Source organism: Falco punctatus (genome assembly GCF_963210335.1).
Source record: "Falco punctatus genome assembly, chromosome: 4".
NCBI classification, from domain to species: Eukaryota; Metazoa; Chordata; class Aves; order Falconiformes; family Falconidae; genus Falco; species Falco punctatus.
The window spans coordinates 10,860,129-11,097,565 of NC_137583.1; the positions used below are offsets into that span (position 1 = coordinate 10,860,129).

Below are 237,437 nucleotides of genomic sequence, written 5' to 3' on the forward strand. Positions count from 1 at the left end.
TTAAACCTTAAACCATAAGTTACCGATGGTTTTGCTTGTGGTTCCTGGGTCTGGTCAGATCAGTTAAAAGGAACATGGGGTGGAGAAAAACCTTTTGATTAACCACAGCCTTTTGCAGGAAAGCACAGATCCTTCAACTGCAATCCCTCATGTCCAGGCTCGTTGAGCAGCAGCTGCCACCTCTCCATCTCTGCAGCTCTTGAGAAATCCCAGAGCCGAGCTTCCATCCCAGTAAACAAAGTCCGGTTGTGTTTTCCTTCTGTGACTCATCCATCAATTTGTAATTGCTCAGGAGTAATAGAAAGTGCCTGGCAAGGGACAGTCTTGCCCAGCGGGCGGCTGAACTGCTGGGGCTTGCAGCTGGCTTTGCTGCTGACCCACGCAAAAACAGCCCATCGTTACCCTTCTTCTTCCAGCTCTGTTCTCATAATTATTATTTTTGACCTTGAGAAGGACTGAGGATAGAGCATGGAATCTATTTCCGTGCAAGACATCTTTAAAGCATGACATTTTCCTGCTACTTCATTAAATTAAGTGCTGTCCTTTAGTGGCCTGGCTTTTTGAGTACTGAATCAGACACATCATCTGATGAAATGTTTTGCAAGTAAATAATAACTAGAACCATGTGCATTAATTTGGACTACCGCAGGCATGGTAAAAATGGCATGGACCACACCACGCAGACAGACCATGGGATTAAGATTGTGGGTGAGGACTATGCAGTTAGAAAACTGTATTGGTTTGGAACTGGGCTGATTTGGTGAGAAGCGGCTGAACTTTGGGGGGGTTGAATTTTTTGATTCAGGGTCTAGGTTTTCATATAAATGAAATTTTGCAACGCTCATCATGACAAGAATAATATTGAACTAGGGAACATCGTAACAGTCCTCTGCTCCCTGTAAAAGGAACAATTCCTGGATCCCTAGCAGGGGAGACAAAGAAATGAGTATGCGTGAAGTTTATGCTCAAGGGTGTTTCCTCTGGACTGTGGATTTGACACAGACCAAGAGGGAGAAGTTTGCTCTGCTACTTCCTATATTGTACCAGTTCTGTAAATAACGGGAAGTGCTTGTTTCTTTAAACTGTCAGTCTGGCACTTTTCACCAGACGTTTAAAAATATATGTGTATGTGTATATATATGTGCACACAAGGGAAAGGAAGGTGTCTGTGGAAGCGGAATGTTTTTTGCTTATTTATTTTGTGAATGATTTTGGCAGTGGGAGAAATAGGCATCTTTCTAACTGTCTGCATGAGCAGATCCTCAGTGGCTTAAATGCTTCATCTCCTTTGTCTTGGCAAGGAGGAGGAGGTTTGAGGAGCGTTGCTATTGCAGTGACTCCCACAGCTAAGCATCTTATATTCAACAGCCTCACGTCATTGTTCAGGGTGAAATGTTCTCAAGAAGTGGTGCAGGGCCAGCTGGAGTGCCAGGCAGCCAAAGGATCAGCCTTGCTTGTGAGTCTGGGAGCGTGGCTAGCTGTTCATCCTAGAGCCGATGGGATGGGGGTCTGGAAGTTTAGGAAGTGACCATAAAACGTGTGTGGGCAAGGGCAGCGGAGGAATGAAAGGCTTGCCAAGCTGAGCTCAATGTTGACGTCTTATTATGGGCATGAACTGTATCGGGGAAGCTGATCACAGGTGAGGTAGGAGATGGCTGAGTGCCTCACATAGCCTGGAATTACTCCCACACTAATTAAGAGGAACGGAAAGAAGTGCAGTGAGGAGCAAGGTTTGAGGAAATCTAATGCTGCCATGAGCATGTGGGAATATTCCCAACCTCTGGAGGGATCCTGCAGCCACCCACTGCGGAGAGGTCCTGTGGGGTGGCACCAACCCTCCCCTCTCCCTGTGGCTGGGGAACATAAACCAGACGTGAGACCTGGACCAGCTCCGGGCTTGCAAACAAAGATCAAAACTAGCAGTATGTGTCAATAATCTCCAACCTTAACTGCCAGTTTCTTGAGTAAATTACAGACCTGCTCTCTCACAACAAGCTTCAGCCCAAAGAGGCATGGATTTAAAACAAAATCCTTAAATATCCAAGGGAAGTCACCAGTTTTAAATGGTGAGAGACACATACAAAAAAAGATTTTGAAATTAAGACAATCATGATGGCGCCAGTCAGACAAATGAGGAGACTCTCAACAAGCAGTCCTCCTTGGCTTCAACCATCCGCTGGATGGACAAGAGAGGCATATTTTAAGCAGTGAGAACCAAAGGGTATAATTGTTTCTTACACGAGTCTGTATGCATGCTTGTACTTTTAGAACAAGGAGAAATCACAGATCTCTCACCGTCTGAATCTCTTTAGTGAACCAATGCTCACCTCTCCAAACCAAGGAGCCTGGTACCGAACCAGAGCAGCCCTGGGCCCGTGCAGGGGCAGGCAGCTGGGGGGCAGAGGCAGGAGGTTTGAGTGAGATGCTCTGTGTGCACAGCCCTGCCTTGGCAGCCCAAGGCCAGAAAGGCTGGGTCCCTTCTGCAAACAAAGGATGCCTTTTGCTGGGTGTGTTGTACAGCAGAATTGTGGTGGCTTGTGTGGCTTTTAGCTCTTTGACCTTTATTTTAAATGAAATGCAGAGTAATTTGTATCTAAGTGGAGTTGTTCTGTCTCATTAGCGTGATTAAATAGATGGCGGAGCGTTACTAAGTTCATTGTCAGAGAGACTGTTGCTTAGTAATTTAAACTGCAATAATCTCATTATTCAGTTTTTTCCTTACAATGATGGTGGCTCTGTTGTTACAGGCACATTCACGGGCTTGCACGCAAATCCTGACAACTGTGATAGCATTGGAAACATCAGAGCACAAGCTTTGAGAAGTCATTCAAGGTAAAGCTGAGTAGGGGGAGCCTCTGGGACTTTCAGCTGTGTATGCCTGAATGAGGTTTTTGGTGGCATAGAAATAGAAACTCAGAACTAAGGGGTGAGCTCAGGCATATGGCCCTGTGGGCCGCCGCTGCACCAAGGACTCGACAAGACACTCTTCCTCGGCCTCCTCAGGGGGCGAGTGGCTGGGGCGCCCCGGCAGGCAGCGGCCACAGCCAAACTTAACTGTACATCTCACACACGAACGCAGATAAAAAACCCAAGCAGGCCCTGAGACAAACTGATGAGACCCCAACCTAGGGCTGCTGCGGGTCCCGGGGTGACCCCAAAGATTGCCAGGGCACAGGGAGAGGAATGGCAGCGTGCCCATGCCCACAGGGCCGGCACCAAGCGCAGGGCAGGGTAATGCCCTGTGTTTGTCTCGCAAAACCGAGGCAGGACCCGAGCAGCAGCTGGGAGCCACGGAGGGGCTGCTGGCCCAGGCCCGGGCCCGATGGAGCAGGCCAGCCCGCTGCTGCCGCGGAAGGGGCACAGACCGGCCGGGCTGCGAAGCGACGCCGCGTAGGCCCTGAGGGGCCGCGCGCAGCCCGCACCCCTGCCCCGCGCCCGCTGCGGCTCCCCTAGCAACAGCGGCGCTGGCGACCGCCCAATCAGCACGCGGCTGTGCGGCCCGAGCCAATAGGGAGGCGGGCGGGAGGGCGGGGCCCGTGGGGTGGGGGAGGGCCGGCCACGCGCCGTGCCGCCATTTTGACGTCTGAGGAACAAAAGAGGCGAAGCCGCTGCCGGCCTGACACCAGGTAACGGGCGCGTTCCGCCGCTCTCCTGGGCCGGCCGGCCCGCCCCCTCGGCGCTGCGGGCGCTCGGCGAGCCTGCCGCTGGTCCTCCTCTCCCCCGCGGCAGCTGCCTCTGAGGAGGTGGCCGGGGGCTGCCGCTGGCGTGTAAGGTGCGGCGGAGCCCTGCCTCTGCAGGCCCCAGCCCCGCCCGTCGTGGGAGGCCGGTGCCTGGCCTGAGGGATGTGGGGGGGGAGGCGGCTGCCCGGCTTCCCGCTAGGGATGCTCGGCGGCAGCCGCGGGCGGGTGGCGGCGGCAGGGGGAGGGACGTTGCCCGGGAAGTGGGGGAGCACTGCCCTGGTTTCCTCCCCGGGGGAGAGGGAGCAGGGTTCTGGCCTAGCATCGCCCCCGGGAATGCGCGTTCGGTCCGGGATGGAGATGGAGAGGGTGGGATGGAGAGGACGGGCAGAGCGCTCACGGAGCTTCCCCGCTCACACACCGTACCGGCTTCTTGCCCCGCCTCGCCCCCCCTGCGGGGCGGCGGTGGGGGCTGCCGGGCGGGGGGCTGTCGGTAGCGGGGGGGCCGCGGTTGTGCGGTCTTACGTGGGTGGGTGACCCCGGCGCTGGTTGTCGCCCCTTGCTGTTACTCAGCAGTTCTCATCTGCCTGAATCATAGGACGTCGGTTTTCCGTTTTGCCTGGGTGAGGCATGTGCCGCAGGTTGGACGAGCGTTTCCTACACTCGGTAATATTACAAAATCAAAAAAGGGTGCTTCGGGATGCGTTGCATAATTGGACGCGCTGCTCACGAATACCCCTTTTTTTATGTGTAAAACGGAAATAGTGGGTACTGTCTTGTTATGAGCTGGTTTGAGCATCACAGGTTTGTAATACATAATGTGGCTTGGGGCCCTTAGGCTCTTAAAAACACGGTTCAGAGTTTGGAAGTCGGCATTCAGCTTAAGAAAATAAATATTATTGTTGTTGATAGAATAACAGCCTGTTGGTAGTTACATCCTGATATGTCCTTGGCCTTAATTCTGCCGTGAAAGGTATGTGTGTTTAACACCAGTATCTTTCCTAGTGTATGCTGGAATTTAATTACCCTCTACTTCTAGCCTGTCTTTCTAATTTTTTGACACAGTGTCGCATATACTCAGGTATTCCAGAAATGCATCCAGTGCCCATGTGATTTTTTTTTTTTAGACTCATGCACATCTAAGGGGGCAGTTCTGTGTCAAATATTGTTACATTGGAATCTTGCTTTAATATTTACTTCTGGAGCGTTAAAGCTAACGTAAGCTTGTTTTTAACTTTTCAGTCAGTGTGTTATTGGTTGTTACTCAACAGAAGGCTGAAGTAAGACCATAACAGTATTGATGCTCTAGGTCAGGGTTATTTTGGCTCTTAAGCATCCAAGAATTTGCATGTTTGTTCATAACTTTGCTTATATAAGAAAAGCTACTTGTAAAATGTGAAATTGTTCTTAAATTGAAATTAATTTGCATATTTTCAGGACTTACGATAACATTAAGGAATGGAAACTGGGTTTCTATATATATGTGCCTACACACACAAATGTGTATTTTTAAAATGGACTGATTAATTTGTTTACATTTGGCCTATTTAGAATCTTTCAGCTTGTTATTATAATTTTTTCTTGGTTAAAGTATATTACTGAATGGGGAAGAATCCAATGATTTAACTGCCAGAATTCAGGAAAAATTCTTCAAAAATAGTAATATTAAGTGCTCAGAAGTGTCTCCTGGTTAAGGATCATGGGAAGGATTTCAGGGAAGGATTGTAGCCATTCATATATACTAGTTTGTAGACATTTCAGACCTTAAACTTGACCAGGTAGCTTCCAAAATTTATATTAATTGATTTAATTTAAAAGTTGTTTTCCTACCTTTTCTGTTGACACCTTTCTGAAATAATAATCTCTTATCTTGTCTGTGGTATTTTGGTCATAACAAGTAATGTAAGCTTCGTGTTGCTGCTTCTTTTTGAGGAAAGGTAGATCAGAACAGAACCATCATAATCGTATGGTAACTTGGGAAGGAGCTGTAAAACTGGATAGTGGTCAGTCATATGAATGCTGGGCCTTGTGCCCTCAAAATTTCTTCCTTGCAAGCAACTGGTGGGGAAAGATTCAGATTTGTCAGGCATGTCATTTTGAAAAAATAGGATGAGAAAAGATGTTAAAGAAACTCTTTGCTGCCTGTCAGTGGGTGGGCTTCTGGCCAGGTCACTGGTATGGTCATGCTTTAGTTGTTCTCTGATCAGCTGGAGAGTGTCAGAGGGTATTTCAAGGATGTTTTTCCTTTTGAAGAGTAGAAGGATGTGAATCTTGAGGCACTAGGAGTGTCTTATCTGTTGGCTGTGGTGCTAAGGACATGTCTGCCCTTTTGGTTTAGGAATAGGTGGAGGCAGAGAAGCTTATGCTGTCAGGTTGATGGTGGAAGACATACCTCACTAGGGACATAAATTCCACAAGGATATTGTATCTAAAGAGATAAATTAAATAGAAGTCACTCTTAAAAGTCTGTAATTCTTTACTGTCTGAATACTTTCAGTGAATTGGGTTAGATAAAGTCTAGGGAAATTCTGGAGTAACTGGTATTAAATGTCGGTTACTTTCAACAATTCTTATCTGATGGTGTTTGGAAATTGGGAGACAGCTGAAGTGTTTTCTCTAGGTGGTCAGGAGTGCTGCTCCTGCAGCCCAAGTCAGTGCCTGCCCAAGGTCAGGAGCAGTTCCAGATCCAGAATAGGCAAAACAAGTATCTCCTTGGTAATGCTTTTGATGCTGTCCTGCCCCCAGGGAGCTGTGCTTTGGGTGGGGAAGGCTAGGGGCAGGGGTTTTGAAGTGAAGCATTGTTTAATGTGGTTTTTAATGCTAAGCCAAGGTGTAGCCTCTTCCTTTTTGATACATTTCATTGGTTTCCTTAATATTTCTGCACTAATGCTTAAACACAGAACTTGTTTAATGGGTAGGAATGTATTCCAAAAGTTCAGATCCTGTATCAAAAGATTGAAAGGGCAGAATTGAGTTGTGACTAAAAAAATTGACTTGAATGCATTCTACTGGTCTAGATTTATCCAGAAGTGTGGAGGTAAGTGCACAGTACAGTGGAGTTTGAAGTTTTATTAGGCTGACATTGTACATTCAAAACAATTCTTGTGTATCTCGTGAGCTTGGGCTAGAACCATTATCTGAAAGCTGTCAGGTTTTTACGATGGCGTGTGGAAAAACCTTACTGCCTCTTATTCAGTTCATCCACTTATCAGTTGTTGAATTTGCTGATGCTTAGCTCGTCCCTGTTGGCAAGAAGCTGCGGTTGGTCTCCAGGCAACGCAGGTCCGGCTCAGCATCTCCGTGCCTTGCTTGAAGAGATGAAAATTTTCCATTGCGGGGAGAGGATTTTTCCTCTTGCTAATTCTTTTATCTGGCTTTCTGTCTTGCCCAAGGTTATTGTATCTTTGAAACAATACAGGAATAGCTTTGAAGTATTAAGAGGCTCCATTTTAGAGTTTTGAGGTATAACTGCAGTTGTGCATTTCTATAGCTTTTGTCAGAAATACCTTATTAGAATGTTATTTTGGGCCTTTCAAAGTAACTATTTTCTTTCAAAATAATTCTTTCTTCCCCACCCACCCCCCCTTTTTACAAAGCTGTACGACACAGTAACATGCTGTAAGTAGCTAGAAATTTCTCCTCCTGCAGAGTCTGAAATACTGGAAGACATAATGGAAGCAAAATTGCTTGGTCAAATGAAGGTCTAACATTGGTTGTGTTTAACTGAGTGTTTAGGAGCTTGAAATTGTCACTGAAATCTTTTGCAACTACTTGACTTGTGTAGCACTAAGTCTTTCAAGTCCTGATGGTGTTGCAGAAAGATGGGCTGTGTTAGAATAAGGTAATTACAAAGAATAACCTTTGTAATAGGTACAGAAAGTACTCTCTTCGCTCTCTGGTTATCAGATATTTAACCTGCAGTCTTTGACGACCCAGTGTCTGGATTGCTGGTGCATATGGAGGATTGTCTATTGGAGATGGCTGGTTAGTGCCCAGTTTTGCATTATTTTACTGTAAAAAGAAAGGCTTGCTTGTAAAATGGTGTTGAGTACTGAGAGTCTTCCTTTATGAAGACAGACCCTGTGCATGTGCTGTGACGACTGGTTGGGCAAGAGACCCCACAGGTGGTGGCTGGTTTGGAGCTGTGTATGTGCTCATCAGCCAGTTAATAGCTGAAACAGAGCAGGAAAGTACTGAATTCATGCAGTAGCCTTTCAACTGTACTGCTTATCTTGGTCCCTGTTTTTTAGCCTGCTGTGTTGACATCTGAAAAGTTGGAAGGAATCTGGGGGGAAAAAAATAAATTTGGATGGCTTGCTGAAATGGTTACGTATGCCTCAGGTTGTTGAGATTTATAATGGAGAAGATCAAGGGCAGAAGGTACAATTATTTGTAGCTATTTTTCCTCAGAAAATCAGACTTAGAAGCAGCAAGGGTTTTGGGGGGTTTATGTCAGTATCTGCACTAGAGTGAGCACAGCAAAAACATCGATTTTATTTTCTTGGAGCAGAGGGCTTTGAGCATACTCAAATAGCTATGCAGTGCTGTGATGCAGAAATTCTCTACAGTGCCTTAAACCTTATCAGGAATTGTGGGTGCTGCCTGATTTCATGCTTATTGAAGATGACCTCTTTCTTTTAACATTTGCTCTTTTCCTTTTTCATATCTTTTTCCAGAAGAACAGTAATTTATCTGCCTTGTGTTTTAGATATATGGGGGCAATGTCATGGCAATTGATTTTTTTTTTTTTCATGGTGACATCAATTAGATTAGTGTAGTTCCTTGTTACAAAGTTGAGAAATGAAACTGCTGACATGATAGACATTATCTTGATGTCTCTGAGGTGTTAGCTCTTTCAAATGGTTGATTCAGTTTAACTGGGATTGTGAGGTTAAATTGATGGGTGGAGGTGTTCATACTGACACAGCTAGCATTGTAACTGGGAATCTGTTCCAGCTAATTTAGGAAAAAATTTGGATCTGACTTAATAGAAGCAGTCAATTTTCTGAAGAGACATCTGAGTATTAAAGTTAAGGGTATACTTCTAGATGGGGAGAGAACAAAATGTTTTGGAGAATCACTTCAGAATTCATGGAAATAAGTAGTCCCTCAAGGATGAGGGTTAAGTGAAGTAAGTGCTGATGGAAGTGCAGTGAGTTGTATAGTGAGAGGACTGATACAGTTCTGTTGAAACAAAACCTTTCATGTATTTAAACGTAAATGCTGAATGGTGATTTCTTCTAAAGTGCAAATAATGATTTAACATCAGTAGTTCACTTCCAAAAAATAAAATGGTCTTTCATAAGCTTGACTTTTTGAATTTATTTTTTTTTCCTGACAGTATGCTGGCTTTTTTAGAAATACGTAATTGGAACATGAGCACAGTGCGGATGGTGATGCTATATTGCAGGGTTTTTTAAGAGGAAAATAGGTTTCTGGCAGTCATCCCGTCTGAGCCTTCCCTTTTTGGTTAGTGATGGCTTCTCGTTGAAAACAGTTGTGCAAACCACACTTGCTTGTGCTAAATGGTCACTGACTGCCATAAAAATTGCCTGTAAAGCAACAGATGTATTTTAAGGGAATAAGACTTGCTATAGTTGTGTCACATTACCTGGGCTAATAAAACTGGCTAGCTCTTTTGCATCATTAAATGTATTTCAGCTTGTGGGGGGAATGAGACCAATACAGCCAAGCTCTTGCAAAAGCTTCCTTTATAGGTTACTGAAATTGGTAAGTTTTTTTTTCAGGTGGTTTTGCACTGCTGTTTGAATATGTAAACTGTGTGAGATTAAAATGTATTAATTCTTTGACAGTGATTATTACAGTGAGCCTGTAATTGGCTCAGATGGTGTACTATGAGATCAATGAAACATGTAATACATAAATTATTTTTTTTAAAAAAGCATTTTTGAAGTACCATGCAGGTGTCCTTGTCCCTTTTACTAGGGAGAAACTGCTTGAAATGATGTTTAAGGTGCACGTCTGGGTTGTGTTATCAGATTTGAGATGCATTTTCAGTAGTTTGAAATGTTTTGAAACATCAATACAATATAAAAAGATAATGTTAAATGTATTTCACCAACCTGAGCTGTTCTGGAGCAAAAACTCCATCCTTCATAATTTCAGAAGTGTGGTGTCTTGGAACATACACTTGAAGAATTACTGTTAAAAATGTGTGTGGGCGTTTCAAGTCTGTCTGCCTCCTGAGGTACTTTTTGACCTTTTTCTGCAAAAAAAGATAAACTTTTTCATTTGAAGTATGTTGATGTTAAAGACGAATATACACATAAATGGGATGCATGAAGCATAATTGTATTCTGGCCACCATTCTTCCTGTAATAGTTTATTTATAAATGATGCTTGCTTTGTGCTTTCTGGAAATTTTTGCTCAAGGAGTTGGACTGGTTTGTAGGATTTGGGCATCTTATCTTAAATTTGACAGTTATGTCCTGTGAGCTGCTAGTACTTGGGTTTAAAAAGTATTAGGGATCAGGATTTCTGAAGGGAGTACAGAGAAAAATCTTTGAATAGTTAAGTGAATGGGATCTTTGAGCAGGACTGGACAGTGGTCCTCTTGAGCAACTTCTCAGATGTGGTAAATTGGTCACAACTCAAAGGGCCGGTCACAAAGACACAATATTCTTTTATTGAGTGTTAGAAATACAGTTCCCAGACTGCTAAATTCATAGTAAGGAGAAAGGCATAGCCTTGGACTTACTTTAATCTTAATGCTGGAATTTCTGGAGTTTTTCGTATCTTGAATAACACTTCCATGTGTGTAATCAGCACAATGTAGCTCTTGCTGTCATATTTTCAGAAGATTAAAGGCTGAATGCTATTTTGGTTTCTCCATGACAAAGGGCAGTATTGTCTTTTTATAGCAACTGGTGGTTTTAGCTGCTGGTGCCAGAATACTGTTTTAAGATGGATCAGTTTTTAAATAGGTAGTTTTAAGTAGCTTAGTTTTGGTGGTTCAGGTTTCTTAGTTTCCATGGCATTTTTACTTGGAAAAGAGGCTAGTTCTTAAATTACACAATCCCTGAAAAAACTGCATGGGTCAGAATTGCATACTCTTTTTCTGGATGAACGTGCTTAGTAACCTGTAACTTAGCTTTTTGTTCTGGGGAGATAAAATAGCTTTACTTGAGAGATAACACTCCGGCATTTCTCCAGAGCTTGGTGTATGTGGTTAAGATTACAGATTACAAACGGTGTGGGGAAAGCTGAAAGCTGTTGCTCTTGGGGATCTTGAAATGTTAGTTGTACTGAGGTTTAAGAAATTGCAGCTGAGGGGCTGCTGTGTATACTTCTCTTAACCAAGAGCTAGAAGCTTTGAGACTGCCTTGGGTACTTGTCTTGCTTTCCCAGACAGAAGGATTGAGGAGCTAGTTTTCTCCTAGTAATACAGAGCTGGTTGAAGGAAAATGGGAATGATGATAGTGCATGAAGAACAATAATAGAACATTATGCAACTTCAGAATTTTTTTTGTTTGCTGCCTTAATATGTTATGCTTAATGTTCTGTAATTCTTAGTTTCATTTGTTAAGGTTGTATTCAAAAGCCTTTTTGGTATTTGCTGCAGGAGGTGGCTCTGCAGCTGTGGTGTTAAATTTACAGGTGTAAATACATGTCTTAACCTGTGTGGCAGTGTTCATTTCTCATAGTGACTACTGCTGTGTTTGGGTTATATTTAGAGGAAAGCAAAACTAGAACTCCATGTTCAGAGAATAAAAGGAGACAGCATAAATATGTTGCTAGTTTAGAAAAATGTTTTGTGCTGAAAGAGTGTGTCTTTGTATAAATTTTTCAACATTGCAATGCATCATTTTTCATTTCTATACTATAGTCAGAATTCTCTGACTATAAAAAAAACCCAACAAACTCTTAAGGGTGCTGGCTTTACCCCCTTCAGAAGTTCATAGCAGAACAGGATCTTGAATGCAGCACTTGGGAGTAACACTTTACTGTTACAGCCAGTGTTGGACTGTCCTCACACTTCTTTCAGTGGAGGGGGGAAAAAAGATCTAGAGGATTAGTACCTTTAGGTGTGACATAACTGGCATGAGGTCCTCAGAAGAACCTAAGCCATTTCAGGATGTTTTTCTGCAGTTTTAAACTGCCTAGAGATTTTAAAATTATTTAGTGTTTCTTGAAGGTAGGTTAAACTTAAAACATTTACAAAGATGTTGGAACATGTTTTTTTAAAACTAAATACTATTTTAGCTGTTTGGCTTGTCATGTGCCAGTGATAGGTGAGCTCTGACATAGCGCATAGAATTTTCTTGAGATCTAATGCCAGTGGTTGTTACTCAATTTTATTGTTAAGTTCTTCCAGTAATACAGCAGGAAAAATGTATATAACTTGATACAGGGAGTACCTCTAATTTGTATGGAGGAGGGAAAGGGATGCTGCTTTAATATATTGAACTAATGAATAGATACTTTCCACCCAATAATTAAGCATCCATTCTTTTTTGGTGGGAATCTTTTGTTTGTGGCCTAATGTTAAGTATATGATTAGCTTTCTACCTTGATGGGCCAAGACTGCTATCCAGTTAGCTCTGTCATGATTCCAAAGGGTTTTGCAAACATAGCTTGTAGAAAGTTTATATATGAGTTCATGTATAATTCTGGGTTCCTAGATTCAGCCCTTTTTGTGTGATTAACTAAAGGATTTTTTTTTCCTTTTATCTGGAGGAGTTCCTTTATTTTTCCAAACTACAGCAATGTGGTGCTGCAGTTACCAGCTATTTAATATGGACAGATTAAAAAAAAAAAAAAAGAAAAAAAATTAGATTATATCAGTGAGTCTAACAAAAAGGTGGTTTCTTTTACTGGTCTAGTCCAAGCACCCTATGTTGAAGAAGCAGCAGAATTTTCTCTTTTTTTTGGCTTTTTGTATCTGTAGGTGGTTACGATAGACTCATCACTATAGTGCCTGACTCCCATAGCCCTCATGATTTATCAGTGAGGGCTATAGCAAAAGTATTTCTGCTTGGAAATGGAATACATATGTAGTCTCAGTATGTAGGTGTGGAGGAGTTGTATTTTACTCTTGGATTTGCAAGTGTTCCTGCTGAGTATTTTTACAAAACCTCTTGCTTACTCATCTTTGAGCACTAAGTCATGTGGAGATAACTTGATGATTGTTACATTGATTGACTTGCTGCAGAAGAGCTTAAGTAACCTTACTTGCATAGAAATTTACAGCTCAGCATCTTTTTTTTGCTATCACAGCCACTTGGGTTTAAAGTTCTACTTAATGAAGAAGGAGGGGTTTTTTTCCCCTCACTCTAGTCCTTTAAAGTAAGCGCAATGGAGTGGTTTTCTGAAGTATCTTAGAGGTCTGGGTGTTTCCAGACAGTAGCCAAATATGTTAGCAAATGTTGCAAAGACCTACAGCATGTTGCTGCCTTGTGTCATGTTTTCTTCTTGCATTTAGAGAAAACAGAAAATGCCAGCTAAAAAGCAACATGTTCACCTGTCATGTCTTCCACCCCATGTACACACTTGTTACTGTGGCACTGCTCCTCTTCCCCCGTGAAGTTGAAGGATATTAAGTCTGCTGTATTAAATTTGCATTGCTTGCTGTTTAGGGGACAGTGTTCTGGTTTTTTAGAACAAAAAAAAATAAATCTGAGAATTGACAATGTCGATGCATGCTTGTATTGAAGATAAACTTTTTATTTAAAACTAAGTACCAGAATAAGTATTTGCTTCCTGTAATCATGCAGAATAGTTAAGGCTGTTATTAAGGCTTTTCCCAAAACCATAGGATTCATATGAGCACATCATTATGCAGGCTCTGCATTTCAACCCTAATGGGATAAAAGTTCAAAGTTGTAGCTTTTATTGCTTAAACTTGGTTATATTGTTACTATTGAAGATACAAAAGGCTTCAAAAGCCATCCTGGTGTGGGACTTGCTTTGTATTTAGAGGTACAGTAAATCTTGACAGCTAGGAATTTATTAACATTTCTGATGAATGCAGAGGTCTTTTTTTCCATTAAGAATGAAAACATGTATTATAGAGGGTTTGCTCCCTAATGTACATGCAGTTAATCTTTAAAACAGAATCAGAAATATAAAATTACATTTTAAGGCAGCTGACTGAATGCTAGAGGATTTGAGTATCTCCATTCTAATCTGGAGCAGAACACATCAGACAGAGTAACTTCAATTCCTGGGCCAAGTACAACTAAAGGGAATGTTAGAAGCACTTTCTTACCAGTGTTAGACTAGGCAAATTTGCTAATAAAATAGTGTTATGTGTAGAGGAATGGTATTGGTTTTCATCAAAATGAATCACAAGTTGTGCAAGAACTTTGAGTCTGAGCATGTTTAACATATCTAAGGTTTTTAATACTCTGGTGTTTGTATCTTGTGTTCTTTGATTCAAGGAATGTACCTTGCTATTTGTAAACAAGCAGAATACTTGGAATATGTAGTTTGGTGGCATAAGGACTTGTAAAATTCCTGTAACTATTCCTGTTTGCTAAGTGTATTGTAGGTTCTTAAAGTGTGTTTCTTCTGCTTTAGTTGTGAGGGGCCTTTCTCTTTGAGCATTGTAAGGGCTTACCAACTCAGACCTGAGGTAGGTACGTAGCTTTTTGGTTTTGTGCACGAAACAATGGGTGCACACAAACCTACTGTACACTTTCCACATGATAGTTGCATTTTCCCATGTCCTTTCTCAGCTGGTACTCATTTCTTCCTGAGTATTCTTTGAGTTGAAGCAGCTTTCTCTTTGGCTTCTCTAATGGGTCACTAATAACACCTGTATTTTTTTTTTTTTGCTTGTTTGCTGGCTGTGCCATTTCTGTTTCCTTGGAACCTTGGGAAGAAGCTTAGTTTTGTCTGGTTCAGTGGGGTTACAGCGTCCTACAGCAGCTCTGCTCTGAAGGTAGCTACCCGGTCAGCTTCCTTCTTTGTGTTACCCAGTGAACTGAGAAAAGGACAGGCAGAAAGCTTTGCTGCCTTGCTATTTCTGTCACTGTAAAGCTGACTTACAGCTATTTGGATCTGCAGATATCACCCGAAGTAAAAAGTTGGCACTTGAGAGAAACCAGGTTTTAACAGACTGCTTAGGAGGGCAACTCTGCTATTACAAAGTTTTGGGAAGAGGTGTTATTTTTGAGATTGTTATGAAGGAAGGAACTGCTGCATAATTGAGAGCTGTGCTTTCCAGAGGATGTGTTTGTTAGTGCAGTTATGTACGGGACTAAGTCGAGTATCTGTAATGACATGAAATACCTTCCAAAGAATGCTGTCAACTGAGATTAATATTCAAAGCCTGAAAACATGAGTTCATTGCCGTATTCTTTCAGTGGTCATTGTCACAGATGATTGAGAATAAGATGTGTATATGTCTTCTGTTTTCGATATTTGGGTTTTAAACATCCTTTGCTGCTTACTGCAATGACATTGCTCAAGCTATTGTTATTGTGTCTAGGCAAGTTTTTATTTGCTTCCTTCAAGTTATGTCAGATTTCTCTTAAATGCTTGACACGTGAAGGAATAGTACATCTGCTTTTTTTGGCTTATGTGTCCTTTGAACAAAAGATCTTAGCCAAAGGCGCTTAAAAGCACATAGAAGGAAAAGGGCAGGGTACTACGCTGAGCCTGCATTTGGTATCTGGGAAAATTGCCTAAAACCAGCTGTTTTGTGCTCTTTCTTGCCCAAAGAGCATTGAAAACAGAGTGTGGAATCAGAGGAAAGGCAGTGAAGAACTATATTGTGCTTTTGCTGGTCAACATTGTTGTCACTTGAAGCTGTTGGTCTTCGCTCAAAGTTTTTATTTTGAAGGAAGTGCAATCAATTTAACATGTTTGTGAGGTTGTTTATGGAAGTAAGATGCTTTGCACTGCTTCATTTGTAAGTATTTCTGATTGGCATTGCAATTGTTCTGCAGGTTCTGTTGTTAATCTGATTGACAAGATTCCCTATATGAAGTAGAGCCAAAATGACAAACAAATTCTGATTATTTGTAGTGGTAGTGTTAGAGCATGCAGCAGGAAAAAAACCTAAAGATCTTACTCGAAGTTTTTTTGCAAATGAATGAAAACAATTTTGGATGAAAACAAACTGAATTTGAGGTAAGCAATGCTTCTTATCTTGAAAGGTTAAAATATATTAGTTGTTCAAAGAGCACACTAAAACCTCTGGATTCATAAAATCTAAAATATGGACAAGATTGTGCGGGCTTGCTGCTGCCGCTTTGAGCACTATTGCTCTGTTCAAATCATACATGCGTTACAGGCTTATAAGAAGTCAGTAAATCGCTTTGTGCAATTAAGGAGCTTGGTTAAAGTCTTTATAGCAAGGAACTCATTGCTGACACTGTTCAGTAGTCCTTGCATATAGGTTTATACTGCATAGCTCTATTAGTACAATTTTTATTCAGCAGGGGCACATACTGCAAACGTCTTGTAGTGGAAACAATATATGGGAGTTGCACTGTGTTTTGGAAGATAAAAACAGAAGGAGAGCTTACTAATACAGGCACAGTAAACTCATCTTTACTTGTGTGAGTTTACATCTTTGTCTCTGGTAGATTCACATTTACCTTGTGCTCATGCAGACCTGGTACACGGTGTTTGACTATGTATAGATAATTTTAACATATCCTTGGGGGGGGGGTGAAATCCAAAATGCACAAACAAAAAAAAACCAACCAACAACCCAACCCAACAACCAAACCAGCCCTGCCTAAATATTTCATAACTGATATGCTATAAAAAAACCTTGCTGCTTTGTCCCTCGAATGGGAAGTTACACTGTGTGATGTGCTGCCAGATGTTACTTTTTCAGGAAACAGTGAAGTAGCATGAGTAGTCCTGTCCAATTCTGTGCTTGGCAATTCGTTGCAGAATGAATGTGGTGTGCCATGTGCAAGTTTTGTCCAGACCACTTGGGCATATATATGAAAGTAAACAAGTTGAGCTGGTGCTAATGAGCTCCCTGAAGATGTGCTGGGTAAACAAGGTGTGCGTTATTTGTGTTGGAGGTGCTTTTTGCTGGAGAGTGATTTCTATAGCATAAACATCTGCAAGACTTAACTCCTGATGCAACTCTGATGCCGTAGAACTAGGACTAACTAGGTGTTTGAGGTTAAGGGATGTTGTGGGGTACTTTCTCAGTTTGAATCTCTGCAGCTGCCCATCAGTGTCTCTACGTCGGGGTAATTAGGAAGGTTGCCACCGAATGGCAGTGCCGGCTTAGAAAGAGTGGCTTTTGTAACGCTGATGTACTGTGACACTGTTAAAAGTGGCTGTGCCAAGGTAAAGAAAGCTCTGTCACCGCAAGATCATGTACATGTCTAACTGTGCAGCCCAGTGAAAACCAGCACTCTTCTGGCTTTTCCTGGGAAATTCCAACAGACTGGAGGCATTGTTGGCTCTAGGAGGTCCTGATGAAAACTCTTGAGGCTTGTAAAATTACTGGTGCATTAGACAAACACAGACTGAGGCTTAAAATTTCTCTAATAGAAAATGGAAGTAACTCTCAGTCAGCGCTTACTCGGGACCTAATGTGGCTTGCTGAGTGTGGGTTTGGTGAAAGCTTGAAGTATGTTACACATCTGCTGGTAAGTCAACTTGCAGTCGAGTCTTACGTGAGGAGCAGCGTGGCCCTGCCTGCAGTGAGCGGTGCTGCGGGGAGCCATCGGGCAGGTCCGTGACTCTGAGGCACTAACAGTGCCATCTGACGGCGACAGCTGCCGGGGTGGGTCGGGCTGCCTGGTGCTGGAGGTCATACCGGGGTACGCGGCTTTCCACACTGTCTGGGCACCGCGGTGTTGCTCAGCTTGGATGTAGTTAGATAGCTTTTTGGAAGTGGCTCGTGTCCGGTGTGAGACTGAGAGGATTTTACCTGTATGTCTCTAAGTTGTCAAATTGCTGATGTTGAGGTAGGTGAGGAACTTCTCTGGGGATGCAGTAGCTGCATTATGGAAAAAAAACCCCAAACCACTAGGAAATCAACAGCAGTACAAATAGAGATGGAAAGCTTACCGGTTTTGCTCTAATCTTAAAGTGTAGAGTGCCAGAGTATTGTTTCTGGTAAAAGATTAAATTTTGCATACTCTTGCAGAGGTGGCCTGAGTTTTGTTTTCTGGATTAAATAATAACATTTTTTAAAAGAAAAATGTTAAAACTTTTTTTTAAAAGTCTGTCAAATAAGGCTTTTGAAAGAAGTGGGGGGGAGCTAACTGCTGTGTAGTGAGCAAAACTCTATTGACCTGTTTGTTACCCTTAGGTGCAGGTAAACATTCCAGGAGCTGGGTTTCAGTTGATTGATCTGTTGTTTCTTTAAGCAGTTTAGTTTAATTTAATTAATGCCCTTATGTACAGGGCATGCTGTAGGCGTCTGTAGTTCTGTTGGTGACACTGCTTTAAGCCTGCAGGTCTCTGCTTTTCAAGTTAATGTAAAGCTGCTAAATATCTAAGGAGGACAAATAAAAATAGACCTGTGACCTAGAACACTTTGTAGTCTCTTTGAATTAAATGCATTATTGTTCGTGTAATGATCTTCACACAAAATAAGAGGCTGTTCTTAGCTGCAAAAAGTTAATCATTAAAGCTCAAGTCTAAAATTAGAGCAACTCTACTTAAAAAAAATACTGGAAGGTAGATACCAGGACAGTCATGTTTTGGTTTTTAGTTTTGCTCCTTTAATTGCATATTGAAGTGCAAGTTGCGTGAAGCTGGGGGCTGGCAGAACGGAGCAGTGTGCGGTCATGGGCAGGGTTGGCAGCTTCTTGGGGTGCAGGTGGCACAACACCCTGCCATCCGCTGCGTTTACGTAAAAATAAGTCATTGGAAAATTGCTTATTAGCATTATGGTTTTTAGCTGAAAAGTTAGCATCTGTGTAATATCTTAAATATCTGACATATTGTGAAATATATGTCCGGGCTGGACCTCGGCAGGTATCTGTGATTGCTGTCACTGTCTGGAAGGGAGGAATCGTAAATTTGGGTTTAATTACAAATTTCGGGCTGGCCTGGGGTGTTCGCTGCTAACGTTTGGTGGCGGGTGGGGGGTGTGTGTGTGTCGTTGGGAGCGGTGATGCGTCTGGCTCTGAACGGACGCTGGAAGGCTTTAGGCGTAACTTGAAGTAGGGCTCGCCGGGACTTCACATCAATATTTTTTTTTTATTAAAACGGCAACAACAAAGAGGGCCGGGAGTTTTACCCGCCTCTCGCCCGCTGACGGGTGCCGTCGGTGCGCATGCGCGACCCGGGCGAGGGCGCCGTGGGGCTGTCCGCCCCGCCCCGCGGAGGCTCCCATTGGCTGCGCGCGCTGAGGGGCGTGCCCGCGGCGTGCCTGCCTGGCTGCGCCTCGCGCCGGCCCGCAGTCGGCCGCCTCCGTCGAGCGAGCGGCACGCGCAGCTCCGCTCCGCTCCGTGGCGGCGCTCGGCCTTGCTTACCTGGCCTCAGCGTGCGGGGGACTGACGGACCGGCGCTCTCTTGTGCTTGTCTTAACAGACTTGTGAACCGGAATAAACCTTCAAGTCTCGGAGGCTTCTGGCTCTGAACTGCCTTCACTACTGTCGCCTTCTTCTGTCTAATGTGCTACAAGGATGAGCCCAGCATTTGGAGCTATGGAAGTGGAGCACTATTCCAAGGGAGTTCTGCTCGAGCCTTTTGTCCACCAGGTTGGAGGACACTCCTGTGTCCTCCGGTTTAATGACAAGACCATCTGTAAACCCCTTATTCAGAGGGAACACCAGTTCTATGAGACTCTCCCAACAGAAATGCGTAAATTCACTCCGCAATATGAGGGTAAGTTATCAAACCTTGGGATGGGGTTGGGCTTTCTGTAAATACAAGCGTGCTGTGCTCTCTGTTATCTCTGAAATCTCTTCTGTGTGGAAGAGATTTTAGGGTTTTCTTTTCATGTATTTTGATGTTGTCTGAGGCAGGCTGTGGAGATGCAGGGTGGAAATGCTTGCCAAGTTGGTGTTTGGGCTGACTAACAGCATTAGAGTAGAGCAGCTCTGCTGGTGATAGCCCATATATCTCCCTTAGGCACAGGTAAGTAGCTAACAGCTTGTGAATGTTTTCAGTGATTCTCTGCTGCTTTTTGTGTGGATTTCTGATTATTTTTTTTTGCCACTTGTTTCATGTTTGTTTACAGGGATTTTGTAAGATTGGTTGACAGTGTTTTGTGTAAGCTTAGCTGTGGTCTCTTGGTTTTGGATTTCTCCTCTGACTCTCATCATGATTGCAATAAATACATGTCAGTAAGGTGTCTTGTGGAATATTTGCAGTGTTGTTTCTGCCATTAAGGAAATGAAAATTCATGGCATTTAGGTAGGCAAGGATCAAGTAGCCGTGATGAGGCTGAGTCAGATGTTATGTAGGAGTGGAAATTCCAGTTCTCCTAAGAATTGTGCTAGTTAACAGAAACACTTTTCATTCTCTTTGCTATTCCGTCAACTGCTGCCTGGTGATTAATAGATAATGTCTGAAGCACTTTTTAAAATGGAGTTGCTTTTTAAAGCACATTTATTTTAACAACCGTAAGGGTGATCAAGTTTTGCATACTGTTTGTGAAACTGGCAGAAGACTTCAGAGGAGATGTTTCAAAGTTAATACACCCTGCACGCTTACAGAGACTTTTTGATGCATCAGACTACAAGTTCTGTTGGACTGAAAGAAAATGTGATCTTTGAATGACACTTCTCCAAATGTAATAGAAGAATTGTACTAGTGTGTATGGCATTTTGGGGAGCGTGGGGAGGGATTTAGGGGTAATGGGCCTCATTTGGTCCATCTCTGTGATTTTATTTTTTTTCCAGGATAAAGCCAAAGGCCATTTGCTAGCCAATTCCCCCCTTTTTTCCTGTTGTCCTTTCCTTTGTGGCAGCAGGACTGTCAGAGCTGTGCTCCTTGCCCCAGCCTACTGTAGGTCTCAGAGCCGCCTGCCCTGCTCAGAAGTGCCGAGACCTCTCCCCTAGCTAGCGATGAGCTGCAAGAACTGTGCAGACTGATTGATTTGAAAATAGAGAGAGAACTGAAGAATAAAATTAAAAACAATTCAGAAATTGTGGCTTCTTCATTAACCACTGAAACTTGGTAATGTAGCACTGAGTGCATCTGCATCTGTCAGTGTTCCACTAAGGCTCTTAAAATGCAATGCAGTACTCTAGAGACTCTTGAGGGGAGGTTGAGAAAAAAACAATGCTTTCAAGTTTCACCATGTTTCTGTACCAAAAATTTGTTTTGTATTGCATTTTTGTTACTTATTTTACAAGATTTCTGCATACCCAGTATCAATAAAATATATTCCAAAAATGAGAAGAAAATGTGTAATTAAACATAGTGATTCTAAGTGGAAGCTTTTGGACTAGTTTCTATTGTAATGTGATGTCTTGTTTGTTGTTTTGCTCTACTTGCAAATCTTTCCTTTCCCCTGGGAATCTATTAACCAAATCTTGTTTGGATAAGTGCTTTTTGCTTTGCTGTCATGCAAAACTGAAAGCTTTTGATGGGGGGGGGGGGGGTCGTGCAGGTCACTTCTCACAGCAAGATGTTAACAAATGTTCTAAATCTCATTTAGGGTCAGACCAGTCAGGTGTTTTAATAAAAACTTTTATTGATTGAAATTGTGTCCTGTTATTATTTGATTCTTGACTGCATCAGAGAGAGAAAAGAACCTTTTGTATCACTGTTTTGTCAATATGATAAATTGTCTTTTGTGAGGTGTCACTTTTGTCTAGGTCTTTTGATATTTGTTAGGTTGGCAGATGAGGTTTGTCCTGTGGCAAGATAGAAACTAAGGACCGGGGTAAGAGAAAAAAACCCAAAAGTTGCTATATTTTTAGTGTAAAATCATGCATTCTAAAAGGCTTCCTTGTCACTTCAGCAATTCAAAGCTGTCTGTGTCCTTTCTCTCTTCAGGTGTGGTGTCAGTGAGCTTTGAAGAGGATGAAGATGGAAACTTGTGTCTAATAGCATATCCATTAAATGGGGACCATGATAACTTAGAAAACTTAGATAATTCTGACTGTGAACCCAAAAGTAAGCTGTTGCGATGGACTAACAAAAAGACAATGTTGTTAGAAAATGAGAAGATATCTAAGGAATGGGTCCGACAGCATAGGAAAGAGGAAAAAATGAAAAGGTAAGTTTGATGGGGGGAACTGGGATGCAGAGTGTTGAAGCGTAAATTTTTTTGCTGTCAGATGAGCATCTGGTCTCTAGAATTCCAGAGAATTCTCCAGAACTTTCTTTGCTTTGCTTGTTCTTTTTGGTTTTCCTGACCTCTTCAGTGCAGTTAGGTTCAGTAGTGAAACTAGTATGTCCTCAGCCCAGTAGTGTGTTGAGTCTTTTCTTCTTCCCCCTGTCACCGGTCAATTGAAAAAGGTTTCCTCAATGTTATTTTTGAAGCTTCCAGGGAAAACCGAACGAAAACAAATGCCAGAACAAAAAAAAAACCAAAGACCACCAACCCCAAATTCACAAAAAAACCAAACCAAAACTCATCTGCAAAAGCACAATAGTTGTAAAGAACAAACAAACAAAACCACAAACAACAAACCCCACACAGAAATTTCAGTGTTACTACACATGGCACACTTCTTGTAGGAATCTTGCTTTATCCCTGTTAGTGACACACAAATGAACGAGGTGAAATGTTAATTGTGGCCACTGTAAACTGTGAGCCATGGTGTATTGTGCTAAAAGTGGTGACCTTAGCAAAGGATAAATCTTATAGCATATTGCTGCTCCTTGCGTTACATCCATTGAAGGTCAGGAGTATGGAAGTAGAATTACTACATGTTTTGTAACGTTTGGCTATATGCTAATTTATATTAATATACAAGTAGCTTTATAGAGGTTGAAATACTACTGATGGGCAGCTTGTCTTCTTGCACAGAGCAGAATAAAGCTCGTGCTAGCTGTTAATGAAGGCAAGCAACATAGTTTGTAAAGTTAAATCCACTGACAACCCCTTTAAAGTGCTTATTTTTCTACTTGTCCTCTCATTTGCTGCTTCATTCTGTTTTCTAGTCACAAATTGGAGGAAGAATTTGAGTGGCTGAAGAAATCTGAAGTCTTGTATTACACTGTAGAGAAAAAAGGAAATGTCAGTTCACAGTTTAAACACCATAATCCTTGGAGCATGAAATGTCACCAGCAGCAGTTACAGCGGATGAAGGAAAACGCAAAACACCGGAATCAATATAGTATCCTTTCCTGAAAATACCTCATAACAATGGAATGAGTAGGGCTCTGCTTTTTTTATTTCTTCGACATGCCAAATAAAGTACAGAGCAGGCTTAACTGCAGTCCGGAGGGACTCTCTGAAGCCATGAATTATTTGGTTACTTTGAAGGGATTGACAGAACTTTCCAGAACACAGGCTTTTACAGCATGTAATAAAGTAGCTTTATTGGCTACTAGGAAATTCAGATAATCTATTATACTAACTGTAGATTAGTTAGTAGATGGGTTTTACAACATACTGGTTGGGTTCTTCTACGAAAACAGCTTACTAATGAAAGCTTTCAAAGGAGAAGAGTTCTGTCACTTTCTGTTACTGTTTTGGTATTGGTGTTTTTAAAAACTAGGGTCATCTTTCCCTTTTCAGGAACTTCTTAAATATAGGAGATACTCCAGTGCTTGGAGTTGTCTGCTTCTAGTAGTCTCCTTTTAATAAGCCTTTTTGATAAAAGCTGAATAAACTGTCATGTAGGATTGGAACATGAGAAACCAAAAATAGTGACTGAATCCATGAATGCTGAAGCACACTGATTTTGTGCTGTGGAACCACAGGCAAACATCTCCAATCTGTGTGTTTTGTGGAAAAAAAAAATAGTGCTGTGTGCAGGGTTGGATGCAACTGACACATCCTGCAAAAATATGAATACCTGTGTACTTAGGTAAACAAATTCCTCTTGTCTGAGGGCTTTCAGTGAATGCATTACCAGAACATCTCTGACTAATAAACTGTTCCAAATGATAGAAAGCATTTCGTGGCTAGTATCATCACTGTTTCACTGTAGATGATGATTAAATTACCAAAGTAGAAGAGTGATCTCTCTGGAGCAGCATTACTACAGATGTGCTGTATTCTGAAGTGCTTTTTAATTTCTGTGTTTCAGAGGGTGCTGTGACAATGCCTGACTTGTGGGGGTTTTTTGTGGGTTTTTTTTTTGGGGGGGGGGGGGGGGGTGTGTGTGAATGCTAACCGAAGCACACAGAATCTTATTTTTCCACAAAAAATGTCTTGCTAGACAGGAAGTACTTCATAATTCTAAGTCAGCTGCCAGATTATATTTCTGTATGACCCTGGTTACTTTTTTTTTTTGTTCAATGTGGAAATTCACCTGTTTTTAGAGACCAGTGAAAGTGGAGCTGGATATCCCCTCTGCTTTATGCCAAGCTTATGTAACTATTTTATGATAGGCTAGGCTACTATGCACTGGGCATGTTTGGGGTGTGTGTAAAGTTAAGACTGTGGCACTGTAAAATCTGTGATAAGGGCTTTAAAACCTGTGGTCCGTATAGTGTGGATTGTTCCTTAACTAATCAGAATTCATTTTGCTGGAAAACCTAACATCTCGATATGAAGTACCCTGTGTGTTGGACCTTAAGATGGGAACCCGACAGCATGGAGATGATGCATCAGAAGAGAAGAAGGCTAATCAGATTCGCAAGTGTCAGCAGAGTACATCAGCTGTTATTGGAGTACGAGTTTGTGGCATGCAGGTGAGAAGAAAACTGATGATGTGTAGGGCAACAGACTCGCATCCATTTTTGTTAGTGGGGTTTTTGGCTTACGTAGTTGTCCCATGTGTCGCTATCCTTGAGTTGCTGCACTTTTCCTTCAGTGAGGGAATGAGGCCTTCCAGTGTCACTTACTAGTTGAAGGTGGCAGCATGTGCAAGAGCAGTCTGCAGCACGCGTTCCGCATTAGTGAGTGCATTCTCTGAGTATAAAAAGTCTCCTGCACAGTAGCAGCAATTCAAAGCTGTGTAGTAAATCACTGATTCAATTAATGTTTCAAGATAGCGTAGGAAACTGCTGAAAGGAGGGTCTGCCAGTACATGCATTTTGAATAAAGCATGTGGAAATTTGGCAGAATGTTAAGTAATCTTCTGTCTTGTAGACTTTGAAAAGCCCCACAGATCTTTGACCGCTTTAAGTAGACTTGTTGCAAAGTGCAGATGAGAAGTGGCTTGATAAATGTGGTAAGTCTCATGGCCAAATAAGGAGGTAGAGTTCTGTGGACTTTCACCTCAGTTTTTTGTTTACTTGCTTCTGTATTCCTAGAGGGACAAATGGGAAACAACTTGTTTGTATTTGAGGATTTTTCCGAAGCCTCTCTCCTCCCAACCAGTAGATTCCAGGAATGCCAGCAGTGTTTGCTAGGACTTGTTCCACAGCATGACTGTTGGCACATTTGGTGTTCAGTTCACTGTTTAACTTTGGGGAAAAGCACAAGGCAGAAAGGGAAGTGTAGAGGCTGCATTTCTAACCACAGCGTGCTGGGATTTGAGCGGGGCCTGCTCCTTGTTTGCCTTCCAGTATAGATCTGTGCTGGAAAACAAGAGGAACTTTGGAGGCAACTGCAATCCTTACTTGACCCAGATGTTTAGGTATTATTGAGCCATGTGTTGTACAGACTGCTCTCCTGTAGGAAGGAATCTTCCTGCAGGAGCACCTCTGACTTTAAATACAGAGGATTATAGGGCACACCTTAGTTTTATATAGGAGTGTTTGCAGTCTCTTAGTTTGGGGTTCTGGGAATCAGCTGGTACGTCTGTGAGCAGAGGCGGGTAGTGAGCTTGAATGAGTGGCAGTGGTACAAGTTGTAGCTTGACTTTGGGAGATCTTGGCCACAGCTTTCCTAATCTCAGTTAATCTCCTCATTCTTACATCCCTGGTGGAAAAGCTCAAGTCTATACTGAAGGAATTTTCCATTTCCTCCGTGCCTCGAGTTTCACAGGCACTGCTGAATCTGCTGTAAGCAGTTTCTGTAACTGTGCAAGAGCAATTTTATGTGGTATGTCATCTTGTAAAAGTGTTCTGGAGCATGTCTTCCCTCTTTCCCTGGCTTTGAGTCAGTATTACCAGCAATTGTAACTATTTCTTTTCTCTTGTGTTGTGTTTGTATATGCAGGTCTACCAGGCAGGCACTGGCCAGCTAATGTTCATGAACAAATACCACGGAAGAAAACTCTCAGTCCAAGGATTTAAAGAAGCACTTTACCAGTTCTTTCATAACGGCAAATACCTGCGCAGGGAACTCTTTGAATCTGTCATTAAAAAACTGACTGAACTCAAGGCTGTCCTAGAGAAACAGGAGTCTTACCGCTTCTATTCGAGCTCCTTGCTGATAATTTATGATGGAAAGGAAAGGCAGGAGGTTGCTGTCGACTCAGACCCAGAGGACTTAGAGGACCTTTCAGAGGAGTCTTCAGATGAGTCAGCAGGAGCATATGCCTACAAACCAACTGCTAGTACTGTTGATGTCCGTATGATAGACTTTGCCCATACAACCTGCAAATACTATGGAGAAGATAGTGTGGTGCATGAGGGCCAAGATACGGGTTATGTTTTTGGACTTCAGAATTTAATAGATATTATTAAAGAAATAAGAGACGAAAGTAGCGAATAAACAGTGTTGAATGCACATCAGTAGAAAGCACTATTGTGACTCTTTGTATTCCAAAATTATTGGCCACTTTCTGGTGGTAGGAATCTTTACAGGCTCTGCAGGGATGGTCCTGCCAGAGTCAGACTTGTTCAGAGGGCATTTACTTATATTGGTGCTGGACCTAGCACTGGCAAAACTTGGTATCCTTATTTATTTTAACTTTCTTAAACATTCCATATTTGATTACTCAGATACCTCTGTTATCCCTGTGTGTATACGTTCCAATAAAATTCTTTTTGTTCGTTGTAAGTGATGCTTCTGTTGTTGCTGGTGACTGAGGAAGAGATGAAGCTCAGATCTTTCTGGTGGTGTAACGTGAAGGCAGGGTGTGACGGCAATGCTTACTTGCCTTGTGAGACCATGTGTGGAATAGCACTTCTGTTCTGAGCCTCCTGTCAAGACCAATGAACAAGTCCAACAGAGAGCCACCAAACTGGTGGGGGCTGGAGCAGCTAACCTTTGAGGAGCGACAACAGGGCCTGCCTAGATAGGGGGAAATGATGGCTCAGAGGGACCAGACGGTGGAAGGTTGGATGGGAGACCCCCAGGAGGTCCCTGCTGGCCAGAATGATACGTGAGAAGTTGTCTGCTAAAATCTCCAACAACCTATTTCCTGGTTTGGGATCTTGTAAACTAGATCTCATGCTGTGTGACCCCTTTCTAGAGAGCTATTGATGTTTTTTAATCTAAGCTGCGCCAAAATACATGTAGAACTGCAGGATTAGCTGCAATGGCAGCAGCTAGGGGAGAGCTACAGAGCCTGACAGGTATCCTAAGCTGCTTAAAAATCTTACTTGGGACAAATAGTCTGGGAGGGTCAGGGAAAGTGAGAGGACAGCTGACAGACCCATTTTTAGACAAATGACTTCTCCCCTTGTGAAGCTTGTAAATCCCTGGGATACTGCAAAGGAAAATGGGTATGGAAGCGCTGCATGTGGGGCTGTTGTTGCCTGTTAGAGTTGCCCAGGGTAAAGCAGTTGGTGTGTGTAGAAGTGAAGAGCCTGAGGCGGCAGGTGATGGCAACAGCATCTTGCTGGCCAATGCTTTGGCTGCTCGTAGGCGTGCTGAGGAGAGGTGGGATGTGACAGGAAAGCTGTGGATCTGCTGGTGGAAGGTCACCCTCTTAACTGGCTGTAGCCCTGCAGCTTTAGATTCATACTCCCCAGCCGTTGCTATCAAGTTTTCCTGATCAAAGTCTCTCTGATGGCTGTCCTGTGCTCTTTTGTACTTTGTCAAGAGTTTTTTTACCTTTGCTCTTACATTAGTTTGTGGTTGCTTGTTTTTTGTTTGTTCCATAGTGTTCAGGCACAAACTGATGTCAGTATGAACACAGGTTATAATTATTATTTTTAAATCTTACAGTCAGCTCACTATTTTATGCCTGCACATGGAGGATTTCCCTGTGAGGTAGGTTTGTTGATCCTTAACTTACCATTTTTTGCTCCTTCAGGAGTTGCCAGTGCTGGGTGCAGCTGACAAGGGCCCCCTGAGCTGCTCCTGGCATTGGCTGTAAAAAATCTTTGGGGAGGGAGGACGGGGCTGTTAATTCTTGGTACTTTCTATTGCAAAATGCTTTGGGCAGTGATCAGCAATGCTTCCTGCCTGCTGTCCCCAAGATGTGCTGTAGGTGTGAGTCAGAGTGGCTGGCACAGGTTGATGTCGGGGTCAGGGCTGCAACTGTTCTGCTTGGGATGCGATGACCTCTGCAAAAGAGCTAATGATGATCCTCCTCTTGCTGGTGCTGCGTATGAGTAAGCCTGCCTGTGCAGATTCATCTGATGTACGATTTGACTTTGTAGTCTGAAATTAGCAGGGATAAAGTCCTCTAATGTACTTGTGTTACGTAGGAACTCTGGAGGGAATTCATAAAATCCGATGAGAACAATCGCATTTGCTCTGATGCAAGCTGCCTCCAGAACAAGCCCTCTTTGTGTTGCTGCCTGCGGGCAGGGCCCTGGGTACGGGCAGGGAGCTGCCCTCTCACACCCGCTGCCAGCAGGGTGGGCTTGGGACCTGGGCTCAGACCAGTACGGTGTCAGCAGCCAGACCCGGAGCACCGGGGGGCACATATAATGATGAAACCCCAGGTGGAACGGGTGTTGCTGTAGGAAGGTAAGGGACAAACCTGTCCCCTGTCCCTTGCGGGCCTTGGCCGGCGCTGCTCAAATCCTTTTGCCAATATTGTCTGAGGATTAGTGGAGACCGTGCCAGCGCCGCAAGGCAGCGAGGGGGCTGGGAGCTTCCCGGGCCTGCAGCAGTGCGAGGCGGGGAGTGGGGGCAGAGATGACTTTTTTTTTTTTTTAAATTACTATTATTGGTTGCTTTAAAAGATGAAAGAGCGAACTGTCAGGAGGAAAAATCCCCCTCACCTGCACTTTGCTCTAAATCACGGGCGTCCTGGTCCAGACTGTGTCCTCAAGGGTTAAAGAGGGGGCGACCCAGGCAGCCAGTCTCTCTTGAATGACATCTTGCAAAGTTCAAGAGCAGGTTTGTTTTCCTTCCATGCTGTGCTGCACAAATCCCTCGGAGCAATTCCTTGTGTTTGTGGAAAGGCGGTTGCGTAACTGCCGGGCTGGGACACTGGAGTGGGAGCGGAGCTCCTGCGGCCCCCGCCTGCCCGCAGCCCTGCCGCCCGCCCGTCACCCCTGCGCCTGGGCTGCTCGGGGACAGGAGTGGGACGAGCAGGTTACGGGTCTGGGGAGGGCACGTGCGGGTGCCCAGGGGCTGCCTGCCCGGCAGGGCATGGTGAAGGAGTAACGGGGGAGCAGCAGCCAGGCTGGGAAAGAGGCTGGAAGGCTTTTCCGTTCCTGCTTTTCCTCCAGGCGGCACCAGGCTGACCTTGGAGCGGCAGCTCTGGGGATGTCCCGTCCGGGCCAGGGCTGGCAGCGGAGGGTGATGAAGCAGCCGGTGTCTGCGTTGCTGTGAGAGAGAACCTCCAGCAGGCTCTGGGGTGCGTGTGCCATGGGAAGTTGGTGCTTCTGCCTCTGCAGAAAGCGCTTTCCCCTCCGGGGACAAATCCTGCCCTCACTGCGTGTGCTCTGAGCGCTGCTCCCCGCAGCTCTGGGCCTGCTGGGCAGCAAGCTCCCCGCTGGCGCTGGTGGTGCCCGCAGCGACGCTGGGAGGGGGCAGGGGCTGGCTCCCCACTCTGTCCCAGGGAGCGCTGAGCCCCGGCAGAGGCACCTCCGTGGGGCAGCCCTGCGGGCGGGAGGACGGGGAGCTGGGGCACCCCACGCCCTGGCCCGGACACCCCACTCTGCGGTTGCCGCAGCCTGTGCTGGGTGGAGGATGATGCTGAGCGCACGTCCCTGTTCCTCGCGGCTCCCCTGTGTCTGGTCTCCTCCCTGGCTGTTTCCTGATGCTCGGAGGGGACCCACCTTTTCCTGCCAGCCGGGCCCAGCGAGGCCAGCGCCCGGGCGGCTGCAACGCGCTGGCCCTGGCCCCGTGTCGGGGGCTTCACTGGGGCTGGTGAGTGGCAGCACCTGGTCCAGCCTGGCTGGGCCCTGCCCCCCCCAGGTACCCACATCCCTGCTTCCCCACCGCCTCCCCTGCGTGATGCTGTGCCCTTGGGCTCGCGGGGAGCTCTCCTGATGTAAACAGGCCACTTCTAGCCCAAAACTGGGGTGGGTGTGGGGAATCGCCATGGGTCAGCTGGCCAGAGATGAAACACATTCCTGTGGCTGGTGCCGGCTGCGCCAGTGAATTGAGCTCCGCTTTGATGGTGAGGCACTGGGGACAGGGACGGGGGGCTGAGCAAGGTCCGTGGACCTGCCAGGGCATTTCAGTAGGTGGTCTCCTAAGCATAGGGCTGGGCAGGGCAGAAGCAAGAAGAGGCAAGGGACAGCCCATGCACCCCCAAAGAGGACACCTTCATTCCTGCACTGTCCTTGTCATCTGCTGCTGCCTCTTGAGTAGCTGCTGGACTTCTTCCCCCGAGCCGGGTCCCTGCCAGCAGGGAGGGACACACAAATGGCTTTTATGGAACAAGAGCAAAATATTTCCTTGTGGTCGGGCAGCAGCATCCCCACAGGGCAGCGGCCATATGTTGCTGTGACTCACGCCCAAGGGAGAGCAGCACGCTCACCCCATGGCCCCAGGGCTGTGAAGTGCTTGGGCCCCAGCAAGGCACAGGCCATGTTCCACTGCCCCAAGCCTTGCTGGGGACATGGTGGCTCCCGGTGCACAGGGGTGGAGGGACTCTGTGCCCCCGCGCCTCTATGGTGCCCACTGCCCCAGAGACAGCGGGTGCTGTGTGTGGCTCAGCAGCTGTGCCTGCACCGTTTCTAGCGATGCTGAGGTCAAGTTTGTGTAACTGGACAGTAATAAAATGGGTTTTAAGTTATTGCTATGGTGATGCCATGGCAGAACTGGGGGTGGGTGTCTGTCTGTCCTGCATTCTTGGTGCAGGGCACCGAGGGTCCCAGGCTGCCACTTGAGCAGCTGCAGTGGTGCCCAGCCTGGAGCCACCCAGGGCAGAGGGGACCAGGAATGGCTCGTGTCCCTGGCTGGGAGCTGCCAGGGCAAAGCCACCTTCCCTGAATTGTATGGAAATGAGGGTTGGCTGAGGGGCTCCTGCAGCTGCCTCTTGCCTGGCCTTCGCTTGCAGCCTGTGACTCAGCACGGGCAGAGCAAACCCCAGTGGGGTGCTCGGAGCCAGTCCATGCCATGCCATAGCACCCCACTCCTCTAGTGGGGATCCCCATCCTAGCACCCCTCACCTGCCTGCCAGGGCACCCACCCACCTGCCCAGGGCTCCCCCTCAGGCAAGGGGTGCAAGCAGGGACACGGTCCCTGTCCCCCAGCCCTGTGGGCAGCAGAGGGTGATGCTGGTAGGCAGCCTCATGCGATTCGGGCTGGCATCCACCTTGCCAGGCTGCCAGCTCCAGATGAGGCCACAGGCTTTGTCCTCTTTCTTTCTTTCTTGCACCATACCAATGTCCCCACCAGTCAAGCTGTGACAGGCTGTGCTGGCCCTACAGTATCTTTTCAATCTCTCCTTGAGACAGAAGCAGGGGAGCTCCTCTAGCCCACAGGGCCAGTATCTGCCACTGCACCCCAGGCAATCCCTCGCTTTGTAGCTCTTCCCCGGCCAACATGTGTGCAACGGGGAAAGGAAACAAGAAGGGTGATGTTGGACAACGTGGCATTGGCTTGGTTAGGGATGTAAACCCGAAAGTGCGTCTCCACCCTGGCAGGCCCTGCGATGGGAAGGATGGTGCAGGGAGCCCGAGGTGTGGTGCCACACTGCCATGCACCCTGTGCTCCCACTACCAAGCACCTTAGCCCAGGTGTCCCCCTCTCTTCTCTCACCATGCTGATGCCTTCTGTCTGCACCCCCCAGGTTTATACTACAGGCAAGGTGGGGCAAGGTGCCTGGCTGCTGAGCTGGTGGCAGGAAAAGCAGTATTCCCCTGGCACTGCAGCCTGCAGAGCTGCCCCGGGGGGAGAGCTGGGAAGGGGCCATGCCAGCAGGCAGAGTGTGCTGCGCGGCAAGGGGCTCATCGGGTCAGGATGTGAGCAGAGAGCTTAACAAAGAACATGGTGCTGCTTGTGCAGAGCCAAAGAGCTTGTTTTCCCGAAGCAGAGCTGCGGGGCAGGCTGGGCTATGTGCTCTTTGCCTTGCAACTTCCAGCACCTCAGTCCTTTCCCACAGCGTTCCCCCAGTCCCCCCACCACCATCCCTCAACTCTCCCGACCTTCTGTCTTCTTCATTTCCAGGAAGCTCAGCTGTTGGCAGGAGCTGGCTGCTCCTTCCTCCCAGCCGCAGGAGGGGCCTGGGCCCCTGCCAGCCCTGCTGCTGGCTTCGTGCAGGACGGGTTGTGCCAGGAGTCCTGTGGACACCTCAGCCTGGTGGGCAGGTGGAGCAGAGCGGGTCCCAGAGCCACCCAACACCCCAACACCTTCAGCTCTTCTGTGCGTTGGACTCAGCCGGCAGAGCAGCTCTTGGCTGGTGTTTTTGGGCTCGGCACGGAGCACCGTGTCCCTGGCTCCTGCCTGGCAGAGCTGCCTCCTTCTGTGGCTGGCATCAGCGCTGGTTCTGGGGCTTCTCCCGTAAGGGACCAGATGTAGCTGAGGGGTGAGGTCTCCTGCAAGCAGTGCTGGTACATGCACTGTGCAGGCTGGACGTGGGGCTGCGCTCCCCACCGCCAGCCACTCCGGCTTGCTCAGGGCTGTGTACGTGGCATGGGGCACAGAGCTGCCCAAACCTGTCCCTGCCTCCCGTGTGCGAGCCCAGCTCCACGTCTCGCTGGGGAGCAGGGATGTGCACGTGTCCTGAGTGCCAGCCGCCGTGGCGCAGCCACCCAGTCCTGCGCAGTGCCCGGCTGCCACATGCACTGGGGTCTGGGCTGGCCTGGCCGTGGGCGAGCAGGCAGAGCACAGCCCCATGCCTCATGCAGCTCGCCCTCCTGCTCTGCTGCAGCGGTGCCTCTGGTCCACAGCAGCCTTGGAGCTCTCCCACCTGCAAACATCCTTCCCAAGAGGAGGTGGCCGGACCAGCTTCCAGCAGAGCTGCAGGAGCTGCTGGCAGTGTCCCTGGAGCAGGTGAGGGCACGTGGCACTGCGGAGGGGCTGGGGCTGCTCCCACCCTGCCAGTTGTGCCGTGAGGTAGCAGGAGTGAGACTGGGCCCCTCCTGCCTGTAACGGGCTGGGCACTGTCCCCTCCCCAGGTGGTCCCACTCCACTCAGCACGGTGGCAGGATTGTTGCTGGCAGGGGGGGTGTCTCGACGCATCCTGTTGGGGGGGGGTTCCATCTACAGCCTTTTAATGAGGTTTTCCAGGAAGAAGGGCTGCCAAGGACATTGGGAAATTAGGGCATAGCCAAGAGACATCCCAGTGCCTCCCCATCCCGCTCACGGACACCCCCCAGTCCCTGCAGGACATGCTGACGGTGTTGTTCCTGGAGCCACGGGCACAGGGTCCCCACAGCAACCCCTACCCCATATGACTTTTTGCCCAGATAGGGCTGGCGGGAGTACAATAGTATTTGTATACCTAAAAGTAGAACGATTGATCCCGCTGCTGTTTTGCAACATGTTGACAAGCAGGCAGTGCAGAATTATATAAGTCTACGTGGAGCTGGCAAGTTTGTGTTTCAATCATATGAGTGCTGTTGTGCAATGCTTCCCCTCTGCGGCCCCGGAGGAAAGCGGGTGCGTGGGGGGGCTGCCGGCGCTTCGGCAGAGGCTGCCATGCGTGTGCCGAGCCCCTCAAGCGCTTACGGTGGTCCTGGTCCCCACGGCTCTGAAGGCAACGGATGCAAACATTATTATCTGAGGTCTCCAGTTCAGCTTTAAAAGTCACCCACAAATGACGCAGCGGGATCCTTGCTCCTTGCCCCTCCCTGTCCACGATAAAGCACCCAGCACTTGCAGTTTGGACCTGATTCCTCAGCAGCAGGAGTCTGTCCTGGGCTCCCAGCACCCTTGGAGACTCTTTGCCCCTGGTGCATCATACGTGGGTGCAGGGGGGTTTGCAGGAGCCCTTGCAGAGGAAATCCGGGCCCCTTCTCGGTCGCCAAGTGGCAGAGCCAGCGCGCTGTGCCAGGCAGAGGGACAGGCCAGGGTGCCACCACCGTTGTGTGGGAGGTAGGTGCCTGCATCCCCACCGCTGCCTCTGCCTGCTGGCACCGCCGGTGCTGAGCGCTCCGTGGCATAAAGGGCCGTTATCCCGGCACAGAGAGGAGCTGGGCTGGCGCCGGGGAGCGGGGCTCACCTGGGCAGGGGTAGGGCTGCAAGCAGACCCTGAGGCCGGGCAGATGTTGCAGCCGAAGCCGGGGCAGGCTGCGATGCCGTGGGCAGGCGGGGGGGAGAACGCAGCCCCATGGGATCCCGGTAATACCGAGCGATAACCCCACAAGCGAGAGGTTTGCCCCCCGCAGTGCTGCTCCCCGGCTGCCCCCCCCTTGCCCGCTGCGAAGCTCACCGTGTGCCGGGAGCGGAGCCTGGCACGGAGGGGCCGCTGGCACACAGGGGCTTTGGGGACGTAACGGCGCTGGCTGGTGACATACGGGACGCGCAGGGGCGGGGGCTGCCCCGGGGCACCCGGCCGGGCTGGGACAGCTTGGGGGCGGGGGGCACCGCTGTTCGGCCCGAGCGCGGCGGCCGGGTGGGCCAGCGCCGGGGGGCGCGGCGGGCAGGGGGCGGGAGCGCTGACCCCCGGGAGCCGGCAGGGAGCCGGGCGAGGCCGTGATGGGGAGGAACGGCGGGACACGGACAGGCGGGCGCTGGGGAGGCGGCGGCGCTGAACGCACCCTGCCGGCGGTCTGTCCCCGCGGGCCCGTCCTGGGGATCTGTCCCCGGGGGTCCCTCCCCGCAGTCTGCCCGGCCCCGGGCCGCCCCGGCCCCCCGCGTGACCCCGCCGCGGCCGTCCCGGCGACGCTCCGCGGGCCGCTGGTGCCCCCTGCCGCGCGGCTCGCGCGCTCCCGGGAGGCGGCGGGGGGCGGGGCGCGGCGGGGCGCGGCCGGGCTGCCGGGACGGCGGAGGCGACGGGAGCGGCGCCGCCGCTCCGCCAGGGGGCGGTAGGGGGCGGAGGGGCGCGGCGCGGCGGCGACGACGTCCCGGGGCGGGGTCCCGGCGGGGGCGGGGCTGGGGCTGTGCCGGGCCGTGCCGGGCCGCGGCGGTCGGAGGTGCCGGTGCCGCCGCCATGTACCGGGCCCTGTACAGTTTCCGCTCGGCCGAGCCCAACTCTCTGCCCTTCGCCGCCGGCGAGACCTTCCTGCTGCTGGAGCGCAGCAACCAGCACTGGTGGCTGGTCACCCGCGCCGGCTCCGGCGAGACGGGCTACGCGCCGGCCTCCTACCTCCAGCGGCTGCAGGTGGGCCGGGCCGGGCCGGGCTGCGGGGCCCGCACCGAGCGGGCTGGCGAGGGGCGGCTGTGCCGGCCGCCGGGTGCGCCGCCGGGGCTGGGGGTCCGCGGGGGCTGGGGGCCCGCCGGGGCTGGGCAGTCAGACCACCCCCGGTGCTGCTCTGGGGGGCGTGATGAGGGGGACCCTCCCCCCGGGAGCCTGCGCGACTGCCGGTGACCCCGGAGTCTCCCCGCCAGCAGCCCCGGCTGGTGCCCGTAGGTGCTGTAGCCATCTCCCGCTGGCCGCGGGGGTTTCCGTTCGCCTGGCACCCCAGGACCGAGGGGGTGACCGTCCCCCCCGCACACCGTGATACCGCCGGCACGCCTGTACCGGCCCGGGCACAGCCGCTGCGGTGGCAGCAGTTACAGCCAACACGGGTAGCGACAGAGAGCCTGAGACCAGGTGGTGCCAGGAAGCAATTCTGGGGCTGGCCCCCACCTAACGGGGGGCGGGGGGGGGTCCGGCCATGAGCTCGGGGGAGAGGGGCTGCTCCTGCCTTGTGCAGTGCAGGGGGCTGCTCAGTGGGGGCTTCTGAGGGACAGTGCGGCTTCTGAAATTAAAGCAGGCCTTTCATATATGGCTAATTCGTGGGGGTCTTATATCCATTCGGGCCTTGGGGTAGCCGTGGGAACAGCATCCTGAGGACTCTTTGCATCAGTGGGTGTGTAAGTGTGTGCAAACGCGGTGAGTGTTACAAACGGCCCTTTTGGACTCTGGCTGGAGATGGTGCTGAACCCCGTTATCCCAGCGTGCTGCCGGTGCTCCTTCCCGTGCCGCCGAACCCCGGCTGAGCAGTAACGGCCGGTAAGGGAGCGCGGGTGCGTGCGGCTCCGTGCGCCTGGCATCGCCTGGGCAGCGCCTGCGTGCCGGTGGCTCTGCCAGCTGCTGGACTCTGAGCCAGCCTGCCCGCTGGGCTGGGGCTCTCCTGCCACCAGGATGGCCTGGCGGGAGGGGACATCTTGTGCATCGCTAAGCCCTTAAGCTGTTTACAGGCGCTGTTTAGTTGCAGACCAAAGACCTTATTAAATGTCTAGATTTTAAAATGCCACGGTGGCGTCGCTCCAGGCTGCTGCTCATGGGGCTCCTCTCTGCAGTCCCCTGCTTCATTTGCTTGTGTGGCGTGACGTCTTCCCGCTGCTGTGGGTGCGGGAGCCTTCTCCCAGGCTGCTGGGAGACAGAGCAGCCTTCCTGCATCCCTCCACCTTGCTTGCTTGTACCAGTTTTGAGACCTTACAGGAAAAGCATTTCTTCACTGACTTTACATGCATTCCTCCGGTTATCTTTTGCTGCAGCCTGCCAGGCTGACTTTTGACAGTCTGTTAGTAAGGCACTAATATTAAAGCAGCATCGCTGGTGACTTTGTGAGCCCTCTCCTCTAGTTCAGCTGTAACTTTCCTAAATGCCCCTAGACCTCTTCACAGGAAACAGAAGAGCCTTCCCTGCATCCGCTCATCTTTTTTTGGCCATTAGATTTCCGGCACCTGTACTTGCCTAATGATGCATGAGGCAGCAGGATCTAATTTGCTGCTCTGCGGTTGTGGTAATGCTGTGTCTGTGCCTGACTTTCTACTGTTGCGTCCTGCCAGCTCCAAAGAGCTGATCTGAAGTCAAAACCTGCCTTTATTCAAGGGAGGAGGCATCTGCTCACTGAAAGCTTGTTTAAGACCGTTTGCTGAATGTCCAGGATGAGTGCAAACAATGTGTCACCCAGTTTTGGTTTAATAAGGACACCGAGACTAATTAGTGATGGCAGTTTGGGAGGCAATTAATGCTGCCCCAATCACAACAGAGGGAAACCACAGCTAATGATTAGTGTTAGCGTGCTTAGCACGGAGAGAGAGTGGCCAACAGGAGTCACCATTGTAAAAGTAAGCCTTGGGCTTTGTTAGCAGTGCAGTCAGGTTCCAGGTGAGCAATAGGCTGCACAACAGTCGCAGCCAACAGCAGCAAATCTCCCAAAAGCCGCTTGCAGCAGCACTCTGAGAGGATGCTCACAGGAGAGGCTCGGACTGCTGTTGCTACTGCCATCCGCTATTAGGAGCTTCAGCTTTATTCTGAGCTCCTCTTGATTTTCAGGTTTTTTGCTCAGCTTTCATAGATATGGAAAATTCATGCCTTGGCTTTTCTAGAGGAAGAAATAATTCCCATTTATTATTTAAAGCTTATTCTTGGGTGATGGCTTTTTATTGCAGATGTGGCAGAATTTTGTACTGAAATCCTTGTGGCTCAATGTTGCTACTAAAAGAGGGTTAGTTTGCGGGGGCACGGAGGGGGACCAACCACACAAACACATAATGCCTCTAAGAAACAAGTTAGGGCCAAGCCAGGGCACCGGAACGTGAAGCTGATGTGAAGTTAATTTGGGTCAATTAGAAACACCTAACTTAAGCCGATTTTGCTCCTCTGTAGTTCCCTTTGAGTTCTGTTGTGGGTTATTAAGAGTGGTTTCAAGTCAAGTGCCATTCTGGGGATAGATGCTGAAGCCATGCAGCGGCGACAAGGAAGGATGGGGCTGCGTGCTGCTGAACGGGGGCAGCTCGTGCGCCGCAGGCCGTGACCTGCTCGCTGAAACACCGGCCTCGCACACGCTGGAACCCTGGCTTGGCACACCTGCGGTGGAGGTCTCGGGTGGCAGTGCCGGTAGGCATGGTGGTAGCAAGCAGAGCCGTAACGAACTTGGGGGCTGGCAGGTGCTGCTGCTGAGACAAGTGAGAACATGTACCCAGCACTGCACCGGCCGGTAACAGCACGGCGTGTGGGATAACTGCCTCCAGCTATTGACAGAGCAAGAGGCAAACGCTAATATCTAATGTAAGGCAAATAGTGCTGCAGCGCAGCGAAGCTGTCGGCATGAGCTCCGTGGCTTCTGATTGAATGGAAAGGTGCCCGTCAGCATGAGGTTGGTCTTTTGTCTCCGGCTGCGTGCTGATGCTTAAGCGATGTATGAGTGGCAGAAATATGTGAAGGTTAAATTGGAGCTAAGGGTGTCCTCTGGAGCCAGCCGGTCACGGAAGGCAGGCCTTTCAAAGCTCTGTGTGGAGCTGTGAAAGATTGAATTCAGAAAGCTGCCTTAGGAGCAGGAGGTTCACTCGGTGTCAGGAAGGGACAAACGCTGAGTCCAACAAATAATACGGGTCCTTCCTCTGGGTGAGATAGCCTGTACGTTGCTGTCATTAGGATGGGACATGTAATTTTGTAATTGTGTCTGGAGTGATTCCACCTTTGGGTGAAGGTTTGGGGCTGTGCTGCGGCACCACAAGGAGCACGAAGCAAGTGACTATCCTGGAAGATGCCAAACTACAGGTGATGCTTGGCCTGCCAGAAAAGCTTATCTGCTCTGGTCCCAGTGGTTCAGGGAGCGGGGCAGGGGCTGAGGTGGTGGTTTGCTTCTGGCTTTGGGACCCGTGTAAGGGAGCAGCAGTCTGCTTGACTGGTCTTGCCTTGTTTCTTGTTTGCGCTGACCCAGGCTGTATTCCCCATCGATGGAATTGTTAATATTACATGCCGAGGAGGGGAATGGCAGCCATAAAATGCTGTATTGGTAGGGGTGTGAAAATATGTGCTAAGTTGCAGGGAGATGTTTCCTGGTGAAGTGGGAATGGTTTTGCATGCTGGCTGCTGCAAATCAGCTGCTCAGCTGTATTAAGCTGTTAGGATTTAGCTTTGAAATTACTATTAATAGCCTTTTACAAAATGACTTGAAATGTATTTGAAATAACTGAAAAAAAATGTTTGCAACATGGGTTTGGGTTCTCTGCTCTGCTGAGGCCTTTGGTAGGTCAGACTTTCACCTTGTACCTCTGGAGGAGCAGGAAGGGGGCTGTCTGTGTGGGAAGATGTGTGTGCTGATGGCTGGGAAGCTTTGCACCGTCTGGTGAGAAAACGGACCCAGGTGAGAGTGTAACAAGCATTTTAAGGATGCCTTGGATTGCTGTTTGCTGTGGTTTTTTCTACAAGAATAAGCAGGCATGCGATAAAACTCAGGGACTGCTTTGTGCAGCCTAGCAACAACTTAAAATTCTCCTGCAGCATCACCAAGTGCAGAGTACAGGTAATCCTGGCCAGGCAGGCGCAGAAACGGTGTTTCACCTCCCAAGCTGCAATGAGAGTTTTCCGAAGGAGTGGAATTTGAGTGCTCTGTGTTTGCAGGAAACCCCTTTGTGCTGTAGCATTGACACGGGCTCAGGATTGGAAGTGCTTGGTGCAAGCAAGGTAGCGCAGGAGCTGCCTGTCCATGCAGACCAGGGCTCAAAGCACAGGTCTGGCAGCTTGCACCGTTCCTGGAGCCTGGTCCAGCCTTTCCCTGTGCCACCGCTGCTCTTGTCGTCCCTGCTCTCAATTCGTTCAGTTCACCGGCTTGCTGGAAAACTCTTTGTTTCTAACCTGGCTGCTTTTCTGCCAGGATAGCAAATGCGTTATTTCTGTGATGGAGCAGCCTGTGCTGAGGCTGCTGCCAGTGTGGGACCACTGGGCAAGCAGCGACCTGTGGTAGCTCAGGTACTGTCAGACCTTTCATGCTAGTGTGGAGATGACGATGATGATGTGGAGCACAAAATCGGTTGCATGGTGTCAGTCAAGTGATCGGGTGTTCTGATAGCAAATCTCCAGTCACTGGAAACTGAGCTTTGGCAATTGTGCTTTGCTGTAAGTTTCTCCCTCCATCTACATAAAATCCAGCTTTAAGCAGGGTGCTCCTGACCCTGGCAGAGTTCCTCCTGTTGCTCCTGAGCAGAAGGTGGTATTGTGCAGGCTGTTGTACAGACCATCTCCTGCAGATTTGACGGAGCTTTCAGTGGGCATCAGAGCTTAATTGCAATACTTGCAACAGATCCTGAATAAGTGGTTAGGCTAAAAATTAAGTTTTATTTTGGAGAATAAACAGCTGGTAGTGCTTTGCAGCTGAGGCTGCATTTCTCAACACATGCAAGAAAATGAAAGAATGAAGCATTTTTCTCTGGGCTGTTGCAGTAACAGAGATGCTATCATGTCAGAGCTGCTAATGCTTTGAGGTGAAGTTTTATTGTTGAGACTAAATTACACAGTCAGGGGAATTATAACCATTTCTAATTACTGTAGCTGAAGACTTGAAATTTTAGCCAGAAGTTCTGCAGTCTTTCACAGATCAGAATGATTAAAGTAGAAATACGCTAACAATCTTTAGCCTCTATTTTTGCTTGGCTGTGAAGAAATGTTCTTCTCACTTCTACTCTGATTAAAAATAATTAGGCTTTTTGATATCACATAAAATTTGCCTTTGTGATCTGGATGTCCATGTATGGGCAATATTGGCAGCCTGGGCTTATTGCTCCTGCAGCCGCCTAATGGCTGAGCATGGCTGGAGTGACACCGGTGGACATGTGGATGGTCCTGGTGGGTTTGCTTTGGGCTGGAAGCGTTAAGCCTGTTTCAGGGTTGAACAACGTGAAGGCTGTCTTGGTCAAAAGTGAGCAAGCAGTAGAGAGACGTCTTGAGAGCCCATGTCCGCTTTTGAGCGATGTGTCTGTGGCTCTGCCTTGGAGAAAGAGCAAGGTGAGGGGCCAGACTGGAAAGAAGAAATGTGCCATTTTCTTCTAGGACTTTGGAGAGGCACTTGCCCGGGGCTGATAGACACAGTCTGGTTTCCAGCTTCTCTGTGGGGTTGTAGTGTCTGCCAAGTCATTTGCAGCCCTGCTTTCTAGTGCTGGCCTTGCCGTGAGCATTTTGCTGTATTGCACAATTACCTGCTGTTTTTTAATCTTGCAATTTTACTGATCAAATTTGTGACTTTTTTGGGGCTGCCTGCTGTATGTTTTTTGAATGCTTTCCACCAGGAGAAGATGGCTAGACTTCCTTCCCTGGTTTACATCTGGAAGGTGATCAACTTCTCATTGCAAAGGGAAGAACTGCCAGTTTTGAACTAGAAGCATCTGTTCAAAAAGACTGGCGAGGTGCTGATGCTGGAGGACAGCAAATGCAGACAGACACCCTTCCTCTTGCCCCATTTGCAGGAAAAAGGCTAAAAGTAATAACTGCATTGTGTATTTATTGAGCAAGATGCTTCTGTGATTAACATATGGGCATCTGGATTCTGTTCAAATCTGCCACCAGCTCGCTATGGGACTTCATGTAACTGGCTTTCTTTGCTAGACCTTGTTCCCCTGCCCATAAGTGAGGATACAGGTAAGAGGCCCCACAGGGGGTTGTGGCTCAGCAGAATTTCTCATTAATGGTGAAATTTAATTGATGAGAACTTAAGCTTATAAACACCAGTTGGCCCACGGGAAAGTAAGTGTTGATGGCTGCCCCGCAGCATCGGTGTGTATCTCTAAAATAACGGTGCTAATCAAGTCAAGCTGGTGGATGTGCAACACAACAGGTCTGCTGGAAGGTGTCCCAGCTTCAGCCATCACTGCATTCCCATCCTCAGGAGATCAGTCTTGTGCTGTCCTCGCCTTGAGCAGGGAGGGCATCAACAGCTCAGCCTCTGCTGCACTGTCGGAGCTGAAGGGGGTCGGCAGATGTGTTTGAACATCTCTGTGCTTGCGCACCTCTGCTCATGATCCCACTCTCGTGGTTCCTTCCAGGATTTCCAGCATCCCATCAGGTGAGCTCTTAGTAGGAAAAAAAATAAACAACCCCAAACAAACAGAGGAGAGGCTTGTATTGAAACCAGTAAACCAGAAAGTTCATGGAAGTTAATTATTATTTTTTTTTATTTCTTTTTTTGGTGATTGTTGCTCTGTGTGAAGTACAGAGGGAGCAAGACACTGAAGAGCAGGGAGGAATTTGTGTTGCTTGTCCCTGGAGAAAAATGTGCCGGTGTTACTAGTGGTGGGAAAATAATGTGAAGAGTCCTCCTCTGTGCAAGAGAAGGGTAACCTCCTCTACACTAGGGAAGGCTTTGACAAAAGTGTTTTTGAAAAAAAAAAACCAACACCCACCTATATCCTGGTTTTGACAAAAGCCTTTTTGAAAAAACCAAGCAACTATATCATGGTCACTGGCTGACCTAAGAAGATCCTTTGCGAGATCTGGGGCATATTAATGCCTGTGGGGAAGGTCAAACCCCATGGTGTAAACCTGGTATTTACATCTGTCAGTGGCTGAAACATGGAAAACAGCTGAACCCGTCTGTTGAAGTCATTAGGAGAGCTCCGGTTCTGGAACAGAAGCAGCCTCCTCTTTTTCTTCCCTTACTTATGTACATCTGAGCTATACATAAACAAACAGAATTTTTAAGAGCATCCAAGCCTCACTCCCTCATGAACGATTTAAACTTTGTCGTTCCCAGGCAGGGTATGTGTTCAGCATATGAGCTGTCAGTCTGGGCACTGGAAAAAGAATGAATTCCAGAATGGGTTTGTAAGGAGGGAAGTGCAAGCAGCCTTAGCGTGCAACTGTAGCATTAGATAGTCTGCAAGAAAATTAGACTTCACAGATACCGACATCCTACGTAGCCAATGCTATAAGCAAAATTTTACAAGCCACAGGTTCTAACAGAGCTCTGTGCGCAGAGATTTTTACATGAAAATGCATGTGCATTGCATTTCTTCCAGAGAGAAAACCTGAAATCAAGGCTTTCTTCTCGGCCACGGCAGTAACGGTTGGCTCAATTTCTTTCACTAAAGAGGTGCATTTGTATGTGGCCTTGCGAGGGCTGGGAGCATTTGCTGTTGGACCAGGAGATCAGCCCCAGTTCACAGGCTCTTGCAGACCTGCTCTTTTTTCCCACACCTGATCCCTTTCTCACGGCGCGCACCCGGTGCCGTGCCGAGGACGGGGTAGGGCTGCCTGTGCCGGACAGTGTTTGGTGATAGCAAACGTGGTGGGGGCTGCTGCGGTGCCACTGGGGAGAAGTGCTGGTCCCGCTGGGCTGGTGACATGCTGCCACCCAGCCTGGCTGGTGCCACCTTTGCTGAGGTGCTGCGTGCAGACCGCTGTGCTAGTGGGTGCTGACTTCTGATGGGGAAGGAGATCCTGTTTCCAGGGCCTGTCTCGCGAGTGGAGATGACAAAGCTGTGTCACGAGACCCAGGAAAAATGATTGAGCTCGATGCTGGGGCTGTTCCTGAGTGCTTCTGCTAATGGGCTGCAGGAAGCAGTTTGGTTCCTGTGCTGAGGCAGGTAGAAATGGATGGTGGCACTATTGGAGGACCCCGGGTTGTGGTTTTCCTGTGAGTTGGCATCTGGAGCTGCAGCATGCTTGTTGTATTTAGAGGAAAAATTCTCGTTTGAAAAATGAGTCTGTTGAGTTCTACTGGGAATTCTTTCTGTGGACCCTGACCGCCCTCACTGCCTTTGGTCTTGAGTTGCAGCAGGAATTGTGGTGTGACCCGGTCCTGCTTCTGGAGGAGCATCACTTTGCTTCCCCAGCCAGTGGCTCATGAGTAAACTTTTGACCTTTACACGAGGGGCTTGTCAAGCCTAATTTGTCTTGATTTTTATCGTGTGGCAAAATATTTGATTTTTTTAAAAAAAGGATTTTGAAGCTTTCATGTGAAAAGTGGAACAGAGGACACTATTCATGACTGCGTCTGTTTCTGTCTGCTCCCCTTCACCCTGCATTGCTTTCTTGCCACGGGGATGCCGAGCCTTCTTCTTGTCAAAGCTCCGCTGATGCTAACAGGGAGATAGTTTTGTCCCAAAGTCAAGACCCACCACCCTGCAGCCGGAGAGGAGGGTTACCTTCGTTTTAGCCCTTCTGTGTTCACACCCTGCAAGGCAGAGCCGTTTGCTTGCCTTGCAAGGGAACAAAGCATTAATACTTGTCCCGTTTTAGCATAAAGCTTAAGCGAGAAGGGGAAGTAAAATTTTGGCAGCGTGGGCTTTTCGGAATGGGGTGGGAAGTTCATGGGTTTGTTTTTCCTGGTTATCTGTTTGCCTGTTGAAGTTGTTAAGAAGCAGTAGTTGTCACTTCCTTCCTCCCTGGAAGCTGCGTACTTCCTGATCACTGAGTTGTGGAGTCCGTGTCCTCCCTCCTGTCCATCTGGTACAGCTAAAGGGATGGTGTCACCCAGCTGCGAGTGTGGTGAGCCCGTTCCTCTGACTTGGACTGCCTTTTGTGCTAGCGAGATGTGCTTTTGGATGGGTGTCTGTGCTGTCACGCTGATGGGGTCCCATCTACACTGCTTGGTCCCTCTTCCCTGCGCTGGCTGGGGTGGTGTGCGTGAAAGCGGGCTGTGAGATGTTGATTTTTGTGCCTGTGATCTGGAAATGCCACCGTAGGCTGATATTTTAGTTTGTTCAGCTGCTCAAGAGATTTAATTTAAAAAAAAAAAAAATAATCAAGCTGTCATACTAAGCATGGTAGATAATTCCAGGCTGTGGGTCATTCCTTGCTAAATCACTGGCTCCAAATTCAGATTAGATCTCTTCTAATTAATAGCTATTATTTCTTGGATTTTTTTCTGGTACAAGTGGAGGCAGTGCCTTGTAGTATGGAAACCCGAGGGCAGGCCCCAGCTCCAAACCTGCTATTATATTGAATAAAAACAAAGGGATAACAGAGAAGATGAGGCAATAGCTGCAAAAATAGACCCTCGCCCACAAGGAGGAGGGTATCGCCTAGAAGCTGGGATGATGCCTTGATGAAAAGGTCTTGAATGCCTTGTCCATGAGGTTTGTGCCAGGGGTGGTACCTCCACAACTGCTATGTTGGGGTGTCATCTCCCACTGTTCCTGCTCCAGCTCCACTGCCCTCAAGCTCGCTGGCTGGGAGGCTGAGCTCAGCCTCTGAGTTGCATCCTCCTTCTCTGGAGGTGGGAAGAAAGCCTTGATGGACCACACAGGCGACTTTCACCCCTCGCATGTGGAAGGTGGAAATGGTGATGGGCACGTTGTCAGGGTGGAGGGCTTTCCGTCGGTCGAGTTCAGTGCAGTGTGCTGTGACGGCTGTACAGGGAATGTGAAAGCTCCTGTAAAACCAGATGGCTGCCTAATGAGATCAAGTTGAAGCTCCCCACCAAGCAGACAAACGCAATCTTCCGTGGCCTCTCAGTCTGATGTGGTGACAATTCCTTTTTGTGTAAACTGGGTGAATTCTGTGATTTTCAGGCTGCTTGAAGATACCCTTTTGCCCTCTTTGCCTGAGGAAAGGATATATGTTTGCAGGTGGATGGAGGGGGTACCATGGTTTGAATATCGAATGTGCTGTGCCCAGGTCATAATTGATCCCAACTGACATGGCAGAAGGCAGGTCCACGGTCCCTTTCCCTCTGTGTCTGGGCTTGGCTGTCCCTGGTGAATATTTGGGGAGAAGCTAAAGTATCAGGGCAGCCCATGTTTTTAAGCATGTAAAAAGAATAATTGTGTGAAAACCCAGTACCTCAAAAATAGTGATCATAAAAATTCATTACCTGCTTAGGGATTTGAGCCTGGCCGAATCAAAGTGTTTGTAGCTGAAGAATTTTTCCATTTGACATCAAAAAAGCAATGTCCCCTGAAGTGCTGGGTTCTAAGTAATGAAGATTTTGTCTGCCCCAGAATCACCTTTATTGACTTCAACTGAAAAATGCACCCCCTTTAATTTGTTTTTTGAATTTCATGTGTCTGTTTTGATTTCATGTGTCTGTCTTTAGCTTGATGAGAAGACATAGCAGCAGCATTGAAATAATAGTGCAGTTATTACCAAGGGCCTGTACACTAGAATTCTTTGCATCAGGGATGGAAAGAAACTCTTCCAGCATCTGGTTTTGGGAAGCATCATCTTGTCTGTGGTCTCGGGCTCCCTTAAAAGCATTGTCCAGTGATATGGGCTGGATCTGAGACACATGAACAGATGTGACCTGGCTGTATTATTGAGCTGTCATGCACAAGCTTAAGGTCTCAAAATGATGTCGAGCTGTGGTGACTTTAAAAGCTTTTAAACACTATTAGTATACTATAAATGGCTGGGCAAAAAAGTTCTCCCAGCAAAACTGCTGTTGGCAATGTTTGGTCTCATGTGACTCTTCAGATGTGGAGGACCATGTAGGAGGAGCAGCACGGGCTGGGGCTGACTTGCTGGGGGGCAGCTCTGCAGAGAAGGACCTGGGAGCTCTGGTGGGCAGCAGGTCGCCCATGGGCCAGCAGCGTGGCCTTGGGGGCAAGAAGGCCAGTGGGACCCTGGGGTGCATTGGGAGGAGCACGGCCGGCAGGTCGAGGGGGGTTATTGTCCCCCTCTGCTCTGCCCTGGTGAGGCTGTGTTTGGAGTGCTGTGCCCAGTGCTGGGCTCCCCAGTTCAGGAGAGATGGGGAGCTACTGGAGAGGGGCCAGCGGAGGCTATGGAGATGATGAGGAGGGCTATGGAGGCCATGGAGCATCTCCCTTGTGAGGAAAGGCTGAGAGGGCTGGGGCTGTTCAGCCTGGAGGAGAGAAGGCTGGGGGGGATCTCACCGGTGCCTCCAAGTGCCTCAAGGGCGAGTGTCAGGAGGACGGGGCCGGGATCCTTTCAGGGGTGCCCAGCGACAGGGCAAGGGGCAGCGGGCACAAGCTGAGACACAGGCAGTTCCATCTGACACGAGGAAGAACTTCTTCACTCCGAGGGTGACCGAGCACCGGCACAGGCTGCCCAGGGAGGCTGCGGGGTCTCCTTCTCCGAGACATTCAAATCCTGCCAGGCTGTGACCCTGAGCAGCCTGCTCTGGGCGAACCTGCTCTGGCAGGGGGCTGGACTAGATCAGCTCCAGCGGTCGCTTCCAACCCCGACCGTTCTGTGATTCTGTGACCACCCAAACCTCTCATAGTTGGGCTGCGGAGAGTTATGAGCAGTGAAGGGTGGTCAGCATCGACCTGGAAGAGTCTGGGGAGGGAAATGAATGTGGGAGCGGGACAGGGAGAGATGGCACACGTGGGCTGTGCTAACCACACAGCTCAAGGGTTAGTGTAGCCCCTTACTGTCGGGCAGCTTCCACCCCATGGTGGCCTTGTGCACTGGATGGGTCCTGCTACAGACCTCCTCCGTGGAGGGACCACCAGCTGGGTCACGTGGAGGTGAGCTGAGTCAGGTCCATCTCCGTTCCCGTGGGATTTGTCCCACTGGAGGTGGGCTGGGAAGTTTTCCTGAAGTGGACCAGTTCGCTCCCACTGATGCTGTTGAGCAAGGTGGGTGCTGGCACAGGTGAATGTGGCACGTGGAGAGGTGGGTGCAAGAAATCGGTACTGTAATAACGCACGTGAGCTGGGCACAAGTTTTGCGTGTGAGAAGTGAACACTTCAACAAATGCAGCTTTTCTGATTTACTGCCTCAGGGATGAGGAAAACAGGATTATGGCTGTTCTGCTGCCTGTAGCACAACGTCCGAAGAGGACATTCCCCTCCTGTTCCCGTTTCTTTGTGTTTTCTGGAGGCTCTCTGCCACTCTAAGCTGCAGAGAGAGATGGGATTATAACTTGCAGCTAGAGCAGTAGGCTATTTCTTCCCCGCAGATAGTGCGGGACACTAATGGATTGCTTTTCTTCCATGACTCACCTCTTCCTTATAGGTGAAATGTCAGCAAATCCACTTGAACCCTTTAATCTTTTCTTAAGGTAAAAAAAGCCCGCTAAACAAACCCCAGAATTTGTTCTTGAACTAAATCTGGAGACAACAGCCAGTTAGCCTCATTCCTCTGACAAACACAGCTAAACTGGCAATTCTCAAGGTACTTTTGTAGGTCAATGGAAACTGTCAGTCTGTCTAAGTTTTGTAGTACAGAAAAATTGTGTGTTGTCCGCTCCTGCTGTTTGCCAGTCAAAAAGCAACTTGGGAGGCTGCAGGGTCTTTAATTCAGTTTTCTGGGGTGGTTTTTTTTTTTTTTTGGCTTGTGCTCTGTGATCACATGCGTAACAGTTGTAGTTGTAAGGCACTGCTGTGGATCTCAATGGTATCTTTATTTTTGGGCATAAGTTAACATTAGCTTTACTGTTGTCCCGATAACGCTTGGTTGCATTGACTCCCTGGATTTGGTGAGTGGCTGGGTGCTGATTGCTTCAGCAGAAAAATCCACTTTACCAGGAATAAATGTGCTTGCGGGAGCAGCTCTCAGCTAACAAGCACATTGGCATACTTGGATATTTTGTCTATGGGCAATTAGCACGATCTACCTCTTGACAGCACAGCCTGCATGGAGTATTTCAGCCCCTCTGATGCCTCCTGCCTTGCTGCCCTGCACCTGCATTCTCAACAGTAGTTAAATGGCTTTGCAATAATTAGCTGGCACACCTAACTTCATGTAATTTTTGTGTATACTACTAAGCCAAAAGCATGAGTCGCATTGATAGCACTACTCTGAACGTGTCACAACATATAGCTACTAAAATCCATGGTAGGGGAGCAAGGGCAAAGCCTGTGTTCTTTCACAAGGAGGTGTTCCTTCTTGCCTTAGCTTTACGACAGCCCACCTGAAAGCAAATGAGCGTTTGAGGGTTGTCTTTCACCAGGAGCCTGGCTGTCGTAGTTCTTGTTTAAATCCCTTAACGAATATTTTGTACCTAGGTTAAGGTCATGAAGGCTGCTGGCAGCTGGAAGGAGGCTGCTGGGACTGGACATGCCGTTCTTCTTAGGTGGGAGACTTGTTTGGGATTCCCACGTTGGGAAGTACTTGCCCAGCACAAGGCAGCTCCTCTACACTGTTGGGAGCTGGTCTGTACAGCCTGAAGGCGTTGGGGAAGTGGTTGGGTATCCTGGGGTTTCCTGGTACTGGTATTTCAAATCCTTGTGCCTGTAGCAAAGCAGGGGCTGTGGACACAAGAGAAATTGCTGGTGAGATCCATATGATGGGAACATCGTATAGAAATGAGGTGTGTTTTTTGGGCACCTACTTTGAAGAAACTTCGTAAGTGTGCTTGGTCTCTTGGGTCCCTGGCCTGAAACACCGTTAGCAGAAGTCCTCAAGGATCTTGGTCTACCTGATGTGCCTGGGAGTTGTGTGAAGGGATGATGGTAAAAGGACTGTTTGTAAGTGATCCCTCCACCTTGGAGTGAGTTTTGCTCTGTGGGAATGTGGAGTTACTTGAAGCAATTCTACTCCTGGTAACAAGTACTCAAGGTTTTACCATATGATGGTTTGGGGGTCACTTTATTTTGGAGTAGACCGCAGATATGATCTGATCGCATCACTGTGATAGGCTGCATTTCAGGTAGGAGGCACAAGTAACTTGAGGAGGAACGCTCATTACAGAGGAAAGGGCTGGGTTTTCTGTACGAGTTAATGCGGTTTCTGGTCCAGCCCTGCTGGCTTTCTTTTTATTTTGGGGTTTGCAGGGGGAGTTGCATCCCTTTACGGCAGAAGGGGCAGCGTTCTCTCTGTACGCGGGGTCCAGGGCACAGGAAAATTTTTTCGCCGGGCTGTTAACTGGTCCTGCAGCAAGCAAGCTGCCTTTGATCCTTCTAACTGGAATCATCTTTGTTTGGGGAGAACTTTCCAAGGCCTCTTTGCTCATGGTGATGCCAGGCAGGTTTTCATTGTCGCAGTGACAGCTTTGTGGAAAGGAGCACTAGCTGCACCGGGCCTGGCAGCTCTGATCCCAGTGCTGCTAAAAAGAGCCTGGGGATTTGTGGCTGGTTTACAATTCTGTGCAATTTACATCTGTCCAGGAATAAAACTAGCTGATGACTTGCCTGTGTTTGCCTCGTGAGGATGGAAGCTGTTTTCCCTCATTAATGGCTTAGTAAAGTACATGTGGCTATTCGTACGGCAGGTACCAGAGAGTGACACTTGTTCTCAAATTGCTCATGCCCAAGCCCACAGAATCTGCTCTGCCTTGGCTGGTGACCTGTCCACCTTCCTTGCCCCTTCTCCTCCACGCCCGGCTGGCGTTCCTGGGTTGTGTGCCTGTCCCCCCTGCCAGGTCTGCTGTCCCGTGTTCCCTGGGGCTGAGGCGACAGGTCAGTCTTTTTTTCCAGTCTCCCCTTTCCTGTTAAGTCAGAAAGAGACACTTTATAATTTCTCCATCGTTTTGGGTTTGGACAACACGGTAATTATGTCCAAAGAGCATCACAGCTGCAGTTTTGCCGCCTTCTGTCCCTTGCCAGAAGGTTGGTCACGGGAGAGGGAGGATTTTGGAAGAAAAGCTACTAAACCATAAATTCCCTTGCAAGATGAATCACAAGTTATTACCTCTCTCTCAAACATGCAACTGCATGCTGTTAAATCAGTGCCAGTCTGTGGCATGCAGGAGGAAAATCCCTTCCAGTTAGCGCACACGTGCACTTCTCTTGCATCTGTCTGTGCATCAGTTGAATTGCCAACTTGTAGTTTTTCCTGCTTGACCCCTGGTGACTTGACTTAACTGATCCTCACGTGCTGGAAATGTACTCCAGGATGGAGGTGAATGAGAAGGGAGAGAATTCTCTTGAACGTGGCAGAAATTTGAATTGCTTGGTCCTGCCTCTTGTATGACTATCACCTTTCCAGCATTTTGCTACAGTCTCTGCTATGGAAATAGGTTTGGGGGGAAAACTGAACCTTCCTCTTGAATGCCAGAAGAGTTTCCCAGGTTTGTTTCTTCCTCTGGGCTCTGTCCTTGCCCCTCGTCCTGGCAACGTGTGGCAAACCTGATCAACAGCAAAGAGCATTTCTGCAGCTGGGTCTGCAGCCCACATCCATGTTTTTTGCCAATTCAATGAAAACAAAGATGGGCTGAGACTAGCACCTTGTAGTCTGCCCAGCACTTTGGGAGGTTAGAAACTAGTTGCACTTTTTGATCACACTCTAATATAGGGGCTTTCTTATGCCCTTGTGCTAATTGCATGCAAGTGACCTGGGAGCTGTACTGAATCTCAGTGAGTGAAGGGCATCTGCAGCAGTTTTTTTGGGCTACCAGACTGAAGACTGTGCAAAGACTGGCACGGCCCCTTCTGTTGGGCTTTTTTTACAAGTTTTGATGCTAATATGTCATAAGTCTTAGAACAACTGCTAACACTTCGCTGCAGTGTCTTTCCTTCCATCTTGATATATCCTGGTTCATAATCCTGAGCTTTCATCGAAGTAGCAGCTCTCTGCAGTTTTCTTTTTTGGTGTAGATGGTAGCTCTATATATATGTGTGTGTGTAATTTATATATACAAATATATAAATAGAAACACAAGTTTTCCCTGCACAGATGCAGTGTTGGATCATGTCTGATAATGACTTGGCTTGACAGTTGTGTGCCAAAAGGATGCTAAACAGGTAACCCTAAAGAGAGGGGCAGCTCTGTCGTCTGGTGGCTGTCCACCTGGGACAGGCTGAGTCAGGGGAGTGCCCTGAAGCACTGAGAGCTGTAAGAATTAAGGCAGCAGAGGATGGTAAGATATGTGAATATGTGTTGACTGCTTTATTTTAAAAACTTCTGTCTCTGCTTTTGTCCTCGTAGAGTGTTTTGGCTTAGAAGACGTGTTCTGGTTACTGGAGGATGCAGAATTACAAAGGGAAGGACTTGGTGGCTGATTCCGATCATAGTGGCCAGTAAATAGGGTCTGAGCATGGCTGGAGAGACCCAGGGTGAAGCAGTTCCACCTCAAAGTACAAGTGTGCAGTGGTGGGTTGCGTGTATTTTGTTGTTCCTCAGCGTGTCTCTGCCCGCTTCTCTCTGACCCTGAAGCCACCTGCTCCTGGGAGAGAAGTTGATTGAAATTTGGTTGCTGTGCATCCCTCTGCTGCCTTCAGGGTTTTGTTTATTCCAGATGCCACTCATGCCTGCACCGTCCCTAGTTTTGCCTCTCTTTTGCCAGCAGCTCTGGGTTTTGCTTTAGCATGATTTGCACAACTTAAGCCCTTTCCCCGATTATCCTTTCTCTTCATTTCTCATTCGTGCAGGCTGTCCGCTCAAGCGGCTGCTGTCGGCGCACAGTGGAAAAACACCAATCTGTTAGAAACTCACTATAGCATATCAGCAGGAATTCCAGATCTGTTTCGGGGCTGCCTCTTTGTCAGAAGAGCTCAGCCATGTCTTTGTTCGCTCGCTAGCGAGTCGGAGATGCTGCAGGTTTGTTTGGAGCTTTTTCCTCATCTTATTTGCCAGTAACCAGGACAGTAGCCTATTGTTTCACTTGCGGTTTTATCATGCATTTTTAAGTGATGCAAGGCACAGTATCTTCATGCTGACAAGAACAAGTTAATGCATATCTCTTAGCCAACAGCCTAGGGACTAAACATTTCTGATGGAGACTGCAAAAAGGGGAAGAGAAAGGAGCTGAATTTCCCACAACAACGCAAAACCAAAAACTCAGCCTGTGTGTCTGAGCTGTGGTTCAGAAGGGGGAACTCTTATCTGGTACATTACTCCGCCATGGACAAAGGCTGGTTGATTTTTGTAAATTGCTGCCATGATAATTTAAATCTGGAAGGAATACAGCGTGCAGACAGTCTGGTGGTGACTGGGGACGAACGGCATGTGACCTAGGAGGTGGCGTTCGTCTCCGATTTGAGTAACAAAGAACCAGCCTGTGCCTGTGTATGCCAGTGGGATAAATATCCTAATTTCAGCCGTGGTCCATGTCAGTGCAGCTGCGTGAAAACTGAACTGTCACTGGAGACAAAACTTTGTCTGTCTTTTGTTGTCGTGTTGCGAGATCTGGAGCAATGCCATGAGGGTGAAAATCAGCAGCCCCCTGGGCACCCCTATGGCTGCAAAAGCAGCTGCGGGAACGAGGGCACTGGTCCCTGCACACGCAGAAGAGCAAGTGCCTTTGATCACCAAAAACTGGGGAGGCAGGAGGAAAGAAATGCCATGTTTTCTTGGATCAGCCCCCTGCAGAGGCAAAGAAAAGCCTGCCATACATTAATGGGCCACTTTCATAAATGTGGGAGTCTCACACACGCAGAGTGGCTCAGCCTGTCTGTGCTGATGCAGCTGTCAGCCTGTTTGTGTAGAAAATGCTTTTCTGAAAGCTATGATTATTCTAGACTGTTGAGCAAGTTCTTCTGTGTGAGTGCGTTTGAACAACACCGGTGGTACGTGGGGAAGGACTCAAAACTAAGAGGGAGGGGGGCATCAGTTTCGATACCCCCAGGAGGGCGGGCGAGGAGCTCGTGCTGCCCGCACGGCGAGGACACCGATGTTTTGTGAAACACTGGGGTCTCTCCTCAGCCCATACACGGGGAAGCAGAGGTGTGCAGCTCGTCCTGTGCATGTGTGCTCTGGGGAGACGGCTCTTGGGGCAGTGAGGATGAGAGCAGCGTGAGCTGTGGGGGTGAATGCATTCCTGCCTGTGCGGCTGTGCCCCATGTTGGCCATGCTTAGGTACCCATGGGACATCCTGGAAGGATGCTTCGTAAAAGCCTGACTTTGGCCCTGGGAAAGGCATCTTTCCCTGCCTGTCTTGGGGGCCAGGGGGACATGGAGAGCACCCCAGGACAGCGCAGGGGTCTGGCTTTGTCCTAAACAGGGCGGGAGCCCCCTCCTGCGGATGGGGGCAGGAGGAAATTGGCAGCAGGCTCTGGGGAAACCCTTTGTTTGCTCACGTTATTAGAAAGGAGAGAGGAAGTAATGGTTTATTGATGCTTCTGTGATCCTCCTGCACTGGGCTATAAAGGAAAAAAATCTGTTTCCTGCCTGATATTCCTGGCTCTAATTGAGCTGTAACTTGTCTCTGCAGGGCAGCTCACCTGCAGGGTGCTGATGGTGCCCCTGGTGCCCTGCCGGCCAGCCTAGCCCGCGATTGTCAAGGGTCACTGCTCCACTCTTCCCCTGCCTCTTGGTGCAGCCAGGCTGATCGTGACAGGCTGCTGATGGAGCGCAGCATTTCTCCGCTGCAGCGTTTTATGTGATTAAACCAGAAATATCTGATAGAGGGGGTGGCAGCCACTCCTTTCTGGGGTGAGATGCTACGTGAATATGGATCAATACCTCACCAAAATACCCCTCTCTTTTCACAGTACATTAGGCAGAGGGTGGCGTCTTGTCAATGCCTCTTGTCCACAGCCTGCTGGCTGTGCCACCCCACACCGACCGCGGAGACCCCTGTGCTCACCCCGTAAGGGTGGGAACGCACGGCCGGTACCTTCCACCACCGTCATCCCTACTGCCTTCTCCGCCTTTTGGGAGATGCTGGCATGGCTGTGCCGCTGATGAGCTGCTAACTGGTGAAGGGTATAGCTAACAGCCAGCGTGCTGCAGTGGTTGCTCAGGGCTCTGCCAGCCCCCACCCATGCGGTTACCAGCACAGCTTCAGTAAATCCAGCTGAATTCCAGGGCTTTACTCTGTACGCCTCCTCTGACAGCACTCTGTACAGCAGTGCCCTTTTCATGCGCTCCCCTGCTTCCATGTGAGCCTTAGCTTAGCCTGCCATGAGCAGGGTTTCATCTCTGTATCCTGGAGCGTGGGAAGAGGCAGGATCCCAGTGCAGGGCCCTGCGGGGGCGAGAGCAGGCTGCTGAGCGCCGATCTCGGCTGCCTGAGCACAAAGGCTCTGCTCCCTTACCTTGCTGCTGGTTTGTGACCGCTCTCTTTTGCAGGCTTTAGAGCCGTGCATGGCCAGGATTGCCCACGAGCGTGTGAGCAGGTGTGGGCATGCGCGGCCTGGCCCTGCTGCCCAGGACCTCTGCCTGCCTGCATCCCGGCTGCGAGCATCCTCGGGAGCGGGTGCTGGATGCAGGGAGGATTCCCCTGCCAGTGCTGCGGAGTGACTAGTCTTCCTAAACTGAACGGGGAGAATGGCAAGACATGTGTGTTATCCTGAATTGCTGTGAGCAGGTAATCCCTTGAGTCCCAGAGCAGAGGAGATTGTAGGTGAGACCCTGGCAAACCTGACTTTTGCCCCCTTGCCGCCCATGCTCCTTTTAACTGCAGCATGCCTTTTTGTCCGTCCTTTTCAAACAAAACAATGCCATTTTGGTTAACCCAAGGAGCATGTGGATTGCTTCTAATCACATGATTTATCCAGGATACTGATTTCTACTTTTTACGTTTATAACTGTAGCGCAGGGGATACCCAGTGCTGGGTGTCCTACAAACCCTGAACATGAAGTGGCCCCAGTGCTGAAGACCCTGCCCCCTGCCCAGCTCGGCTGAGCAAGGGAGACGGAGATGATTTATGAGCACCATCAACCATGTCATAAAGTGCAAGTGGCAAGTTAATGCTGCTTTTTTATTCCAGTCCTTTTGACAGGGCCCTGTTAATAGAGGGTTGGGGAGCGGAAACAAAGGAAGGAGCACAGCAGCTAAAAGCTGGCTGTCACAGCACCCCTGCATTACTGTGAAAATGCTGTGTTTTATCAGAAAAAAGCGCCCTCTCCATAACAAACGGCATCACACAGTGAGCAGCAGCTCCAGCTTGTGGATTCCTGTGGGCTGTGGATGATGTCGATGTGCCCTCTGGAAGCGGGCAGAGATGTTGAGCCGTGCAGTGGATTCAGTGCTCTGTACTGCGAACTTCCCTGGGGAGATGGGGCTGAGAAAGGGTTGAAGGTCGTGTGGGTGAAAGCCTGGTGGGCTGGGGAGGGTGAGGGAAGGCAGCGCCGAGGGGCACGTCTGGTGGAGGGAACAGTTTGGAAGGGGATGGTGGTGAATCTAGAGGGACTGCAAGCAGGGGACCAGGGAGCGTGCCAGTGTTTGGAGGATGTAGCAGGAGCGGTGTTGAATTTTGGGGTAGGAGCGGCACAAGGTGGGTGGGCTGTGCAGAGGGCAGAGGTCTCTGGCACTTGGAGCAGCGCTGGCATTCCCTTGGGAGCAGCAATGCTGGAGGCTTCTGCACTGTTCCTCTTTCCCAGAGAAAGCATGCAGCTTGCCATAATTTTATCTTCTCAGAAAATGAGATGCGTTCTCTGAAATAACTTGCCTTGCCTTCCAATGCTCCTTTAAATATATTCCAATGCTCTTTGCTCCGTTTCCTTACTTAGATCTGTAGTTAGAGGTGGTGAAAGGCTCCCTAGGCCATATGGGGCTGCTTGGAGGCTTCATCCCAAAGTTGGGTTCTGAGTGTTGGTTTTGTCTGTGGATAACTGGCTAGCTGAAAAAGTTCACATAGACATAGTCCAGCTGGCTGGACAAAAATGCACATCGCTCTCAGCTTACCTGAAGTAAAGCAAAAATATACTATCCTTGGCTGTTCTTGTTACACAGTAACAGGAAGATCGTGGTGGGAAAAGAATGTTGCAGGTGGGAACAGATAACTACAGAAGAGAAACTAGGGGCGGGCTTGGTATTTAGGCAGCTAACCAATAATGAGCTTAACTTTTGTAATATGTATGAGCTAATTATAACAAGGCGTAAAAGGTGACTGTAAGGTACAATAAATGAAGTCTGCTGATCACTCATATTGAGTGACTGTGTCTTCCCTCCGTCACAACATTTGTCTTTGATCTGATACTTTAACAAATCTGGTAGATGTATTTTCACGTAGCTGGTTTTATTGTTAAAGTTTTCCCCGCTTGCTTTCTTCCCTCTCTCTCTTTCTTGAGAAAACAAACCAACAAAAAACCACCCTCCTAAATTTTTTAAGGCGAGTGGTATTGCAGAGGGGGCCTCTCATCCCCACCTTGTTTGCAGGTGTTTTTTTTTCCCCACAGTCTGTGGTAGCTGTTAATTCACATTTGGTTTAGTAATTAATCAGGATATAAATAATACATAGCATGTTATCAGAAAACTGCATGCCAGTGCTATGGAGGCAGGCACTTTCAGCCCCGGTGGGGAGGGCTTGCCGCCTTCTGCTCTGCAGCCCCCTAAGGCCAATTAAGGTGCATCCTTGATGAGATTCCAGCCGCTTCTTGGCTGCATAAATGGTTGCTCTGATGCAGGGAAGGGGGGTGCAAAGCAAGTGAAGATGAAGGGGGTTTTAGTGTTCAAACAGCTGCAAATGAGTGCTGGGGGCCAAGCACTCCCCTGCGTGCGTGGGCTGAGGCTGCCCGTGGTGGTACCCGGTGGATGGTGCAGGCGCCAGCAGCAGCTTGTGGGAGGCTTAACGGGGCTCTGCTGGATCCAGGGGAAGGCTCAGTAGCGTGTCCTTTGCCTTCAACCTTAGTCCTGTAAAGGTATTTTCTTCTGAAGGATGTCCTTCATCACTGGGGATGTCCTGAAGCGTGGCAACCTGCTTTACCTTCCCGTGCCCCTTCACTACAGCTCTCCCAGCCTCTTGCGTAAGCCCAGGCAATGACATCTTTTGGTATTTCTTGTTTCAAGGCTGGTGTTTATTTCAGCTGCAGTAACGAGTGCTAAACTGGCTGGCAGGAGTAATAAATGTTGCTATGACAGTTTGGGTGGAGATTTGGAAAAGGCAATTCAAGTTGCAAAATCAGTATAAGAACCAGCAAGAAAAAAGCGAGCAAAAATGCAAACCCAGAGCCAGTGGACTCTGAAGGACACCAGATTTCGACTCTGTAACATTCACAGCTATGTATTTGCTCCATAGCAGGGCAGCAAGAGGAGAAACGGTTGAGTTTGGGGTAAGTTGGGCTTTGCAGTGGGGTCTCAAAAACTGCGTGCAGCAGGCTGAATAGTCAAGGCTGCTGCATGGCCCTGAAGCTCTGTCCCTGGTCTTCCTGTAGGGATTGTTGGACTTCAGTGCTTGTAACAGGGACTTTCTTCTCCACCCGTAAACCTTGAATGGCCAGACTCAGTGTGAAGCATGACTTCAAATATGTTTTCCCTGGAGGAAGGAGGGAAAAGTGAGATGTTGCTGAGATGGGGTTCTGGCTCTGGGAGCTGTTTGTTGGCCATTTGGCGTGTGCGGTGCCTGCTCTGGGGGTTTCCCACATTGTGGTCTCTCCTGCCATAAGCTCTGGTGCAAAAGAACCTCAGCTGGAGTGGTGCAATATCATGTGGGATGTTGTGTTTCTAAGGTGCTGGAGCAAGATGTGGTTCTCCAGTCCATTGACCGTGCCATCGAGGCTGTGCACAACGCGGCCATGAAGAATGGGGGCAAGTACAACCTGGAGCAGAGAGATGTCCTCCAGTAAGTACAACAGATGTCTGGGAGAGCTGGTGGATGGAGGGTGGTCATTGTGTGATGCTTACATCTTTTCTGTTCTTGGGGGTCAAGTTAGACATCGTTGATTTGAGTCCCTGCGCGCAAAGTGCTGATGCACCAAGGGGGCTTCCCAGCATTCGAGCCGGTAGCCAGAGCTGCTCCTGTCAACCGCGTCCAGCAAAGCAGCGCTTTGGTCTTGCCCCTCTATCCCTGTGTGTGTAAAGAAGAGAAGACTCCCAGCTGCATTGTAGGCTTGGATGAGAAATCAAACCCCTTCCAGATGCATTTTATCCTCTCTACCAGCCAGGAATTGTAGAGGTGGTTGGCATGTGGCACAGGGTCCTTAATATGTTCTCAAATAATTGCTTGCGAGGAGAAATTTTTGTTTTTCTCTGACACCTCGTGCTGCACTGAAGCACGCTGGTTTAATCTCAGTTGAACAGCGATTCTAAAGTGCAGGCAATTTCTGAAGCTTGCGATGCAATATGTGACTCTTCCCCGAGGAAGAGGCATTTTTCTCCAGCGAACTGATGAATAAATCATGGACTCTTACGGAGCCTCTTCCTTCCTCCCCCAGAAGTGCTTCCTTAGTTGTTAATGAAACATGGAGTTGGAGTTAATGAAACATTCAGAATAATGTAACGCGTTCTGGTGTATATATAGCCCAAATGCAATAAATCATTAAAAAATACGGTATTAAAAAAAAAAAAAGTTGCAGCATGGTTGCTCCCTTCCTTTATTTAGCTCTGCTGTTTCTGATGTCATTCTCTTTCAGAAAACTGATCCATCACCGGAAGGAGACGGTCTCACGCAAAGGTCACTCTCCCACCCCGCAGGGGATGGTTATGACACAGTCCTCCAGCGATCACCATCTGGATGTGGCACGGCAGCCCAACGGGGTGTGCCGGACAGGGTACGAGCGACACCACAGTCTTCCGAACACTGAGTTTGAGGATGAGGATGAAGGTCTTTATCAGGTAACAGTGGCTCGACACTTTCTAGGTTCCTCCTGTTCAATAAAATGCCTTTGCAGCTGAAGTCACAAATCAAACGTTTGTGCTGCTTACCTGGGATCACTGCAGTGTAAATTGATGCTGTCTCTTCTCTGTGTAAGAAGTCTGGAACAGTCCTTCCATTTACACTTGTGATGCTTTTTGGGATCCTTGAGGGTCCATGGTTTTATGGTGACGTGCGAGATCCACTCGTATGTTGTGTGACTATCTCTTGACAACTTTCTAGAAGAGTTGCGAGTTCCCCAGGGAATACTGGGAAAAGCAGTTTTGACGCGAGCAGCAGAACTTCTGAGTGCTCAGCACTGCTTTGTTACATCTGCACAACCAGGTCTTTGGTCCTTAAGAATTTTATCTGCTGTGGCTGCCTATAACATCCAAAGGTCCTGCTTTGTCTGAATGTTGCTTGTCATGATGAATTAAAGGTAAATTGCAGGAAATATGATTTAAAGCAGAGTTGTTGGTTTTTTGTTTTTTTTTTATCTTGGTGGCACAGTTCCAAGGTTACTGTGTGGTGCCAGAGAGACTTCCAAGAAGTAGCTCAGGGTGGATGCAGCAGTTGTTGGGGATGGATGATGTGTCTGATTACACTGTGTAGGTATAGCTGGATGTTGGGGCTAAAGGCACCGTGCAAGGCTGAGCGTGGAGATTTTTTTTTTCCTCCTACAGATGAACATGTGCACTGTAGTTTTTCTTCATCTGTCTGGGATAAGTGTCCGGAGGCAGGCAGTGTTTATAAGGTACTGATACACTGTCATGCCTAGCAGATGAGGCTTGTTTTACACTTGAAGAACTGCGAGTCTGAGAGATGAAAGGTAGCTCTGCCTCATGCAGAACACAGCAATTCCTTCAAACCCCATTTTTCTCCTTGGTATTCATTTTCTGGGCAGCCAAATCAGCTCCATTCTCAAGCCTGTGCATTATGGGCTAGGCAAATGGAGCACCTTACAGCCCATTCTGCGTGCCAGTTCCCTGTCTATCTGGTCTGTGGTTTGGTCTCTTTCCAAAAAGGAGCAAGACAGATTCCTTGGCTGACAAAGAACTGTTTCTGTCTGGGTGGCATTGAGGATGCAGTCGAAGGGCTTCCAGCCTAGCCCTGTGCTGAAAGGGCTCCTTGAGATTTTAACAGCTCAGTTGGGGGATTTCCTGTGTGCTTTGAAAGTACGAAACGGAGGAAGCAGCATTGCTTTCTTCCACTGGTTGTGCAGCTGCCTAAGAGGAGGCTTGCTGAAATCCTAACTTTCTCACTAACTCCAGAGAAGCAGAGGTCTTGGGATGTGCTTTTCACTGCTTGGGATTTTTGGGTGTGTTCTTGTTTGCATCTGGAAACTTAAGCAAAATTTGAGGTGCAAATTTCCTGTTGGTGGCTTTGCTCGCAGGGCTGAACTGGCTGGAGTTCTTGGTGATGACACCTGCGCTGAGCCTCTCCTCAGCTCCTCCATTCTTAGCACAAGGTGGGAAGCTGGAGCAGTTACATGCCAGCTTGCCCGAGGAGGAGGTTGGGCTCTCAGCATGTTTTAGTCAGTCTGCTGCTTTTGTGCATGCTCAGTGGGTTTGTGATGCTCATCTTCAGAACCCTTTGCTTCAGACCAGTGTGTCTGGCTTGGCACAGTTTGCCTAGAGGAGGTGGTGGGTGGGGGATTGTTGGTTTATTTTTTTCGTCTTGGTTTTTTGGTTTTTTTTTTGTTTAAAAGTTCCTACTATAATAGCGTTATTCCCAGGAGTTGAAGGAGCGGTGGTGCTCTCTGCCTGGCCAGCTGGGAAGGGGATGGAGTGCTGTGATTGAGTCAGCTCACAGGCAGCACAGCCTCTGCTAGCAGTCCCTACAGAATGCAAAAGGAAAGGAAGCACGTGTGTAAAATCCATCGATCTGAGGCAGTTCACAGCCCTCTTGTAGAGGCCTGGAGAAAGGGAGGCTTTTAACACATGTCCAGGTGCTTCTCTCTGGACCCTTGGTAAGATCCCACCTCTTCTCCCCTCTGTCCAGGAGGGATCCGAGCTGCAGGGAGTCCTCCATGGTCACCTTCCCCATGGCAGCTGGACAGAGGATGTTTTCTCCCCTTTCCTTCCTTTCTCTTGGAGGGTTTTGGTGTTGTACATCCTTCTCTTGGCCCCACGCAGCAGCTGAGGTGTGGGGCAGAGGCAAAAGTTGTCCATTGATTACCTCTCGCAACTCCTGACCATGCCAGAGGCTCACAGCTTGGGCACGCATCAGCACAGGGAAATTCATGTGATGCCTCACGTTCTCATCACAGCTCTTGGACTGTTGCGCGTGGCCATCTAAATGAGGCTGGCAGGGCTCTGAGCTAACATTAGCTGTACATCTATTAATTTAAGCACTAGTCTGTAATAGCTGTGTTAAACTTGCATGGTAAATTTGGAAGGGCTAATGAAGCCATGGAAATACTCTGGAATGACCCAGCCCTAGCTATATCTCCAAATAATGTCATGTGTCAGCTCTAAGCTCTGAGCCTGCCTGTCTGCTAAATCCCACTGCTTCGGGAATCGTGGCCATGCCGTGCCAAGCGGCCCCGACTCGTGCTGTTAGCTCCCTCGCTTTGCAGGGAGGGCTCTGCTTTTAGCACAGCTGAGCTTTCCGAATTTGGGACCAGCCTTCCAACCATGCAATGCTGAGACCCCTCCTGATCTGCTTGGCCTCTCAGCTGTGCAGTCTCTTTTTGGACCAACATGGATCATTTTTGAAGCTGTATGGAAGTATCATATAGCTTTTTAACCAGAGAACAATGTGGGATGGATTGACAAGGGCAGAAGAGCTCAGACTGGGTGTCTGCAGCAGTATCTCGGACTAGTCCACCAGCTGAAGGCACTTGTAAAGAAGCGACTTGCGCAGTTTCTTCTTTATGTCAAAACGGCACAGTAAAAGGATGGATGTATTAGGTGTTGGGTGGGAGAAAGGGACCGAGAGATCCCTTTCTAAAAGCGTTTGTAAGCCGTGCAAACTGCTGTCTTCACTTGTCTGGTAGGGTCCAGACATGGGCTGTGAGCCCCATATTAACATTAACATTTGAGGTGGTCCCTGAAAGTGTGTCTTGTTTACAGGAATATCTTTGCTCCCATTTCAAAGGAGGCTTCTGCCCTTCCTGGATCCATTCTCCTTGTTCCAAACTATTTAAGATAGAGACCTTTCAGGGGCCTGTCTCATTTTTTTGCTGCAGGGACTGGCAGTGCTGTGTGTCCTGTGTGATGTTATAGGGCTGTTCAGCACTGGCAGGTCACAGAAAAACTTCTTTTCCTGTGCTGAACAAACATGGAAAATTGTCACTGTGTGATGGCCTAAATGTCACTGTATATTTCAGCTGGCTTTAGCCTGGGCTACCTGGGACATTCAGGCCATCGCCTCCTTTCCCTTTCAATGCAGCCCTTTGGGGTTTTGCTGCAGGCAGCGATTGTAATATCCCATAAAAACAGTCATGCTTCAGGCAGCAGGCTCTGAATCGCAGAATTCCTAAGGGACCACAAATCGAGTCTCCTGGCCCTGAGCCGCTGGGATGTGAGGATCAGAGTACTGATGCAATGTGCTCCCACCTAGCCTGGCTGCTGCGTTCAGCGGTGTCCTACTGATCGGGGGTGAACCCTGAGGTTACACCTCACCGGAGTGATTCTGGGTGAAAGCTATGTCAGCGGTCATAGTGTTCGGATATGGCAGGAAAAGATGAGTGTAGGAATCTGGATCTGGGGCTCGTACGCTGCTGGCTCAGCATTCGTAGCAGAGGAGAATTACAGGAGACCCCAGAGGCAGAGAGTTAATGCAACTCCCTGGCAAAAGCTTTTCCCAGTGGGTCTTGCTATAGGTAGCGTAGGATTGCACAGAGGGTCTAGCCCTGTTTTCTCCCTGCATGAGCAGAAATAGCTCTGAAAGCATGGAAAAGGCATTTACTTGTCTCCAGTCCTTGGCTTTGTCGTTCTGCAAGGGTATTTGTAGCTGATGTAATGGATCTCTCCAGAAGAGTGTCTAAATACACACCCTGTTTGCAGCCTCTGTGGAGCTGTTGAGAGTAATGTGGAGACACAGCGAGTGTGTGGGATTGCATTTGGAATAAAGGAGGAGTAAATGCTTGACAGGTCTACACGACGTGTGTGCTGTGTGCTGCTGAAGACAGCAATTAAACAAGGGCTGCTTTGCCTGTCATGGGGAGGGGATGAAGCCGGCTTGAGTCCTGCTTTGTTCTTCTAGGAAGCTGCCTATTAATATCTGTCCTCCTGAGAAAACTTCCCTGAATGATGAAAGAGATGTAAGGACAAATTTACACACGCACGCAAGAAAGAAGGTTTCATAACGGAGAATGTCTTCATTGTCAACCTCCTTTGATTGCTCTGAAATCTTTCCTTATAGATCCCACCACAGCCCCAGCGTGCTGCTCCTATCACCCCCCCACCTCCAGAGAAACGCAAGAACGCACAGATTGCTGCTCCTGTTAAAAGTAAGGACAAACCGCTTTCCAGATCTCGGGCACGAAACAGACACTGGGCGATGTAACAGTCATGGTTTCCGGATGCTCGTGCTTTGTGCTTAGAAGATCATCCTTATATATCCTAAATTCCTATGGGTTTTATAGCCTTATAAATATATATATATTCTACATTCCTGTAGGTTTTATGTCTTTTCTATATATATATATATATATACACACACACATAAAAAAAACATAAATCCTAAATTAGTATAGGTTTTAATGCTAATGGTCATGAGCTGGTGGCCAGTACTCCTTCAAGCCCTCTCTGATCTGGGAGTCTGGGCAGCCTGGCACCTGTGGATGGGTGCCAGGTACAGCATCCTCCCAGTCCTCGGGTGCTGGTGGCTTTGGGAAACGTGGTGCTCTCTGAGGAGCAAACTCCCTGCCTGCCTGCGTGGGTAGTCTGGCCGGTGCACAGCTGCAGTGATTTTAAGATCCTTGTGGGTGTTTTTCTCCCGCAGACACCACGGCCATCTCCCAGCAAGGCAGAGAGAGCCTGCCCAGCAGCGCAGAATGTGGTAGTTGATCACGGGGAGCTCACTGGTAGCACTTTTAGGACAGGCTCAAGTCTTGCTTTTGGCTCCCAGTCTGTCAGGCACTAGAAAGAATTGTGCAGTGCTCAGACGGGATTTCCTTCAGACCACTGGCGGGTGCCTGTAAGGAGCAGTAATAATACCAGGGGCGCAGCTGCCCAAGTGCTGCCCACAGGCAGGGCAGCAGGTGGTCAGGAGCACTTCAAAGCAGGACCATGGGGCTGGGGCAGGAGCTTCTCCATCTCCAGTGCGGTTGGGCTGGCAGAGGCAGGGCTCATCCTGCTGAGTTGCTGTTAGCTTGCCCAAGTGTTCTCCTGTGTTGTGATGGCCATACCATTAGTGACACGCAGCCCATCTCCAGCCTGCTCACATCCCCTTGTGAGGAGCAGGGCAGAGCTGTTGACTTGCAGGTAGTTAATTGGAACCTGGGGCTGGCTGGCTTAATGGTGTTTAATGGTACTGAGCCATTTTTCAGTGTGGTAATGGGAGTTTGCAAAGGTTAGTTTCCTTCGACTCATTATCTTGATTTAATGAAGCATGGTGGGAGCTATGATTCATGAATGCTCCTCTGTGAGGAGGAGGAGGAGGAGGAGGAAAAAAGAGGGATGCTGAACCCCTGTGGGAAGGAAACTAGTACTAGCTCAGCCTTGGGGTGGAGTGGTGGATGGAGTAGTGGAGGGCTCCCAGGACCAACAGGGCAGGAAGGGTTGGAGTTGCCTGCAGAGGTGCAGTAAAGGTGATATATGTGTCTGTCCCACTGGTCTTTCCTTCGGCGTGGGTGAAAGGGCATTTCCTGAGAGCTGGGGTCCCCGTGGGGTGTGCGCCTTCTCTTCCAGCGCTGACATCAGCTGCTCTCGTGAAGCTCTAATGAAGGTAACCCAGTGTTTGCCCAAGTAAATGTTTTCATAGTTGGGAAAGAACTCGGGTATGTAGCTGCCCCCTAGAAACTACTGGTTAAGGTTTCCCAAAACTCTATTTTAGGCCAGGTTAAAGGAAAGAGAAATCTTGACATCTCTTTGCTTGTAGTGGATTTTTTTCCTTGGAAGGTGGGACAGCTACCACTGCTAGAGCTAGTCAAAACTAGAGGGGGCGGGGGAGGAGAAATACAGTAGAGCAGATATCGTGGAGGCTTGTGAAAGTGGTGGATGCTAGCAGGGCTGCAGGGCTCGTGATCAAATGGTAGAGAGTGCTGAAAGGAAGCGACTAGAGGTGTTGTCAGCCAAATGTTTCCTTCACTGTCGATGCTAACCGTGGTGTGCGGTCGGTGAGGTGCGTGCAAGGAGGCGGTGCAGGCTGGTGTGCGAAGCCTTCGGTGTCTTGCAGTTCTCGGGCACCGTCATCCAAAAGTGAGGGCTTAGATTCTGAACGCAGAAAAAGGGCCTTGCTAAGCCAGGGGGAGAAGACTTTTCTGTCCCTTAGTCCTGTCCCTCTCTCCCTCCCTTCCCCTGCATAAAACACTAAGCCCTTTGAAGGGTATTCATCTCAATAGAGTAGTTTTTCCCTTTCTAAAGAGGTGATTGTGCGGGAACGCTCCAGAGAGAACTGGTACAATTTTGCTTTGAGATAAGCCAGGCAGGAAGAGGAGTTAAACTGCTCTGGTCGCATGCACAATGAGCCTTTTAATGGACTGCGCTGTAGCAATTTGTTTGTTCTTTTTTCCTTTGATGCTGTTGCTAAGGCATTTTTAATTGTTCCCTTTCAGATGCTGTTGAAATTATCCCTGGGTCAGCTTCTAGTGCCTCCTCTATAAGCACGACATCCCTGGATACCTTGTACACTGCTGGTTCTGCATCAAAGACCACTCTCCCGACGGCCACCTCCAGTCCTGCCAACACCCCACCCCCTGTCCCAAGCCGGAGCGTCCACACCACGATAACGCGCAATTTGGATGCCGGCTCTGTGGGCCACTCCCGCTACGGGACTTCCCCCAAGGATGGGGCCAGCAAATCGCCCCAGACCAAGAGAGCTGCCCCGGCACCACCAGCTGAGGGGGGGACCCAGAGGTCCCACACTGTGGATGGTGAGAAGACTTCTCAGGTGAAGAAAGGTGCCCCAGCCCCCACTACAAGTCTGGATGCCTTCAACTCCCTCTGCCTGGAGGATAAGAAGGTGGCCGCCGTGGAGCCAGTGCCACCAGAAGCCAGTGCTCTGGTGGCATCTGTGCCCAAGACGATAGGTGCCGAACTGATCGAGCTGGTGCGCAGGAACACCCACCTCAGCTACGAGCTGTCCCGCGTGGCCATCGGTGTGGTCATCGGCCATATTCAGACCTCCGTCCCGGCAACCAGCAGCATCATGGAGCAGATTCTCATCTCCGTGGTGGAGAGTAAGGTAATGTGGTGCTGGGCCAGGGGGGCTGCTGCAGACCACCTCCTAGCCTTGGGCAGGAGGTGTTCCAAGCTCAGTGAGCGCTCCTAACATTTGGTGTGGGAAGTGCAGTGAGATTGTAAAGGAAAGGGGAGAGGTGCAAGGTGGGGGTAGATATCTCACCAAGGGAACCAGGGGTTTGAACCAGAGTCAGAGTACTGGAAGCAGGGATGTGGGAAGCAGGTGAGTTTATTCCCCAAATGAACTGCTGATGTACAACATAACCTTGAATTTGGAGCTGGGGGTGAGAGGGGAAACCAGCTGAGAGGGCCCTTGGTGCTGGAAAGCACTGGTGGACTGCGGCAAAGGGGTGGGTGTCTCGGATAAGACTGTGGTTTGGGGAGAGGGAGGTGGGATGGACGGCAGCGCATTGTAGTGCATGAGCGCATCAGGTGGGAGATGACAACCTTCCAGGTCTCCGGGACAGTGCGGGTGACGAAGCAGCGGTGGGAATGGGTGCAGCAGGACTTGAGGCACACTGGGAAAGCTCTGGTATGAGTTGTTGACCGCTGATTGTGAAAGCTCAGAGAGTCATTGTGGCAGCATAAAGTCAGAGAAAGAAATGAATAGTGACTTTTTAAAGAGGTGTTTTGTTATGAACATGGCAAATAGAAGCTCAGGAAACTGGAACTTCCGCAATAAGTGCTTCTGTGTAGAAGCCTTTTATAAAATAATACATTGCATAAGATTTTCTTCTATGGTGCTGCATGTCATCTGTGTAGATTCAGCATGCCTATGCCTACTGTAAATCTGCACAGATTCTTGTGTCTCTTGGTGGTGGAGCACCCAAAACTTCCTTACGCCTGGCCTGGTCTTTAATCAAAGTGATGAAAACTAGTTTTCCATAGATGCAAACCTCTATTCTGTAAGATATGCCTCAGCCCTGTTTTGTTATTGTTTTTAAAAGACCACAGAAGATTATTTTTTCAGCCACTGGAGGAAAAGCGTTATCTTGAGCTTGTTCTAAGTAAACCTTATGCCAAAAAGATCATGTATGCCTGCTTCCTCTGCTGCGGACGTGCAAGGAGGGAAATGAAATGATGTTTTTTGCAGCAGTCATTGAAATAGCAAAGTGCATCTGGGCAGCCCTCTGCTTAAGTTGGAGGGATAATAAATTTCAGCTCCCACTTGCTAAATACAACCCTGAGGAGTACACTTCATACAAACATCTAAGATTGGAGTTCCATTGCTAATGGCAAGATTATAATGAACTGTTCAGAGGCATTTGAATATGGAAAACTAATGGCATTCAAATTTTAGATCAAATTATAATCTGTTAACTGTCTGCACTGAATAGAGGGTCCTATAAGCAATCATCAAGGCTCAGTTTGTGGCCATAACCCAATGGTTAATTGCTTCCTACTTCAATAACAATACCGTGTCAATGTACGCTCTACATTCAGCAAAAAAATGTAGCTGTTTCAAGCAAATATTCTGGCTCTGACTTGCACGTGAAGTTGTTTTCTGTTATTTGGACCTTGGACAAGATTTGAATACTATTTTTATCTTTAATACCTGTTCTTGGCATACAATAAGCTTAATTTCACAGCAGTCATTTAGTGCCAGGTTTCTGCAGAGGGGATTTGAAAACCTCGGATTCATGCCCATTGCTGCAGACCAGCCTGAAAAAGATGGGAAGAAATTCTGGTGCTGGTGCAGGGACAGGTATGGATCTAGTTGTAACTGATACGGTGCCTGTCATCTAGGACATCTGCGGGACTTTAAAAAATGCCCGGTACTGTATGGAGACACAGCAGAAAGTCCTGTCCCATCTTGTTAGTACCTCATCACACCTCTCCTGAGGGATACTGCTTTCAGAAGGGGAGCCTGGGTGGGCTTGCGCAGTGCTCAGGTGTAGGTGTGGTGGTGTAGCGTGTGTTCTTCCTCAAGGTCCCGCACAGAAGATGCAGCTCTGCTGACACGTAGGGGCCCGGTTCCAGATGAGGTTATTCACCTGGTGCAGAAGACCGGCTCGAACAGCTGGAAGGGCAGTTACGTGTAGTTGTGGGGTGGCTGTACTGTCACAGCATCACTAGCATATTTTAATGGTACAAATTATGCTCTCTCTATCTATAAAATTTATATATGTATATAAATTATGTGTGTATATATATATACACACAATCGTACAAATGGTACAAATCACTGACTTTTTATTCGTTATACCAAACGATTCCATGATCTCAGGGGATTCTGTGTAGAATTGTTGCTAAGTCGTCAGTTCAAGGTTTGAGGCTGCCCGTTGTAGTAGCTGCCAAGACGTTTTAGTAAGCAGAGACCTGACCCTGGTGGTGGGAGGGCTGAGAACAGTGCTGAGAGTGCACTGAGATGGTGTGTGGTGCAGTTACACTGGTCGGATTGAAGGGCTTGTTGATGGATTGATCTCATCCGAGTCCATTAGGAGCTTGGTGCTTGGTGGGGTTGTAAGGGCTGCAGATGAAGGATTAGAGGAAGCAGATTAGTGATAAGAAGCTGAATAGAGTGATCATTAAAACGAGTACTCATTAAAATGCTCATCCAAAAAGACATCCCAGCAGTGGACTGAGGCCAGACCAGCTCTGCCGTGCTCCGGCGAGGAGGATGTGAGTAGTGTACATGAATGGAGAACCCTCTCCCAAGCAGCTGGGGTGCAGGAGGACAGCCGGGTGATGTTGCAATATTGTAGGTCCTCTTAAAGAGAGGAAGAAATGGCAAGACCGGGTGAGTCTCTTAACTAACATATTTGCCTCTGTAATCGCCATGCAGTGGGAGATTCTCTTGCATTTTGCTCGGCTCCTGAAAGCTGCCAGCCTCTCTCACGGCTGGCTACCTGGTTTTCTGCTAGGCCGTCCACAGCTTCCCAAAATATTGAGAGTGTACAGAGGCTTGTGCTAAACCAGCACACTGCTTCCTTCGTTACCTGCCTGACAAAAAGTATGTGATGAGCAGTGAGAAGAATAATTTTGATTATATAGTTGAAGTGCTGAATTGGGGTTGTAATTAGTTCACACCCCAAATACCCCAAAACAAATTGCTAACAGTTCTGTCTCTAATAAAGCAGGCGAGACGTTGCTGTTAAAGCTGGAGTGTTTTTTCCAGAAGGGGCTGGAGGGTGGAAGGTGCCCAGGAAGGGGGTGGCTGCCGCGCTTGGCAGTCTTGCATGCCTGTGGTGTGGGTCTGTGACCACGTGTGTGGCCACTGACGCAAAACATGGGCTCGTGTCTCCGTACAAAAAACCCTTCTGCTCTAGTTGTGGTGTAAAGCCTGCTTAAAGTCTTTCTGCCCCCGGCCTCATAGCCAGTCTGTTGGAAGGGGCTGTACCAAGACAGGACTAAGCCTTCTCTAGGTTTCCAGGAGAAGACACCGTGCAGTAGCAGGGTGTCCCGGCTGGTAGCAGTAAAGGCCTTTTCACACTGAACGATCGTGACTTGTCACTTCATGCTGCAAGACAGCTTCATCCAAAAATTGTAAAGGGTTTGGTCTCAGTGAGTGGGGTTTTCCTGTTTGAATTTCTCAGCTGGGTTCTCTTCCACTTCGCTGATCTCCTGCTGCTTGTTGTTGCTGCTGCCAAACCCCTGTGTATATCATTTAAGCTCTTCTGCAGATTAGTCCTTACCTCTCTTAATGGTGCCTGGGCTCATCACCTGTAATCAGCCCAGTTCCACGTGCTGGTCCCTCCTTCTTGCCCTGCTTTCAGGAAACCAGGTAGTTCATATGATATCCTTAGGTCCTAGAGGCTTATCGTAAATCACAGACCACGGCAGCTGTTGGGGCAGGGTAACTGCTGCCTGCCTACTCCTCCCTCTTTCTCGAAGGAGAGGAACATTGTAGGAAAAACAACTGAAGACTGAAGCCTTCATGGCAAGGGTTATGTGTGAGGTAGAAGTGGTGGGGGTGCAGCTGCCAGCAATCCGAGAAAGGAGGACATGCAGTAAGATCTGCTGAGTTAGCCTGCGTCGTAGCTACAAGCTGCAGAGCTGCTGTGAACGGTGGTTGAGCTCCGTTGTTTGGAAGAAAGCAGAACCAAAGCAGCCCAAGATGAACTGGCTCCCACCCTTGCTGCAGAAGATGGCAGACCTAGTATTGAGCAGTTGGCACTTTGGGTACTGTGCAAGCGCTTGGTCAATCCTTGAGTCAAGGATTACGGGAAGATGTGTCTCTTTCAGGCTGGAGGGAGGGGGCAGTGAGGGGAACTTCTCCTTCAGGCAGTTGTGCAGCGGGTTGGTTTGGTGTCCGGGACACATCTGTTTTATTGGGGTGAGCCTGGAGCTGTGCTCATCTGCCGCCTGGCAGCAATGCTGGCCCGTGTCACCCTGGTTTGGCTTTCCCCATTCTCAGGATGATTTTCAGTCTATGGCATGTCCCCTGAAGGGCTTCTGGGCACCTGCCTGATGCCTGCACCTTAGAAGGAAACCAGTGTTTTATTTGTTTTGTGCAAGGATAATAAACGGTTCTGGTTCAGTGGGGCTGGGTTGCCCCCTGCTCTTGACATGTGCTGTGCTGCTTTTGTGAAAGATGTGGCGGGTTTTGGCTGCCCCCTGGGAAGGGGGAGCGAGGGTTTAGCTGGCACTGAGCGTAGTACTCTGGCCAGCTTGGGTTTTCCGTGTAAGCGTTACAAAACGTGCAGAGGTCTCTGGTCATCTGAGTTGGCTTCTTGCCTTAAATTCCTCTCTTATAGGAAATGAGCAGGAAATATAGGAATATATAGGAAAAAATAAGTAGTTATTTATAGGAAATAATACTTATAGGAAGTAATCCCCTTACTGCAGCATTAACCCTCCCCAGGGCAGGCAGGCAGCCGGTGGTGTTCTGCAGACACCCTGTGGTTCGCTGCGAAGAGAAGTGGGGAAGTTGTAATGCGTACGTGTGCTAAGAGGTTACAATTATGTGATCTAGGAGGGACTCGGGTACAAATTCCCGTGGCTTTGGGAACATTGGCTTTCCTGGATCAGCCTTAGGTTACTAAATGCAATAAGAAAACAGGGTGTAGCTTGCTTTGAGTTGAGGTTTCTTGGGTTCTTTAACATCCTCGGAAGACAGTTAATGCTCCAGCAGAATTGTGGCATCTTGGATTTAAAGATGTTCTGACCATGTACTGGTTCTGGCATCTATCTTGATTCACTCACTACATTAGCTGTGTAAGGAAAGGAGGTGGGTAGAGGCCCCAGAAGTATGAAAGCTGAAATAACACATGTCTGAAACCTGCTGTTTTTTTGCTGGCAGCTCTTGACTGAATGGGGTCAACTGCCAGTCCTTAGACAAAGATTAGAGGAAACAGGCACCCAGACAACAGCTAGCTGTCAGGGCCCCACTAACCAGTGGTTTTGCTATCGTGCAGAATCTGAGTGCGGGGCTGCCCTCAGGACAGATCTGCCACGATGAGCAGCGGCTGGAGGTGATCTTCGCAGATCTGGCCAGGCACAAGGACGATGCTCAGCAGCGCAGCTGGGCACTCTACGAGGATGAGAATGTCATCTGCTGCTACCTGGAGGAGCTGCTTCGCATCCTGGTGAGTCAATTTCTCTTTTCAGGCAGAGCAGACAGCCCTGGTGAAGTTTGGTTTTTTTCTGACCTCCTTCGTCCCTGTGTTGCCATCGCATCTGCACTGTTGATATGAAGCTGTGCCCTCCTGTGTGGGGTCTGCAGTGCTCTTGAGCTGCTTTCCACTCTACCTTACAAAGCTGTTCTGAAGATCATTATAGAGCTGTTCTTCATGGCAGCCACGGTATTTACCTATCACAGGAGAATATAAACCCTCACCTCAAAAACACCCCAATGTCCCACTGTGAGGCTTGTTGCACTCCTAGGGCTATGTAAAATATCTTCTGTTTAAAACATCCTGCGGGGTGAGGTCCATTAAATGCAAAGAAAATTCTTTCATTGCCTTGAAGGTGAGCTTTAAAGCTATTTTTGTGAGAAAGTATAAAGTATCTCACCACATCTGTGCGTACGGGAGAGGTGCGTCCCCACAGTGGGCAGCAGTGGGCAATACTGTCCCGGTGCTGTTGCTGCCATGAACAAGCCCATCTTGATACGGGATGATACGGGAGCTGCCACTCACTGCAGTGACATGGCCTGTTACGGGTGCCATTGTGGGGTTTGCTCTGCCACCTATCTTGTATTCCTCTGAGGTTCTGACATAAGCAGAACAGGGGTTTTTTTTGCGTAATAAATGCCAGTGTCTTTTTTACTCAACATACAGCCTGTGCCGCCTCGCTGTGGACCTGCAGGGCAAGGCAGAGGGTGATTTTGTGCAACTGTTTCCTCATAATTTAGAGGCAGGAGGAGATGTACGATATTCTCAGGATGGGAATGGTACTGGAGCTGCCCTGTGTAACTGAGTGATGTGCTCATCAGGGTGCTGCTCGGGTCATGGGTTTTTTGGATTTCAGCTGTATGGCAGAGACGTTTCTCAGGAATTCACTTTGATGCAGAATCTGCAGGGTGGTGGTTCTTGAGCTGTCTTGATGCTTTGCTTTGAGTTTTTGTGAGATGGTTGGGCTGGGACTACTGAGATCTGAAAGCAGCTGGCCTCCCTTGAGGTCCCTGCAGCATGCACCTTGCTGCTTTGATGTGCCACTGGGCTGACCTGTTCATTCCTGCTTCCAGACAGATGCAGACCCAGAAGTTTGCAAGAAAATGTGCAAGAAGAATGAGTTTGAATCCGTCCTGTCCCTTGTGGCATATTATCAGATGGTAAGGTGGCAGAACACATCAAATATCTCTTTGAGATTTCCCTGAAAATGCAAAAGAGCAGGTGGATCTGATGAGTGTATGTAAGATGTTCCCCCTGGATAGGGCAGTTGTGTGGACGAGGTGGAGTTCCAGCCCATCCCTTCTGTGTGCTGGCTAATGTCAATGCTATGCATGCAGGTTGTACAGAAGAGCAGAGGATGCTATAGACCTGGAAGCAGTAGCCGGCACTGTGAAGGGTAAAGCTCGCTGCTTTTATTAGCTCAATTGAGGGACAGAACCGACATTGCTAGTATCTAGAGGAAGGGTTTCTGAGGATGCCTTGGGAAAGCTGACAGGCTGTGACTGCTCCTCTTTTAATTGATGCACTCCTGTGCATCAGTAAATAGCTTTGCTTAGGAAAGCAGGTTGCGAGTAGAAGCCTTGGGAGTGAGGACAGAAATCAGTATTCAGAGGAAGAAATGAAAGTTTTGCCTTCAACGCCTGTGTGGTGTTGCTTTGCCCCTCTCCTTGGAACGTGCTGTTGTAGGACTCGGGAGGGTTGGAAACTTGTCCCCGTCTTGTCCCCAAGTCCCCAGCTACAGCACATCAAGTCTTGTGGCACTTAGCTTTCATCTGGCACTTCTGTGTCTGAACCCAGAGCTCAGCATCAGGAGGCTGTAGCATATCTGAGAGCAGTGGGAAGGCAGGCAGGGCACAGTGGAGCCTGCTGGCTTTCACTGCCTGCTCTCCTCTGACCAGGATCTCAAGGAAGCCTGACAAGATTGAGAGAAATTGCCTCCTGTCCTGGCTGCTGTTGTGCCCTGTGCCAGGGCCTGGCTCGCTTCTGTTCTCTGAAGCCTGGAGTTGCTGGCTGAGGCTGGAGCATGAGGGTTACCCCAGCACCAGAACTCCTGCGTGGGAGCTGCAGGTTGAGTGTCATCTTTGCTGGAATCCCTGCACGTCCCAGAACTTTCTGGTTATGTCCTCTGTTCCCAGCACAAGCCTGTCAGCCTCACAGTGGAGGAGCTGCTCCCATCCTGTTCACTAACCATCACATGCTGAAGAGGGTTTGCAAATATTGTGTTGTCCAGAAACCTCCTTCAGAGCAGCATTCGTGAAACCTCAGTGTGCCCAGAGAATCCTGGCTACTCAACAAATTAAATCCGTTTGCTGGGGTCTGGTTATCTGTTGCTGATTTGTGTCATATTTATTGGATGTAGTGGGACATTTCAGATCTGAGCTCTGGCTGTTGCATGCTCTCTGACCACACGTGCCAACGATCTGTATCTAGCTCAGTTGTGAATGTTACTGTAAAATGACTCCCATGCTGCTGTTAAAATCCAGTAGAGCTTCTGGGTTCACTGTCACCCTGAAAGGGTCTGTGGCTTCCCAACAGTGGGAATTTCTAGCCAGTTATATGTCTCTGCCTTAGAGTGAGCTCTCATCTGGGACATCGTTTCGTCTAATAAATTGTTTTTGCAGGAACACAGGGTGCCATTACGGCTGCTGCTGTTGAAGTGCTTTGGAGCCATGTGCAACTTGGATGCTGCAGTCATCTCAACACTTGTAAACTCTGTGCTGCCAATGGAGCTGGCCCGGGACATGCAGACTCACACACAAGGTGAGCTAGAGCTGCTGTACCCAGGTCCCCAGGAAAGTGTCTTTCTATTAAATGATTTACAGCAGCACTGGTGGCCCCCCTCTGCCTGACTGCTCTGGGTGCCCAGTGCTCTGGAGAGAATGGTGTCTTTTTTTTAAAAGTTGTTCAGGTTATTACAGCTGTAAGTGGAGAATGCACAGGAGGGGATGTTTCAGTCCAATAGTGCAAGGCCCTCTAGCTCTTGAACATGCCGTTAATGATCTGCATCACTTTTTGTAGGTGTCTTAAAGTTGCTCCGGTTTTGTTTCGTGATGCTGACAAGAGACACTTGCAGATCTCAAGGAAGATCTCTGCAGTTTCTTATAGGCAGTTTTTCTCAGCACTCTTCATCAGATCTTTGCAGAATTTCTTGCTGGTGAATGAGATGTGTGCCAGTTAAAGGAAAGGACCTTCTCTCCACCACTGTGCCAAGGGAGATGGTAGTACTGTTAACAGAGCTGTGGTCCTGGTCCTCTGCAGGATAGTGCCACAGCCCTGCTTTCCCCACCTCTTTGCTTTCCATCCCTAGGTTTTGCCCTCATGTTCCTTCTACTTCATGCTCCTACTCCCTTTGTTGGGATGACCTGTCCCTGCTACTAACAGGAACATCGTTCTTGCCCTCTGAGCTAGACACGCTCAAAAGCCTGGTGGTGGTATGGTCAGATTTTGCTGATCTTGCTCCCTCAGAGTTCCTGATTAGCCCAGAGTCCTTTATTTCCCAGCAGCCAGGAGCAGATGCTGAGGAAGAGCCTGAGAACAAGATGAGCATGTAGTAATACTCCCCTGACGTTACCTTCCAGCTCCCCACGTATGCCTGGCCCTGGGCGGTCACAGCTTTGCTCCCCATTTTGAAGTCAGCCTGTAGGCCACCAGTGCTGGTACTACTTTTTCCCTTGAAGGGATGTTGTAAATCCATTGTTTTGTGGTAATCATGATGCACACCTAATGTAGCTGTTGAGTGACCACAGATCAAATCAGAAGAGCCTCAGTGTCTGGAGCTGTGCTGCCCTGACTGCAGTCTGTAGCCTGTTGGTTTGCTGTGGGCATCATGGAGCTGTGGAGAAGTAGAATTCGGGGATGAGACTGTGTGAGGATTGGCAAGTCCACGCAGAACAGGGACAGTCACATCCATTTCATGTGAGCCAAGTAAATGTCCAAGATGACTACCTTAGACATGCATAATAGATGCCACCGTCCCCAGAATCCCACCACAGACACTGCCAGCACTGTGTGGTGGACAGGACTAACGGGGCTAATCTGATGTCTGAAAAGGGGTATGAGAGGTGAAAATCAAGCCGGTTGCAGAAAGCTTTGCACGTGTCTTTGTTTGGATGCTTTGAAGCGTGGGCATTTCAAGGGTGGGGAGTGCCTGAAAAATAGTGCTTCATCTCAGGGCAGGGCAAAGCACTGGTGGTGTGGTGCGGGGCTGAGGTCATTGCTCCTGTGCTGGCTACACTTTCTCAATATGCCACTGCAGCTTATCGACGCTGTGCAGTGAACTTGCCATGCTAGTGGTGGTTTATCTGGTTATGCATGAGGAGCTGCTTTTCTAGGCTGAGGTTCTACTGCCCAAGAAGTAAATAATAGTTGGTTGTGGGACTACGACTTTATTTCCGTGGCAACGTTATTCCTGATTTTGTGCTGCCAAAACCTGACTTTATCATGCATCCATCACCAATTCATAAAGATTGTTTCCAAGTGAGTGTCTTCTGCACCATGCCCAAACAGGCTTCAGTCTCCTGCTCTGTTCCCCGAGCTGCTTTTGTGCAGGCAGGATGGACTGGTCGCCCTTTTTACTCCTTGCCTGGTTGCAGCGTTGCTCTCCAGAGAGTTTTGCCAGGAGCTGCATCATCCCAGACAGCACGGCTAACCCAGCCTCTTGATACGATGGAGCATCAAGCTCTGACCCAGGTGACTTCTGCACACCTTTGCTGATCTGCACATAGGACTTCTGGTTGAAGCAGACCTGGCTCCCAGCAAGTGTTAGCTCTGCTTTGGGGACCTAAAAAGCCCTGCAGTGGAAGTGGGTGTGTATTGGGTCTGGTTGAGATGGTATTAATCTTCCCCATAGCAGCCTTCATAGTACTGTGCTTTGTGTTGGTAGCTAGAAAGGTGTTGATAACACACCGGTGTTTGGGCTGCTGCTGAGCAGTGCTCACACAGCGTCAGGGCTGTCTCTCCAACATTCCTCCCTCACCAGGAGGCTGGAGGTGGGCAAGATCTTGGGAGAGGACAGAGCCAGCACAGCTGACCCAAACTGACCGAAGGGATATTCCATACCATATGACATCTGCTCAGCAATAAAGCTAAGAGGAAGGGGGAGGCATTTGTTATTTATGTTTGTCTTCTGCCTCCTGGGAAGTGGCCGGCCACTGCCTGCTGACGGGAAGTAACATCTTTTGTGTTCCTTTGCTTCTGCACTGAACCTTTGCTTTTGCTTTATTAAGCTGCCTCTATCTTGACCCATGAGGGTTTTTTTCCGCATCTTATTTTCTCCCTCTCATCCTGCTGAGGAACGGAGTGACAAAGAGGCTTGGCAGGTACCTGGTGTCCAGCCAAGGTCAATCCACCACAGAGTGCAAAGTGGCTCTGCTCTGTCCTCTGAACTGCCAAGCTGAAGCTCTGCAGCATCTCTTCTTTCCCTAGCTTCATCTCAAGGTGAGGGTTTTTTTCTCCTCCGTGCTGTAATACGTAGGCAGTACAGTTGAAGGGTGGTAACTGCTCTTACTTTGCTAACAGGCTGCTTTTGGTTACAGGAGCCTCCCAAATCGGTCTCCTGATCCTGTGCTGCCTTGCTTGTGCTAAGCTTATGGCAGGCACTTGCGCAGATGTCATCTGGGTGGCATCCAGTCCTCTTAGCCTTCACAGCAGGGCTGCAGAGAAGTAACCATCCTTGACCCAAATGTGTCCGTCCCTCACAGGTGTTTTAGGGCATTAGTAGTTCCCTCCTGCCATTCTGGTGCTTACTGCTCCATGTCCTGCCAGCAAATGGCAAGCGGTACCTTGTATGAAAACATGACCTTGAATCCTGGGATGACTTGAGCTTATTTTGGTACTAAAAACTGGGGAATAGCAGCTGATCCGTGACATGCTGTGGAATAGCTAATCCCTTCTGCGGATGGCAGGGACCAGAGCAATCGATGCCAACAATAAGCAACTGGGGAGCATTGAACTGGCTGCAGCAGCACCGTGGGATCCCTCCTGGCTCGTTACAGCCGAGGCAGCAGCTCTGTGTTTGGATGCTGGGTGCCTTTGATGAGAAGGCACTTTACCCTGGGGCTGATACAAGTGTGTTGGCTGCTGGCCAGTTCTTCTGCCAGATGCTTGGGTCTTACTGCTTCTGGACAGCCCCTTCCCTCTGCTGCGCCTGGCCTGTACATCTATCAGTGTTAGAAAAGCTTATAATAAGCCGCAGCAAGATAGAATTAGCCAGAACAATTCCAAAGAAAAGACAGGGATAATGCCGTTTGTAATGGGGACTTTCTCCCCTGTTGCAGCTCGGTGTACATGCAAGTGAGCTGTCAGGCTCCTTTCACATAAGTTTTAGACGGTTGTGTCTGCTCTCAGCGCCTGGATTTTGCACTGCTGTGTTTAGAGGTTGGAAGGAAGGTCTTTGAAGGCCTCTGAGAAACATCTTTCAAGCATCATAGCAGCTTTCTTACTAGTACCTCAGCTGGCTTCAGAAATGCAGGCTGGTGAGCAAACGGGCACATCTCTCCTGCCCTTCACGGCCTCTTGAGTGATGCTTAATCAGTCTGTTGTTGGCAGAGTCCCTCTGCTTCAGGAGAGTTGCTGTTACTATGTATTGTAATGCTGTTTACTTTCTTGAAGCCACTGGTGCTGCTCTGGAAGAAAAAAAATAAAGCTGCGCTTTGACTGGCAGTTACTCTGTTCTTCAGCATGGAAGAGTCTTGGATGACTCTTGCTGCAGCTGGGACACTCCAAAAACTTCTCGAGTCTGTGCTGAGCGAGTGCACCAGGTTGATGTGGATTTGCCCCAAGTTCACCTTTCTGACTGGTTTCAGCATCCTTTGATTTGACATCCTTAGGCAAATATGATTTGTCACATACCAGTGGAGTCTGCTGTCAGCTGAGATGAATGGACATTAGCTCATGGCAGATGGGCCAAGGACATGTAAAACTACCCTCCCCCTTCCCATCTGTAATTAATCTCTTCCTCCATATTTGCTACAACCACATGTTTATCACTGGCTTCTCAGATCATTGTTTCATTGCTCCTAATGTGATGAGAGAGAGTTTTTTTCCCTGAAAGTCTTACTAGGAACATGGGAACAGCAGGTCCCTACCTACTGCAGTAACCTGCCTCTGATACCCAACTCCTGAAGCCATGGAGGAAAGAATGAAGGAATTGTGAGGTGAACCGTTTGTCAGGTTCTTTCTGCTACAGTGAGCTTTGTCATCACTGACACCTTATAGCTGAGAGCTTCTTAAATAGAACTCATACAGAAGTCATTGAGCATCCTCCCTCTCTTTACCAGGAGTAAACAGCAGTTTCCAGCTTTCCTTTGCTGTCACGTGGTCTAGAGTGCTCTCCTACAAACTCTTCATCTTGTTAATGCTGTAGTATCTCTGGTTAAGCCCCAGATGATCTGTTTTTACAAAATAGTATTTGCTATTTGAAAACTCAGGCATCTTGTGGAGCTCCGACAAAGTCTGTGCGTTATTTGTTTATAGAGGCTTTTCTCACAGAGCTGACTTTCCAGGGATGCAAGGCTGGAACGATTACCCATGCGAACAGTAAATCTGAGAGCTGCCAAGTGTTGCGAGTCTTTTGGCCAAGTCCAGGAGTATGCATTGACGGCGAAGGCATCAACCTGTGCAGTGAAAACCAAACTGCGGGGTGCAGGTGCTTAGAGATGGATTAGTTTGTGCATAGAGAAGTGAAATGTCTTGAGGGGTTTGGAGGGGGTGCTGGAACCAGCACAAATCATGCAGGGAAGCAGTACTGTTGGGAGAAGCATCGTACATTGAAGGGACTCTTTTCTCCTCTAGTGAAAAGTGATTTGGGTCAGTTTTTTAATAAATACACACTCAGTTTTCTTGTAGCAAGCAACCCTAGGCTTTTCCTGGCAGATGTAGCTGAACTTTATTTAACCAGTATGTGTGGTAACCTACTTGATAAAAATAATACTCCTTTTCCTATCATCTTCAGGCTTGCTGAAGTGGATGGAGGCTCATTTGATGATGGCACAGATCCTATTCCATGACTTTTTTTTTTTTCTTTGCAAATATCTGTTGAGGTGTATCCATTAATTAAAATTCAGGAGAGGCACCGGCTGTGGTTCTGTGGAGCGTTCACGTATAGCTGCTGCCAGTGAAAATTGTGTTGGACTAGCAGGCTGGGGGACATATTAATGCTGGAGACACATGTGGCCTGGGAGGTGGGCAGATGCACAGCCCGAGTCATGAGCAGTGATCTGGTCTCCCCAGAGACCTTTTATACCTCCAGGCAGAGCTGAGGTAGTGAAAGTAGAGCAGTGCAGAGATGGTAACAAGCAGTGTGGCTGTCCGGGGGTGGTGTTGGTTGGAACAGGCAGTGTTTCAAGGTGGCCAGATGGATGCTTTTTCTGGGTTCAGTAATTACATAACTATGGGATGTGTCCTGGGACTGTGCAGGGGAGTTTTTTAATTATTCAGATCAAGTTTGCTCAGATCCTCTTAAGTGGAGGGGGGAAAAAATCGTGAATTCTTGTTGTGATTATTTTTAAATTGCTTTGGAAACGCATGGCACAGAAGGCGTGTGGTGTGCTTAAACAGGGGGAAAAATGCTTTTATAGCTCAGTAAATACAGGAATGAGGAGCAGTCTAATCAGTGTTAAATGTCTGTATTAAATGTGTGACTTCCCAGCTGCAGCTGGGGAACAGTGTCTCACATCCTCAGAAGAACTAATGGCAGAACCTTTATCTTGCAGATCATCAGAAGATGTGCTACTCTGCACTGGTGTTGGCAATGATGTTCTCCATGGGGGAGCCCCTGCCATATCATCACTATGGTAAGAGCAGCTTATGCTTATGGCTTGGTAGGACAGCAAAGCTGATGGTGGGACATCTGGGGCGTGCTGGCAGATGCAGGGAAGGTACCTTTCCTGGTGGCCAAGGTGAGGACAACTAGCGGAAAGCCCAGCAAGACGGATGCCATGTTGCAGAAGACGTGGATTTGCCTGCCACTGTGACTAAGTGGCATTTTGTTATACCTGTGCCCAGTGTGAGAGTGTGTGCCTCTTGCCTGCCTCAGAGACACTGTGTCTGTTGACAAGGCTGAGAGCGCAGATCGCTCCGCAGGCACCCACTAAACCGCCAGCTGCGTAACGTGGACTCTGTCTGGTCTCCCTTCTAACAGGACTGTGCAGCCCAGTGTATTTCAAGTTACTGGGGAAAGTGAAGGTGATTAAGGGTATTGCAGTCAATAAAGTAGTACAAACATTGTGCCAGATCTGTTTTCTCCTCTGTCCTCTCATTCCAGCCTTCAACCAGAAAGCCCTGCCTGCCTGCTTCTTCCCCAGGCCATCTTGTGTTTCCCATAGTGGGGAAACTCTGGGCCCGGTTTTCCTAGCAATGCAGTAGACTTTTATAAGCTTCTTTTCAGAAGCATCACTTTAACACCCCAGTAAACGCATACAAGATTTAAGCTGGTGCAGTACAGACTGTGGAATGAGCCTCCACACCTCCTTCTTTATCTCTCCTCGTGTAACTGTGGCAATTATTTCCTGCAGGTAGACTTACTTGCATGAGTTCCTGAGCTTTCCTAATAGCTGCATTGAAAAATGGGTTATTGCTAATGATCTGGATGATTACTCTTTTTTAAATAGGTGGATTAAACTAGTGGTCAAGAATACAAACCTTTTCCTACCTGAAGCCTTCTGTGGCAGCAGTGATGCTGCAACAACAGCTAGAGTAGGATTTGGTGTTTTATTTATTCCAAAAAATTGCTAGTGGGGGACCAAATTTCAGAGTTCCCTGCACTGTGAATGTTCTCTGAGCCACTTCTCTCTTGCACAAAGACACTTCAGTGATCTCTCTAGTTCACTTGCAGGGTAGTTAATTCCCTGGAGGCTGACACTGGCACTCCACCAATGCTTTTTAAGCACAAAAGCATGGAGAAGTGGCTTGCGTGGTCCCTTGTTGCCTGGTTTATTTTCACTGTGCTGTAAATGCCCCTCTTTCTCCTTGTGCAGAACATCTCAACTCTCAGTTTGTGCAGTTCCTGCTGGATGTGATTGAGGACGGGCTGCCCTCGGACACCACCGACCAGCTGCCTGACTTATTTGTCAATGTCCTTCTGGCCTTCAATCTCCACATTCCAGGTTGGTTTGGTGCTGCTCTGCCTTGGCAGGATTTCAGTGGTCTGGCATGAGGGTGTGAAGAATAGAGAGGGAGGGTTGCGGGGTCTTCATGGTGCTACGATAACCTCTCCAGCTCCCTAGCCTCTGGCAATACACTGTGCTTAAATATTGTACAAAACCTTAGAGGAAAAAATGGTCTGAGAGCCCATGTCCAACCAACTGACCCTCTGGGGCACAACAGCTCTGTGAAGCCCAGCAGATTTCTCTCTGTGCTTCCACATTGCCCGGATCAAAGCAGTTGCTGGGCTGCACTGGCAGAATGTGAGTGGTGTTAAGTCATAGGCACAGCTGATTTGGGAGAGAAAACGCTTCAGTGGGTGTTTCTTGGTACCAGTTCAGAAAGAAAGCCCTTTGCCTTCTGTAGGTCTTGACAAATCCTCTGCTTACCTGTCTGCAACTCTTGAAGCTCGTTCAATGCCTGTGTGTCGGGGCCAGGCTCCTCAGTCTCAGCCTGAGCTGTGCTCTCTCCTGATGGCCCTTCTCTGTTCTGCCTCCCCTGCTGATGTCCATGAGAACAGACAACGCATCCGGTCCCTAGAGAAGGGCATTTGCCCTCTCACTGCCTGCAAGTTTTGAAGCCTGTTGTTGGAAGACTGGAGAGTAGTTCCAGGTCCTGCTAAGAGAGGCCACTCCTTACCTCAAAATCTCCTGTTGCTCCAATTACTTTCCCATGTTCTGCTTCATGGCTTTATCCTTGGCTTCATGGAGAGAGGGGAGTATAAGGCAGCAAGGACGTCGTGTCCACTGATTTACTTGTTATTTTGAGTTGTGCTTCATTAAAATTTATGTGAAAGTTTCTAATTTCATGTAAAAGTTGATTGCACAGAGACTGATTAAGTGTATCTCTGCTGCTTTCATTCATTACCCCTTCTCACACTTACCTATATACTTTCTGGCTGCAGTAATTAGGCAATAATGCATGACAGGCAGCGTGTTTCTGGGGGATTATTGCCCACCTGGGGTGTAGCTGAGAGCAGTGACTTGTTCTTTGATGCTAAGAACATGTTAAATGATGTTCGGGTTGTTTATTAGTGGATTGGATTTTTTTTATTCCTCTGTCTGCAAGATTCATCTATCATACAGTTCAATGGTGCAAATTAGTTCAAAACCTCCTCAAAACATGTTATATTGATGCCCTTCAATGTAGAGGACCCTAAAACACTCTGCAGCCTGTGCAGTGTTTTAGGATTGCCAACCCTGTGCCACAGAAATAGCCACACCGTGCTGTTTGGATGCTTCTGAGTGTGCGCACTCACACTTATGCATAAGATCTGCTAGGGTGAACATGCTTTAGTTACAACAAATCACCCCCAAAGCAAGCTAGCAGACGTTTCCTGGAAAAAGTCTTCAGCCCCTTGCACAGCCCAGTGCAGAGTGCTGGAAAGAACAACCCTTCCCCTCTGGCATACTCCTGGGACCTGGTCATCCCTTCTTATGAGAGCTTGCAAGGCAATAAATTCCAGCAGGGCACTGTTGATACGAAGTAAGAAGATAGCAGGGAGTGGAGCCCTTGGCTTCAGCGGGTTGTGAGCAGAGGTAATGTTTGACAACAGGTAGCCTTTGCAAGGTATTTCACGGTATTTGGCTGGCGGGACTGGAGCCCACGTGTGAATCGGATGCACACAGAAAGCACAAAGTCCCAAGGGTTTCCTGTGGTGTTCCCCGATTTTCACCTTTCCTCTCTCTGCCCACCTGCTTTGTGGGGCTGAAACTTTTTGTAGCCCTGGCAGACTGCGGTTTCACCAAGCTCCCCAGAGCACTGATGCAAAAGAGAAGTCCTCCACTATTTTTTATTAACTGTGGCCTTCAGGAAACAAAGGGATGTGGATGTGCTGAACGGGTTTCTTCCTTAGTTCCAGAACACAGTGTGATCATGACTACAATAAGCAAGCACTCGAATGTCAAGACTTTCACAGAGAAGCTGCTGCTGCTGCTGAACAGGGGAGGTGAGTGGCTGCGGCACCGTTGCGTGCCTGGCAGTGGGTGCAGCTCACGGGGACTGAGGGACGAGCCCAGCGCTTGTTAAGGGGCCAGGTGTGTTGGGGATGCAGGTAGCTGAGGAGCTGCCTGCTCAGGCAGGACGTGCTGCTTCCTGGTGAGTTTGTGAGGGTGACAGGCTGCACTGCTGAGGATGGCACTGCACAAAGAATAAAGTGATGCTGATGGCATCTAGGGAGAGAGGAGAGGCATCTGGCCTGCTGTTTCCATGTACCTCTGGGTCAGATCAGCCCTGTCTTGTAGCGTGGCTGGCTGCAGCATAGGCAAGCTCTTGCCTGGGAGGCAAGCTGGTCCTGGGCCACTTCTGTCCTTGGACAGACAGGACTCCATCAGTGCTGGCACAACCCTCAGCCCGTGCTGGCAATCATCTGCCCTAGGGGACAGATGCAGGGGGAGGTCTTGCCTTACAAAATGCTGCTTAGAGTGGCACTTCCCATTTCAGAATTGCCGGCAGAGGGTTAGCTTTGTGGCTGCTCCAGGCGTAGAGTGAAATCCACTGTACATGTAGAGCTTTTGCAAAGCAGATTGCTAGAAAGCTGGAGATCTCCGCAGGAAGAGCGGTGCCAGGTATCTCTGCCTGTGCTGCATGCCACTATTGTGCTCTTTAATACCTTCTGGAGCACAGGGACTTTGCTGTCTGAGATTCATTTTGCTGATTTGCTGGTAAATAACTCATCCTGTGATGCTCGCAGCACATCTTACTCTGGCTTTAGTTCTCTTTGGGGTTGCAAATCACTGTCTCCACACAGTATCAGCTTGAGGGCAGCCAGCATCTCAGTGCTCTTCTGTCTGGCCTCCTCCCAAAGCCTTTGTTTCGCCCTTTCCCTGCAAGATTCCCTGCAGGGATCACCTTACTGTGAGGGGCCGGGGGAAGAGAGAGGGGGGCTGCAATCTAATGAAGATGCTTCTCTTTTGCCCGCCTTCCTGACAACTGCGGGGGCTACAGTGTCCCAGAGCCCTTCTTGGGGTCTGCAGGGATGTGGTTTTCAAGAGAGCAGGATGTGGTGACTCTGGGATATACTAGCTTGGTCTCTGTGGTGAAAGCTCATTTCTGGTACTGGCTCTGATGGGCTTTTCAGAGGGGTCATTGGACCAGACTTAATAAACCGGAGAGAAAATGAGTGGTAGCTGTTGAGCAAAAAGGGGAGACACTGAGAAGCAGTGTGCTAATGAGCTCTCACCTGGGATGGTAGGTGAAACATAAACAATGATTAATGCTAATGCTAATGAGTTTGGTCTCAGCTTGGTACCCTGCAGAGCTGCCATCCTGATTACACAGCTTTGTGCAAGGCACCAAGGTCTGCCAGCACAAAAGGTAGCCACAGGCAGGGAACGGCAGGCCAAGGGCAGGGACAGCCTCCTCTCTGAAGCCTGCAGGGTCTAATGAAGGGGTATGCACTGGAGATGGAGGAGGGGGCAACCGGGAGCATGTGGCTTAGCATGATGTCTCTGCCTCCCCCAGATGATCCAGTTTGTATCTTCAAGCATCAGCCACAGCCACCACACTCAGTGCTGAAGTTTCTGCAGGACATCTTTGCCAGCAAGGATACAGCCAGCATCTTCTACCACACGGACATGATGGTCCTGATAGACATCCTGGTGCGGCAGATTGCTGATCTCTCCCCAGGAGACAAGGTGCTCGCAGTGACCCTTAGGAATTAGGGAAGGGAGCACAGTCCCAAAGCAATGGTGTTTCTCCTGGCCCTCTGTGGGGCACTTGCTAGTGCAGGCAAGAGTGGAGTCCTGGTGTGGGCATGACATTTCTGGGTGTTCAAATCAACCTTGGGGGCCGAGGAGGAAGGGGAGGTTTATCCTGCTCAGCACACAGCAGTAGAAAGGCATGTTTTAAGAAAGATCTGCCAGGCTTCTGGTGGTCTGCACCCTTCTGTTCAGGGACCTTTGGGAACAGGGACCTTCTGAGTAGTAGAAGTAAGAGGGATATCTCTGTTTTGATATTGCAAGAGGCAGAGGATGTGCACATGTTTGAGAGCGGGTGAAGAGCAGCACTGAGTTACTGTCGGGAAAAGCAGAGTTTTCCATAGCTATTAATGAGCCTTAAAGGAAAAGCAGGTGCCTCTGGAGTCACTTTCTTGGCTGGTGGTGCAGCGGCAGCTGTTCCTGTGCTCATGCTGTAATGGAGGCTGGCCATGCTTGTTTATCTCACTTTAAATCTTTCATTGTGCTCTGTGTTTTGTCTCCCCTCCCACACGGCAGCTGAGGATGGAGTATCTGTCTCTGATGCATGCCATCATCCGTTCCACGCCCTATCTGCAGCACCAGCACCGCCTCTCTGACCTGCAGGGCATCTTGCAGCGCATCCTGGGGGAGGAAGAGGAGGGCCAGCAGTGCCAGATGGACAAACTGATCATCTTGGAGATTTATAAGGAGTTCCCAGAAATCTCTCCTGGTACCAGCTAACCGCACCTCGGCTTGGACTGGAGTTTGAACCACTTGGATCAACGACTTCTCTTGTTGACACTTCCTCCCCATTCCCTTCCAGTACAGCTCATACCTTATACCCCTCCGTGCGAGGCCTAAGGTTGGGACAGCGTTCACCAGCCCTGTAGAAGCATCAGTGGCAGAAAGGGCATGGGGTGCCCCCAGAGCCTGGTGCTCAGGGGAGGCTGGAGCAGGGTGGGTTGCTGGCATGCGGCTTGCCTGCAAGACTCGGGCAGGAGGCATTTAGGCAGCTGGTGTTAGCGGGGAGGGCAGAGAGCTTGCGAGGGACTTAGCGGTGGGGGGCGAGGTGTTTAGCTGCGCTGGTGTCCTGAGGTCCCGAAGAGAAAGGCCTTTGCCTTAGAATATCACTTCTTTTCCATGTGCATCTCTCTCCCTGCAGTGACCAAGTGGAGTCTGCTGGTGCTTGGAAGAAGCTTTTGTAACATCTGTTTTGTTTTCTGCTGCTAGTGCCAATGTGCTGCAGCCCTGCCAAGGGGAGGTAGCTCGCTTGCTGTCTAATGCCTTGTCTAGTGAGCCTTTCACTCCCTCCTGGCCCTCAGCTTTGCCTCCGGGTAGCAACCCACCTAGGGTCATAGAGGTCTTACCCCAGCAGCTGCTTTTTTCAACCTGCTTTCTATAGTGACGTTTAAATCTGAATTTCTTGCACACTGTGGCAGCCTACAAGTAATGACCGTGTGGGTGACGTTTGCCCTTAGGAAGCCTTTGGCCTGGACCGTGATGCAAAGATGTGTCCGTGTCCTGCCAAGTGAAAGCTGCTGTTTGCCACCTCTCGCAGCGTTGCCCCTGGGCCCCGAGCAGAGGGGCTGCACGTGGGCAGGCGCTCTCCGTTCGTGAAGCGTGTGGATTTCTTGCCTTGAGCTTCGTAGTAGCTCTGCCTCGCTGCCCTCCCTCTCCATGTGGCAGCAGTTGGAGGTAGCGTGAGCCTGGTGTCCAGTAGCTGTTCGTGACTCTGCACGAGTGTGGGGAACCCTTATTTATATTTCCTCTAGGTTTCTAGCAAACGGGATTAACCTGTTTTCCTCTTACAGGTAGTCACACATGCTAACATGGGTCTCTTAGATATTTGTGTGCGCAGTCTGGTCACTCCCTGTCCCCAGCTCTTCCTTTGCAATATCTGGTGTAGGAGCTATTGGAAAGTGGAACTGGAAATACTGAGCACTGTATTTGAGGTTTTTGTTGGTTTTTTGTTGTGTTGTTTTTGTTGTTTTTTTTTTACCTTGAGGCAATGACACAAGCAGGCCTGGACTCTGGGCACTGGGCAGTGATGCTCAGGAATGGAGGGGGTTAATAACCACCCTCGCAGAGAAACCTATTTTTCCCCTGTAAAAATGTATGAATGTCAAAAGGGATCCTGTATTTTCTTAAACACTAAGTGTAACATGCAGAGGAATAAAAATGTCTTAAACTGGACTTCTGTGAGTGTAGTCCTGCCTGCCCTGTCTTGTTGCGGGGGGGACGGACCAAAACAGTTGGGGCAGCTCAGGTGCCTGCTGCCTGCTAAGGCAAAGCAGTGGGTGCTGATAAACAGCAGTAACGCAGTAGTTTTCCCACACCCAGCTGCTCACATTGTGTTTTCCTACCATGTTGCTGGCAACAAGGAATGTTGGAGGGCAGCAGCCCTTGCTACTAGGGTCACAGCCATCGCTCCCGCAGGCCTGCCCAGCATCGCTGCCCCAGATTGGGGGTTTGGCAGAGCTTGGACTCCGGCAGTTTGCTTCCCACAAAGCGCACACAGCCTCAGCTGGCTCCCGGCAGAGCTGCGAGGCAGCAAGCCCGTACAGCAAGGGTGTAATGGTCTGTATCGAGTGCTAATGAATCGCGCTCTGGCTGTGGATATCTGTTCCCAAACCTCGGCCCTGCATGGTGGTGCTTTGGAGGGTGCCTTGGATGGCGGTGTGTGTGTGTGTGTGTGTGCGTGCGTGGGGGGAGGGCAGCAGGCGCTTGATAAAGCAGGGAAGCTGGTCTCTGCTCCTGGCTGCGTGCTGGGGGAGCCAGCTGGGCAGGGGGCTGCAGACCCGGCCAAGAGGAGGGGTGTAAATGCCAGGTGCAGGCTGTGCCCCCCACCCCAGACATGGGGGCTGCCTCAAGCACAGCTGCCTGCAGCAATGGGGCCAGGGCTGTGTTCCAGCTCCTGCCTCTTTGGCCAGTGTCTCCCAGGTGCCTGGGCTTGTGGCCTTGCAGTGTGTCAAGCTGCACACCTAGGGCGGAATTGTGATACGTGAGGGCTGCCAGCACTTATGGGTGCCCACCCCGAGCTGGCTCCCCTGTGCCCCATTGCTCTGTGCAGCATATGGTTGCATGTCCCCCTGAGCTAACCTCAGCTTGCTTCTAGGTCCTGCCTGGGCTGGCTGTCAGCTTGTGCCCTGCTGCAGTGGTGGGATGTTGCTGTGCCACTTGCCCTCAGTGACACAGCCCAGGCTTTGCTGGGTCAGGCTGGGGCAAGCCCAGAGCCTAGCAGAAGACCAGAAGCAGGCAGGGCCTGTGGCTCTGCTGGCCAGAAGCACACCCTGGGCAAAGCTGCCTGTGACAGCGCCCTGCCTGCCGCGGGGGGCTGGCAGAGCCCTGGCTGGGCTAACAGGCAGAGCTGGCTGCTCCCTTCAGCACCCCTGAGCTGCTGCCGTCCCTGGGGCTTGCTCGCCTCGGGTCCCAGCTGCGAGCTAAGCATGAGCCCCTTTGCACCACCACCATGCCATCCCCGCAGCCAGGGCTGGAAGAGTGGGGGGGCAGCCTGCTGGGGGGGCGTCCCGCTGCCTGGGAAAGGCCTTCACACATTGCAGGGAATCAAACCGCAGCATGTGAACTCCTTATCCCTGAGCCCGCTCAGCAGTTCCTGCTCCATGCACGGGTGACAGGCGCAGATAACACGTTTCCATTAGCTGTAATAGGCCGCTATTAGAGCACTATCTCCTTGTGTTGGTGTGTTTTCATTGTGGTGCAGCAGTGAGGGGTATTGCGGGGCTGGCACAAGGGAATGATGTGCTGCCTCTGACCTGTGCCTCTGCTTTATTGTCTGGAATGATTCAATTACAATTATTTTGTGGCAGTAATACCCTGATGATTTTTTCCTCCTCCCCTGAGCTGTCAGCTGGGTAATTAGAACAAATAAAGTTGAAAGCCTTCATAATTTTTTAAAAGTATTGCCTCTCTCCTGATTGGGTTTCTTGATGGCAAATCCCCAGTTTGAGGAGGTGTGATGTATGATCCAGCCGGCGGCGGAGGCTCTTGCAAAGCTCCTGTGACACACGGGTGCTGCGCTGCCCTTTATTAGCTGAGGTTTCTCGGATGAGCCGTGCATGGGGCCGGGGCTTCTCCGGCATTAACCTAATGGCAGCCGGGGGGGGGGGGGGCTCAGGTGGGCGCGGGGGGGCCTGGAGGGGCAGAACATAAATCCCCCTGGGGCACCACGTGTGCACGACTGGCACTGCCACAGCCCTGTCAGTGCTGGTGCTGGACCAGCCAAGCTGGAGGCATTTTGTGGTGGCTGAGGAGTTAATTGTAGCAGATTACCAATGTTCAGGAATCCTACAGAGTTTATAAATTAACACGCCAGCTTCTCCAGAGGCTTAGAAATCCACACCCGCCAGGTGTCAGGCCTCAGCACTGTGTAAGCGCCACCAGGACTGAGCGCCACACATGCTGAGCCGTGCTAGCCACGGCTTTAGGGCTTGCTTGGTAGTTCCCGTGGTGGTCCTCAAACATTGCTGAGTGCAGGCACTGGGGCAAGGACAAGCCCTGCCTGCTCTGGCCACCCTGCCGCTGCCTGGGTGGCAACCAGGCCTTGGCATGGGAGATGGTGGTGGAAGGGACGCACCAGCCCCACAGAGAGAGCCACCAGCTGTAAGGATGGTGCAAGGTGGTTTGGGGACCTGCTGGACATGTTGCAGACCCCACTTTGTGTTCTCTTAGTTTCCGCCCAGGGAGTGGGAGCCTGCTTGCAGTCAAACCCCAAATCAGCGGGCAGCGGGCACTCTTCCCACCCCCTCATTTACACTAACGATAATTGATGGGGGACCATCTGTCACATTTGCGGAACCGAAGCTGGGTGAGACCTGGTGGTGGCCATGGTTGGTGGGGGAATACAGGAACACAGGGCACCAGGCGGAGGCAGAGTGCTGGTGACATTAGGGTTCAGCACTGTGGCAGCAGCACGTGGACCCATCTGCATCTGGTGCAGAGGGCAGTGGCAGCTGGACCCCCTCAAGGTCCCCAGACCTGCTGTGCCCAGGGGTCAACACATCTCCTGTGACCTTCTCCTTGCTGTGCATGTGACTTGTGCTGTCCAAAGCAGTGTGCAGCTCCAAATCAGCCACTCAAATTTCTGCCAAGGGACTGCAGGGCCTTGCACAGTCTTATCAGGTTCCCGCAGGGTGGGAGTGTGTTTGGCTCCCCAGGAGCATCGGCAAGTGTGCATGGCTCCCGCAGTGCTGGGAGCGAGGGCTGAGCGAGCAGAGGAACCCCATCTCCAGTGTGAATCCATCCCACTGTTAGCTCTTGTGTCTTTTGGGTAGAGACTGCACAAGGTGCCCAGCCTCACTGAGCTGTTGGTAGTATGGGGGTCCCTCTGCTCCCCAGCCTGCCCACCCGGAACTGCAGCCTGTCCAGCACAGTGGCATGGGGGGCTCTTGCAGCCCCCTTGGAGCTAGGATGTGCATGGAAGCACCGTGTGTCCTGCATACTCCTCGCTCTTCACTACCCCGTCCTAAATTCCCCCCATCTCCCAAATTCACTCTATTTTTCTCCCCAACACAACTTTCTTCCCTAGCATGCCCCCCAGCCACAATGCTTCAGGCTTCCTTCATCTTCAACAGGACGTGGCCAAGGATGTTTCCCCCGCCGTGGCGCACTGAACACTAATGAGGATGTAAACCCCTATTATTCCTAAGCCTATTACAAGCGTCAGTGTATTAGGCTGCGATACTGGTTGATTGAGATCAAACCAATAGCTAAGTTGCAAGGCGGATGCACTAATGAACCAGTCTGATCCAAGGGCCCCAAACTGATTTTTCCTTGGAAAAACAAGTTTATTTTCATGGATGTTGGCAGAAAAAACATGCATCTTTCTCCCCAGTGTTGATGCCTCGCCTGGTGGGTGGGGGTGGCCGAGTCTGCACCGGGGCATAGGAGCTGGCCACCTAAATCCCTGCCACATGCTTGGGTGCCTGGAGGTGGCAGAGCCAGGCGGCAGGGACCGTGACACCACTGCCTGAGCACCGCCTGGGAGAGCACTGCCCCGCGGTGTGGGGTGAGGGGAAGCCCTTTCTCACACAGGCGGTAACAAAGCCATCCCTGAAGGTGACAAACTTGGTGCCGCTTGCATGTGGGCATGGGCAGGTGTTAGGGGTGTAACGGGAGCCATTGGGGCTCCCAAGCATCAGCAGTGCCTCCTGCCAGGCCTTTTACAGGCACGCGGTGACCTGGTTCAGGAACGGCACGGCGGCCGACCCCTGGCCGCGTGGTCCATCAGCTCACAGACACCAATGTGGTGGATGGCAAATGGCGTTTATTGCTGAACGACGTGCAATACAAGGGGGGGCTGACCCTGCCGTCTCTTCTCAGCACCTTGTGGAAGCAGCCCGGCCGTGGCGGTGCTAGCAGTGGCACAAGGGCCGTGCTTGCTGCTTGCTGCACAGGCAGCACCACAGCAGCGGTGATGGTGGGCGTAAGCAGAGGTGTGGGCTGAGAGCTGACGCCCACGGGCCCCACCCCAGCACCGCTGCCTGACAAGCTCTGCTTTTGGCTGGGAGGCTCCGAGACGCCCTGCCTGAGGCGCGGGCAGGTGTCCCTGAGGTGCTAGGCAGGACTAGGGGCTGGCTGGGACACAGCCCCTCAATCGCATCCCGGTGGCCAAGCACCGGCCTGCGCCACGGCGTGCCAGGACAAGAGGAGGCCGGGCCGTACCACCGGCAGCCGTCACTGGATCTGGCACCACAGGGCTCTGCCTGGAAGGGTGGCCATGGGTGGGCGGCTGGGAGCCCGCCGAGGGTGGGCTGTGCCGGCAGGCAGCTCGCTCACCGCCCCGCTCTGGGGGCTGGTGGCCCTGCTCGGCGGTGCCTGTGACTCCCGTGGGGGCAGCGTGCCCTGCACGGTGGCCGGCGGGTCTCGCTGGAGGGTGGGTGCACCGCACCGTGGGGCAGGGGTGCCGTGCATGGTGGCAGCAGCCCCACACAGTGCCTGGCAGGGCTGGCACCAGGGGACACGTCCCTCACACGGGGACTGGCACGTCCTTCGCGCAGGGACTGGCGTGTTCACACAAGGGCACGCATGCCTTGCGCGGGGACCAGCACTGCACTTCCACAGGGACTGGCACGTCCCTTGCACGGGGACTGGCGCGTTCACATGCGGGGATGTGTCCCTCATGCGGGGACCAGCACATCCCTCGCAGGAGGCGACTGGTCCCTTGCACGGGGACCGGCAGGCTCACACAAGCGGACCGTCCCTCACACAGGGAGCGCGCTCCTCGCCGCAGGGGATGTATCCTCACGGGGGCCTGGCACGGCGCCCCTCACACGGGGACCGACGCGTCCCTCGCAGGGCGCCCGTCACTCCTCTCACCGGGGCCGCGCACGGGGCCCGCCGGGTGGCCGCGGGGAGCCGGCGGTGCCGCTGTACGGCGCTGCCGGCGGCCGCCCGCCCTCTCTCAAGATGGCGGCGGCGGGGCAGGCGGGGGCGAGTGCGGGGGCGGGGCGGGGCGGGGCGGGGCGGCGGGAGCCATGTTGGGGCTGCGGGAGGAGCCGCCGCCGCCACCCCCGGCAGCAGCGGCAGCAGCAGCGGCGCGGCGCGGGGGGCGGCCATCGCCGCCGCTTGGCGGGGGCGGCGCCGAGCCCAGCCGCCGTGCGCCCGGGCCGGGCGGCGGCCGCCGAGGCACCATGGCGGCGGAGGAGCCGGCGGCCGCCCCGAGCCGCTGCCGCCGCCGCCACCGCCACCACCGGGGGCCGCCTCCGCTGCTGCTGCCGCCGCTGCTGCTGCTGCTCCCTTTGTTCCCCCCCGGGCTGGGCGCCGCCGCGCCGCCGCCGCCGGGCTGGGGGCCGCCGGCCCGCGGAGGCTGCCCCGCCGCCGCGCCGTGCTGGGCGGCGCCGGTGCCCCCGGGGCTGCCCGCCGCGCCGCGCCGCCGCTCCCCGTCGCGCTGCCCGCCCCGCGCCGCCCCGCCGCGCCCGCCGCCCTTCCCGTCCCCGTCCCCGTCCCCGGGGCGGCGGGGGCGGCGCGCAGCCCCCAACCGCCACCCGCTGTTCCCCCAGTACAACTACCAGGCGGAGGTGGCGGAGAACCAGCCGGCGGGGACGGCGGTGGTGGCGGTGGCGGCCCAGGACCCCGACGGGGGCGAGGCGGGGCGGCTGGTGTACTCCATGGACGCCCTGATGAACAGCCGCTCGCGGGAGCTTTTCAGCATCGACCCGCGGGCCGGGCTCATCACCACCACGCAGGCCCTGGACCGCGAGAGCATGGAGCTGCACTACTTCCGCGTGACGGCCGCCGACCACGGGGCACCCCGGCTCTCCGCCACCACTATGGTGGCCATCGCCGTGGCCGACCGCAACGACCACGACCCCGTCTTCGAGCAGGGCGAGTACCGGGAGACCATCCGGGAGAACGTGGAGGAGGGGTACCCCATCCTGCAGCTGCGGGCCACCGACGTCGACTCCCCGCCCAACGCCAACATCCGCTACCGCTTCGTCAATGAGCGGGCCGCCCACGCCGTCTTCGAGATCGACCCTCGCTCCGGCCTCATCACCACCAGCGGGCCGGTGGACAGGGAGAAGATGGAGCGGTACTCCTTGGTGGTGGAGGCCAATGATCAGGGGAGGGAGCCGGGGCCCCGCTCCGCCACGGTCAAGGTCTACATCACGGTCCTTGACGAGAACGACAACACCCCTCAGTTCAGTGAGAAGCGCTACATCGTCCAGGTGAGGGAAGACATACGGCCACATACCGAGATCCTGCGCGTCACCGCCACTGACCTGGACAAGGACAACAATGCTCTGGTCCACTACAACATCATCAGCGGGAACAGCCGGGGCCAGTTCTCCATCGACAGCGTCACCGGGGAGATACAGGTGGTAGCCCCACTGGATTTTGAGGTGGAGCGGGAGTACGCCCTGAGGATCCGGGCTCAGGACGCGGGGCGCCCTCCCCTCTCTAACAACACTGGCATGGCCAGCATCCAGGTGGTGGACATCAATGACCATGCCCCCATTTTTGTCAGCACCCCTTTCCAAATCTCTGTCCTGGAGAACGCTCCCCTTGGCCACTCCGTCATCCACATCCAGGCCGTGGACGCAGACTACGGCGAGAATTCACGCCTGGAGTACAAACTGACAGGGGTCTCGGCTGACACGCCTTTTGTGGTGAACAGTGCCACGGGGTGGATCACGGTCAGCGGGCCCTTGGACCGAGAGTCAGTCGAGCACTATTTTTTTGGTGTAGAGGCTCGGGACCACGGCTCTCCGTCTTTATCCGCCTCTGCCAGCGTCACCATTACTGTCATGGATGTCAACGACAACCGCCCCGAGTTCACTCAGAAGGAGTACTTCATCCGCCTGAACGAAGATGCAGCTGTGGGGACCAGTGTCCTCAGCGTCACGGCAATTGACCGGGATGTGAACAGTGCCATCACCTACCAGATCACGGGAGGCAACACACGGAACCGCTTCTCCATCAGCACGCAAGGTGGGATGGGGCTCATCACTCTGTCTCTGCCACTGGACTACAAGCAGGAGAGGCGCTATGTGCTGACCGTGACAGCCTCCGATCGCACTCTGCGTGACAACTGCCATGTTCACATCAACATCACCGATGCCAACACGCACCGGCCCGTGTTCCAGAGTGCCCACTACTCTGTGAGTATTAACGAGGACCGGCCCGTGGGTAGCACTGTGGTGGTGATCAGCGCCACAGATGATGATGTGGGAGAAAACGCCCGCATCACATACTACCTAGAAGACAATGTCCCTCAGTTTCGCATCGATCCAGACTCCGGGGCCATCACTCTCCAGGCAGAACTGGACTATGAGGACCAGGTCACGTACACGTTGGCTATTACTGCCAAGGACAACGGGATCCCCCAGAAAGCGGACACTACCTATGTTGAAATCATGGTGAATGACGTTAATGACAATGCCCCCCAGTTTGTCAGCCCTCATTACCAGGGCATGATCTCTGAGGACGCACCACCCTTCACCAGCGTGCTCCAGATCTCTGCCACTGACAGGGATGCCCACACCAACGGGCGAGTGCAGTACACCTTCCAGAACGGGGAGGATGGGGATGGAGACTTCACCATAGAGCCCACCTCGGGGATCATTCGCACTGTCCGCAGGCTGGACCGTGAGAATGTTCCCATCTATGAGTTGACTGCGTACGCTGTGGACAGGGGCATCCCTCCTCAGCGAACTCCTGTCCATATCCAGGTTACCATTCAGGATGTGAACGACAACGCCCCTGTCTTTCCCGCTGAAGAGTTTGAGGTATTGGTAAAGGAGAACAGCATTGTAGGCTCTGTTGTGGCCCAGATCACAGCTGTTGACCCGGATGAGGGACCCAATGCCCAGATCATGTATCAAATTGTGGAAGGCAACATCCCTGAGATATTCCAGATGGACATCTTTTCTGGGGAGCTCACAGCCTTGATAGACCTGGATTATGAGACAAAATCTGAGTACGTGATTGTAGTGCAGGCTACTTCTGCCCCTCTGGTCAGCAGAGCCACGGTCCACATCAAACTCATTGACCAGAATGACAACAGCCCTGTTCTCAAGAACTTTCAGATCCTGTTCAACAACTATGTGTCCAATAAGTCCAACACCTTCCCCTCAGGGGTCATAGGGAAGGTCCCAGCTTATGACCCAGATGTATCCGACCGCCTCTTCTACACCTTCGAGCGGGGAAATGAACTGCACTTGTTGATTGTAAATCAATCGAGCGGGGAGCTAAGGCTGAGCCGTAAGCTGGACAACAACCGTCCGCTCGTGGCTTCGATGCTGGTGACTGTGACAGGTAGGGTGTGAAAATCATCAAATCATTAAACCTTTAGCGCAGCACCTATATGGAGGGCTCTGCGTGGTCCCCCTCAGGGAGCCCATTCTGCATCAGGGGAGTGCAGGTTGTGGACTGGCAGCAAGATTTGGATTGGGAGTCCCTTCCAAATCGGGGAATGATGCTGGAGGGACTGGGAAGGGTGGCAGTGGAGGGCATGCTGCAGGGAAGCGCTCTGTAAGGGGGCTCTGTAAGGGGACCGAGGCTAGAGGTGGTATGCAAGAACAAAGCATCGTTACTCAGCTGTGAGGGTGGCTGCTAGTGAGACACCTTTGGAGGTGCTGTCACCAGCGAGGCTGTGATGTGCGCTGTAGGGTTCTGGCTAGGCAAGCAGCTGGTTCCTGGGATGGCCAAGCTGCTAGCCCAGGGGCTGGCACGCTGCTTTGCTCCCAAGCCCGGGTGGCTCTTCTCTCTTCTGGGACCAAGTGCTTCCCTGTCTCTGCTCGAGAGGGAGGGATTGAGCTCGATGTGGAGGGAGCCCTCTTAAAAATGAATACCTGTCTGCTGGTAGCAAACAGTTCAGTCCGGATTCTGGCTGTGGCATCAACCAACACCTGCGCTTTGTGGTGTGGCTTCTAAAACCTGATATCACCTTTCTGCAGCCACCTTAGTGTTGCAGGGCACAGCTGTGACAAACCTCAGAGCGCTGTGCTTGAAACTCTCACGTTGTTTGTATCCAAATGCAGATGCTAGTGGTAGCTGCCAAGGGTGGCTCTGGGGAGCGTTGGGGCCCCCTCCGGCTCAGCTGAGGGCAGGGCAAAGAGGGACCTAGGGGCTTGTCTGTGAGCAGGCGGGGTTTGGACCTGGAGCTCCCCACTGCCTGAGCTTTGCCTTCACCATCAGCCTTTCTTTGCTCGCGGATGCATGATCTGAAATGGAGGCATCCAACCATCGCTGAACTGAGGAGCGGCTCTGGGGGAGGGCGGGCAAGAGCCCTCTTTGGAGGGGCCAAGCGCCGAATTACCAAGAGTGCCTGGGGAGCCGTACGTTAAATTGTGATGCTCCCCTGACCCTCGACTGCCAGCTGCCCTCCCTTTCTACCTCTCTCTATCCAGCTTATTCAGCGAGGGGAAGATTTCTTTCAAAAGGTGGAGCGAGGGCTTTAAGAGGAGACCTGTTCAAGGCGGTCCTGAATGGCCAGCACCAGCCCATCGGTGCGTTGGGGCTCTTTGGGGCTTAATTGTAACCGCAGGGCTGGCTGAGCGTGGGTGCAGGCACACACATGCCCGTTGCTGGAGATGGGGGGTGGTTTTGACCTTTCCAGCTTCTACCCGAGTGTGTTTATGCAAGCCCTGCCTCCTCGCACACTTAACCCTGCACAAAGGCAGGAGACAATCACATCCTGAAGTCCTGCGTCAAGCTGCCTCAGCCTCGCGGCCAGGGGGCCCTTGCAATTAGAGTGTCGTCATCTTCCAGCGGGAAGGGAGACTGGGAGAGGTGTGCTCATGAAGGAGGGGAGAAGATGGAAGGGGAAGAGCCGTACTGGGGAGGGAAGCAAGACACTGGAAAATGGGCCTTTTGTTATCTTTGATATTGGCTGTGGAGGTCTGGTTTGGTTTTTCTGTCTTTATTGTTTGAAGTCCCCTGCCCAGCTGGCATCTGTGTTGGCCCCGTGCTGTTGCTGTGTGCAGGGGGAGGGTGTGCGGGTGGGTTTGCAGAGCTGGCGGCCAGGACATTCAGACCTGGCTGCATTGTTTGCCCGCGCACAGCACCGTGCTGGAGCACCTTCCTCCTGCAGGAAGGCAACAATAGCACCTAGGTGGGTGCCCTGAGGGTCAGCATCTGAGGAGGGAACAGCTTCCCTGCCTGCCTGTGAGCTTTATGGTCCCTTTGAGGGAGGCTGGATTCCCCTAAAACACGGGGCAGGGGGCCCTTCCGCCCGCCTGTGAGCTGTGTGTGTTCTCAGCTTACTGCTTTGTAGGAGGCAGGGAAGACTGGGCCACCACAAGCCAGTGCCTTTGATGGGGACTCACAGCCTCAAAACTGACCCCAGCTCCTCGCAGATGGCTGCTAAAAACTGCTTGTGGCTGCTGAGGGTGACAGTGGGGTGGTGGGGCTATGTTCGTGGCCAGCAGCGCAATGTGAAGCCGGGACATCGTAGGAGACTGATGTCGTGTTGACTTTATACCATTCCAGACTGGTTTCACTGGGCCAGGCTGCTGGGCGGGTGGCAAGGGTGGAGGCTCAGCCGTGCTTAGCTGTGGCTGCTGTGTTGCCTCTGTTCCCCTCGAGCTTTGTACACAGCTCCTCAGCCTGTAGCCCAGGAGCTTGCCTTGGTGAGGAGACCCATTTGTCCAAGATACCTCACCAAAAATCCCAGCCTGGCAGGGAAGAACGCCCCTGGAGCACATTTGTCCTGACTCCCACGTCTGAACGCATCAGAGCCATCTTTTTCAAGCTGGGCAAGTGTCCAAGGGCTGGCCTTTCACAGCTTGCATGCGTCTCCTCTTTTGAGGAGCCCACTCTCAGGAGCTTTCTCCCCTATTAGGTCCATCACAGCTAGAGGTGCTGACCACAGAGTTAAGGTGGGAGGCTTAAGGAGTTCAGTTCCTCGTTAGGGAATGGTTTTAGAGTATTCTTGGTTATTTTATTTTAGTTCCCGTCTTTAGAGCTACCGGGAGAGTGACATTCATACTTTCTGCTGGGTAAGTGGTGTCTGGTTTACTTCGGAGATCTCCTTAACCTGTCGAGAATCATGAAAATCTTGAGAGGTCTGCCAAAGCCCTTCAGAAGCGGTGAGGAATGTTCACCTTACCTATACCTGTCTCCTTTCCTGACTTTTCTGTCTGGAGGTGTTTTACTGCTGCTCAGCTGCAAATGTGAAACTTACCCTTGTCTGCCCCCTGAGCACCCTGGCCATCTCTGGGGTGGCCGCCCAGTGTGTTGCAGTCAGAGTGGTGGCTTTTGCTCTCTTGGACACTGGCTCTGCTGCTCAGAAGAGGACAGGTGGTGATGCATTGGATCCTGTTTCTGAGTTCTTGGTCCCCCCAAGTGAGGGTCAGAGGTGTATCCCCTTCTGGGTCAGGGAGGCAGTTTGAGCTGCTTTCTTCCCAATCCCTGGAGCTCCTTGGCATGCAGAAGGCCAGAATGCTTGCTGTAGGGGAAAGGGAACCTCTGCTAATGATGCCAGGGCTCTTAGGGTGGGAGTGTTGGTTGGAGCCCATGCCTCGTGCTGCATTGTGGGCTGGGGTGCTGCCTGGGGATCCAGAGAACCTCTGGCAGCACAGGAGGACAGGAGAGATGGGCTCTCACCCTGGCAGACTCAGGAGACCATTGGGCAGCGGTTGGCAGCCCTGCTTCCCCCAAGAGGTTTCCAGTGTGGGTCTGGAGCTCGGTTCCCAGGCTGACAGTGCAGCTCCCTGGGAGGAGTCTGCTGCCCATCCTGCTCTCTGACCGGAGCTGCTCTTTCTGTAGCTTTGCTGCTTTTGAAGCTGGTAATTGTCGGTCTTGGAAGTGCAAACATGATGACCTGGTGCTGCCCAGCACAGGGGTAAGAGCCCCTCACATCCGTCTCCCTGCTCCTTTCCCTGTAGGCATGTTTTCAGGGCTCCTGTTCTGCTGCATGAATATTCACCAGGCACCAGCGCTCCAGCCACAGGATTTAATCAGAAAGGCTGAGCAGTCGTGATTAAAATGCCTCCCAGGGGGGTCAGTGCCTCCAGCCAGCTTTGGGCTTTCTTTTGGTAGCTTCCTCCCCCGCTTCCATTTGCAGCAGGTCATTCTCTTAACCATCTGCTTCCCCTTGCATGGAGCCAAGGGGGAGGCAGCCCTGGGTGTGATGCTGAGGTGGGACAGCAAATTATGAGGGAGCTTACTGAGGAGTGCTGGGGGGCCGGGGCTGGCTCCCGGTTGCTGCTGGGAACTGGGAAAAGGGCACTTGGGCTTTCCTGCGGTGAGCTGGGCAACACCAAAGGTGTTGGGCACCCTGCAGCCCACCTTCTTCCCTGACTGCAGCCTCCTTGCTCCTGGGAGGCGTTGCTGGCCTCTGGCCTGCCCCAGGACTCGACATCACATCAGCCAAGGCCTAATAACAGCCATAAATCAGGCAGATGTCCACCTGCCTATTGCTGGGCACTGAGCAGCCCTCGGGGAGAGCAAGAGCTGTCCCCTGGGCCCTGTGGCTGCTTCTGGGTGAATCATGAGGCGGAGGGAGGAGAGTGGGATGCAGCTGGGCTTGAAGCAAGCTCGTGCTTGCCTTGGCCAGAGAGGCAAACTGCAGAGAGGGGGGCAAAGGGAGAGGAGAGGGAGTGGGGACATGGCACAGCTTCCCACTGAGAAGCGAGCTACTGTCAAACTGGTGGCGTCCTGGGGTGCTGCTCTACCGGGTGGTCTGTCAGAGAGGGATGCCAGGCTGCTGGTGGCTTGGGGAGCGTCTTATGCCAAGTGCGGCTGAGCCAGTCTTGTAGCTTTCCCCTTGCTCCTGCCTCCCCAGGCTGGGTGATCTTGGCAGCCCATGAGCCTCTTGCAGAGACAAGGTGCCTCGGAGGATGCAGGTGACGATGCCAGTGCCTTGCACTGAGCCCAGGCAGGCCTACATCCCCTGGCACGTCCGGCCAGGTGCTTCATGGAGCCGTTTGGAAACCGTTGCTTGTGCTGTTCTCCATGTCAGAGCTGTTAGGGTGTCACACAGAGGGGTGATTTTTCACCTTGCTTCCATGTGGGGCAGAAGCACTTTGATTTCAGAGAGAAGCAGCCCCCCCTTCCTCCAGGAGATTAGCTCCTGGGTGACTGTACTGGCACCGCTGCTCCCCCAGCCCAGTGGGAGCCTTATCTCCAGAGCACCAGCCCAGCATGCAGGCTGGTGCTTGCACAGGAATTTGCAGGGTCGCCGGGAAGCTTTCACCTTCTGAAGAGTATGAGAGAGAGAGAGGAGGGAAAAAGGGAGGCATTTCAATCTTTAAATCCTTGTGCACTGCAAACTTCAAACGGGGCTGAGGGAAATCAAAAGGCTTTGAGCGCAGCAGCCATGGGAAGAGAGGAACGGTAAAGGCAGCTCTGCACGAGGCTTGTGCTGGGGCATGGGCAGGGAGTGGGGGGAGCTGGCATTTGCACCCCTGGTCCTCACTGAGGAACTGTCAAGAGTGGTTCCAAAGAATGTTTATCAATACGGTGATATATACACAAAGTGCCTATATGTATTTCCAGGTGCCGGGAAGCCTGCTGCCCCTTGTGCTACCTTGCACTGGGTCACTGCTGAGCAGGGTCTGGCTGAGCCTCCCAGGCTTGTTTCACATGTGGCCTCGGCATGGGCTGGCCAGGGCTTCCTGGTGGGCATGGTCTGGTCCATTAGCCTGTCCTGTGCATCCTGGTAGCAGCTCTCATTTTAGCAGCTGCCCAGGTTACATCTGCGTGCGGGCAGTGTGCCACGCAGTTACGTCTGGCTTGGAAGGGCGGTCAGGGGAGCTGTGGCAGCACAGGGCTGTGCTGTGCCTTTACACCACCGAGGACAGTATCACCTTGGAGATTGTGGGTCCCCTCCCTGCTCTGAACAGCACAGGGTGGTGTCATACCCAGGTTGAGAGAGGGGCAGAGATGACAGTCTATGCGTAGATGAGCAGCTCTCCTGTGTACACACCAGTAATGCACTGTGGTTCCTCCAGGGCCACTGCGTGCTACACCCGACCATCGCACCTTTGGTGCAGGGCCCTTCTGACAGCGTGGTCACGCCGGTGTGCTTCGTTATAACCCACATGGCTGCTCCCTGGGAGCTGCTGAGGACCCAGCAGCCCAGAGCTGCTGAGGGCTCGTCCTTCAGCTCTCTGGCCGCGAGGTGAAGGGGCAGGGCATGAGCAGCCCAGCCCTGGGTGCCAGGTTTGCCCGTGCCAGCATGTGCTGGGGAACAGCTGAGGGCTGGGCTGAGGGAGAGGAGGGGCTGTTCTCGACGGCATTAGGGGCATCTTTGCTTTAGTTGCTCTTCCCCTGAAGTGAGATCCACCCTCCTTGCCTACCTTTTCACAAGCCCGTCTCCCATGTCAGTGTTTAAATTAGGGCCCAGAGTGTTGAACCTGAGACAGGGCACAGGAGGGGATGCACGAGGCTGTCTCCGCGGAGCTGATTTACCTGCCAAGGTCAGCATGGCAGACAGGGAAAGAGAAGTGTCCTGGAAAACTCCTTGCCCGTCGTTCCGGGGACCTTGCCTGCAGAGATGCGCAGGCAGCTGAACCCAAAGTCCCCAGGGGAAGGGGGTGGCTTGCGTTTGCCACTTGTTGGTCACGTGTAGGGGATGTTACAGCAAAACTCAGTACCCAGGGATAGTCCTGGGAGTCACCATTGAGATGTGCTGATGTAAATGTTGTCTTGACGTGATGGTGGAGAGCCAGGTTTCCAAGGAAACATGGGGCTTTGGGGGTGTCAGGGGAATGTGGGGTGGGAGATGGGAGCAGCAGGTGATAGACAGATGAAGTAGTAGGTGGGCTTCTCCCTGTTGGGTGCCACAGCCAAGGCCGCTAGCAAAGGTGCCTGGGGTGGCCTGAGTGAGGGGGACATTGGCAGGCTGCTTTGTGGGATAACTCCTGGCAAAGCCACTGACTGGAGTCACATGGAAAGGAGAGTTAATGACTGAAAAATAAAACCACTGCCCAAACTTCTGCTTGGGCAGAGAGGGGGAAGAGCAAAAGCCCCAGCAAAGAGCCAGGCAGTTAGCATTTGGGCAGTGTCAAGTGGCAAGGATGGGGAATGGGCTGGGAACAATCGTGCTGTGGAAGGGACTGGTGGGAGTTTTATCTGAGCCAGGTGTGGGGCTTGCTGCCTGGTAGGTCCCCAGCTGGGATAATTATAGTCTCTGTCTTGCAGAGAGGGGTGCTGCGTGCCTGTGCTTGTAGCAGGGTTTCCTGGAGGAATTAGGAATATGGTCACATCTGTCTGTCTGTCCTGCTCCCAGCTTGGCCAGTATTTCCTAATTTGCAGCAGGGTATGACCTGCTGCAAAGCGGGATCCAACGGGTTTCTGGGAGCTGGGTAGGTGGGGCGAGGCAGGGGTCCCCAAACTGCATAGCTGCTGGGGTGGGTGCTGCGCTGGGAGCTGTGCCATTGCCTGTCCGGGCTGGTGCTGTGCCGCCTGCACCCCTGCGGCCTGAGCTGCTGGCCTGCGAGTGTGCCTGACGTGGGGGTGAGATGCTGCTGACGGCCAAGGTCCTGGGAGAGAGCAGGCGGGCACGCTCTTGAGTGTGTGCCGTGGTCCTGTGTTCACACTCGGGAGTTTGCTCGCGTGGTGTGGGATCCCAAGGGGAGGGAGTTTGTTTCCAAGGAAAATAAAGATTAAAGAGAATTAAACAAACCAGAGATGGGCCAAGGGAGGAAGAGATGTGGAGCAGATGGTAAGAAGGGGGGAAGGAGGGAGACTGGCACAAAAGCCTTGAAGACCCTGGAGGAGAGAGGAAGGAAATGGCAGGAGGAGAATGCAGGGAAAGGCAGCGTGGGGGAGGCAGACAGAGCACAGTGGGGGAGCAAAACACCCCAGGCCCTGGCATCGGCTCCTGTGTTTGCCCAGCCTCCTGCTGGGACTTCCTTCTGCCTGATTCTCACAAGCATCTTTGTTCCTGAGAGCTCAGTTTGCTGCTGAGATCCCATACAGGGAGGAAACCTGGGAGTTAGCTCAGGGGAGAGCCTGGTGGGAGGGATAAGATGCAGCCACACCAACCGCTCCCCCGCAAGCCCGGGTGGCACCCTGCTAGCCCCTGGGGCTGCGGCTCCAAGGACTCAGGCCTTTTGGGGACGGCAGTGGGGTGCAAGGCTCTGCCCAGGGGTGGGAGGGAGGAGACCCTGCAAGCATCAGGCAAAGACCTGCAGCATGTCCCCGTTCCTTCCCACAGATGGGATCCACAGCGTGACAGCCCAGTGTGTCCTGCGGGTGCTCATCATCACGGAGGACATGTTGGCCAACAGCATCACGGTGCGGCTGGAGAACATGTGGCAGGAGCGCTTCCTCTCCCCGCTGCTGGCCACCTTCCTGGAAGGGGTGGCCACCGTGCTCGCAACGCCCAAGGAGGATATCTTCATCTTCAACATCCAGAATGACACAGATGTGGGTGGCACAGTGCTCAACGTCAGCTTCTCGGCCCTGGCGCCGCGAGGTGGGCGCTACTTCAGCTCGGAGGAGCTGCAGGAGCAGCTGTACATGAAGCGCATGGCGCTGACGCGCGCCTCCATGCTGGAGGTGCTGCCCTTCGATGACAACGTCTGCCTGCGGGAGCCCTGCCAGAACTACATGAAGTGCATCTCCGTCCTCAAGTTCGACAGCTCAGCCCCCTTCATTGCCTCCCCCTCCACCCTCTTTCGGCCCATCCACCCCATCACCGGCCTGCGATGCCGCTGCCCACAGGGCTTCACTGGGGACTACTGTGAAACAGAGATCAACCTCTGCTACTCCAACCCCTGCCTGAACGGTGGGATCTGCACCCGCAAGGAGGGGGGATACACGTGTGTTTGCCGCCAGCACTTCAGTGGTGAGTGCCTGGGGCAGGGGGCTGTGGGAAGGTGGGTGAGCAGGTCCCTTGGTATTGCTGTCACCATGGCGGGGTGCTCTTCCCAGCAGGGTGGTGGGTGTCAGAGCCCCTCTTTGCCCACAGAGGTCCAGCTCTGCTCCTGACTCCCTGTGTTTCCATGGTGCTGGATGTGCAGGGCTGAGGTTGCCATAGAAATCTGTCTTGTAGGGAGATGGCACAGAGGGCTCCTGGGCACCCTGGCCACCACCTCCTAGCCTTTTTCACAGAGCAGGAGGCCAAGCTGGACTGTACCAGGCTGGGGCACAGAAAGCCCCATGCCAGTGGGGTGGGTGGGCTCTGGGGCTGTCGGAGGTGCTGGTTTCAGCCTGTGCCAGTCTTCAGCTGGTCTGCGGAGATGCAGGGCCCATGCTAGCCCCATGTGCAGTGGGTGAGCTGCTGCCTGCCCAAAAACAGAAGGGGAGGCTGGGCCTAGCTGCGCCACCGGGCAGGACCCAATCCAGGCAGATCTGGTTCTGGCTATGGGGGGAATCCCTGGGCCAGCCAGTGTCTCATTGCCACAAGTCCCTAACGGGCTGTGGAGACAGTGACCGGCCACTGGCAACCTGGGGGTGAGGGAAGGTGGCCTGTGGTTACTGGTGCAGGAGGCACTGCCTTGCCCTCGCTGCCGGGAGGGAGCACAGCAGCAGATGGCTGCCTGGGAGCAGCTCTCCTGTCGGTGGCTCCTGGTGAGATAAGCAGAGTCACTGGTAATTAACCCCCAGCATTTGAAGCGTGAACAGCCATTAGCAGAAGGGTTAATGAGCTCGTTTCCCTGTCACTTCATGCTGTCTCCTCATCCTTGCATGCCATGGAGCAAATAATGGGAGTAGGGCCCAGGACCTAGGGCTGCAGCTGAGCAGTTCCCTGCATGCTGCAGGGACAGCATGGGAAAAGGGGCTGGCCAGACCCCCTGCCCCGCACTGCTGAGCTGGCTTGGGGCATCCCTGTTATTGATGCCAGCAAGGTGCAAGTGTATTTGGTGTCCCTCATCTGACTGGTTTCCACTTGGCTTTTGCTCCTACATCAGAGCCTGCATGCAGGGTTAGGAGGTTCCTTGTCCTGTGGGTGAGTGTTTCGTAGCTATTGGCAGGGGAGCTCAGTGGCGTTGGGCAGTCCCCATACCCCAGAGGCAGGACTGCAACGCCTGTCCCAGGTCTGTGCGGTGGCAGCACCTAAGGAGGCACTCTGAGGAGACACTCTCAGCATCGCTACGACTTCCCTGGCTCTCCGTCCTTAGAACTGTGCAGGCCAGCTGTGATCAGTCCCCTCCTGTCTTATTCCCATGCCACCCTGGGTCAAAATTTGCCCCTTCAGATGGAGCTGGCATCCCATCCTGCCAGTGGCTTGTGCTGCAGGGCTGGCAGTGGTAGCTAGCTTGCTGGCTACCGTGGGGAACCCCTGGGTGACGCCTGGGTTGTCACATCCTTTGCTGGCCCCCAGCTGTCCCAGACTCCTGCCCCTTGGCTACCCTGCCCCAAACCTGGGCAGATGCTTGCACTCCCAGGGCAAGGGGTGGATGGGTGGCTGCTGTGTGTGTGCTCCCCAGCTGGGTTCTGTCCCAAGCCTCTCGTCTTACTCCCCCTTAGGCGAGAACTGTGAAGTGGACAGCCGCTCAGGGCGCTGCGTACCCGGCGTGTGCCGCAATGGCGGCACCTGCACCAACAGTGCCGATGGGGGCTTCCACTGCCAGTGCCCGGCAGGCGGCTTCGAGATGCCCTTCTGCGAGGTGTCCACACGCTCCTTCCCACCACGATCCTTCGTCATGTTCCGGGGCCTGCGCCAGCGCTTCCACCTCACCCTTGCCCTCTCGTGAGTGCTCTCATTCCTCTGCTGGACGTCAGCACCCACCGGTTCACCTGGCCCTGCTCTGGTGGCTCTTGTGCACCCTGGGCCTGCCCAGGGTCTTGCTGATGCTCTCCAGACCCCTGTGTTACTGGCTTTGCCTCGCCGTGAGGCTGCCCTGTTGCCTTTAGCCAAAGGGCTCTGAATTTGCACTGGCATGTGTCCCCTGGCATCACCTCATCCCTTCCTTCAGTACCTCTGCCCTTCCTGGCTGCCAACTCTCTGCCTCCATGCCAGGCCCCCATGCTCCCAAAGCATCCCCTGGATCAAGCTCCCAGCCCCTTCCCAGCTGGGCTTGCACCCAGGGCCAGGCCTGGGTCTCACCCTGTCCCAGTGCTGGGACACTGGTGCCATGCCACAGGAGAGCGAGGATCTCTGCATGCTCCTTGCGCACGCCCTGCCCTCCTGCTTCCTCCCTTGCCCCAGGTTCAGCACCGTGGAGCCCAGCGGCCTCCTGCTCTACAACGGGCGCCTGAATGAGAGGCACGACTTCCTGGCGGTGGAGATCATCCAGGGGCAGGTCCAGCTGAAATACTCCACAGGTAGGCTCGGCCTTGCCTGTCGTGGGATTTGTGGGAAGCTGTGAGAAGACCTGTGCTGAGTGGAGAGAGTGGGTTGCTGCCTGGATGGAGCCTGTATGTAGGGAGACAGGGTTGGGAGAGGTGCTGGTGAGTGTCAGTGCATGGCAGAGGGGGTGGGTGTGTGTCTCAGTACCCTCCCTAGGCTTAAGGAGTGCAAGTGCAGCAGCGGGGCTGTGAGTACAATCCAGGATAAACCCTTATGGGGCCTCTGCTGCTGTTCTGCCCTGTTACGAGCTGTGAGCTTCACCTCCTGCCTTGCTATGAACCAGTCTGGAGAGGAGGACCCTCCCTGGAGGGTGTTTGCTGTCCTGTTGGTCTCATCCCTGCTGCCTTGTGCTGTTGCTGTGCCCATCCTGTCTGCCCCGAGGGGTGTCAGGAGCAGCTCCTCCCCCCTCCCCTGCACACGGTGCCTGATGGCCATCCTGCTACTGCTCTAGTTGCACTGGTCTCCTCAGAGCAAGGTCCAGCAGTGAGCAGCTGGCAAGGGGCGAGATGCCATGGTGCCAGGGCACCCTGGTAGTCAGCCTAGACAGAGGAGCCATCCTGGGGTGCTGGCTGTAGCCCCAGGGCTGTGATTCCCCCTGTCCTGCTGCAAACCACAGCAGGCAGAGGCTGGTTTGCTGAGCTTGTCTCCCTGAAGCCCTTCTCCAACCCTGCGCGAGGCCGTCGGCAGCGCAGTGGGCTTGGTGCCTGCAGGAGAGGTGGGCGCATCCAAGGGCTGCCCGGCTTTCCTCAGCGTGCCGTCATCCCTGTCCCTGCAGGGGAGTCCAGCACGGTGGTGAGCCCCTACCTGCCGGGGGGTGTGAGTGATGGGCAGTGGCACACGCTGCAGCTCCACTACTACAACAAGGTACGTGTGTCCCAGCTGTCCCCTACACGCATGGGTGTCTCTCCCTCTGAGGCATCAACGAGTGGCTCCGGCTGTCCTGTTTTCTGGCTTTGCCCCATGGGGGAGGCTGTGGAGAGAAGGTAGAGGTGGTGTTCAGCCCTTGGGGATGGGTGCAGTGGAGCAGACAGCCAGGTGCAGGGGAAGACTGACCCTCAGGACCACACTTGGAGGCTGCAGGAATGCGCTCCGTGCAGTGTTCGTGCCCATGCCTGTCCCTGGCGCTGCTTGCTGGGCTCAGCCAGAGACGTCCCTCCTGCTTGGCTCACACCTCCAGCAGCGCAGCAGTGCCTGGGCCACACTCAGGCCCTTTCCCTGCTGCCATGTGGGCCCTTGGGTGCCTGAGTCTGGGAGCCTGTGTGCTGCTAATGCCCTGTGTTTGGTTTCAGCCCAAGGTCAACACCCTAGGGGTGGTGCAGGGCCCCTCCAAGGACAAGGTGGCCATCTTGACAGTGGACGAATGTGACGCCTCAGTGGCCCTGCAGTTTGGCAGTGAGATCGGGAACTACTCCTGTGCTGCAGAGGGTGTGCAGACCAGCTCGAAGAAGTGAGTTCCTCAGGGAGTGCTGGGCTCTGCTGCAGTGCGGAGAGGAGCAGGGCGCTTGGGTGTCCTGTGGAGTCAGCCCTTCACATCTGGGACCTTGGCTGTGTGTGCCTGTCCCTGAGGATGTCTGCTTCCCAGCCTCTTGATCTGAGGAGCCAGCTGACCAGTCTGAGGTCGCTGTGGTTCTTAAAGCACTGGGCTTCTGTCCTTGTAGGTCCCTGGACCTCACAGGTCCCTTGCTCCTTGGAGGGGTCCCCAACCTGCCGGAAAACTTCCCTGTCACTCACCGGGATTTTGTGGGATGCATGAGAGACCTCTACATTGACAGCAAACGCATTGACCTGGCCTCCTACATCGCCAACAATGGAACTGCTGCAGGTACCAGTGGACCAGTGCCTTTGCTCCTGCCAGCCCCTGCCCTGGGAATCGCCTCTCCTGCTCACCCGTCAGCACTGCTGGGCTGTAACAGCGTCATGGCAGCACAGCTGGAGCTGAGCAGCTTCCCATCGGAGAATGGGGCCTCCAGATCCCCCTAAATGAGCCGGTCCCCAGCTAATGTTCTGGAAATGTCCCCTGATCCCAAGTGCAGAGCCTGCAGAGCTGGCCTTGTCTGGGAGATGCTAGGTGGTCGGTCCAGCTCTGCAGTGTCTTTCTTCTGGCATAAGGAGCAGCGACAGCCTTGACCCTCATCCCTGAGCACGCAGGGCCTGTGCGGAGAGGCTGAATGGCTGGGATTGCCCCTCTGGCAGCCAGGGGAAGGGCTGGTGGGCAGTGGTGCCTCTCTGTGTGGGCTGCAGGGAGGTGGTGAGGAGGTCGAGGCTGATGTGGGTGACTTTGATGCCTGCAGGCTGCCATGCCAAGCACACGTTCTGCGACTCCAGCCCCTGCAAGAACGGTGGCACTTGCTCTGTCAGCTGGGGGACCTACTCCTGCCTCTGTCCTGTTGGCTTCGGGGGCAAAGACTGCCGCCATCGTGAGTGAGCGGGTGCTGCTGGGCATGGGCAGGGTGGGTATGTGCAAGGCTGTGCTGGGGTTGCTGTGGAAACAGAGTAGGGGAGGTCCATGTGAGATGGAGCAGCTCTGTTGTCCCTGCATCTCATGCTCCTTGTGTAGTGCCCGTCCCTTCTCCTCACCTCCACTTTCCTTTCCAGCCATGCACCATGCCCACTATTTCCAGGGCAACAGTGTCCTGACCTGGGACTTCAAGACAGATGTGAAGATCTCGGTGCCGTGGTACCTGGGGCTAGCCTTTCGGACACGCCAGCCTGACGGGGTACTTCTGCAAGCCCATGCTGGCCAGTACACCACCCTGCTTTGCCAGGTAGGGCCACAGCACCATGTCCCCAGCCTCTGCTGCTGTCTGCCCCAGGAGAGCAGGAGGACCCTGCCCTCCATTTTGACTCGAGCTCCAGCAGAGGCTGGTTGCAGGGAGAGATGTTTAGCGGGAGGGTAGGCTGGAGGCAGGTGGGATTGGCGAGGTCTTTGCTCACTGCTGCCATTGCTGGCTCCCTCTCTGCAGCTGGCTGGGGGCCTGCTCTCCTTCATGGTGAGCAGGGGGTCCGGGCGCAGCACCAGCCTCCTCTTGGACCAGCTGCGGCTCAGTGATGGGAGATGGCATGACCTCCAGCTGGAGCTGCGGGATGTCCGCAGCGGGCGAGACTCACGCTATGTCATCACCCTCACCCTGGACTTTGGGCTCTACCAGGTAGGTGCTGCTGGAGACCCTGGCATCAGGACAGGAGCTATGGGGAATGCTTGGCATACACCGGCCAGGCTGGGCCTCTGCACCCTCAGAGAGAGTTGGAGCAGAGCTGATGCCAGTTGCCCCGTGTTACTCTGTTTCCTTCTACAGGATACGGTGGTTGTTGGAAACGAACTGCATGGCCTGAAGGTGAAACACCTGCATGTGGGGGGAGTCCTGGGCTCTGGCGAAGTGCAGAATGGGCTGAGGGGCTGCATACAGGTGAGTCCATTGCTCTGAACCGTCCCCTTCCAGCACGTCTGTTACATGGAGGGGTGGAAACACAGGCCTGGCAGCTGCTGATGACACTCGCGCCCTGAGCACTCAAGGCTCTGAGGTGCTGTGGGGCAGCTGTAAATCAATGCAGCAGGGGTGATGGGGGTCGGCTGCCCCGGGGGGGCTGTGGGAGGGCAGGACTGGAGCCTCGCACGTCTGTCCTAGCTTCGCTCTGAATTTGTCGCCTGCATTGCAGGGTGTGCGACTGGGTGACAGCGTCACTGGGACTGTGCTGCCCAAGCCCAGCCATGCCCTGCGGGTGGAGGCTGGCTGCAGCGTGCCAAGTCCCTGCGACTCCAGCCCCTGCCCAGCCAACAGCGTCTGCAAAGACGAGTGGCAGAGCTACTCCTGTGTCTGCCAGCCAGGTGGGTCCTGTGGCACTCTGCCACACCTTCTTTTTCCATGTCTGTCTCCTTTTCCCCCTATGGCTCCTTCCTGGCCTGCGACTGCTTTCCTGTCTATCCCTTGGGCAAGTCGCATCCCTGTTATACACTGTCATTAATTTTTCTGGAGGGCAGAATCCCTCCTGAGCCCTCTAAATCCAGTCCATGGTGCTCTGGCACCTCTCGGGGGGAACGTGCTTGGTTTACACTGTGCTTTCTGTCCACACCTCAGGGTACTATGGAGGGGACTGCGTGGATGTGTGTCACCTCAACCCCTGCAAGAACAAGTCAGCGTGTCGCCGCAAGCCAGGCTCACCCCTGGGCTACGTGTGCGAGTGTGGAGGGAACTTTTTCGGGCAGTACTGTGAGCACAGGTGAGATGCAGGGCCATGGCCCCATGCCTGGCTCTGTGCTACCCTCACATCCTGACTATGTGACCAGGGACTTCTCAGTGCCACCTAGCTCCTTGGAGCAGCTGAGCTTTTGGGCTGGCGGGAGGAGAAGGCTCAGGGACTTTGGTGGTTGTAACAGCAGAGGTATTTCTCTCCCTAGGATGGACCAGCAGTGTCCGAAGGGCTGGTGGGGGAACCCCACCTGCGGGCCCTGTAACTGTGATGTGAACAAGGGCTTCGACCCCGACTGCAATAAGACCAACGGGCAGTGCCACTGCAAGGTGAGGGGCAGCTGTGCCCATGGGGACACGGTCCGTGGCTTGCCTGGAGCTCTGCCTGTCCTTGATGCTGTTCCTCGTCTCCTGCAAAGACCTGGCAGCTGCCTGGGCCCTGCTTTGTGTGCCCGTTTCTGGGCTGGATCCCTGCTCAGCTCTTCTGTGCAGCCCTCCTGCCCCAGCACAGTGAGAATGGGGGCAATGGGGGTGCTTGAAAATCAGGAGCCTGGCCTTTCTCTTCCCTGGCTCCAGCGGTTCCCCAGGCACCAGCCTTGGCTGCTGTCCTGTCTGATGGCTGTCCCTGTCTCCCCCCAGGACTTCCACTACCGCCCCGAAGGCAGCGACGCCTGCCTGCCTTGTGACTGCTACCCGGTGGGCTCCACCTCACGCTCCTGTGACAAGGAGACTGGCCGGTGCCACTGCCGGCCTGGGGTCATCGGGCGCCAGTGCAACAGCTGTGACAGCCCCTTTGCTGAGGTGACGCCCAGTGGCTGCGAGGGTGAGTGTGAGCACGGTGGGGGGCTGGTGCCTGGGGCTTGGCATCAGTGGCCTCCTCCTGTGACCAGTCCCCTGGGGCGTGTGTCTCTACAGTGCTCTATGACGGCTGTCCCAAAAGCCTGAAGGCGGGCGTGTGGTGGCCCCAGACCAAGTTTGGCTTCTCAGCTGCGGTGCTGTGTCCCAAAGGCTCCTTGGGTGAGTGGGGGATGCGATGGGGAGGGGACAGCCTGGCTGTCCTGCGGGGGCTGTAGCAGCCCCAACAGTATCACTCTGTTCTTGTGCTGTCGCAGTCCCGTTTAGTTGGGCTTGAGGGCTGGGAGAAGGAAGTTGGAGAAAATGCCACAGCCTGGGGGAGAGCAGAGGGGTCTGGCCGTGGGGCTGGGAACAGGCTGAGCGGTCCGGGCCCATCACCCAGCCCCAGGGCTGTGCTGTTCCCTCAGCCTTGGTCCCCACCTTCTCCCCGCTGCTTTTTGGTTTCAGTGGGCTTGAGGCTGGGGTCAGGCCTGGCCTGGCAGCTCAGCACCCACAGCACCTTGCTGTGGCTCCACTGGCCCTGTCCTCAGTGTGTGCTGCGAGGGGAGCGGGGCACAGTGTGCCATTAGGTGAGTGTTGGGTAGGAGACAATGTCCTGAGCTGGAGGAGGCTGTCCTTGGTGACAGCAAAGGCATGAGCAGGGTGTCTGGGACTGTAGGGCTACACAAGCCCCAGGGGACAATACAAACCCTGTCCTTCTCCAGCCGTTCGCCCCAGGAGGAGGCAGGTTCTGCTCCTAACTGTTGTCGCTTCTCTCCCCGGTTCTCTCGCCCTCCGTGCTCAGGCTTGAGGGGTGCAGGTAAGGTTGTTCCCATCTCCTTCTCCCTGTGCTATAAGGGCCGCACCACATGGCTTTCCCTCCCTGCTCCCTGCCTGGCACCCTGCACACCCCTGCGCTTTTCCCACTGCTTCTGGAGCTGCCGAGTGTCTTCCCAATGCTTTGCCTGGCCTCAGCACTCCTACACGCTCTTCCCTGCTCCCAGCACACAAACCGGTGCAAACGTGGCTGCAGCTGCATGCAGCCCCTGCCACCCGCAGTCCTGAGCCTGCAGTGTTGGCTCCGGGCAGGTCTGTGCTCTGCTGCCTGGCTGAGATGGATGCTGGCTCTCCTGGATGGGTCCCTGCTTGCTTGGGCTGGAAGGGGAAGGACCTGGTGATAAGCGATGCCAGTGAAGCCATGGAGGAATGGCTGTCGGGTGGGGGAAGGGGGCAGTTGTTTGAGCCGGGGGCAGTAGGATGGGGGTAGGTAATGATGGCACGCGCAGCACAAGGTCCTGGTCCATCTGCCCGGCTGGTAGGAGGAGGCAGAGGGACCCAGGCACCGGATCCTGCACAGATCTGCAGTTGAGCTGATCTCTGTTCTCTGCCAGGGGGAGGTCAGCAGTGTGGAGGTGTCTTTGTTCTCCCTGCTCCCAGCTGCAATGGCACTGGTCCCTGTGCCTCTGCAGCTGGGGGAAAGGTGGTTGGGGAGGACAGGTAGGAGCTGGACATGGTGGGAGGGGGCATTCTAGTCACTGGGGCTTTTCTGAGCAGCGACTGGACTCTGCTCCAGGCTCCCTCTCCCTGCCCCGGCCATGCTGCTGCCCTCTCCCAGCCATGGGCACCTGGGTGGGCTGTGCCCTGGTGCTGCCCCCAGGAGGGCCTGGTCCACAGTCCTGCCAGGTACACTGGGGATGGGTGGGTTCCTCTAGCTCAGAGTGTGCACGGTGACACTCCCAGCCCAGGATGCTGCTGTCCATGTTGGCTTTGGCAGCACTTTTGGTGGCAGTTCCAGAATGATCCCATTCATTGCTGGTACTCCCGTTGCTGTGCAGTACTGCTTGGGCCCCAGCCAGGGACTGGGGTCTTGCGCTGGGTACTGAACCCACGCTGCTGGATGGAGAGTCCTCCATCCCCCTGGACCTGCAGGGGCTCATCTCTTGCAGCAGGTTTGCCAGCCCCACAGCAGCTGTGTTGTCCTGTGGTGACTTTGCCCTGTAGAGAGAGACAGGACCTCAGCAGGCATTGCAGGCTGTCAGCCAGGGGATGCCTAGAGCTACATGGGCTTCAGTAGTCTGGGGTCAGATGAGCCCTGAGGGCACGGCCACGTCTCCATCAGGAACCAGGGGCTTCTCCAGCCCAATCCCTGCCAAGTCACTTATTCCTCTTTGCAATTCTGTGTGATGGCACCTGGTGTGATGCAGCCCAGAAGCACACATAGGAACCCAGCTCCTGGAGGGCGGTGGGGTGGCAGCAGCTTGCTGACATGACACGGACCAAGGGTGGAATGGGCTGCACTGGTGCAAAGCAGGAGGATGGTCCTGGGGTGTTACAGGCCTTCCCTGTCACTTGCTGGTGCTGCTCTTTGGGATTAGCTGGTGCAGAGGGTCCCTGCTGAGGAGGGGTGCAGCAGGGAGCCATGTATCCTGTGCTGAATTTCAGACATCCCCTTCCTTCTGGTTTTAGGTGCAGCCATCAGACACTGTGATGAGGAGAAGGGCTGGCTGGAGCCAGATCTCTTCAACTGCACTTCACCCGCCTTCAAGGAGCTCTCCGTGCTGGTAATCCTCTCTCAGCTCTGCAGCCTTGACAGAGCAGGAGCCATATGAACAAGGGCTCACAAACAGGTTTCAAAGAGCTGAGCTCTCCATGGGCACCTAGAGTAGGAGAGGGCCTTGCCACGGTGCTCAGCACATTTCTCATCTCCTGCCCCCAAACCCATCCTGTGGGAGCACTGATCGGAGCTGAAGTTCACTTGGCTTCATCTAATGTGAAAATAATGAAAGTTCCCCATCAGAAATGACCTGTGTCCTGCCCCAGTGTTTGAGAGGAAAACAAATAACCCTGAGCAGGGCTGGACGGTTTGAAGCTGGCGGGATGTCTGCTGCACGGGCCATCTGTAGCCCCCCAGACTTTGGCAGTGACAAATCCCTTTGAAATATCCAGGCAAGTTTATTGAACACTTCCATCTCACCTAGGCTGAGTTGTAACTGAAGCCAGGAATGTTTCCAGCAAAGTATCACTAGGTGCTTGCCCTGCCCTTTCATCTCCTTGGCCTCTGTCATGTATGGCACTGGCTTGGCTGGGCCAGTGCAAGCCCTGGTGTGTTGCTGGAGGCTGGCTGGCTGCCAGAGATGCTCCCTATTCCAGTGTGAATGTCCGTGGCATGCGCCATGGTTTCAAAAATAATCTCTGGGTCTAGCAGGGCCTGCAGCATCCGAGTTTCCCAGTGAGGTACCTGCTTAATTGTTTAATCCCCTCCTTTCTCCCCACTGGCAGCTGGAGGGCTTGGAGAGGAACGAGACTGAGCTTAACACAATTGAAGCAAAGAAGCTGGCCCACCGGCTCCGGGCTGTGACAGACCACATGGACCACTACTTTGGCAATGATGTGCACATCACTTTCCGCCTGCTATCCCGCCTCATGGCCTTTGAGAGCCGGCAGCATGGCTTTGGCCTGACAGCCACACAGGATGCTCACTTTAATGAGGTGAGTCCTTCCCCCAGATCAGGGTGGCTTCTGATGCTGCTCCTTTATCAGCCACCCTGAGCCTGGGTCTCTGAGGGGATCGAGGATGTTGTGAGACCACATCAGGGGCATTGGGCTCCCCAGTGCCACACAGACATTGGCCCACAGGAGCGAGACCCGTGGAGGTCACCTGCGTGGCTGCAGCTGGGGCACAGAGTGGATGACGAGAGGCAGAGAGCTGGGTTTGTTCAGGCTGGGAAGGCAAAGGGAGGTCTTACTGCTGCCTGCAAATCCCTCGTGGTGGGGGTGCAGGGAAGATGCCTCTGTAGGACACCGGTTGATGAGCATTGTGGTTGGGGGCCTGTTGTAGCAGAAAGTACTGCTCTTCCCCAAGCCCTTATGCAGCAAGCTGGGCAGAGAGCACACTGCTCCAGCCTCGGGTGGTCGGGACAAGGGCCAAAGGCAGTGCTTCCTCACCCCTGTCCCCATGTCTCTCCCATGCAGAACCTCCTGCGTGCAGGCAGCTCTGTGCTGGCACCTGAGAACCGGGAGCACTGGGCCATGCTGCCACACAGTGAGCACGGCAGTGCCAGCCTCATGGAGCAGCTGAGGGACTACTCTGGCACACTGGCCAGCAACATGAAACTCACCTACCTCAACCCTGTTGGCGTCGTCACCCCCAACATCAGTGAGTAGGAGCTGGCTGGTGGTGGGTCCTGGCTGGGGTGGTGCCGAGCCATTCCTCCACCTCACCCTGTCCCCTTCTCCTCATCTCACTTCACCTCAGCGAGGGTGCTGATAACATCCTTGGTGGCTCCCTCAGACATGGGGAGGTGTTTGTGAGAAGCACTGGAGCAGCTGACACGCCATCAAGAGTCAGCAGAGCCAGGAGTATGGTGCCTGCTCCCAGTTACCTCTCAGTCTCTAGTGAAAAAACTGCTGGCCTCAGTGGCAGAAGTAGTCTGTCCTGTGGCAGAGCAAGGATCTGGGCTGGGAAGGAGCACATCATGCCCAAACACGGGACATACCCACCACCCAGCCTGTGGCTCATATGGGCTCTTTGCCAGTGACTTCAAACCTGGGGTGCCCTGGAGCATGGTTGCTCTCCAGGTGGCCGCCCTAGAGCTGACTTTCACTCCCTTGCTCCTCTGCAGTGCTGAGCATCGATCGCATGGAGAATCACTCCCACATCCGCCGGCGCTACCCTCGCTACCACAGCAGCCTCTTCCGTGGCCAGCCCGCCTGGGACCCCCACACCCACGTTGTGCTGCCGCTGTCAGTGCTGAGCCCCCCGAAAGCTGAAGGTAAGCATGTGGGCATCGCTCAAGGAACACTGTGAGTGGGCATGGCTGGCAGGAAATATGTAGAATCGCAGAATGGTTTGGGTTGGAAGGGACCTTTAAAGGTCATCTAGTCTGCATATGCCCCTGCTGAGGCCTGGCTCTGTCAGAGGTCCGCCAGTCACCCCGAAGAGCTCAGAGCTTCTCACTTCCACATCACAAGTTGCCTTCAGGGAGCATGTGTGTGTTCTCACCACCCCCTTGTATGCCTTAGCTGCTCCCACGGCAGTGCCCACACTGGCTGGCGGTGAAGGAAACTACACTGTGGAGAACTCCTCCCCGAGGCAGGCGCTGCCAGAGCCTGAGCCCGCTCTCAGTGTGATCATCCTCATCATGTACCGCACCCTGGGGGGCCTGCTGCCTGCACGCTACCAGGTGGATCGACGCAGTGTCAGGTACATCCCCCACCCCTTTGCCCTCCACAAGCACCAGTAGACAGAGGCTGGCTGGACTCGGCTCTGCTCCCTCCAGCAGTTGCTGAGTCTGTCTGCAGTGGCTTCAGTTTGGTTCCCACCCAGACGATCCTGCATTGCTCTGCCTGTTCCCCACCTTGTCGTTGCTCTGCCCCAGTTTCCTGACCCCTTGATGTGGGCTGGGCAGAAATATTTCTTCTGAGACATCAGTGCAGGGCATTTGGGAAGGTCCCAGGGGGCTGCAGCTGCCAGGCATGGTGACAGTAGAGCTCCATTGCTCCTTGCAGGCTCCCCAAGAACCCCGTGATGAACTCCCCCATCGTGAGTGTGTCTGTGTTCAGCAATCACACCTTCCTGCGGGGGCCCCTGGACACCCCCCTCGTGTTGGAATTTCACCTGCTGGAGACTGCCAACAGGAGCAAACCTCTCTGCGTCCAGTGGAACCACTCCAACCCGTGAGTCAAGCACAGCTGGGCTGCTCTCTTTGGGCTGCTTTTCCCAGGCACCCTCTTGTTCCCCGAGTTTCCCTGGCTATGACAGGCTGTGTACCTGGGCAGCACTGGGACATGGGGGTTTCCCCCTTCTCCCAGGAGGTCCGTTCCTGCTGGGAGGGTACAGCAGGGTCCCTGCAGGGCTCTTGCTCCAGTACTTCAGCTGTAGGAGTGCAGTTGTATCGGCTGGTAGAAGCCTTGGCCATCACCCCTCTTCTCTGCAGCTCCTTCCCCACACACCACATTCATCCGTCTTCTCTCCTAAGTGCACTCTACTTTTTGGTGGCTGCAGGACCAACCCCTCCGGCTTCTGGACAGCCAGGGACTGTGAGCTCGTGTACCGAAACACCACACACGTCCACTGCCAGTGCTCCCAGTTTGGCACCTTTGGAGTTCTGATGGACAGCTCGCACCGAGAGGTAATCTCGGTCTGCAGGGCTGTGGGAGGTGGTGGGGGCTGTTAGCCGCTGGGTGCCAGAATAAACAAGCACAGGCAGAAAATCACCTGTGGGACACAAGCAGAGTTTGAGAGCTCAGCAAGCTTCGTGTCTCCCCCTAACATCGCCATTTGCCTTTGGTTCTCTGCTGCTGCAGCAACTGGAAGGTGACCTGGAGACCTTGGCAATTGTCACTTATTCCTTGGTGTCTCTCTCCTTGGTGGCTCTGCTGCTGACCTTCTCCTTCCTGACCTGCCTCAAAGGCCTCAAATCCAACACACGTGGCATCCACTCCAACATATCAGTCACCCTCTTCTTCTCTGAGCTGCTTTTTCTCCTGGGCATTAACCGCACTGAGAACCAGGTCTGTGGGCTTGAACAGGGCTTGAACAGGGGCGGGGGTGAGGTGTGGGTGATGCAGTTAGCCTTGGCGCAGTGGGACCATCTCGGAGTGGCTTTTGTCTCCCCAGTTTCTTTGCACTGTGATTGCCATCCTCCTCCACTGCTTCTTCCTCTCCACCTTCGCCTGGCTCTTCGTCCAGGGCCTTCACATCTACCGCATGCAGACTGAAGCCCGCAATATTAACTTTGGGGCCATGCGTTTCTACTATGCCATTGGCTGGGGAGTGCCTGCCATCATCACCGGTAAGAGCTGCTTGTCCTGCAGCCATGCCCAAAGCACTGCTTCTCAGCAGCCTCCTGGTCCCCTGGTGTTGCCCGGCTCACTTACCCGATGGGGAGAGCTGAGGGTGGACTTGCCACGGCCAGCAGTGCTGGCAGCAGGCAGTACTGTGGTGGTCAGCTGGGGACCACATACCAAGGGCTGTCATCTTGCCTTCTGGGAAAAAGTAATTCCTCAGCCCATCTCCCCGTGGCTTGTTTGATGGGCACGGGGCTGCTGCACTCCCAGGGCTTGTGGTTAAGGTCTCCTGATTTCCCAGACTTGCATGCTTGGGTGACCTGATGCTGGCAGTGAATGCCTGCTGGGTTGGGCTGTTCCAGGGACGCCTGGAGAAGAGGAAATAAAGGCCCTGATGCTGTGGCTCACGGTCCTGGCCCTTTCCCCTGTGGTGGGGAGACCTGTGCACAGAGCAAGGAGCAGGGAGAGAGTCCTTCCGTGGCCTTCAGTGCTGGAATGGGATCGACATGGCTTGGACGAGTCCAAGGCTGCTGGGTCTGGACCTGACCTCTTGCCTCCTCCTGCAGGTCTGGCCGTTGGCCTGGATCCTGAGGGCTATGGGAACCCTGACTTCTGCTGGATTTCCATTCATGATAAGCTGGTCTGGAGCTTTGCAGGCCCCATTACTGTCGTCATTGTGGTAAAACCCTGTCCTGTTTCACCCAGAGCCCTCTCCTGCCTCCCTTCACACCATGGGCACTCGCCCCTTCCTCGGCTGCCCACTGCCTGCCCCGTTCTCTGTACTTTCTTTCCTCAGTTAGAGACCCTCTCTTTGTCCCTCGTTGCTCCTGCCAACCCTGGGGGAGGCCACAGCTCGGGCATGAAGGGGAAAGGAGGGGACACTCGCATGGGCCTGGCAGACCTGGAGTCTGCCCACGCTCTGCCCTGGGGATGTCAGGTCAGAGTTGGCCCTTGGCACAGCTTCTAATACGTGCCAACGCTTTCAGATGAATGGGGTCATGTTCCTGCTTGTGGCCAAGATGTCCTGTTCCCCAGGCCAAAAGGAGACTAAGAAGAAATCGGTTCTGTGAGTATTAGTGGCCAAACTCCCAGCAGAGCTTCTGTGGCTCATGGGTTTTAGCATTTTCAGTGACCATCCTCCCTCTTCCACCATTGCAGAGTGCTCCTCTGTGCATCAGTATTAGCCTTGCAGCCACTCTCCTCTCCCATAAACTGCCAGCCACATTAATCCTTCCTAAACTTTGTCCTTCCCTCTTGTTCCTACATCCCTAGCTCCACACCGTCCCACCAGCCTGTCCCCCTTCACCACCTGCCCTCACAGCCACCCCTTGTGTCTGCTTGGATTCAACACTCAGCCCTTGTCAGCTCTCAGCATCTGCTTCTTCCTCTTGTATACGCTCCTGAGAGCTTTCCCCGCTCCCTCCTGGGCCAGCCCTGGAGCTTGGCTCTGCTCGGTGGCTCCAAATGACCTGTGTTGTTTGGGCCCCTGTGTTTTGCCGTGTGTGATCCAGAAGGGAAGGCCCGGGAGTTGTGGGGAGCTGAACCACTGTGCAGAGACATGCCTGCAGTGCTGGGCTGAGTAGGGAGGGCTGGGCAGGAGCACGCTTTCCCCTCTGCATCTCTGTCTGTGAGCACTAGACTGTAGATTAACAATACGCACTAACCTCTCGGTGTGTGCCTGTCTGTCTGTCTCTCTCTCTCTCCCTCCAGCATGACGTTACGGAGCTCCTTTGTTCTGCTTCTAGTTATTAGCACTACCTGGCTGTTTGGCCTCTTGGCTGTCAACAACAGTGTCCTGGCTTTCCACTACCTCTACACTGTCCTCTGCAGCCTCCAGGTAACTGCCCGGCCTCTGCCAGGGGAGGGCACAGGTCAGCCCAGGAGAGCATCCCTGTGGTCCCCACAGCATCTGTGAAGAGTGGGTGCCTTGCACTGAGCCCCCAGCATCCTGCTGGGCTCCCTGTCCCTTCTGCTGTCACCACTGTGGCAGCAGGTGACTCCTTCCAGTCCTCGCTGCTGTGCCTGTGATGAGCAATAGCGTGGAGCAGGAGGTGGCTGCAAGGCACTTGGTTCAGAGGTGACATCCAAGGGGCAGCAAGGACCATCTTTAGAGGGAAGGGGACTGCCTCCACGCTCTCAGAGGGCAGAGCAAGAGAGTAGCCTACAACAGAGGTGTTGGACACCCCAAATATGACCCATGGCAGCACCCCACAGACCTCCTGCCACCACTGTGGCCGGTGTTGCTGCAGGGGACCCTGCTAGCCATTCCTTGGCCGCCGCCAGCCAGGAGGACACCCCACCCTTTTCTCCCTCACCTGTGCCCACCGTGAGGGTTAGCACTGATCGGTGTTGGGGGGCTCTTTAGTGCATCGCAGTCCTGGTGGCCATCGGGGCAGACGCGCTGGGCTCTGGAGGAGCCAGGGACTGTCCCAGCACTGGTGCTGTGGGTGAGCGGGTCGGCTGGCAACCAGGGTCTGTCTCTCATGATGTGTCTCCTCACAGGGCCTGGCTGTGCTGGTCCTGTTCTGCGTGCTGAATGAGGAGGTGCAGGAGGCTTGGAAGCTGGCCTGTCTCAGCAAGAAGGGCCAGAGCGAGGAGGCCACAAGGAGCACACAGGTGGGTGAGGGCAGGAGCAGCCAGGCGTCTGGGGACAGGCTGCCTGCCTGGGACTGGAGCCGATGGCCGCATTCTCACTTCCCCGGGGGGATGGCAGGTGTGCGTGGGAAGGGCATCCCTCGGGCTGCTGCAGCACCTCCTTAACAGGGCACATGCCTTCTCTCTGTCTGCCTCACCAGGGCCCCAATGCCTACAACAACACAGCGCTGTTTGAGGAGAGCGGGCTCATCCGCATCACCCTGGGGGCCTCCACCATCTCATCAGTGAGCAGCGTGCGCTCTGCCCGCACCCACTCCAGCCAGCGGGCTTACCTCCGGTAGGGACCTGCGCGGGGCTCCGGGGTGCCAGCAGTGCTGGGCAGAGCTGGGGGCTCCTGCTGCTGTGACCGTTCGGGTCCTCCTGTCTTTCAGAGACAACGTGACAGCACGTCAGGGCTCGGCCCTAGATCACAGCCTGCTGGCTCACGCTGGCCCCACGGACATTGATGTGGCCATGTTCCACCGCGATGCTGGGGGAGGTAAGGCTTGGCCCTGTGCCTGGGCTTGGGGCTAACCGCGTGCATCCTGAATTAACTCCTTGCTTAAGGAAATTCTTCCTAGTGCAGGTTCTGGCTGTATGGTTATGTCCCCCACCCCCTGTTCAGCTGTGGATTTCAAACATGCTGCAGATAGGAGGGAGAGGCAGCAACTGTGTCACTTAGCACAGCCCCCTCCTGGACAGATGGCAAAGGAGCTAGAAATGGACGAGGAAGCAAGAGAGGGGCCACAGGCTGTCACAGGGTCCCTGGGGACACTGGGCTCCCCAGTACAGCACAGACATTTGACTTGCTGGAGTGAGACTGGTAGGGGCCACCCTCGTGGCTGGGGCTGGGCTGTGGGACAGGTGAGCAGAGGCTGAGGGAGGTGGGTTTGCTCAGCCTGGAGGAAGAGGAGGCAAAGGGGTTCTTACGGCTATTTGCAACTTCCCTTATGGGGAGGTGCAGCTTGACAGAGCCAGGCTCCTCTCACGGGCACTGGTGATAGGGCCAAGGGAGCAGGTACAAGCTGCTGCCAAGGGAAGAGCAGTGTGGGGTAAGGCAGACTTGTCCTCATGAGGGTGGTCATTCCTGAGGTGGTTCTACCTTCCTGGCCCTGCCACCGGGAGCCTCTCCTACCTTCATTCCAAATGTCTCCCCAACACACGTGTCCCTACAGACCAGGACTCGGACTCGGACAGTGACCTGTCTCTGGATGAGGAGCGCAGCCTCTCCATCCCATCCTCGGAGAGTGAGGAGAACGTACGCCTGCGGTGCCGCTTCCAGCGCCAGTTCAAGCGGGCAGCGCACAGCGAGCGCCTCCTCACTAACCCTGCCAACACCACTCCCAAAGGCAAGTCCCAGGGGCTCTGGCAGGGGAAGGGGTGAGCTCAAGTCCCTGGGGGTCAGGCTGTGTCTTGTGATGGCTTCGATTGCTGCTCACACAAACACTCTCTCCCTCTTCCCTGGGGCCTGTTTTGCCATGTCCTTCGCCAGATGTGGATGGCAATGACCTCATGTCATACTGGCCAGCTCTGGGCGAGTGCGAGGTTCACCCCTGCTCCCTGCAGAAGTGGGGCTCTGAGCGGAAGCTGGGCTTTGACATCAACAAGGATGCAGCCAACAACAATCAGCCAGACCTGGCCTTGACCAGCGGAGATGAGAACTCCCTCACCCAGACACAACGGCAAAGAAAAGGTAATGGGCTGGAGCAAGCAGGCAAGGGTGGCCTTGCCTGTCTTAGGCTGACATGGCTGTGAAGGCTCAGCATCAGATCCATCTTGTGTCCTTGGGGAGGTATGGCTTATCTCCCCTGGCTTTCATGCTTTTTTCACTGTTATGCGAAGATTTGACTTCTCTTTCTGTCCAATGCAGGGATTTTGAAGAACCGCCTCCAGTACCCTCCAACTCTCCAAGGCCTGCCGTCCGTTGGCAGGATGACCAATGAGCTGACGTGGTACAAGACCTCCACGCTGGGTCACAGGGCTGTCCCTGCTGCCTCCTACGGCAGGATCTACTCTGGGGCAGGCAGTCTGTCACAGCCAGCCAGCCGGTACTCGTCACGGGAGCAGCTTGACATGCTGATGAGGAGACAGATGTCCCGGGAGCAGCTGAGCAGACACAACTCAGGAGAGTGCTTGGAAGCTGTGCCCAGCCGACATGGGTCCAGGGAGGAGCTGGGCACTATTCCCAGCAGGCATGGGTCTACTGAACACCTGGAAAGTATTCCAAGCAGACATGGGTCTAGGGAAAACTTGGATCTACTCGCTGCTAGGCCCCGTCAGAGAGATCATGGGAACACACTGCCCCGGAGGCAGGGCTCCAGAGACCACCTTGACACTTTACCCTGCAGATTTGGGTCAAGAGAGCAGCTAGACTGTGGGCCAGTGAGAGAGGTCTCTAGAGAGTGGCTAAACACATTGCCAAGTAGGCAAGTGTCCAGAGACCGAATAGACACATTGCCAAGTCGAGATACTTCTCGAGAACAACTGGATTTGCTTTCTAGAAGACAGCCTTCAAGGGACCAGCTAGCATCAGCTAGACAAACTTCAAGGGAGCAGCTGGACTTTCTGTCCAGAAGATCTAATTCCAGAGAGCCTCTGGACACAGTGCCTAGCAGGCATCCCTCACAGGACAACCTGGGGAGTCTCTCTAGGAGGCAGCTGTCTAGGGAAAGCCTAGAGCCGCTGTCGAGGAGACAGCCTTCTAGAGAGAACCTGGAGGCCATTCCCAGCCGACATCCTTCTACTGAACAGTTAGATATCCTTTCTTCCATCCTTGCTTCTTTTAACTCCTCTGTCCTGTCCTCGGTGCAATCTTCTAGCACGCCTTCAGGCCCCCAGACCACTGCCACCCCCTCTGCCGTGCAGACCTCAACGCCCTCTGCAATGTGCCCCTCGACACCTCGCTCTGCCACCTCCCACAGCATTTCGGAGCTGTCGCCAGACTCGGAGTAAGTGTGTCCCTTCCTCAGCCAGGCCTTGTTCAGCTGGGCTTGTGCACTGTTCACCTGCCTGGCTTCCCAAAGGGAGTTTGGGAGGAGAGGGCTGTGTAAGGATGAGCCCCTGGAGTGAGTGGCAGGTGTTTCCTGGTTCTGAATAGTCACTGGGCAGGGAGAACCCTCAGATGCAACAGTTCTTGGTGCGTGCAGTGCAGTGCAAGGAGAAACATCAGTGTACCTGGGTCTGCCTGCTCTGCCAGAAGTGGTGGTCCTCACTTGTGGCCTGTGGGAGCTCAGGGAAGATGCTCTGTGCAGCCAAGCTGGCCTCATGGCTGGTCCCCTTGCTCAGTGCCAGCTGTAAGTCCCAAAGAGCAGATGTGTGTGATGGCCAGGCTGGCTGGAAAGGAGGATGGGGTCCAAGTGCTACAGGAGCCTTGCCTGCTTCAGCCACATTTCTTCCCCCAGTCCCTGTCTCAGTGTGTCACTTTTTCCCTTCCGGCTCTGCTCCCTGCTAGTACTGCTCCCATCTCATCCCTCCTTTCCTCTTCCCTGACATCAGGGACTTGGAGACAGTTGTTCCTGCCCTGATCCAGGAGTGGGTTTCTGGCATAGCTGGGGGAGGCAGCTGGAGCCCAGGGGAGATGCTATGACTTAACACTGTTTTTCTTTCCTCCGAGAAGAATAACAAGAAACGAGGGCCATTCCTGAGGGGCTGAAGCTGTCCACAAGAGAGACAGAAGAAGCAGGGCCCTTCGCCTAGCCAGGTGCTGCCAGCTGAGGTTTGGTGTCCCCAGGGGGCAGGGGCCAGAACTGATGGTGGTCAGAGGCCCAAAACCAACCCTGCCTTCCCCTGCCCTCTGGGCTGAGGGGCCGGCAGTCTGCATCACCCACCAGCTGCCACCGTGCTCCTCATCATTGCCTGCCTGGTGTGACAGGTAAGGCAGGAGCCTGCTTGGGCGAGGGTGGCATCTCCAACCCCCTGGGGCCGAGCTCTTCCTCTGCGAGCTGTTTGTCTGCAGGGTGTGCGTGTGTGTGTGCGCGGAAGGTGAGCAGGGGCAGGGGGATGGAAACAGAGCCCAGGATATGGGGGCAGGGGAGGGTTTTCTACCTTTTTGTATCTTTGTAATCAGAGAGAAGAGAAATTTCTATGGTTATTTTTACGGATGGTCTGTTCCCAGGACCTGGAGCATTTGTTTCACCAACAGCCCTTTGCCAGCTTCCCTGGGGGTACCAGGGACTGTGATCCTAGTGGACCGGAGAGACAGTGCCAGGCAGCTCTTACGGCTTCGCCAGCACTGCTTTGTCCCATTCCATTGCAGGGCAGCTGGCCCCGCTGCCCCTCGCCCTCCCACCATGTAGCTCCACACACGTGTCAGCACCATCCTCCTGCCTGGCATCCCTCAGCCCCCTGCAGCCATGCTGGCCCTGCAGCCAGGCCCTCCCTCTGCCTTCCCATGGGACCCCCCTTGGGGCTGCCCACCACCCGTGAGCCAGGGCTGCGTGCCAGCGAGAGCACAAGAAGGTGGGGCAGCAAGTTCAGTGCTAGGGACCCCCACTGGGGGGGAAACAAGCTTTGCTGTTCAACCTTATCCTGTACCAGGATGGTCCCGCTCCTATAAGCGCTCGTTTCCTCCGCTCAGCAAATGAACACTGTGTTTTTACCCACTATATGTTTTGCTCTTTAACCTGCATGTTATAGAGCAAACCTCTGTTGGTTTGTGGGTCCAGACAAGGAGCTAGACGACCCTAGCTGTGCTCAGCAGCAGGCTTGGTTGTTCCCAGAGCTGATGCTAGCCCTGCGAAGGGTTAGCATCTGTCTGAACATGATGTGGCTCCAGTCTTGGGGCCCAGCATTGCCTACAACAATTGTATCTAGCTGGTTCCCTGTGGGCTCTGTGTACATACACACATGTCCCTGTGTTCTCTGGCTGGCAGAAGACCCCAGCTCAGAGTGGCCTGGATTTTGGGAGACGGAGATAAACAGCACTTTGCCCTCTCTGAAAATTCAGGCCAGCCTGGTGGTTTCTCTGCTTGACGGGGAGCCTGGTCCCGGGCTTTTTACTGGCCCCGCCACGAGGCGACACTCCTCTGTGCCTGCCCCAGCCTTGGGCCAGGGGAGCTGGCTCAGGGGGCCAGCACGTGCCCTTTCACCTGCTGAGCGTGGTGCCTCTGCTCAGCTGCCCCCGTGGTGCTCTTGGGGCTGCGTGACAGCATGCTCCTTACTGCCTTACTGCCACACTGCCGTAGCATCTTACTGGATGTGTTTACAGGAGGGGACTTAACGCTGCTGTCCTCTGGGACCTCTCGCCTACATCCTCGAGTCAGCGGGGAGAGCGTGGAGGGAACAGAAGGGCTGGGTGGTGGGGGGTGCCGTGGGCCTGGTGGGGGCTGCCTGCCCCCAGCACAGCCCTGATGAGGCAGGCTTGCTGCCGCCCTTCTCCCAGGGATGGGGAGGGAAGGGACTGCTGACATGTTTACATGCCACTGGGGACTGGCGTGTGGAGGGAAAGCCTGCCGGCCCCCCACGCCAGGAACGGCTGGGCCCCTCTGTGTTGCCCATCTTCGCCTTCGGGAACAAGCTCGTTTACATGTTTCTCTCCCGCTGTGCAGCGCCAGTCCCAGAGTCCTGGGCTCCTGTCCCCGCCGTGCTGTAGGGCCCATATTTCTGCCAGTTTGGGCACAGGGGCTCTTTGTGCTGGTGCCAAAGGGAGAGCAAGTGACAAGTGCCAAAAAGAAGAGAGCAGCAGAGCTGGCGGCTGTCCCCGCAGAGCTGGGCCGGTCAGGAAGCGGGAGTCAGTCTGCGGCTTGGTCCCTGATTGTAGTGCTGTGGCCTGGGCTCTGGGAGCATCCTCCTTGGGTTTGGGTTTGTTTCTTTGGGGGGTTTGGTGGCTTTCTTTTTTTCCTTTCTCCATCTTCAGATTCTGTGGGCAGGGAGCAGGGAGATGCCTGTGCCCCGCCCCCCCTCTCCCCGCCCCTGGCTGTGTAAAAGTGTATCATGGAAGCGCCAGATTTGGAAATAAAAAGTCTATAAAATGGTGGTGGCCTCTCTGCTGTCTCTCCCTGCGCTCGGGGTCCGTGGCTGTGGGTGCAGCACCTGGCCTCAAGGTGATGTTGGGAGGGGGCTTGGGCAGGAGCTCGCAGCCACCTCCTGGGCTGAAGGGGGGGTCTCTGTGGCCTGAGGTGAGGTGACCAGGTGACAGGGACTTCAGGTGCTGCCAGTTGCTTGGACTTGGCTGTGTCCAGGCTGGTTCACCCAGGGGTGGAGTCAGCTGTGGTGGGGTCCAGTGGCCCCAGCCTTGGCTGGCAGGTCTGCGGTGCTGCAGTGGCTGTGGTTAGCCATGGGGCCCATGCCTGGCGGCAGCCAGCAACCTGGGTACCACCAAGGGGGGAAAATCCACTGTCCGAAGGCAGCGTGACCTCAGCCGGGATGATCTGGGCTGTGGGCAAGGAGAGGGAAGTGTGAGGAGGAGACGCCAACTGTGATCCTGGTGCCCTCCATCCCTCCCTCCCTTGCTCCTGGAGAGGAAAGAGCAGGTGAGCAAAGGGCAGTATTGATCCGCGGCGCCCTGAGCAAGGGTTGCCATCAATCATCATCCCTCAGTCCCTCATGGGCTCCGTCCTTATCGCTGGCCTGAGCCTGACCCAGCCCAGGGCAGCCCCTGAGCTCGGGGGGCCGGGCTCACAGCAGCCCCCGTGGAGTTGCACTGGCACTGGGAGCTGTGGTCCCATCCTGCAGCCCACCCGAGGCTGGCCTGGGGGTGAGGGGCCAGGGAGAGCTGGGGGGGGGGGCGTGGGGGCCGAGGGGGAGCCACAGGCAGAGTGGCTGGCCCAGGGCGCAGGTTGGGGCTGGAGGCTGGGGCACAGGAGGCAGCGGCACAGGGTGGGGACAGGTAGCAGCGGTAAGGAGGTAGTAAATGGCACCCAGCGCTATCAGCTGCTTCTGAGCAGGAGCCCTGTGATGGCCTCGGCTTCTGTGCCAGGCGAGCAGATAAACAGCGGGGAGGCAACAGCTGCTGCTGGCATCGATGTGCCGCTACTCAGCCAAGGTGGGACTGATGGGCCTGGGGGTGGGACAGCGGGGGAGCCGAGGATGTGGGAGAAGCTGAGGGGAGCAGGTGATGAGCCTGCCTGTGGCTGCTGCCAGACCTGTGTCATGCCAACCACGTGGAGAGCCAGGGTGGCCGTGGTTTGTTCCCAACCCAGCCAGCCGGGATGGGAACAAGTCACTCTGACCCTAGAGAGTGCGGTCCCAGGTGTCACGACTCATGCTACTCGTCAGCCCCATCCCACCACCCAGGGCACCCAGGACTCCCTGGCTCCTGCCCTGCTCTGCCCCCTGGCTTCACCCCGCACCACCCTGGCACCAGTCAGCCCAGCCCACAGGTGCCTGGATTTCCGTTACCGTATCCCCATGGGCCTGGGCCAAGCATGACTCAGAAATGCTCCAAAACCAATGGCAGTACCAGGTCGTGGTGGAGTGCAGGAAGGTGTGCTGGGTTCAGCAGGACTCTGGTGCCTGGTGGGGACCTTTGGAACAAGATAACGGCTGGGTCTGTGCATGCTGCGGGAGAGCGAGGCGATCCACAGGGCTTAGCACCCCCATTTCCAGCAGGTAAGCAGGGACCAGAGCCTGTGGAAAATACCCCAGACGCCACAGCTGGAGGCTGCGGGTAACTCTCCTTGCTTGCCCCGGACACAGCTCCTGCTCCAGGACATGCGGTGGGGAGGGGATGCCCATGGGAACCCCGGGGGCACATGATGGTGATGGTGGGACCCTGAGCAGTGCCCTGGGGAGGTGAGTGCCTGGTAGCTGTTGGCAGGGACTTGGCACCAAGATGTGCCCAGCAGCCAGAAGACCCCTGACTTGCACCCGACGGGTGCTGAAGCACAGCAGCATCCCTTATGGGGCTGTGGGCCAGGAGCTGAGAGTGGGGACAGTGGTGACGGCCCTGGGCCCACCACAGCTGGGGATCCCAGCACAACAGGGCACTGGGGGAACACGGCAGGTGCTGTGCAGCAGTGGGGCTGGGAAGCGTGCAGTTCCTCAGCAGGGCAGGAGGCAGGGAGCAGCGTCTCAAAGATCACGGACTGGTATTAAAACTTAGGAAGGAGCAGAGAGTGCACCTGGCTGGCGACACCTGACCGGCCTGGGCACAGCAGGTAGGAGGGCTGGGGGCAACACAGGGACTTGGGCTGGCACAGCCCTGGCACCCCACACGTGGTTCGCGGGTCCGTCCGGGTGCAAGTGGGTGAGCATCTCAGGACCAGCCAGGGCTACCGGCTGGGCGAGCCTGGTAGGATGGTAGCACTCTCAGCTGGAGCCCTTAGCAAGGCCAGGCTGTGCATCCATACGGAGATACCTCGGGCCCACCACCTCAGCCCCATGAAGGGAGAGACCCCAGCCCAGCCCCACTCCTCCGCACACATGGGCTCAGCGTGGCTGGGGAGGGCGCTGGCAGAGAGATAGCGAGCCAGTGACCGGGGGTTGACATTCCTTCTCCCTTCATGTGTAAAGGGACAAAGTCTGTGGACAGGTTCGCGGTGTGGCTTTGCTGGCCCACTGCCCCGGCTGCGCTGTGGTACGTGGAGGAGAAGGGCGGTTGGCAGAGCTGGTGTGGGGCAGGAGCGGGCAGCACTGGTCGCTGAGGCCTTGGTTCCCTCTCTGCCCACGCACCCTCTGCCTGCTGCTCTCTGTTGCGAGCTGCTGCCGCTGCACCAGGACTGCCAAAACTCAGCTCAGCCCCGGCCTCGGGGCCAGTCCTGCGTGCCTGGCTAGGATGGGATGGCTCCGTGGGACCAGCGTGGCCGCATGAGGGGCTGCAGGGTGGGTAGGATGCCAGGTGCTCCTGGCTGTAGGGACATGGCTGAGCTCTTGTCTCCCCGCAGTGGGCTGGCACGCAGGAGGGCCAGGCGGCCATGGAGGGGGAAATGACGCTGAGCCACCGGGCGCCCTGCAAGGTGCTGAGCGAGGCCGACCTGGAGGAGGTGGTGCAGCGGAAACCTCCCACTGAGCCCTCATTGCGTGGCTGTCTCCACAAGACCAGGTAGGAGCATGCTGGCTGGGAGGGATGTGCCTGGACCCTGCCAGGCACTGTGCACCCCAGCCCCACCGCCACGGACAGCATGGCGCTGGCTGTCCTAGTCCCTGTGGCAGACACAGCGCAGACCTGGGGGTTGGTTCCCCCATGCCCAAATTCCTGTGTCCCCACTTTGTCCTTCTGTCTGGAGGGACACCTGGCTCCAGTGGATGGAGCTGGGAGTCCCATGGGATCCATTGCTTCCCATGGGGCCCCATCCGCCCTCAGTGATGTCCCCAAGCCCCTGAGCTTGTGCTCAGCCCTGGCTCTTGCTCCTTCCCCACCAGATGTTCAGCCTCCACTGCCAAGTCCCTGCTCTTTCGCTTCCTGCCCTTCCTGCACTGGCTGCCCCGCTACCCATTCAAGGACTGGCTCCTGGGTGACATTGCCTCGGGGTTCAGTGTGGGCATCATGCACCTGCCCCAGGGTGAGTGATGCCATGCCCAGGCTGCTGGGGGCTCCCTGCAGGTGCGGGGCCAGGCCTCGGCCATCTGTGATGTGTCTCCCCGTTCCATTATGTCCAGGGCTTGCCTACGCGCTGCTGGCCGGGCTGCCACCCGTCACTGGTCTCTATTCCTCCTTTTACCCCGTCTTCCTCTACTTCTTCTTCGGGACGTCCAGGCACAACTCTGTGGGTGAGCTGAGGGACCACGTGCTCCCACAGGGATGGTGGGGAGGGAGTGAGGATGAGGGGAGTGAGCCACATCAGAGGTTGGGGGGGACCTTTCTTGCCTTTACTTTGCACCACCAAGAAGCTGGTTGGCCAAAGCACAGTGGGTGCACTTTGAGCCTGGTCCAAGGGAACAGATGCCTGTAGACCTCAGAGAGGTGCTGGTGCTGACCTTGGGCTCCCTGCCCAACCCTGCCTGTCCCCAGGTCCCTTCGCTGTCATCTCCGTCATGATCGGGAGCTTGACAGACTCTCTGCTGCCCAGCGAGAAATTCCTGGAATCTGTCAATGGCAGCAACATGACAGTCAATGAGGCACAGCGGGATGCTGCCAGGGTGGAGCTGGTGGCCACCATCACTGTCCTGACAGGCATCTTCCAGGTAAGGGGGCTCCAGCCTAGACTGGCAGGGAATGGGAGGCTGTGATGCACCAGGGCTGCAAGCGGTGGGTCACTTTTGCCGCCTCTCTTCCCAGGTGGCCCTGGGCCTCCTGCAGTTTGGATTCGTGGTGACCTACCTCTCAGACCCACTGGTGCGCGGCTACACCACTGCTGCCTCTGTGCATGTCCTCATCTCCCAGCTCAAGAATGTCTTCGGGGTCTCTGTCGGGGAGCACTCAGGGCCGCTCTCAATGTTCATGGTGAGCGGGAGCTCACTGCTGACTGGGACCTCCTAGGTGCTCATCTGTGGAGCACACAGAGGCTCCAAAAAAACTACTGTGGAGGCATCTGCTTTCCTGAGCCAGTTCCCTCCTTCTGTGTCCTCTAGACCTTCATCGAGATCTGCCAGAAGCTGCCAGAGACCAACGTGGGCACCCTGGTGACAGCCATCATTGCCATGGTGGCCATCTTCATTGTGAAAGAGCTCAACCACAAGCTGGCTTCCAAGCTGCCCATGCCCATCCCCATCGAGCTTATCACGGTACCCAGAGCTGCTTTAGCTCCCTGTGGGGATGAAGCCATGGGTGGCCCTGTCCCCTCCAGGGTGGGGAGGAGTGGGATGGGGTGCCTTGGCGAGTGCATTTCTAGGGCACGAGTTCCTTCCTCCTCTTCCTCCACTATGGTCCCTGTGCAGGAAGGCCCTGCCTCACTCCAGCCATCCTCCCTCAGATCATCATCTCCACTGGCATCTCCTACGGCGTCAACCTGAATGCCAAGTTTGGCATCTCTGTGGTGGGCAACATTCCCAGCGGGTGAGCAGGGCCAGGCAGTGAGGGTGGCTGTGCCGGGGCACCGTGCCGCCCACGGGACCCCCTGTTTCAGCCCCATTTCCCTGTTTTGGCTGTAGGTTGAAGCCACCTGTGGCCCCTAACGTCAGCTACTTTGGGCAGGTGGTGGGCAATGCCTTCGCCATTGCTGTGGTGGGCTATGCCATCTGCATCTCCCTGGGCAAGATCTTTGCCCTGAAGCACGGCTACAAAGTGGACAGCAACCAGGTGATGCTCCAACACGCAGGGCCCTTTCCCTGGGTGAAAACCAAGCTTGTACTTGCAGCCAGGGGAAGGCATGATGCTCCCTCACCACTGCTCTGTCCCTGCAGGAGCTGATTGCGCTGGGCCTCTGCAACTTCCTAGGTGGCTTCTTCCAGTGTTTTGCCATCAGCTGCTCCATGTCACGGAGCCTGGTACAGGAGAGCACAGGGGGCAATAGCCAGGTGGGTCTGGGCAGCACTGCCTCCCTCTGTGGGGGCAAGAAGCACAGCGAGTGGTGGTGGACTCACCCCTCGCCTCCCGTTTTCCTTCTCTGCAGGTAGCTGGTGTCATCGCATCGCTGGTCATCCTGGTGACCATCCTGAAGGTTGGAGAGCTCTTCCGGGACCTGCCCAAGGTACACCTGATTCCACAGCCTCCATGCCACGTCCCACCCTGTGCCAATCCCATGGCAAGGTGGTGTGGCAGGGGAACAGGCAAGAGCTGCCCCCAGACCTGCCCTCAGTATCCTCATAGCTGCAGGGTCTTCTCTCCTAGGCTATCTTGTCTGCTATCATCATCATCAACCTCAAAGGCATGTTCAAGCAGTTCAATGACCTCTGCATGCTCTGGAAGTCCAACCGGGTGGACCTGGTAAGGTGCTGACCAGCCCCAGGGATTTACTCTTGTCCCTGGAGAGAGTTTCTCCACCCTCCCTGAGGCTTGCAGGTGCTGGCGGGGAGGCCGTGCCACAACTGACCGTGTCCCCGCTTCAGGTGGTCTGGATTGTGACATTCGTGGCCACCCTCATACTGAACTTGGACATTGGCTTGGCGGCCTCAGTGGGTTTTGGGCTGCTCACTGTCATCTTCCGCACCCAGCTGTGAGTACCCTGGGGCTGGGGCAGCATCCTGAGGGCTGGGGAAGCCTGTGGTGACCTCACCCTCTTGCTGTGCTCCCCACAGCCCCCACTACTCCATCCTGGGGCGCATCGCCGATACTGATGTCTACAGGGACGTGGCTGAATATCAGACGGTAACAGCGCCGGGGGCGGGAGGGGAGCTGAGCTGCCTGCAGGGGGGAGGCAGTTCAAAGCACCCCCAGGGGCTGTTGGCTGGGGAAAGGAGCCAGGGGTATTTTGGGGGAGGGAGGGAGGGGGAGCAGGAGACTCCATCCCCGGGGTAGCACCCTCCCCATCTGCCCCCAGGCACAGGAGGTCTCCGGTGTGAAGATTTTCCGTTCCTCCTCCACCCTCTATTTTGCCAACGTGGAGCTGTATGCTGAGGCCCTGAAGAAGAAGGTAGGAGAGCCTCCAGCCCCCGAGTGCTCCCCAGGGTGGCGATGGGGTGCCTGAGGACACAGGGATGCATTGTTTTGCAGAGTGGCATCAACGTGGACCGCCTGATTGAGAAGAAGAAGAAGGCCCTCAAGAAGCTGAAGAAACAGCAGAAGAAAGCAGAGAAGGAGAAGGCAAAGTGGAAAAAGGTGCTTCCCTGCCACCGGGACCCCTCCGGTGCCACCCTGCACCACCTCCCTGCCTGGCCCTGGCCCTTCTGCCCATGCATTCAACTGGCTCGGTGGCCTGTGGGGCTCCCGCTTCAGTCTGGGGCCGCTGAGTGCGAAGGGGCCCTAGGGCAGAGCTGGGCCACGGCGTCACACCCAAGGTTGGCAGGGAAAGGCTGTTAATGATTAGGTCATGGAGCCAGTAAGTCATTAGCCATTTGGTGAGTTAATCAGAATTAAGAGCAAGAGCAAAGGCTGACCTGGTGCCAGCTAACGAGCCTGGCTCTGGAGAGGGTCACTGGGAAGAGGGGTGGGTCTAAACATCCAGAAAGAGCCCAACAGTGAGTGGAGGTGCAAGTGAGGCACCCACCCCTACGGCCACCCGCTGCCCGTGCTCTAACATGGCCAAAGAGCCTCACCCAGCCCCACTGCACTATAGGGCAAGGCAAGCCCAGAGGCAGACACTGCCCAGCCAGGCGTGCTGCCAGCCCCCGTGCAGTGAGGCTGGGTCTCATTCCCTCCCCTAGGACACAGAGGATGGGCACAATGGTCCGGACATAGCAGTGATCGAGCTGAGTGGGGCAGAGGGTAGCACACCCCCCAAGCCCACCCTGCGTACCCTGGGGCTGCCCCAGCCTGGCTTGCACGCCATCATCTTGGACTTCAGCCCCGTCAGCTTTGTGGACACTGTCTCTATCAAGATCCTGAAGAATGTAAGGGGCTGGGGGTGCAGGTGGGCCTGCAGCTTTGCTGAGGGCATCACCAGGGTGGCCCGATGGCTGCTGCCCGTCCCTCTTCCCAGGTGAAACGTTTTCTGCCATTTGCAGATCTTCAGGGATTTCCATGAGATAGAAGTGGACGTCTTTGTTGCCGGCTGCCCGGGTGAGGAGGCTCTGCTGAGCCGCCAGACCCTGCCAAGCATACAAGCATACCCGCCGCTTCGGAACACAGCTGCTGGCCTGGGGCTCCCTCCATGGTGTCCATATCCCCGGGGTTTTCCCAGGGGACAGGTGCTGCAGGGTGTCCCACGGACCCAGTCTGAGCCCCACAGCCTCTGGCAAGGCAGCTGGATCCCTGGTGATGGCCCCGGTGTTCCCCACAGTGCAGGGGGAGGGAGGCTGCTTCAGGTGGAAGTATAGCCAGGTGCTATAGCTTCGAATATTTCTCCCTCCACACAGTGCCCGTCCTTGACCAGCTGGAGCGGGGCAACTTCTTCAGCTCAGCCATCACGAAGCACTGCTTCTTCCCCTCGGTGCATGATGCCGTGGTCCACATCAGCAGGGAGCAGCGCAGGGCCTCGGTAAGCACCCAGCCTCTCCGTCCCCATCGCTGTGATGGAGGGAGGCGCAGCCAAGACAACTCCTCTTCTGTCCCCCTTAGGTGGACCTCAGCACCAGAATGTAGCCCTGCAAGAGGAAGATGTCTCCCTGAGGAGCTGGGCGGGCAAGGAGGGCTTTGCTTTGGCACCAACTCAGCCACCCCAAGGCCTGGAGGCCTTGTAACCCCACCAGCACCTCCGGACTGTGAGAGCTGGGGCCCTGCCCTGGCTGTGAGCTCCCCCGCGACAGAGCTGCTCCGGCTGTCCCACCAGCTGTCCCACCAGCTGTCCCAACAGCTGTCCCACCAGCTGTCCCAACAGCTGTCCCACCAGGGTGCCTCGTGCCCCTGCTCGGGCCTGCTTTGGGGGGTGGCAGAGGGAGCCCCACACCAGGCCAAGGGGGGTCTGCTCCCAGCAGTGAGCTGGCATCACGGATTAAACGGTGTAGCATTTCTCAGGCTTTGTTTTAATGGAGTTTCCTCAATAAAGGCGACTTCAGGCAGGGCCACCTGGCTGCCACCCTGGCACTGGTGGGCACTCCTCGGGCAGGCCCACGCCCAGGCCTGGCCCTCCCTGTGGACCCTCTGCCGCTTTTCTGCCACCTTTCCCTTCGATCCGCTCCGGGCCCGCCGGGACGCGGCTGGGGGAAGGGTACGGGTGAGCACGCGCCACTGGGGACCCCCATCCCCTGGGGACCCTCATCCCCTGGGAAGCCCCGCAGCCCCAGCCGCGCCCGCGCCCTCCCGCCACCAGGGGGCGCCGTCGCCCGAGAGGGCGCATGCGCCGCGCCCCGCCCTCCCTCGGCGCCCCGCCCTCCCTCGGCGCTTGCGTATCAGCCGCTCGGCCCCTGCACACGCGCCTCCCCGTCTATCGCGCCGCCCGTCCGCGCAGGCGCGCTGCGGCCCGCTCTGTCGGCGGCTGCAGGGACAAGATGGCGGCTTCCTCTGTGTGTCGGGCGGGGTGCGCGGCCGGGCGGGCCCTGCTGTGGGGCCCTCGCCCCTCAGTGAGTCACCGCGGCCGGCGGCGGGGGAGGCGGCGGGGTGGGCTGGGGGGAGGCCGGCAGGGGCAACGGGAGGCCCCGCGGCGCTGTGGGGCTGCCGGACCTGGCCGGCCCGGAAGGTCATGGGGACGCGGCGGCCGATGCGGGGCGGGCGGCGGTCGCCATGGAAACCCCCCGGCTCCGGACGGCGGCGGCGGCCCTCGCCCGTCGCGGGGCTTGCGGGGGCTGCTGGCTGCCCCTCTCCTCCGCCCCGGTGCGCGGTTCGTGGGACTCGTCTCTGCGGTTTTCGACCCGTTGCAAACCTCTGGCTGCGGAGGGTTTCCAGCCCGTCGGCTGACCAGCGGTGTGTAGCAGGAACTCCCCGCTATGAACGTGAAAGAGTTTGTCTGGCCTGGCTTTGGTCAGCTGTGTGCCAGCCTGGCAGTCTGCGTTCTGGAGGTCTGCCCTGCGCTGCGGAGTTGCTGGTTAGTGGTGGTGATAACCTTTATTTTTTTTAGGCACCCTTATTGACTTTGACAAGGAAACGAGGTGCTGCCACTTATGCCCAGACACTCCAAAACATCCCCGAGACCCAAGTCACCACTCTAGACAATGGGCTCCGTGTGGCTTCAGAGGAGTCCAATCAGCCAACATGTACGGTAGGTTTAAGATGAGTTGAGGGATTACTTGAAACAGTCGGCCTTGCCTGGTCTTCCAAAAGTGACAAACCTTTATTTGAACCAAAGCTTTTAACAGAGACCCTACCACTGCTTGTTGTTAACTGGTGGGATCAATGTAGCAGTAGAAGGCCGAGCCTGACTTTGTATTAAGTCTGTATTTAAGCTTTCACACTTTACAAATTTTCGCAGACTTAAAGGTTTTGTGTAAGCAGTAAGTGACCAGTAGTAGTTATATCTCTGGCAAAGCAAAGGGGTTTGCCCTTTGGCAAACCAAAAGGGTTTTGCAAAACTGCTAGGTAAAAAGCCAAACAAAATGTGTATGGAAAGTAGTTGCTGGTGCTTGTTCTTATTTTAGTGTTACTAGTGCAACATCTGTGAAGCAGACTTCTTGTCCCTTCTGTTGTATTTGTGGCGTAAGGCTTGGGTTGTTTGGGTTTTTTTCTTTTTCTAATATGTGTACTTGGTGCATTTGCCGTTAGGTAGGTGTGTGGATCAGGGTGGGGAGCCGCTATGAAAGTGAGAAGAACAATGGAGCTGGTTACTTCCTGGAACATCTGGCCTTTAAGGTAAGGAGATATGCTAGGTCTGGCACAGGACTGTGTGGAGAGCTGTTCTAAATATTCCACTTACATTTTGCCCTCTCATTTCAGAGGCTGTAGCTGTTAAAAGAGAGTGTAAATCAGGTCATCTGAGTCCTAGAGGCTTTGCACATAGTATAAAAATAAACTTCAAAAGATAGCTAGCCTATAAGGTGCTCTTTGTTTGAATATGCAGCAACTTGCAAGCATGCGTGAATTAAGGTAGCTTTTATTTATTAGTTGATATTTACCCTCTTAAAGGAAAAAAAGCTGTAAGTAACAAGTCAGAATCAGTCTCTGACTCTGTGATTCCAATCACTGACTATCCCAGTGACTGTGTAGAGCACATACAGGAATATGTTGTGAAGCGTGTTTTTTCAAGTTAGTAGGCAGAACTTAAAGCAGCATTTCCTGTAGCTATTTATTTTAATTCGATTTTCTTAGTGAACCAGCAAAGTTTAGAGGCTACAGCTCTTTTCTAATAATGTGTCTGCTGAACAGCCCTAGGGCAGAAGGCATCTAAGCCTGGGACTTGCTGACTCAAGTCTAGCTGTGCCACCATAGGCAACTGCAGCATCTGACTTGCTCCTTGAGGGATGAGCTCTATATTAGAAGTAGTTTGCTGCTTCTATTCTGCTTCTTCTGAATATTGCTGCTTGGGTAGCTAGAAACCTGCTTATTTTTTGGTTTAGACTTGTTCTTGGTTTCTTTCCACAGATGTGATCTTCAGCCACTGTTGTTTCTTGGTGTAGGTCTTCCCTGCTGGATTTTTATTGGTCTTTCAAAATACACTTCAGCCATCCTTTAGCTGCCAAGTTTTAAGTCTCTTGCTTTCTGCACTTGCGCTTGGCTTTTATAAATCATGTGACAGGTTTTATTGGTTTAGGTCTTTATTGTTCATTTCCTTGCTTTAGTTCTGCCTGAAACAGTAATCTGTTGGTTTCATAATTGTGTTTATCTGTTTTCTTTTAGGGCACAAAAAAGCGTCCTGGCGCTGCCTTTGAGAAGGAGGTGGAGAGTATGGGTGCTCACCTGAATGGGTACACCTCGCGTGAGCAGACTGCCTATTACATAAAAGCCTTGTCCAAGGACATGCCCAAAGGTAGGATGGCCAGTGAGCAAAGTGTGATTTGGAGGTTACGCGAGCACATGTGCTTGTGTTTCCCACCAGCATCCTTTCTAATGGCAGACCAGGGAATTAAGTTGTAACTGAGCAGTAAATTGGAGGTTCTAGATGGTAGTTGAAGAGAGCACTGCCATGACATGGTGATTGGAGGCTGCAAGTTCATCTATTCTAAAACCAGTTTTGCAAAGTTCTTGTTATATCAGGCTGCACTATGTTGCCAGAATGGAGAGGGGGGGGGTTCAGTGGTCTGTGGTTATTTTGTGGAGCTGAGAAATTGGAATCAGTGGCAACTACTATGTCAGGAGTCCTCAGTGCAGCTTATGGAGGTGTTGCTGGTGCTCTGTGCTACCATGTGCAGATACCTGTTTGGGTCGGTTTTGTCCAGGGGTGGTGATTTGAGTCAGAGCTATGGGCCTTGCTGTAGATGTGGGATACACTGTAGATGTTGCAAGCTCTCTGTAAGGGTTCAGCATGTTTCTGCAACAGTACCCTGCTTCTGTTGTGCTTCACCTTCTGCAGCTGTTGCCTGTTTTCCACTGGCAGTGATGCTTGGCAAGCTGACTCGGAGACTTTATGCTAAAATGTTGTTTGTCCCTCCTTGATGCTGTGGGAATGTGTAATACTCATCTGTATCATGTTGCTTGCACTCCCCAGCGTGGTTTGTTGCTCATTCCTCTTGTGGTGCCCCTGCTGTCTGTGCATCTCTTCTCAGTCAGGCAGGAGGATTGCTAACATAGGAAATGTGTTGCAGTTGTGGAGCTTCTGGCTGACATTGTGCAGAACTGTGCGCTGGAGGAGTCTCAGATTGAGAAGGAGCGTGGTGTCATCCTTCAGGAGTTGAAAGAAATCGACAGCAACTTGACGGATGTTACCTTTGATTACCTTCATGCCACTGCTTTCCAGGGGACTGCACTGGCCCGCACTGTCGAGGGGACCACAGAGAACATTAAGTGAGCAACAGGCTGGATGTGGTACACGGTCCGTGGGTTCAGTCCTTGGGGTGCACGACCGCTGCTGCTCAGTAGTGGCAACTGCACAAGGAAACCAGTCTGTACAAAGAGGTGATCTGTGCCCGTGGGCTTCTTGTTGTGTCTTAACTGTTTTCCCTGTTGGTGCCGGTGAAAGTGTAATGCTGCACGCATTCTTTAGAATCCCCCTCACACAAATTGTGAGGTTGGTGGGGTCAGGTTGAACCCTCTCCCATACTTGTCAGTTTGACTCCATTAGAGAAATTAAGAGCTAGAGGTGCTCATTAAAGCAGCGACCTGGAGCATATGCACCTGTTAGGATGCTTGTGGCTCAGTGCCCAGGGTGAATACCCTCTAGTCTTTATTGAAGCCTACCCTTAACTGTCAGTCTTGGCACTGGTTTCCATTCTCCGTACTCTGGAATTAGAGCACAGGGAAAACACTGACAGTGCGGTCTTGATTCTAAAAAGTATTACCCCACAACTAAGAGAATGAACAATATCACTGCTGTCTCTGCACTGTGAACTTGCTTCTCCTAAGCCTGTCATCATTGCAGTTCAGAGATGCTGGTATACTGGGTGTCTGTGTTCTTCCTAGGCATCTGACTCGAGCAGATTTAGCTTCATATATTGATATTCACTTCAAGGCACCTCGTATGGTCTTGGCAGCTGCTGGAGGTAAGTTCTAGACCCTTGTGGTTCTGGGAAGCCTGCGTGTTTTCATGCTGGTGATCAAACCCCTGTCATACATCTTTAATGTGAAATCAGATTATTTTGTTAAATTAAACTGTTTAAGACCGTAAATATGTTTCTCGCTCTCCCATTGCCAGGTATTTCCCACAAAGAGCTGGTAGATGTAGCTAGGCAACACTTCAGTGGAGTATCTTTTACATACAAAGAGGATGCTGTGCCTGTCCTCCCACGCTGTCGCTTCACAGGGAGTGAGGTAAAGTTGTTTTGGTTCTGAATAAAACAAGTAGCTGTTGCCAAACTGTTGAATGAATGTGAGACCAGTTACAGCTGCTTCTGGGAGGAAAAATCTGTTTGTGCATCTCAGAGAAGCTGGTGATGCAACATCTTGGTAGTGTCCCCATGTTCTGTTCTTGGGGTTTATTGCCACAGTGTGTTGGGTTTTAGATAGGACCCAAATCTGTTAAGAATGTGGGGCTGTTGCTTATGTCATTTGCTGGAAAACTCATGTCGGAGCAGCTGGTTTGTGCTCAATAGTGCCTGAGACTGTTTCATTTCACTGGGGTAATATCAAGTCCCCCAGTCTGTCAGCCTGGCATTGCAGCAGGCTGCAGACAAAGCTACAGTGCTCATGCTGTTCTCCCCCACTCCTGGATGATTTTTTAGATCCGTGCCAGAGATGATGCTCTGCCTGTTGCCCATATTGCTCTCGCTGTGGAGGGGCCAGGATGGGCTGATCCAGACAACGTTGTCCTCAATGTGGCTAATGCTATCATTGGACGCTATGACCGCACTTTTGGAGGTGGTAAGGTAAGAGACTTGTGAGTGTGCCAGGGAGAGCCTGGAGCCTTTTAGTATGAAGTATTGTGGGGACCCTAGATGAATGTACTTCATGGGATGCTGCTGTGGTTAGCTTCCAACTGTGAAGCGGTTAGGAGCCTGGAAAGTAGGGTAGAAGTGTAATCAAGGCTAATCCAGGACAATTCTTGAGAGGTGATGCTGGCACATGAACTGAACCTTCTCTGCCTAAGTTTGGAAGAGGTTTAGCTGATGAATTCTCAGCAGCTTATTCCTGCCTTGACAAACTAACCGTTTAGGGGTGGTGGTGAGGGAAGCAGGCCAAGAGTAGTCTATAGTCCCCTCATACAAGCTTGCCTTACAACTGCAAAACAAGTAGAACTTGTTAAACCCCCAGTATTGCATCCATTCTCGTCTGGAATCTGTCTGGCCTGCATAACTGTGCTAACCCCTGCTACTGGTAGACCTCGCGCTTCCCATTTTCTCCCACTCTGGTGGTATGCTTACCAGCTCCTCGTCTGCGGCTGGGAAAGGAAATGGTTCTGCTGTATGGACTCTTAAGCCATTGTCTGTGGCTTTTCCACCAGTGAATCTCATCTGTTGACCACATGAAGGGTCTAAATTAAGCTCTCCTTCACCAAAGTGTTCCACTCTGTCTTGTCTGTGGTCTTTGTGAAAACAGCTCAGTTGGAAAGAATTTGAGCTCTGAGGAAGCTGTAAGACTGAAATGGCTGAGGGTATCTCCTTATTTACAGAATCAGTCCAGCAGGCTGGCCACGCTTGCTGTGGAGCATAATCTCTGCCACAGTTTCCAGACGTTCAACACCTCTTACTCTGATACTGGCCTCTTCGGTTTCCATTTTGTTTCCGATCCTCTGTCCATAGATGATATGCTATATTGTGCTCAGGGGGAGTGGTAAGTACAACTTTGGCAAAAGTTCCTGTTTAAGATCTGACCCTCTTGTGGGAGACTGAGCTGGCGTGGGGGAGCGTATTAGGTCTTCAGAGAGTTGTGTCTCTTTATGAACTTCTTGGTAACTTGCATTCTGCTGAAGTGATCCTGTAAGTGGTTTCTGTAAATGTCTTAGGATGTGGCTTTTGAGGAGCTATTTTATTACCTTAGGGCTCTTCAGGTCTTTCATTCATGCTTCCAAGTATTAGCAATTAGGCTTTGGGTTTTTTGTATACAAGTGAGATCATGCCTTAGAGACAAGGCTTTCCCAAGGGACAGATCTCAATTGTCTTGTTAAGCTTGAGCAAAGCAGGCAGAGTTCCTGCCTTTGAGTGCTGCGTTGCAGCTGATAAATGCCCCGCTGCTGGAGTCACACCAGCGTTGGGGGGCCTTCTGTCTGTCTGTCCTATTGTGTACATGTATATCCCATGGAATGGTTCAAGGCTACATCTGAGACTGAGCTGAGCCGTGCTGCGTATGGAGCAGATGGAGTTAGCCCTTGCCCCAGAGACGTTGCAGTTGGCAGGGGAGGAAGGGATTTAGCAGCTGGAGTCCAAACAGACTCTGTGGAACTGTCTTGTTCTTTCAGCATCAGTTTCCATAGCAGCTTGCCGTGTGTGGGAATAGCTGACATGCCTTCCTTCTCTTGTGATAGCGTACTGCAGACTGCTTACTGCTGTGCCTGATGGGCAAGCTAGAGCTGGCACCAGGGCTGCTTAGACCTTTATGAGTGTAACTCAGCATGTAACCTGCTGGCTGATATTCCCTGCCTGTAGGCTTGAGCTCTTGACTCCTGCTGTTCAGTGCTTCCCAGTTCTTAGCCGCTCTGCAGCGATCAAGAATGAATCTCAAGCCTGCAAGACAATTGATGTTGATAATAGCTATTTCTGCAGAGGCTTGGGAAAGGGAGGAATTTGCTTTCTGTCTGAGCAGACAAACATCTTTAAGAGCTTTAGTAGACTTTCCCTCTCCTCTCCAGGATGCGTCTGTGCACTAGTACGACAGAGTCAGAGGTGAAGAGAGCCAAGAACTATCTCCGAAATGCCATGGTGGCTCAACTGGATGGTATGTTCTTGTTTATGGATTGACCACTCTGCAGCTTTCTGAGGGTTACTGCTTATGTCTTTCCTGGGGAGCAGGGGCTCTGCTGGACTCTACGGTACTGCTGACAGGCACTGGGTAATACTTTTTCTCCCACTCGGCGTTCCTCCTGCCATGTTGTGAAAGCAGCTGACCCCAGCCTGCTGTGCTCCAAGCTAGCTCTGACTCTGTAAACTTCTAGTCATTCTGTTACTCAGTGTGAATAACGTGCTGCCTGGTGAAAGAACTGAGACCCTCAAACTGGTCTGTCTTGTTTATAACACTTTGGAGACCAGTGAAGCAATCTTTGTATGCTTAACTTCTGCTGGAGCTGCTTAGAGTGGTAAATACGACTGGTACTTCATTAAGAAGCTGGTTTAATGGCTAGAGTTTCTTCTGTCTGCTCCGACTGATGGTCGGACTATGCAGTTCTGGAAGGCTTTTTGTTATGCTGACCATGTGATATCTTCAATGTCTAGGTACTACACCGGTATGTGAGAATATTGGAAGCCATCTCTTAAACTACGGACGCCGTATCCCTCTGGAGGAGTGGGATGCCAGGATTGCTGTAAGTATCTCTTTTGGTTGGAGCACTTGCATGGCTGGTGTCAGCATCTTCTGGCCTTAGTTTACTGCAGTAACATGAGGCTTACTTATCTCTTTGTCAAGCTGTCTGGAGTCCAGGTGGTTAGCTCACTGGTGCTGACATAAATATGTCAGAATCTCTGGCATAGGCTCAGTCAGTGTATCCCGTGTCCCTGTGGCTGGATTTAGTCCATCCCAGAAACAGGGCATGTGCCTGTGTTAAGCAGCACAACTTGAAATTCCTATAACAGTTGCCCTAGAGGTGGCCAGCATCTAGTCTCTGTAATTCTGCAGCTGCTATATCACTTGGAAGGCTTCTGACTTTGGACTGTCGTACCTTCTGTACCCTCAGAAGAATGCACTGTAGAACATTAGACATCCTCTCAGACAAGAGCTGGACAGTGGGTCCAGATGGCCCCCAAGGGTCTGACAGTATCTTCTTAGTGATCTTGATATGTAATGGCAACAGTAACTTCCAACATCGATTAATGCAGGTCTGCTAGAGGGGTCATTAATTGCTTGTTTGATATTTATTAGGCCGTTGACGCAAGAATGGTGAGAGAGATCTGCAGTAAATACATTTATGACAAATGCCCAGCAATTGCAGCAGTTGGTAAGTAGTGTGTGGCAATTAGTGCACAGTAGCTCAAAAACCAGAAAAAGGGTCAAGAGCTGAGTGGAAGTGAGCTGTGTTTCGTGTGTCTGTTGTGGCCTCCCAACTGCTCTGGTTCTTTGCTGGTATCCTCCTACCTTTGCACATTAGATGTGCCAAGGCACATTTGCCAAGAGATCAAGCCTGCAGGTGACGGAGGCGCAGTGGCAGTGAGCTACTGGCTGTCCTCCCCGCCTGTCTACTTGCTGTAGAGCCCTGACTAAGATTGGGAGTCCCATAGCTGGGTGCAGGCCCAGTGGCGTCTGCCAGGTGTCCTTACCCTGGGGTCATGGTGGTTTATGTAAGGGAAGTGAAGGGACCTGATTCTCCTGTGCTGCTCTGGCATGTCTGTCTGACCAAGGACAAATTCCTTTCAGAAAACCTGCCTGAGCAGCTCAGCTCTGCTCTGCTGCCTCCTTCCTGTGTGTTGTGGATTCCCCTCCTCCATGCAGCTGTTTCCTCTGGCCTTCAAAGTGGAGCAGCTTAGAAAAAGGAGACAGTTTTTGAACAGGAAGTTGGAATGAACTAGCCAAAATTTCCGTGGCTTGGTGGCTCCCCGTCTTTCATGTCATTATGTAGAGCTGTACTGAGCATTGTGGAGCAGTGCGAGAAAACAGCTTGCTCTGATGAAATAAGTAACGGTTTCTTTGTCAAGAGATGGTATCTGCTGGTTTTCCTGATGCAGGTTTGAGGTGTAGTTGCCTGGTTTTGTGCGTAGCTGCTCTGGATTGTGAGCTGTCTGCTCTGCCACTGTCTGCTTTAAGACCATGGGAAACTGCATAGGGATTTGAACTATGTCTCCAGTGACTAACTCTGTTTCTGTTCGTTCAGGTCCTATTGAACAGCTCTTGGATTACAACCGTATCCGCAGTGCCATGTACTGGATCCGTTTCTAGGACGTGTCCCTGCAGGTTGGAAATAGTGAAGTTGGGGACTGTGACAGGTTCCCTCTGGCTCTACATGTCTCATGCACCAGGGACAAGATGAGTCCCATCAAAATGGCTGTCTTCTCGGTGTTAAATGTATAAAAAATAAATACACCCTGTATGGAGTTGGTTCTGCTGGGAGTTGACTGTGTATTGCTGGCTCATGCATGTAGACATTACCAGTCTTGCCAAATTGGTGAGATATTGGACTCGTCAGGCTTATGCTAGAATCTTGTCTGTGTCTTGTCCGCAGCCCCACGCCTCTGTCCGGAGCTGGAAGTGTCCTAGTTCAGAGTTCTTGTCTTTAGGCCGGTTGAAGAAAGTCTTTCCACTGGGGCAAGGCTGCCAGGGGAGTCTAGCTGTTTCCACTGTGCCCTTCCATGCACGCAGCAGCGTGGTGAAACTCGGGCTGTAGCACTGCTGTTTGTGCAGACCTAAGAACAGAGGGCCCTCATCTGAGGGGAGCTCTGTGTGCTCTCCTGTTTGTCGAGGAGATCAAAATGTATCTATGGAAAGTTGGTCCTCTCCCTGTCCCTGGGGTGTGGTGGTAGTGTTTCTGGCCTGGCTGGCTGTGACCCTCTTGCTGGAGTGGCCGCCTCTGCAGTAGGGGCAGTTTGTGCAACCCCACTCTCCCTGATCAGTTACAGACAAAACTGGTTGGTTGAGTTCCCACCACCTCCTGAAGCTGGTGAAGGTGATCAGTCTGGCCTTGCCTGATGCTGCCCCGGTAAAATTGAGGCGGTTGTCTCCAGCAGAGTTGGGATGCTGTGAGGAGCTGCAGCTGTAGCTAGACAAACATCTTCCAGAGCCTATATGGGGATATGTTACCTCTCATCTTAAGCTTCCCGGTTACCTGTAAACCAGCCCAATAACGAGCAGAGATTGTTGTGGAGTGTGTTGGTGTTGGTGTACGTGTTCCTTCTGCAGATGAGCCTCTGTCTGTCCAGTCATTCTCAGCTATGCAGTAACTGAGAAGCTGCTGACTGAAGTATAGGGTGCCCTGGCCTGTATCTGGAAAAACCTCTAGGTCTGAATAGCTGAAAGAGCTACCCAGCCCTTTCTGCTTTTTCTGGTGTTAATCTCGTTGTTGCTCCCTTGTCTTGCCTCCGGGAAACAAACGTGGAGCAGAAAGGATGAAACCGAGCAAAGGGGATGGAGAAAAGCTTCCCACCAGGTGGCACTAGCCTGTCACAGCTACTCTTGGAAGCTGGAAGGTACTTCTGTTTAATTTTTGTCTTTGGGATAATCTCCCTGGGATTCTCATTTAATTTCCAGGTGCTGCCCTGACAAGTGGGATTTAAAAATAGTGTAAAAGTTTCTAGGAGTTAGTCATTACACTTGAGACTAATCCAGTGTACTAAATCATTTATGCTGAATCTGGATTCTTGATGAGAGAGTCAGTGTGTCTGAACTCATTGCATATACTAGGCAAGTTTGAAACTGTTAAATGTTCTTGATGCAATTTGGGTTTAACCATCGGCACAAGCTCTGGCTCGTTACAAGTGCGCTGAGGGCTGAAAAACTAAACAAGCTCACTTACGCCTCAAGCCTTGTGGAACCCAGCAAATGATTCTGTCTTGGTTTTCTGACTGCAATCAGACTGTAATCATCTTTTGTCTTCCATTGCTATATATTCGGCCCCCCCCACCCCCCAGGGTGAGCTTCCGGGGTGTTTTGCAGTTGGTGAGAAGTACAAGGAAAGGGACATGTACATCCTTGCTTTAGCATTTCCTGCAAGTTTTCTTTGGAGGTTTCTGCTTGGGAATGATTGTTTTCCTTGAGTAATTCCTCAGGCCATCCTGTGCTCTTTGTACTAGGAACTGATTCAAGCCACTCTGCAACTGCTGCTTTCCAAACTGCTCTGTTTCGCTGCAAAAGCAGCAGCTTGGCTGTGTGGAGCAGCATGCTCCCAGCACTTCAGCGAGGTTCCCTCCTCCTGACCAAAAGGCTGCAGCTCTGCAAGGTTGGCTGGCTTATGCAGCTTTAGAAGGTGTTTTGTAGATGCTTTTATCCAGAAGGAAATCTGAATATCTGGCCTAGGAACTGTGCCTTGGTGAGTGGCATTGGATGCAGAGTGCTGCTGGGTGCCTGCTAGCAACTAGGATTTGGGGCTGAGCTGTGCCCAAGGTGTTGGCGTCTTCTGGCTGCAGTTCCCGTGGCACTCTGCCTTGTACTACCTGTCGTGTTTGGGTGCTGTGCCAGACCAGTGCTTCCAAAACCAGGGGCTTCTCACCAGCTCTAAGGAATGAGAAGTTTACAATACCATTTTTCCTTGGTAAACAAGAAGCAGCCAGGCTGGGGATCTAAAAGTGGGGAGTGGAAACCCATTCAGGAGTCAAGAGTGTAATTGCTTGGCAAAGACCCGTACACGGAGCCTTAGCGAGGGGCTTGGGACGCATAGCCTGGAACTGGTGCAGAGTCGTCAAGCATTTGGCAGCTGAATCCCTTGGTGCTGGAAAACTGAAGCTCTAATCTCGTTGGCAGGTCTCTTGCTTTTTGAGCTGTAAAGGTGTGTTTCTGTTCCTCCCCTGGAGAAGCCTCAGTCCAAGGGAATCCAAACTAGGAAATGTCTGGCTTGATGGAAGTGTCCTACCTCAGTGCTTTTCCCAGACCTTGAAAAAGTGAGATCTTTCGCTGAACCTCTCCCCTCCCCTTCCTGCGGTTTCCGCTGCCCAGTGAAGGACAGTGGCAGTGCCAGAGGAGGGAATTGGAACCATCCCTAGAACAGGGCAATTTCGCTGAAACTGGAGATGGCCTGAGTGACCTAATAAATCTGTTTCCTGGCTCCCTGGACAATGCAGGATTGTTCAGTGATGCTCTTTGACCAGTCTGGTTTTCAATGGCTTAAGTGTTTTATTTTGCTACTTCACTTGGAAGGTTACTTGGGATCCCATTAGACTGTGCTGATAAATTTAGTTTGGTGTATGAATTGGCCTTTGCTCTCTCCCCTTCTGCACGGTGCTGTCTTCAAGGTTCCCTCTTTGAAGCTCGCACCCTCCACGTACCTCTAGGCAGTTGCTTTCCCTCCCTGACACCTTGGCACTCTGTCTCTTGGCTGGAAGAGAAGAGGATTTGGAAAAGAAGATACTGTGCATAGTTGTGTGCACCCTATGCAAGGCTCTGCAATGCCACCTGCACAGCGCTTCAGTGATTTTATTTTTTTTTTTCTTCCACCATACAGAGCTATTCTGGGTACATAAAATCTAGCAGTGAAAACGGGGAGCGCTTGCTCTCTACCTGTGCTGAGTGCAACAGGTTTCCCTGGTCTCTAGTGGGAAAAGCTGTTGGTACCCCCAGCATGGGGCTGTGAGGCTGGGGCAGATGTACAGGGTGGATCTGCTTGTGGAGCAGGCAGCCCCTTTGATATGTGAGCTGCTTGTTTGGGATTCGGGTGCCTGCCAAGAGAGGGGCCACAGCAGCCAATTGTCAGTGGTTGCCTCACCTGAACTAATTACCCGCCCTGGAAAGTACAGTTGATAGTAATCATAGGTGCTGAGCCAAGCCTGTCCTCAGGGCAGCAGGGAGCTGCAGAGAGGCTTTCACAGAAATGAGGCTTGGAGCTGTGCCACTCTTTGGTGCCAGAGAGCTTTTGGGAGGAGAGCCTGCAGCCCTCCGGGCCTGCTTCTCTACCCGCTGTCCTGCCAGGGCTGGTGAAAAATGGCAGTGGGAGCAATAGGTGAGCAGAGTTTAGAAGACGGCAGAAGTGCAGCGCTGCTGATGTCTTGTGCACTCGCACTGCTTGGACCACTGGGTGCAGGGATTGACCAGGGCATCGGAATGGCTGTGACCGGGGATCTTCTCCCCTGGCCAGCCCCCCCTATGGTGTGGTTGGCTCGGAGGAGGGCTGAGTTCTCCCTGGGATGCAGGTCACCCAGCAGGGTTGCAGGATTGCTGGGGTGAGGGTGGTACCCGATGCTTGGCAGACTCGCAGGCTTGCCCTGCCCGGGCTTCCTGGATTTCACCTTGCCCTTCTGTGCACTGCAGGGACTTTGTGCACTGGGAGAGGGGAACAGACACATATCTAGAATTCCGCTTTCCTATTTGGAAAAGGAAACAGCTCATCTAAAGCTTTAGTGTATTCATTGCATGGAAAAGCAACAGACAAAGGGCCCATCCAGGCCTGACTGCCAGCTACAGCCATCCTGGGCCGCTATGAGACGCGAGGCTGAGCAGGCCGTGGTGGCAGGACTTGTCTTTGTCTCAGCTCTTGTTTCAGTGGCGTGTCTGGAAGGGGCTGAGGCTGAGCCCTGAAAACCCTCATTAAAAGCTGCTTTACCCAACACACCATCCAGAGAGTATCAGTGGTTCTCACTTTTCCACGCAAGTTTCTTCTTTCCAGCTCTTTTCCCTTGTATATTTTCCTTCCTCAGGGCTCTGAGATTTTTAGTGGGGCTGCCAGGCAGAGGTTTGGCTTTGCTGCCCATTGCTGGGGGTGCCCAGAAAAGCAACTAGAAGTGTGGTGCCTGGAGGAGGATCTGCCAGGGTTCCTTATCTACCCAGGAATGGGAAATGGAGCTGCTGGCACAGCACTAGACTGCTGGGGTGGCAGCCTGGGCAGGTCCCAGCTCCAGTCTGTGAGAGAAGGAGGGATTTGGGGTTTTTTTGGTTCAAAGAGATGTCAATCGGAGTAGTACTTGTGCTGGACCACCTGCCAGATGCTCTGGAGATGCTGCTCCTGCTCGGTGTGACAACTGCATAGCACAGACAGCACGAGGACAGCAAAGCAAGCTGGATCAAATGCCACGTGACCTGTTTTGAGCGAGGCTAATTACGTAATGAAGATATTGAAACGGGAGCCTGTATATCTGAGTGCTCTTCCTAGTTTTGCCAAGAGCCTACAGTGTGATGTGGCTTTTCTGGGTGCTGTGTTGCCCCGCTGCGTGTGTGGGTGCTGACACTTGGTGCAAGAGACACAATAAAGTTGCTCTGCGTGCACTGCCATCAGCCCACGGCAACTCAGATGTGCAAAGCGTTTTGTGAAACAGCCCCAGTAATGTGCTCTATTTTCTACTTTGCATGTATTTTTTATTCAGAGTAGGCTCTTGGATAGTGCTATAGAGGGAACATGCTGTTTATCTTTTATTTGTTATATTTAGGGAAGAGTGAGCTTACTTCAGGGGGGTATTTTTTCCTTCCTTGTTTGAATGTTTAATCTAGGAAATTAAAGTTGTGTTTCTTCAAGATTTAGCAGTTGATGTATTTCAGCTTCAGAAAACTATTCCGCGTTTCTCAGGGTACAGTTTAGTGTTGTACAGACGTATACATGCCAAACCCACGACCTCTCCGTTCAGACTGCATCACTCTTGAGCAGTGCTCACAGCAATTGCAAAACAGGCTTAGTGCTACCGATGAAACCTGGAGGGTGTGATTACCAGGTAGGCATCTGTGAAGTGATAATTGCCCACGGACATGGTGAGTGGGGCTGGGACCTCTTGCAGGAGGCTTGGTGAGCAGCAGCTCAAGGAACCGGAGCAGCAGGCAGAGCCCAGCAGCAGGCAGTGTGTCCATGGCAAGTTCCTGCCCTGGCTCACCTGGCACAGAAGATATCCTGGTGTGCCAAGGGGCTTCCAGGAAGAGGCAGTGGGTGAGCGTGCTTGAGCCCCGGGCATCTGGGCTCCACATGGCAATTCTGCGTTTCCACCCCTTCCCCCCTCACCCTGCTGCTGCGAAGCTGGAGGTCCCCGCTGCCCCCAGCTGCTCTTTTCTGTGGCTCTCTGGCTTCCCCTGCTTTGTTTACAGCTGTTCCAGATGTGCAGCACTTGGCAGGAACCCCTATGACATGGGAATGCAAGTATCTCCTGTTCCTGCCTTGCATGCACAGCGGTGACTCACAGGTGACCTTGCCTCGAGTTTACTGAGGAGGATGGAAAGGGCTGAGGTCCTCATGGTCCCAGACTGGTGATTTACAAAGGTAACGGGGCCAGAAGCAGCATCCTGCACTCCTCCCTCCTCGATGGTGACAAGGAGCGGTGCAGAGGTGCTGGAGACGTTTTCCGCAAGGAGTGGGAGCTCTGAGAGCCCCGAGTTGTTCCTGGTTGTTCCTCTGGGGATGTGCTGTCTGGGTGCAGGCTGTACCCCCATCCTCTGCGGGACCCTCACCTGGGCTGCTCATTCTTCCCCCCGGAGCTCTGCAGTATCCTGCCCCATCTGCACCGCTGCAGCCGCACGGGTCCTTGCGTGAGTTGTACGTGTCCGTCTGCCCCGTGCCATCCTGGTGACGAAGCCCTCCTGCTGGATGGAGATATGAAGTCATCCCGGGGGGGTGTGGGGAGGGAGGAGTTCCCATGGTGACAGACAGCGATTCACCCAACGGGGCAGGGCGGGTGCTTCATCCTTTTTATTCTTTTCTTCTGGAGTTGGGCACCCAGCCAAAGAGCTGAAGGAGCAATGGCACAGCCTCGTGGGGGAGAGCCGTGAGGACAAGTCCGGTCTCGCGAACTGCACAAATCCCTCCAGAGTATGGTCCCCCCTGCACCCTGGCTGCTGCCCCACAGGTAGGGGTGCTCTCAGCCCCTCCTGCAGCCTTGGGCCCCTGGGTGCTGCCCCTGCCCTGGGGCTTCCTTGCCACCCCAGCAAACTGATGACCAAACCCTTATTATGCTTCCTGTGGACCACAGCTGCTGTGTAAAACATTCAGGGCAGCATCCTGCAGCTGCTGGGGATCCAGTGGTGTTCGCTGGTGTGCCTCTGGTACGATGGCATCCTGCCGGTAAAGGACCTTGTGCCATCCACGTGCCTTTACCAGCACCCGTGACTTGCAACAGTCCCTTCTCCGGGGGCTGCAGGGTGACCCCCCGCTCCCCAGCAGTGTGTACCCCTGCCTGTCCCAGGCAGGGCCCCCTGCCACACCTTGGTGTGAGCTGTGCCGCGCCGTCGTCCCCCCCGGCAGAGCATGTGCCAGCAGCTGCCTGCTGGGCTGCAGTGCCGCCCCGCACATCTCCCACCAGCCCTCCCGCTGCAGGCGATGCTCCCCATGGCTCCGTCGGGCGCCCCTTGCGCAAGGAGCGGCCGAGCCCCATGAAGTGTGGGACGGGGGCTCTTTTGTGAGCCCTGCCAGAAATTTTTATGGAGCCGCAGGTAGTTTTTAGGGGGTGTTGGCGCAGATTGTGAAACACTTGAATAGAGGTGGAGAGGAAGCATTAAGCAACCACCTTGTCCTCCCAGCTGCCGGAGCCATGTCCCACATGTCAAAGTGGGGAAGTGAGAGCAGGGTCGGCTGACAGGGGAATGGGCAAGGGACAGCCTTTCCCTGCCACAGGGACTGTGGGAGAGCTGTATTTGGAGACCTGAGGTGAGTAACCTTCCTCTTGCGCGGCTCCCGAGCAGGTCCCTCAGTCACTTGTGAGCAGAGGCTGGTGGGCTGCTCTGCCAAGGCTGGCTGTGCCTCTGCCTGCGGCTCAGCAGCACAAGGGCTTGTGCGCAAGCTGTTAGTGACGTGTTATTTCCATTTCTTGGGAAGGCGATGACAGTCCACAGCAAGCTCCAGTGCAGCGGTAGGGTCCCAGGACAGTGGCCCAGCGCGTCCTTGCTCCCACCCTTCAAGGCTGGGATTGGGGCTCTCAAGGGCTGGTTCTTCAGACTCGGAGCTATTCCTCTTGGCAGCGCTCCTCCCCTGGGAATACATCTACCCTCAGCCACTGCAGCGGGGAGGCATCTGCTGTTGCCGTTGGAGGAACAAATACTTGTGGCCCCATCAAGCTTGTGAACCCCCCACGAGGAGCAGCTTCTTGCAGCACAGCTGGCAGCATCCCAGGAATGGCTCCAGCTTCACAGGCCTGCGTGCTGCCTGCCTGCCGTTCCTCCTCCCTGCCTGGCGAGTGGTTGCTGCGTGCCCCTGCCACCGCGCTGCTCCTGCTGACACCCCCTGCCACACTGCTGCCTGCTCCTGCAGGGTCTCCTCCCATGGGTCTCCAGGGTCTATGGTGACTCCCATGGCTGGGTTAGCATGCAGCTGGTCTCCTGACACTGGGTGCCATGCTGGGAGCTGGGCAGCTCCTGTTTCCCAGCCCTGGGAGGGGGAAAAGCTCGGCACTGGGCAGCAGAGCAGCTCCTGTGCATGGGGGAGGTGGTGGTGTCTTGCCCATTTCCCCCCACACCTGCTTCCCCCAGCTCTGGGGGAGGAGGGATGGTGCTCAGCCCCCTCCGATGGGGTGTGGAAGTGCTGTGGGGTTTGGGAGCTGGTGGGCAGCTTTCTCCCACATGTGGCAAGGGCCTCTGTGCTGCTGGCATTTGCCCTAGCTCTGTGTCCTGGGCTCCTGCAGCCCCCCTGCTCAGCTGCTCCCTGGGCCAGTCTGATTTGAAGCAGAGAGTGCTGGTATCATCCTGCCCACGGTGCTGGTGACTATTCCTGTGAGGTCTCCAGGAGCAGTGCTGGGCTCCTGCGTGCCCCTCCAGTCCCCTGAAGCCGTGGTGCCCCTCCTGCGCTGCTCTTGAGAGCCAGGTTTGGTGCAGAGTGGCAGGCACCATGCGAAGCCAGGAGTAGCCCCCGCCTCGGTGATGGCCCCCCCAGCACCCAGTGGGGGCTGAGCTGCCCCATCTGCACGCCCACCTTCCTGGAGGGATGCTGGTGAGGGCTTGAGGCAGCCAGACACAGCACCTCGGTGTTTGCAGGTAAGACAATGATCTCGCCTTCCCTAGCGCTGCGGGGAAGCACCAGTGACCTGGCCTTGCCCCGAACCACTCTCCCAGGGGACGGCTGCTGGAATGCCACCTTTCACCTCTGCATCCCACTGCCTGGCCCAAGGCGCTGGGCTGCTGACAGTGCTGGTCCCCAGGGCCACCCGCAGCTGGGCAGGTAGGCTGGGCAGCACCGGTGGGTGCAGGCGCCTGGCGCGGGCGGGCACGGGCTGGCTCAGCACACGCATGTTGGGTCATGCTCTGCACACCAGCACCCAGCCCGCACATGCCCTGAGCGCGCGTGCCGCAGGCTGGCAGCTCTCCCTCGGCTCTCCTTCATCTTCTTCCTGCAGGCATCTGAAGGGAAACTGCTCCCTCTGCTCTGCCAGCCCCTGTTCTCGCACCGCGATGCATCCCTGGGTCCCCCTTTCAGCACCCCAGGCGCTGCCTGCCGCTGCCTGCATGTCCCGAAGCCAGGGCTGGGCTGGGAGCGCCTTAATCCACGGTGCCCCCAGGGCAGGCAATTCGTCTGCCCCTGCAAAGAGGCAGGAGTTGTTTCTCTTCCTTAGCAGCATGTGCTGAGCTGGCTGGGGCATCTCTAAGGCATGTGCACCCCACTGGGCTGTCAGCACAGGGAAAAGCAGCACTGGCCCCATGTGGAGGTGCTGAGTGAGCTTTGCTGCACCCAGTCCCTGCATTTCCACAATCTCCTGCATCCCCATCCTCGGCGGCAAGCCAGACTTATTTTGCAGAGCTTGGTCCCTACTATGGATGGGGACTATGGGGCCAGTAGTGAAGGGGAGCAGCTCATGCCTCTATCAGTTGAGAAGCTAGATGCCTGTGAGATGAGCCAGGCTGCATGGATGGTCACATGTAGCATGTGGCACATCACCTCCGAGGGGCACTTCAGCCCCTGCCAGCACCCTGCTTCCCCTTGCCTCCCTCTAGGTCCTGACATCCAGCCCCAGCCCCTGTGCAGCCTCTCTGAGCATCCCCAGCATCACCCAAAGCCCAGGGGCAGGATACAGCTGATGAAGCTAGCTTGTTAACTAGGCACTCTTGAACCCCATGCTGTGCTACTGGCTCCTCATTTTGTTGCCATCGTCCTCACCACCACCCTCCCTTTCAGGGACACTGGCCCCATGCTGCTGCAAAGCACTGCTGGCCCTTGGCAGAACCCTCATGATGCCTGGCTTTCCCCTCCCTCACTGTCCCTGAGGGCCAGCCTGGCCTCTGCAGCCAGGCTGACCCGGGCTGCCTTCTCCTGCCTGACTCGGCCAAAGAAGGGATCACATCTCTGTGGTGTCACCATTCCTGCCCTGATCTCTGTTTGCATGGACAGTGGAGCTTGGCCACAGTCCAGTGCATCTTCGTGAGAATCTGGTGTGTGGCCACGCCAGCAGCAGCCTCCAGACACAATAGTTTATGGACAGGAAAATCTTCCCATCCCTCCACAGCATCTGTGGGGAGAGCCAAGGCACACGCCTGCCCCACAGGGAACCCTGGTGTGGGGGCACAGTGGGCCCAGCCCAACTCCAAGTCTAGCTGCAGTGGGACCACTTACGTCCACAATCTTTCACCCACCAGACCCTCCCTGCTGCTGCCCCTACACCCACCATGGTCCCTACAGCTGGGAGCATCCCCAGAGTTGCTGGGCAGAGGGGGAAGCTCGCTGGTCATAGCTTCCCACTGATGTGATACTTTGCTTCCTTTACTGCAGGGATATGGCTTTGGGCAGCAGCAGGATGGGGGGTTCTGCAAGGCGACCCCTGCAGCACAGGGGAACTGGGGGTCTGCTGTCTGTTCCACTTGTGAAGCCTGGAGGGCTGGCACAGGTGTCTCCCTCCCTGGACCCCTCGGGCGAGGTCATCAGGAGATAAGGGGTGACCAGTTACTTGTCCTGGCCTATTTTGTGGCCCCTGGGCTTGATGGGGAGCCCAGCGTGATCATATCCCTGTGAGTCCAATGCTGGTCCTCTGGCACTCTCCCCGAGTTGGCTGGTGGTGGCAGCGGGTGTCTTTGGGCTCCTTCCCCGGGATGCTGGGGGCAGGCGACTGGGCGCCACGGCAGGGAGCTGGTGGTGGCTGGTGCTGGGAGACATTCCTGGAGCGTGTCCCAACTGGCCCCTGCGGCAGACGAGGTTCCCCCTCCAGCTCTGGCCAGCTCCTCCTCCCCTTGCCTGCCTCGGCACCAGCCCCACCCTGCTCCCCTCTACCTCTAAGCCCCCAAATTTAAGAGGATCAGAAGAGTGGGCAGCTCCCTTCCAGCAGCCCCAGAGCTGCCCCATGCATCCCTGCCAGCTGGGGATGCCCATGCCATGCTGGAGTGGGGAGCGCTGCTGGACCGCTGCAGGGTCGGGAAACTAAAATTCTGTAAAGGTTGTGCTGAATTCCAGCCCATGCCAGATCATTGCCGAAGGCAGCGGCTGCAGGATCTGGAGAGGGTGGGTAGAGGATGGGGCGTGGGACCCATGGCACTGCAGCTGCAGCTGGCTCTGCAACCCAGCATTTGCCTCGCCGTGCCATGTGACTCATCCTTTTTGCCACCCGACACAGAGGTGAAACCTTACCTGGGGCTGAAGAAAACAGATTTTCCTCGTTTCCCACTAAGGCAGCGGTGAGTCCGCCTGCCTGGCAAGGACAGGGCAGGGAGAGGCTCAGCCCTGGTGCTTCCTGCATGCCTGCTGTCAAACCGGGGGGCTCCCATCCCTGGGGGTGGCATGACCACCTATGGGGCTTGGAGCTGGTGCTCCCCCCATGCCTGCAGCTCAGGGAAGCACCCTGCAGGGACCAGGGCTGGTGGGACCTGGGGAGATGTTTTGGGGCTTCCATGATCTGACACCTATGAGGCAGCAGAGGCTGTGCCGCAGGGGATGTGTGGCCAGCTGGCAAGTGGCATTTGGGGACCAGGGTGGCATGCATAGGGCAGGCAGGGGTGAGGGGCTGGGGTTAGGGTCAGCCCTGAAAGCTTGATCAGCATCAGTGGAGAGGAATCAATGCGCTTTGGGGCAAAGCCAACCAGAAGATAGGGAACCCCAAGCCTAGGCTGTGGGAATAAGGACTGGTGGTCTGGCTGCTAGCCCGCCAGGCTTGGGAAAAGGCTGACAGCTTTTTGGGATGTTCCCAGAGAGACTGGCGTGCAGCGGCGGCGCAGGGCAGCTGCGTGAGTCACTCGCACCTGGTGTTCTCCCTCCACAGATTCCTTCCCTGGCCCTGGTATGTGGCGGGGAGTTGGGAAACACCATGGAGGGGGAGGCGTTCTCATTCTGGGGACCCAGCACCCCCGCATGCCCCCCTCCAGTGCCAACACAAGGGGGATGCTGCTGACAAGACCGCCAAGATGCTCCTGGGCTGCCTGCGGGGGAGCAGGGTTTGGGGACCACCCCACTTGGTGCCTGCCGTGTTCGTGGGGGCCGAGGTGGCAGGCAGAGCCCCCAGCATGGCTGCGGAGCATCACTGCCCCGGTGCCTCTGCCTGCGGTGCCCGCTGGGGATGCTCACCCCAGCGCTGCCCCTGTTAGCAGGGGTGACCCCTGGCTGCCCGTGCCCTGCTGCCGGCACCGCGCCGTGGGGCTGCTGCACCAGCTCCGGGCCCGGGGCCAGCCACAGAGCCCTTGGCAGGCCCCTCCGCTCCCTGTTTAACGAAGCCCCTTGTCTAATTGGGACAGGCGGCCCTGCCTTCATTAAGCGAGCTCTGGCGGGAGGAGGGTTTGGGGACAGTCCTGACCTGGGGATGCTGGACCCACAGCTGGACCCACAGAGCTGGGGCTGGCAGGGGGAAACCCGTGGCCACGGTGAACTTTGGAGCCGGCCGGCCAGGTTTGGGGGCCGGGGCTGGGGCCTAACGAGAGGAAGGCTAACGAAGAGGAGGGGATGCACTGCTTGCTGCGCCTTTAAGAAGAGCGGGGGCATCGCCGCTCCTCCCCTGCTTGGGAACAGTGTGTGCCTGGGAAAGTTGCCTGCAGCCGGCCCTGGAGCATCTTTGCTCAGTGGCAGGTGGCCCTGGCCCGGGCCCCCAGCTGTGAGGTGGCCCTGGGCCCCAGGGACCCCCAGGGTTGCTCCCCTTGCTGCCCGCAGGAAGATGCCCCCAGACTTGCCTGCTGCCCTGCCAGGAGCCAGAGGGGAGACCCTGGGCTGGCAGCCAGGAGGGCACAGGTATGTGGGGTGCTGGGGACAGGGTGATGCGGCGTCACCAAGGGGACAGAGGGGAGGTGGCATGGGGCACATGCTGGGGCCATGAGCTTGGGTCAGACCCAGGTGAGCACAGGCACCAGCGGGGAGGATGGGGTGCAGTGTGATGTGACCCAAGGAGCCACGTGGTCCCACGGTGTGCCCTGGGGGTCAAGGGCACCTTGAGGGTCTGTACCCTAGGCTGAGGAGAAGCCCCAGGGGACAGTCCTGCCAGTCACTGGTCAGGCAGGGAATGAGGCCAGGCAGCACAGGGTCCCTGCCCACCTTGCTGGGTATCCTCTCTTGTTCGCCTCCTCCCACCAACCGCAATCACACCACCAGTGGCTTTCCAGCGCGTTGCTCTAGCCCCGGGGTAGGTTTTCAGCCACTAGTCTGTTCTGGTGGCTGCTGGGGGACGGTGTCTGGAGCAGGGCAGGAGGATGCCCCACAGTTGGTGCCAGGGCAATCCCTGTACTTGAGCTATGGGTGCTGGGGTCCCACGTGATGGGTACCGTAAGCTGTGGGTGCAGGAAAGGTCCTGGGCAAGGCTCAGCCATCCTGCAGCCTCGTGGGAGCTGCGCTGGCATGGGGAGCAGCCCTTCGCCACCGCCACCGTCCTTCCTAGGGCTGGTGCTCAGAGCCAGGCTGTAACCGGAGGGGACCAGGGGCTTGGGTCCCCGTGGCACCTCTGTCCAGCTCTGTCCAGGGCCAGGCAGTGCCCTGAGGTCCCTGGGGACGCATCCCCTCCAGATGGATGGAGGTGTGTGGCCGGCTCCTGGCTGGCAGGTCTAAGAGCCACTTGCCACGTTCCTGGGATGTGAAGGATGGAGATGCTGGAGGGAAAACCGCCTTGAGCCTCGCCGGTGCCCACTCAGCCCCACACCGAGGTCACACTGGGCAAGCCCAGCAGAAACCCTGCCCGGGGGTCCAACCCCCCCCTGCTCCATCCCCACCTCGGTGCCCTCCGGCCCCTGCCCAGGGTGCAGCCTGCGGGGGAGCCAGGGCTGGTGCTCTGGGGGGGAACAGCCCGAAAAGCCACTTTCCCCCCATCCCCGGGGAGCGGGTGGGAAAAGCCCTTTCTGGGGGGCCGGGCTGGGCGGGGGCCGCGGTGCTCCCGCTCCCCCCCCGGCACCGCGCTCCGGGCCGCCCTCAATAAAGGGGCGGGAGCACCGGGGGCCGCTCCGCGCCGGCACCGCCTGCGCCCGGCTCGGCACGGCACGGCCCGGCACGGCTCGGCACGGAGCGGAGCGGCACGGAGCGGGGCGGCACGGCCCGGCACGGCGCGGCCCCGCGGGGTTCCCGGGTGAGTGCGGGCGGTCGCGGGGGGCCGGCTGCGGGCGGGGGCCGCTGCGGAGCAGGACCGAGCCCCCCGCACGGGCACCCGTGGGCGCTCACCCGCCCTCCCGCGCCGGGGCGGCCGTGGGGGCTCGCACCTCCTGCGTGCAGCCGGGCTGGGCTGAGACCCAGCGCGGCCATCACCGTGGTGTCAGGCTGGGTGACCCCGCGGGCGTGTGCGTGGGCAGCGGCGGGGCGTGAGGGCTCACGGGCAGGGCTCACCCACCCTGGTTCCCCTGGAGCACCCCGCTTTGGCCACCCATCCCGGGGTGGTGGGGAGCCCCTGCAGGCTGGGGCAGCAGTGGGCAGGAGCGGGCAGGGTGGGCTGCTGCCGGTGCCGAGGCGTGGGGCGGGCGGGCGGGCAGGCCGCGCCAAGGGCTTGTGGAGGCAGAGCCCGCGCACACCCTGCAGCCGGGGCTGGCAGCCTCCCCTGGCCTGGGCACGGCTCCCCCGGGCGTCAGGCAGCAAGCGGGGCCGCGGGCCAGGCCTGGCCAGGCTGAGCGGGAGGGCTGGAGCGGGGCCAGGCACCGGCCGGCATGGGGCACGCACGCGACCGTCCTCCTGTACCCTGTGCCACCGCCAGCCCATGCCCTGCCACGGGGCAGCTGCCGGCACCGCTCCCACCTGGCCGGACGCTGGCCAGCCGCTGCCCACCCGTCACTTTTTGGTGAGCCAGCAGACCTGGCCCGCTGGGTAGGGCACTCGGTGCTGCCGGCTGCTCCTCCGGAGTGGGGGACATGTGGCAGCGTGGCGGGGCACAGCCCTGCTGCTCTCCGCCCCGGCTCAAAGTGAGGACTCTTCCCTGCGCCGTGGGGTGCCGGCAGCGGTGCCCAGGGCAGTGCTGGCACCGTGCCCTCCCGAGGCTGCCAGGTGTCCCGGCACGGCACGGTGCTGGGACATCCTGGGCCCAGCCACTCTGCCACCGCTGCCCTCAGAGGTGTGAGGCTGCAGTGGTAGCATCCCCTCCCACAGGCTCCCACGATGAGTGGCTGGCTCCTGCTCCTCGCCATGCTCCCTGTGCTCCTGGCCCCCCCGGCCGCCATGGCGCAGAAGAGGAGCCAAGGTGGGTGCTGAGCACTGGGTGTACACGATGGGTGGGGTGAGAGGGCCCAAGCACCACTGTGCCATGGAGCCAGTCTGTGCCCTGAGCACCATCGCTGCCCCGCAGCAGTGTGCGAGGATGTGCTGGAGGCCGACATCGCCTTCCTGGTGGACGGCTCATCCAGCATCGGCAGGAACAACTTCCGCGCCATCCGCACCTTCATGGACGACCTGGTGGGGCCCTTCGTGCAGGTGGTGGGTGAGAAGGCGGTGCGCTTCGCCGTGGTGCAGTACAGTGATGAGCCGCGGTGAGCCCCGGGGAGAGGGCATGCAGGGCAGCGGGCAGCAGGGCTGGGAGGTGACACAGCCCCGCACACCCCCCAGGGTGGAGTTCCCCTTCTCCCAGCACACCGATGGCACAAGCGTCCGGAGGGCCATCCAGCAGCTCAGCTACAAGGGTGGCAACACACGGACTGGCGCTGGCTTCCGTTACATCGCTGACAACTTCTTTGGCCCCTCGCAGCTCCGTCCCGGGGTCCCGCAGGTACATGCAGGGCAGTGGCCCTAGGGGCACCCAGAGTGTGATGTGGTGAGTCCGCAGGCCCTGGTCTGGGTCTCATGGCTCTGTCTTGGCCCCGCAGATCTGCATCCTCATCACAGATGGCAAATCCCAGGATGATGCTGAGGGGCCAGCAGCAAAGCTGAAGAGCCAGGGCATCAAGGTCTTTGCCGTGGGTGAGCAAGGCTTCAGAGCTAGGCAAGGGGGTTTCCCGCCGGCTTCAGGGTCCCTGCCCTGACCCATCATCTCCATCCCTGCTAGGGGTCAAGAACGCCGACCACAAGGAGCTTATCCGTGTGGCCTCAACACCCACTGAAGCCTTCTTCTTCTACGTCGGTGACTTCAAGCTGCTGGGGACGCTGGTGCCACTGATGACACGCAGGGTGTGCACAAGCGCTGGGGGGACCCTGCGCATGCTGGGTATGAGCCCCCATCCTCCTCCCTGTGGGGTGCAGCTGCCAGCAGTGCTGGCTGCCAGGCTGTGCTCACCCTGGTTGCACCCTTAGCACCCATCCTCCCCAAAATGCCCTCCTGGCCATCCTGTCCCACGGGGCACGTGGCTGTGCCACCCTGGCAAGCTCTCCCCACTGCCCGATGCACCCTGGAGACTATGGCCCCTGCGCTCCCCTGCAGATGGGCCGAGCCACACTGGTCCCTCCAACCTGGAGATCCTGGAGCGGGGCCTCGACCAGCTGCAGATCCGCTGGACGGCAGCCAGCGGCCCCGTCACAGGCTACCGGGTTCAGCGTGTGCCGCTGACGGGGCTGGGGCAGCCCGTTGTGGCGGAGAGGCAGGAGGTGAGTGCTCCCACCTGCCTGCTCAGAGTCCCCGGAGATCCCCGGTGGCTCCATGTGTGTCCTGGGGATGGTGAGGGGATAACACAGTCCCTGCCCAGGTGAGACTGGGACCACGGGAGACGAGCACTGTGCTGCGGGGGCTGCGCATGGGGACGGAGTACCTGGTCACTGTCACTGCCCAGTACGCCAACAGCATCGGCGAGTCAGTATCCAGCCGAGCACGTACCCGTGAGTGTCCATGCCCACAGGGACACGGGCAGGTGTCGGGGGTCTGCGGCACATGGGACTAGGGGCTCATCCGTGGCTCTGTGTGCCCCTAGAGAGCCGTGCTGGCTCCGTGCTGGATTTCCGTGTGGTGGAGACCGGACCAACCTTCCTGCGTGTAGCCTGGCAGCCTGGCCCTGAGCCGCCCCAGGGCTACGGCCTCAGCTACGCTGTGCAAGGTGAGGGCACGGTCCCTGTGAGGGGACAGTGCACACAGCTCGGTGGGCCGGGCAGGACATGGCAGAGGGTGTGCGTGCGTAGGCGTTGATGCAGGGGGTGCATGCCTGCCTTCACCACAGCGGCCAGCACTTGTGTACGGGCTGTGGGGCACCCGTGCGTGCAGAGGTGTGGAGGTGGCGTGTGTGTTCCTACACCCAGAGGCTTTGGTGTGCAAGGCTTGGGGCATGTGCTTGGGTGTGCACAATGCCTGGGGGCCTGGTGTGTGCCCCAGCCTGGAGCTCAGAGCATGGGTATATGTGTGCCCCCACGATTGCTGCGCATGGGGGGCAGGCGGCAGACCCCCGTCCCAGCCATGCGCTGGGCTGGAGCTACACACCTGGCAGCCCCTCCTTGGCCCCGGGCACTCCGGTGGGTGCCCTCATCCTGGCCGACATCCCAGCCTCTCCCCATGCTCCCCACCCCTGGCACGGCCTGGCATCCCTGGGGCAGGGTGCCGTCCCACAGACACCCCTTCCCTGCCAGGCCTGGTGCATGCTGTGCCCCTGTGCCCACCTGCACCCCCCCGCCTCCCCTCCAGGAGCAGCCCAAGGTGAGGAGAAGAGCCTGGGAGCCAGCGCACAGTCAGCCACGCTCAGCAACCTGCGCCCCGACACTGAGTATGTGGTAATGCTCCGACCCCGCTATGCACAGCAGCCCACCGTCCCCGCCACGCTCACTGCCCGGACACGTAAGCACCGTGCCTTGCCCTGGGCCCAGCCAGGGATGCAGACAGGTTCCCAGCACAGGGATGCCCCTGCAGTCACGATGCCATATGGGGAGGGGGCTGCCTGGCCCATTGCTGCCTGGAAGATCCCAACAGGGATGCAGGCAAGCATGACTACAGGGTGATGCTGTGTGGTCCCAGGGGGAACACAGTACTGTGCACTCTCAAGCTCCTTCGCAGCCGTCTGGGAATGTTTCCACCAGAGCTTTCCCCACGTGATGTAAAAATGTCAACTGAAAAAATGCGGGGTTTTGGTTTTTATAAATTGAAGCACTGCACTCTTCAGGAGGAAAGTGCGGTTTCCACCGGGAAAGTGTGGTGGAAAGCATCGCTGGGCAGGAGCGGGGGTGAGGCCCCAGGGCAACACCTTTGCAAGCCTCAAATTTTGGCAAACCAATTCCTTCAGCTGCCCCAGGCAGCCTTAACCCACAGAAAGTATTTAAGGCATTAAGAGGAAGGTGTTTGAGCTCCAGTTTGCTGGAGCTGGGGTGCTCTGAAGGAGCTGTGTGGGTGTGGGCTGCACTCGGTGACTTCAGTGCAGTTCAGCATCCGTGAGCAGGGGCAAGGGGGCTTCTTACTCCTGGAGCAGGTGGGTTTGCAGGTGAAGGTGCTTCCTCCTGCCTCCTGCTCCGCTGTCATGTAGGGGATGCGACAGGCACCTCTTGCCCACAGGGCGCCTGGTGGGCATGCAGCACTTGGCTGTCCACAACATCTCGGCACAGAGCATGCTGCTGGCCTGGCAGCCCGTTGGCGGTGCCACCGGCTACCGGCTCTCCTGGGCAACCCTCACAGGTAGGTGCCTGTCCCAGAGCTTGTGGCCCTTCTGGTGGCACCAGGGAGGAGAGATGTGGGGGTGGTGGCACCCATTGCCTGGACCCCCCATGGGACTGCTGTGCCGGCTCTCACAGGGCAGGACAGGCATAGGGTGGACCTGGATTCTGGGCGGACGTCACACGCGCTGGGGGGGCTGCAGCCCAACACTGACTACGTGGTGACGGTGGCCCCACTTTTTGGGCAGCTGGAGGGGCCCACAGCCACTGTGCGGCAGAGGACGGGTAGGTGACGGGTACGGGTGGTGCCATCCTGCCTCTGGCTTTACTTACGCTGCCATTACCATGGGATGGGGTGGCAACCATCCCCTGTGCCCCCACACCATGGTGATGCTCCCTACCCTGCCATGTGCGGGGGATGGGGACATGCTATGGTGGGTGGCTGGTGGCAGAGTGTCACAGGATAGCCTGGCCCACGGGATCCCTCTTGCAGAAGTGGGCACAGAGCAGACACTGCGGACCAACATCCTGGGCCCCACGTCCATCCAGGTGCTCTGGACCAGTGCCCGTGATGCCCGTGGCTACCGCCTGGAGTGGAAGAGAGCCACAGGTGGGATCAGGGTGCCCAGTCACCCTTGCGGACCCCCCATGCCAGCAGCCAGCAGTGACCTTCCCCTCCCCATAGGACTGGAGCCCCCCAGGACGGTGTCCCTCCCCAGCAGCACCAACACCTACCAGCTGACGGGGCTGCAGCCAGGCACTGAGTACCGCATCACCCTCTACACCCTCTATGATGGTGGTGAGGTGGCCACCCCCGTCACCACCTTCCAGACAGGTGAGTGACTACTGTGGGTCCATGGGTTGTCCCCCACCCTCCCAAGCCACTGGGATGGAGGAACATCTCACGTGGCATTGCTCAGCCTGGGGACCCCTTTGGTTGTGAGCCCCTCCTGGTCTCTGGTCACTGCCGAGGGTGAGGATGGGAGATGTGCTGTCTGGGCTGTGCAGCTCCAGCTGTGACTCACCGTGTCCCCTTGCAGGTGTGGAGGCACCTGTGGGTGCCGTGTCGGACCTGCGGCTGGTTGAGGAGTCGGGCAGGTGGGTGCGACTGGGCTGGACTGGTGTTCCTGGTGCCACGGAGTACAAAGTGGTTGTGCGCAACAGCCAGGGTGAGTCTGTGGACAGGGGCGGGGACAGCACCCAAGGGACCCTGGCTGGCTGGCGCTGAGGGTCCTGTGGCTGCCCTGCTCCCGGCAGATGGCACGGAGAGGACAAAGCGTGTCCCAGGCAGCCAGACAGGGCTGGAGCTGGGTGACCTCCAGGAGGGCATCGCCTACCTGGTGCGTGTCTCAGCACTGGTGGGCAGCCGTGAGGGCAGCGCCGCCACGCTCACCGTCCGCCTCAGTAAGTCCACATCAGGGTTTGGTGCTGTGAGTCCCGGTACTGTGTTTTCTCCCCCGGCATGCATTTGCCACCTATCCCCCTGCAAGCGCTCAAGGTGCCAGGGTGGCCGAGGGCCCCCCCTGGGCACCCCAAGGTGACGCCATGGTGCCGTGGGGTGGTGCAGAATACCCAGCTGTGGGCAGCATCTCGGAGCTGCGTGTGATGGAGGCCGGTCCCAGCCAGCTGCGGGTCACCTGGCGAGGGCTACCAGGTGCCAGCGGCTACCTGCTGACGTGGCGAGGCAGTGACGGTGAGCATGAGGACCGTGGGGTGCTGCAGTAGAGGTGCTGGAGCCCTTCCCATCCTGGCCATTTCTCCTAGGTCTGGATCAATCCCGCTTTCTCCCTGCTGACCCCACCACTTTCACCATCGAGGGGCTGCGTGCTGGCATTGTCTACACCGTTGGTGTCACAGCTATTGTGGATGGCCGTGAGGGCAACCCTGTCACTGCCACGGGGCGGATAGGTGAGGTGTCCCCCCACCTGTCAGTGCTGGCTGGTGCCATTTGCTGTGAGCCCAGGTGACAGGGGTCCTCTTGGTGTCACAGCACCTGAGCAGGTGGGGACAGTGTCTCAACTGGAGGTGCAGGCATCCAGGAGCAATGTTGCCCGTGTCACCTGGGTTGGTGTGCCAGGAGCCACTGCCTACCGCGTGGTGTGGAGCCGCAGGGACGGTACTGTGGGACAGCATCAGGGGTGGGCTGCGAGGGCAGCAGGGTGGGGGTCTGACACTGCGGTCATTGGCAGGGGGCTCGGAGACCAGCCGGCGGGTTCCCGGCCACATCAGCTCTTTTGACATCCCTGACCTGGAGGGAGGTGTCTCCTACACTGTGAAGGTGACAGCGCTCGTAGGCAACCGTGAGGGAAACCCTGTCTCCATCATCGTCACCACCCGTGAGTGCTGGGGTGGGGGGCAGCATCCAGGGTGGCACCAGGCACCCTGTCCCTAATGCCTGTCACTGCCCCGCAGCGGAGGCAGCCCCACTGCCCCCTGTCAGCAGCTTCCAGGTGACGGAGGCCTCGGAGCACCGCCTGCGCCTGGCCTGGGTGCCAGTGGCCGGCAGCGCCGGGTACCGCCTTGTCTGGCGCCTGGCTGAGGGTACGTGTGGCCGGCTGGCACCCCTGCCTCCCCCGCAGCCCCCGCGTCACACCCCCTCACCTCTCTCTCCCCCCCTGCACAGGGGGGCCCCAGCGCAGCCAGCAGCTCCCGGCCACCACCAGCTCCTACGACCTGGGCGGGCTGGAGCCAGGCCGGCGCTACCACATCAGCATCACCAGCCTGGCCAGTGGCCGGGAGAGCGAGCCAGCCACCATCACTGCTGTCACGGGTAAGGAGCTAAGGGGACGCTGGACCCCTGATGTGGGGCTGGAGCCCAGAGGGGCATCCAGGGACCGGGCTGCCCCAGCCTTAGGTTGGGGAGGGTGGTGGGTGGGGAGCTGGGAGGGGGGTGGTGGCTGTCCCATGGGGCCAGGACACCCTTTCCTCTTCCTTGGCAGCTGCCCGGGGCCATGTCACCAACCTGCGGGTGACAGAGGTACAGAGGGACTCAGTGACGCTCACCTGGACCCCAATTCCTGGCGCCTCTGGCTACGTCCTTTCCTGGAGCCCCCCCACAGGTGCGACGGGTGGGTGGCCCCGGGATAGGGGGCAGCATCCCTGCAGGGTCTCGGTGTCCCCCCTGACTCTGTCCCCTGGGTGGCAGCTGGTGGGGAGACAGGGCAGACGCTGTCTGGTGCTGCCAGCTCCCAGCAGGTTTCCGGGCTGCGCCTGGGCCAGCGCTACACCTTCACCCTTCGCCCGCTCCTGGGGAGCGCGCCGGGCGCCGAGACATCTGTCACCGAGCGCACAGGTATGGTGGGGTCACTACAGGGATGGACTGGGCTTATCTCTGCTCTGGTGGCAGCTTCACCCCTTCCCTGCCTGTAGTTTGCAGGGATGCCCGTGGTGACATTGTCTTCCTGGTGCACGGCACCCGTGACAGCTCCTCCGGTGCCGATGCTGTGCGCACCCTCCTCTCCAACACGGTGTCTGCCCTGGGGCGCCTGGGCCCTGAGGGCACCCAGGTAGGGGGCTGCTGCATGGGCAGGGGGCCTGGGTGTGCGGGCAGGCAGTGGTACCCACTGCTCCCCTGCACCCTTGCAGGTGGCTCTGGCCACGTACAGCTACCGCAGCCTGCCCTGGCTGCTCCTCAACCGCTCCAGTGACCTGCCCGCTGTGCTGGAGCAGATCCGCACCATGCGCTACGAGGAGCCCAGCGGCAATGCCATCGGTGAGGTGCGGCACTGGGAGCCAGGGTAGTGGTCGGTAGGATCCTGCTGACTGTTCTCTTCCTCCTTCTCCCTCCCTAGGGGCAGCCATCACCTTTGCCAGGACCTACCTGCTGAGCCCGGGTGCAGGGCGCCGGTCCAGTGTGCCAGCGGTGCTGGTGGTCCTGGCTGATGGCCCTTCTGGGGACGATGCCATTGCTGCGGCCAGGGACGTCAAGGCTGGTGGTGAGGATGGATAGAGTCCCAACAGGGTGTGCAGGGAGTTCTGCGGGGTGCTGAGGGTGCTCTTGGTTCAGGAGTCCGGGTGCTGGCGGTGGGCTTGGAGGGGTCAGACCGAGAGCAGCTCCGGCGCATGGTCACTGGTGAGGACCCGCGCTACATCTACAGTGATGGTGGTGCCCTGGCAGAGCTGGAGGGAGAGCTCACCGACGACCTCTGCACCATCATCTCCACCAGGGTAAGGGGCCAGGGTGCCCCAGGGGGCATGAGGGGGAGCAGCCTCATGGGGGTCAGGAGCTTCTCCTGCTCCTGGGTTCATATGGGCTTCTCTTGTCTTGCCAGCCGGAGCCCCAGCCGAAGCCCTGTGCGGTGCAGTGCCCCAAGGTGAGCATCGCCACGCCGTGCCGTGCTGCGCCATGCCGTGCCGTGCTGCGCCATGCCGTGCTGCAGCACAGGGGCTCAGCATAGATCAGGGTCCCCCCAGCTTGTTGATGGCAGCAGCGCAGTAGGGAGCCGAGCATGGGGGTGCAGCCCTAACCCCTTCCCTCTGTCTCCTTGCAGGGCGAGAAGGGAGATCGCGGCGAGGCAGTGAGTGCTTTGGCATCCCCCCCCAGCTGGTGGCACGGGGTGGGGGCTGCCTTCCCCAAACCCTGCTGATGCTAGCCTGCGGGGGATGCTCACCGCTGACTTTGTCTCTGCAGGGACCACAAGGACGCACGGGGCCACCAGGCCCCCCTGGCGAGCCGGTAATACCCTGATGGGGGGGGAAGTGGGGGCAGTTCCCTGGTGGGGGGCAGCAACAAGGTCCCTGGGTTCCCTTGTCCTGCCGGCAGGTGGGTGCGGTGCAGGGACCTATCCAGCCCTTGCTACAGGGATGGATGGGACCATCCCTTAGCCACCACCCGCCTGTCCTCTCTGCTGTCCTTCCAGGGCCGCCACGGGCTGCCTGGCCCTCCAGGACCCCGGGGGCCACAGGGTCTGCCGGGAGAGAGCGTCGAGCGGCCGGGCAAGAAGGGGGACAGGGTAAGTAACTCCAACTCCCTCACCCAGGCACCCCAGGATCCCCAGGCATAGTGACCTGGCCCCACAGGGTCTCTCTCTGCCTCTCGTCCCTCCCTTCTCCTTCTCGTCCAGGCTGGAGGAGGGATCCCCTTGGAGACCCCTGGTCCATCCCCACACTGCTCCCTCACACTCCGGCTCAGCACACAGGGGAAAGGCACCCTGGGACCCGGCTCTGCCATGGGGCTGTTCTGGGCTCCCAGTGCTGGGACCGGCACTGCGGGGGTCTGGCAGTGCCGGGGTCCACCAGGTGCTGGTATGACGCTCTTCCCTCCTGCAGGGGTTCCCCGGAGCTGATGGGACACCGGGAAGCCCTGGCCGCCCTGGGAACCCTGGATCACCTGGGCAGCCGGTGAGTGGGGACGTTCCTTGGTTTTGCTGCTCCCGGAGCCTACCCTTTCCCTGTGCCGGTGTGGCTCTGTAGCTGGCAAGGTCACTGCTGTCCCCTGTGTGTGTGTCCCAGGCCAAGTGTACTGGGCAGGGACTGTCAATCCCTGCTTTGGCTGGAGCCCCATCCCATCCCATCCCATCCCATCCCATCCCATCCCATCCTCACTCCCTTGGCTGGCAGGGATACACACTCACATCCTGAGCTGTTGTTTTCCAGGGTACCCAGGGCATCCCTGGCCCCCGAGGGGATCCTGTGAGTATGGCCCCAGCCCTCCCCAGCCCTGCTCCCTGTACACACCCCCTCCTCACTCTTAGCTTTCCTTCCCAGGGGGCACGGGGGCCAATGGGGCTTTCTGGCCCGAAGGGGAACAAAGGCGAGCCGGTAGGTGATGGGCGTGGGGCTGCCCTGTGGGGGTCCCTGGGGAGCAGCGGGGACCCTGATGGGCATACCTCAGCCCCTGGCATCTCCTGGGCCTTGGTGTCTGGGTGACCTCGGAGTCTCCCCATCTACCTGATGGGCTCCTGGCCTTGTGGCACTCTGGCCCCCATCCTGCACGGGGCACACAACAGGGCACATGGGGACACTGATTTTCCTCTACCTCCTTGCGCAGGGAGAGCCCAGGGTGATTGTGGATGGAGCACAGGGGCTGCCAGGCCAGAAAGGGGAGCCGGGCACACCGGTAGGTGTGTGGGTGGTGATGCCAAAGGATCTCTGCCAGCACTGCCAGGCCGTGCTGCAGCCCCAGCTTAACAGAGCATCTCTGTCCTCTAGGGCAGCCCTGGCCCCCCTGGGAGCCCTGGCCCACAGGGGCCCTTTGGTGATCCAGGTCCCCCCGGTCTGCTTGGACCCATGGGGCCACCAGGACCTCCGGGAGAGTTTGTGAAGGTACATCCCCTGCAGGTGCTGTGTGGGGACAGCTGGGGGGACGTGTGGACAGATGGATGGAGGAACAGCCAGCAACCTGAAGCTGCTCCCCCGTGCACTCCTCCTGGTCTCACTCGTGGGCTGTGCCCCCACCAGCTGTGCCCACGCACACTTACATATGCATGAGCTGGTGCTGGGCAGTGTGGGGAGAGACGCGTGGCTTGCATGTACCCCGATACCACTGATGATGGGCTCTGTTCAGCATGTTCCCCGCCTGTTCACGGGGGCATAGGAAGAGCCCAAACCTGCCCTTACTTGCTTTTTTTGCCCTTGCAGGGGGAGAAGGGTGACCGAGGAGAAAGGGTGAGTGGCTCTGCATTTCCCTGGTTCTGCCCTCCTGGATGGAGGTCCCTGAGGGCTCTGCAGCCCCTCCAGGGTGCTGGGAAGGACTGAGCTCCCTGGGGCTATCACGCAGGAGCTGATGCCTGTCTCTGCAGGGCCCCCCTGGACTTGTGGATGGGGCAGCGCCTCGAGGGGAACCCGGCCCTCCGGTGAGTTGGGCCCCCAGGCCAGCAGGGATGGCAGAGGGGAGCAGGGCCATGGCAGCCATGTATCCCTGGGGCTGAGCTGCATCACCAGGGGCTAAGCTGTGCTCTCTTGCAGGGCCTGCCTGGGGACCCTGGGCCCCGGGGACCTGCTGGGTCCCCTGGCCTGAAGGGAGAGAAGGTAAGAGGATGGTGGAGATGCTCTGTCCTGGGGTTTGGACCCCACACTGCTCTCCAGTGGGGGTGCCAATCCCCATCTCACGGGCATGGCTGTTGCCTTTCCTAATCCCTAGGGTGATGGCAAAGAAGGTTTCCCAGGGCCACCTGGCCGCCCTGGGGACCCAGGAGACCGGGTGAGTTTCCCGAGAGAAGGTAAGGCGGGCTAGAGCTGGCCTCACCAGCGAGCCGAGCCCAGACGGCACCCTGGAGGACTCCTGCTCCAGACAGCCTGGGCATTGACCCTGCCACGCTGGAGGTGACATCTTCTCCATCTTCCTTTGCAGGGCCCTCGGGGACCACCAGGGGAGCAGGGCAGGAAGGTGAGTGGTGCGGGGACTGAAGGGGTGCTCTCGCCTTGCCTTCAGCGGGTTCTGTGCCAGGACCTGCGCCATTCCCTGCAGGTCCTGCTGCCCCTGACCCCATATTCCTCCTGTGCCAGGGAGACCGTGGGGCGCCGGGTGAGCTGGGAGAGACGGGTGAGAAGGTGAGACAGTGCCGGAGTGAGACTGTGCCATTTGGCAGCATCGGCGGGTCCTGATGTTCCTGTGGCCCTGGTAAAGGCTGCACTGACCCTCAAATAAAAAAGCCTAATCAATTGTAAATATGCAGAAGACACTCCATTCTATTACCACCCACTGCTTGTTACTTTCATTCAGTTTTTAAGGAGTCTGCCTCTGAGGTATGGTCTCTAATCACAATTACAGCGCTGGCTGTGCCTGGGGGTTGCTGTCAGACCCCAGTGATCTTGGATGGGATTCGGGGCTGGGCCCGGAGGGCTCTGAGGCGGTGCGTGGGGTGGGGGCAGTGTGGCGTGGCGGGAGGAAGGCTCCCTGAAACCCTCCTCTGCTTTGTTCTGCAGGGGGACCGCGGCGTGCCAGGCCCCGAGGGAGAGAAGGTAGGTGGGCTGAGGGGGCTGCAGCCACACCGGGGTGATGCCTGTCCTGCCCTGCAGCAGCTGCCCTGCCATGGGGTGGGAGGATGCCCCTGACACCTTCCTCTTCCTCCCCTCCTCTAGGGTGAGACAGGAGCCCCAGGGCGCCCAGGGCCATCTGGCAGAGAGGTGAGTTGGGGTAGCAGCTGTGGTGATGAAGACCCAGCACCCTGGGAGTGGGGGGGCTGCCATGCCCTGGGTGCGCATCCCCAGGCACCACCAGCCCCCTGAGGTCTCTTCTTTCGCCACAGGGAGGTCCAGGACCAGCCGGCCCCCGGGGGGAGAAGGTGAGGGCAAAGCGGGGCCCTAGCAGGGTGGCAAGGGGCTGTTGGGGAAAGGGCTGGCAATGACACCTGTCTCTCTGCAGGGCGATCCAGGACCACCTGGCAAGCCGGTAAGTGATGCTGCCTGGCAGGTCCCCCTCTGCCTGTCCCAGCTCTGAGACAGGGATCAGTGGGCAGTGCCCAGCATGGTCCCCTCTGCTTCTCCCCCAGGCTCCCAGTGTGGCCGGTGTTGGAGGAGAGAAGGTAACCCTGCCCCAGCTGTGCCCCCCAGCCCTGTGCTGGTGCTCCCTGGGCATGGCTGGGGGCTGGGGAGGGGGTTTGCACAGCTGGCCATCAACACGAGGGGATGCCCATGCTGGTCCCTCAGCCTGGCTGTCTGCAGCTGTAGTGGGAGGAAAGGGGGTGGTTTGAGGGGGCTGACGGTGCTATTTCATCTGCTCCAGGGTGACAGAGGCTTCCCAGGACCAGAAGGACCTCCTGGCCCGAAGGGCGAGGCAGGAGATAAAGGCGCCCGTGTGAGTACTGCCTGGGACAGGGGGCACAGGGGGCACAGCACAGACACCCTGGGCTCACGGTGCCTACGCTGTTGCTCCAAGCTGCATCCCTTCATGTCTAGGGTGCCCCTGGCCTGAGCATCCCAGGGCCGGCTGGCCCCAAAGGCGAGCAGGGTGATCGGGTGAGTCTGGGTGCACCCCAGGGGCTGGGGCTGGCTGGGCTCTGCCCACAGAGGCACTGGTTCACGGCCCCAGTCACTCCCCGGGCACAGGGCCACCCCAGTCCCTGGTGACACGTGCTCTCCCTCTCCAACAACCAGGGTATCGTTGGCCTCACGGGCAGGAGCGGCCCAAAGGTAACGTCGCTGCAGGAGGCATTGCCCCTCCATCCATCTGTCCGTCCATCCATCCACCCACTGGGCTCTGGGGGTGCAATCCCTGCAGGCTGTGCCACGATGCTGCTCCAGGGAGTGGAGGGTGCCATGCTGAGCCCCTTCTCCCCTTGGCAGTCCCCACACTCCCCCCACGCTGTCTTAACCCATTGCCCTTTTTTCCCTGCCCAGGGCGATCCAGGGGAGCCAGGAGAGAAGGGTGAGCCGGGCCGAGCGGGCGCCCCAGGGCAGACCGGGCTGCGTGGCAAGGAGGTAGCGTGGGTCAAGGGGGCAGTGGGACAGGGGGCTGTGGGGCACCGTGGCCTTGAGGAGGTGGGGGATGGCGGGGAGCAGGGGGATGCTGGTGACTTGTGCTTTTCTCCTCCTGGCTGGTGCCCACTGACCTGTGCTGCAGGGAGAGCGTGGAGAGAAGGGTGATGAAGGCACCCCGGTAAGTGAGGACCCCCCAGGACCACTGCCCCCCTCCCCACTGCCCCCCGCTCACCCCCTCTCTCCCTACAGGGTGAAGCGGGTCTGCCTGGCAAACCTGGAGACAGGGGCCCCCGGGTAAGTGCGAGGCTGGCGGGCACCCCGGGGCAGGCGAGATGCCCAGTGGCTGCCAGGTGGCTCCCGCTAACGCACGCCCTCCTCTGCCCTCCACCCAGGGCCTCCCTGGCTACCGCGGCCCCCCAGGGGAGAAGGGGGACTCAGGGGACCCAGGTCCCGAAGGCAGGAATGTGAGTACCGCTTTGTGTGTGCCCACCACCCTGTGGGCACCCACCACCCCACGCACCTCATTGCCCCACACCCACCCTTTTACCCTTTTCCAGGGGTACCCTCCACCCCACAGGACCTCCCATCCCATGGGACCCCCATTCCCTCCTCCCCTCACCCTATCCTTCTTTGCTGCAGGGCAGCCCTGGAGCACCAGGGAGCAAAGGTGACCGTGGGGAGCCGGTGAGTGACGCAGGGCCGTGTGCCTGGTCCCCATCCCAGAGCCAGCCCTGCCCTCCCTGGAGCCACACCAGCTCCCCTTAACCTGCTTCCCTTGCCCTTCTTTCAGGGGCCTGCCGGACCCCCAGGACGAACTGTAAGCCCTCCCCCCACCCCTCTCCCTGCCCAGGGGCTGGTGCCTGCCCCCATGTGCTCTGATACCTCTCTCTGCCCCACAGGTTGATGTGGGGCTCGGTGGAGTAGGGGAGAAGGGTGAGAAGGTAACAAGTGGGTCCCCGGCAATGCTGGTGGTGGGGTGCCCTGTGCTGTCCCCGCTGGGCTCTGCCTGTGCACTGGGATCCTGGTGCACCAAGCCCTCCCTGCCCAAAACAGCCCCTGCCATGCGGAGCTGATGCACCACAGCTGAGAGGCATGTGGGATATGGGGCAACATAGGCTGATGCTCCTGCCCAGTGCTGGGAGGAGGGGGCCAGGGCAGGAGGGCCCTGTAGGGCTGAGTTCCTCGAAGGAGCCAGCATGCTTATGGCTCCTCAGCCCCACAGGGATCCCACGGCAGTACCCCACGCTCTAGGTGTTCTGCTTTTATAAGCCAGCTCAAGTTCAGGGCAGCTTTGGCCATGGGCTGTGCTCTGTGCTGGATGGAATCATGGTCCCCAGCCGTGGCTCAGCTGGCTCCTGGCTCAGCAGCACTGCTCATTGCATTTCTTCTGAAACCAATATCTGGCCACCCGGGAGCTGCATCGAGCCCAGCAACCTCTATTTTTCAGCCCGCGCCTGTATTTTGAGACCTTTGCTATTATCCCGCCCTTAAACCACACAGCATAAGCAGAGGTGCTCAGCATGGGCTCTGGCACAGGCGTTTGCGCGGGCGGCGGGGCAGTGTCCTCTAACTGCCGTGCCCTTCCCTGGCAGGGGGACCCTGGGGACCCTGGTGAGGATGGTGCAAAGGGTGCTCGGGGCGATGCCGGCTCCCCTGGCCTGCCTGGAGAGAGGGTAAGTGCTGGGGCTTCGGTGCGGGAGGCAGTGGGACAGCAAGACGGGTGATGTTCTGCGGGAGAGCTGGGGGTCCTGGTGAGCACCCAGGATCCCCTCCTTTCCCTCCATGCCCCACTGCTAAGTGTGTGTCTCTCTTGCAGGGTGTGGAGGGTCCTCGTGGCCCCCCCGGTGCACGGGTGAGTGCCCCATCCCCACGGGGGTCTGAGTCGGGGGGTCCGTGCCCTCCTCAGCTCCCGTTCGGGGCGGACAATGCTTACTCCTGTTCCCACCCTGCAGGGTGACCCCGGGGACCGAGGCCTGCCAGGAGAGAAGGTGAGGGGGCTGGGGGCTGGAAGCTGCCCCATGGCACCCCTGTCCTGCCCCATGGCTTCAGCCCTCCTGCCCTGCTGTCTTACAGGGGGACCGTGGCCCACCAGGGCTGGATGGCCGCAACGGGCTGGAAGGCAAACTTGGACCCCCAGGCCCTGCTGGGCTGCGGGTGAGCGTGGTCCAGGGTAGGGGGCACGGCTGCCCCCGGGCACTGTGGGTGGCGGGCTGTGGGACAGAGGGGCAATGGGACAGGAGGAGCCACCCCCCCCACCCCCCCCGGACACTCTCTGCTCCAGGCTGGGGATGCTCGTAGGGGGCCTTTGGCGAGGTGGGGGTGTCCCTGCCCTCACCTCCTCCTTGTCTGCAGGGGGACCCGGGGAAGCAGGGGGACCCCGGCCGGGACGTAAGTACCTGCAGAGAGGGCGAGTTTGGGTTGTGCTCCCGCTGGGGCCATCGCCCTTGCAAGGGACAGATGTCCTGTCCCATGCTCCTTGGTCTGGGGCAGCGCAGTGGGACTGTCTCCTGTCCCCAGCAGGGTGCCACCGTTCCAGCCATGCTCCCTCCTCCCAGAGCTGGCTGGGGATGGTGGGTGCCCTGCTGCCCTGTGCTTCTCCTGTCTCTTTTCCTCGCAGGGGCTGCCTGGGCTGCGTGGGGAACAGGGACTGCCTGGCCCCGTGGGTCCCCTGGGACCACCCGGCATCCCCGTAAGTACCAGCCGCCCTGGGGACACACCCTGCTCTGTGCCCCTGCAGTCGGTCCCAGCTGGGTCTGCCTACCGGGGCTTGCCCTGTGCCCAGCTCCCCCTTCCCTGCACCCTGGGGCCATGATGGGTGCCCAGGGACCCCTGGCTGCTGGGGCCGGGGGGAGAGCTGGGGGTCTCTCTCACTGCCTCTTCTTCCTCCCAGGGCAAACCTGGCGATGACGGCAAACCCGGCATCAGCGGCAAGAACGTGAGTAGGGGGAGCGGGGCTTGGCTTTGGGGCTCACCTGGGGTCCTGAGGGCCAGTGATCCCAGTACAACATAAAGGCGAGAGGGGGAGCTCCCATGCTCTGAGCTGTACACCCGGTGCCAGTCCCTGTCCCATGTGGTGCCTGTGCTGGGGTGGTTGACCCAGACAATGACTGGCAGCCTGTGTCCCCAGGGAGAAGACGGGATGCCGGGAGAGGATGGGAGAAAGGTAAGGAGCCAAGCCCTGGGTGGTCTCTGCGTGGTCCCCACATGCCTGGTGGCTCCTCCCTGCCTGGGTCCAGGAGCATTATTTTGGGGCGTGCGGATGGGGCAGCATCCCTCTAACTCTTTTCCCACCTGGTTAGGGAGACAAAGGTGACACAGGACCTCCTGGCAGAGAGGTGAGTACCTCCCCACAGAGGAGGTGGTGATGGGGGTGCTGGGTACGTGCCCCCACCTGGGACAGACCTGGGCACCCAGGTCCTGGGGATGACACTGCTTTCTCGGCAGGGCCACAGTGGCGCCAAGGGCGAGCAGGGGGACAGAGGTCTGCCAGGCCCCCTTGGCCCCCCCGGCCTCCCCGGCATCCCAGGCCAGGTCGGCCCCCCAGGCCAGGTATGTAGTCCTTGAGCCCACAGTGCCACCCAGCACCAGACCCTGGAGTATGGGCTGCTGTGGGGCAGGCAAGACCCCTGCCCACAGCTCCCTTGGGGCATTGCCCTGTGTCCGTGGGTTCTGGGTGCCATTGTGTCCCCTCTACATCTTCCAGGGCTTGCCAGGGCTCCGCGGGGTGGCTGGACCGAAGGTAGGTGTGCTCATGCCCCTGAGCCTTCCTTGCAAGGCAAAGGTCTGGGGGACCCTGTGCCACCTTGGCATCTTTGCTGTGTTTCAGGGGGACCCGGGGGAGCCTGGACTGCGAGGGGAGCCAGTGAGTACCCAGCACTGAGCCTGACAAGCTGCAAGCACCCCAGGGTGGTGGCAACCACAGCCTGCCCGGGCAGCACCTGCAGCGTTAACTCTCAAACCTACTGCTCTCCTCGTGTACTGCACCTCTGTACATCTTTTCATTCCCTTTTTCTCTGCAAACCTAGGGGCGACCTGGCAACCCTGGAGCACGTGGAGACCCTGGGGCTGCAGTGGTGAGTGCATCTCGACCTGCTGGGCTGGGATGTCAGCTCTGCCTGGGGAATGGAGGACCCTCCACAGCCCCTATGATGGGCACAGGCCAACACTCACTTTGTTTTTAATATCTTTTTATTGCAGAACATTGAACGTAGCCTGGAAGCACTTGGCATCAAGGTATGTAGTCCATGGCTGTCATGCTGGGGGCTGTTCCTGCCCACGTGGCAGCAGGAGGGGGGATGTGGGAGGTGGTAGAAGACCACCCAGGATGAGTTGTTGGGGCCATGGGGTGCTGCCACATCTGGGTTGCACTGACCCCATGACTTTTCCTCCCTCCCAGATTTCATCCCTGAAGGAGCTCACAGGTGCCTACGATGGGAGCTCGGACTCATTTCTGCCGGTGTCGGAGCGGCTGCGGGGCCAGAAGGGCAGCCGGGGGGAGCCGGGAGAGAGGGGGCCTCCAGGTCGAGAGGTGAGTGGAGCCAGGCTCAATGCCATGCCCCAACATGCTGCCCCACTACCCAGTCTGGTTGGGGGGGCCATACAGCCGGCTCAACCCTGGGATGCTCCAGGAGGACTGACCCCCGGCGCATGGCTGGCTCTGGCAGCACGGTGTTATGTTTTGCAGGGCTCCTTAGGCTTCCCCGGTGAGCGAGGACCCAAAGGTGACAAGGGGGACCCCGGTGCCCCTGGCCCCCAGGGCCCCACGGGCCGGGCCGTGGGCGAGCGGGGTCCTGAGGGGCCACCCGGGCAGCCGGGGGAGCCTGGCAAGCCAGGCATCCCTGGGGTGCCGGGCCGGGCTGGGGAGCTGGGGGAGGCCGGGCGGCCCGGAGAGAAGGTGAGTGGGGCAAGGGCTGTGGGACCTGGTGCCGGGGCTTGGGGACAGCCCCGTGATGGCTACCACATTGTTTTCCCAGGGCGACCGGGGCGAAAAGGGTGACCGGGGCGAGCAGGTGAGCCAGAATGGGGACACAGTCCCCTCTGTCCCCCAAATGCTGTGCACCTCCTGGGGGGATGGGGGGCTCTCCTGGGGGCAGGAGGATGCCCTATAGGGGCCAGGATTGGCCATAGCAGGATAACTCTGCCCAGTTTGATGCTCAGCCTATTTTTCTCCCCCTTCTAGGGCAGGGAAGGCTTGCCTGGCCCCCCAGGGCCCCCAGGGCCCAAGGTAGGTGATGGCGGCTGCTGGGGACCATCCCCAAGGGGTGCGAGCCTGCACCTCTGGGGATGGATGGCCACGTCCAGACCCCTGGCACAGGGGCCTGGGGAGGGCTGTGCCCCTGGGGGGACCTTACTGGGATCCCCTGGGTGCTGGCCCTGACAGTGCCCTGCCCGCAGGCAGACGTGGTGGAGGGCAGCCTGATGGGTTTACCGGGTGAGCGTGGCCCCACCGGACCCAAGGGAGCGAAGGTGCGTGGTCAGGCAGAAGGGAATGGGGCGACCAAGCCAACCAGGCTGGGACAAATGATGAGCTGGGCAGGGACTGAGGGCTGTGGTGGGGCAAACATCCCCAGAGGGGCAGCGGGGGCTGATGGCATCTGTCTTCTCTGTGACACAGGGAGAGCCAGGAGCCGAGGGTGAGCGCGGACCCAAAGGAGATAAGGTCTGTGGTTTTAAGTCTCCTGCTGCCAACAGGGCAGCCCCATGGAGTGAAGCCCTGGGCAGGGACACCACTGGGGGCACCCCTCTTTGAGTGTCAGCAGGCCCTGGGTGGGGACAGAAAGGTCCCTGCCTGTTCCACAACCCTGCACCTGTCCCCTCTGCAGGGTGAGGGTGGCCCACGAGGCGAGCGAGGGGAGCCCGGCGAGAAGGGCAGGGATGGTGCCCCGGTGAGTACCGCAATGTCCCCCCACCCCTTGCTGACCCTGGACCCCTGCCTGGCACTGACCCCGTCTGCATCTCTTGCTCCAGGGTCTCCTGGGTGAGAGAGGGCTGGCTGGCCCCGAGGGGAAGCCGGTGAGTGGGGACATGGTGGGGGGGATGTGGGATGGGACAGGGGGAAGGTCTTGTGGTCCCACACCAGCCACCACCAGTACTAGTGGGAACATTCACATCTCATTTACCTTCTTCCCCCACTCATGCCGGGCCCACAGGGCTTTAGGGGGCTTCCCACCTCTCACCCCCACCATAAGTACCCCCTGGCTGGGTACCGCTTGCTGGGAATGGGGAGCATCCTTGGGGGGCAGGCAGGGCTGCTTGGGGGTAGTGGGCTCCCACTCACCTGCCAGCTCTGACATTTCTTTGCAGGGCTTGCCAGGCTTCCCCGGCGTGCTGGGACGCCCGGTAGGTGTCTGTGTCCCCTCTGTGTCACTGTACCCCCCCCGCCTCAGCATGCAGCTGGGGGCTCCTGACGGCAGGTGCTGGGTGAAGCTGTAGGGGCCACCCTGCTGCCTGGGTGGGTGCTTGGCCCCAGGCATCTTGCCAGGAGCTGGCCAGGCTTGTCCTCACTCAGCATGGGTGCAGTGTCTGGGTCTCCTCTCCCAGGGGACACCCCATGCACCTACCAGGGAAAACCCATCCCTGCAGTGACCCCATCTCTTCCTCCCTTCAGGGCAACCAGGGAGACCCAGGACCCCCAGGACCTCCGGTAAGCAGCCACCCCATGCCACGTGCAGGGGAGTGCCATGCAAGTGGGATATCAGCTTGGGGAGGTGTGTGTCCCCAGGGAGCAGGGGTAGGGTGGCAGTGCTGGGACCATGCTACCCCACTGTCCCCTCCCTGTCCTATGCCACCAGCAAGCACCACTCCAACATAATGTCCCCTTGTTCCCTGCAGGGAAGCACTGGCCCACCGGGGAGCCAGGGCCCAGCTGGGACCAAGGTATGGCATTGGCATCGGCATTGGCATCGCCATGTCGGACCGGGCAGAGGAAAGCAGGGCCTTGCCAGATTTGGGGGCTGGAGGGACGGGGGCATTTCAAGACATTCTGGGCTGGACAGAGGAACATTTTGGACTGGCCACCCTCATGGATCCAGCCAGCCCTGGGGAACAGCCCCGTGGCAGGCACGGGGATGTGGCTGCGACCATGGTGGCTGGTGGGTTGGGATGGTGGGGCTGATGCAGGCACTGTCTTCACAGGGCGATCCGGGGGAACCTGGCTCTGGCATCCGGGTGAGCGAGCACTCCTGCCATCCCTGCCGGCACTTGTCTGCCCCCCCAAAACCATCCAGCTCCCACCCACAGCCGCTGCACCTTCCTGCGGTGGCAGCCGAGGTCCTGGCTGTGCCAGGGCAGCATGCCATCCCCTCTAATGTGACTGTTTCCATTGCAGGGCTTGCCTGGTCCCCAGGGCAGCATGGGACTGCCTGGCCCCCCTGGTCCCCCGGGCCCAGTGGTAGGTATTTGCAGACATCTCTCCCCCAACCTGCCCCTTGGCCATTCCTGGTGCCTGGGCTGCCACTTGATTTCTGCTTGTCTCCCTTGCAGGGCCCACCGGGTGTTCCTGGGCTGCCAGGACAAGTGGTGAGTGTGTTGTTCCCTGCCCCTGCCTGGCTGCCATCAGTGTGGACACTTGGGGTTGCCTGGGGGTGTTACAGGACCCCTGTACCCCAGCCCCACTCTTATTGCCCTCAGGGGGAGAGCGGGAAGCCAGGTGTGCCGGGCAGGGATGGCGTGCCAGGGAAGGATGGTGAGGCAGGGATGCCTGGGAAGATGGTATGTTGCTGCTCACCCCGTCCCATCCCAATGTGAGCCCCGTGGGGCTTAGCCTGGGGTGCCTGCAGCTGAGGCTGAGGGCTGTGCTGCTTGTGCCAGGGCGTGCCGGGACCTTCAGGCCCTGTGGGTCCCAAGGGAGAGCCAGGGGATGCCGGCGTGCCAGGGCAGGTGAGTGCAGAGCTGCTTCCACAGCAGCTGGGAGCTTCCCTGGGTGTTCCTGGGCTGGGACGAGGGGGAGCATCCCCACGCAGCCCTACTCACCTGCCCTCTCTCTCCTTTGTGCCCCAGGCCATCGCCGGCCCTCCTGGCGCCAAAGGCGAGAAGGTAAGGAGTCAGGGAGCAAGGCAGGGGGGACCCCCACCCCTGCGTGGCGTGGGCAGGGGTCCACAGGGTGCTGGCACCCATTGCGGGCTTGCCTGAACACCCATGTGTCACTGCAGGGCGAGCCGGCGCTGCTGGAGGGTGTGCTGCTGGGAGAACCCGTGAGTTACCCCCTTAACCTCATCCCCTCTATTAACCTCATCCCCCTACCACCACCCCCTGCCTTCTGGGGGGCGAGCCAGCCCTGTGGCCTCCCCCTCCCCTAACGCTGCTCTCCCCAAGCAGGGCTCCAAGGGCGACCGAGGCTTGCCGGGCCCCAAGGGTGAGAAGGTGAGCGCTGCCCCGGGAGGCAGCAAGGAGGGTGCCATGAGGTCCCTGGGCTCCCTGGCTGCCTGGCCACAACGTGGGGGGGAACTGGCTGCAGCTGCTGCCCCTGTGCACCATCACATACCCCAGCTTTTTGCTTGTTTCACCCCTGCCAGGGGGAGCCAGGACGATTCGGGGAGCCAGGAGATCCTGGGGAAGACGTGAGTAGGAGGCGTATGGGGGGCCAGGGGGTGGATGCTGGGGGCAGTGGATGCTGCGAGGGAGTGGGACCTGTACCCTTGTCACCTACCACCTAGCCCTTCCTCATGGCTTCATGTCTTCATAGGGAGCCAAGGGATCCTCTGGAGCCAAAGGGGAGAAGGTGTGTGTCCCCTGCCCCCAAAGACACTCCCCAGCCCTGGGGGGCTGCCCCTGGTGGCATGGTGCCCTGGCACTGCTGTGCCCACCAGCCAGGGGATGTGCCACGTGCTCTCTGCCACCACACAGGGATCGCCAGGTGTTGGTGTGCAGGGGCCGCCAGGACAGGATGGGCCTCCAGGTTTGAAGGTAACCCCTGTCGCCACGTCACCCTGGCTCTCACCACATCCCCAATGCTGGGGTGCTGCCCTGCCTTGGCTGGATGAGGGAGAGGCACGCTCCTGAGGGGCTGTTTTCATAATTTTCATCCCTGCTCCAGGGTGACACCGGTTTGCCAGGACTACCAGGACCCCCAGGCTTAGCAGGCATTGCTGGGACACCGGGACAGCCAGGCCTGAGAGGGGACAATGGGCAGCCTGGCCTGCCGGGTCCCCCAGGAGAAAGGGTAGGAGCTACAGCCAGCACCTGGCCTCAGTGGTCCTGGTGACCCTGGACCCTTGGGCAGTGTCAGTGGGGTCCCTGCAAACCCCGCTGCCTCCCAGGCACAGTCCTTGCTCACTCACCGGTGTTTCCCTGCCCAGGGTTTGATCGGCTTTCCCGGGAGAGACGGCACCCCCGGGCCACCGGGACCCGCGGGGCCCCCAGGGCCAGCAGTAAGTAGGGGGCTCCAGTGCCGCAGCATCCCCAGGGGTACAGGCTCTGCCCTGGCTCCCCACCAGCTCGGGCAGGGTGACGGGGACTCACCCTGCACCCTCCTGGCCCCTGGGGCTGGGGGTTGCTGGGGGGGTCTGGCATGGGGGCCGCTGTGGGAGCCCCAGAAATGCTTCGCAGGGCACCTGGCGTCGCCTTCTGTGACTCGCTCACCCCATCTTTTCTTTTAGGGCATACAAGGGGCTTCTGGCCTGAAGGGTGACAAGGTAAGATAGGGGGCAGCCCTACAGCATGAGGGGTGTGGGGCTGCTCCTCTCGTGGGGTGTCCCTGCTTCAGCCACCCCACAGGGGATGCTGAGCCCACTCTGGATGGTGGCACACGGGAGCCTGCTCTGCGTCAGGCACACAGAGAGGTGGTGGGGACTGTGGGGTGTCCCCTGGCATGGGGGGGGACGTGGCACGGCTGGGAGGAGCAGTGGGCAGCAAGGACAAGGATGAGCTCTTGTCTTCCCCCTGGCAGGGTGCGCCGGGGGCCGGGCTGCCAGGAGCCAGAGGCGAGCGTGGAGACCCAGGGCCACGGGTAGGTACTGCCATGGCCCCTCTGTGTTCCCACCGCAGCCCCCCATGTCCCCGCCACCAGGGATGGGAATTCCCACGGTGCCAGCCTTGAGGGGATGGCGAGCCAGAACTGTGCCTGTCCCTGGGGTGGGGTGATGCTGGGGGTGCCCCCATCCTAGACTCCCTTCTCACATCCCTTTCTTCTCGCAGGGTGAAGACGGGCGCCCAGGACCAGAAGGGGATCGAGGGCCGGCGGTAAATACCCCACTCCCCAGCTGCACCCCTGTCCAGGACCCTCCCTGACCCCCTCCCCCCTTCTTCTCTCCTGCAGGGCTTGCCTGGGAACCGGGGGGAGCGTGGAGACAAGGTAAGGGACTCTAGGGGCTGGTGAGCTGGGGGTGAGCAAATGATGCATCCCCAGAGATTGGGGTCCACAGGGAGGTGCTGCCTGCTCCCCACCGTGCATCCTTGCATCGTCTCACCATCTCTCTTTCCTCACAGGGTGACATTGGGGCCCCAGGGCCCAAAGGAGACAAGGTGAGTCCCAAGGCCGGGGGCAGCAGGAGGAAGAGCGCAGTAGTGCTGACCTCCCCGCTCACCCCCACCTCTCTTCTTTGGGTGTACAGGGCGATACTGTGGTGGTGGAGGGGCTCGCTGGAGCCCGAGGCAGCAAGGGGGAGCCGGTAAGAGCTGTCCCCATCCTTCCTGCCCTTCTCTGCATCGTCTCTCTTGTCCTGATGGGCAGGGACTCTCCTGTACATCCCCTCCCCAAGGCCCTGCCCGCCCTGCCCATGGTACATGGCAGCTCCCAGCCTTGTGCTGGGAAAGCTCCCAGCTTTCATCACGTACCCCCTCTCCCGCCCGAGTGGCACAGGACAGCCTTCCCCCCACCTCTGCTTGCCAGAAGAGCTGGGGTGTAGGTCTTCTTGCCGCTGAAGGACCCTCCCTCACAGTGCATGTTGTCCCCCTCCTTCAGCCACCTACAGACCCCTGTGTCCCTACCCCAGGGAGGTCTGTCCTCCCCACCCTGATGTGTATCTGAGCATCTCCTGGTCCCCTGACCCCTCCCTGCATTTCCCTCTTTGCAGGGAGAGCGTGGCCTGAAGGGCACAGAAGGGGACAAGGGGGACAAGGGGGAGCAAGGCATGCCCGGAGAGAAGGTACAGGGCTTGGGGGCTTGCGCGGGGCTGGGGGCTGCTGGGTTGGGAACTACAGAGGGCTGTTGACAGGGCAATGGACAGAGGGACCAGGGCATGATGGCATCCCTGTGCCCCATGTGCTGGTGCTTCTGGGCACCCGGGCATGGTGCTTGGCACCCCAGCAAGAGGAACTGCTGCAATCAGCCTCGGAGGTCACCATGGCTGTGCTGTGGCCATGCCGTGGCCATGCCATGGCCAGAGCTCTTCCTCTTGCCCTGTGTTGATCTGGTTTTCTGCTTGCAGGGGGTGAGGGGCGAGAAAGGCGAGAAGGGCTCCACAGGCTTTCCTGGGGCACGTGGCCCTGGTGGGCAAAAAGTAAGGAGCTAGGCACCCCCAACTGCTTGGGGTGCTGGGGGGTGCTGGGGGCACCAGCCCCCTCGCCTTCCCTGAACGATGCCTTTGCCTTCCCCAGGGAGAGGTCGGAGCATCAGGAGAGCCTGGCGAGCCGGTGAGGAGCCACGTCTCGGTGCCGCTGCCACCCCGCTGCGGAGCAGGAGCAGACCCCTGTCATGCTGTGTGCTCTCTTGTAGGGCCAGCCTGGCCGTGATGGGATCCCCGGAGCCCGGGGGGAGAAGGGGGACATGGGACCCCTGGGCATGCGTGGCCCCAAGGTGGGTTGGCCCCTCTGTCCATTGGTGCTCTCCCAGCCAGGACCTGTGCTGGCTTGGTGTGGCTCTGACTCCCCTCCTTATCCTTGCAGGGTGATCGGGGCATGAAAGGCGCCTGTGGCCTTGATGGGGACAAGGGCGAGAAGGTGAGTGGGTGCCCGCGGGGTGCCACAGGAGCCTGGATGCTGCCTGGAGGCTGCGGCCCTTTGGATCCCCTCTGCCAGCCAGCAGGAGCAGGGACATGGCTGAGGTTGGACCTCAGCCCCGTGGCAGGGGCATGGGGTCCCCTCCTCTGCCTGCGGCTCTGGGGTGAGCATTGAGGGGGCACAGGACTGACCGCCCTGCCTCTCTCCTGCCTGCTGTAGGGAGAGCCGGGGATCCCGGGGCGCTCAGGGCTGCTAGGGAGGAAAGGCGAGCCGGTAAGCACCACGCTGACACTGGTGTGGGATGGGAATGCACGGCTGGTGGCTAACAGACATCTGCTTTGTCCCCCAGGGAGAGCTGGGTCTGTCGGGACCACCGGGCATCCCTGGGAAGGAGGGGCTCATGGGACCCAAGGTATGTCAGGACGGCACTGGGAAAAGCTCTGCTGGCACCTCAGCCCCCATGCTGCCTGTCCCCCACTGCCTGCCCCTTCCTCTTCACAGGGCGACCGGGGCTTCGACGGGCAGCAGGGAGCCAAAGGAGACCAGGGGGAGAAAGGAGACCGGGTGAGCAGGCTGGAAAGGGACGGTCTACATTGCACCCCACTGCACCAGGCCGGGATCCATCCTTGGTCAGAAGCACATCAGAGCCTGATAGTCCCAGAAGAGCCATCTGGTGCTGCTCTAAATTGTGTCACTAAACTAAAAGTGGCAACAAATTCCCACTCTTTACAAGAAGGCACTGGTTCTGGTACTTCAGGGGTGCCCAGCTGCAGGGCCAGAGGATGCCTGTGGCACCTGCTCTGGGGCTGGGGGCTCCGACTCCCCTGGCCTCACCCTTTGCTCTCCTGCAGGGTGCCCCCGGCATTATCGGTGGCCCTGGTCCCCGGGGTAGTGATGGTGCTCCTGGGCCGCCGGGGCCCCCAGGGAATGTCGGCCCACGAGGTCCTGAGGGCATTCAGGGCCAGAAGGTGAGTCCGCGCTGTGGGTGGCTCGTCCCCCTCGGTGCGTTGAGGAAGGGAGAGCCTTGTCACCAGAGTGGGTGAGGGGTTAGTGGTGTCAGGAGCCGTGTCCCAGCTCTGTCCCTGCCCTGTCAGCTCGCTGCCTCTGGGGTCCTCCCTTGTGTTCCCTTGTCCAGGTGGTGGGAGCCTGGGGGGTTGGGAACGCTGCTTGTCCTGGGGCTGGGCTGGACCCATCCCCAACCGCATCCCTATCCCCATCCCTACCTGCACAGGCATCCCCAGGGTGTGGGGACTGGGAAAACAGCACATCCATGGCACTGGGGAGAGCAGAGAGGCTCCAGACCCACCAGCCAGATGCTGAGCATGTGTCCTTTGCAGGGAGAGAGAGGGCCCCCTGGACAGTCGGTGCCAGGGGCCCGTGGTGTGCCTGGCATCCCCGGTGAGAGAGGAGAGCAGGTGGGTGAGCGGGTGCCTGGCCCTGCCTAGGTGAGCCCCAGCCGGGGCCAGCCTCCCACCTCCCTTCTGCTTGTCCCTAGGGCAGTCCTGGCACCCAGGGGCTCCATGGGGAGAAGGGGGAGCCGGGCATGACGGTAAGGAGCCAGGAGGGAGCCGGCACGGGCTTCCAGCAGGTCACTGGGGTGGGAAGGGGTGCCGGATCCATCCCACTGCTGCCGATGGAGGGACTTCCCCCACCTCTGGGCTCTGGGGCCTGGGAAAAGGGATTTTCCTCCTCTCTAACTGCACCGTCCCCCATTGCGGTGCCGGTCCTTTGCCCCTCTGTGTGCGTGGCAGGAGGAGGAGATCCGTGCCTTCGTCAGGCAGGAGATGAGCCAGCACTGTGGTGAGCATCCCCCACCACTGCCCTGGGGCTGGGGGTCTGGCCCCCACTGCCCCTGACCCCCAGCCCTGTCTCTCCCACAGCCTGCGGCGGCCACTTCCCACGGCGCCTGGATTCACGTGAGCACTCAGGTTGCGGCTCTCCCTTCCTACCCCTCTGCTTCTGCCCCCGCCCCGCATGTGTGGCACTGAAGGGGCCCAGCACCCAGGTGTGCTGCTGGTTTGGGGGACACTAGAGGTGTCTGGGACCCTCTGGGACCCCCTCAGTGAGGACCAGCATGAGTGGGACCATGCACAGGGAGAAAGGATGGTGTGTGGCAGAAGCGATGGTGCAGCAGGGATCCCCAGGGGCATCTGGCTTGGGATGGTGCCAATGGGATCTGGGTGCTGCCAGGGTCTGCCATCGAGAAGGGACCATGGGTCCTGCACCCCATCCATGCTTGAGTGCCAGAGCCAGGGCAGGTGGGCTTGCAGTGGCCAGTACTGCTGAAGGGGAGGGTGGGGTGAGGGATGGAGGCAAGAGGTGGGCTGGGATGAGGTGGGTGCTTTCTCTCCAAGGAGGCTGGGGGGCTCGGGCCAGGAGCAGCCTCCACTCTGTCCAGGGAGGAGGAAGAAGCGTCCGCCAGGAGAGGGAGCATGGCCAAACAGGTGATGGAGAGCCTGGAGGACCTACAAGATCTGGCCCCATGGGCGCTTGGGGCTCCCCATGCCCATCTTCATCCCCATCCCCACCCTGCTGGGCTCCCAGCAGTCACTGTCTCACTGAGCAGCAGCTCCTCCTATCTGTTCCTCCTCCGGGAGCCCCCAGCAGCCCTGGTCTGCAGTGCAGAGAGAGGATGGGGTATCCCCAGGTCCCCCATCCCCAGCCGTATGCTGCAGCAGTGCCAGGGCACTTTCCCCCTGGGAGGCTGGGGGAAGCACCCTGGGCCTCCTCGCCTCCCCCCTGATGCCGGTGCTGTGTCCTTTCCCCTCACAGGGCTCTTCCCCACACAGTCGTTCCTTGCTGGCGGCGCTCACGAAGTCCCTGTGCTCAAGTTGTCACACACTGAGGAAGAGGAGGGTGAGTGTCATCCCTCTGCTCTTAGTCCCCATCCCCCTTTACCCTGCTCCATGTGTGTGGCCAGTCACGTCCCTGCTTGCACCATCGGTGGCCATGCTGCCGGTTCCAGGGGGCTTTAATTAAAGAGCGAGGAGAGGGCAGCAAGGAGCGTGTGTGCGTGCAGGCACGTGCAGAGCAGGGGCCATGGCTGGGGGGAGCAGGACAGAGGGGGAAGCAAGGACTGCTCACGCCTGGCACTGTCTCCCAGGGCAAAACAGGGCGGTTATGCTTGACACAGATGACCTCGAGTATGAGAGCATGTATGGAGAGGAAGAGGACTATGATGAGGTCCTGGAGATGGACAGCTTGGAGCAGCCCTCAATGGATGGTGAGCTTGCCTGTGCCCACCTGGCACCAAGGATGGAGCTGCCAGGGGTGACTGTGGGGCTGCCTGAGCTTTGCTGGGGTGATGCCTCCACATCCTGCCTGGCAGCTGGTCCCCACCCCCTCTGGCTGGGGGGATCTGGGATTCGCAGCCCTCTCGCTGGCACCCAGCTGGGGTGTGTGTTCCCCATCACAGCACTGCGCCGCGCACACCTCATGCTCCTTCCCCCTCACAGAAGCTGTCCCTCTGGGCTGGTGGGACCTGCTGGCCCTGGCAGGTTTCCTGTGCTCCTGGTCATGAACCACAGGAGGGGATCCCAGAGCTCACAGGGGAGCAGGGAAGCCCCAGCAGCAGCAGTAGCATGTGGAGGATCCCTCCGGTACCCTTCCAAGGGACACCGTGGCCATCACATCCCCATGCCATCTCCTTCCCAGCTTTTGCTAGGAGCTGCCCCTTGGAGAGGGCTTGCCCAGAGCTGCGTCTCCTGCCCTCGCTCCCAGCACTTGGGCAGGACATGGGAATGTCCCCTCCAGCCAAACCCTGCCCATGCTCAGTTGGGAACCATCCCTTGCCTTCCCCTTCTGGGGTTTCTCCTCCTCTGCCAAGCGGGTCTAGCTGCCTCCACCGCTGGTGTGCTGCCGGCTCCTGCCTACCCTCACCATTGCCATTTGCCCCCCACAGCTGAGCCCTGCAGCCTGCCGCTGGACGAGGGGGACTGCCAGCGCTATACACTGCGGTGGTACTACAACCAAAGAGTCACCGACTGCCGGCCCTTTGTCTACAGTGGCTGCCGGGGTAACCTCAACCGCTTCGACAGCAAGGAGGAGTGCGAGCTGCGCTGCAGGCAGCGTGCAGGGGCAGGTAGGCATGGCATGGCATGGCATGGCATGGCATGGCTGCTGGCACCAGCAGGTCCGGCAGCATCCCTACGTGGTGCCACAGGCTCGGCCAATGCAGAGCCAGGGGGATGATGCTGGTCCCCTGCTCAACTCTGACACCGCTTCGCTTCTCTCCGCAGATGCCCGTGGCGTTGCCAGCAGCACGGCAGGAGGGCAGCCAAAGGCATAGGTGTGGGCAGTGTCTCGGTAGGCAGGGCTGCCCGGTGGCAGGGCCCTGCTGCTGCCTCAGCCAGGGCTGGGCTGCCCGCGGTGGCAGGGGCCACGTGCCCACCGGCCCCCAGCAGGAACCTGGTGCTATTTCTAACGTGTCTTTTTGCTGCTCGTGGGTTTTCCCTTTCATATCAGTTTTATTGCCCATTAAGGTGAAATTTATATTAAATGGGAACACCCCCCCCTTCCTCAAGGCTCTTAACCCCCTTTCCCACCTGGAAGTTTCCTGGGCTGTTCCCAGTTTGATTTTTAACTTATTTGCAGCCAATGAGATGGTGCTTGGCCCCGTGCCCCCTGTCTGGCAGCCCAGGAGCAGAGATGGGAATTGGCATGGTTGGGCTCCTCCCCTCCTCTCATCTAACATCCTCATCCCCTTCCCTGGACCCCCCACACCCCCAGCTCCTCCCTGATCTCTGCTGGGGGAGGCTGCCTGCATCTGTGGGCCAGGCAGTGCCTCCCTGCACGGCATCCCTCACCACCCCCGGTCCCGTAACCAGCTCCATCTGAATAAATTTCACCTTAACCTCAAGCGAGGCCCAGTTCCCCTTTTGTGGCTGCCATGGTTTGGCAAAGACCTGTGGGGAGGCCAGAGGCTTTCTCCATGTGCTACCTTCCAGCTTGCATGCCCGCCAGCAGCACATCTGTCTAATCCAGGGGGGCTCTCCTGCACCCCCCAGCCCAGTGGGGAAACCCTGAGGATGGTGCTATGTTAGAGGAGGTTCCTGCTCGCCTATGCTCGCTCTCAAAGGCTTCATGAAAGCGATGTTGGCTCCAGGGGTCTGCAGCCCCTGCCTCCCCCCACCTTGGGGCCTGGAGCAGGCTGCTGGGTGGGCTTTGTGGCACCCATACGTACCGCTGCTCTTTGTGTATATCTGTATACAGTGAATGTATATGTGTACCAATGATATTAAAGCTGCGCTCGCGGGGAGATGCCACACTTCTTGATGCATTGCCAAAGATGCCCGTGGAGTTTGGGGCCAGCTCTTGAGCCAAGCATGCCCCCTGCCCACCCTAGCTGGAATGCCCTTCCCAGCTGCTGAATGCTGCACCAGCTGGGGGTCCTCACCCCCCCAGGGACCCCAGTGCTCCGTCCCTGTGCCCGGTGTGTGCCCAGCTGAGGCAAGCTAGGCCACGACCCTGTGGCCAGGCTGTGACGTGTCGACACGTGAGGTTGCAGCACTGCATGATGTGCTGGGTGAATCAGTGCCACTGGCTAATTTTGGCTGTTGGGTGTGAGTTCCTGGCCGTCCCCGGGAGGACGAACAGAGCTGGCATTGTTTCCTGCCCTTGCCACTGCTGGGGAGGCTGCCCTGGGTTAGGTCATCCTGCGGCCACGGGGGTGGGCAAGACCCCCAGCAGTCTGAGCCCCAGCCCCGGGTGCCTGGGCTGCTGACCCTGGCCAGCCCTCCAGGCTGAGCACCCACCAACTGATCTCATGCAGGTGCCTGCCTGGCCTGAAAGCCCTTGGGTCCTCCCACAGCCCCTAGGGGGGGGAACTCTGGGGCAAAACCCTTCTGTGTGGGGCTCACCCCACACCAATGCCTATAGGCTGCTACTCACTGCAGAGGGACTGGGACAGTCTGGACTGGTGCAGCTGGGCTGCAAACCAGTGGCATCCCATTAGGACTGGTTGTAGGTGGGCTGCAAACCGGTGATGTCCTGGTTGAACTGGTGCAGCTGGCTGCAAACCAGTGGCCCAAGCTGCGCGCTGGGGTTGGCACAGTGGGGAGGCAACATGTCTCCAGATATAACCCTCAGCTGGCCAGGGCCAGGGAGTCCATCAGGACAACAGTGCCAAACCAGCACTGGGAGATGTCCAAGAGCCTCGTGTGGCACAACACCTGGGGAGCTGGCACTCACTGCCATTGCCACAGATGCCAGCCGGTAGTGATAACGCATGTGTGTTTTCTCCCTTCCTTAAGTGATTAACCAAAGCTGACAGGAGCAGGAAGGCTCAGTTAGATGGAGAAAAACCATCTTGCGAGTCAGATGTGAAATAATTATGCCTGAGCTGCCCCAAGTTCCAGGAATCCCCTCTAAATGCAGTTGATGGAGATGCGAGGGGTCACACGCCCACCCATGGCCCAGGATGATTTCATCCGCTATTAGGCAAAATGTATTAATAACACTGTCGTGTGCCCCCCCCCCCGCCCCGGCATGTCACCGTCACCCCCTGTGTGGGTCGGAGGTGGAGCTGAGGGCAGGATAAGAGCCAGGGCTTGGCGGGGAGCAGGGCAAACCCCCAGTTCATGGTCTGCACACGCTGGGAGCATTGGCTGAACATCCAATCCAGGGGACGAGGACCTGCTGGAAATGGTGAGGCTGCACCCTTTGGTGGTGCTTTTCGGGGGGCTTTTAGCTGTGGGTTGCAGGGGGGTGGATGCTTTTCATTACCTGCTTCCCAGTGAGTTAAACTGCCTCCAGCTGCCCAGTCTGGTTCCAGTCTGGAAGGGTTCCACCCCGAAGATGGGTTGTAGGAGGTTGGATGCCTTTCACTGCTCTCCTTCCAGCTGGGCAAACCCCTCTGGGTGACTGATTCAGGGGAGAGGCAGCTATACAGCAGGATTTGTGAGGCACTGCCCCTGCCCCTGCTCTGACCCCCACCCCACTGCACAGCATCCTGACCCATCACACTGTGGCACAGCACCCTGCATCCCCCGGGGCCCTCCCTGGGACCAGGGTGGGGGACAGGGTCAAGGAAGATGCTGAGGCTTAGCACAACTCAGCACACGTGGCCAGACTCGTGCCCTTGTCACCCCATTGCCACCAACCCGCTGTGTATTTTAGGTCAATTGGCTCACATCCCTCCGGGTGGGTGGCTTTTGCTCCAGAGAGCCTGGTAGCCCCGTGAGGGGACAGCATCTGCTGGGGAAAGCGTGGGAGGAGGAAAGCCCCACAGTCCGCCTGGCCCCGAAACCCCAGGCACGTCACACTTCCCCAGCCAAAGGGCAGGTCCGGGCCAGGGAGCAGCGGCAGACCCCGGGCAGCCACCCCCCCAGGCAGGAATGTCCCTTCCCCTGGGTGGCAAAGGACTGGAGGGTGTAAAATGAAGGGGACAGCTGGCATCTGGCCAGGGGCTGCAGGAAAGGATGGGGATACCCAGCTGATTTGCTTCCCATGTCCTCTTCAGCCTCTGCAAAACTCCCCCCACCCCATGCAAAAAGATTAAAATCAGGGTGGAAAACTGAAGGCCAAAAGGGAGGCGAGCCCCCAGCACTGGGCATGGCCAGCTGGTGCAGGGAGCGGGGGGGCTCTGCGTGTGGCACCCCGGCAGAGATGCGTTCTGTCCAGGGGGCTGCAGGGCCATGACAGTGTGATGGGGGGTGTGATGCTCAGCACCAGCCATGTGGTCCCCGCAGGCACTCCCAGCCACGCTGCACTGCAGGATGCTGCTCACCTTCCTGGTGGTCCTTGGAGCCCCAGTGAGAGCCTGGAAGGGGCTGAGCAGCGAGCAGCTCCCACCAGGCCCCCGAGCGGGGGACGGAGACAAGCTGATGAAGCAGGAAGCCACTGGTGCTAAGGAGATGCTGCCAGGTGTCCCTGAGATGAGGAAGGGTGACCACGGCTCCGGGGAAGGGTCTCATCCGGACAAAGCCAACCTGCCACTGCTAGAGGCATCAGCAAGAAAAGCATTGCCCTGGCCGACGAGCCCAGCCACCAAGAGACCTGCTCCCAGGAACAAGTCAAGAAAGCTGTCCCTGTCACTTGATGTCCCCACCCATGTATTGAAAATCCTGCTCGACCTGGCCAGAGAGAAGGAGCTGCAGGCCAAGGCGGCCGCCAACGCTGAGCTGATGGCCCGCCTCGGGCGCAGGAGATAAACCTCCCGGCTGGGGCATGGCTTCTGCCAGGGCTGGGGAGGGCAGCAGGGCTGCTGGGGGGCACGGGCGGAGGGCACATGCCCGCAGGGGACCACAGACACAGCACCTCATCTCCCCGGTCCCGGTGCACGTGGCACAAGCAGCAGCCATAGAAGGGTTTGGTTTAATAACTGTCACCTCAGCATCACCGGAGAAGATACAGCTGGGTTTGCCTATGGCAGGGCCAGCACAGGAGCACAGCCAGGTCCCAGCCTCAGGCACCGCAGGGACCTGTGTCCTTCTTCGCTCCCTGCTCCCCTGCTGCTGGGATGTCTCCAAGGAGGCTGCATCCAGCCAGGCAGGTTTTCCTGTGCCACCTCTCTTGGGGTGGCTGCAGCGTGCAAAATCCTCTGCAAAGCTCGGCTGAGCCTCAAAGCCAGGGTTGGTGAGCGTGCACAATAAAAAGTTGGCATCAAACATGACTGGTTGTGGTTTATACAGGTCCTGCATCCCTGTACACCCCCATGTTGTGTTCCCTCTCCCCAGAGCTGCAGCGGGGACACATCCTGGGCCAGGGCCAGCACTGGAACTCATCAAATCCCAAAGAGGGGCTGTCAGCCCTCGTACCGGCAGCAAGGCCAGCCCCCGGCCCAGGGTGTCCTCAGCAGCTCCGGGCCAACGGGGACATCGCGCTGTGCCGTGTGGCTGCCGTCTTTGGCGGAGTTGGGAGATAAGAGCGGCGCGGAGCAGAGTGCGGCTGCCCCGTGCAAAGTACAGGGTGGTGCGAGCGAGGCAAAAGCCAGGGGCCACCTGCCGGAGGGGCTGCTGGAGCTGGTGGGGGACACGGCCATGCTCTTCGAGGAGTACCTGCTGCAGGGTGAGTGCAGCCCCTTCACCTTGGAGCGGGCAGAAGCCATCGGGGTGACCAAACGCCCCGTGGGAGGGATGTATCTCGGTAGCCAGCAAAGGGATGTGCCAGCAGATGGGTGGGTTGGGTGAGGCAGCCGGGTGGGTAACTGGTCCTGCCCTGCCTGCCCCAGGGCTCAGGCTATGCCTGGGCAGCACCGGACCCCCAGGACACCCTGCTGCAGCGGTGGGGGCTGCAGGGCTGGGCCCCGGGGTTTGCGGGTGTAGAGTACAGGTGGGGTGCCAGTGGGGACACGGGGCACAGGAGCTGCCAGAGGCGGTGTCTCACCGCAGGGACACACGCTCAGGTGAGAACTGCCTGTCCCCAGGAGGGGTTCTCCCCCAGAGCACTGAGCCCTTGCCAGGATCTCCCCCTTCCCACGTCCTGCCCCACTGCCCCATCTTCCCTCCCTGACTCCCAGTGTGCCCCTGCCTTGCTCCGGCCCCCTCTGGCCTCAGCATTCCCTGATCGCCCGGTGCCCGGCTCTGCTGCTCCCAGGGTATCCCCCTGCCCAGTGTGTCCCAGGGATCCCAGTGTCCCCTCCTGCTGTGTCTCCTGGACTGTGTCCCCCAGTACAAGTGTCTCCTGCCCCAGGCCTTGTGCCGTCCCCAGCTCCACTGCCCCAGCATTCCCAGTGCCCGTACTGCCCTAACACCAGTCCCCCCCAGCCCCACTGCCAATACTGCGCCCGCGCCAGCCCCAGTGCCTCCAGTGCCCCCCAGCGCCACTGCCCCCGTTGCTCTCCGGTGCAAGTGCCGCCCCCAACCCCAGTCGCCCCCAATGCCAGTGCCGCCCCCAGGCCCCGTGCTCCCCACCCCCACTGTGAATACTGCCCCAAGCCCAATGCCCCCTGTGCCGCCCAGCCTCACCGCCCCCGGCCCCACTCCTAGCCCCGCCACCCCCCCGCCAATCAGGCCGCGCCCTTCCCAATCGGTCCCGCCCTCTCCTCCTGTCAGTCACCGAGAGCCACGTCAGGGCGGGCGGGACCGCGCCTGCGCAGGGCGGCGGGCGGCGGCGGCAGTGACAGGCTGGCAGGAAGGGGCGGGGAGCAGGAAGGGGCGGGCTGGCACCGGCACCGGCACCGGGACCGGGACTGGGACTGGGACTGGGACTGCCACGGGGCGGGGAGGGCCTCACCTAGGGGCCGCTTGGCAGCACCATGCTGAAGAAGTTCGACAAGAAGGACGAGGAGTCGGGTGAGGGGAGGCCGCGGGGCTCTGCGTGGGTGGGGGGCCCTCCCGTGGGGAAGGGGAGCTGCGGGGGGAGACCCCTCCCTTGGGGAAGGGGGGGGCAGCTGCGGGGGGAGACATCTCCCTTGGGGAAGGGGGGCTGTGGGGGGAGACCCCCTCCCGTGGGGAAGGGGGGGGCAGCTGCGGGGGGAGGCCCCCGAGGGAGCCATGAGGGGACACTGGGTAGCAGCTTTGCAGCAGGGGCTGGCTGGCGCGCACCGGGGTGCAGTGTGAAGCACGGTGGAAGCACTGGAGCAGCCTGCTGCTGTCCTCTCCCTGCTGCATCCAGGGGCTAAACCAGTTGTTTTGGCACAGCACACCGAGGTCGCCCGCTGCACCACCAGGTGTGGAGTCTGAGACTAAATATTGAGCATATTAGCCCTGTTCACAGTTACCCAACTCTCAAACCAGGTGCTAAAGCAGGGTAGAATCCGATTTGTAGTTTCTGGTATTTTTTCTGGCACACATGGTCTGCTGTTCCAACAAGATCACTTCCACTTTCAGTGGATCTGAAAGGCTGAGAGCACCTAAAAAACACCAAGTGGTTGCCTGACCTTTCAAAACTTTAGGCCTGGGTAGTAAGGAAGAGGTAGATATTTTATGTGGTGTGGAATTGAGGCTAGCTATGATAGTGTTTGCTTTCATGGTTGTGCCTTGTGGTATCTTTTTCATCCTCCTGTGAAGCTTTCTGTGTGCCTTGTTCTGCATAATGAATCGGTGTGTCCTGAAGTGAATTCATTCAGTGTAAATCTTAGTGGTTGCTCTGTGGACTGTGCTTGCTTTTTATTTTAATATGCATTAAATGCTTTGCCCTTCTTTCCCTTGTCCAAAGCCTCCAGTGACATCCTGATAAGCAGAGAATTTAGTGAGGCAACTGTTGGAGGGGAATTGCTCTTGGCTTTCATTTTTGGGGCTATTCTTCATTTGCACCTGCCACACACTTCAAGGTGTTGGCATTACTTATGGCCAAGGCTGGCAGGAGATGCACTTCCTTGTATTATGGTGCTGATTTGTTGACTTTGTTCATACTCAGAGCTCACAGTGTTTGTTCTTTCTGCCACTGCTGCTTGCGTGCTTCCCAGCATTTTTTCTTTGCTATTACATCTATTTCTCATCCTATTGCTTCTGTCTCAAATGAAGATTCCTAGCATTTACTGCACCTGCCTTTCTCCCATGGATTGTGTATATGTCCAAAATGTATAGCTTGAGTTTTTCTTAGTATTAGGTGCAGTGCATCACCCCTGAATTTACAGGCCTTGTATACCCATCTTTTCCATGTAAAGGCCAACAGGATGGTCATCTTGTTAAGATAAGTGTGTCTGCTTAATTGGCTTCTGTGACTCTGATTTTCATGGGTGGTTTACGTAGCCTTAGATGAGCTGCTTCCAGCGGCTCTCAGAAATGCACTTTGAGATGTTATTTTGGGCATAAAATTATGAGATCCTTGCTTGGTCAGTGACTGTTTTTCTGCAAATCAGTATGAATTGTTGTTAGTCATCCAATACTAGGAGCCTTCTGAACATACAGCTTCTGTCTTCCCTGTGTCTTTCTCCTCCACTGATGGAAGAATGCTTTGAGACCAGACTGAGACATCATGTACGATGTATTTCAAGCTCCTTAGTACTATGAAAGATGAAGCAGCAATGCTCCCTTATTCATAGCTGATTTAGGGATTGTAGTTTTGCTGGGCCATGGGAAATACTGTTTTACCGGGCAGGTTTTTTGGAACGTGTTCACATGCTCATACTAGAACTGGTTCATACTAGAGATGTTAGTTTTGTTCTTTTCCCTTGTTTTCTTCTCTCCTCAACCCCACATAAGAGTCTGTGTTTTTTCAGCCACCTACTGCATTTGCAAATTCCTGAGCCAGAGAAGGGCAGTTTATGAACCAGGAAGGAGCCAGAGTGCAGATGTGCTTGCCTTGAAGTGTAAGGGTTACCCTTGCAAAGGCTTCTGGCACCAGCATAGGATGCTTCAAGCCCAGGTCAGATCGGAGCTGGGCCCAGGAGCTGGGCTCTCTAGCAGATCAGGCTTGTTAAACATTGCAGCCATTTCCAGCTCTGTTCCGTTTTGTCCCAGGGCCAGATTGAACATAGGTACTAATTAAATCCTGCTTATCAATAACTGGCAGCTTTTGAAAAGCTGCAGCTCACAAATGCTTAGGAGGCGAGCTAATAGAGACCGTGCAGTATGATACTGCTTTTCCCTCTGATTATTTCATCCTTAATTGGTGAGGGGTTTAATTATTTAATATAATTTATTCTGTTAAGTGGAACAATGAAAGTTACTCTGTGTCCAGACTCTCTAGTCTGCTGTCTTGTTCTATTAATTAGTGATAGAGCCAAAAATACTTTACTGGTGGATTCCTGATTGGTTTATAAGGGAGGGATAAAGCACTCCTGACTCAACAGTCTGGCAAGCGATACTTCTTTTTGTCTGAGCTTTTGTTTCTAGGCCTGTCTTATTGATGCTCTAACTGTCAGCAAGCCTCTAGCCCAGGGGCTGGAAATAGGTCTTTGGGGATAACAGTGGAGCACAGTTACTTTACAGCTAATCAGTCTACCTCGGCTTATGGCTAGTTACTTCTGGAGGGGATGGCAAACCGAAGAATGTTGTGTCTGCTCTTCCCTAACTGCTATGAAGACATCCAATTAATATTACTTAAAAGAGGGAGCTCTGGTTGCTTGGTGTTCATGAAAAAAGTTAGCCCAAAATGCTCAGTCTGTTTTTGAAGGATGGGCGTAGTTAGAAAGTCGCTTTCCCGTAGCACTATTCCTGGAAAGACTTTTATTTTCTTTCTTTTGCAGGTGGGGGTTCCAACCCATTCCAGCACCTGGAGAAGAGTGCAGTCTTGCAAGAGGTAAATGCTCAGATGATCTCCTTTGTGTACCCCTTTCTGGATAGTCTCTCCCTTTCTTGAGTAGGTCACTGAAGAAATTCAGCAAGGAAGTGGGGGTTTATTAAAGTCTGTCTAGCTCTGAAAAAATGGGCAACACTCCCATTGGTTCTTATTTTATTGTTGGAGGGAGGAAGGAAGGAGGTTGAAATGGTCTCTGTGACAAATTAGAGACTGTGAATATAAATAGTAATAAAATGAATAAAATTACCTGGGAAAGCTCACCCTCAAATGAGAAAGTTGGAAAATGGGCCTTGAACACCCCAAATGTCTTGTAGATGACGAAGTTAATGGGTAGGGTGTCAGTAGTTATTGAGTAGTCTGAATTCGCTCTGAAAAAATGCCTTTCTGTTCAACAGCAGGTAAACTCAATCCCCAGACGGTGTTGTTTCAGTGTTACCTGTTTGCTTGCGACGTTGTGAATGGTGTTGACTCCCCTTAGCCTTGCAAGAGCTTTCATACCTCCGTCAGAAGAGTAGTGGTTTAGCTAGCATACAATCCAGACTTGTGTGGGTGAAAGTGTGATGAGGATTTGGCCTTTAAACCTTAATTGCACTTGGATTTGTGATCCCAGACTGTAGAACCAGCTGTTTAAAAAGGATTCCATGTTTAACAGGAATTAAGGGGTAATCTGATCCAAAGTCATTAAGAACCTTGCCATACCTTGCTCACAATGTGGTGTTTGTATTGGTGGCCAAGACCAGACAGGACAGTGTTTGTGAGGAGGTGTTGGTGTCAGCATCCTTATCTGTGCTTTGTTTCCAGGCTCGGGTGTTTAATGAGACTCCCATAAATCCACGAAAATGTGCTCACATCCTCACCAAGATCCTGTATCTCATAAACCAGGTAACGGAGAGAAAACTTACACCTATACAGAGACACGTGCAGCAAGTCCAAAGCTGGTGGTGATAATTGATATTTCCTTCCTTCCTTTCCAAACATCTTCTAGGGGGAGCACCTTGGTGTCATGGAAGCTACCGAATCCTTCTTTGCTATGACCAAACTCTTTCAGTCCAATGATGTAAGTCTGCTTGTTGTTTTCTGCTCTATTTATCTAGTGGGACAAGCTTGACAAATGTCAAGCTTGAGGCATGCATTTTTATACAGTCAGCTTTTCTGTCCTGCCTGGAGCTACCTGATCCGAGTGGGAAGAGTAGGCTGAAAGTTTAGAAACAGAGATCAGCTTCCTAGCCCTTCCCAGACCTTGTAGCAGCTTAACTGAAGCAACCTCTGATTTTGAGAAAGATTCCTCCTTCTGAGTTGCTCTTTGCCTCTTGAGACTGTGCTAGGCACAGATCAAGCATATAATCAGCTAGAATATACTATGCTTTGTGTCCGGCTTTAAAAGATCCTGCTTCCTGCTGAGAGTCAATAACTGTGTGTCCTGGAGGAGTTCAGGAATTAGTACCTACCCACAGCAGTAATACCATCGCTAGTTGTCCCCTAAACCACAGGGCATTAAAATCATGAGACCAGTGTAGAGATTCCCAGACTCAGGAGTATAAATTGCTTGCTTTCTTGTTTTTGAAGCAACAGGGTGCCTTCAGCTAATGATTTCAAGCTTTTCTCCTTGTTCAAGTGACAAGTGAAAGATGAAACTAGATCCACGTAAATCTGGTATCTCTGCGGCTTTACTCTAAGATTGACAGATAGAGAAGAGGAAGAGGCATTTTGTTGATCAACATGGGTTTTGTACATCTTTTACACTAAGGCACTGGGGCCCTCTGAAGGTGTCAGGTTCTTGATCTTCACAATAAAATAATGGAAGCAGGGAAAACTGAGATCTCTTCCTATCCTCTCAGCTGATGTCTGTCTTCCCTCTTTCCTTGTCAGCCAACTCTTCGTAGGATGTGTTACCTGACTATCAAAGAGATGTCTTCTATTGCAGAAGATGTAATCATTGTTACTAGCAGGTCAGTCACTTCAATTTTCTTTACTGTTATATTCACGTGTCCTCCAGAAGGGCTTGTTCAACCTCTTGAAGATAGTTGTAGTCCTTAAGTAGGGTGAGGATAGGGAATGTCCTTGGTGAGGAAAAGATTTTCCTTTAAAAGAGGCCATTAGAATACAGACATTGAACTCCTAGTGATGTACGTGAAATGCGCTGTGTCCCTATATCCCATGCTCATGGGTGTTTGGGTTGTCCCTTTTGGTTATGTGATATGGCAGCACTGCTGATCTTTTGCCCTTTTGCAAAAGACTGGTTCATTAACTCCTACTTTCCTGTCTGAATGCCTTGAAGAATTTTGAAGACTTCTGGCATTAATTCCCAAGACTTTCAACAGGTAGACAAGGCTTTACTGCTCCTGTAGCAGCACAGGATGCAACTTCACCAGGGAACAGGATTCCCTCTGAGTCATTCCTGAATTTCTGATCATCCCACTAAAAGGCTGGTGGGGGGAGACAGGAGCCTGAGGGTGTAGGGTGTGCTGAGGGCCAAGGCTATGCAGCAGACAGAAGACAGTCCCAAGTGCTGCAATGTGATGAACTCCCATCCGCTCATAGATGCCCTGGGGAAAGGGCAGGAATGAGCATTCACTGAGGAAGGCAGATGCCTTAGCGGGGTACATGTGTGTGCTCCGGTCTTGATCGGTGATCAGGAGCCCATACAGGGCTTGGAACCTGAGTACTGATCTTTTCCTCCTGCCTTCCCATCCTGGTGGGACTTTCCTGACACCTGCAGTTGCCTGCTTGGCATTCAGCTGTGGTGCTGGCTGCCTGCTGCTCTGTGTGCACTGCGTGTACCTGAGAGCTGCTGGCTCAGCAGTGCAGTACTGAGAGCTTCCTGTTTTCAACCAGCTTAACCAAAGACATGACTGGGAAGGATGACAATTACCGAGGCCCTGCTGTGAGAGCGCTCTGTCAAATCACTGATGTAAGTGCTGCTTTTCCCTTGGGGCAGCCCTAGGCCCTTCATCTTTCCCTACTTCATCCCACCTTCCACTTTGCTTTTCATGCCTTGCATCTCCCTTTTCACACTCCTGACAGCTTTTCTGTGTCAGCTGTTGTTTCCCTCTCCCTGCAGAGTACCATGTTGCAGGCCATTGAGCGTTACATGAAGCAGGCAATTGTTGACAAAGTGCCAAGTGTATCCAGCTCTGCTCTGGTGTCCTCCTTGGTACGTACTCCCTGCAGGGTGGGCCTGAGGGACAGTAAAGCTGGGAAGCAGTTATCTGTGGTGGGACTGAACAGTTTCAGGGTTTCATTGTTGCTGTTCTTTGTGAACTGAGGGACTAGTACTGAGTTCGTAGGCGATGATCGACCTCTTGAGGCCGCAGCCGTCACGGCCAGGTCTCTGCATGCTCTTCAGTACGTTGCTGCCACCAGCACCCTCGCGGGGAAGGCTCATTGCTTCTTAATATGAGCCGTGATTCCCAAAGCTTCCTCCGTCCTTTTCTTATGGGTCGTCTGTGGCTTGATCTCCCCACAGCACCTGCTGAAGACCAGTTATGATGTGGTAAAACGCTGGGTGAACGAGGCTCAGGAGGCAGCTTCCAGTGACAATATCATGGTGCAGGTAGGAAACCTGCTGCTGACACAGGGAACAGCAAGCAGCAGCTGGGAGTGGAGAAAAATGCTAGAGCTCAGCCGGCCACCTCTGGGCAACAGAGGGCATAAAAGTGGAAAGAGCACTCCATGGGTTTGTGACGATCTCTTTCCCTGTGCAGTATCATGCTCTGGGCTTGCTTTACCATGTGCGGAAGAATGACCGCCTGGCAGTCAACAAGATGCTCAGCAAGTTCACGCGCCACGGCCTCAAGTCACCATTTGCCTACTGCATGATGATTCGAGTAGCCAGCAAGCTGCTGGAGGAAGAGGCTGGCAGGTGAGACATCTCCTTTGCCCTGCTGGAAGAATTTCCTCAGGTTCTGCTTCCATTTCCTCTTGCAGACTCACTTACCGTCTCATGAGGGCAATTATTTCTGTCTTTGAAGAGCAGCATGCAGCTTCTACCCTCTTGCTGTTGGATGAAAGCAGCAGAGAAAATACAGGATGCTTTCATGGTTGTTACGAGCTGGCTTCTATGAGTTGTGTGCTTGCACACTGAATACTTTCTGGTTTCTCTGGACTGTTTTGCATAGGTGTTCTTTACTGAGATACTCTACTTCATTTTCTCTGTCTTCTGTAATTCTTTGGCTACCCTGTATGCAGCGTGGCTTCCTAGTGGATAAGTCTTCTGGTGTGTACAGTAAACTCTTGATGTGTGAGGTCTAAGGGAGATTCTCTTTAGCCTGTAAGGCAGAGGGAGTCTTCTCAGAAGGTAGCCTGAATTCTAGCCCCTGCATGCTGGAAGTACAGTATCGTGACCACTGCATAATCTGGGGACAGTGGATTTATGGCCACTTTTACCTTTCCAAGGGCTATGGGACCTGCCCATTTCTGCTGTTGGATTCTTAATGTTGTTAGCACCCTTGTTTTAATTCATTCTTGTGGGGTTTTTTGTCCCTTAGCCATGATAGCCCCCTGTTTGACTTCATCGAGAGCTGCCTAAGAAACAAGCACGAGATGGTGGTCTATGAAGCAGCATCTGCCATCGTTAACCTGCCCAACTGCACTGCCAAAGAGCTGGCTCCAGCTGTCTCAGGTAAATGTGGAGCTCACAGCAGTGGCGAGGGAATTATGGACCTGCAGTGGTAACATCTCCTGATGACCCCAAGAAACAGGACCTTGTGTAGTTTCAGGCTTGTAGTACTGCCATACCGTTTTTTGCTTTATGTTGATGCTGAAAGCCTGTGATATGTGTGAGAAGCTTTTCTCCTGTAAAGGTTTTTTCCTGGTGTGTTCAAGTGTGGGTTACTGGAGGGTTTTTTTGGTTTGTTTTTTTTTTTTTTTTTCCCCTCCTCTCTCCTGGGAAACAAAGCTGAGTTCTAACTGATAAATCTTCCTGCTTTAGAGTGTAACTGTGCAAAAAGCCAAGGTATTGGGGTCCTGCCTTCCCAGCTCAGTCCAGTCCAAAGGTTCTTCTGAGCTGGGACTGTTGTCAGGTAGGGAGGCTGTGTGTCACCTCTTTGCACAGGGAGAGTGCCCTTCATGGGCCAGCCCTGGGAAAGGAACAGAGTTTGCGTAGAAATGGAGACAGCAGTTCAAATTGACTTAGTAGAAAAGATGACAAGGTGATGAAATCGGCTTTGAAGAAGAGTGAAGGATAGCAGCACCGTGGAAGAAGAGGGAGGTGGGTAAGAGCTCATTGTCAGCAGGGGTGTGTGGCAAAGGAGAATACAGGGAGGGAGGGAGGAATCTGGTAAATTCACAGTTGTTTTTTAAGCATTCTTCTAGTTACCTTGTGCTTGCAGCTGTCTCTTCATTTAAGCTCTTGCTTTAGGTATGAAACACTTCTCAATAATAGATTGCCTAAACATCTGCCTTTGTTGGTTTTCCCTCCTTGCAGTTTTGCAGCTGTTCTGCAGCTCCCCAAAAGCAGCGCTGAGATACGCAGCCGTCCGTACCCTCAACAAGGTAGGAGCCAGCCTCTTGGGAGCTGTAATAGTTTCTCATGTGCAGGGAGGTGCAGACTTCAGAAGAGAAAGGGGGGCAGATTATGTGATGATTTTCTGTGAATAACCTCTACTGTGAGCTACAGCTTTATATTTCATTGGTGTCTGAGTGGAATAAAACCTCAAAGAACACTTTAAGAAGGAAAAAAGAACACCTAAAGCAATCATTTTCACAGGTCTCTGTAAGTGTGTCACTGGTCTTATGTGTTACTACTTTCCCTTTTGAGCTTCCCATGGTGAAGGAGCTCCTTGTAAAACAGGGATCAAACCTTGATGCTGCTTCTTGCCTGTTCCGTGGCAATCTTTGCTCCAGCTTTTCCTTTGACCTTGTAAACTCTAAAAAAAGAAAAAGACAGGATGGCAGTGTCTGGTAACTGCTGTGCTTCCACCCACAAAGCTGTTCTGCAGAGCTAGGCTTGCTGAATTTTTATTGGGAGTTCATAGCTTTCTTTTCTTAATATAAAGAGGAGAATGAGAGAGTTAAAAGTAGTAAAAGATCGTTTATTACTACTGCTTCTCTTCCAGCAAGAGATGCAATTCTGCAGGAAGAAACAGCTTGTTACTTCAACCTCAGATTAGTTGTTTGTCTGAGATGACCCACATGTACAATCATTTATTTTTACAGGAGGGAGTGAGAGCTTACAAGACTGAGTGAGTTTTGCCAGCTGGACCTTCTGCATCTATTGAGTGATTTCTACTCTTCCTTCTCTGCTCTAGGTGGCCATGAAGCACCCATCTGCTGTGACTGCCTGTAATCTAGACCTGGAGAACCTTGTGACAGACTCCAACCGCAGCATAGCCACCCTGGCCATCACCACACTGCTGAAAACTGGCAGTGAGAGCAGCATTGACCGGCTTATGAAGCAGATCTCCTCTTTCATGTCAGAAATCTCAGACGAGTTCAAAGTAAGGAAGTGGGAGGAGGAGGAACATGCAGGTTCCTGAAGAAAGCCCTTGGCCTTTGTCCATGTTTGTGTGTGCAGTCTGAAACTTGCATGGAGCTGTTCCCAGGAGCTGGGCTGCAGAATATTTTCAGGGAAGAGAAAGAATCTGAGGCTGTTGGCCTAAGCCATGCCTTGGTTGTACAGCGCTCAGCTCCAAAGTCACGTGCTCTCTTCTGGGAAGACACCCTTTGAGAATTAAATCTTCTTCTTCTTCCCAGTTGGTGTGGGCTTTTGCTAGGGGCTGGCCAGTGCATGAAGAGCAGTCTCCCCCAGTTTCTAGGATTGTACCTCCTGGAACTGTGGTTTTTTGGATAAGTAAAGGCGAAACTGTAGTTTCCAGGCTAGGGACCAGCACAAAATTAACACAAGTCAACCTTCCCCACCCCACCCCACCCCGCCTGGTGACACTGAATCCTTTTTTCACCTGCCCCCCTTTTCCTCCAGGTTGTAGTGGTGCAGGCTATCAATGCACTGTGTCAGAAATACCCTCGCAAACATGCCGTCCTCATGAACTTTCTCTTCACTATGCTTCGGGAAGAGGTAAGTTTGCAGGACAGCTACTTTTTGTTCCTTGTTTGTATGCATGAACTGCAGGACTGCATGGTGACCCCTGTGAGAGTCAAGCTTTTACTGATAGTGCTGTGCAGTGGGAGCCTCTCTCTAAAAGGCTTGCAGTCTAACTGGCAGAAATGGCCAGCTGGGCACAACAGTTATACGCATACTGCCAGGCATATTTTTAATGTGGTTTTCATTCTTTTATTTTTCTGGGGGTTTATTAACTCTCAAAGCAAATGCAGGCAGCAGCAGATCTGTTGGCAGTCCATGTGTGTTTCACATTTGAACCAGCTTTCTTTTATACTTTGACAGCAAATTCCAAGAAGTTTTGTCTTGTACACAAAGATTCTATAGCAACCTATTTATTGATGACACAGGACCGCTTTTGTTCTGTTCTCTGTGGTGTGGTGATGAAGGCATCACGAGTACCTATAATCATTCTCTGCATTCAGTCAGACATAAATTGCAGAAAGACAGCTTTACAGAGGTTTGCTGAGGCCGTTTCTAAATGAGCTAACATGCCTGCAACACAGCTGGCCCCACTGCTTGCTCTGACATCACTTTCTGCCAATTACAGCCTCTCATTTGGGAACAAACCAGAGCATCTCATTTTGCTCCTGTGAAAAATGGACTATTCTCCTTTCCCAGATTTTCTGTGGGTGGATGGTATCATTTTGAATGGGGTTTTGTAGTTCGAACCATTTTGTTCTAAAGCTTTTTTTAACCAAAAGTAGCTCCAGAAGGATCCCCCCAAATGCCCAGCACTGCACATGTAATTGGCAGAGGATAGTGTGCAATTTAATCCCCTGGTGTGTATTGAGGACACTAGGAAATAATGTCTGAAGATAACCAAGCATCAACAGCATGTCAGGTTATGGGGTGTGCCTGGAAGATACTGATTGCCTGTCTTCCCACACTAATGGGCCTATTTGCTGGGTCCTGCTGTGGCAAATATGATCCTTAATATATTTCTCTTGTGATTCATCCTCAGATGTCTGGTGCTAAAGGGGAGAGAGTTGGGCTTTTTCTCCTCCCATATGGTTGTTTTTATGCACTAATTCTAGTAGCAGAGGATTTTGAAGGAGATGTAAACCCTTCAGGCGGATGCATTCTTTTACCCTCTTTAGGACTTGTTTTTTCCTTCACTGCGGCCATTCTGAAGGGAGTTGGCAAGAGAGCTTGACTGTTAGCTGGCCCTCTGGGTGTAAAGGGGGTCAAAAGTGGGGACAGCATTACTGCCTTTCTCCTTTCAAACACAGATTAAGAGCGCTGAGTGTGAGCGACCTTTTTGAAGAAAAGTCTTTCCTGCCTGGCTAGTTCAGAGTCTCTAAAATACTTTGAGATTGCCAGCTGAGCAGTTCCCTTTTGCTCCTTAGGGTGGCTTTGAATACAAGCGAGCTATCGTGGACTGCATCATCAGCATCATTGAGGAGAACTCGGAAAGCAAAGAGACAGGCCTGTCTCATCTCTGCGAATTCATTGAGGACTGCGAGTTCACCGTGCTGGCCACTCGTATCCTCCACCTCTTGGGGCAGGAAGGGCCCAAAACCAACAACCCCTCCAAATACATTCGTTTCATCTATAACAGGGTTGTCCTAGAGCATGAAGAAGTCCGGGCAGGTAAGAGACAGACCTGGAAGGCTGTCTACCCTATGGCAGATCTCCAAGGAAATAGTGTATGAACACCTTTGCTTTTGTGATTCACCCTTGTTCTGAGCAGATCTTTTTACACAGCAAAGATCCTGCAGTAGTATTGATGGAAGAGGTAGCCTGCAGCTGAGAAACGGGGAGGGAGATGCAAAGACTAAAACTAGACAGAGGAGCTTTGCAGGCACTTTGCTGTAATACATCTGCCTCTTTCTAGTCACAGTAATGCTTTACTAGTGCTAGCATCTCTCACGTGGCATTTCATCAAGGCCAGGAAATGGAGGAAACTTCAACTGATTTCTTTGCTTTCTAATTCTGTTTTCATGACTTGTACTACAGGTGCTGTAAGCGCCCTGGCCAAGTTTGGAGCCCAGAATGAGGAGATGTTACCTAGTATCTTGGTGTTACTGAAAAGGTGGGTTGTACCTCAGAGGTTTTCAACATCCTGGGTGAAAAACCCTGTTTGCTTGAGAGCTTGTTAGCATCCCCATGCATGTCTAGTCTCTTCCAGCTGTGGGCCTGAAAAGGTACAGTGGGTACCTGGGATCCTGTGATGGGATCGCCACTGGATTCAGCACCACAAAGTGGACAGAATCCAAGTGTGGCAGATAATTGCTTTTCTAAACCAATTACTAGTAGACTGCTGGTTGTCTCCTATTGGCATGTTCTTTCTGGCCCCGTAAGGTGTCTTAGTCACCTGGATGCATTTGCATGGACTCTGCTGCCTTGCACTGAAGAAAGTTTTCTGCTTTTTCCTCTCAGGTGTGTGATGGATGACGACAACGAAGTGAGAGACAGAGCCACCTTCTACCTGAATGTTCTGGAGCAGAAGCAGAAAGCCCTCAATGCTGGCTACATCCTGAATGGTAATGCAGGAAGTCCTCAAAACAAGTCTCATCTCTTTCCTGGTTTAATGAGTGACAAAGAGCTGGTATTATCTGTGGTTTCAGTGACTTGTCCCTTCTGTCCCCAGGTTTGACGGTGTCTATCCCTGGTCTGGAGAGGGCTCTGCATCAGTACACCCTGGAGCCCTCCGAGAAACCCTTTGACTTGAAATCTGTTCCTTTGGCAACAGCTCCTATCATCGAGCAAAGAGCAGGTGAAGAACAGTCCCCTAAATGCTGGTCAAAACTGCTAGTAATTCCCTTGCAGCTCAGCCCTCAGACAACAGACTACACTAGGGCTGCTGGGAATTGCTGAGCTCCATCCTGTTTGAATTTTGTGGGATTACATCTTCTGCAAAGACTAAGGCCAGCAAATCTGGTTGCTCCCACGTTAGTGTTTCAGTTTAGTACAACTGCTAATAATAGTAATAGTTGGTAATCCTCACTGGAGCTGCTGCAGTTGCAAAGGTGTTTAGGAAACTAAATATGGGTGTCTAGTCCATAGCAAGATGAGAAACGAGCTTTCCTCATTTCCTTCCTTAGACAAATTCCTCTCCAGACATCAATCTGTTTTCTTATTTAGTTACTACTTACTCTTCACCTTCAAATCTTTTGTTGGGTTTGTGGTGTGAGTGTGTTTTCTTTCTGTTTTGCAGAAAATGCTCCTGTTGCTGTAGTCAAACAGCCAGAGAAGGTGGCAGCGACACGGCAAGAAATATTCCAAGGTGAACTGATACAAGGCCTCTCCTATGCCTGTGTGTGAGAACAACATAGCAACTGCTTGCTGAGCCTGCCTTAGCCCCTCTGGCTTTTTCCCATCTGCTTTCATAAAGTGACATGGGCTCCCTCCCAACTTTAAGTCAACTGTTCGCTCCAGGGAGGGTGGGCAGGCATGCCTGCAGTCCTGTTCTTTCTGTCTCGCGATAGATCTGGACACAGCATGACTCTGCCTTTAATTTTGAAAGTCCCTATTGAATCCTTATGGATGTTTGATGGACAGTTCCATACTGCAGCAGCTTCTGGCAGCTTAAATGAGGGTCTAAAACTGCTAACACGTTCCTGTGAGGTGGGGAAGGCAATGGTTTCTGTGTCCTCTGTTTCAGAGCAACTGGGGGCAATCCCAGAGTTTCGGGGACTGGGCCCGCTCTTCAAGTCTTCCCCAGAGCCTGTTGCCCTGACGGAGCTGGAGACAGAGTACGTGGTTCGTTGCACCAAGCACACCTTTGTCAGCCACATGGTGTTCCAGGTGGGTAGCTGTGGCATGTGGTGCTGAAAGATGATTGGAAAATAAGCTCCTGACCAGTTAAAAGCTCCACTGGGAAGAAGCTCGGGGATATCTGTGTGCAGAGCACGTCACTGCAGTGAGGAGTCCTTAGTTTCTCATCCAGGGCAGCAGAGCCCCAGAAAAAATTAATTAGGGAGCCTGTGTGTGTGGCTAAATGGTGCTTACACGTAGTCCAAATAAAACAAGCAAGCACTAGATGGGGCTGTTCTCACCGAGCAGCTGGCAGGATGAGCTGTGTTCTTTCCTCACGGTCCCCAGGCTTGTGGTTTGGGCATAAAAGAGTGAAGTTTACTGAAACACTGAAGAGGGTACCCAGGAAAGGGACGTAGTGGGGGAGAACTCTTCATCCCCTACATCTTGTTTTAGCTTGTGTAGTACACATGCTTTTTTCCGTGTGTCTTGGCCTTGGCTGTACTGCCCTGCTGCTACATGTGAGATACTAGGATTGGTGTGCCAGCATCTTTGGTCCTCGGGGAGTTCAAGGCACAATGAGTCTTACAATAGCTTGTGAACAGCAGTGTTTTGTCATTAGCCAGCTCCTTCCTCAAAAGCTCAGAACTGCGTACGCAGTCCTCGTAGGGGCTGATCTTTGTTTCTGTTGTCCGTCTACCAGATACAATTGTGTGAGGTTAAGTGACTTGTGATTGCAGCTGGAGCAAAGTCTGATCAGCAAGTTTAGACTTGCTGAAACAATCAAGCTTGCTGAAACTTGCAAAGGATCATCTTCCCATCTGCTGTGGGGCACTGTTCCCTATAGCGTCAAGTGAAGTGTAGGCAGCGCAGTACTCAATTTCCATACAGCAAAGAGTTAACCTGGAAATTACCATCCAGGGAGAAAGGGCAAAGTACAGTTAGAGGAAAAATTTCCATACTAACTGGTGACCTGAAACAGGCAGAAGCTGACACATCCCTGCCCTCGCTGAATTTGTGCTTCTGCCTGAGTTGCAGAAGGCAGGCCTCGGGTAGTTGTGTGCTCGTTCATTGTAAGTGTTGTTTCCTTTAAAAACCAAACAAACCAAGCAAAACAGTTTGCTGGAGCACTGGAGTCCCCTGCAGGGTTTTAGTTTCTCCCCTAAAGCATTTAAATGAGTAGGTTTTAGTCACAGTTGCTCTGTGAGTAACCTGGAACAGACAAGCCCTATGACTAGCCAGCTGATAGCAGGGTGCCCTGCTGAAACACAAAGACTAGGGGTTCGTAAGTTGACACCACACTCCCGCTCTGCCTAAATCGAGTCTGCTATTAGATCTATAGTGAGCAGCTTCAAGCTGTTGCTGCTTTCTGCTTCCCTGTTTAGTTTGACTGCACAAACACCCTGAATGATCAGATCCTGGAGAATGTCACGGTGCAGATGGAGCCAACAGAGGGATATGAGGTCATTGGCTACGTACCTGCCAAAACCCTGGTGTACAACCAGCCGGGTACCTGCTACACGCTGGTGGCACTGTCTGAAGAGGATCCAACAGCAGGTAAACAGTTTGCCCTCTGTGTTTTCCTGACATTCTCCAAATTAAGCGTACTGTATTGCTCACCCCCACAGATTCTACCTTGCATCCTAGCCAGATATTTATAGCTGTGTGTGGGTGCAGCCGTGAGTGATGCTGAGCATGACTTCTCTCTGCTGTTCGGGGGATGTCAGGCGTCCCTTCTCCTCTCCCCATTCCCTTGTGCTGTAGCATTGACGAGTCAGGCAATGAGAGCTGGCAGATAAGTATTCAGCACTCTGCTGAGTTATCTTCCATGCACCCTGGCATGTCCTTTAGCATGTCGGTTCTTTGTGTTAGCATGTGAGGAGCTGGTACTTTTGTAAAGTGCTGTGAGTGCCCAGCTGCTTTGAGTAGCAAATGCATATTTCAGAGAAACTGCTAGAATTTCAGGGATGTCTATTTGAACTGAACATCCCCTCATTTGTCACTGTCCAGAACATGAACCGGGCCTTACCTGTGCTTTGGTTTCCCTCGTTTGTGTTCTGGGACTGTGCACCTGTGTGTGTTGCTGCTGTTCACCCAGCAGTGCCCATCTTCTTAGGGGTGAGTCATCACTTCCTCTCCCAGCCGAGTGGTATTAATCAGCTGCTGTGTTGCAGTGCAGGGTGGTTTCATGCCAGAGGCGCATGAACCGATCCCTAGATAAGGATCTTGCCTCTTTACAAGGCACTGGTGGGCCATGTTTAGTTAGTATTCCCAACACAACTTGAGGTTCATCAGTAATAGCATTTAATCTGAGGATTATGGTCTGGTACAACCATCATGAGCCTATCTTTATCACTGTTTGCTAACCTTAATATTAAAAATAAATACCTTGTCCTTGAGAGACAGAAACTGTGGGAGAGCCCTCTCTAGGTCACTGGCTAAGCCTGTACTGCTGACAATGGCAGGGAGAACCCAGATCTCCCAGCCCAGTCCTGCCACTGGGGAGTGCGGATCTGTGGTAATGTGAGATTTGCCTTTGCCTCCCCTGCCTCCAGTGGCCTGTACCTTCAGCTGCATGATGAAGTTCACTGTCAAGGACTGTGATCCGAACACGGGTGAGACAGACGACGAGGGTTACGAGGACGAGTATGTGGTAAGGAGCTGGGCGTGTACCTGATCATGGAAAATGCTGTCATTTTTAGGGGTTTTGTGATCTGTACTTAGATCCCTGCGAGCAAGTGATGTGACCACTGGCGCTGATGTGGGCAGTATTATGTGAAGAGGAGGTTCTTGCCATCTGTCATGTCTGTCCCGGGATGCAGATGTGGGTTTGCGGAGCTTGCTTTGCCTTGTTTGGAATATCTGGCAGACACCTGACTGTGCAGGATACCTATGTTTTGGGAGGCCATGGTGTGTCCTCCAGGCTTGGCTGGCTGTGCCCTTATGGGCTCTAGCAATTGCATGGTCAGGCTTGTGGAGACAGAGGGCCTTTGGACATCTTTTGTTCTCCATGAGTTGCTCTTCATGGTGGTACAGTTAATTGCCTAGTGGCTTGCCTGATACAGGGAGATTGCTGGCCTTGTTCTTGCTCTGGGGAAGGTGGGTATCATGGTTTAACCTCAGCTGGCAGCTAAGTACCTCACAGCCCCTCACTCACTCCCCCCAACAGGGAGGCATGGGGAGGAGATTCGAGGGAAAAGGTAAAACTTGTGGGTTGAGATAAGAACGATTTAATAATTAAAATAAAATAATAATAGTAATCACAACTGTAATGAAAAGGGGAGAGAGGAATGAAATCCAAAAGGAAAAGCCAAACCAAACAAGCCCCAGGTCATGCACAATACAATTGCTCACCACCTGCTGACCGATGTCCAGCCAGTCCCCAAGCAGTGATCGGCAGGCCCCAGCCAACCCCCCCAGTTTATACACTGAGCATGATGTTCTATGGTATGGAATGTCCCTTTGGCTCGTTGGGATGAGCTGTCCTGGCCGTGTCCCCTCCCAGCTTCTTGTGCCCCTCCAGCCTTCTCACTGGCAGGGCCTGAGAAACTGGGAAGTCCTTGACTTACGATAAATTGCTTACCAACAACTGAAACCGTCAGTGTATTATCAGTATTATTCTCATACTAAATCCAGAACACAGCGCTGTACCAGCTACTGAAAATTAACTCTGTCCCAGCTGAAGCCAGGGTGGTGGGGCTTTTCCCTCTCCAGCACCAAGACCGATGAAAGCACCGATGCTGCAGAAGTGCCTCTCTTCCAGGCTTTGCTGTTTCCAGGGCAGGCTGTTTTACCATAAAGCAAGAAGCTGTACTTACGCTTGGTCAGAAACTGAGGCTGGTTCACAGAGGGTGGTGCTTACTCTCCGGAGAGAAAGGGATGTTGTGGCACAAACTCAGCTTGCCCTGTTAGCTCCAGAGGCTGTTTGCTATGGATTGCCTGTCACTGCTTTGAATCCGATTTGAGGCACTGCTGTGCAGTGAGTCACTGAGGACACAGCTTCCTCCCAGAAGGAGTGGGGAGGGTTTTTCCTGATGGAATGTGCAAGGTTAACCCCTCTCTCTGCTTCTCACCAGTCATCAGGGCATTTTGAGTGATATTTAAACAAGCTCTTCTATGTGTTTCAACCAGAATCAGGAGGAGATTCTTTCCTGCAGTGATTGCTGAAATGAATGCAGGCTGGTGTCCAGCCGGCTCTGGCACTGACTGCCCTGCGATACATGCTCTGGAGGGAAAAGCTCAGTTCTGCTTTGCACAGATCTAGTCACAGCAGCAGTTCAGCTAACCTGGCGTGTCGCGTTAGGCGATAGCAACTGTCTGACAGTGTCTCACTGTACTTTACCAGTCTGCAAAACCATAAGCCAGAAAGGCAAAATACAAGCTTATAAACGTTCCAGGGAATCAAATGCGGCATCTGCGTGAGCACAAGCAGCTATTTCTTAGCTTTTGGTTTTTTCCTTTGTTTTGTATGTTTCTCCAGTGCTTTGATCTCTGTCAGGCCAAGGGCTGTGCTTAGAATGGGAACCTGCTTTGTAAACACTGGAAATGACATGACCAGTGGCTTTGCCAGGCCTAGCAGTTGCTTGACCAGAAGGGGCAGGACTTGTTCTGAGGTATCCACGAGTGGAAGTGGAGGCTGTCTCCTACATTCACCTGATCTCAGGGAATCCAGTCTAAAGTTCACTTCGGAGACAGCAGGGTTAAAAATAACCATGTTTCACTTGAACCTCTTCTGCCACCAGCTTGAAGACCTGGAGGTAACAGTGGCTGATCACATCCAGCGAGTTCTGAAGCCAAACTTTGGAGCAGCCTGGGATGAAGTGGGTGACGAGTATGAAAAGGAAGAGACCTTCACTTTATCTGCAATTAAAACCCTTGAAGGTAAGGGGTTGTTGAGCCGAGCAGAGCTCTTAACATTCCCTCCAGCAGGCAGAGTCTGGAGGCACAGTCTGGCTCACTTTAGATCTCTCACAGAAAGGCTAATGGGGCAATACCCTTCACAAGCTATTTCACCACAGCTGTTAAATACAGAGCTACAGTTACCGTGATAACAAGCTGAGGTTTCAAAAAACCCAACGAGCATTCTGGGCCCTGTGGAGACCAGGCTGGATCATGAAGCAAGAGAACATCTTGCTTTGCTCTCATACTCTACCTTCCTAAGCAGACAGACTGTCGTTCAGCTGTGAGCTCCCACTTTCCTTTTTGAGACCAGTAAGAAAAGATTCAAAGAGCAAAAAACATCAGGTTGATGGGCAGGCTCATGGTGTAAGCCCTCTTCTCTTCCATGATGTTTTAGAGTCCTTTTTTTTTTTTTCCTGAGTAAGCTGCAGAAACCCAGTCCCTTTGATGGCTTAGAAGGGTGTCCTTGTCCTGTAACCATCGCTGTGCTTCCTTGTGCAGCCCCTTGGGATTCGTAATACCCTCCCTCAGCCTTTTCAAATTCCTCCTGAAGACCTGTGTCACCTGCAAGATGTCTCCTTCCTTCTGCAGCTGTCCCCAGAGAAAGAAGCAGGCTGTCAGGGCCGCACAGTTAGTGCGCAGTCAGCTGCATTCTCCTACTTCCGTTGTCTGACTCATTCACCCTCCTCTTTCTGTTGCACCTTTGCTGCAACAGTTAACGGAACTGCCGTGTGGTGGTGGGGTTTTTGTGCATTGCCTTTGCCTCCCTCATGGCCTCCAAAACCACAATACTGGCCAATGCTGTGTCCCTTGGGACCAGGGACATGAACCCTAACATGTAAGGAGGGCGTGAGTCACCTTTAGATGCTCTCTGTGTGTCTCTGTTAAGATACCTGTGACATGGAGCCCATTTTATTTTTTTCTTAACAGAGGCAGTTAGTAATATTGTGAAGTTCCTGGGTATGCAGCCCTGTGAGCGATCGGATAAAGTGCCAGATAACAAGAACTCCCACACGCTGTACCTGGCAGGTAAGCTGTGGGTGAGGCCTCTGCCGGAGGTGCAGCTCTTTGGGAGGTCACACAGAGCTGCCTGTTAAAAATCAGGGCAGGAGTTTCTGATGGAGCCCGCTGTGCTCTGGGTAGGATTTGGAGGCATGCTCCTCCATGGCTTCTGTCTCCACAAGTGTGCAGCAGCTGGTGTTGGGGATCAGCGAGGGTGCTGTGACGGGGGGATGTCAGCTGGGATCATCCCGAGGCTCAGCTGGGTGGAATTTGCTGTCTTCGTGACCTGTGGCCTCCTGGTTCAGAGTGAGCCTGCAGAGGAAAGTACGGCACCTTTGCCTGGCAAAATGGAGCTCTTGGGCAAGTGACTGGTGGTCACTGAAGGAGGGTCGTGCCTGGGTCTCTTCTCAGCTGGCGTTTAAGTTTTGCTTTCGTGATTTGCACAGTAGCAAGAGCCCCAGGTACGTGATAACCAATGGGAAATGCGCTGCCTGAGGGTCTCTTCTGGCCCAGTGCTGGGGATTTGCTGGACTGCCTGGGGAAACCTGCCCTTGCCAAACAGTAGTAGTCATGTTTTTAAGCTTGCGGGAGAGGGTGGCCTGCAACACGCTCACTCCTTCCTCCCGCTCTCCCTTCCAGGTGTGTTCCGGGGTGGCCACGACCTCCTGGTACGATCTCGTCTCGTCCTGACCGACACCGTGACAATGCAGGTCACTGCCCGCAGCGGAGAGGAGCTCCCTGTGGATGTGATCATGGCCTCTGTCGGCTAAACCGCCTTTTCCAGGACTGTCCTGCCCCCGAGCCCCCGCGGGCGACGCTTCTTTCTCTGGCAGCAGTATAGGGATCACATTCACTACAGCAGCTTTTGTGTCCTCTGCAGTACAGCGTGTCCGGGGCTCTGCCCATAAAATAACCGTGCGTTTAGGGCCTGGTTTTACGAAGCGCCTTGTCGCCGCGCTGGAGCGTTTCCCAGCGGGTGCCCAGCTGTCGCCGCGGCGGGCAGGCGCCACCAGCCCGTGACCGCCGCTCCCTTGTCCTTTTTATGTCGTTCAAATAAAACCATCTCGTACCGTTGCCGGCCTGTCTGGGGGAGGGCGAGGCGTTCCGCTCCCGGGGGCCGCCCCGCCCCACGGCCCGCCCCTGCCCGCAGCCACTTCCCCGCCGGGGCGGAGCGCCGGGCCGAGCCGAGCCGTGCCGAGCCGAGCCGAGCCGGCGGGATGTGTGGCCGCACGGCCTGCTCCCTGGGCGCCGACAACCTCCGCCGGGCCTGCGCCTACCGCGACCGGCGGGGCCAGCGGCGGCAGCCCGAGTGGGTGCGGGCGGAGCGGTACCGGCCCTCGTACAACAAGGGCCCGCAGTCCAGCGGCCCGGTGCTGCTGTCCCGCCGGCACCTCCAGCAGGTACCGCCCTCCCCTCCCCGCGCTTCGCAAACCGAAAGGGGCAGCCGGGTGTCCTGGGGCTTCAGTTCTGGGACGGGACGGGGTTGGGCCTCCCGCGGTGGCGTGGTACCGGTCTGCGTTGTAACGGCTGCTTGGGCTTCTCTTTGCTCAGGGTACGGGGCGGGTGTTGAATTTTCTAATTGCACAGATGCCACCTCTCGTTAGTATTTACGTGTTCCAGAAGAGGGTGGGGAATCGGTACCGTACTTCCAGCATAGCCTTATATTTTCTGCAAAAAAATCATACATAAGTGATTAACTCTGGTAGAATTTGTTTCCTAAGTGTCTATAACTGCTCTGCTGGTTTCATTCTGCCTCCCTGAGGATTTTTTTTTTTCCATTTCATAACACTGCATGGTGTGTTCAGGTTGCATTGGTAGGGGAGAGCAGAGAAAAAAAAGTCTGCTTCAGAGTTGTAAAATAACCATACACCTGTGGTGACCGTTATCCCGGCTAATTTTAAGCCTCGCCAGACCTTTCTCAGAAAACCGGAGCAGCCTGTACAACTGTTTCTGCACCTTGTTTGGTTTCTGTGTAAGCAGGTGCCCAGGGAGGTGCTGCTCGTTCCTGTTCAGTGGGGTGAAGCTGGGCGCGCTGAGTTGGAACACACCGGTCTGGGCTCCCCCTGCTCTTCCTCCCCTGGCCCATGGGGCAGTGAGAGGAGCTGCTGCACTGAGCAGCCAGGACACCTCAGTGGGGCCATGCTGGAGTGCCATGGGCGATTCCGTTAGCCTTCATACCCTCCTTTCCTGCCTTGGGGTCCCATATCCCCCCGAGAGCAGCTCTTGGAGCAGAGGAATGCAGGGCTGGGAGCGTCATACAGGTCACAGGCAGATGCCTGCTCAGTTGTCCACCTCCGTTGAAGTTGTTGGGATGCAGGTACAGTGTGAGGTGCCCTTTTTTGCCTCCCAAGATCTGTGGGAGGCTCTGGAAGACTTCACAAAACTGGGCACATACACATCCATATATATATATCTACTTATACACACACGCCTATGGTAGGTATATATGTGTGTATCTACTGCAGTTCTTTGGGAGCAGATGCCCCCCGGGGCCTTGCTCACCCAGCTGTGTGCCGCTGGGGCTGGCAGCTTACGGACGGAAAGTGAGAGCAAGCTGGGGGAGAAGTGAAAGCCACAAGCCATTTCCATTGTCCGAAGGCAGATGATATGCAAAGCACAAGGAGTGAAAGTGAACCAGGTCAGCAGAAATCACGTTATTAAAATGAAGGTGAGGCTTACACCCTTTGGGACACTCGCTGTAAAGAGGGAAGTTTTGAGGACCGTAACACCAGCCTGACGTGACTGTTTGCTCAGGAGCTGGGGAACTCGCGCATCCAGGCCCTTCCTATGGAAGAAAAACCATGTTTTTCCTCCAAGAGTTGTCGGGCGAGCCTCACTGAAACGTTTATTTATTAGTTAGTTGGTCCTGCAAAATATTCTTGTGCTTTCTACTGGAGATTAATTCTTACAAGCAAGCTGTTTAGAATATGTGAAGTGTTACAAGTAGTGGTTATTTCTGCTGGTTTGTGAGTGGCAGCCCTGCAGAAGAGCAGAGGCAGGTTTGGTGTTGGAGGGGTTGCGAGTCCCAGCTCAGCTCTTGGCAGAGATGCCAGCATGTTCCCCTTTGCAGGGGGAGAAGCCGCATCCACAGGGCTCTGTGAAGCCCCTCTCTTAAGGGGTGGAGATGCTCATGGTCCTTGAGATGTGGCTCTGACCCGAGGTGTTTCTCTGTTTCATTCGAAAGGATGCCGACTCCTCCGAGCGGGTCCTCATGGACATGCGCTGGGGCCTGATTCCCTCCTGGTTCAAAAAGGACGACCCCTCCAAAATGCAGTTTAATACCTCCAACTGCCGCAGTGATACCATGCTGAAGAAGTCCTCCTACAAGGTGAGTTGCTCTTACCTTTGTGTCCAGCTTAGAGAGATCTTGTAGCTGGCAAAACCAGAGCCAAAGCATCTCCCTAGCAAGTACTAGTCACAGTACCTGCTGCCCAGGGGAGTAAGTCCCTGTACTGCAGAGCTGGCAGATTTCATTAAAATAGAAGAACTCAAAAAGTTATTGCTGGTGAAGCTCATCTTTTATCACAGTACTGGTAGCGGCGGCATTTGTGCACCCTGCAGGGCAGTTTAGGGGAGCCCCAAGAGAGAGCGAGTGGGCTAGATGGTCCCAGGAGTCCCCGTCCTCCCTTGCAGGCTGCCTGAGGCTGCTGTTCACTGCTCACTTGTGCTTTCTCTCCCCCAGGGTGCTCTCCTCAAAGGCAAGCGCTGCGTGGTCCTGGCGGATGGCTTCTACGAGTGGCAGCAGTGCAGTGGGAGGAAGCAGCCATATTTCATTTACTTCCCCCAGACCAAGGATGCTGTGGTATGGAGTCCCTGGCCGTGGCTGAACGTGGGTGCCCAGCTCCTGAGCCCCTGCTCCCTCCAGCTGCCCTGGGAAAAGCCCCCTTCCCTCCAGCTGTGCCCATCTCTGGGAGTCTCTGTTTCTTGACGGGGCTGTGTTCTGCGGTGGGCTCTGCACTCTGGCATCCCTCTGTGGCCACTGGTCCCTGCCACTGCGGTCTCCTGACTATAAGCTGTGCCACAGCATCCCCGCCGTCACGCTCACTGCTCCCCACGTGCCAGATATTTGCATGGCTGGGCAATGTGTCTCACAGGGGACTGGGCTGGGAGTTTCGCTACCTCTTTCTTTCGGCTGAGTCAGCAGTTGGGATGTTCAGAAGGGGAGGAGGGTGCTGGCTTGCCTGTGGGAAGATGAAGTAACTCTCCTGGAGTTACGTCAAATTAGCTGGACTAATTTGAGGACTCCTGGAAAGCCCTCAAATTAATTCAGTTCATGACTTAGATCTGAGTTGTTGACCTGCCGTGGCACTCACAAGTCTGTGATGCTTCAGCTGCCCATGGGCTGGCACTGACCAGGGTGATGGGGCCTCTCTCCTGCAGGCTGAGGGGAAGGAGGTAGATGAGGAGTGGAGAGGATGGAGGTTGCTCACCATGGCTGGGATTTTCGACTGCTGGGAGCCACCAGCGGGAGGAGAAATGCTATACACTTACACCATTATCACTGTGGATGCCTCCAAGGATGTGAGCTTCATCCATCACAGGTGAGTGAGAGTGGGCAAGGGGCTGCAGGGTGGTGGCAGGGCAAGGGAGGAAAGCTGCGCCTGTGAACACCAGTCTGGCATCATGCAGGCAGGGGGGAGCCCTGCCTACTCCTGATGCCCTTAGAGAAAAACATTACAACGTTACTGGCTTGTATCAGGTCACCGGCTCATGCCCTTTCCATAAATTACCATCTCTGTGCCTCTGGCAAGCAGCAGAGTTGGATCACACTCCACCTGACCAGGGCCTGGCAGTCAGCCCCTCTGTCTCTTCCAGCAAAACAGCTACCTGGGTGAAGTGGATGTGCGCTTTGCCTTGTGGAAGAGCATCTTGCTGCTTCAGTTTTCCATCCTGTTTGCTTCCCTGCAAGCTGCTACCTCCTTGCTAGCTTACAAACCTGGCTTTTGCCACCCCACTCTGCCATATTGGTGCTGGGCTTAGTCTCCAACTGTCTTGTCCCCTAGGATGCCAGCCATCCTGGATGGGGATGAGGCCATCAGGAAATGGCTGGACTTTGCTGAAGTGCCAACCCAAGAAGCTGTTAAACTCATCCAGCCCACAGAGAACATAGTTTTCCACCCAGTGTCCACCTTCGTCAACAGTGTCCGGAACAATGCACCTGAATGTCTCGCACCCATTGAGCTGGGAGCCAAGGTGAGTGCTGGCAGGGGAGAGCTTGGCTACATGAGGTCCCTGTGTGGCCACATGAGTGGGGATGGTGCTGCCAGGTTGCAGGAGGGCAGCAGCAGGCAGTGTCTGCAGGGCATGCCTGCGCTTGATGCTGAAGTGCAGAAGCCCTGAACAGATTCCTTTCTCTCCACTTCCAGAAATAAACTTACCCTGTGCCAGGATTTCTCTGCCAAATGAGGCAAATTCCATGTGAAATGGGGCTTGGAACAAGCCTGTTCACAGCAGCCCAGGGAACCTCCCGCAGATGTGCCTGATTGCAGGCAGGGCCATTGCTCCAGCCTCTGCATCCCGCTCCAGACCAGCTCTCAGTCACCCACCTGCCCTGCTCTTGCCGTGCTTCTGACTTCTCTCACTCTGTCTTTTGTCTCTCTAGGAGGTCAAAGCCACCCCAGGCAGCAAGGTGATGCTGGACTGGTTAAAAAACTCCCAGGAAGGCTCTCCCCAGAAGAAAGAAAATGATTTGCCCAGGTGGACAAGTCAGTTCATCCACAGCCCTTCACCCAAGAAAACTAGTGCAGATATCCTGCAGCAGTGGCTGAGGAAGGAGGGAGAGCCAGCTGTGAAGAAGCGCAAGGTTTAGGCACCAGCTGGGATGGCTGGCCATCCTTTTTCCTCCTGGTTTTCCTAAGCAGAATGAAGAATGTTTTTTTTGGAAGGCTCTGCAGGCTGGTATTGAGATTCCCCAAGCCTTTCAGGTTTTGATCCGATGCTCTTAAGTTGTTGCCTCTGTTCTTTGTGTTTTGTTAAAGGTTGGTGTTTGTCTTTAAAGCTTTTGGTTTGGTCTTGTGCTGATGGGAGTGAATATAACCTGCTGGCCTCCCTCCCTGCTAGTCATTCGTGCCAAGCAAAGATAAAGCCCAGAGAAGCATCTTAGCCTGCAAGGAGGAGTAGCTTCTGCCTTCTGACAGTGTTCATAGTTCGTGTCTCCTTCTGTTTTCTTTTCTTTTCCCTTTTTTTTGGTACTAAACTGTTACCTCTTTTCCACTTAATTCTGTATTGATCTTGTACAAATTCCTTTCTAATACTCTTGCCCTCAGAAGATGGCTGCAGTACAGAGGAATATGCAATAAATACCAGGAGGAAACCCCAGGCTGGGAAGATTTGCCAAGAGTCATCCCACTCGGCACCAGCATTGCCATGTGCATTTGTGGCTCCTAAACAGGGAGATGTTTAAGCAGCCCCTCAGAGGAACTGGACTTTGCTTGGGTTTTCCTATGGGCAGCAGGATGGGACAGCACGTCTTGGTCACGTTGCTTGTACAATCATTTTGTTAATGGGATTTGAAGACTTAAGAGAGGATTTTCTTGATCTGTGGAGGGATGCACTCTGCCTTGTTCATAAAGGTCAGTCATTAAAGCCCAGATAACCAAAGTGCCATTGCAGAACAGCACAGGGCGGTTGTTTTTGAGGTCAGGGATTTTGTAAACAGAGCCAGATGTTACAGACCAAAAGCCTTTCATGGTGGGACCCTTGCTGGAAGGCAGTACTTCATTTGTACTGGAAACAATAAAATGAAATTAACTGGTTGATGTATAGTGCCCTTGTTCATGTGCATGTCTGTGTCCCCCTTGCCCACACCGCAGCCCCGTTGCTCCTGTTTCGCAGGCAGAGTTTGAATCTCCTCCATCTGCTGAGACGGAGATCAGCCACCCACCGCTGGGCTATCAGGGTACTGGCAGGGCCATGGTGCTGGAGCATTTCCATTTGCCAGTGGAAATATTCCCCAGGGATGTAATTTGGGGTTCCTCTCAAACAATCTGTCCCTGGGGAGCTGCAGGGGTGACTGTAGCCGGTGCCCATCCCCGAGGGGGGGGACGGTGGAGCTGGGGCAGGAGCTGCAGGATGGGTACCTGGGGAGACCTGAGTGCTCTCGAAGCTGTATCTGTCTCTGAACCCCTCATGTGGCACAGAGGCAGATGAGCCCAGGTCTCCCAGCTTACGGGAAGCTGGGGGTGGGATAATGATTTCTAGCCAAAAAAGCCTGTTGCTAGCTGGCTCCTCATCACTCCCACAGTAACTTAAAGCAAGAGAGTTGCTGCATTAGCAGCTCCTGGCAGGATAAATAGATTTTCAGGTGCTGGGGCTTTCACCTTGGTGCCTATCCTTGCAGGAGCAACAAGAGACGTTTCTCTCCCTGCCCAACCATCACTGCTCTAGGGTGAGCAGCTCAGCTGCCCTGGCCCAGTCAGTGCTAACTGCAGATCAGGCTTTTGCAAAGGTCACCAGCTCATCTCAAATTCATTTCAGGTCTCCAGTTGCTGTGGAGGGAGTGAAGATGCTGAGCATGAGTAGATGCTCACCTTTCCCTGCTCTGGGGAACATAATCCTTCCCCTGGGGAGGCAGGGGCAATGCAAAGACACAGGGTACAGGTTATCGCCCTCCAAACTGTGAGCAGCAGCAGCACCAAAAAAACCTACGCTGAGGTGTTATTGCTGAACTACACCACCTTTAAACCGGAGCCTGGCTGCTTGCCCAGCACCGTTTGCAGCGGTTGCTCTACCGGGCAGGGAGGTGACCGCACTCAGCCAGGCAAGACCCGGCCCCAACAACTGGCTTGGGAGCAACTTTCCCCTTGGATGCAGGATGCTCTGGCAGGGAGGGCAGTGCTGGCTTCGAGCGGGGAGACGCTCCGGGGGACACCCCCTCGCCGGAGCATCCCCCCCGCCCGCAGGCCCCGGCACCCTCGCAGCAGCGGCATCGCGCCGGCCAGGGAGGGGGCTCTGGGGAAGGTAAAGGGGGCAGCAGGGGAGGAGCAAGCGCTGCCGGGACACCCGCGGGGGCTCCGGCCACCCCCCGTCCTCGGCCCCGGCGCAGCCAGGAAGCAGCTCTCGGGCTGCGGGCGAGCGCTGGCTGCGGCCGCGCCGGGCCGGGCGGGCGCCGGGACCCCCTCAGCGGGGGGCAGAGCCGGGCCGCTCCGTGCCGGGCGCTGCCCTCGGCGCCGGCCCCGCGGCAGAACCGAGGCGCTGCGAGCCCTATGCAAATCAGGGATCGGCGCGACGACCAATCAGCACCGCACCGTCCGCGGCGGCAACCAATGGGAAGAGGCGGGCGGCGGGGCGGGCAGGGATATCCGCGGCGCGGCGGCGGCGGCGCTGGCAGTGCGGCGGCGGGCGGCGCGCAGGGCGGAGCGGCAGCGGCGGCTGCGGGTAAGGGCGGCGCAGCGGCGGGCGGGGATGGCGGGGCTCTGGCCCGGCGGCGCGGTGTGGTGTAACGGCGTTTATCTCCCTGCAGGCACCGGGACCGTCTGTGCGCGGCACTTCTTGGGAGGCGGCGGCGAGGGGCCGCTGCCTGCCGGCCATGTCAGGCCGGGGGAAGTCCGGCGGCAAGGCGCGGGCCAAGGCCAAGTCGCGCTCGTCGCGGGCCGGGCTGCAGTTCCCCGTGGGCCGGGTGCACCGGCTGCTGCGGAAGGGTAACTACGCGGAGCGGGTGGGCGCCGGCGCGCCGGTATACCTGGCAGCCGTGCTGGAGTACCTCTCGGCCGAAATCCTGGAGCTGGCGGGCAACGCGGCCCGCGACAACAAGAAGACGCGCATCATCCCGCGGCACTTGCAGCTCGCCATCCGCAACGACGAGGAGCTCAACAAGCTGCTGGGCGGCGTGACCATCGCCCAGGGCGGCGTCCTGCCCAACATCCAGGCCGTGCTGCTGCCCAAGAAGACGCAGAGCTCCAAGAAGTGAGCGCTGCCCCCCACCCCTGCCCCGGCTCCCTTCTCACCACTGCCTCATCTCCCCTCCCGATGGGGCTGGGGTTCCCCTTCCTGCCTCCTAGCCCGGGCTGGGTGGTGAGCCCTGGCAGCACCCCACCAGTCCTCCACTAGTCCCCCCAGCCTGGGCTGTGGCAGGGTGGTGGGGGAGCATGGCTGAGGTCAGGCCCTGCTTGTGTCCCCACCCTGCCCCTCTTCCCTCTGGAAGAAGTATTTTTGGAGGAGGCAGCTGGATCACAGCTGTTGGAGGTGGTGGCATCCGGAGCTGTATGGTTGGATCGCAGTGCAGAGCTGCTGGTAGCTGCTGGGGATTGTTTTGGTTGGCGTGGGAAGGAACACGGGCACCCTTGGCTGCCTCTTCCCTCCACCAGCCCTGGGGCTGTGCAGGGGCCCCCAGCTGGCCCTGCTCGCTCTGGTGTGAGGATGGGACTTGCTGCTACACTGTGCCCACCGCACCCCGCCCCCAGCCCCCAGCAATGCCATCCTGGCCGCACTGCAGCAGGGAGGGCAGGGGGCTAGAAAATGTGAAAAGGAGGAAAAGTTTCTCCGTTGGCAAGAAGTGACTGTTAGTCTTGGTTTTGTTCACGGTAAAGCTAGTGCATTGCCTACTGTAAAGAAGCTCTGGTCCTATTTATTTTAAGGTCTCTCATTTTGGGGTACCTCCCTGCAAAGTCACCTTCCTGCAGCTCCCTGGCTTGGTGGGTGCTGGGGGACTTGGTGGTCCCACATGCCATGGGTCCTGCTAGCGGGGTGGGCTGGAGGCTGCGGTGATAAATCCCCTCGGAGAGCGTCGCAAGGTCAGGCGCCCGCCGGGAGCGGGAGCTGCCATCTTCTGCTGTGGCTCCCCTCCTCTTCCAGCTGCAGAAGCCCTTCATCTCGCTCAGAGCAGCCCTGTACCCTGGTTCCACTTCTAGAAATGACATCCCATGTCTTTTTTTTTTTTTTTTTTTTTTTTTCCTGTTGTTTGTTTGTTCAACACTATTTCTGGTTCTGAGAAATAAAGTGATGATGCTATCTGTTAACTGTAAACCCTCTATGGATTAATATTTCTTTTTAAAAACAACCCTGGAGTTTGTATTAAAACCCACTCTTGGCTTAGTACCGTATTTATTTAATGGCTGTGTGGATAATGTACAAGCATGGGGGCAGGCTAGCTGTCCCATGACACCTGGAATAGCTGATGCAGTGACAGCTTTCCTCGCTGCCCAGAGCAGCCTGCTTCTGTGGAGACCAATAGTCATGTGCATGCAGCAGTGTCTAGGCAATTGGACTGTAGATCTTTATAACATGTTTTTTAAGTAAAAAGAAAAAAAGAGCATCTTCTATTTATGTGCTGTAAGTAGCATGTGTTCAACCTATTGAATCGGCTGTTAATCTTGTGGATGAAGTAATTTATCCTGGCTCTGAGTTTATTATCTAGAGTAGATCAACCTGGATGCTTGTCAACTGGTTTTATGAAAGGGTTTTTCACTCCGTTGTGGAACGTGGAAGCAGTGTGTTCTTTAGTGTTGTGCTAATGGGGGGGTGTGGATGTGTCCCATGGTTATGCTGGGGTACCCTGACCTCGGGTGGGTGGGGGGCAGCTGGGCACAGACCCCCTGGGATCTCCCTTCCTCCTGTAAAGTCACTGTCAGTGAGGTGGGGATAAGGTGTCCCCTTTCCACTGCCCAGTGCAGTGGTTGATGTGTCTGTACCTGAGTGTCTTGTTCTCTCCCTGTTGTTTTCTCCAGGACCAGCATTCTGTACAACCCGAGAGTGCTTTGTATTTCTTAGAAAAATGCAGAACTTGTGATACTGAAAAGAGCGGTGCAAACCCAATATCTGATTAAACTGGTTCCCTGTTGAATGCTGTCGAATGTACTGTGTCTTGTCACCTCACCAAACCTACTGAATCTGGCAGCAGTCTGCGGGAGCAGACTCTCTGGTGGCAGCTTGGTGTCTGGGCTTGGTTTTTTTCCAAGCGGGGAAAGCCTAGTAAAAGCACAAGATACAGCTTAGCAGTGGTTCTTCTTGCCCTTCGCTTGGACAAATAGTCTTTTTCTACCCTTGGGAGCAGAAAAAACCCTCCTCTGGCTCTTCTTCCCCACTATGGGAATGCCACATTGGCTGGTTGCTCTGTCACCAGGGCCAGAAAGCCTGAGCTGCAGAGGAGGAGTGAGGCTGGGCCGCCCAGGAGCCTCCCCCAGTGCTGGAGGTGCTTTCACCACCCCCTGGGCTGCCCCAGGACCTTCTGGGTGACTTTGCAGGCAAGTAGGCAGAGATGGGCTTCTGGAGGTCAGATGGGAAAAGCTGATCCTGAAGGGAGGGAGACCTGGATGTACGGGGCTATTTCTTGCTCTGACACAGTCTCCCTTTGTGGAATATCTCCCAGTTTGCTGTCCTGGTGACTGGTCTGCAAGCCAGAGTTGCTCCCTGCTTGGGTTTTGGGGAGGAAGGGTTGTGGGAAGTTCAGGCAACTTCCTGCGGGGTCAGGGTTGGGTGCTGGCGAGGTCTGTGCCAGGCTGTGGAAGGTGTTGGTCAGGACTGGAGCTGCTGGGCTGCTCTCTGTGGGGCATACGCTGCCTCGTGCCCTGCCAAACGTGCTGCCCAGAACAAAAAGCAAAAAGGTTTCAGCAGTTGGGAGTGCCTTGGGGCAGGGAGCAGGGACAGCTCCGGCTGTTTAACCCACCTGGGGCCGAGTGGCTCTGTAGCCACCTGAGCTGTTGTGTGGCCCTGCCCGGGCTGGCAGGGTGATGCCTGCAGCTCTAACCAAGCTGATGGCTGGGTGCTGGTGGCACATGCCCTTGACACTGGGCTGCAACTGGGTTCTGAACTTCTCCCAGCCGTGTGATGGACCAGCTGGGAAAGCTGGGCTGTTGCAAGGCAGACCAAAGGAAATCCTGTCTGTCTCGCCAAGTGTTGCCTGGCCTTTATCACCTCCTGGCCTTCACGTCTGACCGTTGTCATGACCAGGAGTGGAAGTCTTGGTCTTTATTAGAAAGCTGGAATGGAACTTTGTCACCTTCAAGCCTGCAGCTCCAGTGATGGGTCTTGTGGCTTTTTTGAGCAGTGTCGCTGGTCCTGGCTCTTCTGAAAAACATCACAGCACCGGAGAAGTTAAGCTTCTAAAATGTGAAGGACTTGGCTGAGTAAAGCCTTCCCTGAGGTCACACGAACCTAAAAGGGTGTCTGTTGGTCTTGGCCTCCCTCGAGGAGAGGGCCGGGGAGCTGCAGGGCTCTCCCCCTGCCTCCGCTTTGGCACCTGAACGTGCCCTGAAGCCACCTGCTGTAGGAGTCTGCTGTGCATCTTGCCATGTGCAGCCGTCTCCACCAGCTGCGTACCTCAGCTCTGGGGCTGGCTGTGTTTGGGTGATGACAGGTGAGTCGCTGGCCCTTGGAAGTCCTTGGGGCTTGGGTTTCTCTCCAGAGCCTGGCCCTCGCAGCTGGCAGCACTCATGGGAGCTCACTCGGGGGTGCTCTGGCATGACAGCTCCTGGCGGTCTCAACCTGTGGGGTAAGATGCTGCTGGCCCCTGTGACCAAGCTGGAGGTGAGGGCTCCAGCTGGACTGGCACGGTGTGTCACCCTGCTGGGCAGCCAGAGGCTCTCTGCCTTCCCTCTGCCCCCACCTGCCCAGCACCTCCCTACAGGAATGCCACCGGCGGTTTACCTTCGAGGTAGTGTCCTTTATCAGTCAAGCAGCTTGCCTCACAAGCCAGCGCGGAGGGCAGAGCCGTGGCCTTGCTGAGATGCGGTGGGCCTGGCCACCCCTCCTGGCAGCGGGGAGACCCCCAGTCTGAAGTGTTACTCTGCTGTGAGACCAGCCAGACGGCGGTGGTGGCATCCCCTCCAGCCCTTGGAAACCTGCAGTGTCATCTGTTGACTGAGGAGACAACTGCAGGTCGGTGCGGGGTTGCAGCGGCTCTCTCCTGGTTCCCGAGGTCACTGGTGGGTGCTCAAGCTCGGTAAGGGACTTGCGTGGGCAGTGGGGTGGTGGCTGGCCTGACTTGGCAGCTCTCCGTCCTAAAAATAGACCTGGTCTCTTCCAGGAGTACAGCTGGCTCCTCTTGGTGTAAAAGCTGCTTCCCTCCGCCCTGCTGGCGCTCCAAGGAGCAAAGGGATAAAGCAGGTGCACAGGCCCCTGGGGGAATGGGGCTGCTCCCCTCCCGGCAGTGCCGAAGAGCCCTGCTGTTGCGTGGGGTTGTGGCTGTCCCCAGGCACAGGCTGGCTACTGTCCCTGTCCCCTCCTCACGGGGGTCTCGTGCATGGGGCTGATCTGTGCTGTGCCCCCCGGGCAGCGGGAGCATGTCGATGCTCTGGCACGGTGACTCAGAGGGGCTGGCAGCAGCTCCGGCGGGGGGTGCTCATGCATGATGCTCGCCTCCCCTGCTGGTGGGGGCAGCCGAGCAGGACCCCGGCGTGAGGGAGCAAACGGCGGGTCCGGCTCCTTTCCTCCTCCCTCTCCCGCAACCCCGGGGTGAGCCGAGGGTCCCCGGTGTGTGCACGGTGCTTAGCGTGGAGCTGCGGGCGCATCCCTCAGCCGGGCAGCACAAGATGGCCCAGATCCCTGGCAGGGCTTTATGCAACCTTGCTGGTGCGAGCTATAAATAGGCACAGCCATGGAGGCGCGGGGTGGCTCCGCGGGGTGTGCGGCGGCCCTCCGCTCCCGGCGCCACTCATGCCCGCAGCACGACCCCCAGCTCCTGGGGGAAAAGCGCCCGCAGCTGGGGCGCAGAGCGAGGGATGGCGGTGGGGGTGCGCCCGGGGAGCTGCCCTCCCCCCTCCCCAAACCCGGGCGCTGTGCAAGGCCAGATGCGGGGGTCTGTGCTGCGGGGTGGGTACCCCGCGGGTACCCCTTCAGCGCAGCCAGCCTCCCCCCGTCGCCGTTCAGGGAACCCAGCCGAGCGCAGCTGCGCAGGAACCGCTCTCCTCCCTTGCCTCCATGGCGGGGGAATCCTCGTTCCTCTCATGCCATTCCCGGCAGGCGCGGCAGTCTCCCCCGCAGGCAGGGCTCAGGAGCGGCGCCGCAGCGCCCCCGGGCCCGCTCTGGCGCACCCACATCTGGACGGGCTCGGAGCGGCTCCATCCCCCTCCGCGGGGACCAACGCAGCACGGCCAGCACCCCACAACCCCCCCTCCTCGTCTCTCCCCGGGGCTCCGCTGCCTCGCCCCGGGCCCTCCCCGCCCGCTCCCCGACGCCTGCAGGGAGCACACAACAGCTCGATGTTTTTTTTAACAATTTATTTGAAACGACGATAAATGAAAAGAAAAAAAACGAGAACAAATATCCCACCCTCCCTCCCCACCCCACCCCAACCCCAGAAAAAAACAAACAAACAAACAAAAAAAACCAAACGAAAACCGATTAAAAAAAAAAATTAAAGGCCATTGAAGATGCGACCTGAACCGGCGGCCCAAGGGGCCCCCGCAGGCTGGCCCGCCAGGGGGCGGGCGGCCACCCGCGAGCGCCGGCCCTTTAAGAGCGCCCCGACGCCGCGGCAGCCAATTGGCGCCGAACGGGCCGTTGCCATGGCGCCGGGGGCCGGGAGCCAATAGGGGGCGCCGTGGCTTTTCGAAATCGCTGCGAGCAGGCACGGTGCGCCCGCGGGAGGGGCGGGGCGGGGGCGCGGAGCGGGCCCGGGCGGCGGGAGCCGGCCCACGTGGCGCGGGGGGCAGCGGGGCCGCCGCCGCAAAATGGCTGCTATGGAAACCGGGCGGGAAAAAAAACCCTGTAAAGCACCGGGGAGACGGGGGGAGGGGGCCGGGAACCGTCTACACGCGGGGAGGGGCACGGCCGAAAACAAAAGGGGCGCGATCGGGGAGAAGCCGCGGGGTGGAGGGGGGTGGGGGATGGAAAAAATAAGGCGTCGGAGAAAGGGTGGGGGGGCGCTGGGGCAGCCGCAGCCCCGCTCACCGCGCACGGCGGCGGCTGCGGAGCCGAGTCAGCAACACAAAGACAAAGCGGGTCCCCTGGGGTCCGTCCTCAGAGCAGTCTGTGCCGCGGGGCTCACAGTCCGGGGGGCGGCTGGGGGCTCCCTGCGCCCCGCTCTCATGCCTTTCTGCTCTTGAGTGCCTTAGGCTTTGCGGACTTCTTCACCTTCTTGCCCCCGGGGGACGCGGCTCCCTTCTTGGTGGCCTTCTTGGTTTTGCCCTTGTCCTTCTTCGCCGCCGCGCCGCCGGCTCCCTTCTTGTGGGATTTCTTCTCGGGCTTCTTGCTCTTGGCCGCCGGCTTCTTCTCCGCCCGCCGGGACGTGGAGGCCGTCGCCTTCTTGTGGGATTTGTGGGCGCTGCTGCCCGCGCCCCCATCGCCGCCGCCTTCCAGCTTCTTCCTGTTGAGCTTGAAGGAGCCGTTGGCGCCGGTGCCCTTGACCTGGAGCAGTGTGTCGTTCTGCACCAGCGCCTTGATGGAGTACTTTAGGTAGGTCCTGCCGTTCTGCTGGTCGAACCAGGCCACCTTCTTGGCCTCGTTGTAGATCTTGGCCAGCGAGGAGCCATTGCGCTCGCCCAGCTTGCGGATCGTCTCCACCACCAGCTGGCTGTATTTGCCCGGCTGATTCTTCTTCTTGTTGTTCTTCTTCTTCTTCGACGGCGTCAACGAGGAGCCGCCGCCGCCGCTTTTCGCTTTCTTAGCGGCCGCTTTTTTCTCCGGGGCGAGAGGCACCTCCTCCGCCTCGGTCAGGGGCAGATCGGCTTCTTCCAGCTCTACCGACATGTTGCCGCGGGGGCAAGGGCCGCAGGACGGAGGCGGGGGCGGGCAGGGGCAGTCGCGGCGTGGCGGAGGCCTGGCGCGGCGCGCTGCTCTCCGACTCCGCTCCGCTCAGCTCCGCGCCGCCGCCGCCGCGCTCTGGTGGGGCGGGCGCCGCCGCCGCCCTTTATATGGGCGCGGGGCGGACCACGTTGAGAACAACAACAGCCTGGTCCGCCGCCAGCTCCAACTTGTGCTTCTTGGGGCCCTTTCGCGGGGCTCCCGCGCCGCCGCAGGGCCCCCCCGGGCCGCCCCGCCAGCCCGGCGCCCCGCGCCCCACCGCCCCCCAGCCCGCCACCGCCCCCCCGCCCCCCGCCGCGCGCCGCCCGCCGCCCCCCGCCGCGATTTCGGGGGCGCGCCCAGCGCGGCAGCGGGAGCGAGGAGGGGGGCGCCCGGCGCGGCGGCGGCTAGGGCTCCGCGGCGGCCCCCCGGCGCATCGCCACCGCCGCCGCCCGGCGCCCAAGAGGGGCTGCCGCGGGCGGGAGGAGGCGGCGGGCAGCGGGGGGGGGCGGCGGCGGCGCTGGCCCCGGGTTCTCCGGAGGGAACTAACACAGGCGACGCCCTCCCGCGGCCGCCGGCAGCAGCGCGGAGACGCCGCGCCGAGGCCGGGGGTCCCCGCCCCGGCGACGGGGGCCGTCCCTCCAACGACCCCCACACCCACGGCCTCTCGGACGGGGCCCCCGAGGGGGGAGCCCTGCGTGTCCAGTGTGCTCCCCCCCCGGTGGCCATCGCCGCGCAGCGGAGGATGCGGGAAGCGCGGCGGGTCCAGATGGGTGGGCGACGGAGGGACTGTGGGCACCCCCGGCTTGGCGCTATGTGGGGCGGGGGGGGGGGGGGGGGGGGGATGGTGAATAGCTGCCGTCCCCGCAGCACCTGCGTGCCGCGGGAGGGGGCTGGGGGCGGCGATCTACTAGCCCCACTGCAGGCCGCAGCGCTGCATGGGCTGGGGGGGGGGGGAGCAACGGTGCTATGACCGCCCCCCAAATACACCGCACCCCCCGAAATCCCACCAGCGGAAGAGTCTTCCCGTGGAGGGGTGTGCACAACGCCCCCCTCCTCGCAGAGCCTCGGGGCCGGGCCTGGCTGGGCCCCTCGTCCCCCGCACCTGGGGGTGGGAGCCGTGTGCCCCCGCCGTGCGAGGGCCGGGGAGGGTGAGTGTGCGGGGGCACCCCCGCAGCCGGCACACGCGTGCCCGCCGGGGCCCGCAGGCGTGCACCGGCACACGGGGCACACGCGCAGGGGTGCGCACACGCGTGCACACGCACACGCGTGCACACACACACGTCCACACCCGCACACACCGTCCCCCGCCCACACACGCCGCGCCGAGCCTGCACAGCCCCGCCACCTCCCCTTCCTCCTCCTCCTCCTCCTCCTCCTCCTCCCCCTCCCCCCATCCCCCGGCCGCTCTCCGCCATTTCCCTCGCCCGGCCCCCCCGCCGGGGGGGACCAGCCCCTGCAGCCCGCGCTGGTGGGGGGGGGGGGGGGTGGGGGGGGTGGGGGGTGTCCCTGGGGCCGCCCGCCGGGCGCTCCCCTTGCCGGGGCCGGATCCTGCCCGGTCGTGTCCCCCCCGTCCTGCAGCGGTGTGACCTGTCCCGCCCCGCCCCCTCCCCCCCCAGGAGAGAGCCCCCCGATAACAGCGGGGTTCTGCCCCCCCATAGCAGCCGTGCCCCGGCACACCTGCGATGAGCTGCGTCAGGCCGCTGGGAGCCGCCAGGCGCTGGGGCGGGGGTCGGTACAGGGGGGCCGGGAGGTGGGGGAGGGGGCGCGGCCCCAGGTCCCCTCAGCCGGAGCCCCTCGGCCCCGGGGCGGCCAGCATCCCCACGCCCACCCCCCCGGGACTCGGCCCTCCCTGCCCAGCCTGCACGGCTGCAACGCGGTGGGGGTGGGGGTCAGCACGCGTAATGTATATAGATCGATACATGTGTGTGTATGGCACACACAAACATATGTGTCTACATATGTGTAGATCTAATGCTGTAACCAAATGGAAGCTCACGGCTAAGCTGGCTATATATTATGGTTGTATAGGGGGAGCGTGCATGTCGTGTGTATTATGTATGTATGGAATATAGAACAGTTACTGATTGTAATAGCTACATGTAAATTTAATAGAAATGTTAAGTGCATGCATAAACATAAATACCTCAGTATGTATTTTTAAAATCTTGACATAAACATATAAATATTAAAATAAAATATATCGGCGTGGGTGAGAGGGGCTGGGCAGTGTGGGGGTCTCACCACGCTGTGTGTGGCTGCGGGCACGTGCAGTGACACCGCGAGTGACACCCCCGGCGGGGGCTGTGGGGGCGCACCCCCTCCTCCCCCCAGGGAGACCATAGGGAACAGAACGCACGTGTCTAAATATACAGATAGAGAAATATTTGAATAAAACATGTGGGGGGTGGCTGTGCCTGTGTGTGTCTGTGGTTCGCAGCCAGAGCGATACACAGGGAATGGGCAAAAATAGCCCCAACACACACACGTTCTCTCCCTATATGTACATATATAGGCACAGAGAGCAAGCCTTGCTCACATACACCTCTGTCACATACGTGTATACATACATAACAGAGGGCTGTTCATACATATGCACACGCTTCTCTCACATGCTCTGTATATGCATGTATAGACATATGCTGAGAAAGTGAACTGTTCTCACACAATTACTCTTGCTATATATACACACATCGATAGGCATATATGCATACATATTTATAAACATATAGAGACACACTTCGCACATACTTCTATCTCCATTTTTTTAGATATATATACACAGTGAGAGGTTCATACATAGTTCTCTTGTTACTACATAAGCCTATATATGTGTGTGTATACATATATATAGGCATATATAGAAATGGACGGGATGAGAGAAAGCGTTCTGTTTCAACACAGAAACATATATGTATGCACATATACCGATACAGGGGTGAGACCTGGTTTCTCACACGCGGTTTTCTGTTGACCTCTCTCTCTCTGTATGCACATATATATACATACACTGAGAGAGCGCATGTGATTTCACACAGAGACATACACTATCCCCTCCTCAATATACAGAATTGCATCTATCTCTCTGTACTTAGCTGTTCACACACAAATACATACACGGTATTCTCTCACTATATACCTGTTGGAAGGTGACCCTGCCCATGGCGGGAGGGTGGAACTAGACGATCTTTAAGGTCCCTTCCAACACAGACCATTCTATGATTCTATGATATATACATATATACTTACATATATATACACACATGTATATACAGAGAACTGTTCTCTCGCTCTCACACACATTTGCCCCTCTCTCCCCACATGCACTGCATATATACACACACAAAAGCGTGCATATGTACTATATATACATACACACAGCAAGCTGGTTTCAAACGTACATAATGTTCTCACTAACTATTTATACATATATGTATAATTAGGGGGAGAGAGAGCTGTTCACACACACACACACATTTCTCTCTTGTTATATACAAATATGCATATATACTTATGAACACACCTAAACGCATACAAAGTTAACACACACGTTTCTCTCACGATATAAAAAATACACATAGATACATATATCATGAAAGATAGACCTGTTTTCTGTCACTCACACACACACATACTTCTCTTGAGCGAGCTCTATATACATATACACATACATATGTGCATAGATACAGAGAAGGAGCATGAGGGGTGTTCACACAGAGTTCTCTGTCACTATATATGTATGTAGAGAAGGGAGAGCTGTTCAAACAAAGAATAGACTTACTACACATACATACACACGCATGTACACATATAGACTGGTGTGGGGGAGAGAGATCAGCACTGACAGACACACACACTTCTCTCTCTCCCTCAATATGCACATACATACAGCGCGGGAGCACGCCTGCGCACATCTCACCATCCCCCTCTATAGGAAACTGCATATCTGCAGCTCTACTTAGAGCTGTTCACACACAAATGCATGTACAGGATACTCTCTCTGCACAGACACATACATACAGAGCGAGCTGTTCACACACACTCTTGCTATATCTATCTGTTTAGACATATATACATACATGTACATAACAAAAAAAGCAGGAGTGATTCACACACACACATTTTCCATCATCACCCCCACCCCACCCCACGTATAAGCTCTGGGGTGCATTAATATATACACATATATGTATATATCTCAATATATTCTCTTTTTGTATGTATATGCATAAGCAGAGGTAGCAAGAACTGTTCTTACACTATTCTCTTGCTATATGTATAAATATATAGAAGCATATATACATGTACATACACAGAGATTGTTCACACAGTTCTCTATATACATATATATAACTAGAGAGCACATACTATTTACACAAAACCACACTATTCTCTCTCCATATATATGCATACATATGTATATACTTAGTGAGCTGTTTTCACACATAATACTCCTCTATCTCTATGTATACATATATATGCACATCTATGCATTCTATATATAGACCACTGTTCTCACACACACTTCTCTCATTTCATATATAGATGTATACTTGGAGCTGTTAACATTCACAATTCTCTTCCTATATGTACACCTACATATATCTATATGCATAAATACAGAGAGACAGCTGTTCACTCACACAATTACACAAATACCTCTTGCCACACACATGCATGCACACGGTTTCTATCATTCTATCTCCCCTCCATGTATAATCACTGGAGTGCATAAATATGTACAGTTGTATGCTTATATCTTGATATATATTCTCCGTCTATAGACATATGTAGAGAGCGCACAATACTTGTGCCCAAACACACAATACTGTCTCATTATAGCTATGCCTCTATAGAGAAATATATACATATACACTTACATAAAGACTGTTCACACGTATTTCTCTTTGTATATGCATATATACATATATAATTAGAGAAAGCACTGCTTACACACACACATGCATATAGAGAGCAAGCGCATGCGAGCTGTGCACACACATGCATAACGCTCACTACCCGTGTATGCCTATATATATTTAGAAAGGGATAGAGAGCTCTGCACACACAAATTCTGGGGATACACACACGCTGTGCTGTCCTCAGTCACACCCTTCTCCCTTGCTATAAATACATTCTGTCTCTCATATAGAAGGGAGGTGACCTCTCACTCACCCCCACATATATAAATATATATATATATGTAGTCACCAAGAGAGCACTCTTCACACACACAGTAGTCTCTGTCGCTATATATACTCGTATATATGAATATATAATTTTATATGTTCACACATACATGGCATCCCCACATCTATACATATATCCTTAAAGGCACAATGCCCTCCCTCTCCCTGTGTGCATATGCACACGCATGCTTACAGAGTGTGAGCAAGAGCTGTTCACACATTGTTTCTCTTGCTATATATACACACATGAGAGAGCGCACGCACTATTCACACACACGGCGCGTTCCCCATACCCCTGCCACATACACTTTATTTGTTTATTTATATATGTAACAAACTGTGTGTGTCTATTTTCTGTCATTCCCTCTGTCTTCCCCTCCTCCTCCCCTCCTGAGGGAGAGAAAAAGACCTGCACAGAGAATGGTAAAAAATATTACACACACACCCCCCCAAAATGCATATAGGCTATGTGTGTGTGTGTGAGGTTGAAGTCTCTCCCACCCTCTCTTCCACCCCCACGTATAATATCTAGGATGCATATACACATGTGTATGTATATACGTAGACAGAGCATGAGGGAGCCAGTCCTTCCCTCTTCCCAAATCACAGGTAGATATACCCATATCCACCTCTACATCGAATTTATTTAAATATTTACTTATGTGTCTATTTAATTTTTCTCTCCCCGTCTCCCTCCCTCCCCCTTCTCTTTCTCTAAGAAATATAAAAATAGCTAAGCTACACACACGTACCCACACGTATATGACCCATTTGTGTATCTAAAACACTTAGAAATAGAAAATAATACATAAATATATGAAAATACATGAATAATATATTAAAATATATATTAAAACACACGTGTGTATAAATATAAAAAAATACGGAGGGTATCTGTGTGCAGACAAAGAAAAAACACATTTGCACACATACAAATACAAGCATAGAAGTATAAAATAATTTAAAATGTGTTAGTGTGTATGATCATGTCTGCTCTCCATAGATGGGGTCGATAGATAATACACACACATACGTTTTTATGTGTGTATATCTACACATTTGTATTTAAATGTTTTTTATAAAAATATATACATAAAGTATATATGAGGGTAGCCATTATCAGTGTGCGATAACTTTTTCTCTCTCTGTATAGATATGTATATGGAGAAATAAATGCTTGGCATTGCATACGTGTACACCATTAACCCTGCAACCATGTATGTCTCATAAATGGAAACCTGTAACACACACACACGCTCCCCCGGCCCCTGTGTCCATGATGTCC

The 237,437-nt window shown here is 54.7% G+C and overlaps 10 protein-coding genes across 33 annotated transcripts; 9 read left to right on the plus strand and 1 right to left on the minus strand.

Annotated features, from left to right (window-relative positions):
* The first annotated feature begins 3,519 nt into the window (after positions 1–3,519).
* Positions 3,520–26,592, plus strand: IP6K2 (inositol hexakisphosphate kinase 2). Of its 3 annotated transcripts, none has more exons than XM_080385279.1 (6): positions 3,520–3,626; positions 19,161–19,457; positions 21,579–21,801; positions 22,692–22,867; positions 24,217–24,392; positions 25,807–26,592. In XM_080385279.1, exons 2-6 carry the CDS (start codon positions 19,256–19,258, stop codon positions 26,302–26,304), a joined length of 1,275 nt encoding a protein of 424 aa, XP_080241405.1. In that variant the 5' UTR covers positions 3,520–3,626; positions 19,161–19,255; the 3' UTR covers positions 26,305–26,592. The 3 variants fall into 3 exon arrangements, with proteins under 3 accessions (XP_080241405.1, XP_080241407.1, XP_080241406.1); XM_080385281.1 differs by lacking the exon at positions 3,520–3,626 and adding an exon at positions 3,647–3,772; XM_080385280.1 differs by lacking the exon at positions 3,520–3,626 and adding an exon at positions 4,322–4,343.
* Positions 26,593–26,687: 95 nt separating this feature from the next.
* Positions 26,688–87,917, plus strand: NCKIPSD (NCK interacting protein with SH3 domain). Of its 5 annotated transcripts, none has more exons than XM_080385272.1 (13): positions 26,688–33,927; positions 57,880–57,992; positions 58,783–58,984; positions 63,372–63,459; positions 65,728–66,356; positions 71,710–71,880; positions 72,981–73,067; positions 74,529–74,667; positions 80,619–80,699; positions 81,882–82,010; positions 83,903–83,995; positions 85,510–85,682; positions 86,262–87,917. In XM_080385272.1, the coding sequence occupies exons 2-13, from the start codon at positions 57,946–57,948 to the stop codon at positions 86,463–86,465; spliced, it is 2,043 nt and encodes a 680-aa protein (XP_080241398.1). In that variant the 5' UTR covers positions 26,688–33,927; positions 57,880–57,945; the 3' UTR covers positions 86,466–87,917. The 5 variants fall into 5 exon arrangements, with proteins under 5 accessions (XP_080241398.1, XP_080241400.1, XP_080241396.1 ...); XM_080385270.1 differs by lacking the exon at positions 26,688–33,927 and adding an exon at positions 33,968–35,155; XM_080385273.1 differs by lacking the exon at positions 26,688–33,927 and adding an exon at positions 39,480–44,191.
* A 4,105-nt stretch (positions 87,918–92,022) lies between these two features.
* Positions 92,023–127,844, plus strand: CELSR3 (cadherin EGF LAG seven-pass G-type receptor 3). 5 transcript variants are annotated; one of them, XM_080385282.1, is made up of 36 exons: positions 92,024–96,497; positions 104,347–104,979; positions 106,605–106,827; positions 107,287–107,402; positions 108,203–108,291; positions 108,717–108,874; positions 109,086–109,249; positions 109,719–109,844; positions 110,023–110,192; positions 110,391–110,576; positions 110,724–110,834; positions 111,085–111,253; positions 111,504–111,645; positions 111,824–111,944; positions 112,254–112,437; positions 112,530–112,631; positions 113,254–113,268; positions 114,915–115,009; positions 115,728–115,937; positions 116,421–116,604; positions 117,071–117,220; positions 117,471–117,651; positions 117,957–118,124; positions 118,453–118,579; positions 118,755–118,961; positions 119,068–119,242; positions 119,804–119,916; positions 120,224–120,303; positions 120,948–121,074; positions 121,740–121,853; positions 122,033–122,169; positions 122,264–122,370; positions 123,047–123,220; positions 123,364–123,564; positions 123,742–124,819; positions 125,488–127,844. In XM_080385282.1, the coding sequence occupies exons 1-36, from the start codon at positions 92,852–92,854 to the stop codon at positions 125,513–125,515; spliced, it is 10,011 nt and encodes a 3,336-aa protein (XP_080241408.1). In that variant the 5' UTR covers positions 92,024–92,851; the 3' UTR covers positions 125,516–127,844. The 5 variants fall into 5 exon arrangements, 3 of the variants coding, with proteins under 3 accessions (XP_080241408.1, XP_080241409.1, XP_080241410.1); XM_080385283.1 differs by lacking the exon at positions 113,254–113,268; XM_080385284.1 differs by lacking the exons at positions 120,224–120,303; positions 120,948–121,074.
* Positions 127,845–129,775: 1,931 nt separating this feature from the next.
* On the plus strand, positions 129,776–139,120 carry SLC26A6 (solute carrier family 26 member 6). Its single transcript, XM_080385301.1, is given in 22 exon segments — positions 129,776–130,851; positions 131,172–131,311; positions 131,409–131,519; positions 131,692–131,933; positions 132,028–132,192; positions 132,321–132,473; positions 132,662–132,744; positions 132,840–132,987; positions 133,092–133,205; positions 133,301–133,378; positions 133,519–133,614; positions 133,737–133,843; positions 133,926–133,995; positions 134,168–134,260; positions 134,341–134,457; positions 134,459–134,473; positions 134,991–135,176; positions 135,291–135,345; positions 135,642–136,784; positions 137,279–137,419; positions 137,920–138,006; positions 138,991–139,120. Coding segments are annotated over 21 exon segments (3,420 nt in total). The 5' UTR covers positions 129,776–130,723; the 3' UTR covers positions 137,955–138,006; positions 138,991–139,120.
* Positions 137,969–145,764, plus strand: UQCRC1 (ubiquinol-cytochrome c reductase core protein 1; the record flags this gene model as incomplete). The annotated part of the gene is made up of 12 exons (XM_080386997.1): positions 137,969–138,006; positions 138,736–138,766; positions 138,991–139,120; positions 139,896–140,094; positions 140,710–140,789; positions 140,942–141,057; positions 141,468–141,611; positions 142,355–142,515; positions 143,531–143,616; positions 144,111–144,199; positions 144,754–144,829; positions 145,700–145,764. 12 exons carry the CDS (start codon positions 137,969–137,971, stop codon positions 145,762–145,764), a joined length of 1,215 nt encoding a protein of 404 aa, XP_080243123.1.
* Positions 145,765–157,607: 11,843 nt separating this feature from the next.
* Positions 157,608–190,783, plus strand: COL7A1 (collagen type VII alpha 1 chain). Of its 14 annotated transcripts, none has more exons than XM_080385285.1 (120): positions 157,608–159,881; positions 160,886–160,976; positions 161,082–161,262; positions 161,339–161,498; positions 161,596–161,689; positions 161,775–161,933; positions 162,147–162,310; positions 162,409–162,538; positions 162,631–162,753; positions 163,332–163,481; positions 164,190–164,309; positions 164,426–164,572; positions 164,781–164,897; positions 164,973–165,122; positions 165,328–165,456; positions 165,545–165,691; positions 165,855–165,980; positions 166,052–166,195; positions 166,278–166,403; positions 166,477–166,623; positions 166,700–166,828; positions 166,911–167,057; positions 167,227–167,346; positions 167,433–167,579; positions 167,657–167,793; positions 167,873–167,999; positions 168,079–168,222; positions 168,294–168,454; positions 168,559–168,600; positions 168,778–168,804; positions 168,918–168,962; positions 169,147–169,239; positions 169,556–169,627; positions 169,883–169,918; positions 169,994–170,047; positions 170,277–170,345; positions 170,438–170,551; positions 170,867–170,893; positions 171,028–171,081; positions 171,194–171,256; positions 171,369–171,428; positions 171,579–171,614; positions 171,734–171,778; positions 172,154–172,189; positions 172,310–172,354; positions 172,477–172,512; positions 172,593–172,619; positions 172,720–172,752; positions 172,953–173,024; positions 173,126–173,185; positions 173,324–173,359; positions 173,567–173,647; positions 173,790–173,825; positions 173,897–173,941; positions 174,040–174,111; positions 174,287–174,331; positions 174,438–174,464; positions 174,547–174,588; positions 175,240–175,320; positions 175,464–175,499; positions 175,600–175,635; positions 175,721–175,801; positions 176,000–176,035; positions 176,265–176,336; positions 176,538–176,582; positions 176,775–176,810; positions 176,947–176,982; positions 177,092–177,196; positions 177,351–177,386; positions 177,474–177,509; positions 177,673–177,720; positions 177,845–177,880; positions 178,044–178,175; positions 178,332–178,541; positions 178,621–178,656; positions 178,827–178,871; positions 179,042–179,113; positions 179,262–179,306; positions 179,470–179,532; positions 179,615–179,659; positions 179,951–179,986; positions 180,255–180,290; positions 180,479–180,523; positions 180,782–180,814; positions 180,975–181,037; positions 181,130–181,165; positions 181,277–181,357; positions 181,457–181,525; positions 181,646–181,681; positions 181,798–181,839; positions 181,964–182,008; positions 182,161–182,205; positions 182,331–182,366; positions 182,492–182,551; positions 182,682–182,807; positions 182,944–183,015; positions 183,244–183,279; positions 183,534–183,593; positions 183,782–183,826; positions 183,903–183,938; positions 184,073–184,108; positions 184,198–184,254; positions 184,660–184,731; positions 185,014–185,085; positions 185,183–185,218; positions 185,301–185,381; positions 185,471–185,524; positions 185,744–185,797; positions 185,874–185,936; positions 186,026–186,088; positions 186,376–186,492; positions 186,862–186,939; positions 187,020–187,073; positions 187,276–187,324; positions 187,405–187,452; positions 187,879–187,968; positions 188,297–188,380; positions 188,628–188,747; positions 189,426–189,605; positions 189,763–190,783. In XM_080385285.1, the coding sequence occupies exons 2-120, from the start codon at positions 160,895–160,897 to the stop codon at positions 189,810–189,812; spliced, it is 9,102 nt and encodes a 3,033-aa protein (XP_080241411.1). In that variant the 5' UTR covers positions 157,608–159,881; positions 160,886–160,894; the 3' UTR covers positions 189,813–190,783. The 14 variants fall into 14 exon arrangements, 10 of the variants coding, with proteins under 10 accessions (XP_080241411.1, XP_080241414.1, XP_080241415.1 ...); XM_080385288.1 differs by having other exon boundaries at positions 187,882–187,968; XM_080385289.1 differs by having other exon boundaries at positions 187,405–187,440.
* A 4,825-nt stretch (positions 190,784–195,608) lies between these two features.
* On the plus strand, positions 195,609–216,380 carry COPG1 (COPI coat complex subunit gamma 1). Its single transcript, XM_080385295.1, has 24 exons — positions 195,609–195,756; positions 198,597–198,649; positions 199,451–199,531; positions 199,635–199,706; positions 200,519–200,598; positions 201,485–201,560; positions 201,711–201,803; positions 202,116–202,202; positions 202,354–202,511; positions 203,137–203,270; positions 204,075–204,142; positions 204,898–205,086; positions 205,569–205,664; positions 207,056–207,299; positions 207,666–207,741; positions 208,089–208,192; positions 208,300–208,425; positions 208,867–208,935; positions 209,314–209,456; positions 210,791–210,962; positions 211,961–212,058; positions 214,148–214,286; positions 215,235–215,333; positions 215,946–216,380. The coding sequence occupies exons 1-24, from the start codon at positions 195,720–195,722 to the stop codon at positions 216,074–216,076; spliced, it is 2,625 nt and encodes an 874-aa protein (XP_080241421.1). The 5' UTR covers positions 195,609–195,719; the 3' UTR covers positions 216,077–216,380.
* A 132-nt stretch (positions 216,381–216,512) lies between these two features.
* On the plus strand, positions 216,513–222,064 carry HMCES (5-hydroxymethylcytosine binding, ES cell specific). The gene is made up of 6 exons (XM_080385298.1): positions 216,513–216,706; positions 218,491–218,634; positions 218,989–219,108; positions 219,687–219,847; positions 220,310–220,499; positions 220,909–222,064. The coding sequence occupies exons 1-6, from the start codon at positions 216,524–216,526 to the stop codon at positions 221,113–221,115; spliced, it is 1,005 nt and encodes a 334-aa protein (XP_080241424.1). The 5' UTR covers positions 216,513–216,523; the 3' UTR covers positions 221,116–222,064.
* A 1,509-nt stretch (positions 222,065–223,573) lies between these two features.
* Positions 223,574–226,086, plus strand: LOC308062965 (histone H2A type 2-B). The gene is made up of 2 exons (XM_080385297.1): positions 223,574–223,682; positions 223,768–226,086. The coding sequence occupies exon 2, from the start codon at positions 223,834–223,836 to the stop codon at positions 224,212–224,214; it is 381 nt and encodes a 126-aa protein (XP_080241423.1). The 5' UTR covers positions 223,574–223,682; positions 223,768–223,833; the 3' UTR covers positions 224,215–226,086.
* H1-10 (H1.10 linker histone) lies at positions 225,149–231,083 on the minus strand. Its single transcript, XM_080385299.1, has one exon. It carries the CDS (start codon positions 230,928–230,930, stop codon positions 230,268–230,270), a length of 663 nt encoding a protein of 220 aa, XP_080241425.1. The 5' UTR covers positions 230,931–231,083; the 3' UTR covers positions 225,149–230,267.
* Positions 231,084–237,437: the final 6,354 nt, after the last annotated feature.

Excerpts from the sequence above, each read along its gene's own strand:
- IP6K2 (XM_080385279.1), top strand. The coding sequence starts at position 19,256 with ATGAGCCCAGCATTTGGAGCTATGGAAGTGGAGCACTATTCCAAGGGA. Across the intron at positions 19,458-21,578 it reads ATTCACTCCGCAATATGAGG|GTGTGGTGTCAGTGAGCTTT; the intron begins GTAAGTTATCAA and ends TTCTCTCTTCAG. Across the intron at positions 24,393-25,806 it reads TACGAGTTTGTGGCATGCAG|GTCTACCAGGCAGGCACTGG; the intron begins GTGAGAAGAAAA and ends TTGTATATGCAG.
- NCKIPSD (XM_080385270.1), top strand. The coding sequence starts at position 34,985 with ATGTACCGGGCCCTGTACAGTTTCCGCTCGGCCGAGCCCAACTCTCTG. Across the intron at positions 57,993-58,782 it reads GAGCAGAGAGATGTCCTCCA|AAAACTGATCCATCACCGGA; the intron begins GTAAGTACAACA and ends ATTCTCTTTCAG. Across the intron at positions 73,068-74,528 it reads TTGTGGCATATTATCAGATG|GAACACAGGGTGCCATTACG; the intron begins GTAAGGTGGCAG and ends TTGTTTTTGCAG.
- CELSR3 (XM_080385282.1), top strand. The coding sequence starts at position 92,852 with ATGTGTCCCTCATGCGGGGACCAGCACATCCCTCGCAGGAGGCGACTG. Across the intron at positions 118,962-119,067 it reads TTAACCGCACTGAGAACCAG|TTTCTTTGCACTGTGATTGC; the intron begins GTCTGTGGGCTT and ends TTGTCTCCCCAG. Across the intron at positions 122,170-122,263 it reads AGCCAGCGGGCTTACCTCCG|AGACAACGTGACAGCACGTC; the intron begins GTAGGGACCTGC and ends CCTGTCTTTCAG.
- COL7A1 (XM_080385285.1), top strand. The coding sequence starts at position 160,895 with ATGAGTGGCTGGCTCCTGCTCCTCGCCATGCTCCCTGTGCTCCTGGCC. Across the intron at positions 170,552-170,866 it reads CTCCGGGAGAGTTTGTGAAG|GGGGAGAAGGGTGACCGAGG; the intron begins GTACATCCCCTG and ends TTGCCCTTGCAG. Across the intron at positions 175,500-175,599 it reads GTGGCCCCCCCGGTGCACGG|GGTGACCCCGGGGACCGAGG; the intron begins GTGAGTGCCCCA and ends CCCACCCTGCAG.
- COPG1 (XM_080385295.1), top strand. The coding sequence starts at position 195,720 with ATGCTGAAGAAGTTCGACAAGAAGGACGAGGAGTCGG. Across the intron at positions 201,804-202,115 it reads CTGCTCTGGTGTCCTCCTTG|CACCTGCTGAAGACCAGTTA; the intron begins GTACGTACTCCC and ends ATCTCCCCACAG. Across the intron at positions 212,059-214,147 it reads GTTACGAGGACGAGTATGTG|CTTGAAGACCTGGAGGTAAC; the intron begins GTAAGGAGCTGG and ends TTCTGCCACCAG.
- HMCES (XM_080385298.1), top strand. The coding sequence starts at position 216,524 with ATGTGTGGCCGCACGGCCTGCTCCCTGGGCGCCGACAACCTCCGCCGG. Across the intron at positions 219,109-219,686 it reads CCCAGACCAAGGATGCTGTG|GCTGAGGGGAAGGAGGTAGA; the intron begins GTATGGAGTCCC and ends TCTCTCCTGCAG. Across the intron at positions 220,500-220,908 it reads CCATTGAGCTGGGAGCCAAG|GAGGTCAAAGCCACCCCAGG; the intron begins GTGAGTGCTGGC and ends TTGTCTCTCTAG.
- LOC308062965 (XM_080385297.1), top strand. The coding sequence starts at position 223,834 with ATGTCAGGCCGGGGGAAGTCCGGCGGCAAGGCGCGGGCCAAGGCCAAG.
- H1-10 (XM_080385299.1), bottom strand. The coding sequence starts at position 230,930 with ATGTCGGTAGAGCTGGAAGAAGCCGATCTGCCCCTGACCGAGGCGGAG.